This window comes from Musa acuminata, chromosome BXJ3-6, assembly GCF_036884655.1.
Source record: "Musa acuminata AAA Group cultivar baxijiao chromosome BXJ3-6, Cavendish_Baxijiao_AAA, whole genome shotgun sequence".
In the NCBI taxonomy this organism is placed as follows: Eukaryota; Viridiplantae; Streptophyta; class Magnoliopsida; order Zingiberales; family Musaceae; genus Musa; species Musa acuminata.
Window position 1 is genome coordinate 2,525,522 of NC_088354.1, and position 242,034 is coordinate 2,767,555.

At 40.4% G+C, this 242,034-nt stretch overlaps 33 protein-coding genes and 1 long non-coding RNA gene across 64 annotated transcripts; 14 read left to right on the forward strand and 20 right to left on the reverse strand.

Annotated features, from left to right (window-relative positions):
* The first annotated feature begins 695 nt into the window (after positions 1 to 695).
* Positions 696 to 1,253, forward strand: LOC135640699 (ethylene-responsive transcription factor 3-like). The gene has a single exon (XM_065155394.1). It carries the CDS (start codon positions 696 to 698, stop codon positions 1,251 to 1,253), a length of 558 nt encoding a protein of 185 aa, XP_065011466.1.
* A 3,271-nt stretch (positions 1,254 to 4,524) lies between these two features.
* On the reverse strand, positions 4,525 to 29,668 carry LOC103986661 (DNA topoisomerase 3-alpha). The gene is made up of 25 exons (XM_018827390.2): positions 29,082 to 29,668; positions 27,086 to 27,264; positions 26,931 to 27,003; positions 26,607 to 26,729; positions 26,355 to 26,476; positions 26,207 to 26,279; positions 26,011 to 26,127; positions 25,030 to 25,113; positions 18,080 to 18,259; positions 17,812 to 17,940; positions 16,482 to 16,556; positions 14,493 to 14,582; positions 14,220 to 14,324; positions 12,036 to 12,070; positions 11,802 to 11,894; positions 11,313 to 11,442; positions 10,274 to 10,326; positions 10,117 to 10,204; positions 9,985 to 10,023; positions 8,533 to 8,611; positions 8,360 to 8,431; positions 7,024 to 7,107; positions 6,027 to 6,203; positions 5,158 to 5,272; positions 4,525 to 4,934 (listed from the first exon to the last, which is right to left on the reverse strand). The coding sequence occupies exons 1-25, from the start codon at positions 29,388 to 29,390 to the stop codon at positions 4,703 to 4,705; spliced, it is 2,856 nt and encodes a 951-aa protein (XP_018682935.2). The 5' UTR covers positions 29,391 to 29,668; the 3' UTR covers positions 4,525 to 4,702.
* Positions 29,669 to 29,741: 73 nt separating this feature from the next.
* Positions 29,742 to 39,349, forward strand: LOC135641665 (putative pentatricopeptide repeat-containing protein At1g64310). Of its 13 annotated transcripts, none has more exons than XM_065157240.1 (11): positions 29,755 to 29,863; positions 29,933 to 29,977; positions 30,076 to 30,174; positions 33,544 to 33,654; positions 34,383 to 34,557; positions 34,673 to 34,729; positions 35,950 to 36,105; positions 36,185 to 36,238; positions 36,314 to 36,391; positions 36,540 to 36,771; positions 38,926 to 39,002. In XM_065157240.1, the coding sequence occupies exons 1-7, from the start codon at positions 29,786 to 29,788 to the stop codon at positions 36,096 to 36,098; spliced, it is 714 nt and encodes a 237-aa protein (XP_065013312.1). In that variant the 5' UTR covers positions 29,755 to 29,785; the 3' UTR covers positions 36,099 to 36,105; positions 36,185 to 36,238; positions 36,314 to 36,391; positions 36,540 to 36,771; positions 38,926 to 39,002. The 13 variants fall into 13 exon arrangements, with proteins under 13 accessions (XP_065013309.1, XP_065013308.1, XP_065013312.1 ...); XM_065157239.1 differs by lacking the exon at positions 38,926 to 39,002 and adding exons at positions 39,091 to 39,159; positions 39,294 to 39,349 and having other exon boundaries at positions 29,756 to 29,863; positions 35,950 to 36,238; XM_065157238.1 differs by having other exon boundaries at positions 29,756 to 29,863; positions 35,950 to 36,238.
* A 2,462-nt stretch (positions 39,350 to 41,811) lies between these two features.
* LOC135639756 (uncharacterized) lies at positions 41,812 to 43,633 on the reverse strand. The gene is made up of 2 exons (XR_010497021.1): positions 42,241 to 43,633; positions 41,812 to 42,145 (listed from the first exon to the last, which is right to left on the reverse strand). It is a non-coding gene; the product is annotated as an uncharacterized LOC135639756 (long non-coding RNA).
* A 989-nt stretch (positions 43,634 to 44,622) lies between these two features.
* On the reverse strand, positions 44,623 to 46,724 carry LOC135639753 (uncharacterized). Its single transcript, XM_065153638.1, has one exon. It carries the CDS (start codon positions 46,583 to 46,585, stop codon positions 44,828 to 44,830), a length of 1,758 nt encoding a protein of 585 aa, XP_065009710.1. The 5' UTR covers positions 46,586 to 46,724; the 3' UTR covers positions 44,623 to 44,827.
* A 69-nt stretch (positions 46,725 to 46,793) lies between these two features.
* On the reverse strand, positions 46,794 to 51,784 carry LOC103986663 (GTP-binding nuclear protein Ran-3-like). Its single transcript, XM_065153639.1, has 9 exons — positions 51,582 to 51,784; positions 51,419 to 51,488; positions 50,824 to 50,880; positions 50,625 to 50,742; positions 49,486 to 49,575; positions 49,212 to 49,391; positions 49,055 to 49,132; positions 48,033 to 48,414; positions 46,794 to 47,944 (listed from the first exon to the last, which is right to left on the reverse strand). The coding sequence occupies exons 1-8, from the start codon at positions 51,582 to 51,584 to the stop codon at positions 48,345 to 48,347; spliced, it is 666 nt and encodes a 221-aa protein (XP_065009711.1). The 5' UTR covers positions 51,585 to 51,784; the 3' UTR covers positions 46,794 to 47,944; positions 48,033 to 48,344.
* A 736-nt stretch (positions 51,785 to 52,520) lies between these two features.
* Positions 52,521 to 55,308, reverse strand: LOC135639752 (IQ domain-containing protein IQM2-like). The gene is made up of 9 exons (XM_065153636.1): positions 54,604 to 55,308; positions 54,406 to 54,520; positions 54,249 to 54,314; positions 54,081 to 54,169; positions 53,913 to 54,003; positions 53,688 to 53,834; positions 53,504 to 53,596; positions 53,317 to 53,418; positions 52,521 to 53,224 (listed from the first exon to the last, which is right to left on the reverse strand). The coding sequence occupies exons 1-9, from the start codon at positions 55,017 to 55,019 to the stop codon at positions 52,646 to 52,648; spliced, it is 1,698 nt and encodes a 565-aa protein (XP_065009708.1). The 5' UTR covers positions 55,020 to 55,308; the 3' UTR covers positions 52,521 to 52,645.
* A 1,849-nt stretch (positions 55,309 to 57,157) lies between these two features.
* LOC103986664 (uncharacterized) lies at positions 57,158 to 63,419 on the forward strand. Its single transcript, XM_009404728.3, has 8 exons — positions 57,158 to 57,277; positions 57,376 to 57,448; positions 57,529 to 57,647; positions 60,586 to 60,818; positions 61,309 to 61,391; positions 62,254 to 62,365; positions 62,719 to 62,793; positions 62,863 to 63,419. The coding sequence occupies exons 4-8, from the start codon at positions 60,618 to 60,620 to the stop codon at positions 63,040 to 63,042; spliced, it is 651 nt and encodes a 216-aa protein (XP_009403003.3). The 5' UTR covers positions 57,158 to 57,277; positions 57,376 to 57,448; positions 57,529 to 57,647; positions 60,586 to 60,617; the 3' UTR covers positions 63,043 to 63,419.
* Positions 63,420 to 63,938: 519 nt separating this feature from the next.
* LOC103986758 (uncharacterized) lies at positions 63,939 to 69,276 on the reverse strand. The gene is made up of 9 exons (XM_018827398.2): positions 69,070 to 69,276; positions 68,864 to 68,981; positions 65,210 to 65,246; positions 65,029 to 65,098; positions 64,847 to 64,951; positions 64,606 to 64,756; positions 64,419 to 64,501; positions 64,225 to 64,318; positions 63,939 to 64,145 (listed from the first exon to the last, which is right to left on the reverse strand). Exons 1-9 carry the CDS (start codon positions 69,140 to 69,142, stop codon positions 64,058 to 64,060), a joined length of 819 nt encoding a protein of 272 aa, XP_018682943.2. The 5' UTR covers positions 69,143 to 69,276; the 3' UTR covers positions 63,939 to 64,057.
* A 1,645-nt stretch (positions 69,277 to 70,921) lies between these two features.
* LOC135639755 (GTP-binding nuclear protein Ran-3-like) lies at positions 70,922 to 74,518 on the reverse strand. The gene is made up of 8 exons (XM_065153640.1): positions 74,372 to 74,518; positions 74,208 to 74,277; positions 73,622 to 73,678; positions 73,422 to 73,539; positions 72,329 to 72,418; positions 72,055 to 72,234; positions 71,898 to 71,975; positions 70,922 to 71,273 (listed from the first exon to the last, which is right to left on the reverse strand). The coding sequence occupies exons 1-8, from the start codon at positions 74,372 to 74,374 to the stop codon at positions 71,204 to 71,206; spliced, it is 666 nt and encodes a 221-aa protein (XP_065009712.1). The 5' UTR covers positions 74,375 to 74,518; the 3' UTR covers positions 70,922 to 71,203.
* A 331-nt stretch (positions 74,519 to 74,849) lies between these two features.
* Positions 74,850 to 77,813, reverse strand: LOC103986759 (IQ domain-containing protein IQM2-like). Its single transcript, XM_065153637.1, has 9 exons — positions 77,369 to 77,813; positions 77,171 to 77,285; positions 77,014 to 77,079; positions 76,846 to 76,934; positions 76,678 to 76,768; positions 76,453 to 76,599; positions 76,269 to 76,361; positions 76,082 to 76,183; positions 74,850 to 75,989 (listed from the first exon to the last, which is right to left on the reverse strand). The coding sequence occupies exons 1-9, from the start codon at positions 77,782 to 77,784 to the stop codon at positions 75,411 to 75,413; spliced, it is 1,698 nt and encodes a 565-aa protein (XP_065009709.1). The 5' UTR covers positions 77,785 to 77,813; the 3' UTR covers positions 74,850 to 75,410.
* A 3,206-nt stretch (positions 77,814 to 81,019) lies between these two features.
* LOC135640024 (small ribosomal subunit protein uS15-like) lies at positions 81,020 to 84,942 on the forward strand. 2 transcript variants are annotated; one of them, XM_065154101.1, is made up of 5 exons: positions 81,020 to 81,162; positions 81,262 to 81,334; positions 81,415 to 81,553; positions 81,685 to 81,871; positions 84,682 to 84,942. In XM_065154101.1, the coding sequence occupies exons 1-5, from the start codon at positions 81,140 to 81,142 to the stop codon at positions 84,716 to 84,718; spliced, it is 459 nt and encodes a 152-aa protein (XP_065010173.1). In that variant the 5' UTR covers positions 81,020 to 81,139; the 3' UTR covers positions 84,719 to 84,942. The 2 variants fall into 2 exon arrangements, with proteins under 2 accessions (XP_065010173.1, XP_065010174.1); XM_065154102.1 differs by lacking the exon at positions 84,682 to 84,942 and having other exon boundaries at positions 81,685 to 81,872.
* Positions 84,943 to 88,225: 3,283 nt separating this feature from the next.
* Positions 88,226 to 90,434, forward strand: LOC135640037 (uncharacterized). The gene is made up of 3 exons (XM_065154127.1): positions 88,226 to 88,843; positions 88,913 to 89,740; positions 89,908 to 90,434. The coding sequence occupies exons 2-3, from the start codon at positions 89,060 to 89,062 to the stop codon at positions 90,190 to 90,192; spliced, it is 966 nt and encodes a 321-aa protein (XP_065010199.1). The 5' UTR covers positions 88,226 to 88,843; positions 88,913 to 89,059; the 3' UTR covers positions 90,193 to 90,434.
* A 2,514-nt stretch (positions 90,435 to 92,948) lies between these two features.
* LOC135639718 (uncharacterized) lies at positions 92,949 to 95,532 on the reverse strand. Its single transcript, XM_065153583.1, has 9 exons — positions 95,439 to 95,532; positions 95,233 to 95,350; positions 94,424 to 94,460; positions 94,189 to 94,258; positions 94,007 to 94,111; positions 93,762 to 93,912; positions 93,574 to 93,656; positions 93,380 to 93,473; positions 92,949 to 93,283 (listed from the first exon to the last, which is right to left on the reverse strand). The coding sequence occupies exons 1-9, from the start codon at positions 95,467 to 95,469 to the stop codon at positions 93,196 to 93,198; spliced, it is 777 nt and encodes a 258-aa protein (XP_065009655.1). The 5' UTR covers positions 95,470 to 95,532; the 3' UTR covers positions 92,949 to 93,195.
* Positions 95,533 to 101,150: 5,618 nt separating this feature from the next.
* On the forward strand, positions 101,151 to 107,544 carry LOC135583673 (uncharacterized). Of its 2 annotated transcripts, none has more exons than XM_065154600.1 (6): positions 101,151 to 101,388; positions 102,178 to 102,336; positions 104,346 to 104,513; positions 104,751 to 104,902; positions 106,289 to 106,455; positions 107,180 to 107,544. In XM_065154600.1, exons 1-6 carry the CDS (start codon positions 101,289 to 101,291, stop codon positions 107,232 to 107,234), a joined length of 801 nt encoding a protein of 266 aa, XP_065010672.1. In that variant the 5' UTR covers positions 101,151 to 101,288; the 3' UTR covers positions 107,235 to 107,544. The 2 variants fall into 2 exon arrangements, with proteins under 2 accessions (XP_065010672.1, XP_065010671.1); XM_065154599.1 differs by having other exon boundaries at positions 101,158 to 101,388; positions 104,748 to 104,902.
* A 2,671-nt stretch (positions 107,545 to 110,215) lies between these two features.
* On the forward strand, positions 110,216 to 113,335 carry LOC103986670 (pentatricopeptide repeat-containing protein At1g15510, chloroplastic). The gene has a single exon (XM_009404737.3). It carries the CDS (start codon positions 110,300 to 110,302, stop codon positions 112,943 to 112,945), a length of 2,646 nt encoding a protein of 881 aa, XP_009403012.2. The 5' UTR covers positions 110,216 to 110,299; the 3' UTR covers positions 112,946 to 113,335.
* Positions 113,336 to 115,467: 2,132 nt separating this feature from the next.
* Positions 115,468 to 117,230, reverse strand: LOC135640042 (molybdate transporter 2-like). The gene has a single exon (XM_065154139.1). The coding sequence runs from the start codon at positions 116,994 to 116,996 to the stop codon at positions 115,593 to 115,595; it is 1,404 nt and encodes a 467-aa protein (XP_065010211.1). The 5' UTR covers positions 116,997 to 117,230; the 3' UTR covers positions 115,468 to 115,592.
* Positions 117,231 to 120,400: 3,170 nt separating this feature from the next.
* Positions 120,401 to 126,390, forward strand: LOC135640043 (probable sodium/metabolite cotransporter BASS2, chloroplastic). 3 transcript variants are annotated; one of them, XM_065154141.1, is made up of 13 exons: positions 120,401 to 121,074; positions 121,177 to 121,282; positions 121,455 to 121,578; positions 121,707 to 121,748; positions 121,880 to 121,993; positions 122,082 to 122,144; positions 122,933 to 123,060; positions 124,044 to 124,125; positions 124,243 to 124,294; positions 124,919 to 125,016; positions 125,327 to 125,488; positions 125,958 to 126,047; positions 126,138 to 126,390. In XM_065154141.1, exons 1-13 carry the CDS (start codon positions 120,918 to 120,920, stop codon positions 126,213 to 126,215), a joined length of 1,296 nt encoding a protein of 431 aa, XP_065010213.1. In that variant the 5' UTR covers positions 120,401 to 120,917; the 3' UTR covers positions 126,216 to 126,390. The 3 variants fall into 3 exon arrangements, 2 of the variants coding, with proteins under 2 accessions (XP_065010213.1, XP_065010214.1); XR_010497137.1 differs by having other exon boundaries at positions 120,786 to 121,074; positions 125,917 to 126,047; positions 126,138 to 126,351; XM_065154142.1 differs by lacking the exons at positions 124,243 to 124,294; positions 124,919 to 125,016.
* Positions 126,391 to 127,834: 1,444 nt separating this feature from the next.
* On the forward strand, positions 127,835 to 140,069 carry LOC135583787 (transcriptional corepressor LEUNIG-like). Of its 2 annotated transcripts, none has more exons than XM_065154251.1 (19): positions 127,835 to 127,982; positions 128,088 to 128,283; positions 128,648 to 128,745; positions 128,838 to 128,947; positions 129,758 to 130,066; positions 130,154 to 130,239; positions 130,517 to 130,604; positions 130,671 to 130,746; positions 131,072 to 131,121; positions 132,197 to 132,511; positions 132,630 to 132,818; positions 134,737 to 134,979; positions 135,090 to 135,207; positions 135,311 to 135,435; positions 135,548 to 135,697; positions 138,417 to 138,572; positions 138,740 to 138,856; positions 139,130 to 139,336; positions 139,696 to 140,069. In XM_065154251.1, exons 2-19 carry the CDS (start codon positions 128,252 to 128,254, stop codon positions 139,837 to 139,839), a joined length of 2,613 nt encoding a protein of 870 aa, XP_065010323.1. In that variant the 5' UTR covers positions 127,835 to 127,982; positions 128,088 to 128,251; the 3' UTR covers positions 139,840 to 140,069. The 2 variants fall into 2 exon arrangements, with proteins under 2 accessions (XP_065010323.1, XP_065010324.1); XM_065154252.1 differs by having other exon boundaries at positions 135,326 to 135,435.
* Positions 140,070 to 140,498: 429 nt separating this feature from the next.
* On the reverse strand, positions 140,499 to 144,119 carry LOC103986675 (protein TIFY 8). Of its 4 annotated transcripts, none has more exons than XM_009404747.3 (7): positions 143,992 to 144,119; positions 143,630 to 143,903; positions 143,074 to 143,261; positions 142,646 to 142,959; positions 142,425 to 142,512; positions 141,101 to 141,305; positions 140,499 to 141,008 (listed from the first exon to the last, which is right to left on the reverse strand). In XM_009404747.3, exons 2-7 carry the CDS (start codon positions 143,835 to 143,837, stop codon positions 140,923 to 140,925), a joined length of 1,089 nt encoding a protein of 362 aa, XP_009403022.2. In that variant the 5' UTR covers positions 143,838 to 143,903; positions 143,992 to 144,119; the 3' UTR covers positions 140,499 to 140,922. The 4 variants fall into 4 exon arrangements, with proteins under 4 accessions (XP_009403022.2, XP_018683148.2, XP_009403021.2 ...); XM_018827603.2 differs by having other exon boundaries at positions 140,499 to 141,016; XM_009404746.3 differs by having other exon boundaries at positions 140,499 to 141,011; positions 143,992 to 144,118.
* Positions 144,120 to 144,644: 525 nt separating this feature from the next.
* On the reverse strand, positions 144,645 to 146,708 carry LOC135639947 (myricetin 3-O-glucosyl 1,2-rhamnoside 6'-O-caffeoyltransferase AT1-like). The gene is made up of 2 exons (XM_065153978.1): positions 146,188 to 146,708; positions 144,645 to 145,594 (listed from the first exon to the last, which is right to left on the reverse strand). The coding sequence occupies exons 1-2, from the start codon at positions 146,689 to 146,691 to the stop codon at positions 144,740 to 144,742; spliced, it is 1,359 nt and encodes a 452-aa protein (XP_065010050.1). The 5' UTR covers positions 146,692 to 146,708; the 3' UTR covers positions 144,645 to 144,739.
* A 2,978-nt stretch (positions 146,709 to 149,686) lies between these two features.
* LOC108953069 (acyl transferase 4-like) lies at positions 149,687 to 151,650 on the reverse strand. Its single transcript, XM_065153532.1, has 2 exons — positions 151,215 to 151,650; positions 149,687 to 150,662 (listed from the first exon to the last, which is right to left on the reverse strand). The coding sequence occupies exons 1-2, from the start codon at positions 151,620 to 151,622 to the stop codon at positions 149,817 to 149,819; spliced, it is 1,254 nt and encodes a 417-aa protein (XP_065009604.1). The 5' UTR covers positions 151,623 to 151,650; the 3' UTR covers positions 149,687 to 149,816.
* Positions 151,651 to 153,751: 2,101 nt separating this feature from the next.
* On the reverse strand, positions 153,752 to 155,542 carry LOC103986678 (acyl transferase 4-like). Its single transcript, XM_009404749.3, has 2 exons — positions 155,119 to 155,542; positions 153,752 to 154,640 (listed from the first exon to the last, which is right to left on the reverse strand). The coding sequence occupies exons 1-2, from the start codon at positions 155,524 to 155,526 to the stop codon at positions 153,783 to 153,785; spliced, it is 1,266 nt and encodes a 421-aa protein (XP_009403024.2). The 5' UTR covers positions 155,527 to 155,542; the 3' UTR covers positions 153,752 to 153,782.
* A 2,363-nt stretch (positions 155,543 to 157,905) lies between these two features.
* Positions 157,906 to 159,842, reverse strand: LOC135639763 (acyl transferase 9-like). The gene is made up of 2 exons (XM_065153652.1): positions 159,401 to 159,842; positions 157,906 to 158,935 (listed from the first exon to the last, which is right to left on the reverse strand). Exons 1-2 carry the CDS (start codon positions 159,806 to 159,808, stop codon positions 158,090 to 158,092), a joined length of 1,254 nt encoding a protein of 417 aa, XP_065009724.1. The 5' UTR covers positions 159,809 to 159,842; the 3' UTR covers positions 157,906 to 158,089.
* Positions 159,843 to 160,747: 905 nt separating this feature from the next.
* Positions 160,748 to 163,086, reverse strand: LOC135640122 (acyl transferase 5-like). The gene is made up of 2 exons (XM_065154266.1): positions 162,663 to 163,086; positions 160,748 to 161,843 (listed from the first exon to the last, which is right to left on the reverse strand). Exons 1-2 carry the CDS (start codon positions 163,068 to 163,070, stop codon positions 160,986 to 160,988), a joined length of 1,266 nt encoding a protein of 421 aa, XP_065010338.1. The 5' UTR covers positions 163,071 to 163,086; the 3' UTR covers positions 160,748 to 160,985.
* Positions 163,087 to 168,033: 4,947 nt separating this feature from the next.
* LOC103986679 (acyl transferase 5) lies at positions 168,034 to 169,891 on the reverse strand. The gene is made up of 2 exons (XM_009404750.3): positions 169,399 to 169,891; positions 168,034 to 169,007 (listed from the first exon to the last, which is right to left on the reverse strand). The coding sequence occupies exons 1-2, from the start codon at positions 169,804 to 169,806 to the stop codon at positions 168,162 to 168,164; spliced, it is 1,254 nt and encodes a 417-aa protein (XP_009403025.2). The 5' UTR covers positions 169,807 to 169,891; the 3' UTR covers positions 168,034 to 168,161.
* Positions 169,892 to 173,462: 3,571 nt separating this feature from the next.
* LOC135640221 (auxin response factor 19-like) lies at positions 173,463 to 181,886 on the reverse strand. Of its 4 annotated transcripts, none has more exons than XM_065154461.1 (15): positions 181,520 to 181,886; positions 181,334 to 181,446; positions 179,553 to 179,651; positions 179,394 to 179,450; positions 178,805 to 178,960; positions 178,630 to 178,714; positions 178,332 to 178,422; positions 177,844 to 178,008; positions 177,608 to 177,730; positions 177,289 to 177,364; positions 177,021 to 177,147; positions 174,985 to 176,741; positions 174,161 to 174,348; positions 173,805 to 174,024; positions 173,463 to 173,708 (listed from the first exon to the last, which is right to left on the reverse strand). In XM_065154461.1, exons 1-14 carry the CDS (start codon positions 181,566 to 181,568, stop codon positions 173,841 to 173,843), a joined length of 3,270 nt encoding a protein of 1,089 aa, XP_065010533.1. In that variant the 5' UTR covers positions 181,569 to 181,886; the 3' UTR covers positions 173,463 to 173,708; positions 173,805 to 173,840. The 4 variants fall into 4 exon arrangements, with proteins under 4 accessions (XP_065010533.1, XP_065010532.1, XP_065010531.1 ...); XM_065154460.1 differs by having other exon boundaries at positions 173,830 to 174,024; positions 177,012 to 177,147; XM_065154459.1 differs by having other exon boundaries at positions 177,012 to 177,147.
* Positions 181,887 to 188,315: 6,429 nt separating this feature from the next.
* Positions 188,316 to 190,870, forward strand: LOC135639510 (uncharacterized). The gene is made up of 2 exons (XM_065153280.1): positions 188,316 to 188,847; positions 190,370 to 190,870. Exons 1-2 carry the CDS (start codon positions 188,378 to 188,380, stop codon positions 190,449 to 190,451), a joined length of 552 nt encoding a protein of 183 aa, XP_065009352.1. The 5' UTR covers positions 188,316 to 188,377; the 3' UTR covers positions 190,452 to 190,870.
* Positions 190,871 to 191,540: 670 nt separating this feature from the next.
* LOC135639360 (eukaryotic initiation factor 4A-1-like) lies at positions 191,541 to 195,984 on the forward strand. Its single transcript, XM_065153088.1, has 5 exons — positions 191,541 to 191,713; positions 193,271 to 193,340; positions 193,478 to 193,584; positions 193,688 to 194,118; positions 195,128 to 195,984. Exons 2-5 carry the CDS (start codon positions 193,273 to 193,275, stop codon positions 195,761 to 195,763), a joined length of 1,242 nt encoding a protein of 413 aa, XP_065009160.1. The 5' UTR covers positions 191,541 to 191,713; positions 193,271 to 193,272; the 3' UTR covers positions 195,764 to 195,984.
* A 907-nt stretch (positions 195,985 to 196,891) lies between these two features.
* On the forward strand, positions 196,892 to 205,340 carry LOC103986684 (uncharacterized). Of its 2 annotated transcripts, none has more exons than XM_009404763.3 (15): positions 196,892 to 197,144; positions 197,594 to 197,721; positions 197,812 to 197,880; positions 197,957 to 198,070; positions 199,227 to 199,295; positions 199,373 to 199,429; positions 200,066 to 200,119; positions 200,194 to 200,256; positions 200,386 to 200,448; positions 200,672 to 200,836; positions 200,963 to 201,118; positions 202,543 to 202,623; positions 202,723 to 202,784; positions 202,879 to 203,010; positions 205,098 to 205,340. In XM_009404763.3, exons 1-14 carry the CDS (start codon positions 196,976 to 196,978, stop codon positions 202,961 to 202,963), a joined length of 1,335 nt encoding a protein of 444 aa, XP_009403038.2. In that variant the 5' UTR covers positions 196,892 to 196,975; the 3' UTR covers positions 202,964 to 203,010; positions 205,098 to 205,340. The 2 variants fall into 2 exon arrangements, with proteins under 2 accessions (XP_009403038.2, XP_009403036.2); XM_009404761.3 differs by having other exon boundaries at positions 196,894 to 197,144; positions 197,809 to 197,880.
* A 574-nt stretch (positions 205,341 to 205,914) lies between these two features.
* On the reverse strand, positions 205,915 to 207,282 carry LOC135641666 (NAC domain-containing protein 92-like). Its single transcript, XM_065157250.1, has 3 exons — positions 206,966 to 207,282; positions 206,620 to 206,891; positions 205,915 to 206,511 (listed from the first exon to the last, which is right to left on the reverse strand). The coding sequence occupies exons 1-3, from the start codon at positions 207,138 to 207,140 to the stop codon at positions 206,056 to 206,058; spliced, it is 903 nt and encodes a 300-aa protein (XP_065013322.1). The 5' UTR covers positions 207,141 to 207,282; the 3' UTR covers positions 205,915 to 206,055.
* A 5,800-nt stretch (positions 207,283 to 213,082) lies between these two features.
* LOC103986686 (protein CHLOROPLAST IMPORT APPARATUS 2-like) lies at positions 213,083 to 216,871 on the reverse strand. Of its 2 annotated transcripts, none has more exons than XM_018827170.2 (3): positions 215,022 to 216,871; positions 214,763 to 214,936; positions 213,083 to 213,388 (listed from the first exon to the last, which is right to left on the reverse strand). In XM_018827170.2, exons 1-3 carry the CDS (start codon positions 216,051 to 216,053, stop codon positions 213,329 to 213,331), a joined length of 1,266 nt encoding a protein of 421 aa, XP_018682715.2. In that variant the 5' UTR covers positions 216,054 to 216,871; the 3' UTR covers positions 213,083 to 213,328. The 2 variants fall into 2 exon arrangements, with proteins under 2 accessions (XP_018682715.2, XP_009403041.2); XM_009404766.3 differs by having other exon boundaries at positions 214,763 to 214,927; positions 215,022 to 216,867.
* Positions 216,872 to 226,532: 9,661 nt separating this feature from the next.
* Positions 226,533 to 235,290, forward strand: LOC103986687 (serrate RNA effector molecule). 6 transcript variants are annotated; one of them, XR_010497679.1, is made up of 14 exons: positions 226,533 to 227,004; positions 227,111 to 227,199; positions 228,933 to 228,987; positions 230,071 to 230,145; positions 230,315 to 230,389; positions 230,496 to 230,543; positions 230,797 to 230,865; positions 230,945 to 231,751; positions 231,837 to 231,885; positions 232,567 to 232,823; positions 232,910 to 233,104; positions 233,792 to 234,028; positions 234,340 to 234,711; positions 234,847 to 235,290. XR_010497679.1 is itself a non-coding variant. In XM_018828273.2 (13 exons), exons 3-13 carry the CDS (start codon positions 227,343 to 227,345, stop codon positions 233,420 to 233,422), a joined length of 1,713 nt encoding a protein of 570 aa, XP_018683818.2. In that variant the 5' UTR covers positions 226,976 to 227,004; positions 227,111 to 227,199; positions 227,274 to 227,342; the 3' UTR covers positions 233,423 to 233,703. The 6 variants fall into 6 exon arrangements, 3 of the variants coding, with proteins under 3 accessions (XP_009403043.2, XP_065012534.1, XP_018683818.2); XR_001978813.2 differs by having other exon boundaries at positions 234,340 to 234,478; XR_001978812.2 differs by having other exon boundaries at positions 234,340 to 235,290.
* An 803-nt stretch (positions 235,291 to 236,093) lies between these two features.
* On the forward strand, positions 236,094 to 240,567 carry LOC103986688 (probable protein phosphatase 2C 59). Its single transcript, XM_009404772.3, has 9 exons — positions 236,094 to 236,334; positions 236,441 to 236,562; positions 237,056 to 237,183; positions 237,359 to 237,457; positions 237,551 to 237,709; positions 239,603 to 239,689; positions 239,757 to 239,848; positions 239,989 to 240,063; positions 240,150 to 240,567. Exons 2-9 carry the CDS (start codon positions 236,495 to 236,497, stop codon positions 240,303 to 240,305), a joined length of 864 nt encoding a protein of 287 aa, XP_009403047.2. The 5' UTR covers positions 236,094 to 236,334; positions 236,441 to 236,494; the 3' UTR covers positions 240,306 to 240,567.
* Positions 240,568 to 242,034: the final 1,467 nt, after the last annotated feature.

Sequence of the window (242,034 nt, forward strand, 5' to 3'; positions counted from 1 at the left end):
GAGGCCACTCCTTTTCCGCTTCGTACCACTAACTTAACTCCCCACGCACGCATCCCCTCACACGTATACATTATTTTTTTGGGCATCTCTTCCACCCTAATAATCCGGTGGTTGGTAAAACAAACCCCCTCTCTCTTTAACACGCCCCCAATCGCTCACGCGCCTCCCTGCCGTTACAACGCCACCCCTCACGTTCACTTCCTTTGGGAAACGGTAGCCATAGCGGGGCCTACCGGGAATCCCGGCCGTCACCACGGCGACGTGTCGACCGTTCGCAACCCACTTGGTACGTCACCGGACCTCGCGCCCCGGACCGCATCCATGCCAAGTTTCCGTTACCCACGACACCTACCTCCGTTGTTTCGGCAGCGGGAGGACGCCCCGGCCGCACGTGCGGAAAGCAATGCGAAAGGGTACAAAGAAAGCGCTGCGAGCAGCCACAGCGACGCGGCAGGCGCATGTGCGGGCGCCGGTCATCGGCGTACTACGCACACGGCGTCGCCAGCCGTCTGATCGTTCGTGCGGCACTGGAGAAATCACCGCCGTCGAATAAATCCGCCTATTAAGATAATAATAAATTAATAATTACGAGGAGATATACATGTCGGGAGGAACAGAGACGCTCCGGTTGCGCTATAAATACCCGGCTCACCCACCTCCTTTCCCTTGGACCCCTCTTGTTGTTCGCCTCGATGATGGCGGTCGAGACGTTGCGGCTGAGAAAGGAGGGTTTGGGGCCGCCGGCGGCAGCCGCGGTGGCTGGAGGGGAAAAGGAGGCCCACTTCCGCGGTGTGAGGAAGCGGCCGTGGGGAAGGTTCGCGGCGGAGATCCGAGACCCGTGGAAGAAGACGAGGAAGTGGCTGGGGACCTTCGACACCGCTGAGGAGGCGGCGCTGGCCTACGACGCGGCGGCGCGTACGCTCCGTGGGTCCAAGGCCAAGACCAACTTCGGGTACTCCGCCGCTGACGTCGAGATCGTTCCCGCCGCCGTGCCGGAGCCGCAGATCGGCTGGCTGTCGTCGTCGCCGTGGCGATCGGGCTTCCGGGAACCGGCAACGGCGTTGAACGGGCGAGATCTGTTCCTGGGGCAGCCGGGTTTGGTGGTGGAGAGCGGATCCGAGTTCTCCGGGTACCGATTCGAAGCGGTGAAGATGGTGGTGAAGGGCGAGCAGGAGAGGAGGGGGACGGTGGCGGAGGATAAGAAGAAGCCGCCCTTCTGCTTCGATCTCAACCTACCCCCTCCGTTCGTGTGACGGAGATCGATCGCCTCGGATCCATGTCCGGGGGTTTTTTTTGTCCTGTAGTATTTACCTGTCCTTGTCTTCTTCGGTTCCCTCTCTCTTGTGACATATCCCGACATCTATTATGCCCCTTCCTCGCTGCGACTGAAGCTTCCGATCAAACGCTGGCTTGCGATTCTGTATGTAAACAACAGAAGCCGACAGAAGATTACTCGGGGCGAGTTGAATCACCGTTCACTCGCCGGGCCGAGTCGTCCGGTCCGGTACCGAGTTGCCGAGAGGTGATGTCACACCTTGATGGACGGAATTGCCATCGGATATCTTTACCGTTGTTTTTCATTTACGAGGGTATGTTACAGAGTGGAGTCCCGCATGAATGGGAGGGCTTTCCCGTCATTTCACGGAAGGGTATTTTTGACAATGCATAAGTTCCAGTAGTGTCTTCCACGCAACGACTCGAAACGGCGGCCCGTGTCCGGCGTCTAAAAGCTGAGCGAGGAGTTTGGAGAAGCGGCTGATCCATCTGACGATCTAACGGGGCACGTGTCGGTCGCGAGAGTGATAGAGAGTGGTCTTCGCGTTGGCCCATATAGCCGCCCCGGCACTCGCGGGTCGCTTGCCGTTTGTCGCATCGGCATGCACGTGTGGTGGCGGCCGTTCCCACCGGCCCATCCTTTCCTTTCTTTCTCGTGCCGGTTTGTTGTCCGCATGTGTCGGCCATCGCCGATCTGTTGCGGGAGACGACGACAAAGTGGAAGAATCCGATTCGTTGTCACCGATGCGGACGAGCGAGATGGGTGTCACGTTTGTGGCGGCAGGCCGTAATCGGGGAATCTGTGACGGTGGGGCCACGATGTGCATTCACGTGTCATTGCGAGAGCATATTGCAAAGATGGGTCCACCGAGCCGAAGAAAAAGGGTCTCTTGGGGGGGGGGGGCAACCGATCCCGCATCTCAAAGCCAATAAAGAGGTGGCGTGACAGTCACTGGGTATTGTGATCGGGAAGCTTTCCCTGTTTATCCTCCCGAAGCTGTTCCTTGTTATCCTCTTCGTCGACGTTGGGTACTGTTAACTCTTAATTACCGCTGCTTTCGGGGCTGATGCCAAGGCTGAGGACACATCAATTCGTATGTGTTAATTATGTAGATAACATCTTTTAATAAATTTACTTAATTATAATTATGACGTGTTCGGTCACCGAGGGAATGTGAGACGATATGTCAATTTATTTATTTTGGATGACTTTATCGTCCCGGCACAAATAGGTAAGCTCACCATCCGGTGACACTCGAGTATTCTCCGGTCGTGAGGTCTCGGGTAAGCGCACCTTCCCGAATCAAGAAGACAATTCTAGAAAGATATGAGGCCCGTTTCGGTAAACGCACTGATTGGACTTACAGCTTGGGCTACGGTCACCGGCAGGAAGAATAAGATTCCGAAACTCGCGTGACGTGAGGCTAAAAATTTCTTTTTTGGGCTGCTTTGACATGCCACCTGTACGAGGTAAGATCACTGACGGGTGGTCAAACCCCCCACCCTTTTTTATTATCTGTTAACTCTCCGTTTAAGTGACGGTGGAAATAGAAAAAATATTATTGATATCTTGATTAAATTGACATAGTTCAGATTTATATGAATAAGATTATTTGATGTGCCTCTAAGATAAAAATGATAAGTTTTTAAGATTCGATAGACACGAAGAACGAGATTACAAGAGGTTTCTCGGATCGCTCCGGTCTAAGTTAATAATCCAAGATGTACCAAGTTTACGATGGCTTTGAGCGTATATTTTTAAGGAAGTGAAACTCAAACTTTCTAGTGAGTTGAATAAAAAAACTAATACAGAGTGGCTTCAGACGGGTGTATCATTCTCGTACTAGGTTTCTTAATGGAGTTGGGAAGGCATGATACGTCAAAGCATCTGAAGTGTTGTATAACGATATTTGAGCATGAAAAACAATGGTATAATCCAACAGGTCGGTATTTAGGAGGCACGACACATCAAGGTGTTCGAAGTGCTGTTTAATGACATTTGGATACGGAAAGCAATGGAGTGCTCCAACGGGTCAGTATTACCATCAAAGGCCTCCAATGATGGGAGATAAAATTTGGCCAGGATCAGCTCCCCTAGATGCTCTTAGTAAATGACAACTGATCTGAGGTAGGGTTGGCAGGCCTTTCCTCTTTGGATTGTTAAAATTTTTATTGTATCTCTTCCAAAAGTTAGTCTATTTGCCATAGCCAAATCCTCAGAGAATCATCCGTTGCCATAGCCAATTCCATGGTTAGGGAATAAGGTGCTTCCTTGACCGATGATTTGACGGGCCTCAAGCACTCTTGAGATGTTGGTGTTGCATTAGATGGGGGAATCTCGATAAGTGCCACTACCGATGGTGGTTGAGCTGCTAATCGTGATAGAGATGGTTATGTCGCTTATTGAGATATATCTAGAGCAAGAGCGAAATAACAATATGCATCATGCTTATTTGTGTTTGCACCTATTGAGTGAGGTTCAAGAACGTTTCAGCATGGACGAATAAGAAGTCGCCCTCGAGTTATTGAATAGACACTAGTATTACATCGATATTTATGCCAAGGTGGATGCATCCATGTGTGGCAAGGGAGGCTGCTACCCCTCTCGAGTGAAAGTGTTGTGGTCGAGGGTAAGGCCTCCTTGCTCGAGCGTTTGTTAAGAGGGTTGGTAGACGAACGTTCCTACAACATCGAGCCCTCCTTCTAGCGCCATAGACGCTAGTATCGTGTCGACATTTACGCTAAGATGGATGCATCCATATGTGGCAAGGAGGTTGTTGCCCCCTCTTGAGTGAAAGTATTGATTCGAACTCGTATGCATAGGATTATCTGAGATGCCTCGGAGATGAAAATGATAAACTTTTAAAATGGCACCTATACGAAGATCGAAAAAAATTTCTCGACTGATATCTCTAATGTCAATAACCCGAGATATACAAGTATAAATGCAAATAATCCAAAGAAGTTCATTTTCTTTATATTAAAGACGAACTTTTATACTTAATTGTAAAAGATAAAAAGAAAATTTAGAATTATCTTTTTAATAATAATAATAATAATAAAATTTATGATTACCTTTCTAATCATAAATAATAAGAAAAAAACTTATAATTATTCTTCTAAAATGACAACGTATCTCCTATCAATGTATAAGCTTTATTTAAAATTTTAAAATTTGATCATTGATGATCTTTTACCATCGTTTAAATTTGTAAAAAGCAGATTCAAATTAAAAAATATAATTTTGTTTTTTCCTCTCAAATTAAAAAATATATTTCACAAGGAGCATCGGCTTTTACTTCTCATAAACCTTCAACTAAAACAAAAGGTGGAATAATGACAATCTGTTGATGCAAAGACCAGATGACGTTCGTGAACTCGAATAACGCAGCAAAAGCCAGAATTCTGCATGAATATGACACTCATGTCACCTGCCACGATTTGGGCAGGCGTTTGCGAAATGTGAGGGATCACCACACACGAAGCAGCTTCCAGATACTGGCTCGCCGGTTGCCGATACGAATGTAACACCATTAGTAGGTGCATCTCGCCGCCCCCGGGCGCGACCACCTCTCCTCGCCGTGGAAGATGACCTGCCGTTGCCCCCACGGGATCCACCATGTCCTCGTGTTCCACCATCTTCCAAACTGTCTGCCCATCTGCATTCCAGAAAAGGATGAGATTGATTACTTTCGTCCACCCAAAAGGATTCTGGAGGGAAGCACAAGAGAAATCTTCTGTAGCTGAGTTAAATAAGCTTTCAGAGGGGTGGTTGAGGTGGCAGGCATGAAACAGACAAAACACACCTAACCTTCATCGAGTCACTAAAGAAAGCATCAGATGCTGCGAACCCACAGAAACCATCATGAAAGAGATACGTACACGAAAAAGCCGCATTCTTGTGATTGGCAGGTGTAGAACTTCCTTCCTCTATTACTTTCTGTATTAGCAGTTCGCAATGCACAAGTTGCTCCACATGAGTTACACTGGACTTCACCTGCGTTTAATAAATATGTGAACCAAGATTACTGTTCCACTGTGCAAGCATATAGATGAAGTAACATTAACTATCTAAGACCCTTTTAAGTGTCATGATCAGCAAGAGCTTTTGAGCCAACTGTTAATTGACTGCACTCATTCAGTATAGCTGAATTTTAAGGAGTAAGATATTTTATAAATTGAAGTGGAGAAAGAAATTCACAGCTGGAAGATTTTGCAAGCCGGATTACTGGAGATATTTGCAGGAAAGTAAGAAATTTTTGGCTTGGTTGTTGATAATGCAGTGGTACTCAGCCCAATTGCAGGCAATGGAACAACCCAAAGATAAACGACAGATCATGCTATCAGACATATATATATATATATATACACACACGCGCACGCACACACCACAATAAAAAAAAGCATCAATTGGTAACATTTGGTGCTTTGACCATGCTATTAGAAACTTCTAAGTCATGGATGAATGATTGCTAATGGTTACAAGTTCAGCTGCTAGTACCTACCACAAATGTATTAAGTCAACACGAGCTGGTCATATTGCAAAATAAGCAATGAAGACTTACCAGTAACTTCAATTTAATCTAAACCACAGGTGTATGTTATAGCTTGGACAATGACATGTCATACCAATGCAGTAACATCAATTTAATCTAAACCATAGGTGTATGATATAGCTTGGATAATGCAACTAATAAGCTGAAGGTGCATTTTAGATTTATGCTGGTTTAAGAGCATTAACAATTTAATACCTGAAATAATTCTAGCATTCCGGACTCGGGCAGGTTGAGCAGCACGTGGGCAGGAGGAATCCTGGGAGGGGCAATGATTTGAAGAATGCCCTGTTTGCCCACAGTGCAGACAGGGCTCCTGCCTTGAATTACCTCTACTTGCACTGCTCATAGGCTCTGTGCCTCGCTGACCTCTTGCTGATAGAATCAGAGAAACCAAAATCAAAGTTTACTATTATGATTTTGCTCAACAATAGAAATGTCCACTTATAATATCGATGAACCCCAATTACTATATAATGAGATCTGAATTTTAATGTTATTGAAGCTAACAAGTCACAGACTATGCAGAGCGGTATGATTCCATGTATGGTGAACTATAAGGGGAAATCTATATAAATGATGACATCAAAAAGTGCAGGACCTCTATCTAAATTGTGGTTGTAACACACGCAGGAATCTCTTATTACATTTAGTATTCTTTATGTCCTTTCCCAAGAGCTATTAGTATTACATACAAATTATGACTCAGAAACACTAGGCTTAGAAAACATAGCTTGTTATAAGTGTTAAGTACAAGGAAGATCTGAATAATGCAGGATCGAGATGAAATAATAGGTCAGCTTACCCCAAAAAGAAAAAGATGGAAATTCTACTATGCCCAGTCAGTGACATTAAGGTCAAATAAAAATATCATCCACTGTATTTTCTAGTGACAATAGAGCAACAATAGCAACAGGTCCCTTCAGAGATCTTAAGGAAGGGTTCAAAATGAAGCAACCATGGCCACATATATGCATAGAAAGAACAATGCTGCAGCAAAAATGATAAAAACCATGTATTGCATCATGAATTAACAATACCTGCAGATTATTTCCCTGGAAGACACAGGTAAATAAACATAATGGAGAACAATAAGAACCAAGGGGAAAAGGCTACCGGCACAAAGAATGATAATTGCACAATTGAAAACTCATTGTACAATCCAAAGCTGACTTCTTTATATTCTGGAACAAACCTGACATGCCAGTATGATTATGAGATCCTGTTCCACAAATCTCAATTAGTTCTCTCAGTATCACATCACAGCCACCAATACAACCTAAAGAAAGAAATGTTAGTACAATAATTGAATAAAAGAGAATATAATGTACACTCAATGCCATAAGCTTCATAGAAGAAGTATGCCAATTGCCATCTGCCTTGCTTGATAGAAGATAATCAGTGTATCAAATATGGTGTAGAGTTTCAGAACAGCATATTTGGATGAAAATCATGTGTGTTCTCCAGAAGATGAATCATAAATATGGCTTGAATTCTAATTTGACATCACTAAATTCTATGATTAACTTTATTCAAACACAAAAAAGCCCCATAACTGAAAAGACTTTACAACAACAACAAGGTTGTAAAGTCCCAACTGAAAAGACTTTACTAGAAAATATAAATAAAGATTTAAATCCTCTTTATTGAATTAAGGATATAATTTTTTATGACTTAATGATGGAAACATGGCAACAGATCCATCTAGCTGACCCTAGATATTTGGGACATTACGGTTTGTTATTGTTGGTTAATAGCATTATAGCAGTAATATGGAGGCTGGACAGAGGACAAAATCATGTAAAAAATTGATTCTAGAGTAATTAAAAGGAACATTCCATAATCCATTTACTAGTTAAATATCCAAAATGATGTAACAATTCCCAAATCCAACTATTTCAAATCTCATTAGTGAAACATATAGACAGTGTTTGAAGAAGACCCAAAACAAACTTAACAAGAACACTTACAAGCTAAATGTTGATTACTGTTGCAATGGCAGATTCATAATTCTTGGTAGTACAACAGCTCCCAGTACTTAAATACTGGAAAGTTTCAAGTTTGTCATGATCCAACACTGGTGAGACAACATGTTGCAGGTTTAGAATAAACCGATTCATCATGTTGGGCATGCTTTGGTCTTTAACCTTTGTGCATCACGTAGTTGGTGCTTCTGGGATTTCTCTACTTCCTAAGTTTTGGATCAAGATTTGCAAAAAGATCACTGCAAAATGGATATGTAGGTGCGCACTCAACATTCTGAGACAAAACAAGATTTTGTACTGAGATAGGATTTGCACATACATAAAAAAATCTAGAAGCAAATGGGAAGAGAATCACAATATGAGTGATACTGTAATGGGATGATGAATCTATTTGTTCACTTTATCGCCAAAAAAAAAAGAATTCCTTCTATCTAATATGACACTAGTTATTTGTGAACTCAAGATCGATGTACTTGTAGCTTTCATAGGAGACTATAAATCATGTTTGCAATTGAATTTAATCACTGCAGCCATAATAAAGCTTACCCAAATGATCAACATCATAATTTGGAGGAATCTCCAGTCTTCGAAACTTAAACTGAACCTTGTAAACAGGACCTATATGTAGAATAACTTAATCAACACACAAGACAACACGGATAAGTAAAATAGCCCAACTTTTACAGCTCAGTTAGGATAAATGGTGATGTCAGGCAGACCTGGAGCACAACTGGAGCAAACATGATTGGTCACAGCTGCTTCTGATATTGATCCTGGAAGCCATACTACATTCCTACACTGAAATATATTCAGATAATTAGTGTACAACCACAGCCTATCAAAGAACCATTCCAGAAAACCATTACTAGGCATGGAAGTTTAGTAGCAATGATAATGAAAAATTATAGATGTGAGAATCATGGCATCACTTTTTATCAAATTAGTTCCAAATTCTAAATTTCTGATCTAAAACACTTCTTGTGTTTGGTAATAAGAATTGAAGGTCTCAGAGTGTTACAGATAAGATTGGTTTCAAGTACAAGCCCATTCCAAGTCAATCAAGCCAGATTCAGCTGATTGCAGAGGATGCAATCCAGTAAGACTTCTAAAACTTCGAGAGACATATTTCCAGCTGTTGGAGACATCCTGATTTGGTAAGGTCTAAAGATGAAAAATGGCTGCAAGAAGAGTTAACTAAGAAAGAAATAATCCTTCATCAGTTCTATTTCAAGAAGGAAAGAAATCCATATGAAATGGTAGGGATCAAGAGTCCTTAACAAAACAAGAGATGTTAACCCCTTCACAAACGAACTCCATCTGCAAGCACAATTGTAATGCAGAATGGCCTAGTCCAAGACCCAGCCCAAGTCAATTAAGCTGAAGGACTTCAGAGATGAGACCCAGGAGGACTTCTAGAGCTTTGCGATAACTCAATCATCAAAGAGATGTATGCATCTTAGAGCTCTGAAAGTCCTCCTGGGTCCCATCTTTAGAAGCTGATTGGAACTTGACCAGATTGACTCTGCCTGAAACTGGTTCAAGGCCGATTCGCTCTGTAATATAGGCAATGGCAAGAGGAGCACTATGTATGTTCCTCAGTTGCAACCATCACCTGCATGTGACCCTATTGCATTCAAATTACCACAATAAAAGACTAACTTGCAAGCAACATCAAGCTGCAGCTTCCTAAAAGACTAACCACCCACCTGCATGTGACCCTATTGCATTCCATTGAGTACGTTTCAATCATGGAAAGAATCTCCAAGCAGGTGGGTGCAATGTTGCACACATGTAAATCTCTTTACACTCTTGGCTACTCTGTGACATACAACTCAACTTCCATTCTCATCATCATTGGCATGACACCTCGCACAGCACTGATAAACCATGGCTGTCATTGTATTGTTCTAATGGTTGTAGATTTTACTTAATACTTAGCAGTCTTAAGAGCCTAAAATTAGTGTCATTATTTTTGTCACAAGAAAGTCAATGATTTTACTTAATTTGTTTAATTATACAACAACAATAACAACTACATTAAGCAGAAAGATGATATCTGCAACACAAAAACTTGAAGAAAACTATGATTGAGGAAATCATTATAACAGAAAAGAAGCCCTTTATGGTGAATTATAAGGCACAACATGAAGGTCTCAAAGATAGCAACTCACATTAGGAAAGCGCAAACATCCCACCATATAATCACCATTCTGGAGAAAGCAGAAACAGATTAATATTGAAGAAAAGATCAGATAGAATTTGTCCTTTGAAGATGGAATGAAACAAAAGAACAGAATAACTACCAGTCTTCGCTTCAGCACCATGTCAGCTTCACTGCATAAACTACATGGCCTTACAGTCTCTCCAACATTATGTGCATCCCCAGCAGATCTATTAGATAAAAAAAGGAATTAGAATCCTAAATCCAAAAGAGCATGAGTGAAAAAAATGCATGATTACCTCTCAAAGAATAAACCCATTGCTTCCAGGAGTTTCACTTTATTTCGCCTTGCCTACAGAACACACTTTTGGAATAAACATTTACAAGGAAGCAAAAGAAAGAAAGTAATCAATATGAAACACACGATTTTAAAAGGTGTAGCAGGATTATTAGCAATAAATACAAGGCATTTCCACTCATTTAGATTGTAGCACATACTATTACCCAAACACAAATTTCTCACTGGGCAGAAAGGGTTCAAACATTCCAGATTATTCAGGCAAAAGAAAAAAGTAAGGTCTAAGTACGACAAATATCTAAAAGGTGTTTATTTTTACTATGTAGTACTAGAAACTAGAAAGGTTTCATTCTTTTATATGTGAACACTTAACAGGAACTGGCATAAAATGAGATTGAGTTTTGCCAAAATGTTCTCAAACTTGGTTGTAAAATACATTGTTCTGCATATTTTTCTCTAGCCTATATAGTTTTGAAGTACTAAGACAAAACAACTAGTCAATTCTAGAATCTTCACTAATCATGATTCAGTTTAATTTGAATAGTTAAAGCTATCAGTTCAATTTATTTGACACTTCCCTAACTTAGGTGGACAAACTGCAATCAGATTCAAACCTACATATAAATCATTTTTTGCAGAAGCACGTAAAATCATCAGTTCCCATCCTTGTAGACTTGATGCACTTCAATAACAGAATGATAATGTATGAACCCAACAAATTTCATTCAGTTCATTCATAAGGCCTACTAAACCCACTTTTGTTGATGATCAAGCAAGCCAGCTACTTCAGTTCATTTTCTAAGGCAAGAGAATGAAAATAGGCCAAATATTTTAACCATGTTAAATATGCGGATCTTGCAAAGTCTTATACAAGAATCTAAATACCACTGACTAGATAGAAAAGACTATCCAAAGGCTAATTAAAATAATTAAATAAATACTACAGTTGAAATGTTAAAACACAAGTATCATGGTGTTCTGCTGAATATTTTAATGTAACGATTAGGCTCTAAGAATGTGACTGAGTTAACCAGACTTACATCTAGAAAACAAGCTTTCATCTGTTGTAAGCAGCTCTCTAAAACCTCAGATTTCCTCTTTGTACCTATGCTTACTGCTTTCATATCACACTCCATCATCGCTCTGAGATAGGGTTTCCAAAGTTCATACCTGAATGGAGTATACACAAACATTCAAAGAAATAAAAAAAAGAAAACCTAAATTTATTTTATATTACTACAAAAGTAGTGTTCACAATTTATTAGTAGATAGGTCAACAAATATAAATGGAATCTTATAAAATCAAAAATCCCCTGGGACGTGACCAACATGATTTCATTAATTAAGAAATTCCTTATTATGACAAGTGCACAATGTGCAGTAGCTATACAAATTTATTTCAAAAGGTAGTATTATATTCTCTAATGTTCCATGAATAAGAGTTCAAGAATAATGAAATAAATCACCTTTTTCTACATGCAAAGGAAGAGAACATTAGTTTGAAAGTTAAAAAAATATGTTAACCCTACCTTTTTAAACTAAGGTAACCAATATTAAAGAAGGCAACAAGAAGCTTCAACACCATAAACTTTGCAACTATGTAGACTTTGAACATATAGGTGCTGCAGGAGGGAAAAAATTATAATAGCATATCATTTTACTGTTTAAGTGCTCCATGTACCATACTAGATGTAAAGAGAGTAATTTCATGCTGGATGACACATGTTATGATACACAAGACAAGATAACAATTATTTACGTACCCCATCTCATCATAGCCCATCACTAATGCTTCACCCTGCCATTAATAGATTACATGGTCAGCCAAAAATTTAGTCAACAAGAATTAACTGATATGTGAAAATCATAAAACTTCTATGAATTAATGGAAGCAATTTGATCAATATAACAAAAAACAAAGAGATGTTTGATTGAACTCTTCTAGGCAAAGCATGAGAAGATGAAGTATGACCAAGATGAATGAAGGCGACAAATGTGACAAAAGATGAACTAACTATAATGGCTGCTTATTCAATATAATATCAAACAGACCTGTTTTGATAAGATGTCTTTAGCAAGTGATAGAAGAGACTCCTAGCAGTGTTAGGCAAAGCAAATCCCAAGTAAGCTTATTAAACAACAGCCAATAAATATAGGAGGTGATATACGAACCACAAATTTCACAAATACTTTGCAGATATTTTTTATTTTTTTATAGAAGAAGAAGACATCTTGACTAATTTTTGGGCTCACAGCAATTTCCAAACTTAGGTCAAGCATTTACATGCTGTTCCATGCCGAATTGGTCACTACCAGTCAATAAAAATGAAATCCATGTATGTAATCATTATTGTCTGTCTGATAATTTATATGTGCATGTATATACTGCCAAACTGGTAAAACACATACACGTAATTTCTCAAGTAAAATAACTCGTGAACTAAACAGAAATAATTAATCGTCAGATAATTGCAATAGTATGAGGAAATGCAAGAAAAATGCAGTAAATTTACATATTTAGCTCAACAATAGAACTTAACAAATCACTAAAAGATGTCAATATTAATCTCTGTAAAGAAAGACAAAAAATAACATCATTCTCATAAATGTATCCTACGGCAATAAAGAACAACATATTGTATCGACTTCAAGATTATATAGTATATACACTGCTCAACATATGGGTATTCACATTAAATATTGAAAATCTCGATCTAGTGTCGATACCAGTAGACGACTAGACTGGTGTGGCTCTGGTTTAAGGACAATTTACCGACATTCGGTACAAGTCAAAACCACCTAGACTAGAGAGAAGGGGAGGACGAAAGAAGAGGAGGATGAGGCATAATAATAGGACTAGGAGGAAATGGAGTTCCGGACAAGGAGCAGATGACAGTGACATGACAGGATGTTAGAGGCACAGTTGTGACACAATGGGGAACAGGCAGAGGCAGTGACAGGAGAGGAGAGAGAGAGAGAGAGTACACATCGGTATACAGGTCATACATCAAACAGTTTCTTTTTTGGTTCCTTTTCAGTCTTTTTAGGTTTTTTTTTTTTCCAAAAATCAATATGTTCGGGTATACTAACACTTGATATACCAACATTCGATATGTTGGTATGTACTGATATGATGCCAGTCTGATCCCTGACCAGTACACAAAATTGTGAACTTTGGCTTGTCTAATATAAATTAGGCTCGTTTATCATCATTAATTATGTATGGCATGACTTAGAAGAGGTAAAAAAGGAATCTGGAATTCTGTTTGTCATAAATAAACAGATGTTGGCAATGAACCTTTGACTTGGATTACTTGTCTGACTCAACAGGATACTAGATTAACAAAATGTGGAAAATTCAAAGAGGTAGAAATTGGCAAATCCTAGGTGGCTAAATCTCACTAGTCTAATCAAGAGTATAGACATCATGTGATCAAAGTATTCCTTCATGGGAAGCTCTGGATAGGTCTTTCAAAGAAAAGTTATTACTATAAAGTTAAAAAAAGAAGTGACTAGGATCTACAGTTTCTAACATAATGCCCATGTAACACTCACAAGACTTCCTGCATACACTTCTCAAATGAAAGGGCCATGTATATCGAAGAAAGAACAGACATGAAGGGACGCAACATACCTCCAATGATCTTAAAGTGCGAAAGAAGCGAATTTTTCGAGATCTAAATAGCCATGTATTCCCACAAAGAACAAACAAAATTGAATTTATATCTTTAAATTGAACTGCATTGTTATTTTACTGCCATAAACTTTTCCATCTTATAACAAGCATGATTTAGCAACTAACAATAGATGGAACAATTTTAATTTTAAATCATAGAGTTTGCATGGATGCTTAATTGGTTGCATGAGTTATACCTAGTGATTAAGAAGAAAAATAGGTACAAATATAAAGAGCTACAAAAGCATGAACAAAAGGCAATGAGAATTACTAGGTTTGTCGGTGAGAAACGAGTATTTGAATCTTTTGTTGCATAGCACCGATCAAGTAACTTTTTAATGTGATCGTGCATTGTTGCATCAGTGCCAATTCCTGCCTGAAAGCAGATTGAGCTAAGTGATACATCATCAAAAGATGACTTATGCAAGAATGTGTGCACCAAAAGAAAAACAAAAGCACAAGGACTTATACAAGCATTCATAGACACACCAAAAAAAAACAAAAAACAAAAACAAAAGCAGGACTTGTAATAGTGGATGCTTACCTTGTCCATACAACTAAGTAGATCAGCTTCACTTAGAAGAGGAGGTGGTCTGGTCACCCCTGAATCAAGGGTCAAACTGGTTGGAATAAACTGTGAAAAGATAGAGCAACGTTAACTCATTATTGAGCTTTATTGAACATAGATATCAGTATAAATAGAAACATACACAAAAATAAGCAACAAATTAGAGGCTCAGTATTAGTACATATGCTAGATATGTAAAGTCCTACTTCGAAACTCAGTTTTGTTTAAGAGAATCATAACTTGAAAAAGAAGTGGAAAATTTTCAGAAAAGGAATATCAACATTTAAATATAGCAAGCTTCCAGCTGGTGAACAACTCCGGCAATCATGAACTATGGGATATACTTATCAACAAATCCATTCAGATTGTCCACAAAAGCCAAAAAAAGGCTAATGATGAAATTTCACGGAAACCAAAAATTAGAAATTAGAAAACAAGAATAAAGATCAAGGATCATTTAAGTATCAGGTGATGCTAGGCTTTTGAAACATCAGAGGTACAAAAGCCTTGAACATGATGCACATCTGATAGCCTACCAAACACATCTAGCAGTGAAATCTCTAACCAATAACAGCCAACTCACTCAAAGCAGACATGAATAAAGGATATCTGGAAACAATTTGGATTCAGAAAACTATTCCAAACATTCCATTTCACCAGTGAGTGAGTAGCTCATACTATCCAATTTCGCACCCCACAACTTATGATGGATTAAGGCATCACAACTCCCCTATCACATCTCCAACATCCTGGCAGTAACATATAAGCCAAAATCCTTCCCTGGCAGATAGCATGCAGGATTAGGATTAGTACTGTCCATTGATTGGTTTGAAAGCAACATGCTCTGAGATCCAACTGATCTAAACTCAATAGCCTAGTCCAAGTATTCACTTAAATTGGTACACCTAATACGGTACGGTTTATATAACTAACCTTTAGAAATCTACCAAGGGTGGTGTTTAGTATTTTAAACTTTTAGTTTAACCATGGCATATGTAAAAGTCAAACTTAAGCTAATCAAACAATTAGTTCTAATCCAATATTGCAATCTTGACAATCGAACCCATGCCAATCATTGATGAGACAAGTATGGTCCATAATACACAGGTCAACATATGGTACACGGTTAGATACCATTATCCTAGAAGAGGGGAGAAGGAAGAGTAGAGTAGGAAGAGTGCCAAGTGCAGGCTAACAACACGAGAGGCAACGAAGCGAGTTTAGAGATGGGTGTGGCGCTAGCAATAAGCTCAATTTACACAGGTTACCAGTAATTCCAACTCTGGACCATCTAAAATGGGACAATCTGTGTGGCCTTGGCCCAGACAGGTAAATACTGCCAGGTACATACATGTTCAGAAAAAATTGCAATCCCTGGTTCTAACAAATAGATGATATCTGATTTAAGCAGGATCATTGTCAACAATCCACCTATGGAGGCTTAACTATGCTTATAGTAGAGCCTAAGAAAAATTACATTTTTCCCAAAATTCAACTTAACTAGTCCAATCTCATGTTACAGACCAAAATCCTATTTAGAAATTAAATGATGAATCAAGTTAAAGAAAGGACTAACATTTTCCCAAAGGCTGCACATGAAAATCTTTTCTTTTAGTAAAGTAAGAATGGACCCCTCTTTCAATAAAATACTCCAGAAATCAGTATATAAAGTAGTGTTCTTATCTTTTTTTCAAATAGCATCTTCTTAGAATGTAATTTTTAGGGGATTACAAGCAAAAAAATGCTTCATAAATTTGAACAAATAATAACCTTTCTTGGGCATGGATCAAACCAGTATTCAGCTCAAAATAATATGCTATCTTTTTTATTAGCATGATCATGTTAAACTACTTAAAGTACAATGAATCTCATAGGGAGGTTCAAGTATAAAACAAGTTACAACTCAAATTTCAAATTTTCAATTAAGAAATAAATCTACAGAACAAGTGAAAGGCAATAACATACCTGTTGCCCGATTGTGTATGTAGGAACTATATTACCTCCCCATGATTCAAACCGATAAACATCCAAGTAATTTTTCTATCAAAGAAAAGAAAGTTCAGAACATAAATTAATACTTAAATAAATTTCCTACTTTTCCAGTGACCAAAATTAAGTATCTTTAAGAATGATTCAGAAAATAAGAAATAACTTTTAAAAGTCTTTAGAATAAGAAAAGTGACCAGAACAATAGCATAAATATTAACTTAACAACCATGCAATGCAAGCAACAAAGTGAAGATAACATCTTCTACTCATATGTGAGCAAAAGTTGGTCTAAGACTGCTTCCTAACATTCTATGGTCAAGCATTAAGCAAACTAAATGTTCCTTGTTTGTGTAATCCACAATGCTATATGAAAACCACAATATTCAAATGTAGTAATTTGCAGTTTCAATTCTTCTAGGAAAACACTAAGTTCTTCAGAATGTTAAGGTCGATAACATCATACAAATATTCTCTCTATATGAACAAGATCTCTATCACCCATCAATATCATCCAAGACATAAGGCAATGCCAACATGTAACTTTGCTGCCATCGATCCCATGTGATCCAAGCTGTTTGCCACATGCTATACTCGCATAGGAAAATAAAAAAACTTGTCTACCAGTTACCACAACTTCACAATATCATCTCAAGTTCCAAAAACTGTCATCTATCATTTGCAAGACTGCCTTATTTTCAGCAAATTGCAAGCATCAACAAGGAATTATTTGATTGTGCAGTCAGTTCATAGCAAAATATTAGTTTATAATCCTCTCAAAAAGCCTATTTACATAGTTATTTCCTATTAATCTGGATCATCTGCTCTCTGCAAGAAAGAGTAATTGAAGCAAGGTTCGCAATATCGTACCGTACCGGTATTTCGACCTGGGCTCGGTATCGGTACGGTACGGTATACCGAGCGGTATACCCAGGTGTGCCGAGTACTGTAGCACTGTAGTACAGTGCTACAGTGCTACAGTATACTCGGACCGGTAACAGACGGTCCACGTACCGACAACCTATCGGACCGGTACGTACCGCCCGTACCGGGCGGTATGGTTCGGTACGGTAGACCCTGAATTAAAGTACCTAATATTGCAGAAGTGGCAAGAATGAAGGTTGGTAATAACAACTAGGAAACAAGCCATAAATGCTTGTAAAACAAATCAAAAGAAATAGCATAAACAAGTCAAGGAAAAATCAAACTGATCCATCAAAAAAAGAAACAACCAGAAAACAGCTACACAAACAAGAAACAAACATATACCATCACCGAAGATTAGTAATAACAAGTTAATGTAACTTACAGCTATTATCACACGTCCTGATGCAGAAAACTGTTCACCAGCAATGTCAATTTCAACTGTAGTTTCAGCTCCAACTGCAGGTTGTGAGACGCATGCAAGAAAATGACGTACAACAAGCTCATACAATCTCTGGATAGAACAATTAAGATAAAATATAAACTTACTAGACCATTAGAAACAACAGATACACCTTAATCCAAGAGTTAAATCAACTGAATCAAAACCAAATATGTGACTTGCATTATAATTTAGTTGCTTGTGTACATACATTGTGGTCTTGGCTCCACCCTGTTTCACCAGCAGAGAATTTTGTTGGATGAATAGGAGGGTGGGCCTTGTCATCATGCCCACCATTGCTAGGGTTTCTCCAAAGCCTTGCTTCTACATCCAAAAGTTGTTGCGCATATGAACCCCAAATTGGATGTGTTACTTGCTCCCGCACAATGGCCTAGGCCATAAAATGGTCAAGAAATAACTGAACATTATAACAAATGAGCAATATAAAATAGGTGAAATAACGTCCAGTATATTAGCCAATGACAGCAGGAAAAGGATTATTATTTACTATTAAATGGATGCAATGGCATCAGGTTGCGACTACTTCAAAAATAGAAAAATAAAGCTTCAACAACAATTATATGCATACAGATCTGACTTCACGAAGCAAAAAAACAAACAGAGAGCACAAAGAATAATATAACTGAGACATAATGTTGCTAAGTCATTGATTACTTACTTAGCAAAGAAAAAGTCACTAATCTTCCAAACAAACATGATTATCCACAATTTCTTTACAATGTGGCACCATATTAATACCCATGACTCATGGACCATGAGGTCAAAAACTTTTCAAGGCCTCAGGATAATTAAAAAAGATGGTCAAAGTGATACCTACAGAATCTAAATTTTTGGAGGCAACAAATAGCCTATACAAAAGTCATTCTATAAGACAATCAACAAGTTGCTAAGATAAGAGAGAAAAGAAAGAAAAAGAGGCAAAAGAGTTCAGATCAGTGAGACAAACACATAAAATAAAAGAAATTACTAAAAAATTAGGGGGGCTTCTACAGTTTTATGCATGGTATGTAATTTTGAATAGTACCGTCCTGACACGGACTTAGCTGGTTTTGCCTAAGTCGTGCGGCACCCTTGCGTGTCCGTCCGCAAGGGTCAGCCTCCCCGAAGACTCCCATTGTCCCTTAGGACCAACAAAAGAGAGAACGGGCAAGAGAGAATGCCTCAATCGGGATCCACAAGCAAACATCTCCGAAAAACACTTCATAGACAATGCAAATTACAAACAGACTTTACAAGCTCTGAACAGTGGCACAACAAAGGGTAAAATGGTCCATTACAGACCGAAAAGCTCTCGCACGTGTCCACATGACACAACCTTTATTTACAAGCCTAAAGAGGCCACCAACCCAACTAAAATGAGACTATTAAGCCTTCGGCCGCCCCTTTACATTCTGTACAGGGCATGAACATGCCAAAAGACACGGACACACATAAGCATTACATCCAACATCTTGTTGAGAAGTTTGTCCGTGACATTCTCCCCCACTTATCCCTTCGACGTCCTCGTCGAAGCCTTTGTGAACACTGCAACTCTTCGCCTTTGCTGAGTCTTCAATCTTCTGCTCCAGCTGCAATGCGCCTCCTAGCTCCCAGCTGCTCTCCGCTGCTGTTTTTGAGTAGTCGAACCTTTGATCCGTCATGCTGCTTCAACTCGCCAATGACTCTGACTCTGGTGTGGGGTTGGCTGAGTTGTGTTGATCCTCGTTGATTCCTGCGGATCCACCAAATGAAGGAAAAGACCATCCTTACTGCGCCAGTCTCTCAAAATTTCCACATGCTGCCTAAACTGGGTGGATGCTTGTTGGAGCTTTAACGAGCATCGCCTCGCAAACTTCTGAAGTTTTGGGTCCTTCCTCCACAAAATCTGCTCATTGACTCTTCTTTCAGTTAGTTGTCACATCCAAGTAGGTTCGCATCACTTCCGCTTTCGATTGGCATTTCGTTGGGAAATGAGGCGGACAATCTACTCTCAGTAGCACTGATCACCGTTGGTGAGGATTTGACAACTATTGTCTTCCATTATCTTCGAAGGGTCTTTGAACTTGTGCAGAGCTCCTCTGCTGGATAGATAAGAGAATTGGGGTACTCGGTTTCGCCCATCCTCTTAAGAGTTGAGAAGGCAAAGGTTACTTGACTTCGCCCGCCTCCTCGAGGTTGTACTTCACGCATCGAGCTGGTTACTAGTCTTCGCCTGCTCTTTGCTCACACTTCTGAAGCACTTGAAGTGTTTGCACTCCTTGCATTGAGTTAGTTACTGTGATTCACCTTCTCAAAGCCATTGAACTTCTGGAATGCAGGAAGTTTCCACCCCAACTTGGAGTAATTCTCTGATAGATGAGGTCGCCTCTGGGATTGTACCGTCTTCTCCATCAACCCTGCCGCCTACTCCACTGAGTAGCAAAGGTACAGCACCGCGTACTGCCTGCTTCGTTCCTTGGTCGTGCACTCTTGCATGACCCGAAGTCCTTCACTTACGGCTATCTTGATGAGAAACTTGTAGACACCGGTCTTACGAAGTTTCTTGGCCTCTGCCCTTCAGCCTTGTCTCGGTACTTGGAGATTGCCTCTGCATGCTCCACCTCCTCGGCCCCTTTCACGACCAAGCGCTCTCCCTCCGTGAGAGCAAGGGATCAATGACTTTGACGGAAGTCCCGCCTCTGCGGTACCATGGCGCTGCCATGCCCATGGCCCTACTATCCGTCGCCTCGCATCTGAATCCCTTTTCTTCACGATCAGTAGAGATGTCTCCGTGGCACTCCTCTGAGTCCACCTCCATTCTAACTGATTGCTTGACTTTGGGTAGCTAAGTCCCTCTGGACTCATCGTCGCTTCCTCGCCCCTTTCGACCCCCTGCTTCAACACCTCTGTGTTCTCCAAGCAGTCTGTTTGGTCGATGGAAAGACAGACTGCAACTCTCATGCATGGCCTCTGCCATCGCGTTGTAGGGTTTGCACCAATTCTGTTCTCCTTAGCTTCCTTGGTAGCAACGTTCGCTTACTCGACCTTGTCCTCTGACTTGTCGGGCTCCCTTAAGCGAATATGAGCTCTGGAGCAGTCCAACTCTCCAGCTGCTTCGATCATACCTCTGCATGATCAAGTCCCTCCCATGGGACTCCCTGGTACTTGCATACGAACTTTTCCCTTGGTGGAACCCAGCCCCCATATGCTGATGACCAAGGTTTTCATCCGATGCAAAATTCGGTGCACGCCCGGAAGACCCGCCTCTGCGGTACCATGGCCTTCACTCCTTGAATCCATAGCCCTTCTTGCCGTCGTGTTGTTCACCAAAGCGGAGCTCCCAGTAGCTCCCGATCATACCTCCATATGATCTCATCCCTCACGGGACCAGATTGTGTGTATCGCATTGCCACGAACTGTTCCACCACGATCCGCTGCACCATGTCGCCTCCTGGTGACATCTCCATTGCATTCTGATCCTTGTGGAATAAACTCGAATTGTGAACCCTCCATGTGTGTGGCCTCTGCCAATACATCGCAGGGACTCCTCCACCTTCGATTTTGTTCGCTCCTTTGGCAATCGACCTTCATCCACCCACTCTTGGGTCACACCTAGATGAAGCACCGCTCTAGGACTGTCCGTCGCCTAGTAGCTCCCGAAGTCCACCGACTTCACTGTAATTTGTGCACCATTGTCTGGATCCTGGGCCTCTGCCCCTACCAGCACAATCTCCGCTGCGCACCGCTTCCTTCCTAGCAACTCGAATGGCAACACTGTGGCATATTCTTCAAGAGTACCCGCCTCTGCGTCCTCTTGCCCCGTGCTAAGGTCTTCTGAACTCAACTTCGCCTCTGCAAATTGAGTCACCTTAGTTCCTCCATCAAATGCTCCTCCGAGATAAGGTGCATGTGCCCAGAAGCTCCCTTCGTCTTTGGCACCATGCACGATGAGTCCACTCCGTCAGAATGAAGGACCCATGGAACAACATGATCCTGCTCTTGCCTAGAGGCAAGAGCTCATGTCCTTGACCTCTGTCTAAGAAAAGCACTGTGCCTCTGCTCCATGTTCCAACTTCTCTGCTGGCTCCCTTCATGCGGCTTGGGTACTTCGTCAAGTTACACCCAAGTTGCTCCGCTCCTCGTTTTCGCATTGAGTCGATGGTGGCCCTCGTGCCCACCATTCCACGGGTCAGCCCTCCCTTGAGTCCGATCTCATATCGACTCCAAGTGTGCCTTCATTTGTGTTGCTCCCCCACTTGATCTCGCAATGCATCCACCAATGCATTCTCTCTAGCGAGATCATGCGACGACTCCTCGCCGCTTGCTCAGTCCATCGAGCTTCGTGGAGTTGTTGTTTATTGAGGTACTCCTCCTCAACATGTGAGGTCCGTCTCACATGATTCTCCCTCTGGAGAGCCGGAACTTATCCCTCCTGGATAACTGTCCCATTGGAGCAACATCTCTCTTCGTTTCGGAGACCACCATCCCCTTGGACTACTCCGATCTGCTGAACAAACTGTGCATTGTTCTGCCTCCTGCAAACGCACTTGCTAGATTGCGACTCCCCGTCAATACAACCCCCACTGCACCCCTCAAGGCCTAGCAACATGCTGAACTCGTTGCACATTTCAGCCTCCCACGGACGTATCCTTCACATGCCGAAGAGAAAGTTTCAATGCTCCATGGCGCCGAGTCTCGGCCGCCTTGAGATGGCCACGAACATTCCGTCGTCCGCATACAAGCCCATGCATGAGTACCAAATTCTTCGAGTTAGCAATTCCCCTCACCTCTGTGAGCTTTGCATAACTCTTTTGGTCGTTGAGCAACTCATTCCACCTTGCATGGTCTCATTCTTGCCAAGCGCCTCGCTTGCCTAGAGCACCATCAAGTATAGTTGTCAACGTTGAGCCGTAGCTCAAACTCAGCCATCCTAACCTTTGTGCGCTCCAAATTCTTCCAAGCTTGCCTGTTCTCGTGGTGCCTCTTGCGCGAAGGGTTGGCCATTCCTGTGAATGCCAATCTTAGATGCCCGCTCCTCTGAGCGACTCTTTTCCCTACATCTCCATGCCCGTTTTCCCCCAAACGGTCGCGCGTGTGCTGACTGCCCTCAACGCAGCCCCGCTAGGTCCCCCACGTTTGCATGCTAAGTGTTTCTATGAGTGCTTGTCCCGCTCTGATACCATATGACACGGACTTAGCTGGTTTTGCCTAAGTCGTGCGGCACCCTTGCGTGTCCGTCCGCAAGGGTCAGCCTCCCCGAAGACTCCCATTGTCCCTTAGGACCAACAAAAGAGAGAACGGGCAAGAGAGAATGCCTCAATCGGGATCCACAAGCAAACATCTCCGAAAAATACTTCATAGACAATGCAAATTACAAACAGACTTTACAAGCTCTGAACAGTGGCACAACAAAGGGTAAAATGGTCCATTACAGACCGAAAAGCTCTCGCACGTGTCCACATGACACAACCTTTATTTACAAGCCTAAAGAGGCCACCAACCCAACTAAAATGGGACTATTAAGCCTTCGGCCGCCCCTTTACATTCTGTACAGGGCATGAACATGCCAAAAGACACGGACACACATAAGCATTACATCCAACATCTTGTTGAGAAGTTTGTTCGTGACAGTCCGGTATGGGCGGTACGTACCGGTCCGATGGCATACCGGTATGCAGACCGCCCGCTACTAGACAGAACATGCTACAGGAATACATTGTAGCACTGCTGCAGTGCTACATTAAGAGAAAAAATATTTAAAACCACTCGGTACGTCCTGGTGTACCGAGCGGTACATGGTACCATACCGTACCGAGCGGTACATGGTAACATACCGTACCGAGCCAACCTCGAAACACCGGTACGGTACGATATTGCATACCTTGATTTTATGGGACATCAGACCCAAGGGAGCAAAAACAAAATGTAGCCTTGTTGGAAAATGCAACAGCTAAAGTTCTAGTTCGGGAAAATTATGTCATTTCTGGTCTTATCTACATAATACATATGTGTAATGATTTACAATCTGGATACTACAGCATGATGAACGTTCTAAGACACCTAAAAGGAAAGGAAGAGCAACAAAGAAACACATGCACATTCAGTAGATGGCTAGTACTTGAATTTGCACTTTCATACTTTTAAATCAACCTTACAACACTCATCCACATATGCATAATATACATGATATAAATAAATAAATGTGTGTGTGTGTATACATACATACATACATACATACATACATATATATATATATATATATATATATATATATATATATAGAGAGAGAGAGAGAGAGAGAGAGAGAGAGATATGTGTGTGTGTGTGTGTAAACATGCTCTCCATGATCCAAGTAAATGTATTCTGTTCACCTAGGTGATCTAAAGAAGTCTACCTCTATCCTACCACGTCTTAGCATTAGTAACTTTCTACATTCTTACATTTATCATAGGTACCAAACAAACCATGCTCCAAGGTTCCTCAGAAAACAAAAATAGTTTGCCAACCAACTATTTTCTTCAAAATAGTAATATGCTGATTTTATATATCTCCTCGTGTAGCACTAAAGAACTAAAACCCACCAAGGATGAAAATTCTTCCATCAAAAAATCATTCCAGTGAAACAATCATCAAGCAAAAAGGAATGGCAGTAATAAAAGTGTTTCTCTCCTTATAGAAAATGTAACAGGACTGTAATCATTGTTAAAGACATTTATATATTTGGATAAACATTTGAGTGAGAAAATTCATACTTAATCATCATTTTCATAGTTAATGGAGAATGAAAAATGATCCAGATGATGAGTGTGAATCCAACAAATAGAAGAATCACTCGAAAACATAAGAAATCAACAAAAACTGAGAAAGATCAAGTGAAGGCTTAACATAACTTGCTAAACATCCTCCTCTTTTCAAAAACATCTTCCTCCAGTGCTTCCTCCTCGTCTTCCTCAGTTTTTAAGTGAATCCAACAAATAGAATAATCATTCAAAAATGTTTTCAAGTGGAGAGGAGGAAGGGTACCTGTTTTTCTATTCATACAAAGACATCAAGATTTCCTTTCATCCTTAACCTAACTTGCTAAACGTAACTGCTTTTCTTTCAAAAAGAAAATGTTCAAGTGATCATAAAGCAAGTTCTATTGTGCTATACAAGAAGATCAAGAAAAACTAAGATACCAACATGTAAGTCTGTGTTCACTGAGAAGCCATCAGTCTCAGTACGAGGGTAGCTAATGAATCCAGCCTGATAAAGTTCTTCTGCTATCTAGATATAAGAGACAAGTTAGCATCACAATTCCAGTGATAGTGGAACATAAATAGGCCAAGAGACATGCAGCACAAAATAGGAAAATGAGAAAGAAACTCTTAAATCTATCAAGATGATTAGCATACAAAATATGATAAATTGGAATATCACGAAATAAAGATTCCAAACCAACTAGTTTTTTTTTTCATTTTAATCCACTCAAACATTGTGTCCATCAAGGTTCGCAATACCGTACCGTACCGGTGTTTCGACCTGGGCTCGGTACCGGTACGGTACGGTATACCGAGCGGTACATCCAGGTGTACCGAGCGGTATACTCCGGTGTGCCGAGTACTGTAGCTCTGCTACAGTACTACAGTGCACTCGGACCAGTAACAGGCGGTCCACGTACCGGCAACCTGTCGGACCAGTACGTACCGCCCATACCAGGTGGTACAGTTCGGTACTGCAGACCATGGTGTCCATAACTCAAAAGGTTAGAATGGTATCACAATATAGTACTTCAGGCTAGGGTTCCACTCTTTCAAAGTGATGGTTGATAGCAGCAAAGCACCAGAACACAATAAAGCAATGTCAGGAAATGCAGCGGTGGCAGAGAACTAGTGGTACCTTTTTCCTTTTTTCTACTCTTCCACTTATTCCTTTTTTATCCTTGTCTTTCAGAACCCTGTGAGTTCATTGTTTATATCCTTTTTATGATCATTATAATATAGTTCATTGTTAGCAAATTAGAGTAGTTTATCAAAAGTTTTAACACCATGAAAGCTGATCGAAATGACACATCCAGATTAATAAGCACGAACATATTATAACCAGAAACAACTTCTATAACCATTACTAAGGAAAATGATAGGTTAAAGCAAAAACCAGAAAGCAGCTGTGTTTGTACCTCACCTTCATTGTGTGCTCAGAACTCATCCTGAAAAATCTGGAGGCACGTTTCTGAAGTTCAACTGTACTCAAAGGATATGGAGGATACTTCAACTTCTCCTGGTGTTTAACATTTTTAACCTGAAAATGCAGGAAGCGTAAACCTAATACCGTGCATTGCTGGACATGAGTAGGTTATATAGCATGACTGGAAACTCACAGTTGCAGCTGGTTCTTCAACGCACATCTCATAAATTACAACAGCACTTGTGTAGTCAAATAAATGCCCACGCCTGCATAGAACAAGTATTGTTTATAAAACATGTGTATGTATCAAACGTAAATAGCAGAATATCAAACGATATTACATCCAAATAAAATTAGCAGTTCCCTCTTCTGAAGTATGCGAACAGTTAATCGTCCAAAATTCTTCAGCTTCATGGGATTGTATTTCCCAATATCTTTCCACAATGAAACCAAGAGTAGGGAACTGCACCAGGCAGAGAAATTTCATTATAAATCAATCTACAGAATATGATATCTGAAATATAAAGTTCAATGGAACCAGATTAATGATGCTTAGTTCTCAACTTAAATAAAATAGATATACAGTACAAAACCTGACATGGACCATAGCTTAGTACAAGACTCCTATTATCACTGGAAAAATCGAGAACAAATAAGTCTTTTAGTAGCATAGTTTGGAACCTAGTAAAGGAGGCACCTATTCGGAGATCAATTTCCTGCAAGATATCATCGTTTATTAGTTTTCATTTGCAAACCAAATATAGGAAAATATAGAAAAAATGTAAATAGAAAATTTATTCCTTTAATAAGTTCAACCATAATTTTCCAAGTATTTTACCCAATAATTTGGTAGTCAAAGGCGAACCTATGAACTGGAATCAAACAGATCATTGTTATAAGTTATAACAATAATTTACCTGCCTGGCATCTACTGCATCTGAGAATAATTTGTTGGGTCGTGCAAGATTCTGCACAGAATGGTGTATTTCCCTGCCAGTTCTTAGAAGTTAGCATCACAAGCTAGTTAATGCAAATGAACCAACAATATAGCCAGAAAGTAAGGACAAGGCACCGATCGATTAATGCAGAGAAATGAGCCCTCCATATGTTGAGATGATCATTGACAGATGTGCAAACTTCTATGACTTCAAAGGCAATATTTTCACCCTCTCTATCACAGTCCAGCCACAGAACAAGCCACTGGCATCTCCTTGCTTCCTCCTCCAAAGTAATTTTGATGTCCAACTTATCCTGCACTTCCAGGAAATAATGAAATCTTACAATCCTATGTTTCAGATCAAAAGATAGAACAGGAAGGCAACATCAAGTATCTAATCAGGTACAAGTTGAAGTTGCAAATGCATTGTCTATCTAGATTAGGAGAACAAAGAAGTGAGATGAACCAGCTTAGAAAGAACATGCCAATGTTTGTCTGTTTTCTGATCCACAGATTTGCATGCACAAGACACACAATATCCAGAATGATTGCCGCCACCTCAGTATTGACTCTGATGCTTCACACATTTAGACTGTCCTTTCTTCATTATTATGTGTATTATTTGACTAATTTGCCTTAATCAGTCATTATTTTTATCTGAAAACCGAAGTTCCATTTTGCTAGCATCTGTTCAATTCCTTCTGTAAGGTTTTATCTGAAAACCCAATTTGTCTATATCGACTATTGAAGTAGAAGCACTTCAATGATATTATTGAAGTCTAACAATGATGGGACAGAAGAAATGCCAGAAAATAAAGAAAGATGAAGCAAAATGAGAAGGCAAACCTCACAACCAGAAACAGCCAGGAGTAAGAAACATAAGACTAGCATTTTAACATCTTAAATGCCTGAGAGAAGTACACATTTGGTGCATGTGCTCTCATTCATGAGACACAATGTGAGATCCAACTCACTGGTCTGATAGTTTTGTTTCCTTCAATTGGTACTCAACCAGGTTCACTGGGTGAATATTTAGGCATTACATTACATATCCAAAAAACATGTGAAAAAAGGAGTTACAAGAGAACTGTAGGGTGTATAATTGGTAAAATGATCTTGATCCCTTAATTTGTAGCCATATCATGATAAAACATATGAAAAAAGGATAAGAATGTTGAGATGGAAGTGTAGAGTTATAGGAAAGATAGAAAAAGAAATATTTTTATTCATGAACAATTAGATATCGTTTTGATAGAGAATAAGATAAAAGAAAATCATTTAGAATAGTATAGGCATGTACTTAGGAGACCTCTAAATGTGATAGTAGATAAACTGATTAATGCTAGTGATACAAAGAGAGATAGAAAAAGATCTAAAAAATTTTAATAGAAACTGTAAATAAGGATTTAAGTACTCTAAACTTATGACTTTTTACATATCTCAATAGCAACAAAAGACCCATGCAGCCAACCTCAAACAGTTGAGACTTACAAAATTGTTATTCTTGTATCGTGATAAAAGGACTGGGATGCTTGAGTTATTTCTGCACATTTTGGTGCTAACCATCAGAAACTGTGTAGGGCTCCCTGTCCAAGACTTCTAAACTCATTGTTCCCCAGAACGCATCCTCTACAGGAATCCCTCCCTATCATCATCCCAAGAGTTTAGATATTTGGACTTCAACATCTTGTTCTGCTCATCCTTACTCACATAATATATCTAAATATGTAGATAGATGAAACACAACAACAAAAGGACGGCCAACTTACCACATTCATGATAGGGCCACCGTATATCTGCCAGAGGATCCTTTATAACTCAGAAAAGGAAAAAGAGAAAAGAGAACGACCCATTGAGGAGCAGCACAGCAAGTGGACATTCTACCAAATCTCCAAGAAAGGATGAAACCCTAAATTAGACGTAGACAAGAATCTAAAATGTTAAACATTTAAAATCCTAAATCGCTATTTTTCTAGCAACAGCCAGAAGAAACAATATGAAGAATCCAAAGGATAAAAATTCAAAACTTAATACCAAAGATAAAAATTGCAAACAAACATCCGTATGCAAGATTGTTGCAATACAGTAATTCGAAGGGTTAATTGATAGATGGAAGGATCGATTCATTTACCTGAGGGACGTGCTTGCGCACGGGAGCGTGGTAGAGGTCGGCGGGATCGCAGGAGTGCCACTTGCGGAAGCGGTCATCGAACTCGAGTTCCATGAGGTGGCCGATGACGGAGGTGACAAGCATGTGGCACGCCTGACTGCCAATGGTGTACTCGAACTCGAACACCCGGTTGTACCGCGACCGCCCCAGCCTCGACCGCATCCCTCCGCTGCCGCGCGACAAGATCTCCGCCACCGCCTTCGCCACCGACGGCTTCTCCGCCACGTTCAGCACCCGGATCATGCGGCCTCCGCCGCTGCGCCGCGACATTTGGAAATGGCGCTTCCCAGAGCGTCGCTCCGCTCTCGCCCTATAAACGAAACGAGACCAACGGCGGGGATTTCGAATTCGAGGCAAGCGCGCAAGTTCGCCGATGGGTTATTACCCAACCCTCGTCGCGAGCTATTTACAGGACAGAAGGGATCCGATTTGGTTCTTCTAGGCCGCTTTTAACCGGTTTCATCAGCACAATCCGATTGAGCATTTACCGTTCTATGTGATTCCACTCCGACTCAATCAGAAGTAAACGAAGCCGGTAAAACGGATCGAGTAGATGCGAATATCTTAAACGATCTGATCCGTTATCGTATTATCATTTAATAAAGAAATGAAAATAAATTCCAATATTCGTAGCTGATGAGAAGCTTGTGAGGCCAAATCCATCGATGGCGATGGAGTTGCTCGGCCTCTCCAAGTTCAAGCTTCAGCTACTCGCGCTGATCGCCGAAGCCCGCGACATCCGAGTAAATTGAATCTCCGCTCTCCCGACGTGGTTTTCTCCTCGTCATTCTCTTTGGTTTCCTTCTTCACAGGGAAGCGAACGAAGCGCCCGAGAGGAGCTCCAACTCTCCATCCAGGTTTAACCCCTCTCTCCCTTTCCTGATTCATCTCATTGTCGAATAAAGAATTCACACCGAGATTCACGCTGTCTGATTCCTGATGGTTCGAATTTTAGAGGCGAGAGCAGATCGAAGCGGAGTACACGAAGAAGTTGCAAGAGTTGCAAGCAGAGATTGCGTCGCACGAGGAGTCGCAGCGCAGGCTCGAAGACAAGGTGCTTTCTCCACACTTAAAGCGCTTTTCATGATTTGAATTCAAACTCTGGCTCTCTTGATCAATGTCGTATACCTCGAGAGGCATGCCGATTTATAGCATGAGAAGTGGATAGCGGATGTCTTTGGCTGTTTCAGTGATCGCGAATCGCATTTAGGAAAGAAGAAGACAAGATACTTGGAAAGGCGAAATCGATTTGCTTCCGCTAGTTAGAGAAATTAACAGATGGGCACAACGTGACAAAGTAGTGGAATGACATCTAAATCGCAATTAATGCAATCATTGGCAGCCCTTCTCTTTCCTGCTTCTTTTTCTTGGTCTTCTCTGACGACAACCGTGTCCAAGACCAAGCAGTTCCATGCGTTCCTCGTCACTACCTCCTGCCTCTCCCTAGACCACGCCTTTTTGGCCGCGAATCTCCTCCGCTCCTATGCCTCCCATAACGACCTACTCTCTGCTCGTCGCCTGTTCGACCAATGTCCCCACCGAACCACCCTCCTCTGGAATTCCATCATACGAGCCCATGCTCGCCTCCGCCACTTCCCCCTTGCCTACACCCTCTTCAACAGCATGCGCCGTGATCATAGCGCTAAGCCTGATTGCTACACCTTTGCCTGTGTCCTTCGTGCCTGTGCGGACAACTCTGATAGCAGTGGTGCTGAGATGGTCCATGCCATTGTCCTGTCATCTGGTCTTGCCCTTGATCTTATAGTCAGCAGCTCCCTGGTTAGCACCTACTCAAAACTAGGCTTTCTCAACAATGCTAGAACCGTGTTCGATCAGTTGCATACACCAGATTTGGTGGTATGGAATTCAATCATTGCAGGATACGGGTACGGTGGTTTTTGGCAGGAGGGGTTGCAATTATTTCGAAGAATGAGAGAGACCAATGCAAAACCAGATGGGTACTCCATGGTTGCATTGATCTCCTGCATCTGGAATCCAAGCATTCTGCATTTTGCCAAAGGAATACATGGACTTTGCTTGAAAGGAGGGTATGATTGCAGCTCACATGTGAGCAGTGCACTTGTTACCATGTATGCCAGATGCAGGTTGATGGACTTGGCTTGTCAAATCTTCAGTTGTATATACCAGCCAGATCTGGTTACTTGGTCAGCTCTTATATCTGGTTTTTCACTGGCAGGACAATACAAGGAGGCTCTAACGCTGTTTAGAAAAATGACTAGTTCAGGTAAAAGGCCAGATGCGATCTTAATTGCTTGTGCTCTCTCTGCTTGTTCTTCGATTGCAGCAATCAGACCAGGCAAAGAGATCCATTGTTATTCCATGAGGAGCAGCATCAATCTAGACACTGCAGTATCATGTGGTCTCATAGATATGTATGCGAAATGTGGTTTTCCTGAATTGGGATTTCAGTTGTTTGAATTGATGCCGGAGAAGGGTGTAATTGCCTATAATGCAGTTATATCAGGTCTAGGTTCCCATGGACTTGTTGACCAGGCTTTTTTTCTTTTAAAGTGGATGCTTGATAGAGGCTATCAGCCTGATGCTGCCACATTTTCAGCTCTTCTATGTGCTTGTTGCCATTCAGGGCTTTTGGATAAAGGATTGGAGCTCTTTAATAGAATGAGAGATGAATTTGGTATAGAAGTACAGATGGAACACTATGTGTACATGGTAAAGATTCTTGCAATGGTTGGTCGATTGAAAGAGGCTTATGATTTTATACATACAATGCCAAAGCCAGCAGATTCTGGTGTTTGGGGGGCATTGTTATGGGGTTGTAACATTCATGGTCATCTGGAGATGGGCAGAATTGTTGCTAAAAAGCTCTTTGAGATAGATCCAAGAAAGGCTGCATACAGAGTGATGCTTTCCAACATATATGCTGCCGAAGAGAAGTGGGAAGTTGTAAAGACTCTAAGGGATCAGATTGCAGTAGTAGGTTTGCAAAAGAATCCTGCATTCAGTTGGATTGGAGACCATGATCTATGACGTTACAGCTATTGTTTCTAAATTTTTACAGGAAATTCTATGTGGTGAGTGTTAGATAAACTCTGGCATATATGCTGATATTTTTGGAAAGACTACTTGTAGTAACTAAAGTTTGGAGAAATTTGGCTCCAATGACTTAGAAAACCATTGATTTTCTTGATGCATTTAGTAGTCATATTAGAATGAACAGATATGAGAAATCAGCTTGGATTACAAACTCATTTGGTTCTTTCATGGTGTCGGCACACTTGAATAGGTGGCTAACCAAAACTAATAAGTCAAAATAATGCAATTAGCTGAAGGTATTCCATGGTGTCCCTCAGTAGTTTGTGATCTTTAATTAAAATCAGTCGCATCAATTATCTTGGTTGCTTTGCTGGTCTTGCTTTTGGAAACTTAACCACCTAAACATTTTTAGATTTTTGGTTTTATCCTTGGAGACCAGTTGGTAGATGCCCAAAAGTAAAAAGTGACTGATGGAAAACAGATGTTAACCTCCAAACAAGAAGAAAACCCAGTGGTCCAATGAGACTTCCAACAGTGGAAGTAGTTTAAAAGAGATTAAAGCCGTAGCCCATCTATTAATATAGGATTGTTGTTTCAACTTTCAATTATATTTTACAGTTTTAGCTTTTATGAATTGCCAAATTGTTACTATGTTGACTTTTCAACTCTAATAAGTGTAACAGCATTGCTTATTGGAGCTAAAAGTATTTTGTCTCATATAATATATGAAAGTGCAAGATCAAAGGGTAGAAGGCGGACTAAGTTATGTGTGTCATACATGATGATAAAAAAACAGTCCAAGCTTGTGTTATAAGTGAAAGAAATAGAATGGCCTTTGTGTTCCCCATGTTTGAGAAGCAAGTGCACATACGCAGTTTGAAGATGGTGATCATGAGTAGATTCATCAAGTGTAGCTTGCAAAAGTGTACAAGACTAGTACTAATAAGACAAATGGAGTCTGTTTTGCATCAAGGTTCCAGAAAAATGCTTGCCTATTTGGTTTAGTTGGATCTGATTGTTATGAGATTAGTATTTTGGTCTTTGTTCACGAGTCTTTAGTAAAGAAAGTGATTTGACAATAAAGCAATCAACATTTGTGTAGCACAATGTTATTGAATCTCTGGATATTGTAAGATGCTTGCTTAGAAGCGCTGCTCACTACACCTGAACTTAGGTTTTGCTCTATAAATGACTATGTAGTAGTTGGAAAAAGGTTCAGTCTTTTAGGTTTCCATAGTGACTTAGGATAATGTGTACGTTAGTAGATTCAGACTTCCTATCCAAGTTTACTTACACTAATATGCTGCACATTTTCCATTTTGATTTTGCTGGTGATGAAACGCTATAAGCTAATCTTCGTCTGCTTTCATAAGTTTTGCTTCCATAATTTATTTGCTTCCTTTTACAGGTAAAGTATGTTGAGACTGAGAAAGACTTACTGAAGAAAAAGGAGAAAGAGTTAAAAGAAACTATCAACAGCTTGCTTCAGTCGAGAGAAGCTTTCCTAAGCCATTATGAGGTTGGTTTCTTTTCTATTTTTATTCTTAGAATCAGGCATCAGGACATGGAGAATCTTAAATCTATGTAATACAGGATTGCCACTGTATAAATTGGGATCAAATTCATGATTAGTTCATTTCTTACAACATGAAGATAAATTAATAATGAACATAATTAACCATAAAGGATGTGTTTAATACAAATTATTATTTTCACTTTTAGAATCTTCTGCCCATCGTACATGCTTCATATTTGTACTTGTGTTTTAGCTCCTTATGTTCTAAATGTGTAATCCCATATGCAAGGTATAAGATATTCACCCACTTGTGGACTTATTTTTTATTATGTTCTCCTTGCTTTGATGGCTGGCAATTGAGCTAAAAAAATCTCGGTGGATTTAAGACCCAAATAAATTTTTTATTTTTGATAAAGTACTTATAATCTGTTTACCCAAATAAATTTTTTGTCTGATAAAGTACTTATAATCTGGTCCATTATGTTTTTGCATATTGTACATTATCCATGTTTCAACGGCTGATTTGTTAAGAAGCTTTGCCAACTTGTATTTGCATATTTCATTATATAATCTAAATAAACTGAGGTATGTCCAGGTTTATGTGGATTAAAAAGACTGCCTTTGAGGAGTTCCATACATGACTAGTGATATTCCATTGGAAAATCATCCTGTTGTAGACCTCTGTTGGAAGATTGCTGGTAAATTTTGATGATTATGAACTTGAAATGCAGGATTCTACATATCAATTGAAGCAAAGCATTCAAAAAAGGGACAGAAAGCTTGTGCTCCTTACTGAAAAGATACACACACAAATTCAGTTGTTTGATTCAATGGAGAAGGAAGCTGCTGCAATTAAGCAAGTTGTAAATACTGTTGAAGATACTGTAAATGGAAAGGAGCAAGAAGGCTTGTTTCTCATAAAACCATATTGTCCATATCATCAATCACATTTAAAAATTGATTCTATTTTCTCCAACAAGCAGTTGAGGTTGTTTAATACTGCGCTTATACTTTTTTTCAGTTGCTAGATTAAAGAGGAAAGTAGACCAAATTTCAACCCTCGAAAAAGATTTTGTGGGTAAGCTCAATCCTTATTCTTTATTCTTGTTCATGATTTAAAATTTGAGAAGAAGCATATCTAATTTCACCACAACTTTTGGTGGTTCATTGATACAAGTTGTTTGCAATATAAAGTTGATGTAACAGGATAGCTAAAGGTTATCTCCTTCCTTCTAGAACACATACCTGTAATTATTGTCTGCATTTGATATTTTAAGAAGCAAGTTCTTTTGTTGTTTTCTTATGCAGAAGAAATGTTTGGTTTTGCCTCTAGACCATCTTATGACTAGGCCTGCTTAAATTATTTAAAGGCAACCAAGGTTCATAAGGCCTTGATAAATAAGTTATGCACTTTAAAAAATTAGTCCAATTGCGTTGTATATTTGCTATTGATGTGATGAGTGTTTATGCGTGGTGGCTGTACAGGAGGCAGTATCTTGTTGTAGATTTTGATGCCAGTCCTAAATTGTCATAGGATAAGTTTAGTTAAAGTCTTGGGTATGTTTCAACTAAGTTTCAGTCATGTTTATAATATTCTTGAGTTTTTTGGATTTTTTAATATTATATAGAAGTCCAATTTCAGTTGTACATTTGTTATATAGGCTCTAGCACAATTAGAAATTGCAATTTGAAAGGTCTAACCATCTAAATATCAAGCAGAATTTTGTCAGGTCATGAACTTTACTGTGCAAAGTCATTGCGGTGTGGGTCTCTTTAGTGGATCTCTAAAAGGCTAGTGGCTTTATCAGATGAGATCCATTGAAATCTCAAAGCCAAATCCTATAAGGATCCAAGCATGGATCATAATAAGGTAAGTACTGGAGTTGGATTGGATTTCAGCATGAATGTACTGATATTCTCCTCGCAATGTTGTTTGCAGTAAAATATTTAACTAACTACTTTCACATTAGTATGTTAGTATTTAATGTACTTGACATGCTTTTGGGCCTTTTTCAACAAACTTGTGTGATAGCCAAGTTTAAATTTTGTTCAAGACTAAACCAACTTGTCTTCATTATTTATTCAAGTTTGATTATCATATAGTTTTTCCCAGTTGTTATATTGTAACTAAAACATAATGCCCTCGAATGGGGATAGCAGAACTTCATTGCATTACTAGAAACTTTGATTTTGATGAATGATGCTTAGTAGCTCTATCAATTATTTGTATTATTTTCATATTTTCTTTGGCCAACATTTGTATTGTTGGATAACTTCGTTTGATATCTTTCCATCTAGAGAAGATTTTGCACCTCGAAAAGAAGCTTAGCAATTACCAGCTTGAACTTCGAAGGAGGGATGCTACCATTAATGAATTAGAGGAAAAACTTGAAGCCGCGAAATTCACTAACAATTTTCAGCCACAAATTGAAGAGATATCCAGATGATTCAGCAGTATCTACTAATTTTTTTCATCTTCACATTCACTGATCGCTTGTAGTCAACTGTTTGTCTTTCATGTTACCACCTCCAGAAAACTCTGCTGGTGAAAGATGAAGTTATACAAAGGTTAACCATAGAGAAGCAGGTTGATATAAATCTAGAGACTGTACTTTCCTTCTGATGGTGTTTCATTGTTGTTAATCTAGTTTTTTAATGTCAGACACTGTATCTTCACCTGGGGAACATGGAAGTTATGTCAAGGAAGATTCAGGACACTTTATTCAATGTGAATACTGAGGTTGAAGATTTATATATTATATATGGCTTTTATATTAATGAGTTCCATATTTTCAGATAGTTTTATCTCATCTTATGATATTGTTAACAGAATCTTTCTTTTTTAGATATAGATTTCTCAGCTAATGGTTGTCTTCTTCTCATTTCAGGATCATAAATTATTGTCCTCATTTATAGGAAGCCAAGAAATGTCTGAGATGATTAGCACAGCCAAAAATGAAAGGTTAGAATGTTGTTTAGTTCCCAAAATGCTTATGGAACAGCCAATATCATTGGGTCAAAGTGGAAGATGTTTATCCTAGCTACTGTGTATCAGTTTGGAGAATATTATCCAGGAAAATAAACAAAGATTGCCTTCTTCAACATGTAGATATCATCCAGGTTAGTCCCTTCTGTCAAAACTTTGTTGTTATTGCAAAGCGGTTATGAATAGTTAGTCCTTCCTCTGCATATCAGCCATAAAGGAAGCTTAGAAATGGAATCATAATTTTTCTAGGATTTATCAAGTCAGAATACTCGTCTTTTCCTGTGTTTGTATCTCAAACACCTTTTTATAAAATATATTTGCTTACAGTGCTCACTCTCTGTTAGTTATAACACAAATCTGGAAGTTTATTGGTACAATACCTTAAAACTTTTATTAACCATTTGCAAATGATTTAAAATTCTTTTTTTTTATGTAAACATCTTATAGTTAAAATGACATATATTAAGAATTTAAAATATTCTATCTCCATTCTTTTTTTTTAATTTTACTATGCCACCTTGGCACAATCTGACCCATAAAAGAGGAAACGTATAGCCAAGAAGGTAGGCACCCAAGGCATATAGAAAATGCCATGAGGGCAAACAAAATGTAAGCAATAGGTGCACAAAGCGTTATTAAGAGGAATCAAACCCTCGACATGTTGAACTGTGATCATAGGCTCTATCTTCCGGGTAAAGGGACAGGAACATCCATTCGGCATCTCAAACACATGATCACAACTCATGATTTATACTTCTCAAATTAGTACTTAGTGCCCATTCATCATACTTGGTGCTTAAAAGTAACCATCAGTCCGTCTTTAGAATAAGCTGAAGAATGGTTTCCTTCTTTCTTGAGACTACCAATTTTTCTTGACAAGTTGCAATTTTCAACACTGAAGTAAAATTTTGTTAATAGTTTGTCAAGAACAGAGATAGTCAACAAGCAGTTATGGTTATCATTCCCTTGATGTACAATCGAGAATGATGATAAAAGGGATAGATAGAGGAGTTAGGCTTCTGGAAATCTAGTCCTATCCTATACACATTTTTCCAATAAATGAATCCAGTCTTGCATTATTTTTTCTGTAATTTATTTGGACAGTATATAATGTAAATTACAAATTTAATCACCTTCATACAGACATCTTTGTGCTTTAGAAGATGACCTACAGGTATCATGATTGGAATTGCTTCTTGAACATAATTAGTAAAATCCAGGTAAATATTGGGCAGTGTGTTTTATGAAGTATATTTGCTAGAACAAGATTTCAAGCACTTCTTTCTGTTGGAGGACTAGTGATTTGCTACATAGCTAAGTGGTAAACAAGCAACCATATGGATAATAATGTAAATCCATTCTGGTGTACCATTTAGCTGCAGACTGAAATTTTAATCCCTATTCACTGCTTTCAGAAAGCGAACCTTTGTATCAATCCATTTCTTGTATCATCTTTATAATATTCTTCATCTCTGGTTACATTCCTCCAAATCTGTAATATATATATGGATTGTAGCTGTTGGAAGCTTCTCGAATTGAACCATGAAGGTGTTGAACTTGTGAAGTAGATCCAAAACTTTTTGGGCTGCGAACTAGTTTCAGATATTAGTTTAGCCTGAAAAAGAAAACGTTGTTGTAGGACCTACCTCTATTTCGTATTGAGACTTAGGTAAACATATTGCCTAGTTTCAGATACAAAGCGAACCTTTGTATCAATCCATTTCTTGTATCATCTTTATAATATTCTTCATCTCTGGTTACATTCCTCCAAATCTGTAATATATATATATATGGATTGTAGCTGTCAGAAGTTTCTCGAATTGAACCATGAAGGTGTTGAACTTGTGAAGTAGATCCAAAACTTTTTGGGCTGCGAACTAGTTTCAGATATTAGTTTAGCCTGAAAAAGAAAAAGTTGTTGTAGGACCTACCTCTATTTCGTATTGAGACTTAGGTAAACATATTGCATCCTTGTTACTTAAAAATTGGGCTGTAAAAGTAATCTGCAAAATAATGTAATGGTCAAGAAGAAACTCTTTGAAAATTATTTTTGTGGAATTATTAGATTTATAAGCCCAAGTCACTAAATGTTACTCAGACCCTATTGAATATACTTGTTTCCTCTCTATTTTACAAGCTTAGCATGAATTTGCATCATGGTGCCTCAATGTCACAAACTTATTCCATATTGACGTGTAACTGCCCGACTACACTTAAAATTGACTCTAGAGATCTGAACTTTTTGCAACATGGCTTATCTACAAGCACCCATCTTTTCCCTGGACCAGGTGTTTCTCCGTTCAAGGAATGCCTGCTACAGAATAACTCCTCAGAGAAACATGTTGTGGGTTCATCCTCACACCAGGCAAATGAATTTTCTTCTGGTTAATGTGTTGTGATGCAGCCATTTGTTGAGTTAGTGAAGACTAACCTATCTGTCATATGTCTTGCAGCCATATGGTTCTCCTCCAGGAGCAGCGAGCTCAGAGATCCCTGCGGTCGATGATGTTGACAAATCAAATGTTAGATATATGTTATTTGCTGACTTTATAATCTTAAGCTTACTTTTTATTATCATCATCGCAGATATTGTACCTCTTTAATCATTATCAGTTCGTTTCTCAAATATATATCTGAGGTTATATTCTTCGCACAGGGTCTAGAGGCCTCTCTGATCCGCCACTTAGGCACCGAGAACTCGGTTACGGACGCACAAGGATGAAGGTCGTGGCTTTCACAATGAGAGCGTGATTTCTTGATTCCTGTAAATTTCAGGTGTTATGTTCTTGAGTTTACCTTGTAGCAAATTTGGATGTCATGATTTAGGATGCGGTCAGGAATTATTCCATGCACTGCAACCAAATGATATAAAGATGGCATCTGTGTTTCTTGTTATAGCTCGTATACAACTGTAGATAGGTTTCAGAAAGTCAACGTTAGGACTGATCCAGTTATTGTAATTCCTTCAATGCTTCGATATGTTTGGATCCGTGCTGTTCTCCCAACATAAATTGCATAGGCATTGAACTCATTGGAGCATAAACAGAAGACCGTCTGCTACTGTCTTACATGACTTAGCAATCCAAGAAACTTATACGGCCCGTGAATCATTTCTTTAGAAAAATATCTAATCAAGAATTGTTTCATATCATTGCGCAAATCACGATCTGAATGGTTGAAGCCACTATCTAATTAATACATTTGATGGTATGTCAATCACTAGCTTCCTGTCGTTGGTAAAAAATTTATATATTATCCCCCTATGGAAGTTAAACCTTTTTATATCTTGATTTTTAAACTTAAAAAATTTACGATGAAATCCTTATAACTAATTATAAAAGTAAAATATCTAGTTTTATTTATTCTAACATTATTGGTTTTATAAATGAAAATATAAAAATAAAAGATAAAAAAAGATAATTTTAACGTATTATTTAGTGGTGGTGAACAGTGACACCGGCAATAGTTATCGTGGACGAGAAGAGCAACGACAAGAGGTAAAGGTCGTTATGTATTTGTGTTGACATTGACACAAATGTAAAATAGTCCGCTCGACAACTACGTTGGCAACGATACAAATGCCCTTGACAACTGCATTGGCACTGATGCAGATGCATAGTAGCATGCTCTGCATCTATGTCGTTACCGATGCAAATGCCAAACGAGCCGCATGATAATTGCACCAACACTGATGCGGGCCCTCACCTCTCATCGTCATTCTTCTTATACATAAAAACACTATCATCTGCTACCACCGACTCCATCCGCCACCGCTAACTAAAATGTTAAAATTACTTTTTTACCTTTTATTTTTATGTTTTCATCGATAAAACCGATGATATTAAGATAAATGAAACTAAATATTTCACTTTAATAAATATATGGATTCCAACGTAAACTTTTTAAGTCTAGGAACTAGAATTCTAAGGAGGTCTAACTACAATAATTAATCATATATCATATCGTTTTTGAAGATGCATTCCAAGAGACGCAAGGAAACATCATCGTACGAGATGGGCTCATTATTTTATACTAATGAGTATAAAAAATACTAAAATCGATTCGATAAAACAAGTAATATATTTATCGACCAACACAACAAGATTTATGAAATTAGGCTCATGTCATTTGTGAAATTGATGCGTTGAAATCGGACTATGTCAAAGGTTGAATCGGTTAAGGATCGAAGATAATGAAGTCCATCGAGTTGATAATTTTTTAATTAAAATTAGTTCGATTCGATCTGAACGGATTAACCGAACTAAAGAAAAGTACCCCCAAACCAAAATTGTTTATAGTCTTCGAGACCAAACTATTAATAAATCGATTTAATTTGATTTTTTATTCGATTTGAATACTTATAGGCATAGACAGTTAATCAAGACAAATAATTTACCATAGAAATAAAATTCAATTGAATCTAACTGTCAATAATAAAAATGATTCGTATTTTATCCAAACTCTTATTTAATTCAATTTTTAAAACTAAAATTATTAATTCAAATTTGATTGTCCAACATGTTGGAGATTTGGATCTAACTTTGGTCCACCATTCGATATCATTGAAAGTTGTGTGTTAGGAAAACAAGGGATTCAACATTCTGCAAAAACTATGTCAGGGCATACACGCACGCTATACTTAGGTGGAGTCAAAAGGATTTGGAAGAAAGATATTTAAACTAAGAGTGCTTTATATGAACTAAGATTGCTTTATAGTGAGCTTAGACAATCGCCAAATTAAAGTGAGAGCACATTGAATCATTGATCATTATTTGATGGTGAAATTATATGTCGAACTATTGAATATTACAATCATAGTATAATAGCTTATATTGAAGTGTCAAGATGGATGGACATCATTGTTGGGGTTGGATAGATCTCATTCTACCGAACCACTTATTATCAGATTGTTTATGTGTCACTCTATTTTGGTATCCAAAATCCATATAATAAGTAAAGTTTTAAATATCGTACCATATCAATGTATCCATTAACTATCATGGTACGCATCAAATTATATCGAACATACTGATATACACTAAGATGTATCGACGTACCGTTCATATCAATTTTTTATCGGACCGGTATATACTAAGTGATATGGTACGATATTACGAATCATGATAATAAAAATATACTAAATTCATAGCTTAAAGTGTGAACAACCTATGGAATAACCACAAAATTCGAGTTTCTTGTATTAGACAGTCGAAGTAATAAAGTTTCCCTTCGTTATTGGGAAGAAACAGAAACAGAAACAGAGATAGATGCTGTGAAGACCGGCTGGAGAAGAATGATAGACACCTTTATTGGATGTGGAAGACAGATGTGGGCGGTCGAAGGTTTTGCCTTCGCTCTTTCTTTCCTCGTCTCAAGTCATCCCCCATCATGAACGAAGCACCGTGAATCGAGTGCTGCTTCCGTGCCTCTACCGTTCACAGCCTTGAGTTGGAAGCCAAGCCAACATCATCGACTGCCTTCTCCCCACGTCGTACGTCCTTCGTGCTCCTTGAAACAATTTGGAATAACCATTAGTGAACCAGGTGGATCTTCATCTGCCTACAAGTTTCTACATCATGATCGTATGATTCAGTTCTTCGTACCGTGATATATCATCTGATATGAGCGATATGTATCGATCTGACAAGGAGAACAGCATAGGTGGTACAATATGTTTCAACATATCGTATATTGATCGGTACATCGATACGGACCGATAAGATGAACTATGAATAGATCAATTATCATATCGAATCTGACTCATGATATTATCACATTTTCATCTCAACTGTGGGTAGATCCCTGCATAATTCGAATGGGAAATCCAGTATAAACAAATACCAAAACCCTCATTTAGATATCAATCTATTTTCTATTAAAAGCTCTAGCATCAAAAACTTAAAACAATTCATTTTCCTGGACAGAAAGAAGCTACTGTACGATGGGCAGATGCTCAAGCATCAAAATCACAAATCTAAATAGCAAACATGTGCAAGGAAAACATTCATAAATAAGAGAAGAAAAATGCTGACAACAATATTTACAGAAGAACAGAAGTGAGAGCAAAAGAGGTAATGCTGCATACTGCCCAGATATCATATTTCTTGAATTCAAAAGTGACCTCTGAAAACACAAGGAAAAAACAAAAAAAAGGACATGCCTAAATAGGCGAAAAAAAAATCAAAGGTTAGGTTTTATATAAACCGAAAGCACAAAAATAACAAATCATAACAAAGAACACCCACAAGCTAAGAAATACACACAAGTAAAATCCTGAGTCAGTAAGCACCAATTCAAGCTGGAGCAAAGATATGGATCATGCCAAACAGATTGGCATTGAAAACCATGAAAAGATATCGTGAAATTGTAGTCTTTAAACATCCATGATGTCCTGCAAAATTGTTATTGTCAACTAGGACAAAAAAATAAATTACCATGGTAACATTGGTGATTCAAAGAAGCAGGATAATATATTCAGCTGTCAAATTATCACCTAAGAGAAGAATACCGCGAGACAAGTCCCTGCTTTACTAGGCTACATGAATACGTATCCTGCATCAATCCAGCACCTGAAAACCATCAAGATGTTTCGGCGAGCAAATTCAATACATTAATGAGAAGATCCTTTGAAGGCATTGGAAAATCCTGTTACTCAGGCCAAAGAATGAAGAGCAGAAAGTATTCAATCTAACCAATGTCAGGCGTAGCAACTGTTTCACGTCCTTAACCATCCTATTCATTTTTTACATTTCTCGATTAGTTAAGACATCGACACTCTCCATGCATCACATGTCTTGCCTGAGTATCACAAATCTTGATTGTCTACAACCATCGATTTCTTTTATTGGTCAAGAAAAAGCATTTGATTTATTAGCATGATTTTCCTGCCAAGTGAACGAATTCAATTCCCAAGAGTAGCAAAGATCATTCATCTCGAGTTTCCGCTAGCAGAAACTAATTTGGTGCACCTTTTTGCAAGATTATCCACAGTAAGGGCTATACCATTGACTTTTAGGAGATAATAACCACATATTCATATCATCTAGATTAACACGGAGAGTCAATAGAACCGTTTAATTTTTGGTAGATATAGTTTTGGAGGAGGATCTGAGCAAACTAATGTAGAACTGATTCTAGCATGTATTATTTAGGTCAACCAGGGATTTCTGCACCAACTAGAATAAAAGGAATGATTCGGTAACACATTACTCGACACAACACTTCCTTGGGGATTCATTTCATTGAAACCCATGGATTCTTGTTCCACCCAAATAAAAGGAATCCTTTATTAGGTACTGTAATTTTGGTTCCACCTAAATCCTAGTTTTTATCTGAGGTAGCTTGATACCTGGCCTTTAAGGTGTCAAACTTCACCTATAGATACTTTACATTTTGTCTCTGGTAGCATTTAAACTTCACTTGTTTACGCCAAATTACCCACTTTTTACTTCAGAATATACACATGGAACTGACTATCCAAGAAGACTGGTGCCAAGAACACTTTTACAATGTACTAGGAATGAAATATGCCTTAAGTATGTCATCCACATGTAAAACTGTAGGTCAAACTGTAGATATCATCAGCAAGGTCAGGCATGCTGACTCATGTGACCATGCCCAACCAGACATCCCAACCATGCAACCTAACTTCATCCATGACTATCTAGAACCTCGTCTAATTCGCTTCAAAGTCTATCTGGATGAAGTAAAAAAGACATGATCTTAACACGTCCAATATCAGCTTTCTTGTATATGGTGAGCTAAATTGCATGAGACACAAACATGTTTTGCATAAATTTCAATCTAATTGTTCGGGAACAAATTTCATATCACTTGTAGTTTTTGCCCTAAAGGGACTCAACTAAGAAACAAGAATAAAAGCTTCATTGCAAGGTTATTAGTAGATCAAACAAAATAGAGTGTAGGTAAACATGAATGTTTCAACATGTCATGGAATAGTATGGGGCCAATAGATGATAAATCTGTTACCAAAAAAGAGATATATTACCACAAAAGAGCAGGAAAGAAGCAAATAATAGAACATGATACAGATCGAAAATGTTCAATGTTTGAACTCCAAATTGAAATGGACAGAAGAGGAATTCTTCAACAAGTACTTGTCCAGGACTCACACAAACATGAAGAGTATCCACAGCTTTTCAGCCTCCGATCCTTTTTTTCATGCCAATGCTAGCACGTGTTGATACCATCTTTACAGTCCCTCGTCAGGTTATTGAACGTCTCCACTCGATTCTTTGCCCTATACAGCACCTCTGTGTCCACTGCCACCCTCATGTACCCATCAAACACCACGGGACGCCCATTATTTAGAACCATTGTCTCATTATACCACTGACTTGTGTTCCCCCACATCTCCTTATAATCATCAAGCAAATGCACCTTATAATGAGACCTCAACTTATCGAAATAGTTATAGAATGGCTCATTTGTAGCGATATACAAATTCCTCCATTGTCGTATCACCTTCATAAGCTTTTGCACTAGAGCCTCAGGCGTGGTGTCTGCATCTAGATTGGGCCACAGCTCCTTGTTTCTGGCCTTCTCTCCCCGGACCACATGGACAGCATCGTAGTCCCAGTCCATCCTCCCAGCAATCTGTGAAACGATGTTCATCAGATGCTTGGATTTCCATATGGCTTGCCACGGCCGCTGAATGTACTTAGCTGCTCGTCCCTCACACACGCGGTACCAGTAATTCTCGGGCTCCGGCCCATCGAACTGCCTCCAGATGATGGTGCTCTTGTCCTTCTTGAGCTGCATAGGTGTGACCTTGTATGTTGGCACCTTATGGACAGTGATCTTGCCACCGGTCTTCCGGCCAGAGGAGCGCTCCCACCGTCGCCAGTCTCTCAAGAACTCGCTCTCCTCCACCAATGACGCCGACTCTTTGAGGTGCTCGAAATCAAAGTAGAATCGGAAATCCTTGCCCTCCTCATCCCGGCCACTAGGATTGTAAGTGGAGGCCAGGCAAATGTTGAGATCCATCACTAACGTCCGATTCAAGAATTGGGCTTCGCCGAGGGCACAGAGGAAGCTCCACAAGTACTGATTCATCCCCTTGCAGTAGTCGCCGCCACGGGTGTAGTAGAGGTACTTCCCTTTCCGGAAATCGGAGTCAGATCCGAGCGTCGGGATGGTGTCATTGATCTCGGCATCAAGGATCTGGGCGGGAGAGGAGGGGGAAGAGGACCGGCGAGACGGCAAGGGCTTCGGGGCGGCGTTTGCGCCAGAGCGGAACTTGCCGGCGGATACGACCTCGTAGGTGCAGTTGTCGGCGGGCACGAGGCGGAAGCGGCGGTAGTCTCTGTAGCGGCGCCAGGACTTTTCGCGTCGGTTTCGGAAGCGCCAGGCCGCATCGCACTCGCCAGAGGCGGATCCAGGGACGGGCTTCTCGTAGCTGAGGAAGACGATGGAGCGGCGGAATACCCGGGCGTTGAAGCGCCGGATGGCGACGAGGGCGCGGGGGTCGGAGCAGTTGATCGGGGCGTCGGCGTCGCAGTCCGACGCCGGAGGCGGCAGCGAGGGAAGGAGCACAGAGGCGCCGTCGGCGGCGGTGGCATTGTTGACGGGATCGGCGGGGATTGTGTCGTTGGTGGGATCGGCGGGGATTGTGTCGTTGGCGGCATCAGCGGCGGTGTCATTTCGGGGCTGAACGGGGACCAGGTCTTCACCGGTGGGGAGGACAGAGTCGTCGGTGCGGAAGGTGGCGTTTGGCAGAGTGGCGGCGAGGGACTTGGAGATGATGGCCTTGGGGGAGTCGAGCCAGGGGTCGGGGGGCTGGTACGTGACGGCGATGACGGTGAATACGAGCACGGAGAGCACGAATGCGGAGAAGCACACATTCCCGAGCACCTTGACCGCCTTCTGGCTCAGCGGCAGCTCCCGCTCCGCCGCCGCCGCCGAAGCGTCGCTCCCTGAATCCTTCATGGCCGTCTCGAGCGAAGGGTTGGTGGAATTGGGATTGGGGAAGGAGGAGGATTTGAAGCCGGTCGGTGGCGTTTGGTGGAGAGGAGATCTCAAAAGTGACAGTGATGGTGAAGTCGCAGCAACTTTTCCGGCAAATAGAGCGCTTAGGGTGGCGGTGGATCGATGGCTAATCCGTGTGTTAAGAAGAACAAAGCCACTCTGTCCTGTCGGCGGTCAGACAGGGTTAAGGTTTCGATCGACCAACACAGAATGGGCCCGCATAATTTGTCATTCTTTGGCCAGTTGGTGGTTCAGTTGTCACCGAAAAGGCTGAATCCCGCTCGCAACGGTACAGCAGATCTTCACATCGATGAGTCAGTATGCATGAGAACTACGGTTGAATACTTTGACTGCACGCCTTAAATTCAATTAAACCGATTTACTGTGGGATCAAATCTCCATCTAAAATAATGTTCATAAAACTATATATCTCAACACACCAAATGTCAAACTACACCTAAGTTTTTATTTTATTTCCTCTCTAATTTTTTATTTTATTATTAACAAAGAATCTTTCTTGATCTTTAAAGAAAGATCAAAGAATCAGGCTTGATCTTTATCTCATGTGTGTATATTGTGATTTCTTAGCTGTTCATTTCTATTTTAAACCTAGATTTAGAATCTCTCATTTGATGTATATTGATGATATTTTATTTCTATTTTTTAATTAATAAACCTAACTAACGAAAGGATTAATTGTCTGAAACCTATTTTTTTTTCTCTATCACATTATTAATTTTGTTTTCCTAGTTTTTCATATACACACTGTGTATTTTTAGGACTTTTCATCGATAAAAAGGTTACTCACAATGTAGCTTACAACTGATTAATTAAGAAATAATTATCTCCTCAATTTACTAGGGGCTCGATATTCATGATATCTTTTTGCATAATCTAACCCTCTGGATAGAACATATTGGCACTTATCTCAATATAGTTCATGTTAAATATAGTTCTGTTCTTCCGTATGAGTATCTAATTTCGATCTAAATGCTATGAACTGTCTAAGGGCTTCTCTCTCTTTTTTTTTTTTTATTGGAGATGATAGATTTGTCAATGTCAAGTGTGACAATTGAGTTTTTAATATTCTATTTTCTCTCAAACCTACATTCTTGAACCCAAATTTATTGGACTTGTATGTTTCTGTGAGCTATTTTATTAGGAACAATAAATCAGATAGAGACTTTAACATGGACGAACCTACTATGGAGGAAAAGCATTCAAGCTTAGACATGCTTAATGATGAGAGATTAGATAGCAGAGCCATACCAGAGCCAGTTGCTACTGTTGAGCTCCTTGCATATTTTGTTCAGGCAAGCCCTACATGCAGAAGATCATGCATTATTACTATTGGACTGTCTATATGCAAGGGATGAAAAGGTTTGTTTTCTTTTGTTTTCATTATTACCTGTTCATTTAGCAGGCACTCACCTTCTGCTGATCATTTGTGTACCTTCAAAATAGGTTTACCTCTGAGTTCTGCATACCCATTCAAATTCTACTAGTATTGATATCTTTGGGTTGAGAATGTCTAGACGTGTTTTTAACATCAAGGAATCATAACTCTGCCACCAATTTATTGGCGTATATGTCACCCTCCACATCAAATGTAAGATTTGTTGGATTCATCAATCAAAAGTTCATCTACTCCACGGTTAAAATAACTCTAATGGTTCAAGACAAGGACTGCTCACAGCATAAAGGTTTTCAGTAGGATCTTCTATTCAAATAAATCATCATCGTCATCAGGAAGAGGTTGGGCAGCAGCTGCAGCCAGCTCTACTTCGTGCCTGGAACATACAAATAGCAAGTTAGATGGATGATCCATGTTATCATATACATTCGATAGCTTCATTGTCAAGTGGCATAAGGAAGAGATGGACACAGTGGGGCCTTGAACTTGCCATGAACACAAAAAGTGCCGAAAATTGGCTTAGATGTTCATGTCACTTTTTCCTAACTGCAGTTCTCGGCACCAGAGTTAACGGCATTGGATGTGGGTCATCATATACTACACAAGGACAAGGTGATCTGACTATACGTAAGCTATGATATAAAATAGAACTTAACAAATTTTAGGCAATTATATATGCAATTTAAAGTTATGACAACTACAAAGCATTTTAGAATGCTCAATACAAATTGTACTAAGATAAACAATTTAATGAAAGAAATTCATCTCATGGTTGACCAAAAGTACAATATGTATTAAAATGGTCATCTCGGTATGTACCCCTATCAGATACCCCTAAAGTCTCCAAAAACAAAATAAGAAATTTAGATTGACTATTCAAAAACCAAACATGTGAACTAATATTATATGCAACTGACTCATATCCAGAAAGTGACAACCAGTAACAAATCCGATAAACATCTAATTAAGATTTCAAAAAGTGATTTGAGTCATAACAAATAATCAACTGCACTTACTGTTGCTGGGCGGCAAGGTCAATCTGGACTTCCGGAGGCGCAAGAGCAGGTGATTCAACAAAGTGAAGGTTTTGGTCCCTGCAAATGAATTTGTCATCAGTTTTACCTTATAGGGATATCTCAATGAAATCCTTACACCATAATAACATGCATTTACCCAGCAAGTTTTCTAGCAAGATAAAGGAAGGGCTTCTCAAAGTTATAATTGCTCTTTGCTGAAATCTCATAGTATTGAAGGTTCTTCTTCCTGTGGAATGTAACTTGCTTTGCTTTGACCTGCCTGTTCTTCACATCAACCTTGTTTCCACAGAGAACAATAGGAACATTCTCACAGACCCTGGTTTTTGAGACAAATAGGATAGTTAGACATTTTAAAGTGTAACTAAGGAGAATTTTGTGCTCATTTAGTTCAAAGTGTCTTGTCAAAAGACCTGCATAGATCCCGATGCCATGTCGGAACATTTTTGTATGTTAACCTGGCGGTGACATCAAACATGATAATAGCACATTGACCATTAATGCTGTGGACAAATGAATTGTAGCAGTCAAAGAAAGACAAAAATAATCCTTGCAATGACAATTACTGAAAATCATGGACGTGATTTACTATCATATTGGCAGATAAAAAGAGACAAACAATTTTGTGCAATCCCCAAACAATAACAAAAAAAATATGAACTTAAATTTATATAAAAAATCCAATAAGCAACCTTGCCACACCACAATATATCATCTTAAATGAGAGGACACAGTTTCCATAATCCAAAAACTTACTAGTCGACCCCCATAAAATATTGCATAATCCAAAAACATATTCTGCTCTATATAATTGGTTATTCACATTGTAGCTTGTATTACAACGTATTTAATTCTATTTGACTACTAATGATCCTTGGCATTATGATCAATTCCCACAAAAAATTCAAAACATTAACTGATTTCCAATGCTTCTGCTAATCTGGTTTGCACATAAGCAATAATGTAAGAGATCTCAAATAATTTTGCAATGATGTCACATCTATGTGATGTCAAACTTAATTAGCCTTCTGCTCATGCAAAAATTCTCTTCTTATTCTCGACTATCATAGACCAAGACCTGTGTCCCCTATTGCCTTCTCAAAATCATGGTACCTATTCATTAATCTTTAAAGTTCTACATTAACAATTTATTTTTCCTCCATCTCAAATAGATTTTAGAAAAAAGGAGCCCACAAAAAGTTGAAGAAAATGAGGTTACTCCAAAACACACATTATAACTATCCAGCACAAATAACTGAGCTTCCAAATAGTCAGAAAAGTCATGCATCACAAAAGTAACAGTACTATTTGTAAGTCTTTGTATCGGCTAATGAACCAGAATTGGGCACTTTAAAGTTTAAACAATGTGGGCTAAGCTAACAGCTTAGGAAGTAATTGAGCATTCAACGTGGGCTAACTAATAAAAGAAATACCATAAGATCTGTCTTTTTGAAAATAGAAACAGCAACGAGTGCAATACAGCTATTGACTTAGAAAGCACATCCGTGAACGCATTACGATCAAACTAAAAATAGAAGGGCCCACGACATACTAGTATCCATCCCTGAGACCACCAAATTTCTCTTGGCCAGCTGTGTCCCAGCAATTGAATCTGATCTTCCCACAGTTTGTAAAGAAATCCAACGGATGGACCTCAACACCAATGGTAGCTAAAAAAATCCAAGACATTTTTATACATAATCAGCAACCAAAACAAATAAGAACGTCTGATAATTTGCCATGATACTCACGCTCATACTTCTTCTCAAATTCACCAGTAAGATGCCTCTTCACAAAAGTAGTTTTCCCTGTGCATAGCATAAGCAAAGCATAGGATTACGTGCATACGTGCAAAAGCAAAGATATAAGAATCAATTGTTTCTTACAGAAAGATGCAAGATTTTTGATATCGCTGTTAAGGGAATCGAAGAATATGAATCAAAAAGAACATTTACTTGTTTCATTACTATCAACAAATGGGAGAGATAGTTTCCTGCTAATTCTCGAGTCACAGTTTACAATCTGATCAATGTTATACACAGTGATTAACTAAAAGCGAAAACAAAAAAGGACATCAAATTTTATAGGCACTCATACCAACAGGATTAACAATAAATTCCAGCCACGTCGCTCGAAAAAGCCAAAAACATCAGGAATTTCATGCAGAAAAATATATTTAAAAAAAGAACACGAAAACGAGTTCCGATATGTCAAGGCGACTGATTGAAGCAGAAAGACCATCATTTCTAGCAATGACAATAAGTACAAAGGACCTCATTTGTGCTCAATAAATCAAAAGGCAAAGGGGAAAATATATAAAAGGAGACAGAGAAAAGGAAATTTCACCAGTTCCTCCATCACCAACGAGAACGAGTTTAAAGCTCGGGAAATCGACAGTTTGCTGGTTAGACAATGCCTGCAAATGATAGCAGAGATCAGAAATGCAAACATATACCCCCCAGTCTCCAGCTAATAGAAGAATAACAGAGGAAACGGATCGGAAACCCACCATAAGATCACTTCTAAAAGCGGAAGGACGAGCACGAAAGCGAAATGTGGAGAACTGGCCCCTGTAGATTTCAAAAGCGAGGTCAAACCCTAAACGGTTCACAGATTTCCGTTTCCCACCCCATTCGGCTTCATTTGAACGCGACACTCTCGGCCGTCGGATTCTTTGATCGTGCCGCTGTGATGAAAAAGTATTTAATCCGAGAGACGTACGTCCACCTATTCTTGTCTACTCATTGTCTTTTGCGCGGACGGTCGCGTCCACGTGCAATCATCTCTATCGTTTCAAAAAGGTAGGTCACATGTGATCACGGCGGTTGCGTTCGAACACGAATCACAACTCGTTCTCAATGGACAGATCTTAACTTGTTTTCGGGGAGGGTTTCCGATCCATTATGCGTTGCATGTGATCCAACGGTCGCTGATTTTTTAGATTCACGAATTACTTGATTCACGGTCTTAAGATGCGTGCTTGAGGCCATTGTTCCTCAAGGGGAGGGTTTCGGATCCTCTGTTAAACGCTGGGTGTGATCCGCGTCCGCGGTTCGTTGAGATGCACGACAGAGTAAACAACCAATTGACGGATTTAAGATTCGTGCTTGAACCAGAGGAGTCAAGAACGTGGTCTCCCATCACGGAAGGTTCTTCGTTACCGTATGCCCTGTCCTGGCTGACACAGCTCCCGGTGTACCCCACACGAGACCCCGAGTAAATCGATCTGGATAACGACGGCGATGCGTGGCTTGCAGCCGAGAGGCGCCGAAGACAGGTGGAGGTGAGGAGACGCTCCCCGCTGAGCCGCTCCTTCCCTTCCTCCTAATCTCTCACGCTTCGCCAGCGACGGCGGACGATCTCACGTCCCATGGTAACACCTACCGGTGCTCTTTTCTTGAATTCTCATTGTAGCAACCCAGAAGTCAAATCACACCAGAGCAGCATCTGTATAAACGGATGGTATTTTTTTGGCTTCTGTTGATCTATCAAAAGTCGATACATTTTGAATAAAGAATTCCTATACGATGCCTAGGAAATGAATACGCCTGATCTCTCTACGAAGTCAACCGCTCAGTTTGACATCTTTGGGCTTTGGCTGGCAGTAGTACGAGGAGACGCAAATCTAGAAGTCGCAGCAGTTCGTGGCGACAGATTTACTTGTTCGAGAGCACGGCACTGAAGCTCGGGTGGATAGTCCCTCACGCAGGCGATCCGCGGCCCTGTGCCTGTTGCCCACTTAAAGGATAGCTGCTTCCCCAGCTGACACGACTTCAGGCCTTTCTTTGAGTTGATCCTTCGAAGGATCAGCTCCGACGGTATGGATGTTTCTTCCTCCTTTTGTTGTGCGGCGTCAGAGAAGTCTCGTTCGCATCCTTCAGGTTTTTCTTCCTCCGAACTGATACTCTTTGACTCTCTCGGCTTATTTGTCTCCTCACCTGCTTCTTCTTCGGTGTCCCTGAGGACTCCCTTGCGCTGCAGGTCGTCATTCGAAGAGCCGGTTCTTGCATCGTTGCTTATCTCTCCAGTAGATGCACGAGACAATTGTTCTTCAGGTTGAGGGTCGATGGTGATGTCATCAGGCAAGTTTATGTCGGAATAGCTGCTTCTGTGACCTCTCCAGGGCAAATCATCGCCTTCGGTGGGACTTCTCTGTAGAAATGCAAAAGGATGTGGTTCCAAGGTGTCATACTGGAATCTTGAAACGGAACAATCTCATTGTGATCGACGAGTGATGTGCTCACCCTAACATCAGTTAGATCGATGCCGATTTCTTGAAGAAAGCTCATGAACTCCTTGAAATTCTCTTCTGTGGGTTGGTAGTGCCCACTGTGAGGCCACACGGCCTGCCAAATGCTATGAAATGAGCATACTCGTAGACAGATATGACTTCAACAAAGTTCAAATCGTCCTACCGAATCATCTTCGTACCTTAAGAACCCCATTCTCCACTACTAATCTTCCTGCAGCAGACGTAGCTCCTCCAGCGAGAAAACTAGAATGCTGAAATGTGCCTCTTTTCTTCTGCGGTAGCGAATAGATGATACATTAGGCTACGAAAAAAGACAGCAAAATTTAATCTTTTGGTATAGTATGGAAGGATGAGGATGTTTACCTGACCAACGTATAGATTCTTTGATGTGCTTAAAACAAAGATCCACTTTGAATCTTTGGGAACCTCAGAAGTGTGCAGAAGTACACTGCTCAGCTTGTAAATGAACTTCCCATCCTTGACTACAACTTCATAGGCCTCTCTTTCTCTCTGAAATGTATCACAAGATTTTGTTTCATATGCTACATTCCGCATAAATTTCATGGAAGAAGCATTTATAGTGCTTACGGGTCCAAGATACTTTATGCACTGCTGCTGAAGCTTTAATCTCGTGCACTTTGATTCAAGATTGATCTCCTTTCCTTCTCCCACATCAAGCCTGATGAGTCAGATATGGTGACTTCTCGATGAGCTATTATTAGAAGCCATCAAGGAAACGGGACTCTGCAAACGTACCAGTAGAAGAAGGGCTGCCTGCTTTCACTGTGGAGCCAATAGTCATAGTAGAAATGGAGATTGTGACCATAGCGATGTCGAGGATCAATCTGTTGATTGCCAATAAACTGACAAATATGACAAATGGAGATTGGAGAGAGAGATGAATCTTGGATCTACCAGACTTACCGCTTCTAGCCAATGTTGCAAGGCAAGTTTTTGAGCTTTTTGGTCCTTTGATAACCCCTTGCCAACCTGCAAATCAAGCATGGATGCATGCTCGACATCACACGATCGGAAGATAATCACGGCATTGGTAGTTTGATTGCAGAGAGAAGCAATTTACCTTAGCAGCTCTGGTTCTTGCTCTCGACCATCGAGTAACAGCTGATTCTTCTTTCTCAATGTCGAAAAACGACACAGAACTCAGCTTGAGCAGTGCAAAGTCTATCAATTTCCACCTAGTTAAAGCAAGTAGGGAAAAGGAAAACATATTAGTTGTCTGAGCTAAAAGAAGATCAGATACGTATGCTATATGTCATACCATTGCTGCTCTACGATGACAGCACAATCTGCAAGCTGCCTTCTTGTACGAAAGCTTTTGTAGACTTTCTGCAACTTCATAGCAGCTTCATGCTTCGGCCTGTCCTTCAAAACAGTAAACCTTGAAAGTGCAGGCTCATTTGAACTTTTCGAGTTGTCGTCTTCGGTGGTAGGATTCACTAGCGAGATCGTCGTTTCAAAGTGGTAAGGGCGCATCTGCCTTGTGTTGTTGAAGCTCAGGGATCCTTTGACTACTAACTTGCCCGGCTGCAGAGTTTTGACCGTGGAAGGATTGGCATCTCGACCCTTGAAGCTCAAAGACCTCTGGGCTGGCCTCACATTGTCATTGAGAATTGCTTTTGAGCTTTCATTCTTGGCATCATCATCAACTTCTGGGAACGAAAATGATATTGGCATGTCGAGTTGGAACAGAGTAATTACCTATCAATTTTCTTCCTGCACAGCAATGATTGAAAGACACATCCGGTCAAGATCACCGTAGATCGATGAAAGCTCAAACTAATTTCAACAAAGAATGAGTCAAATAAGTAGATGTACATGAGTGAAGCTCCTGTAGATCAATGAAGTCACAAGAGAAAAGACATCTCCTTCATTTATAATTAGACTTAGAAACTCCACTTAAGAAAATGAGCGGAAGAACCGAATCAATAAAAACATCAGCTTGCAATCGGTAAATCTCAGATCCAAAAGATAAGAAAGGATTTGGATTCAGGAACAAGAGGAACGATAAAGGAGTACAAGTCCTGCTAAAAACAAAGAAATTACTTGAAACAACAGAACATGCACGGCAACCACACCTTTGCCTCTTCTGCCTGTGGGAAGCCCACAAAAGCTTGATATATAAACAGAGAGAGAGAGAGAGAGAGAGAGAGAGAGAACAAAGAACACGGAGCTATGGAATTTGAGGTGACATGCTTATATAGGTAAGGGAGATGACGGTGCGATGACAGGGAAGAAATCCATAGTTCCAGCCACACGTACCAAGAATCCAACCGTGGACGCACTTGTTTTGTTTGTTTCGAGGACAGAGAAAAGCTGATGACTTTTTCTAAGGTTGACTCTTCTCACTCTACTTTTTTGACTCCATCTCGAGGAAGGGAGGAGGGCGAACGATCGCGACATGCATGGATATTTTGAGGCAATTCATATGAATTATTTAGCCCGCAGTTTGCTTGAGATCGGTCTCCTCCCAAAAAGATTATGTCTCACCGTCATTAATTCAAACATCTTGAGGGGCACTACTCCGACCGTGGTTGAAACTGCTGTCATGATATGATATGACACCTCCGAGCCAACTCGCTGCTCAGCCGTTTATGTGTCTCTCTGCCCCGCTTCGCACATTGTTTAGGCACGCACGAGACAGAGGGAGCTCAATAAAAATGGAGGCATCATCTGCACCACCGTCACGGCCAACTGTCCTCCCACACCACATGGCCCAGTGTTGGAGCATAAGATGGCCATGCGACCGACACAGAGGAAGGTGGCTCTCACCTTCGCCATGGAAGACAAAGCGCAGGAGATGGTGCGTCCATGGACGTAGACAAATGTGTGTGTGTGCCGGCTTGTCGGACGTCCATTGGACGAAGGCAGAACATAAGATACGCCACCAGCATTTGTCTATCGTTTGATGTCGCTTTTCCGTCGAAGACGTCTGTCTCGTACGGTCTCAGGCATCGACCGACCCGAGCTGCTCTTCCTTTGTTTATTGGGTCAGTGAGTGGTTGGCGAGAGAGGTAGACGGCGTTCGTGAATCGGTGCCCGAGTCGTTGGAACCTTTCCGGAGAGGAACTCGAACATCCGACGGTGTATCGTCTCCTCCGAGTCAGCCATCTCCTGAATCGGAGCGTCTTGCATGACTCGGCACAAGATTCCGATCATATGAGACGAATTGGTTGTGCTAACAGGAAGGATCATATACATTACATTTGTACCATTTAATATTTTTATTCCAAATAAATCATATCACTAGCGATGCATGATGTACGACCAAAAGATTTTTTTCGACAATTAGAGTAATAAAAATGATGATGATGATAATAATAATAATAAATAATTATTGAACTCAATTTTGCTTAGGTAGAATAATTTTAAGATGAAGATCTCACATGTCTCGCAATAGAATCATATCCTCGGAAATATAAAAGAAATTTATTTTACCAATCCATTTCTAATTGATGCATCATAATATTTTTACCATAAAATATAGTAATAACAAAAAATATATATGATATCATTTTTCATAATATTTTTGGCTTAATCTAAGAAATTGACTGAACCAATCGGTTCATTTTGATTTTTTTTGGACACAACTCGGACCGGCCGCTCCGGACCAATTACTAGTCCACTTTGCGATCCGATTCTTGTAGCCCGTTGGGTTCATCGACGCAGACTGTACTTGAGAACCTCCAATCTAATGGTTCGTTCATCGATCGAGATCATCAAGTTCAAGCACGTCCGTCAGAGCGCATTGAACGGCTGATAGGCGGTCTCGAGGGCATTTTCGGTCAAATGAGATCCACCACCACCTGTATATAAGCATCGATACGAAGCCCTGAACGCACTCTCGGCCGGCTTAGGGTTTCTTCTGCGCTTCGCTTCCACCCAAGCTTCTCTGCCGCCGTCGCCGCCCCCGTGGGTCGTCTTCACAGTCGCAGGCAATCCCCATTCTCCACGCCGCATCTCGTCCCGGTTGATATTTTTCGATTTCTTTTTTGGGTGCTGGGATCTTCAATCTCCGTGATGTGAACTGCAGAAAGGGTATATCCTCGTCGGTGCTGCCGTACAATAGGACTCCGCCGAGTTGGCTTAAGATCTTCGCTTCAGAAGTGAGCCATCTCCTCTATGTTATTTCCTTCTGTCGGAGTGTTTTTGGTTGAAGCGTGTTGATGTGCTTGATCTCTCTTAGGTGGAGGAAAGCATTTGCAAGTTTTCCAACAAGGGACTGACTCCGTCGCAGATTGGTGTCATTCTTCGTGACTCTTGCAGTGATAATTTACTATCAAATCAAACCAAAAGATTCAAGAGGTTAGTTGTATTCAAGGTTCGCAATTTCTTTACCGAGTGTGGTAATCCAATACATATCGAGTTTCGAGAAAAAAAATCCTAAAAACCTGAAGAAAAAAAAAAAACTGGCTGTAGAAGTCTTATACTAGGTGGTACCCTGTACCGTTTGTACCACTTCATTTACCCTGGTATGCTTATTGATAAGTGTTCATTCCCAGTGAATACTGCTCCAACTGTATTATACCAAGCAGTATTGCAAACCTTGGTTGTAGCACACGTATGATATCAAATGACATTTAACATGAGGGTAAAGGAAATACCCACACACGTACATGGCAATCTAATTTGAAGGGTTCTACTAATCATGGTTCTATGCTTTATCCAGTTCAGCACATATCAGGCAGTGAATACTGGTCCAGTGGCCTATCGGATTGGCAACATGGACCATGTACGTGCCTCCCATTATATTGTTTTTCAAATCTTAAGAAAAGGTATTGTTGGGTAACAATGTGGTCTCAGTATCTAAAACATCAAACTATGCTACTATGAAACAAGATTTCCACGATCCAACTTTGAGAGAAAGAGAAGAAGGGAGAGGGGGAGGGCTTCTTGGTGTCGGGGCAACAACTACAATGGTGGTGGCAAGATCCACGAAGGAAGGATAGGTTTTGGAATAATGCTACTAACATCCTGAACCAGAAGTATCTGAATTGATATTCTCAGAAGATTTCTTGCACCTTCTATATCCTTCATGTCGAGTGCCTTCATTGTAGAAATAACAATGTGTTCTGTGGTTTCTTGGTCGAACTACAAATATAAAGCTTTCCATACTGCAATTGAGAAGAATATATATATATGTATGTATATATATATATATATACACATATATATACATATACATATATATATATATACATTTACATATATATATATATACATACATACATATATTCGGTTCGATTGTTTCGTAATTGATATGAATTATATCAGTTTTTGCCGAGACCTAGATGATCAGAGGTACTGGTACATGCCAACCGTACTGACCAAGATGTACTAATATTTCATAAAAAGTTATCAAGATATTGAAAATGATCATATCTATCTTTTGTTTGATGATTTTGGCATACATTTGTTTACATATTTACTTCTGCTTATACATGTTTATGATTAATTTTGTTTACCTTAATCCAAAGTCCAAAATAAGGAGGGTTGAATGTGACAATTTTTTGTCATAAATATTTTCATATTTTAATTATTATTAATTATGCGAGAGGGTTTTGTTGTAAGGAGGGAGCTCTTACTCTGACTGGTCATATTTTCCTCATTAAAGTTCAATGGTGAGAAGGGATTCATTTACTTGAACTTTTTATAATTAAGACCTTAAAGCTTATTATTATTGTTGGTGTTAGTGTATGTATCTTTAAATGTTTATGAAATCATATAAAGACATAGCAATTATTTTTTCATTGAGTTGAATGATAAGGTTGCTCCATTATGATCTAGGAGACTAGAATTTGAGAATCCAAAACAGGTTATCTCAATATAGAGGTAAGGTTGTATACATTGGCTTTTCCCGAATCCCGCATTAGCTGGTGCCTTTTGCACCGGGGTTGCCCTTTTTATAATGGTGAGTGCCGGTAAATGAAGCTGATCCAATCTCAGATTAGATTTCAGATCAGATCATGGTGTGCAAAGAACAAAGGCTGGTTACATGCGCAATGGCTTCTAAACCTTATCGGAAGGCCTGCGTCAGGGAGAATGAAACTTGGAGCGCATCCATGTACCTGGGAAAAGCTTGATGCGTGTTGAAACAACTTGCTAGCTGATCTAAGACATCAAAGGATCCCAAAAGAATTTGAAACCACCTCCGTGTGTTTTAGATATATGTGCTGCCGGGATGAGCATTAGTTGTACATGCTCTTCTTTTTGGTCCAATATATTTAAAAGCTCCTCTTCATCCTTGTAATGGTCAGTCATTGACGGGGACCTTTAAGATAAATGGGATAGCCTAAAAGGATCGGCCTCCAGACTTTGAGATCAAATACAACTTATAATTCTTAGAATTTGAAGTTTTTATTGTAATTTTTCATCATTTTTATTGAGATGTATTGTTCGATCATGTCCAACTTAGTGACCCATGGTTTCTCCAAGGTCACCTGCTCAAGATGTGTTGTTTGATCAATCCCTTTGAAACCTGTTTCGCAGAAACCTATCCTTTCACTGCCAACCTTGCCTCCTCCCCCTGTAGTCTGGGTTGCTGCCAATGTAGCTGTTGCCGATGACACTAAAAAGACCTCTCTTGCTCATTTGCCCTCCCCTTTTCCACCTTCTCTCTCTCCTGCTCTCTAAGTTGGATAGTGGAAATCTTGTTGTTAGTAGAACCATTTTAATTTGATTGTCCTCTGCATATGTGGAAAGTATCTTTACACTCATGTTAAGTTTTATTTCACCTCTTATTTTTGTATCACAACCATGCTTTCTAGATTTTTATCTGTGATTTCATATTCTCCATCAGTCAGGCTTTCCATTTCCATTGGCATTCATTGGTTATTCGAGCATGAATTGCTGTTGAACATCACAGAGTTGATCTCTGTTGTTGCACATGTGCGTGCCCCATGCATCCGAGTAACAAGCCTAATGGTTTTTCACTCTTTAGTTTAGAGACTACCTTTTTTCTTTATCTTTATGAAATTAAGAAATGTTCACAACTAAACCTCCCTTTGGTGTTGGAAAGTTAAATTTTCCTCTGTGGATATTGGACACTGAACCTTTAATGTGGCATCATGAAATTGCGTAGTCATGGTGGTATGCTCATTTGTAGTGATTTGGATAGTTCTTTTGATCTAATTATTTCAGGAAGCCATTTTACTTTCTCACTCTCGTAATCTTGTAAAATTTTGCTCGTAGCAGTTACCTAATCCACTGTCTGATTTGGTCGTTCATGTGTGTGTACTTGCAGAGATAAAACATAAGCAGGATAGAGAATTTAACATGGATGAACCTACCATGGAGGAAAAGCTTTCAAGCTTAGGCATGCTTAATGATGAGAGATTAGATACCAGAGCTATACCAGAGCCAGCTGTCACTGTTGAGCTCCCAAGGGCAGATTCATTGCATATTTTGTTGAGGCAAGCCCTACATGCTGAAGATCAGGCATTACTATTGGACTGTTTATATACAAGGGATGAAAAGGTTTGTTTTATTTTGTTTTCATTATTACCTGTTCATTTAGTAGCCACTCACCTTCTGCTGATCATTTGTGTAGTCAACAGCATATCAGCATTTTTGTAGTCTAAACCTGGGTTTTCAAACTTTATGCTATCTTAACTGTCAAATTTTGATAAGCTGTGTCGGATGGTGGAAAGTCCTGAATTTGGTCTTTTTGAGTTGTAAAAGATAGAAGTGATGTTGGACTCAACTCAGAATTTGAATTGTTGAAGGATTTTCTCTTGACTTCTCTGTGTACTTTTAGAATAGGTTTTCCTCCGAGTTCTACACAACCATTCTTATTCTACTAGTCTTGATATCCTTGGGTTGAGAATGTCTAGATGTGTTTTTAACATCAAGGTATCATAACACTGTCCCCATTTTATTGACATATATACCACCATCAGTTTCTTGAATACACCCATTTTCTTCTGATTTGGTCTTATGGTTTTCTCAATATGGTACCTACTTGCAGGTTATTGCAAAGTCAATAGCGCTCCTGAATCCAGCTAATGTTGTCAAGCTTCTGAAATGCCTTCTATTCATGGCCGAGTCAAGGTAGATTTGTTATTCCTTAAAGATTGTTGTCTCCAAATATTGATACAGTTGTCCAACTGAGATCTTGTGCTGTTAGATTCTAACTAAAATCATTAATCGACCAACTGATACAACATTTTTTCTCTAGCACCAAACCAACTGACATATTCGACTAAGAAGAAATACGTAATGTGAAATGGAAGAGGTTAAGTGGGTTTTTTGAAATATTATATTTCACTTGTATTTTCTTTCATCTTTTGATATGGTCTAAAAGACTCAGCAGTTGAACTTTTTCATTTCTTGCACCATCCGAGGATATGTCCTGACTTTTGTCAACATACTTTAGGATCTCTCAGCATCTTTGTGAAAAAATTTGATGAGGCATTGGATGTTGCTGTCAAGTCTTTTCTTGGTAATTAAATGGACCTAAGTTTTGTCTTATTACTACTACCTCGTTTTACATTTTGCACGTCACTTGGGAAAATTGGAATCGATAGAACTTGCTATCCTAGCTTTTTTTGTAGAAGGCACATCTGATACCATATTCCATAAGAGGTTAAAAAAATTCAAATCATTATAAAAGATGTTCACTTAATCTCTCTTTCCCTTTCAATGGTTCTCACCTATATGATACTTTTCTGCTAATAGGCACAAAGGCTCACAGAATGGTTTTTCGTATAAAACTTCTCTAGATGATTATTAAGTTGTCAATCTTTTTCGATAGCGCATACTACATCTAAAACTTATTGATTTTTAATGTTTTCTTTAGTGGATTCGATACTGGTGGGTAGAATGAATGGAATTTCTGAAAGATTCTGGCTTGTGTTTGTCTGGCATTATGAAATGCGTACTTCCCTTAATCTTGCTTTGTCTCCTGTCACAGGGGTGCTGTATTGGTTTGTGCACTTCCGTGGATAAGAATCTTGCTTTGCCAACAAGCAAGCAGTATAATGTCACAGGAATCATCCATCCGCATTCTCAATTCTTTATACCAGGTAATCATGAATTCTTTACTACCTCATCCAGTACACGAGATTATAATGTTATAGCTCTTGACCCTCTTCCGGCTATCCAAGACTGAGATTAGATAGGTAGGTTTTCCGGTTACTACCTCTAGTCACTTCCAGACCAACTCTTAAATGAAAATTCTATGGTGTCAGATCTGATCATAGCCTTTTCATCAGCTTAATCTTCTCTCTGCAGTAGGGTTTTGCCTGTTGTGATGGTGGGCATTGGCATTCTGACACTGAGCTCCATCTAAAACAGCTGAAAAATACTTGTGCTAGTTTAATGTGCATTATTTTTTCTTTTTTTGCATGTGCAATTACTGATTATGTTACTCTTACAGCTAATTGATTCAAGGATTTCAACATTTGGAGCAGCTTTGCAGCTATCATCCTGTTTAGATCACCTGTTTCCTAGGGTAAGTTGTTTGGTTTTCCAGCTAAGGTATTGTAATTGGCCCGAATAAAATTCACAATTCCAATAACAGATTGCTGATGAAGCTGATGATGGAGGGGCAGACCAACCCATTATATATGAGAACAGTGATAGTGAAGAATCTGAAGACGCAATGGAGACTGATGAAGGCAGTGAAGGACTCAGCGATGTCACTGATGCTCATGGTTCTGATTTGAGTGATGTCATGAGTGATGATGATGGTGGCCATTAGGGAGTGAAGTCTATAGTTTCATGCATAGTCAACCCAACTCGTCATCTTTTTCACTTATGGCCTAACTTGAGATAGACTGAAAGCTTTAGTGGCAAATGCAGGGGGGTGAAACAAAATCCTGTTTGTTCCCACAGCCCAACATGCAAGACTTCAAATCTGTCGGTCTGCTGAAAATTCGCCCGTTTAGATCGATGCCGAGAAACTTTGAGGAAGCCGCTTTATTAAAGCTTGTCGCCTACAGCAAGATTATAATCATAAAAATTTGCTACATGTTTGTCCAAACAAGTAGCGGCCTGTAACTTGATTCTTCACTAGTCTTTATGTAAACTTTATTGGCAATCTAATACGTTGAATGGGTTGAAATGTTGGAGAATTCACGTTTTGCTCTAAATATGGCCCAGTATCGATGATAGATTTCTCAGAAAGGCAGGCTACTTGTGGGAATAATATGTCGAGTATTCTTCTTTTTCTTCATGACTTGTCATGCCTGAACATAGCACTGCATGACCATTGGTAGATAACCTCCATTCTCTGTTGACACCTGCATCTCTCTCTCTCCCACCAAAGCCATTGCCTCCGATTAATGTCTTTTCATCTGCCAAACACCCGCGACGATCTTTTTTATATTGAACTTTACATTACGTCGAACTTTTGTACATAACAATCAGAAGGTCCTAACGGCGTCAGCAAAATTTATTAGCTTGCAGTTTCACGTTGAAACTCTGATCATCTAATCAGAGATCTACGTAGCACAAGCATATGGAAACCACAGCAATACGAAAAGCGTAGGATAACTCTGCCCTCTACCACACAATGCAACCAAACTATTCATTCATAGGAAGACAGATAAATAGGGAAACAAATCTATCACAATACAAACGCAGCTCTCACAGCACAGCACAGGCACTACGGACACGTCGTCGCGAAAAAGTACCGGAGCGCATACATATACTATTGAGATGCACTTCCATCGACGCCTCGATGCGATCACAACACAAACACAGCATCTCCGGAGTCAAGCGCGAGACCCATCGAGCTGCAGCCTCGCGGTGATCCACTTGCAGACGGCATCCATTTCCTCCGGAATCGTATAATGCTCGAGTCTGCATTGTTCCGAGTCGCTGCTATCTGAGTAAAGCAAGATAGTTGGCCTAAGGTCGAGAAACTGCAGCAGAAACATACCCATTGTAGGCTTCAAACGTGAGATTTCGAAACCCCGACATCCTTAACGTCTCCGCAGACCTTTCTCCCTGTTTATAGGGAACCACTCCATCCCCTGCCATAACCAGCGCAAGAACAAAACAGAGAAGCTCAACGCTCCTTGGATCAAATCAAAAATCCAACAATCTCGACGAGCTAAATGCTACGTACGGTACCTGTTCCATGACACAGCAAAAGTGGCAAGGAGGCAGCTCGCCTTGCAGCTTCCTGTGAGCTTTCCACCTTGGTCTTCAAGCTCCTGGATGAAAGAACGACCAAGTACTCTTATGCCTCCGATTCACGCACAGCAATAATAAAGAAGAAATAGATCCAAGGATTGCGTTGACTCGCGATGGAACCGACCTGGAACAGGGAAGCCAGCCGCTGAGACCAACGACTGCACTGAGGTTTATGGGATATCGGCCTCCATTTCCGTATCTTCCATGTGCGAAGCAAGAAGCAGAATACAAGGCAGTCGCGGCACCCATACTGAACCCACCGATTCCAAGTTTTACTGCACCGATCGGAGGGAGGGAGGAATCAATCCCAGTCGAGTCAGTATACTTAACCAGCAGTACAACGATGCTAACATCAAAAGCTATACCATCAGCTGGCTCAGACGACAAAAGATTTGCGATATGTGCTGCTGAAGCTTCCAATCCATCGGCGTCATCAGGACCATCCTGTGAAGGGTCCGCAATGTCGAACCCTGCGTGGAACACAACAGAGGAGGTCATATAAGATCAGTCAAGACGGAGTGATGGTAAGCAGATCATCGAGAGTTACATGCTGCGCATGGAAATCCACCAAAAAGAGACACAGGTCGGGTAGGAGCAGTAGGACATATCCACTTGATCTGCAATGCCACATGTTCATGCTCGAATTAGCTATTTCTCACACAAGTGCCAAATTACTAGTAAGCAAGTGAGGTAAATACATTAAAAACCCAACAAGGATAACCTCTTACGTTTGGCAGAGGAAGGGTTTCCAGGAGCTGGTACCAGCTGAACAAGAGCAGAAGAAGAAGGTGAATTCATGCGTACCACCGAATTGTTGTTTGCATAAGAACTGCATTAAGAACTATGAGGACGATGGCTTAACATCGACACTCGGTTGCAATACTAGCAGATGAATTGTTATTCCACCGAATCTATGAGCACGATGGCCTGACAAGAATACTTTAGCCATGAAACAGAGCGTTACCTTCAAGACGACAACGTCGATCGAAAAGCAGCACCATCCCAAAGAATCACAATGATTAATTACAGCGATCAGCATCCTATACTACTTCTGACTCACGACTGTCATAAACCCCAAATAAGAGAGAGAGAGAGAGAGAGAGGGACGGTGGATTTGTTTTATTAGGTCGACGAGGGCTAAAGAAATGATGTTGGAATTTTGCATGGATTCGACGGGGGCTAAAGAAAGATTTATTCCCCACACCCGCTAATAGTGGATTGACATTCTCCACTCATGATTCGATTATAAGAATACAAAGACGATATAGGTAAAACAATACTAAAAATATGTAAAGGAAAAGTGTAAGCAGAAAAATCATGATATATTTTTATTATATAAGAAATTTTAATATTAAATTTTAAAATTAAATAATAATAAATTTAAATTTATGATACGTACCTTTTATATGATGTTTAGAATATCTAAGCACACAATTGTTAAATCTGAAATTTATAGTAAAATAGATGAGAACTAGATTTGTATTCTCTTTTTTTTTTTTAATATTCACACGACCGTTAAATAATTGAATTAGAACAAAAGGGATATGAAAGAAGATTTATAATCTCTCATTCACTAAGGAGAGATTAAAGAAGATCTGTAATCCCTCGATAATATCACATATCCACTTATCTACATATTCGCATATTTAATTTTTGTGTATATAATCCCTAAAAAGGTCTTATCTTATTATAAGTGAGAGCAGAATAGCTAGAAAAAGCAATTAAGAGTATCCCTCAAATTAAGGTCATAATCTTATAATAATTGGACTTTTTTCTATTGGTCGATAACCGTGATTAGAATCTAATTAGATCCATAATATATTTTATCTAATTAGATAGGATCACATAATCTAATATTCTCCCAATTAGTCTATTAATTGATAAGATACAAAAAGATTCAAAATTAAAAATAAATAAAATATTTTTTTTAAAAAATAATTTTACTTAATTGGATTCTAAATTTTAAAAATTAATTATACGTGTGAGAATTAAAAAAAAACAAGCTAATAAGTTCAATAAATATAATAATACTATATTAATTATGACTAGTAATACAAGTTATTACGGTTATATGTCATCAATGTTATACTTCTTTCTATGTACCAGAACACAATTGACACTTCCTAATATAGTCTAAACGATAATTTATTTTATTAAAACAATCATATCATCAAATTCAACTATAATATATATACATAAATATGAATAAAATAATAAAAATAAATAACTTTAAGTAGATAAGCGATAATGCCAATTATAATATCTACTCAAGCATGCATCATCATATCTTTTATGGGTTACTCACAAACTCAATCATAAGAACATGTTCCTTCAAACACATTAGACGGTAAATCTTAAGTGAATTTAGCAGTCAATATAGAAGAACTCAAGTTATTAATTAATATTAGTTATTTCTAGACTTATTTCTATAAATATCAAGTCTTTATACCATTAAAGCTACAATAATACTTATCATTCTTAGATAAGAAACTACTACGATATATCATAAAGTACCTTCAGCGACTTGATAATTGAGTTTGATCATACCAAATCCTGAGATAAAATTTCATAATTATAAAAATTGATTAGTGACCTCAAAGTATATCATAAAATTAATTTTTTTATTAATAATATAATAATATATTATTTTATTGATTAATGTGTTATGATACATCATAGATATTGTTATATTCATATGCTTGTTCAATGGGCTAAATTACCGATTGAAGATACCACTTGGAAGTCTTACAAAGTATTGTAGGAGAAATTTTTAAAATTTATTGTCGCTTAGCCTCGAGGACAAGACTATATTGGAGAGGTAGGAGTCATTAATTTTAGAGATTTGATATTAATCTTTATTTTTCTATTTATTTTATCCTAATTATGGCTGGACTCCTTTAATGTAGCCAATTAAGGATTGTTATTTTTATTTATTTCCTTTGCTAGAAATCCTAGTCTTAGCTGATTAGGGATTAAATAATTATATATATATATATATATATATATATATATATATATATATTCTTAGATAAAACCGTAGAGTTTTATTAACACATTACATTAATTAAATATATATAGTTATATCTTAAAAGATTATATAGTTATATCCTCAAGATTCATCAAATAAAGTCTTTAGATCACTTTCGTTTAAAGATATTTTCTTATAATGATAAATAATTTATTTTTTTTAAATTTTTATATTAAAATGAATCTTTATTATTGGTAACATATGTTAAAGCATTATAATCAATTTACTAAGTCTTACAAAAAGATTTATGTATTGATTTGAAACATACAAAGGTCAAATTTATACAATTCTATTTTAAACGAAACCTTATAGTTTTTCTTCGTATAATCTTTCTTTCTGCAGAAATAGTTCTTTACTATGAAGAATTTTTTTTATAAATTTATATAATATTTATAAACTCAGATAATTTATGCTTCAAATTTCTTATATTGTTAACCACTCTTGAGTAGTACTCAAAATATTATGAGTTTTTCCTACTTTAATCTTAGTTCTTTCTAAAAACATATACTAGTCAACTTATTAAAGTTTAACTGACTCTTAATTTTATTATAATAAATTTTAAATGAGTCAAACTAAAAAGAAACATATGCAAAAATAAATTTTATGAGAAAGAACTCAACACTCATGCTTAATATTCTTAAATCTATAGCTTTGTTAGCCATATTGAAAATATAAATTTGAATTTCTCTGAATTTTAATCGATTATTTCATTAATATGTCAACTAATGAATTATTAATAAATTTAACATAATTATTAAAAATATTTTAACACATTATTTATAGATTTTAACGAAGTCTAAATATCATTAGCAATTATCATGACCGAGTCTTTTATAGTTTTTCCAATTAGTCATCTAAATTATTTGTTTCACGTCATTTTCAAAAGTAAATTGTATTTGCTCAAACCATTTATAATCCAAAAAATATATAGATATTTATAAGAATACAATGAAGTGCTATTATAATAAAATAATATTTTAAAATGTTTATATAATGTTAAACTATTCATCCAAAATTATTTATAGAGGATTAATACCATTCTCGTTGAATAATATTGCTATCAAAGATATCTAAAAAAACCATGATATGATATTATTATGTAAAAAATTTTAATGTCAAAAATTGAAATAAATTAATAACTGTTCTAAATTTATGATGCATACCTTTTAAATAAAACTTTCATCGTAATTAAAATCTAATCATATTCATAATATATTTTATTTAATTAGACACATTCATATAATCTAAGAACTGAATCAAATCATCAAATCAAATCATGTTCTATATGCCTGCGTCCCCTAAGTACCTTCTAATTTGTATTAGATGCGGCCAAAAGGAGAGCTGCGGCACGTACCTTGCGCCATTGTCTCCTAAACCGTGAAGCCAGACGATGGTGGCCCGATGTCTGCCCTTCGGCCAGGCAACGTAAGTCCTCCCGTAGTCGACATGCCTCCTGGTCGCACTCCTCGAACCTGCATTCGATTTGCATGCGTTATGCACGTGGAAGAGAACACGGACGAGGCTGTGGAGCGAGACAAAGCATAGGGGACGAAGGCTAACCGGAGGCGTACGAGCTGCCGCCGCGGTACATTTGGATCACCGTCCTGTGCGGGGAGCGCTGGTGATGTTGCATGCAACAGGCTCGCCTGCGGTGAAGAAGAACCACTCCATTGACCCGTATTTATAGCAACTACTGGTGGCTAGTGGAATGGTAGAGGAAACCAGGAATCCGCATCCCACCACAGGGCGGCTCACGGCTACGGAGCTGTTCTTTTGGAAAGGCCTATAGATCGGCGTAGAAAGAGGGACAAGCAGCACCCAAGTGGGAAAGGTAGAACGAGCATAGCAGAAAAGGCACTGAAGCTTTCTTTCTTGCAAGCAGAGAATCTCTAGACGGGCAGACCATCGGCTCTCTCGCACGAGCCAATACGATACGAACTCGGGACGGAGAAAAGGAAGTAGTAATGCTGCGGATTTGCTCGTGAGAATCAATGCTTCTGAGACGAAGTGGAGGGGTGAATCAGTAGTAGCAGCAGCAGCAGCAGCCCCAGCATAATATCTTCTCGTATAAGATAACCCATAGATAGAGTCGCCCTTCCATTGCTCGTGTTTCCTACAAGAGTAGTATCCAAGGATTATCTTATCATCGCGTCGCAAACACTTGTCTCGAGATAAAACGATCGTGAGAAAAGTTCTCATTTTGGGAATTTTTTTTTCTAGCAAAGGATCTTCACTTTTAGAGTTCCTTTTTAATCGAACGTTTAGAGAACCTCCAATCAAAACAGGGGTGCAGAAGTCAAACCATGGTTCGGCTGCTAGTGTTGAGCAATTTATGCTGGGCTCGGAATATGTTCCTCCTCTGTCTCTTCTGTATTAATTTCCTTGCGTGAAAGGTAGAATCCATGTCTTGTCTTGGAAGATGAGGGAAAAGGAAGCTGCAGCAGCTTCTCTGCGTGAGCTACCGACCACTGTGCAGTAGGCTTTATGTACTACCATGGAAATGACCGATGCTCTGTTTAGGGTGTGAGCGATGCGCAAGCCATCCGCCGGGCTTCCGTTGGCTACTGACGCAACAAAAGAGCGAGAGATGCCCCCATCCAGAAGCAGCATCTTATCAGAATACCGATGGGTTCTCCATTATGTTAACCCGACCAGACCAAGACGATTAATGCTACTGGTGATCGGGTGCCCTAATTCACGTTTATATATAACAGTTCAGATATCTCCTGTTATATATAACTGTTCAGATATCTGCTGTCATAAGTAATTACGTGACGTAAATTATCTAATTATTGGGATTAACAAATATTTTAAGATTTTTAAAATCAATATCTTTATAATCTTAAATTTCAGGATTATACTTGATAAAGACATTTTTTGTTCAAGACACGTCACAGCCGATACCATACGTCAGATCAGAATCCGTACCAAAACGTTGCTCAGCACGTCTCGTCCCGGGAATCCCGAGACGACGTAGCCTCCAAGACACGACAAGTCAGAATCCGTACCAAGACACTATTTGACACGTCCACCACGAACCCACGTACAACTGACTGACATCTGGCCCAAGGGAGAAAAAATAATTCCACTCACAACTGACTTGCTCGTCGGAGGGGTCAAAGTCGGGAATCACCCAACGAAAACCTTTTTTATAGAAAAGCGATCACCCCCGAACCACGAGCACCTCAACCCGAAAATCGTCATCCAGTGAACGAGAGCGAGCTATCACCTATCCCGGGAACGGAGAGACGCACCTTGATGCAAACGGTGCTCGAACCAAGTATATATATATATATATATATATATATATATATATATATATATATATATATATATATATATATATATAAAGGTGAAGACTTCGTTCTGTGCACCGATCTCAAAGATGTCAATCTTATTAACAACACGAATATTAAATAATGATGCACGCAAATCAAACATTAGGAGAAGCGTTTCGTACGCATAAACATGAGATTGTAATCCGCCAGCACAATTGACACTGGCCATTTCAGCAATCAAAGAAATGGATCGCTTAGCACGAGACTAATCAATCTGCTCCACATCAAATGTAAGATTGTTGAATTCATCAATCGAATTCATCAATCAAGTTCAAAAGCGGCTGGTTAAAATAACTCAAAATGATTCAAGACAAGGACTGCTCACAGCATAAAGGTTTTTGAGTAGGATCTTCTAGTCAAATTAATAAATCATCATCGTCATCAGGAAGAGGTTGGGCAGCAGCTGCAGCCAACTCCGCTTCATGTCTGGAACAAACAAATAGCAAGTTAGATGGATGATCCATGTTATCATATACATTCAATAGCTTCATTGTCAAGTGGCATAAGGAAGAGATGGACACAGTGGGGACTTGAACTTGCTATGAATACCTAAGTGCTGAAAATTGGCTTAGATGTTAAAGGCAGTTCTCGGTGATAAGGTGACAGAGTTAACGGCATTGGATATGGGTCATGATATGCATACATTAATAAGATTGATGATTAGGTAAAAAAAGACAAACAGTAATCATATACTACACAAGGATAAGGTCATTTGACTATATGTAAGATATGGTATAAAATAGATCTTAACAATTTTTAGGCAATTATATATGCAATTTAAAGTTACGACAACTACAAAGCATTTTAGAATGCTCAATACAAATTGTACTCAGATAAACAATTTAATGACAGAAATTCATCTCATCGTTGATCAAAAGTACAACATGCATTAAAATGGTCATCTCGGTAAGTGCCTCTTTCAGATATGTGAACGAATATATGTGACTGACTCATATCCAGAAAGTGACAACCAGTAACAAATCCGATAAACATGTAATTAAGATTTCAAAAAGTGATTTGAGTCATAATAAAATAATCAACTGCACTTACTGTTGCTGTGCGGCAAGGTCAATCTGGACTTCTGGAGGCGCAAGAGCAGGTGATTCGACAAAGTGAAGGTTTTGGTCCCTGCAAATGAATTTGTCATCAGTTTTACCTTATAGAGATATCTCAATGTAATCCTTACATCATAATAACATGCATTTACCCAGCAAGTTTTCTAGCAAGATAAAGGAAGGGCTTCTCAAAGTTGTAATTGCTCTTTGCCGAAATCTCATAATATTGAAGGTTCTTCTTCCTGTGGAATGTAACTTGCTTTGCTTTAACCTGCCTGTTCTTCACATCAACCTTGTTTCCACAGAGAACAATAGGAATATTCTCACAGACCCTGGTTTTTGAGACAAATAGGATAGTTACACATTTTAAATTGTAAGTGACGAGAATTTTGTGCTCATTTAGTTCAAAGTGTCTTGTCAAAAGACCTGCATAGATCCCGGTGCCATGTCGGGACATTTTTGTATGTTAACCTGGCGGTGACATCGAACATGATAATAGCACATTGACCATGAATGCTGTCGACAAATGAATTGTAGCAGTCAAATAAAGACAAAAATAATCCATGCAATAACAATTACTGCAAATCATTAATGTGACTAATCATATTGGCAGCCAAAAGGTGACGACACAGTTTCCATAGCAACCTTGCCACACCACAATACATCATCTTAAATGAGAGGACACAGTTTCCATAATCCAAAAACTTACTAGTCAGACACCCATAAAATATTGCATCACAACATTTTCTGCTCTATCTCATTGGTTATTCACATTGTAGCTTGTATTACAACATATTTAGTTCTATTTGACCACTTATGATCCTTAGCATTATGATCAATTCCCATAACAAATTCAAAACATTCATATTTCCAATGCATCTACTAATCTGGATTGCACAAGAGCAATAATGTAAGAGATCTCAAATAATTTTGCAATCACGTCCAAATAAACAAGACCAAGTGCCGCATTTTAAGTTGTTACAATGTAACATCTATGTAGTTTCAAATGTAATTAGCCTTCTTCTCATGCAAAAATTCTCTTCTTATTCTTGACTATTTATAGACGAAGACACAGGGTAACTTGAATGCCCAACTATTGCCTTCTCAAAATCATGGTACCTATTCATTAATCTTTAAAGTTCTACATTAACAATTTATTTTTCCTCCATCTGAAATAGATTATAGAAGAAAGGAGTCCACAAAAAGTTGAAGAAAATGATGTTTCTCCAAAACACACATTATAACTATCTAGCACAAATAACTGAGTTTCCAAATAGTCAGATAAGCAACAGATAAGTCTTTGTATCAGCTAATGAACCTGAATTGGGTACAATGTGGGCTAAGTTAACAGATTAGGAAGTAATTTAGCATTCAAAGTGGGCTAACTAATAAAAGAAATACCATAAGATCTGTCATTTAGAAAATAGAAACAGCAACAGGTGCAATACATCTATTGACTAGAAAGCACATCCGTGAACACATTACGATCAAACTAAAAATAGAAGGGCCCACGACATACTAGTATCCATCCCTGAGACCACCAAATTTCTCTTGGCCAGCTGTGTCCCAGCAATAGAATCTGATCTTCCCACAGTTTGTAAAGAAATCCAACGGATGGACCTCAACACCAATGGTAGCTAAAAAAATCCAAGACAATTTTATACATAATCAGCAACCAAAACAAATAAGAAATGTCTGAAGATTTGCCATGATACTCACGCTCATACTTCTTCTCGAATTCACCAGTAAGATGCCTCTTCACAAAGGTAGTTTTCCCTGTGCACAGCATAAGCAAAGCATAGGATTAAGTGCAAAAGCAGAGATATAAGAATTAATTTCTTCTTTCAGAAAGATGCAAGATTTTAAGATCACTGTTAAGGGAAGCGAAGACTATGAATCAAAAAGAACGTTTATTTGTTGCATTACTATAACAAATGGGAGAGATAGATTCCTGCCAATTCTCAAGTCCCAGTTTATAATCTGATCAATGTTATGCACAGTGATTAACTAATAGCGAATACCAAAAAATACATCAAATTTAACAGGCATTGATAACAACAGGATTAACAATAAATTCCAGCCACGTCGCTCGAAAAAGACAAAAAAAAATCAGGAATTTCATGCATAAAAATATTTAAAAAAAGAACACGCCAAATTTGTTCCGATATGTCTATGCGATTGATTAAAGCAGAAAGACCATCAGTTCTAGCAATGAGAATAAGTACAAAGAAACTCATTTGTGCTCAATAAATCAAAAGTCAAAGGGTTAAATATATAAAAGGAGACAAAGAACAGGAAATTGCACCAGTTCCTCCATCACCAACGAGAACGAGTTTAAAGCTGGGGTAATCGACAGTTTGCTGGTTCGGCAATGCCTGAAAATGATAGCAGAGATCAGAAAGGCAAACATATACCCCACAGGTCTCCAGCTAATAGAAGAATAACAGAGGAAACGGATCTGAAACCCACCATAAGAACACTTCTAAAAGGGGAAGTACGAGAACGAAAGCGAAATGTGGAGAACGGACGTATATAAATTTCAACAGCGACGCCAAACCCTAAACGGTTCACAGATTTCCGTTTCCCACCCCATTCGGCTTCATTTGAACGCGACTCTCTCGGCCGTCAGATTCTTTGATCGCGCCGCTTTGATGAAAAAGTATTTAATCGGAGCGACACACGTCCGCCTCTTCTTGTCTTCTCTTTCCTTTTCCACGGAACGTGCGTTTACCTCGATGATTTCAAAAAATGGGTCACATGTGATCACGGCGGTTGCGGTCGAACACGAATCTTAACTCGTTCTCAATGTACAGATCTTAACTTGTTTCCAGGGCGAGTTACCGAACTGTTCTGCGTTGGATGTGATCCACGTTAGCCGATTTTTGAGATTCACGAATAACTTGATTCACTGACATACGATTCGTGCTTGAGGCCATTGTTTCTGAAGGGGAGGGTTTCGGATCCTCTTTTGTACGTTCGGTGTGATCCGCGTCCGCGGTTCTTCGAGATTCACGAAAGAGTAAATAACTTATTGACGGATTTAAGATTCGTGCCAGAACCAAGCGCGCTCTCCCATCACGGAAGGTTCTTCGTTCCCCTGTGCCCTGCAGTGGCTGAGACAGCTCCCGGTGGACCCCATAAGAGCCCCCGATTAAACAGATCTGGATATCGACGGCGATACGTGGCTTACAGCCGAGCGGCGGCGTAGACAGGCGGAGGCGAGGAGACGGTCCCCGCTGAGCCACTCCTTCCCTTCCTCCTAATCTCTCACGCTTCGCCAGCGGCGGCGGACGATCTCACGGCCTATTGTAACACCTACCGGGGCTCTTTTCTTGAATTCTCATTGTATCAACCCACCAGCTGTCAATTCACACGGAAGCAGCATCTTTATAAACGTATGGTTTTTTGGCTTCTGATGATCCATCAAAAGTCGATACAGTTTGAATAAACAATTTCTCTACGATGCGTAGGAAATGAATACGCTTTATCACCCAGTGAGGTCAACCGCTCAGTTTGACATCTTTGGGCTTTGGCTGGCTGTAGTCCGAGGAGAGGCAAATCTAGAAGTCGCAGCAGTTCGTGGCGACAATTTTACTTGTTCGAGAGCACGGCACTGAATCTCGGATGGATAGTCCCTCACGCAGGCGATCCGCGGCCCTGTCCCGGTTGCCCACTTGAAAGATAGCTGCTTCCCCAGCTGACAGGACGTCAGCCCTTTCTTTGAGTTGATCCTTCGAAGGATCAGCTCCGACGGTATGGATGTTTCTTCCTCCTTTTGTTGTAAGGCGTCAGAGAAGTCTCGTTCGCATCCTTCAGGTTTTTCTTCCTCCGAACTGATACTCTTTGACTCTCTCGGGTTATTTGTCTCCTCGCCTGCTTCTTCTTCGGTGTCCCTGAGGACTCCCTTGCGCTGCAGGTCGTCATTCGAAGAGCCGGTTCTTGCATCGTTGCTTATCTCTCCAGTAGATGCATGAGACAATTGTTCTTCAGGTTGAGGGTCGATGGTGATGTCATCAGGCAAGTTTATGTCGGAATAGCTGCTTCTGTGACCTCTCCAGGGCAAATCATCGCCTTCGGTGGGACTTCTCTGTAGAAATGCGAAAAGATGTGGTTCCAAGGTATCATACTGGAATCTTAAAAGGGAACAATCTCACTGTGATCGACGAGTGATGTGCTCACCCTAACATCAGTTAGATCGATGCCGATTTCTTGAAGAAAGCTCATGAACTCCTTGAAATTCTCTTCTGTGGGTTGGTAGTGCCCACTGTGAGGCCACAAGGCCTGCCAAATGCTATGAAATGAGCATACTCGTAGACAGATATGACTTCAACAAAGTTCAAATCGTCCTACCGAATCATCTTCGTACCTTAAGAACCCCATTCTCCACTACTAATCTTCCTGCAGCAGACGTAGCTCCTCCAGCGAGAAAACTAGAATGCTGAAATGTGCCTCTTTTCTTCTGCAGTAGCGAATAGATGATACATTAGGCTGTTCAAAAAGACAGCAAAATTTAATCTTTTGGTATAGTCTGGAAGGATGAGGATGTTTACCTGACCAACGTATAGATTCTTTGATGTGCTTAAAACAAAGATCCACTTTGAATCTTTGGGAACCTCAGAAGTGTGCAGAAGTACACTGCTCGGCTTGTAAATGAACTTCCCATCCTTGACTACAACTTCATAAGCCTCTCTTTCTCTCTGAAATGTATCACAAGATTTTGTTTCATATGCTACATTCCGTATAAATTTCATGGAAGAAGCATTTATAGTGCTTACGGGTCCAAGATACTTTATGCACTGCTGCTGAAGCTTTAATCTCGTGCACTTTGATTCAAGATCTGTCTCCTTTCCTTCTCCCACGTCAAGCCTGACGAGTCAGAAATGGTGACTTCTCGATGAGCTATTATTAGAAGCCATCAAGAAAACGGGACTCTGCAAACGTACCAGTAGAAGAAGGGCTGCCTGCTTTCACTGTGGAGCCAATAGTCATAGTAGAAATGGAGATTGTGACCATAGCGATGTCGAGGATCAATCTGTTGATTGCCAATAAACCGACAAATATGACAAATAGAGATTGGAGAGAGATATGAATCTTGGATCTACCAGACTTACCGCTTCTAGCCAATGTTGCAAGGCAAGTTTTTGAGCTTTTTGGTCCTTTGATAACCCCTTGCCAACCTGCAAATCAAGCATGGATGAATGCTCGACATCACACGATCGGAAGACAGTCACGGCATTGGTAGTTTGATTGCAGAGAGAAGCAATTTACCTTGGCAGCTCTGGTTCTTGCTCTCGACCATCGAGAAACAGCTGATTCTTGTTTCTCAATGTCGAAAAACGACACAGAACTCAGCTTGAGCAGTGCAAAGTCTATCAATTTCCACCTAGTTAAAGCAAGTAGGGAAAAGGAAAACATATTAGTTGTCTGAGCTAAAAGAAGATCAGATACGTATGCTATATGTCATACCATTGCTGCTCTACGATGACAGCACAATCTGCAAGCTGCCTTCTTGTACGAAAGCTTTTGTAGACTTTCTGCAACTTCACAGCAGCTTCATGCTTCGGCCTGTCCTTCAAAACAGTAAACCTTGAAACTGCAGGCTCATTTGAACTTTTCGAGTTGTCGTCTTCGGTGGTAGGATTCACTAGCGAGATCGTCGTTTCAAAGTGGTAAGGGCGCATCTGCCTTGTGTTGTTGAAGCTCAGGGATCCTTTGACTACTAACTTGCCCGGCTGCAGAGTTTTGACCGTGGAAGGATTGGCATCTCGACCCTTGAAGCTCAAAGACCTCTGGGCTGGCCTCACATTGTCATTGAGAATTGCTTTTGAGCTTTCATCCTTGGCATCATCATCAACTTCTGGGAACGAAAATGATATTGGCATGTCGAGTTGGAACAGAGTAATTACCTATCAATTTTCTTCCTGCAAAGCAATGATTGAAAGACACATCCGGTCAAGATCACCGTAGATCGATGAAAGTTCAAACTAATTTCAACAAAGAATGAGTCAAATAAGTAGATGTACATGAGTGAAGCTCCTGTAGATCAATGAAGTCACAAGAGAAAAGACATCTCCTTCATTTATAATTAGACTTAGAAACTCCACTTAAGAAAATGAGCGGAAGAACCGAATCAATAAAAACATCAGCTTGCAATCGGTAAATCTCAGATCCAAAAGATAAGGATTTGGATTCAGGAACAAGAGAAACGATGAAGGAGTACAAGTCCTGCTAAAAACAAAAAAATTACTTGAAACAACAGAACATGTACGGCAACCACACCTTTGCCTCTTCTGCCTGCGGGAAGCCCACAAAAGCTTGGTATATATACATATAGAGAGAGAGAGAGAGAGAGAGAACCAAGAACACAGAGCGATGGAATTTGAGGTGACATGCTTATATAGGCAAGGGAGGTGACGGTGGGATGACCTGGAAGAAATCCATAGCTCCAGTCACATGTACCAAGAATCCAACCGTGGTGGACGCACTTGTTTTGTTTGTTTCGAGGACGGAGAAAAGCTGATGACTTTTTCTAAGGTTGACTCTTCTCACTCTACTTTTTTGACTCGATCTCGAGTAAGGGAGGAGGGCGAACGATCGCAACATGCATGGATATTTTGAGGCAATTCATATGAATTATTTAGCCCGCAGTTTGCTTGAGGTAGTTTTCCTCCCCAAAATATTGTGTCTCACCGTCATGAATTCAAACATCTAAGGGGGCACTAAGTCAACCGCGGCTGAAACCGTTGTCCTGATATGATATGACACCTCCGAGCCAACTCGCCTGCTCAGCCATTTACGTGTCTCTCTGACCCGCTTCGCACATTGTTTAGGCACGCACGAGACAGAGGGAGCTCAATAAAAATGGAGGCATCAACTGCACCACCGTCACGTCCAACTGTCCTCCCACACCGCATGGCCCAGTGTTGGAGCATAAGACGGCCATGCGACCGACACGAAGGAAGGTGGCTCTCACCTTCGCCGTGGAACTCAAAGCGCGGGAGATGGGGCGTCCATGGACGTAGATAAAAGCGTGTGTGCCGGCTTGTCGGACGTCCATTGGACGAAGGCAGAACATAAGATACACCACCAGCATTTATCAATTGTATGATGTCGCTTTTCCGTCGAAGACGTCTGTATCATATGGTCTCCGGCATCGACCGATCCGAGCTGGTCTTCCTTTTGTTTATTGGGACAGTGAGTTCTCGGCGAGAGAAGTACACAGCGTTCGTGTATCGGTGCTCAAGTCGATGAAACTCCGCTGCATGCGACGGTGTATCCTCTTCGAATCAGCCAATCGCCTGCATCAGAGCGTCTTGCGCGATTCCGATCATATGAGACGAACTGGTTGTGCTAACAGGAAGCATCGTGGGATGAAGGATCATAAACATTTGTACGATTTAAGATTTTTATTCCAAATAAATCAGATAATTAGCCTAATATTGTCCACAAAATATTTTTGTGGACAATAGAGTAATAAAAATGATAATAATAATAATAATTAGTATTATTATTATTATCGAGCTTATTTTTGGATGGGTAGAATAATCTTAACGACTTTAGATAAAGTTAAAAAGATGTTATGAAGTATTATTTCAAACTTTAATAACATACCTATGTCTCCAAATATTTAGATCCCTAGTGGCTCATCTTTTGATGAATTTAAACAGTAGCTAAAATTGCAATCATGCTAACGATCAAAAGATGAAGATCAACCTAACAAGTAAATATATTTAAATTACATATAAATGCTCGAACTTCTATAATTTATATATTTTTGATAATATATCAGGATGACATGTATTTTTTCTGTCAAATGTTTTTATCATCACCCCGGTCTTATGGGCTAATTGACTTATCAACTTCGTTTGATCTAAACAACTGATCAAAATGCTTAAGCTGAAATTGACGTAGTACACTCATCATGCTTGCTCCAGTAAGTTGGTGTTACAGTTTTGCTCCATTAATAGCTATGCAAATCGAATATTCACTTGTAATGATAAATATCTACGCATGTTCTAATTATTTTGACCATCATATATAAAACAAATAAAAATAATAAAAAAATTATATTTCTTTCACATACTACGATAAAAATAAATAATCATTTTGAATGACCATCACCGTAAGTAAAAGCATACTTCTATATAAAAAAAATATTTGGAAGAAAAAAAAGATATTTAGCTATAGTAAAAGCTTTTTCTTTAGCAAACTTGGTTTCCAAAAAGTTTTTTATTTCATCATAATATGTATTTTGTTTCCATCATTTGACCTCGAAATTTATACCAGAATCTGAAGCTTATAATTTTTAAAATTGTATTTAAAAAATCAAGCAAGAATTAAAATTTCAGCGAAAATAAAAAAGAATTTTGATTGTATGTTTGGTGTTTCAAAATTATTACATATAAATTTAAGTAGTATGCCAATGGGATATATGTATATGGGTGTATACTTACAAATTTAAGCCATCGATTATATATATTTACATATGTGCAATGCTCTCAACGAGGATAATTTTTAAAAGAACCATAATTAGACAAAAATGATTATGAATGAACGAAAATATAAAAAAATCATAAAACCAAGAAATAAGAAAATTTAAGCTATTGAAAACTTTGAGCCATTAAAAATATACAATGACATTTCAATCTCATAATAGGCTACTTATTTATCCATTATAGTTATAACCAAAAAACAACACAATCAATCCTTTTTTTAAAGTAAATATCATCTTAAATAAATAAATAAAAAAAATTAAATTAAACATATTTGAGTAATTTTTCGTTACAGTAAAAAGCCTATTAGTTGTATATAATCCATCCGGTTTATACAGATTATTCAAAAATTGGCTGAACCAATCGGTTCATTTTGCTTTTATTTTGGACACAACTTGGACCGGCCGCTCCGGACCAATTACTAGTCCACTATTTGGTCCGATTCTTGTGGCCCGTTCGATTCATCGGCGAAGACTGCACTAGGGAGCCTCCAATCTAATGGTTTCACGTCATCTCGATCCATATCGTTCATCGATCGAGATCATCAAGTTCAATCACATCCGTCAGAGCGCATTTGAACGGCTGATAGGCGGCCTTGAGGGCATTTTCGGTAAAATGAGACCCACCACCACCTGTATATAAGCATCGCTAAGAAGACCTAACGACGCATTCTCTCGGCCGGCTTAGGGTTTCTTCTGCGCGTCGCTTCCACCCAAGCTTCTCCGCCGCCGTCGCCGCCGCCGCCATGGGTCGTATGCACAGTCGCGGGTAATCCCCATTCTCCATGCCGCATCTCGCCCCGGTTGATGTTTTTCGATTTCTTTTTTTGTGTGCTGGGATCTTCAATCTCCGTGATGTGGACTGCAGAAAGGGTATATCCTCGTCGGCGCTGCCGTACAAGAGGACTCCGCCGAGTTGGCTCAAGATCTCTGCTGCAGAAGTGAGCCATCTCCTCTTTGTTCTTTCCTTCTATCGGAGTGTCTTATGTTGAAGCGTGTTGATGTGCTTGATCTCTCTTAGGTGGAGGAAAGCATCTGCAAGTTTTCTAAGAAGGGTCTGACTCCGTCGCAGATTGGTGTTATTCTTCGTGACTCTCATGGCATCGCCCAGGTCAAGAGTGTCACCGGGAACAAGATCCTCCGTATCCTCAAGGCCCACGGTACTGTTATTAGTTTCCTAAGCCGCGATGCTTTTTTAATATATTTTTCTTATTCATATTCTGTGTTTGGTGCTGTCATGAATCGTTTGTGTCTTTTATCACTTTTGATTTTTGGTATGTGGTTGATGTAGGTCTTCAACCGGGGATTCCGGAAGATCTGTATTTTCTGATTAAGAAGGCTGTGGCAATCAGGAAGCACTTGGAGAGAAACAAGAAGGACAAGGATTCCAAGTTCAGGCTGATCCTTGTGGAGAGCAGGATTCACCGCCTGACCCGATACTACAAGAGGACCAAGCAGGTTCCTGCAACCTATAAATAGTGAGTTACTTTACTACCCTTATTGTTGGCTTCCTTTCTTATTAGCTAAACTTCAGTATTCCATTGAATGGAATTAAGTTTAACGTTTTACACTTGATTTCGATCTTTATATCTGTACCCAAATGTAAGGTGCCGAATATCTCTTTGAAGTTGTGGTCCTTGGGTTACCGCACAAGCGGAACAAGTAGCACTCTCAATGCATGAAATGATTCTTTCTTTATCGATTAGTATTTCTGAATTTTGTAATGCTGGAATTGGACAAAGTTGGATAGGTTATTTATTAATATTTTATCAACTTTAATGCTGGAAGTTAAGTCATTGGGTTTTTTAAAATCAAATCATGATATTTGATGTGTGGTTACTCTCATTTTTAATGGATCTTTTAGGCATTGATCATTGGAAACCTTTTAACATGTTTAAACAATTGTCTTTTTTATATTTTATTGTCAAATCCGTGTCTTTTGTCCATAAGTGGATGATGAAATTATTTAGTAGTTGCCATTAGATCCCTTGGTGAGGTGTTAAATATTTTGAATGGGTCATCGAGACATATGAATTGTTGTTATGTAGTCTCTTTTTGCATCAGCTCTTATTGTTTGTTAGGTAGTGTACTGACAGATTGACAAATTCTGAAAGCCCTGTCTGCTTCAATCTTTAGCTTGATAGGTAAGTAGCATTTTTTTAACATTTTTTTTGTGGAAAGAATGATACATAGAGATTAGGCATAGAATTTCTTTTCAGCGAAGAAGGCATAAGAATTTTATCATGCATTTTGACAATAGGGGATTGCATTAATTAAAGTTTTATCAGTCAGTATAACCATTAAACCTGCCTAGTAATTGAATGTCAAAATTTTGATGTTCTCGGATCCTTTTTTTTATTTTAATGGTACGTGGACTCTGGGTACTGCTAACCCTAGCGTACGACAAGCAAATGGCTGTCATATTAGTCTTCATTTGTTCGGTTATTTGGAACATAAAATGATATGAGATTGTAGGTTTTCATGTTATTTTCAGAATATAATTGTAGTAGGTTGCTTTTCCTGTGATGTGCTCTTCACAGTGTTTGTTCTTGACCCAATGTATTTGTAAGTTTTTTGTTTTAAGATATTCTTAGCTACATATTATACTTATGTAATTTAGGATTGAGTTGATGCTTCTAGTAGAAATTTATTTTAGGCTGATGGTGTTTGATTTATAGACATACTGTCATTTTACTGTTTTCAATATTTAATACAATATTTCTCCTTGTGTGCTTCATGTGTGCATTGACTAGTATGATTTTCATGTACTATCCTGACTTTAATTAAATCAAGAAACTTGGACTTGTTGGTTATGGACAATTATCCACACAACCCCATGTCGACACCCAGTAGAAGGATGAGTAGAAAAAGGTACAAGAAGAAAACAAGGGGCAGGGATTCAAGAGGGATAATAAGAAAAGAGGTGCAAGGAGGATGAGATGAGGGATGAGTAATGAAACTATATCCAGTTACTGATATGTCACCGGATGTGGCTTTCCATACGCCACGGTCGATTGGTACTGATCCCATTTTTCACCTTTGACAAATCTTCTTGTCAATTTACCAATGATAATGGGGAAGGGAGTGAGGGGATATATGTAGGATAACTTTTACCTAGTTATTGGTGAATGTATTGGTAAGTTGATTCTTAAGAATCTATGTCTTTTTTTTAGTTTTCTTATTTTTTTCCTGCTGTCTCTGGTTGGGCAGAATCAGTTAATTCGTATCTCATATGCCAAGAAAATGATGATATCTGACTTGTTAGCCTCACTTGGTCAACATTCATCTTCAATGTGGGTTGGTGATGTTAGCTGTTAATTGGTGCATCCTGTTCATCTTTCTATCTGAAGATTGTCCTCACATTCTATTAAGTTGATCAATCAATTTTTTTAATGTATTTTAATCTGCATATCTTTGCAAATCCAAGCTTGGGGATTGAAAAATATGGGCACCTGCCAACACATTGTTTAGATTTCTGCTGCCACTTGAGAAACATAGATCATGCAGCTTGGTACAAATTATTTTTTTAATTATAGTTGACAGTTGAGGCCAGTCAGTCCATTTGCATTGCCGTCCATACAAATGGTCGCTGGTCCATATGAACGGAGTATGACTTGGAAACACACACCATCTAGTAAATATTCAGTCTTTGTCAATATATGACATGACATGGAATTTTGGGTATTACAATTATGATTTTTAGGGTGGATACAGTTCCACTTGTAAGGTGAGGTTTCATTGTCTTAAATATTTGATATGTTATATTGATATTAAGTTTTGGAATATTGTTCTTGTGTACTTATATTTTTTATTTGGATCATAGTTCTCAATAATGTCTGATCATTAAACTTGTCATAGATAATACTTCTTTATACAAGTATTATGGATAATTGTTCAAAACCACAAAAAAAGTAATATCTATTGTTGATCCAACATGCTTGACTAGTCCATCAGTTGTGGTTCTTGCATATAGAGGACAAAGAAGCTTGCATCTTATATGCATTACTATACATACAAGCTTTAGACCTTTATATTGATATTCACTTGATGCCTTTTCTGGATATATTATTCTTCTAGATCTTTGAGAAGAAAACTCCGTTTTGGAATCATTTCTAACTTCAAATGTTCTGGTTTTAATGGCTGTCTCGCTGCATTTGCACAGTGGGTTGGTTGATGCTTTTTTCTGGATATATTATTCTTCTGGATCTTTTAGAAGAAGACTCCTTTTTGTAATCATTTTCTAACTTTAAATGATCTGGTTTTAATTGCTGTCTCACTGCTTTTGCAGTGTCTCCGGATCTGCTGCTGAAACTATGGTGGCTTAGGACCTGACCATGTTCAGGTTACCAGCGGTCAATAGGCTGATGGGCCCAAAAGCTTATTGGAGAAGTAAAATATAGTTTAGTATGAACCTTTGAAATTATCTTTTTGATGCAACTATTTGCTTGTGTTTCAGCTAGCTGGACAATGTGCTTTTCATACTGAGTACTTGTGTTCTTTTAAACTTGTGGCATCAGGTTTTTTAATGAGGACAATTTTTGCATCACCAGCCAGCTATCTTTCATGCATGTTTTTTCTGAATTCAAAATTTTTATCCTTTGATTTTCAGATTGAGTTGTAGCCGGGTGGGGGTGGTAGAGTACTTAATCCTCATCTATATTTCCACAAACTTCGTCCTTGTGCTTGTGCTAATTCCGCTGGAAGAGCAATGTAGGTTGTACTTTGTTTTTCGGTTTAATTAATAGTGATATTAGTTTTATTGATAAAAATATAAAAATAAATGATAAAAGGGTAATTTTAACGTTTGATGATAAATGTCGTCGGTGATTGTGTACGATGTTGTTGTTGTTAATACTAACGTAATTGTTTGGTCATCTTTGACGATGATAATATTTGCTCATCGTGATGTCACTTGTCTCTACCAAGAGTCAATCTTATCGTTGCTCGTCTCGTGTGGTTATATATTTGTATCTACGTTGATGTAGTTATCAATTGGTAATTACGTCAATGTTGATGTAGATGGTGGTCGTCGTGAAATCCACGATGAAGATGGTGATAGTCTTGTCGTTGACTTATTGGGTGAATCGTAGTCTCGATTCGAAGCTGGGGTCGTTGGAACGCTTCTCGCTCCCTTCGTTGCTACGTCAATTCAAGCACCACCTCTTGTTGAGTGATTCTTTCGTCGCTTTGCATTTGTATCAGCATTGACATATATGCAAAGCGGTCTTGGCATTTGCTTCGATATCAACATATGGACTCGAGGATGATAGGGTGGAAGGTCGTGACAGGTGGTAGATGCGGAGGTGAGAGTGTCACACATGTCGTCGATGGTGAAGACGAGGCGACAATGGTCGGACAAAGCGAAAGCATCGGAGGTAGAGGTAAAGGAAGACGAGGAGGAGGACGATGGTGGAGGGCAATAAAACCTATGCCTTCATTAGTGTTTTCGCCTCATTTGTTGCGGCCATTGTCGCCTCATCCTCACCATTGATGTCGTGGGTGGCAACCTCGCCTTTGCATTTGCCACCTATCGCGGCCTCCACCCTATCGTTCTTGAGTCCCTCCACCTATTGGCATCAACGCAAATGTTGTGGCGTTGACGCAAATGTCAAATGACATCGCTCTACATCTAAGTCGACGTTGAAGTAGATGCCTAGCGACCCTTTTGTCGCTTAGCAATTGGATTGATGCTGACGTAGATGCAAAGCAGCGAAAGGGTCGCTCGACGAGAGGTAGTGTCGAAATTGATGCTGTAGGAGCTTCGATGACCCCAGCTTCGGTTCGAGGCTGGGATTTGCTTAACGGATCAGCGGCGAGGTGACCACCATCTTCGCTGTAGACGTTGCAATGGCTACCGCCATCTATGTCAATGTGGACATAGTTGTCACTCAACAACTACGTTAGTGTCGGACAGTCAGCGTCGATGCAAACGACGTCATCATTCACCACCACCAACGTTGTTTGTTATCGAATATTAAAATTATTTTTTTATCATTTATTTTCGTCATTAAAACTAATATCGTTCAAGTAAATGAAACTAGATATTTCATTTTCATAACTATAGAAACATCGATATAATTTTTTAAAGTATAAAGATTAAAACATTGAAGATAGCTAACTATAAGGGATAATATATAATTAGCGATTGCTTCTCTTGCTTGGTTGTTATTGTGTCCATATTGCGATTGAACATATTAGACTATTAACACATCTTGCGGACACAAGCCTACTTTCTGATTTTGATCGAGTAAATCGTGTCGCATGATCTTCTACTCTTAATGAGCACTTCATGCCACATATGTTTTTTTTCTCCGGAGATCACCTTATGTTGGACATCTCTATAGATCAAATACAATTTTCTGTGTCACTAGAAACGAAAGGTCGTATTGATCATATATGAACTTAACGAGGCTAAGCTAAAAAGCACATGCTCCGACACCCGACGCACAATGAACTTACAAAGGATCAAACTAAAAAGGACACGATAAGGAAAGAGAACAGACAAATTTGTGCTGCATGCACTTGATTCATCGGCGCACAGAGCACACTGCAGTCAGCAAGGAAGGTCACAGCCCCCTAGCGAGCATCTGGTTGTAGTTCTCGATGGACTGCAGGCGCTGCAGGTGGAGGTCCTCCCTGAATCGCCTGATGAAGGCATCGGCTACCTCGTTGATGTCCTCCTCCTCCTCCTCCGCTGCTAAGCGCTTTGCTCTCCTCGCCTTGAGCTCAGCCACACGCGGCTGTCGTCCGGCGTCTCCTCTTCCAGGGAACAAGGCAGCGGCGGAGGGTTTGTTTCTGCTGCTGCTGCCTTTGCTGGACGTGGGTTTGCGATCTTCAGGTGCCGATGCTATTCTGGCATCGACGACAACAGAGGTGGTCTTCGAGTTGCCTCCCATGGTCCGAAGCTTCCCGACAATTTGGAGACCGATCTCTTCCTCCTCGAAGCTTTCGGTGGCTTGGACGTCGGCCCTGGAGATGCAGACGTCTGCTGCCTGTCGCTCGAGATGGAAACCGGAAGCTCGATGATGATGGATTCGACTCGACCATTCTGGTCTTATTTATAACGCTGGACGCCGAAAGCGATGACTTGTCAAGGCGCGTAGGTCGATTCTCCGTAACGTAAGAAGAACTTCTTCCGCCGTGGCCCGCGGCGGCTTCCTTTCGAGCAAGTGTGGGTACCGCGTTCGGAGCAGAACAAGGCCTTACCAATCCCCTCATCGACCACCACCCACGCCCACCTGCCTTGTGACTGCACGCAGAGATGGGATCCGTTCAGGTGTGAGTTTGGGACGTGCAAGAAATGTTTGCTGCACGCCAACGTGAAACACGGAGTCGAGTCAATCGTGGTGGACGGTCGGCGGCGACGGAAGCGCGAGAGTGGTTGAGATCATAAAGGCGATGCCATTCGTGCGTGGACCATCCTCTTTGGTGCATGGGCGGCGCCTTTGCCTACCACCTGCTTGCTTCATATTATATTGCTCGATCATGTTCGTCATGCGATGCAGTAACCTCCCGTTCCATTTTACTTTCTACTGGCGCCGTCACCCGATGCGATGGGTCCCGTCGCAGTATCCCTCGAAGTTGGGCTTTTGGCAGACCGACCGAGATCCGGCCCATCACGGCAGTCCAGTGGCCGATTACGCACGTTAATTATGCAGCCGACACACGTTGGGCCCCGCACAAGTCCGCCGACGGCGCAAATATCACCAATTGGCGTCCTCCGGTCCGTTGAGCTTAGGATAACGCAGCTTCATCATATTTAATCCGGAGGATGTGAAGTCCATCCTTTCATCTCACAGGAGAGCGATGGATGGGGTCACTGCAGTCCGTATCTTATGCCCCACCACTGGAAGGAAAAATGGAGGTGCCCTCAGCATGCTGAGCCTGCGGAAATCTCGAGGACGAACAAGTCGAGAAACTTGCATGCGCAAAGCTGCTGGTTGCTGCAGGAGATGGGTGCAAGTATGATGACCCTCTTGGACCATAAACTTCCGTACCGACCGGTGAAGCAGCCACAGAAATGGACAAAATCCTCTTCAGATGTATCCAAATTCCAATGCTTCTTCTTCCATCGGTAAAATAGAGAAGTGAATAAACTCACTGCAGTCGAGTAGAGTCGAGAGAGCCCAATTAGGTGTAGTCTGAGATGAGCAAAAGTCAATGATCATCGCTGTTTTTTGCTTTGTTTTCATCTCACCGAGAATCCAATGTCAGATTGATGGAAGACGGACAGGAAGACGGACAGCTCATGAAAGGCGTGTAAGGTACGGTGCCGTGGATTCTTCGCTAGTCTACTCTTTTTCTTTCTTGGATTTTTGTGCTGGTGGAAAAGACATTACATGATTGAGCTCATCGAGTATCTTCGAACGATCCGAGATGCTTCTTCGTGATGTCACCCTGTCGACTCGCCCGTTCTCCTTCCCCCCCCTCGAAACATCGAGCTCTTACAGGTTATTTTCCTATAAATCGAGCTTCATTTTCTTTCAGGAGTTGCATCTTTACCGAAGATTTCTGTTTAGGTACTTGAGAATCTTGGAATGGGAGGGATTCGAGGTAACTACTGTCGGTAATCGAAGCAGAGCAATAATGTTTCCTGGTGGATCCAAGCTTTAAACGCTAGATCGTGAGATTTGCTGCGACAGGAACGTAGATTCGGAAGGCTCAGGATGTTTGATGGGAGCGTGGCATTGTCATACAGCGCTGTGAACTTTCCTATCCACGTCGTGGAGGAGCTGAACAAGCACCGGATCCATTTTAGATCTCGGCCATCTTCTACTTCTTCTCTTGCTCCGAAACCAGCTTCTACATCGTCCACCTCTGGGAAGCCCGAGCCGGTTTCGTCTCCTTCGGGGAATGGGTACAACGGTCCTTTCCTGGACTTGTCTAACACTGTGGGTGTCCTGGGTGGGGTTTCAGCGGCTTCCACCCTCAGGTTCTTGGAGAAGCTCGTCCAATGGAGCTCCTCGGATGGGCAGGAGACTCCCCCTTTTGTCGTTTGCAATAACCCTGTGCTGAACCGAGAGCTCGCTCTGCATCAGAGCGGTTGGGACTGCTGCACGCAATCTGCTGGTTCTATTGTCGTGGAGAATCTCCGTCGGGAGAGGGTCTTCCTGGAGAGGGCTGGAGCTCGTTGCATCGCTATGCCGTGCCACGTCTCGCACGCTTGGCGCGATGAGATCGCCGAGGGGTGCTCTGTGCCACTCCTCGACGCCGGCGACTGTGTCGCCAAGGAACTGAAAGCAGCAAACCTGAAGCCGGTTGAAATGGGAAGCAACGCTCGCATAGGAATTCTTGCCATGGACGCATTAATCGTCGCTCGGCTGTATCAGCAAAAACTCGAAAACCAGGTAAGCCATCGCTACACGATTGCCATCGAAAGATGAAGAGATGTACAAACCAGAAATGATGCTTCTGTGTCCGATGGCATGCGCAGATGACATGAGCACTTACATTCTCCTTCTCTTCGATGTTCTTGAGGCTACCACCATGTTACCTTTAACATGACCTCGTGCAGGGTTTCGAGGTGCTGCTACCCGACAAAGCAACCATGGAGCACATTGTCATCCCTGCAAGGGAGGCATTCGACAGGGAAGACATGGAAGGTGCAAGAAATCTGTTGAGGATATCGATTCAAGTTCTTCTGGTGAGGGCTGTCAGTAGCATTATTCTTGTCTCTGATTACATGCATGGACTCTTACCCGCGGACGACCCACTGCTGGGGAAATGTGTTGACCCCATGGATGCTTTGGTCAGAGCCACTGTCCTCTGGGCTACATCAACCGAAGAAGACAAACAGTAAGTGCAGATGATACAAGTGTCTTCGGAAGTGCATTGTGCATATAGAATACCAGTTTATGATATGGCCTGTTAGCACAATAAACATAAGATATTGCTTCAGATTGTAACTGCAAAATATGCTATTAAATTATGCACTTGTAAACATAAATGTGATTTTTGTTTGTCAAACTACAACAATGCAGTCAGAAAGAGATGAACAGATGCACTGTTTATGTGTATTAATTTGGTTTGATTGTTTCTTAATTGGCATGCATTATGTCAGCTTACTTACTTTCCACAGTGAGATATATATATATATATATATATACACACACACAAACACGGGGCCCGATCCGATCGAGTCCAATTCAGTAACCATGCCCCGACGCCCCGATACCAAACCCGTCGCCGCCGGAGTCACCGCTTTGGTCAGTCGTTCTCGCCGCCACCGACGTAGCTGCTTCCCTTGGCGGCGGTAAGACCACTATTGCTCGGTCACTGTTTCCTTCTGCCCTATCTCCGACCCCCGAAGTCATCTTGATTGAAATGAGTTGAATACAGGTGGAGGTTCTTTTGTGAAAGCCATGCACACAATCGATTTCTGTTGCGCAGCTGCATGCTCCATGCATCTGAATGAAGAGCCCATTGGCCCTTCGTTCTTCAGTTCGGAGAGCCATCTGTTTCGAGATGTTCAAGAAATGAAGCAATGTTCATAGCTGAACTAACTTGTATAATCGGTACAATAGCTTTCTTTTGCGAATATTGGCCATTAGGAAATCTGTGTTCGTAGTAGGCGTCTAATCGACAATCTACTTGCAGACATAATGCACAAACAGGGTACAGAAGAATCTAACACGGACGAGCATACTATGGAGGAAAAGCTTTCAAGCTTAGACTAGCTGAATGATGAGAGATTAGATAGCAAATCCACACCGGAGCCAGCTGAGATTATTGGACTGTTTGTATGCAAGGGATGAAAAGGTTTCGTTTTCCTTTGCTTTCATTGTTACCTGTTCATTAAACAAGCCAGAATCTCTTTCCGATATCCATTTATTCTACCAACCAATATAGAATCCTCTACGAGTAAACATTAAGATCTCAAATAGAAAAAGGTTTAAGGGGCAGTATGTCAAAGAATACTGAAAGGTAGAGAGAATGTTGGTTGAAGTTTTGTAAGAAGAAACCGAGTTTCTTTGAGCTTTTGTGCTTAGTAGATGAAAACCATCGAGATGAGGAAAGGAGCTAAAGTGGCTTCTACAAAAAGCAAGGATGGCAAGTTCTCTGGGTTCCAATTTTTCCATGCGAGGTGGAAAACCTAAAACCAGGTAGTAATAAGACGACCATCCATGTCCAGTGCCTCATAAAATCTTACACAAAGATGATTGGAGAACCGACGTATGTTGAGAAAGTTTACATATCTTCCCGGGGTGGTTCAAGAACATCTGCATGACATCTAAAATGAAGATAAAATTCATCACCTGATCATTCTGTTAATAAACCAAAAGAGAGGGCAAGAAAAACGAATGAAATCTCATAGCTTCCATTTTGCATCACATATTGCTTCTTCGTGGAATATGTAAGGCAGATTGGTAAGAAAATAGGTTGTATCAGTTGGTCCATTATTGATTTTAGATCTAATCTACCACCACAAAGAAAGATCTCAGTTGTGTAACGGTATCAATATTTTGACACAACAATCTTTGAGTAACAAAATCTACCTTGACTCAGCCATTAATGGAAGACACTCGGTGTTTGTGAATCTTTACATAGTGACCGAGGAGCTAGCGCGTCTCGATCTGAGCCCGGATGTATAAGGTTGCCCATGCGAAGACTTGGGTGACAGAAGTGAGCGTCGAGTCAAGTTGATTCATGGGCCTCATCGCCTGCTTCTACGTTGCCGAGGTTAGGAGAGAGATTTTTCGATTTGACCCCTTCAAAGCTAAAGTTAGAGTTGAGTGAAATAAGAGAGAGTTGAGTGTTCGAAGTTCTCTCGGAGAGTTGAGTTAGCTTTTATACATGCGAAGAGATGGCCGATCGTACGTAGTCCTTTAATAGCTATCAACTCATCGGGAGGATGACTTGTACCCTACGGATGAACACTGACCGACTCGTATGGGTTGACATCGATCGGTGCCGTTGCGAATCTTACGGAATGCTTCGTGGTGTTCGACATTGACTTGTACGTCGTCGAGCGAGATGGCTTATTTCCTATGAAGTGAGTACCGATCGACCTGTATGGGTCCTCGCTGTGCAGCACTGTCGTCTCTCGGCAATATCAATTCTTTATACCAGGTAATCATGAATTCTCTTCTTATATCGTTATGTCATATTTATACTCTTAACGAGGACGTGCAGGAATGCTATAGCGTACAAAGTAACCCAGATTACTTTTCATTACTAACATGCACACATACAGTCACTGTTCTCTTCTGGAAACAAGTTATGCATGTAGGTAGATGCACCTCAATGTGTGGTTACTCAACCATAGAACGAAGCAACAAATAGACATTTTGCTGGCCTTTCTAGTGCTGACTTACTTGGATATATTTCTCGGAAAGGCCACTTGTTGGAATGGCATCTCTCGAGTATTCTTCTTCAAGCTTCCACATAGAATTGCATGACATCAACCACCTCCCCATCCTACATAGACACATTCCCTTGCTAATATTTATATCAAAGTATTTATTAGCTGGCAGCTGATCTGATCAGATGCTGCCCACGTAGCACAAAAAAAACAGGTGTACGACGAATCCTCCCTCTACCGTACACTGAAAACGATTACCACAAAAGTAATTAGACTCTGTTCATTCATTCGTAGAAAGGAAGATAGATAATGTACACCAAACAAGCTGATAAGCCACTCCGAGGCCAAAGGGAGACAAGGCTATCACAAGACACACTCGACTCTCACGGCACATATCGCCGCGACGAGCACCTGAGCACATACGCATACTGGGTGAGTTAGGTGTACTTTCTATAGCTGCGCCTCGATGCGATCGCAGGACGCACACGGCACGTCCCGGCGTCAAGCGCGAGACCCATCGAGCCGCAGCCTCGCGGTGAGCCACTTGCTGACGGCATCCATTTCCTCCGGAATCGTATAGTGTTCGAGTCTGCATTGTTCCGAATCGCTCGCAAAGCAAAGCAAAGCAAAGCAAAGCAAAGCATGATAGTTGGCCTAAGGTCGAGAAACAGCGGCAGAAACATACCCATTGTAGGCCTTAAACGTGAGATTTCGAAACCCCGACATCCTCAACGTCTCCGCAGACCTTTCTCCCTGTTTATAGGGAACCACTCCATCCCCTGCCATAACCAGCGCAAGAACAAAACAGAGAAGCTCAACGCTCCTCGGATCAAATAAAAAATCCAACAATCTCGACGAGGTAAATGCTACGTACGGTACCTGTTCCATGACAGAGCAAAAGTGGCAAGGAGGCAGCTCGCCTTGCAGCTTCCTGTGAGCTTTCCACCTTGGTCTTCAAGCTCCTGGATGAAAGAACGACCGAGTAACTCTTATGCCTCCGATTCACGCACAGCAATAATAAAGAAGAAATAGATCCAAGGATTGCGTTGACTCGCGATGGAACAGACCTGGAACAGGGAAGCCAGCCGCTGAGACCAACGACTGCACTGAGGTTTATGGGATATCGGCCTCCATTTCCGTATCTTCCGTGTGCGAAGCAAGAAGCAGAAAACAAGGCAGTCGCGGCACCCATACTGAACCCACCGATTCCAAGTTTTACTGTACCGATCGGAGGGAGGGAGGGAGGAATCAATCCCAGAAGAGTCAGTATACTTAACCAGCAGTACAACGATGCTAACATCAAAAGCTATACCGTCAGCTGGCTCAGACGACAAAAGATTTGCGATGTGTGCTGCTGAAGCTTCCAATCCATCGGCATCATCAGGGCCATCCTGTGAAGGGTCCGCAACGTCGAACCCTGCGTGGAACACAACAGAGGAGGTCATATAAGATCGGTCAAGATGGAGTAATGCTAAGCAAATCATGGGGAGTTACATGCAGTGCATGGAAATCCACCGAAAAGAGCCACAGGTCGAGTAGGAGCAGTGGGGCATATCCACTTAATCTGCAATGGCACACATTCGTGTTGGAATTAGCTACCGAAACCATCTCACAGAACTACCAAGTTACCAGTAGACAGGGAGGATAAATGCATCGAAATCCAAAGGAGCCGCAAAGAACAAGGATGCCAATGATTAACGAGTGATTACACCATGTTTACACATCTTACATTTGGCAGAGGAAGAGTTTCCAGGAGCTGGTACCAGCTGCAAAAGAGAAGAAGAAGAAGAAGTAGTAGAAGGTGAATTCATGCAGGTAGTGGAATTGCTATTTGCGTAAGAACTGCATTGACAGCCTACAGTTTCAATGTAATTATACACATCATTGTAGCTTCCACAATAATCAACCGAAAACACTAAATTTAATGATACCTATGTTCCTCAAGAACACATCTCCCCATGAAAAAGGAAATAACAAGACAATTGCCAAATATAGCAGTAGAGAACTGCATGATGTTGTTTTGTATGCTAATCGGAATGGTTCTTCCCAAGGTTTGGTTGGACTCCCATGTACTTTAGCCATCAAAACGTGAAGCAGAAAGCAGCACAATCTCAAAGAATCACAATGATTAATTGAGGCGATTAACTTGTTATTTCTGATTCGTGAATGTGATCCATAAACAATGAAAACCCCGACCGAATAAACTATTCGTTGAGAATGACAAGAGCATTTGTTTGGTGTGGGAATTTTGCATGGATTTGACAGGGGCTAAAGAGTTGTTCCCTCCCGACTGTTAATAGTGCATTGACATTCGCCACCTGTTCCATTCCCTGTCTTTCCTTTACGCCATAAATGAGAATACAGAGATGACATCTTAGGTAAAGCAATACTAGGAATATGTGCAGGGAAGGCACGAGAATATAACCATTGTAATCATTTTATATCGACAAGGGAATAAATCCTATCTATGGCTGCGTTCCCAAAAAGTGCCTTGTAATTTGCATTGGATGCAGCCAAAAGAAGAGCAGCAGCTCGTACCTTGCGCCATTGTCTCCTAAACCGTGAAGCCAGACGATGGTGGCCCGATGTCTGCCCTTGGGCCGGACAACATAAGTCCTCCCGTAGTCGACATGCCTCCTGGTCGCAGACCTCGAACCTGCATTCGATGCGCACGCGTTATGCACGTGGAAGAGAACATGGACGAGGCTGCGGAGCGAGACAACGCAGAGGGGAAGGAGGCCGACCGGAGGCATACGAGCTGCCGCCGCGGTACATTTGGATCACCACCCACCCTGTGCGGGGAAGTGCCGGTGATGCTGCAACAGGCTCCGCTGCAGTGAGGAGTCGCCCGATTAACCTCTATTTATAACGGTGCGTGGCTGGTGGAATGGTAGAGGAAGGAAACCAAGGAATCCGCATCCCAGCACAGTGCCTGCCTTTCACTGCGCAGCTGTTCTTTCGGAAAGGCCTATAGACCGGGGTAGAAAGAGGGACAAGCAGCATAGCAGAAAGGTCAGTGAAGCTTTCTTTGTTGCAGGCAGAGAATCTGTGGGTATGCAGGATTTGCTCCCGGGAATCGATGCTTCCGAGACGGAAGTGGAGGAGGAACCAGCAGCATATCTTTCTTTGTACAATAATATAACCCATCGAGTAACTCTTCCCGGATCGGTTGTGTTTCCTACAAGAGTAGTATCGAACACTTGTCTCCAGATAAAACGATCTCTACCGTGAACTCTAGCTTGTGCTTTTACCGAGCCATCAGAGGTTTTCGTTGATTGCAGAGGAGAGAATCAAATGAAGTAACACAAGGGCAAGGAAATGGGGTGAGTGCGGCGTGCTTTCCTAGTTCCAAGTGCTTACATGACAATGACCCGAAGAAGATAGGCATGTAAGGATGCCTCTGTCGTCAGATATTTGCTTCCCACCATCTCTGCTTTCTGCCAATTCTATACAAGGGACGGCTCACTTCGTTAACAGCTTCATCAGCCAACAGAGTGATGATGCATGATGCAAGGTGGATTGGGTTGTGTTTTGGCCCCCTCCATGAGATCAAGCTGGATGAAGAAGATGCTTGTCCCGGTTGTCATCGGAACTACGATCCAGCAGGAAAGAGAAATACGAGACGTTTATTTGGGCTCATAAGGGAGTAATACATTGACCTCGAGGTCCTCTTTTTCAGAAAAGGGAAGTCTCTTTCGCGTAAAGACTGGTCCTCTTCATGCATCTTCACCGGTGAAGTGAGGTGTCTCAGGTGGAAGCGCCTGCCCCTACGTTCCATAACTCAAAAGAACGATGGAGTCACTATGAAATGTTTGATCTCCTCTTTTCCATTCACTTACAATATTATGTGGTCTCGTGTTTTTGTGGGTAGCGTTAGAGAGCCGCAGGAGATTAAATCGTCGCAAGAAGAATCTAAGATATAGTTATGAATCTCTTGCTTATTTGGTTGTGAGCAATAGATGCATTGACTTGAGGACTCACGAGCAAACGTGCCTGGGTTTTTTACACTACGTTTGAGGCATTAAATTGTCGCAAGAAGAATCGGATACATAATTATGAATCTACGGCTCATCCGATTGTGAGCGACAGATGCATTAAATTCAGGACTTACGATTTAACCTCATATTCCATATGTTAAGAGTCGATATCCACCTATTGTAAGTCAAAGTGGTATTGCTAAGGTAACATCCTCAATGTTACTTATCAAGTTGTTGAGGCGGGTTGTCAATCTTATCGTACTAGGTTCTTACTGATAGAAGATTATGATATAGGTAAATATGGAATAGCAACTTTGTATTCTTTACATATTCTAATCGTCCATCAATCTATGATTTGAGGATCAATTATAAATTCAATTGTATGATTTGAGCATATGATTGAGAAAAATCTCTCCACTCACAACCTGTATAAATATGTATTATCTCAATGAATTTAATTATCTCTTTCACAATAAATTCTTCATGGTATCAAAGCCTTCTTGCTTTTAAGCAGGACTCTTTTCTCGCTCTCTCTTCCTCTGGCCTACTAGCGACCATTGTTCCTCTTCCTCGTCTACCTGTTGCTGATTTATAACACTTTCTACTTTTATATTATAGTGTTACATCAAGAACGAAGACTTGTGACTCCCCCCCACCAATCTCCTAGCGTGATATGTTTTGCAACAGATCTACTCTATTTTGTTGATCTGATCAACCTCCTCTATTGATCGACTAGCTTCTCTGGTAATCCTTCATCGCTATGCAGTTCTGCTTAGTGGGTGTTTCCTCTGCTCCTATCTACTAATCAACATATTTACTGGCATCCTCATCCCGTGCTCGTTAATCGCCAAACTCACTAGTGCCTCGAATCCACGATCGACGTCTCGACGATAGTCCATTGCTTACCACCATCCTTTCGACTATGTCATCAGAACTCATGATCGAGAGAATGACTCGGGAGAGAACGAAAAAGATCAACATTTTCTACACATCTCAAATCTGATCCTCCCTTGTGCACTCATCAAATTTGATCTCCTTTGTTAGATCAAATTTTCCAATGTACACTTTTTAGATTTGATCTTCTCCAACAGATCAAATCTTCAAAATCTATGTATCCAAACCAAATTATCAGTTGACTTTGGATTTTCCTTATTTTATTATAGTATCTTCTCGATATGTCTTTCTCCTTAAAGTAATTTGATTGTTGACTTCGATGCTTCTCATTATATCACTTTTGATTTATAAAATTTTTCTATCCATATTGACTATTAAGGCAGTAAAGATAGCATCATTGGTGACGTGATGAAATCCCTATCACTCACAATACTGGTTTCATAATACTTAATTCATCCATAAATACTTTTATACTCGATGATGTTTTATGTGCACCTCACATAAAAAAAAATCTTATTTTCATCTATTAATTTTGTAAATAAAATAACAAATCTATTGAGTTTTTTTTTACTAATTTTTGGTTTGAGGCTAGAATAAAGATTATATCTACGAATAGTCATTAGCTTCATAAAATACCTAACCAATCGCTTTTGATTTAGTTATTGCCCTAATTGATGTATGACATCGTCACCTTGGTCACCTGCTATCTTCCATTCAATAATAGCTAATTTTTTGTTACTTCATTCTAACCTTCAAATCAATTAGAATTAAAACTCATTGTGATACTTACTTTAGTAATACAAGTCACAAACTATCTTTTAGAACATCTTCCTGCATCAAAATACTTAAAATCATTTACATTGATGTCTAGGGCTCTACCTCCACCACTTTGATAGTTTTAGATTTTATGTTATTTTCATATATTACTTCACTTAACTCTATCATTCAAATATAAATCTAAAGTCACTATAGTCATTACTCATTTTAGAAAGCTGGTCGAGAACTTCTTCTAGTGTACTATTAAAACAATTTACTTTGATGAAGAAGGTATTCTTTCAAGCCCTAACAACTTATCTCTCATTGTGGTATATAACATCTCAGGTCATTACCATATGCACTTCAATTAGTTGGGTCTATCCAGCGAAAACATTGACATTTAGTTGAGACTGGTCTCACTATTCTATACTAAGCATCTACATCACTAATCTTTTAGTTAGCAACATTTCAAACTATAGTCTACTCATTAACGGTATACTTATTCTATTTTTACAACACTACTCATTATTTGAAAAACTATTTCATAAAATTTGATATCTTTATAAACTCAAAGTATTTTATTATTTATATTGTCCCTAGTTATGCCCTTACGTTTCATACAAGTTAATACCAAAATTTAAGTCTTGCATCTTCATTAAGTACTCCCTCGAACATAATATTCTTTGGTGCTTGGTTTATGTGGATGTCATTATTATCATAGACAATAATTCCACGGAAATCAAACAATCATTGAGTAATTGACAGATCGATTTTCTATCAAGGACCTAAGAACCTTAAGCAACTTTTTAAAAGTAGAATTAACGTTCACATTTTCTAGACTATTTCTATTTCAAAAGAAGTACATTCGAAATATATTACTAAAGATGAATACGAAGAATGCTAAAAAATTATCACATTACCCTCTACAATTGAGTCACTTAAATTAGATGATGATAACCCTACTATGGATCTCTTACGATATTGACAAGTAATTGGTTCATTATAGTATTTACCTTTTACATGTCCAAGTATTTCATTTGTAGTTAATAAATTATCATAATTCATGCATCAGTCTTCCATTATACATTGATTTGTACTAAAACTTATTTTGCGATATCTTAAATGGATTCTCAATTACAAATTTTTTTTTGTAAGCACTCATCATTTCATCTTCATGTCTTTTTTTATTATAATTAGGAAAACAACACTGATGATAGAACATCTACATCAGCCTACATTATCTTCCATGGAGCAAATCTGATTAGTTGGAGTTTCAAGAAGCAAAACACACTCGTAAGATCCACTACTGAAGTTGAATGTCGAGCCATCCCTACCAATTCAATTGAGTTACCAATCTACTACATGAACTTGATATTATCTCATAATCCACTCTTACAATATACTATGATAATATCTGTGCCGCTTACTTATACGCCAACCTAATTTTCTTGTTATCGATTTATACTTTATTAGAGATAAAATTATCAAATGTCAACTACATATTTCTCATGTCCATACTTTTGACGAACTAGTAGAGTCAAAATTAATATCATTGACAAAAAAATTCAATCTTACAGGAATATAATAGATCATTATATAGATAAATATAAAATGATAATCTTATATTCCTTATATATTCTAATCATCAATCAATCTATGATTTAAGGATCAATCATAAACTTAAATATATGATTTAAATATATAATTAAAAGAAATCTCTCTCTCTCTCTCTCTCTCTCTCCAACAACATTTATAAATACGTATTAACTCACTCTTTCACAATAAATTCTTCATTCACCTCCTCCTAATCCGGTTTGGAATACCGGGCAATATACCCGGAAGCAGTTGTTGCATCTGCATAACGACAAAAACGTCGACACTCCTGGAAAAAGAATGAAGGAAAAGAAAAGAACTTTTCTTTGATACCTCGCATGAATGCTGATTCTACATATGCATATTTGCGCAGGCAAGGTGGGCACTGCGATGGCAATCCCACGGAACCCCGACTGCTCCTTGTTGACCTGCACTTGGGAGCAAGGAATCCTTGCGAAAACAACAATATCCAAGCAAAAAGGGATGCAGAAGTCAAACTGGTTCGGCTACTAGTGATAACCTATTTATGATGGGCTCGGAATCTATTCCTCCTCTATCTCTTCTATATTAATTTCCTTGTGTGAAAGGCAGAATCCACGTCGCGTCTTGGAAGGTGAAATGCTTGTAGTCGCCATCTTTGGTATCAGAGAAAGCTGCTGCAGCTTCCCTGCATATGCCTACCACATGCGGTAGGCTTTATGGACTACCACACAAATCGACGATGCTCCGTTTAGGCTGCAGGCGACGCGCGAGCCATCCTCCGGGCTTTCCTTCGGCCTCTTAACGCTTGCAGTGGCGGTGGGTGCGCACCAAAAGGAGGAGAGATGCCCCATCCAGAAGTGGAATACTGATAGCTTGTCTATTATGTTGAGCCTACGAAGCTCGGACGATTACCGACTACTGGTGATTGGGATGCCATCTAAGTGGGCCGACAGCCTTCTTCCTTCAATTGTGGGCTGCAATGCAACGGGCCACGTTGTGACCAGCACGAATATTAACGTCGTACTCAACGTTTCGGGTTTCGGATCCTCTATTGGGTGTGATCCGCTTCCGCTGCACTTTGTTTGAGATTCACAAACGAGTAAAATACCTTGATTGATGGCCGTGGGTCGGACGGCAGAGATCCATTGTTAGAGCACTCCGAGCGGTGGGTCCCGTGCCAATGACGTTAAGGCGATCGCTCAACCTGACGAACGCGGTCCACGTCGTGGATGGGTCCCACTCACCCAATCGAACTGCTTCGTCTCCTGCCTTCGGTTTTCCTGCGCGCTGCCTTCGCCGAGACAGCTCTCGGCGTACCACCCCACGCCAGCCCGTACGAGAAAGAGGGGGTTCGCGTCGGTGGCGTGTGCGTCGACGCCGATAGGCGAGGAGATGCTGCCTTCTAAGCTCCTCCTCCCTCCGCTTCTCCCCCTTCTCCTCCTCCTAATCCTTCACCCTTCTCCTTCGATTGCGGACCATCTTCCCTCGCATGGTAACCCCTCGAACCCTAATCGTCTCGTTTCTTGAATTATCATTCTTTAGTCTCTCATTTCGGGATCGATCACGTAGTATGATGTTCGAGACTAGGATTCCGTTTCACTTACTGGTCCTTGTTCTGCTCATCTGGTTGCTAATTATTGGCTGTTATTCGATCGGTCCTCAATTTATTCGGATATTCCACTGTGCTTTAAGACGAGTAGTATCGATGATGTGATTTTGTTTCTGTTCCACCTATTGAGATAACTGATCAGTCTATTGTAATTAGTCGTTTTGTTTCAATTGTGGTCTAATGTTCATCAGGATTAGAATGCGTTTGTGAGCTTTGATTGAAGAGCATATTCTTTTTCTCATGTTTCTGTTGGGAGAGGCTTTACTAGCTTCGTTTCCACGGTATTCTAAAAGCTTAGCGTGCAAATCTTAGTTCGTTTAGATGGTCGGCATGGTGTAGTTGGTGAAACCGAAGCCTGTAAGAGTGGTACCCCCATGTTCCATTACAGCTTATCAGGCTCCCTGACATTGACTGAAATAGCAATAGAATTTTGTGGAGGATTTTGTCAAACTGAGGTCTTGATAGATTGTATAACTTCATTGATCTAGGGCCATTTAGTGGGTTGAAGCTCTGAGAGCTTTATTGGATATTACTATCTTTTTTCTTGTAATTTTTGTTATTGCTTCCACCAGTGTATGCACACACAAATATGACATGTTCATTTTGTTCAATAAGTTGGTGAAATATATTGGCAGGTCAACAATGCATATGTGTTCTCTATTTGAATTGCAGGGTGCTTCTGGACTGAATCGTGTCAAAGCATCTGGCTCAGTGGATGTGGAGCCGGACTTGTGGTAGCTGATCAGTCAGATAACTGCAATGGTCTTTGTGGGGAATCAGCTTATCCACCATGCCTTCCCTTCCATACACATTTTCACTGCTGTAAACCAGGTATCATTGTCCTTCTATTCTCATATTTTCAAGTTTTAGAGGATAACAGCTTTTCTCGCTGGCATGTTATTTTAGCTTGTCTGTACAATGATCCCATATTCACGTAATTACAGTTTTTCTTCCAACTTTTAAGCATGCTGGTTAAGTAGTTCACCTTCTGACTTGAAATCGATTGAACACAACCCAAAAGAAGAACATCTTTGTTTGAGTGTCCATGTTTGGCCTCATGTACTACCTTTTCTTAGACATCCGTGATTATATGATGTAATTTCAGATTCTCTAAAGTATAAAATGAAGGCAGAGTATTTCTGTTTGTACTTTGAAATCATCATCATGCCAATTTGCTTGCACTTTGAGCAATTTCTTTTGACATTTGGGAATAGTTCACAACATACTTCACTTGTTTAATCTTGAACTGAGATAGGAGGCATTAATCAGACAAGGTGTACATATGCTGTCTTCTCTCGCATAAAGATATGTCTAATTTCCTGAACTTGGGATTATCATTTATGTCACATCAATGTTTAAACAAGTTGTGATATTTTCTTGTAATACCTAACTCTAGATTGTGCCCTCTTATTCTTTGATAAATTTCTCACTTAGCTTGCAAATATCTTCACTTCTCTTAGTTTGGTGAACTGATGTGTAATTCTGTCCTTGACTCAAAAGAAATAATATATCTTCGACTGCTGTGAAGTTCATATCTCTTATTCGTTGTAAGGATGAGTATTGTCCACTAGATAGATAACGAGATCCAAAACCATTTTATTTATGCATTTTAGTTAAAATCAACAGCATACGATTTTATAGAGTAAAAAATACACATCTTGTCACTTAGATCACATATCCATATCCTCATAGAGTCACAACCTTTCTTAAGCAAGTCTTGATAGTAGTATCCCGACCCTTATAAGTCAATTTTAACTTTGTTAACTTTCAATGTGGGACTAATTAGAGTGTTATAAACTCTCCCACTTAGGGTTTGACGTCCTTATCAAGGCCTAGCTTAGCTCAATGGCAGCTCCACGCCATAACATGTCCTCTTACCATGTTCACGGGTAGACTTTTCTTACTTAAGCCTCTCACCATGCCTCAATACTAGGTCAGCTCTGATGTCTAGTCTTTTCCTACTCAAGCCTTTCACCATGCCTTAATACTATATCAGCTCTGATACTAATTGTCACGAACCTATTAACTTCATTGAGCCCAAACCAGTGGCCACAATGTTTAAGTTGAATCTGATAGTAATACCCCCATCATACCCTTATGAATCAATCTTAGTCTTGTCCACTTCTGATATGGGACTAATCGGTGTGTTACAGTAGCCATTCCATGTAACCTAGCATCCATATCCGATATTTTGATGTCACTTAAGGAAGCACACATCTTGATGCATGCTACCCTGCATGGATTGGTGTACATATTGGAATTTACATTTAAGGTATTGGTGCTGGATCAACCAAAGAAACACACTTCTCAGTTTATTTGTCGGTCCACATGGAAAGGTCCACAAAATTGCCCTAATATTAGGTTATCCAACAGCTTCAATGGAGTGAGGCCTATCCAAACACTAGTTGAGAACACATAAACTTGTTAGTTGTAAGTCACTAAATGCATGTGTAGCATTTCCGTGTGGAACTAATGGGGTGTTACATGTGCTCTAGACTTGATCTAGATGACATCATCTCCAACAAGTGAAGTTCTACTTGAGACTTAAATGGATATTATGCTTGTCCAACCAGTGAAGTTCTCCAGAAAGCATTGACTTTCTTTGTTTTTTTGATTTTTGTTTTCCTTGCTTGAATGTGAATGTTCCATTATGTGTGCTTGCCTCCTAGTAAACAACCCTATGGTCAATTTTTCCATTAATGACTCCTGACAGAGATCTAAAACGTAGATATATTTTCTAGTTAACATCTTTGGTTTTAAGCAACCGTAATTGGTAGATGGATTTTATGTTTGAACTTTGAAGATTGCTTTGTTCTAAAGGATCCTTATTTTCTGAGCAGAGAACCCAAGGATAACAAACAGGTGCACAAGATGCAAGAACAAGTTAGATTTTGGTGATGAATACATATGCTGCATGGACTGCTCAGACCCTTACCTCATAGACAAGAACACGAAATTGGGTTACTGTAAGACTGGTGCAGAGCTGGCTGTGCAATTGAAACCACATGGTAGCTATCATTGCATTTCTTATCCTCTTTTTTTGTGTCACCATGATGGGATTGATAGTAAACAAGCAGATGCAAAGATTTCAATTTTGGTAGCGGTATATAATAATTGATAATTAAGTTTTCCATTTAGAAAGGTATACAATCTACTTCCTTTTACATGTCTGATAAGCTAATTGTAATAAAGGTGATTTTACCCATCATGAATATGCAACTTAATACCTCTACAAATTTCAGAAGCTTTTAAATGGGTTGCTGGGCCATGGATGAAATGTTCTTCCCCTTGTGATGGTGGAGTTCGGTACAGAGATGTTGGCTGTTATGCAAGTACTGATGATTCATCCATTAAACACTACCCAGTGGATGATAGTAGGTGTTCAGATCAACAAATGGTGAGTCAAAAGATGCTTTCTGGTGACTTTTGTTTTTGTCATTTTAACATCATATGAATTGGATCGATCAAAGGGTGAATGGCCTTTTGTATGCATGTTTTGTAGAAGTAGCCAGAAGTACTTGAGGATCTATTTAGAATGTGCTCATAGGATTTCAGTCTGACAAGTTATTCTGATTTGACAGCCTTCCATGAAGTTCTGCCCCAATTCGAACATATGAATGTTAATTTTCTCTCTCTTGTCATGATTTGAATAAGAGAACATCAACTAAGGCAGTCCCTAACTTCTTTTTAGCAAATAGCAAGATTTCGATTTGGGAACCTTCCAAGAATGTGCCTTTGAGGTTATAATTTCTTAATTGGCCAATGGTTGGACTGTTTGTCCATTGACCAATGGCTGGAGTCAACTTACAGACTGTTTCGATGGTTTAGTATATTTTTAAAAAGTCCTTTAAAAAGAAAATAAATAATGTTTGCAAGGCAATTCATATGATTTATCTTTAAGTTGTACTTTTTCCTTATAATTTCAAAACAAAATCTACATATTATAATTTCGTTATCCATCTTAAAAGGTTCACTTTGAGTGACTGAAGATTTTGGGTTCCATAGCCTGGATTCCATAGACCAAAGTAAAAAAGAACTATATTTTAACTTCTAGAATACACCCATGCTGTTGCTTCTGGGGGTTATCTATCCACAGATGAAGAGATTTTGTAAAAAAATGTCCTCTTAGTTCTTTTGGTTTTTGACAGAACTTGGTGGTAGAATATCTTAGAATGAACTCATTGCCAGGGAAAGTATGGGCCTGAAGGAGTTACTTATGTATTCCTCAACTAACTGTTAGAATATGAATATTAGAACCTGTCTTGTTTACTAGAATTAAGCTTTGAGATCAATGGGCACTGATCCCACTGTTTGAGTAAAGGTCTATTGTTTGAGCCTTCAGTTCCTGCAATTTTCCATTATATATAATTCAATTACCATGTGTTCGGCTTGGATCATTTCTTCATCCCATGTGATGAAATTTAGAATATATTTATCAATTCCTGTCATATTTATAAAGTTAAGCTTGCTAATTGTTCGTAAGTGAATGATTGAACTTGCTGATTGTTATAAAAATCAAAGTAGCAAAAACTAATGAGTTTTGGTTAAAATGGCAAAAATTCAACCAGAAGTCATACAGTTATTTTTGAAGTGGCAGAAACCGGGATATTTTTAGCTTAAAACAAGGTTTCAGCTCAAAAACAGCACAAAACCAATTTGAAGCTTTTGACCTGAGGCCTGAATCACCAATTTTATATTGACATGCATTTGATAGGGGTTGGAACGTATTGTAAGCTAGTTTTTTCATGCATTGTGTCTAATTACTATTCTTAATTGTTTGCAGCCCGTTAAGCAGGAGCCTTGTAATCAGCAAGCCTGTGGAGATATGAGCAGCAGTGATCCAAGTGACAAGCCAAGTGGGATGTCTGGGTGGTTGGTTGCTTTGCTGGTTCTTCTTGGTTTTGTGGCTGCCAGTGGGGTCGGTTTTGCAGGCTACACCTATTACAAGAGGTAGTAATACATTATTATCTTAAAATTTCTGGAGTTTTTGTTGTCATTTTGTTGAACATAGTGTTACTTGAGAAAATCACTAGGACCTTCTCTTTTTTTTGTGTGCGTGTGTTTGGTGACTACTTATTACGTCTGCCTATCAGCAGTTTCTTCGGTGAGGAATGCATCAGTCAATAATCCTATTATCTAACCAATGCTGGAATTCACTCGGTAAACATAGTTGAATTTGTAATGTAACTAGGAGCTTTAGACCTTGGACACAAAAGTGTAGATACCTGGTGGCATATTGCTATTTTAAAGAATGACCTTGCTTTCTGATTGGAATTAAATCCACGAGAAACCTTCTATCTACCAAGAAATTTCTGACCCCTTACCTTCATAGTTTGCTTCTAAACGTCGTCATGTGGCTCACTGCTACAGGATATTTTGACTGGGTGAAACTTAGGAAGAGGGGCTTGTGATATCCTAGCTCGAAACCGGTGAGAAGCCCATTTTTGTGGCTTCTAGTCAAATGTATAATGCATGATATTCTTAGGTTTCTCCATTAAAATGAGGAATTAGCCGGTCTTGGGAAGCTGGAGATTGTTTCCTCCATCTTTGGTTGTTTATCTTGCAGTTTTATGTAGGCCTAGACTAAAATTTGTATCTGAAAAGAATAGTACTCGCATTCTTTGTTTGATCAGTTTGCATGTATTAAACTTGATATATTTGCTTTTCCCAACAGGAGAACCTCGGCACCAAGTGGCTTCGTGTATATTATGCTGGAAGGATATTCTTGAGATGTTTGATTCCTTTGGCAGAATTGCCTTGGAAGGTAATAAATGACTGTTTCAGTGGGGCAGGTGTCTCCGGTCATTATTATGTGAAAGGTTTGTTTGGAAATTGCCTTGAAGGTTTGTGTGGAGCGGGTAAGTCGGGTTGTTCAAATCCGAGGTATCGTTTGCCCGTCATGATTCTTTGACACGAGTGTCGTGGAACCAATAATTTGTCTGACTGAGTTGAGGATTGTTGGTCATATGGAATGTGAAATTTGACAAACTGGAGCAGGTCATTTTTATAGTTTGAATCCAAATTTATTACCTGTCGTCATTCTCATGATCGTTTTTCTTGTTCCGACAAATCAGGAAGGAGCTCCGGTGGCCGCAACCTGCCGTTCTACCATTCTCATTCTGGAAGGTTGAGTTGCTTCCCAGCTTCTGGCATGTGGTAGGAGGGGCCTTCGGCCGTCTCCTTGAAAGGTGGGTGGCTTTGGTCGTCTCCCATGATCTCATCATCTGTAGGGCTTGGGTTCATCCGTGCCCGACTTGCAGGTGTCGATACTATGCGTTCTCAGCTTTTGGTCTTATTTGCTGGCAGCATTCATAGAAGTGTTGTTGATACTTCCTCCTCCCATGTGTTTGCTTATAATCCAAGAGTGTAGGTTTTCTTGAGGGGAGGGGCACAAATAAAAGCTCAGACTTGGAACCTTGGAGAGGGAGGGAAAACGGGGGAAGACACAGCAGTTAAGTCTGGCCAACTTATTTACTGGTAAAAGGGACCTGATAAAAAAGAAAACCTTAGGAGAACTAATTATTTCTTAAGAATTAATTTGAGGACATGAAGGATTACGAAGATAAAAATTATGCCCAATTCTGTTGGAGAAATAAAGAATCTATCATTTTGCGCTCGAGTGTTTGTTCACTTGTATTAGCGTCGGGTTGGTTCTATCTATCGATTAGTCTGCTAACCCATTAAGGAACCCAAAAGGTGGGCTCAAATTAAATGTTGACTTGAACCAGCGTGTCCTCGTGCGCACGCATAATTCTGCGGCCTTCTGTGTGTGATTGCATAAACATTTCATATGTTAATTCTGTGATTTTTTTTTGTTTATATCTTCTTCATCCCACCACAGAGAGTCGACACGTGCGACACGTGAGTATCACGTGCAATATGAATAGTATAAAGATCGAAAAGGCCTCCTCGCGCAGTCCAACCGTTCCACCTCGTCTTTCTCGTAGAAGCTTACGATCCTTCTCGAGGTTGTCGTCAACTCTCGATCTATCTCGCTTCCCTTCCTGAAAGAAGACTTTGATTCTCCTCATCTTACAAGAATCGGGTTTCTTGCGATCTCGTATTCCTCGATTCGAAGGGCTTTTAGGATTCTAACTTATTCTTGCTATTCTTTCGAAATTTTTTTTAGGAAGATATAATCTAAATAATTTATTTATAATATAAATATTAGATTATATGATCCTATCAAATTAAATAAGATATATTATAAATATAATTAAATTCTAATAATGGATAAGATATATTATAAATATAATTGAATTCTAATAATGGATAATGATTAATAGAATGATGAGATAATTTTGATGGGTGAGACTCTCCTAATTATTTATCTTAAGCTTTTTACTTTTGCTTATAAATAGACAATATCTCCTAGACAATCAACATGGATACATGACATAATTATTGAGAGATTACATATCTTCTCTCATCTCTCCTTAGTCATGTTAAGTTATTGATAGTTTATAAATCTTTTCTCATTTTTCTTTATTCATAACTCATTGTTCATAATGGTCCTATAAAAAATAAGAAGAGAGAATGAGAGTCTAGTTCTTTTTACAAATCAGCATCATTGTAGCTTTCGGATTCGACGATGGTACACCTACAGATCAAATAAACATTTTCTAAATGACATCAAATGGTGCGTATCATAAATTTGATCTTTTATTATTTCATTTCAATTTATAGCATTAAAGTTTTTCATATAATAGTAGCATATTACGATTTTTTACGCTTAGAATTAGTACTAGAGCAATGTTTTGAAATCAAATACTTTAGATCGTAAAAGTATTTCAAATCTATTTTATATTTAGATCTATTTATTAGCTCTGCACTCTTTGCTTGCGAAAAGGTATTATTTTGTTTTGATTTATGATGTTTGAATAATCTATCTGTGTTATCGATCTATTTTTCTATCTAGTACGTCATGTCATTAGCTTGCGACCGATACGAGATTCCTTGTGTTTGATCGATTGACTACTATCAATAACTTATTGTCGATAATAGTATTATTGAGAGCGATGACCTTTGGTGGTCATTAACACAATCACAAATAGTGGTTGTGTATGCAAACGGAGCATCGTAGCGATTGCATGCATGGCTGCCTATGTGCAACATCCTTACGGTGAGCCTACCTTGGTTGGAGACGATTGCGACGGTTGCAACATTTATTAGCTACGATCGATATCAACTAAACGATGCAAGTCACGATTCTCAATGGTTGCACAATCGAAAAGGGAACGATACGACAACCATCGACGGAGGAAACTCTATGGAGAGTGTTGACGTAGTTGATGATGAGGACGGTGCTACCATCGTCCCAAAGGTCGAGCTGATCAAGGCCGACCTCTGACGGTGTGGTCGTCAATTGGTGCATAACCGCATAGGCACAATGGCATGGCGCGATGATGGTGAGGTCATCAATCAACCATATGAGAACAGCTATGCCATCGCGGGCAGCCCGCAGGCCACGGATGGTCAGTGCACCGCCACGTCGAACGTTGAGAATAGTCTCCACCGTCCGTAGTAAGGCAATAACGCTCTCCAATCAACCGTTAAGATGATGCCACGTCATTCGTTGAGAGGAGTTCCGACCGTAGTCTGTTAATGCAGTAACGAAAGATGGACTTGGCAGCCTCTGCTTAGACCAATCAAAATGCTCCGCGTGTTGCGATAAGTAATCATGCTGTCCGATCACGCACCTATATCCTCTTCGCACCCGGCACGCTTATCGTGTACCAGCGTTAAAACCCGACCTCTAAAACCTCCCTCGGAACCATGTCATCCTCCTCCACAGATGGCGATTTCTGCTAACAGGCCACGCAATTCGCTCCTCTTCTCCGACCACTACCACTTCCTCCGCCTCCTCTCCAACCCGACGCGGCCAAATTACCTCAACCTCCACTCCGGCCGCCTCCCGAACCCGCACCCACTCTCCTCCCACGATTCCCAACACCTCTTCGCCCTCAGCCCTGCCCCGGCCCCCGCATCTGCCGACCCCGACGCCGGAATCCGCCGCCTCTGCATCCGTGGCGACTTGGAAGGCGCCCTCGAGCTTTTGGACTCGGCGGAGGGCGGCCGCCTGGACGACGACGCCTACGTCGCTCTCCTCCGCCTCTGCGAATGGAAGCGCGCGGTGGACGAAGGCTTCCGCGTCTACTCCCACATCTCCTCCTCTTCCTCCATCACCTGCCTGAGCACCCTTCTCGGGAACGCCCTCTTGAGCATGTTCGTGAGGTTCGGCGACCTCCTGTCGGCGTGGTCGGTGTTCGGGAAGATGGTCGAGAGGGACGTCTTCTCCTGGAATGTGATGATTGGGGGCTACGCCAAGTCCGGGTTCTTGGATGAGGCTTTGGATTTGTATCACCGGATGCTTTGGTCTGGTGCCCGACCGGATTTGTATACTTTCCCTTGCGTTCTGAGGTCTTGCGGCGGTGTCACGGACTTGATTAGGGGGAGGGAGGTCCATGCACATGTGGTCAGGTTCGGATTCAGCTCAGAGGTTGATGTTCTGAATGCTCTCATTACCATGTACGCGAAATGTGGCTACTGTGCTACTGCCAGAAACGTGTTTGATGGTATGCCGAGGAGAGACTGTATCTCTTGGAATGCAATGATTGCAGGCTACTTTGAGAATGAGAATTGTGCCGAAGGGCTGGAGCTGTTTTTGACGATGAGGAATCTCTCTTTGGAGCCAGATGTTATGACAATGACTAGCGTGATTTCTGCTTCTGGTCTGTTGCCTGACAGCGAGTTTGGGAAGGGGATTCATGGTTATGCTATAAGAATGAATTTTCTAACTGATGTTTCGGTGCATAATTCGTTGATTCAGATGTACACCACTCTCGGGGACTTGGAGGAAGCTGAAAAAATTTTCTTGCGCCAGGAGTCTAAGGACGTCGTATCCTGGACTGCTATGATATCAGGTTACGAGAAAAATGGCTCACCTGATAAGGCCTTGGAAGTGTTTGAACAAATGGGAGCGAACAATGTAGTCCCAGATGAGGTCACAATTGCTAGTGTTCTTTCATCATGTGCTTCTTTGGGACGTTTGGATAGTGGTACTAAGGTACATGAGCTAGCGAGGAACATTGGGATCACGCCTTGCACCATGGTTGGAAATGCACTTCTTGATATGTATTCCAAGTCTAGATGCATCGATAAGGCCTTAGAGGTTTTTAGGCAGATGCCGGAGAAGGATGTGGTCACTTGGAGTTCGGTGATATCGGGCTTGAGGATCAACAGGAGGAGCTTCGAGGCTTTGAGTTACTTGCGCCAAATGCATGTCGATGTGAAGCCAAACTCCATAACCTTCATTGCTGCCCTCTCTGCTTGTGCTGCTGTTGGAGCATTGATGTGCGGAAAAGAGATCCATGCCCAAGCTCTAAGAAGCGGATTAGGATATGAGGGGTGTCTGCCAAATGCTCTTCTAGATCTGTATGTCAAGTGTGGAAGGATGGAATATGCTTGGACACAGTTTAACATACTCAAAGAGAAGGATATAGTGTCATGGAACATCATGCTGACAGGTTATGCAGGGAAGGGACGTGGAGATCTTGCTGTTTCACTGTTCAACCAAATGATAGAAGCTAGTGTGCATCCTGATGAGGTTACGATGGTGGGTCTCTTGTGTGCTTGTAGTAGGTCAGGAATGGTATCTCAAGGTTGGGACTATTTTGATAGCATGAAGAGGAAGTACTCGATAACGCCAAACCTAAAACACTATGCTTGCATGGTGGACCTTTTGGGTCGTGCCGGGTACCTGGGGCAAGCGCACCAGTTCATAAATGATATGCCTATCGAGCCAGATGCTGCCATTTGGGGAGCCTTGCTGAATGGATGCCGAATTCACCACCAGGTTGAGCTTGGCGAATATGCTGCCAAACATGTTTTCGAATTGGATGACAGAAGTGTAGGGTATTATGTGCTTTTATGTAACTTATATGCTGATAGCGGAAGATGGGATCAACTGGCAAGAGCAAGGAAGGTTATGAGGGAGAGGGGGCTAGAGATGGATCCTGGATGCAGTTGGGTGGAGGTAAAGGGGGTTGTTCATGCATTTCTCAGTTCTGATGAGTCGCACCCGCAGATAAAGGAGATCTATGCAGTGTTAAAGGGGTTGTATGATAGGATAAAGGCGGCAGGTTTCACTCTGCCTGAGGATCAATCCATAGCTCAGATGGAAGCATCAAAGTCTGATATCTTCTGTGGCCACAGTGAAAGATTAGCTGTTGCTTTCGGGCTCATCAATACCACGCCCGGCATGCCTATTTGGGTCACCAAGAACTTGTATATGTGTCAGAATTGCCATAGCATTCTTAAATTGATCTCTAAAATTGTTCGCCGTGAGATTACAGTTAGGGACACCGAACAATTTCACCATTTCAAAGATGGAAGCTGCTCTTGCAGAGACGAAGGTTACTGGGGTGGAAGCATGAGGTGAGATTAGTGGATGGCAAAAATCATTTGGTCACTTGGTGTTGCCATGAATCCGCGGTAGCATGCTGGGTGGAATTCATCGGGGATCCATGCCTCATGTTGAGAATGGCAATGCTAATCGGTTGCTCCCAAAACCCTACAAGCATTATGATAAGAAGTGCTTCATTCTGAACACATCGAACATGGTAATCTGGTGCATGATAACACACCGCCGCCTCATGCAACAAAATGGTTGGATTAGATAGAAACAGGAAAACATGTGTATTATTATTCTTAGTATCCAGTCATGCTGTTTGGACGATGTAAATTTGTCCAGTCACTGTTATATGGACATAGTTAAGTGCAGCCACAGCCACATACGTGATTGAATAATATATTTTGGGTTTTTGAATTATGATGAACATGGCATGATTTGAAACATAGTTATTAGCATGCTTGACTCTCACATGCTTTGGGCCCTCGCGAACGACGCCCCCCAACAGAGCTGTGCGGGTTACCATTAAATTAAGGACGTAGCGATCAAAGGTTATGTCATCCATGACGATTGCGAGACGAATATTCCTTGGATTTGTTCTCATTTAATAGGTTCCCAATAAAATCTCTCTCGACCTCTTGTCCTTATGCGAAAATTATCAGATGATGCGTAGGATAACTCTTTTTTGATGTGGAAAAAGAATGATTTCAGGATAAGCAACTCCAACACTCCTTTTCCACGACAAATCAGTGAAAGTGTAATGCTCGCTGTACGTGTCTTTAGTCGAATGGCTGGCGCAGTCGACGTTTCGATCGTCACAGACTACGAAAGGGAACGGAGTGGCCATTGGCCATGTAATAACAACGCTTTTGGTCCAATCAATGATCTCAGCAGCGAGTACGCGTCGGCTTTTGGTCCAATCAATGATCTTCCAACGCCATCGCTGATCGTGGGGTCCGCCCGCAGCAAAGTGCTTCCCCTGCGGCTTAACCGACCAGTTAGGTCACGACGGGAGAAGATGGAGGGATTCTCGAGAGGTGCGGCCTCCACACCTTCGGTTCGTGAGCAAAGCCGCGGTCTCGGCGTCTCAACCAGCAGTCCACCTGTCAAATTCCGTAGCCATTCTTTACCAATAATAAAATAACATAAGTGTGAAATCTCGAAAAATATTTTTTCAGATAAAAGTCTTTTTTTACATATTTTCAAAAAAATATTTTTATACATCATAATTTTAAAAATATCTCTCGTAAGATAATTAAAGCAGTCTCAAGACGTAAGAGTCGTTAAATCGATTTAATTCTTCATATATATAATTTATACCGTCCATGTTTTTGAAATATCCATCCAAACACTGTAATCATACTCTAAAACACAGTAACTGAGGTAAAATTAACTAAAAATCTAATAGAAAATGATAAATCTCGAAAATTATGATTTTGAATAGGTATTCTTTTTTAAAATAAAAACAACAAAATATGAATAATTCTATATCAGCTAAAATATATTTTGAATATCCTTATAATATCTTTAATGCTTTCACCAAAATATTATAATTAAGGCAAGTGAAATAAAAGAAAATAGAACACAATTCTCATAAAAATACAATTTTAAATATATACCATTATTAGTTTGTGAATAAAAATAACCAAATATGAATATACTGTTAACATAAAAAATCATAATACATTACTGTATAAAAAATTTTAATATCAAAAAATAAATTCAAATAACTATGGATCAAATAAATATATGATGCATATCTTCTCGATACTCTTTAGAAAGCTTTTATCTAATTTGTAAACGTAAAAAATTATAGCGATGTTGATCAACAAAGATAACTAATTCAAAAAAATAGAATATCTCTAATCTCTCAATTATTTACGAGACTAAAAAGAGACGAACGAAAATATATAATCTCTCAATAAAATCATGGCATCCACGTTCAATAATTAAGATGCCCTTTCTAAGTGTTAAGTAATTAGGAGAATTATTACCATCAAAATCATCTTCTAAAGAATTTTATTTTTATTGATCAACAATTGTAATTAGAATATAATCATATCAATAATATATCTTACATAATTAAATAAAATCATATAATCTAACATATATCGATTATAGTATATTCGGTAGCATCTTCATCAAAATTATTCAAAAATATCATAATCAAGATAAATAGATCCAAACCTAATAGAAATCAAGTCATCGATATAAAAAAAAAAATTCATATAAATATCATTATCGATTTAGGAATAAGAAAATAAATAGGAAGTATAATATTTTTGACAACTCTAATCAAAACAATGTAAATCTATTTAAAAAATAAAATCCACAGGGGTCCATAGGATAAAAAAATCGATTCTTTTTTTTTTGTGATGAGGATATTCTAAGAATTACAAGAAAGAGATGATGGTAGGCTAAAAAAGGGATGAATTCATCCCTAGCACAAGACACATATAGTACACATCATCATGTAGATACGAAAACAACCATGCAATCTAATGGATGCAAAAGGAAAATTTTCATATACGAAAACACCAAAAAAACAAAAATTCAATCTCAATGATCGCAGGTTTATGATAATTCATATAAATAATACAGAAAAAGATTCATTCCAATAATTGCAAGTTTATAATGAGAAGTTCAATAATAATATTGGATTTGCCACTGGCCAGCACTAGCAGCGGTCGCCTCCACAGTCGCCGTTGTTTGTGGAGGGCAGCAGGGCGCGGCAGTTCACCTCCCGCAGCCTCAGTAGAAGAAAGAGTAGGATGCCGCAACCGAAACCCAGCGCGGCGCTTGACCCCGTCAGGGAGACCGCGGCGCACACCAGCATCACGAACGACTCCTCCTTGCTCGCCATGTCCCTCGACGCCATAGCCAGCTCGATCCCCGAGAAGAGCAACAGCACCCCCAGGATTCCGATGGGGAATGCCCCCAGCAACCGCACGAAGGAGCTACCAAAGAGCAGCCCCAGGACTACCTTCCCGATCCCTAGGAACAGCACCGACGCCCCGCTGCGGCCGCCGAACCGGTACTGCCCCGCCAGCCCACCGGCGCCGTGGCAGACGGGCATGGCGCCGAACCAACAGCCCACCATGTTCATCAGCCCCACGCTCACCGACACGGCTGTGGCCGACACCTCGTGCCCCCGCGACGGGAACAGGTCGGAGGAGAGCTTGCATACGGCGATCACCGAATTGAGCACCGAAAGGGGGATCTGCGGGATCGCCGCCCGGACGAAGCCCACTTTCCAGTCATTCCAGGTGATCCGGACGAGCTGGATCCTGGAAGGGCCGAGCTTGAGGTCGCCGAAGATGGACGGGTCGCGGGCGAAGCATAGGACGACGCCCAGCACGAACACCAGCAGAGCCGTCGGGATACGCGAGGAGTATGGGACGCAGGAGCCGCGCTGATGGCGGCGGGGAGTCGAAGGATCTTGGAGGGGAGGATCATCGCCGGAGCCGGTGACGAGGACGATGAAGAGGAGGGCGGAGATGGCGACGACGAGGCCGTCTAGGCCGAGCCAGGGGCGGGGACCGACGGACTTGGCGGCGGCGAAGTCCTGGTCGTAACGGATGTACTTGATGGCGGAGAAAGCAAAGGAGAGGCCCTGTGAGAGCTGGACGCCGCGGACGACGGGGAGGGGAATGAAGCGGTAGAGCGCGGACATGAGGCCGGTGGCGCCAAGGAGGAAGAGGACAGCGGCGGTGGAGAGGCCGGCAGCCATGATCTGGGGGACGGAGAGGTGGGCGGAGGATTCGGAGATGGCGACGGCGGCGATGGACTTCATGGGCTGAACGGGCATGGGGACGCCGAAGAGGAGACCGGTGATGGCGTTGTAGAGGCCGGTGAAAATGAGGGTGGTGCCCAGGTCGAGGTGGTTGACGAGGGAGAGTGCGAGGACGATGGGTATATAGGTGCCGAGGTCGCCGACGGAGCCGCCCAGCTCCGCCCACACGGTGGTCTTGAGGCGGAAGCTGGCGGCCGGGGAGGGCAGCGTGACAGAGAAGCGGGGGCAGCACCACCCCCGGAATCCGGCGCGGGGGAGGAGGGGGTCGGTAGTAGCGTCACCCGCCATGGCCGTGGGAACGGACGAGGGAGAGGCAGGAAGAAGAAGAGCAGGGGTGCCGACGCTTGGCGTGGTTGAAAGGTCAGATTACGTGCACCACCACCGCCATTGCTTATCCTTTGCGATTCCGGAGGGGGGGCAAGGGAAGCACAATTAGCCAGCGTAGGTTGCCCGTCCGTGGGCCACGAGTGCGCGGCCCAGAGAAGGATCCATTTACAGTTTACGATACCCAACCAGGTATATTGAATCTGGGCAAACGGGTCTCCGATGGAGGCAAAGCAACCTCGTGGGCTTTGGCCTTTGGGCTTCGCAGGACGGGCTGCTAGTTTAGTTGTAATCACTGAATATATATATATATATATATATATATATTTTTTTTTTTTCCTTTTCCCGATTAAAAAGGATAGGGACGGTTGAGATCTTAGATGAGTTGCAGGGACGGTCAGGATCTTTATACTTCGTCCCATACGGTAACGTGAACAAGTCAGATACGTATCCAAATCAGAGTCACTCTCTTACGTACGGCCAAGCCTCTCCACTTGGTGTGTTCCACGCGCAACCCTTCTCGCTTAGGTCCAAGACAAGCGTTCTGCTAAGCTGTTTGCAGACGCCACGCCGACGACGATGTTTACCTTCTGCTGTACGCCTTAATTTTCGCTGTTTTTTCTAGCAGTCATCTTTCTTCGGTGCGGACTTTCTCCGCCAGGGAACGAAGACCGGTTACCATTTCATCGCCTTCTTCCATTGACCGTCCGATCATGATCTGATGGCCAGTGGGCGATCGAAGGTCATCGACTTGGGAAAGGTTACCCATGAGATCTCGTCTGGGGGAACAGAGATCGACTTTCGATACCCCGGCTTTGTGATCGGATGCCCACCGTGGACCCCTCCTTCGTCTCCAATCACGATCAGGGTAACTCAACGGGAGAGGTTAACGTCTTTCTCGGATTAAATAATATCTCACATGTGGGACCCAGATTATCCGAGGTGTCGACTAAGCTCGCACGCCATTGGGTGACTTTTACACGGCAAGCAAGAGAAGCCGTCCCGTTCGGAGGAGCGAGGCCACGTGCCGTCTGCCAAGATCCACCGTCGGTGTCCTCGGCCACCACCTACCGTGGTCTGACCGTCGACCTCCCCAGTCCTCAGTCCCCAATCCCTATTTAACCATCGAAGTAGACCTCGCAAAGCCATCGAATCCAGCCATAAACACACGCGCAACACGCGCAGGTCCTCCTTGCAAACAGGAACCGATCGAAGGAACGATGGCCATCTCAGTGCATTCCTGCCTCAGACCTCCTCCTCCTCCTCCCAAGCTCACAACTCTCCACGAGACCAGTAGCAGTAGCACTGTTGCTCCAGGGTAAGTAACTGAGATGATTTCTAGGTCATTCATACGTGCTTGGATCGATCGGTCCTTGATGTCAACGAGAAGACCATGCGTGCGTGCAGGTCGGAGAGGAAGGAGGTCAGCTGGCGAAGCCGGTGTGTCGCGACGGCGGCATGCGTCATAATCGGATCCACCGTGGGGCTCGGAGGAGGCGACGGAAATGTGCTGGCCGGAGAGCTGAGAGCCGTGGAGGGATCACAAGTGAGGATGGCGATGCGATGGAGCGACAAGAGGAGGTGCCCACCCTGGCACGCGAATTCTTTGGAGAACATAATGCCGGAGAACCTTCCCCGGCCTTACGGTGGCCGGAGATCCGATGGACATGTAGCATATGGGCATCACACGGCTGCTCCTGTGATCGGATCATTCATCCATTACAGAAGCAGTTGCTTCTCTCTGTAGCGTGCACACATATTTTTTTTTCGTTTTGTTTCTGACTGAATTCCTCCTCTGAACGAATGCCTAACAGCGACTGACCGGAGAAGAAAGAGAAAATAATAATAATAATAATAATATAGAAAGATATAACTTAGCATCTATCCTCTTTTTTCATATCGAAGAATATATCGAATGATCATTAATCAATAATATTTTTTTTTCATTACAAAAATATAAAATAAAGAGCAAAGAAAGGGGTATCAGATTTAAGGTCGTCTACAACAAAAGTCCATATCCATGTGGGGTCAAAAGATACCAAAATATCCAACATGTCTGCATGCGGTACACTGGGGTTTATTGTACTACATGTAGTACAAACGGAGACTTCCTTTTTCTTTTCTGCAAACTAAATATGCAATTCCCCCTTTTTTCCATCTTCCAAGAGTAGGATGGCATCCAACACAAATCCAATCTAATTTCACGGCGGACAGATCCTTCACTGGATTTGGATCTGTGTCTATTATTTTACTGGATTCGGGGGTTCGGGTTCCGTATCTAAAATGAAACGTGTATTAGTATTATGTATGGACGTACATATTTTATGTAAATAAACATAATAATGAAGTTTGGTTTGTCTTCGATACCTTAGTCAGATTCAGCTCGGCAAATGGATTCAACCTGATCTCAGAACTCGTGCGTTTGATCGGCTTAGATCGGACTGGGTTTGCAGATCATAGTCATGTAGCCAAAATAAGTGAGGTTAGAAGTCTATGTTTGAAGAAAATATATTTTTTGGGCTAATTATATATTATTCTTTCTAGTTACATTTCTTTAACATCCTAATCTTTATATTTAAATAATTTATATTAAATATATTAAAAATAAAACATCTAGTTCCATTTACTTTAATATCATTGGCTTTACCGATAGAAACATAAAAATGATAGAAAAAAGATAATTTTAATGTTCCAATTATATTTTTGGTAGTGATGGAGAGTGATGCCACTCGAGTCGAGTGAATGTTGGGAATGAGAAAGGAGAGTGATAACAAAAGATGAGACGACGATGTAGATGTCGACGATTACAACTGCATCGACATAAATACATATGTTAAGCGGCATCGATGCAGATACAAAGCATCGACATCTAACTCATCACCTCACTTTTCACAATCGCTTTTTCTTTTTATCTATAACTGCCATTCATGAGCCCTAATAGTATCGTCATTCATCGTCACCGAAAACATAACCGAGATGTTAAAATTATCTTTTTACTCATTATTTTCGTGCTTCTATTGGTAAAATCGATAGCGCTAGGTAAAATGAAGCTAAATATTTCACTTTCGTAACTATATATATTTTAATATAAAAATTTTAAATATATAAATGAATATATTAAAAACATCTAATTATATCAAATAATTTAATTAGCTCATATTTTTTTAATCAGAAGATATTTATAAAATAACATGAAGGAGAATTAAGCTTTTGATGATATTTATGTCTATTCAATTGATTTAAGTTTGATTCAATTATATATTTCAATCGAGTTAGAAATGAGCTCGAATAAGACCTGTGGAGCAGATCGAAGGGGGAACGGTCAGCCTCGCTTCCACGGCAAAGCCGCCTGTCACCTGTAGCGATAAGTGGCGAGGGGAGAAGAAGCTGCGAGGGGCGCTCCGATGACGTGCAACCCGTGACAGCGAGATGGAGCTTCGACGCAGAGATCGGTCGGCCAGGGACCTTCTTGACACCCATCTCTATCTCTGGCATCGGGTCTCCTACAGGAGAGGAAGAGTGCAAGTTTTGCCTACAACACTTCAATCAATGCGGCCATGGCTGAAATGAGGGTTGCACGCTTTGTTGCGTTGGTGTGCGACCAAAACTTCGTCACTGGTGCAGCCGAGATCGAAGTCCGCGTCACGAACGTGGCATTCGTGCGGTGGCGGTCACGGGGGTGGTCCCTAAATTTCTCACCACCGCTACCCGTAGGAGACGAACGGCGTTTCCTGGCAGTAAGTGTCGTGTCACGACGCGTGTGGCTTCCCCGTTATCCTTCTTCGCTCTACGACAGACTAGGGCGCTGATTTGGCCTCCGGCCTTCCTTCCTCTCTTCCACGGAAGACGGAAGGATTTCCTGCCTCTTACTCGGTCGCTACATCGATGGCTACGACGACGGCGACGGCTTCCTCCTCCTCTGTTGCCTCCATCTCCCGGATCCTCCATAGAGACTGCGGTTCTCAGTCGCGCCCCGCCTTGTACGCCAAGGGCTTCTGCCTTTCGCCATCCCCTGCCCGTTGCAGGCCCCAGCCCCGTCGTGGTACGCGCTCCCCTGTCCCTCTAACTCGGTCTTCTTCTGTCTTGGGCTGCCACCAACATGGTACTCAATGTTTCTTCTGTTTCAAATCGATCGTCCGAGAAGAACAAAAAGCAGTCTTGGTGAGTGGGTCGTCGATGCCGAATGGAGGAAGAGGAAGGAGCGATGCCTCTGCTTGCTCGATGACGTCTGCCATCATCCCGGTTCTGAGGTATGTGCCCTTTAATCTAGCTCACCTTATGAATAATGTGGGTTACAATCAATTTAAGATGCAAAATCAGAACTGAACCATTATTATTTTGCTGCTTCACTGTAGTGTTGTCTACAATCTAGAAATCTGTTTGATGCTGGGTTTCCCTTTTCATTGGGGACTAATATTTCAGGAGCAGACAAGTTTTGTGCAAAGCTGAAGCAAATGTTTCTGGGGATATACTGAATAGTCCTGTGGCTGAAATGAGCCAATACGAGAGGATAATTGAGCTACTTACCACTCTTTTCCCTGTTTGGGTATGATCTAATTGTTCTCTTTAAAACTGCATCAATCTCCTCTCCTGCATTCCTGAGCTTGCTTTCAGCTTTCATATTGAAGCTATAGGGAGTGAAGCTATCAAAATTAACTCCTTTTACTTTGACAGGTTATGCTAGGCACTATCATTGGCATAAACAAGCCATCTATGGTAAAATATATTCCCTCCATTAGTGCCATTTGCATTTGGATTAGCTTTTGTTCTTTGTGTAATATAATGTCCCTATTTTTATTTCTTGTACAATAGCTTTCTAACTTCTTGACTCGAGTTTCCATCTATAGGTTACCTGGTTGGAAACAGACCTTTTCACTGTGGGCTTGGGATTCCTAATGCTCTCCATGGGTTTGACCCTCACATTTGAGGATTTCAGGAGATGCTTGAGGAACCCATGGACGGTAAGATGCTCCAATTCTTGGATTCTTCCAGGGAGATTATTTGTTGATGTTCACTATCACACATCTTTTATTTATGTTTTATTTGCAGGTTGGTGTAGGATTCCTTGCACAATATTTAATCAAACCTATGCTAGGCTTCACTATTGCTATGGTATGGACACATTATCTCTGGCAATCTTAAGTTTAAACAGCACTTTTTCTTTCTTCCTTTTCATCTATAGCAATGGTTTCAGACATTAAAGGTTGATCCAAGAGATGACGCAAATGCAGATTATCCTTCAGATTTTTGTTTGATCTCAGCTGAAACTCATGTTTTATTCTCGCAAACTGATAGTAAACCTCAGATGAATTAGAGCAAGCCACATATAGTCAGCATATTGTTTATTTCCTTGATTTCTGAACTAGTTAGCCATTATCATATTCTAATAATGAACATAAGCAACTAAAAGTTAGCATGTAGCATAGATTAAATAATCTCATTCTTCATTTGGCCCGAATAACACAGTAACTTATAAAGGGTTGAAATGGAACATTAGAAAATTCAAGCTTTGCAAGAAATGAACCTTCACAAAGCCTTCCGTCCTGGACATTTTAAACCAATAAATTTATCTTAATTATCCTCTATCATATTGAATAGTTTTGGAAAGATGAGAATGTTTGTCACGAAATTATTTAAGAAAGTTCTCAAGCATATTGCGGTTCACATACGTAAAGCGTTTTAACATGGTAAAACTTAAAAAAGCTAAGACCAGCATAGTTTTATAATGGCGTCACAAGTTAGTTTTGTTATATAGCCTCTGCTTCTTCAAGGTTGCTGACAAATGACAACTTGAAATGGTGTCTTTGGTTAACCTGCATCAGATTGGGTCTGGCTAGTCTTGTATTTGCTGTGCTGCATCAAATTAGGTGTGCTGAATACCACTAATCCTTATGCCGCAGGCATTAAAATTATCTGCTCCTCTTGCAACTGGTCTTATTCTTGTATCATGTTGTCCTGGAGGCCAAGCATCCATTGTGGCGACTTATATATCCAAAGGAAATGTTGCACTTTCTGTCCTAATGACAATGTAAGTTTTCTGTGTTGCTATCTAATAGCTTATACCCAGAGTAAAATGTTGATGACCCTCATTATGAGCTGCAAAATAATCTAAGAACCTATATTGTCTCTTAGTCCGACACTGGATCCATTTTCTCAAGACATCTGTTGATGCTTCTATGAGCAGCACAAAATTAATTTATACAAGTTGTTATGTCACTGAGGCATTTGACAAAAAAAAAGTTTAGTATTTTGTTGTCTATATGAGGGTATTTGTTCCTTTTTTATCTTTACTCTCTGCTCTTTGTTCATAAAGTTCCATGCATGCAAGAGAAGTACAAGTTGCAATGGATTTTGAATAATTGTCTGGATGAGCTGATGATACTCTATTGAGTGGGCACAGGACAAGCAAGTATCTGGTTCAAACAAAATAAGTTAATTGTTTAAGGGAATCTATGTCTAGTGAATAGTGTCTTTTTTTGATCAGGAATTATATCTCAGGCACCCATGATGTATGGGTTTTTACCCCTATGTTGCTGATTGTCAGTGTATGAGAAACATAGACATCATGAAAGATGAGTGTTAACTGTCCAATGTCATAAATTCTTCTGAAGAAAAAAAAAATTATAGTCTGCTATTTGAAAAGCCAAGATAGTTCCTGACAAGTGCAATCCTTTGACTGAGACTGAATTACCCATTGATTCAATTAAGGGTACTGAAAACTGCTATGTTAGTGATACTTTTATTTGATCGATGGATGCACATTCTATGAGGAACTTTATCATCATGTGTTGCTAAGTTTGTGTTAAGATTTGGATGCCATGCTTGGATAATTCTCCATCTTTTTCATACACAGGTTAACATTGTCATTCCTAGAAATAACCTTTATACACCAAGCTAGTCTGAATTTCATGTTTACTTTTCTTTATTATGCTGAAATTGCTCTTGCAAATAATTAAGGTTACTGAAAATCTGGCCACCATGGTAACAATCATTGCTCTTGAAATCTTTCAGTTGTTCAACAATTGGAGCTATAGTCATGACACCTCTTCTCACTAAGCTCCTTGCTGGTCAGCTTGTTCCCGTTGATGCAGCTGTAAGGAAAAGTTACCTTCTTGTTAGATACCAACATATCTTGTGGTTTTAACAATTGTCATATTGTGTATTAAACAAATTTACAGTATGATTATAGAACCTAAACATTTATCTTCAGGGATTGGCCATTAGTACTTTTCAGGTGGTTTTGGTGCCCACTATTGTTGGAGGTAACAGTTCTCTTTTGGGACACATCTAAAAATCATTATATTCTTAAAGTAGAGCTTAAACATGCAACATCAGCATGAGTGGGTAAATCAGTTACCTGCATGGGAAAAAATGTCAATCTTATAATATAATCTTGTTCCTCGCCACATGCACCCCTATTTTTTAAGTCCATGTTCTTTCTTGTACCTCTCCCTTCTCTGATCTTTGCCACTCTACAACAGTCAAGTTACTCTGTAGCTTTCAATCTCTCGTATCATTCTAGAATTAGAGGTTTTAGTGCGTTGTCTGGATTGTCATCAAAGACGGTGCACTCCATAAGTGTTGACATCTCCTGTCTGATGGTTCCTTACACTGGACCAGAGCCTTGTACCGTAGAGGATCTCCACTCAGAGGAAGAATCATGAGGGTAGTGTAAGCACAACTTATTTTGCTTTTGAATAGAATTGTAGCCACTCATGCTGATACATCATTTATCAATTTAGTTTTATAAACATAATGTATTCAGGTATAATTCATAGATAAATCTCAAAATATAGCTTTTTAGAAAAAAAATGTTTTACTGTTAAACATTATGCTTGTAGTCTTCCAGAACTGATAATTAACGCAATGGATTCTTCTTTGGACAGTACTGTCACATGAGTATTTTCCGAAGTTCACTGAGCGAATGATCACACTTACACCACTGATCGGGGTTATCCTGACTGCATTGCTCTGTGCAATCCCTGTAAGTATATCAGTGGATTCAAGTCAGTATGGAGTAGGTCACATATTTGAAACTCTGAATTTGATTTAAAGTGTGAATTGCTGGCCTTTTAATGATATTAATATTTTTTTATTGTTACTGAGCTTAGTCTTATAGGAAAAATTAGCAAAGAAGAAATCAGAAAGGCATCATTAGTCATTTCGTACTTACAAGGGACTTTTTGGAGAACATTTTTAATGCAGAAAATCCTAGTTTGTTGTGCATCAGTTGAAGTATTTCTTTAATTGCTGTTTTTCTTGGAGAGATAATTTCTTATTTGATTGTTCGATAGATTGGACAAGTTGCAGAAGTCTTGAAAGCTCAAGGAGCACAACTGATTGTTCCTGTAGCTCTCCTTCATGCTGCAGCCTTTGCTCTTGGCCATTGGTTCTCAAGATTGTCATCGTTTGGGGAATCCACTTCTCGTACCATTTCCATAGAATGTGGAATGCAGGTACACTTATGTACTTAAGTTGCACGAAAGATAAATATACTTGTGCCAACTCAGGACTCAATATTCACAAAAATTCAAGATTCTACAGCAATATTCTAAACATTTTAACACTCATAACAGCAGTTATCTTGGACACCTTGTTCTGCTTGTAGTTATACTAGCAGACCTATGCAAAGGGAACACATATTTTGCAAACATCTTCATCTCTTTAGTGGCTTAAAACAAAGGCTTCTCTTCAACTGCACATATCATAAGCGAAAAATTAGTGTTAGCTTTTGGTAAAGAGAAAAACAACTGTTAACCTCTCTCTTCCGTTTGTTATCAATTCTAGATACTGATTTTTGTCGGATCTTTACGTTCTAGAAGAGCCTTTATGGAGACTGCTACGAGAATATTACTGAAAAATTCTCTTTTTCTGCTTTGCACAGAGTATTGATTTTCTGTACATCCTTTTCACGTCTTTGCACAGAGTTCCACACTAGGATTTCTGCTTGCCCAAAAGCATTTCACAAATCCTCTTGTCGCCGCCCCTTCAGCTGTCAGCGTTGTCTTCATGGTGGTATGACTTTCACCTGATACCTCATCAGCATGCACTCTCTTACCATTTTCTTACGGTGACTAATCATGCTTCATCTTCATATTTTGACAGCTTGGTGGGAGTGCTCTTGCTGTTTTCTGGAGGAACAAGCCGATTCCTGCCGATGACAAAGATGACTTCAAAGAGTGAGGCAACTGCTTGATTCTCGTTCTCGGTTGCCATTAAAAGCCTGAAGCTGTTTATTTATAGATGCATAACTAGCATCTCTGATCCCCCTCGGATTGTTGTTCGGTTCGTAGTATTTGATCATCCTGAACTTGCAAAACTATTAATCTGAATAAATCACAGATGGTTGCTCATCGTAGATCATTGTTGGTTTATTCCAAATGCCTTCTATTCATTCAAAGGTAACAATGACTTGTATCCATAGATGATGCACTACGTGATGCTGTTATCACATCCAACGTCGATGAGCGTTCTTCGATCGATGGGGCCAATTACAATTTGCTATGGGAAAGTAGAAACTCGAACATGATCCAATCTGACGGAAAAATACACATGAAGAAGGTGTAGGATATATTCTCGAACCAATTGCTCTCAGGCTTCTGATTCACACCTAGAAAATTAGGAAAATATGCATGAAAATTTACAGGTAGTAAGTATATACGTCGCAGTCATTTTCTACAAAATGTCTGTCAGAATTAGTTCTCGATCTCTGCCAAAAAAACAATTTAGTTTGGTGAGTGATCGCTAAGCAGTGTTTGAGGGATGGTGGTTTGGCTCTATCCGTGGTTGAGGGAGCCCATAGCGACAGACCATTTGTCGATTTGGATGCGAGAAGGACTGATTTGGAGTAAATAGACATTAATTTTCAATTATGAACTTAAACTGTCGTGAATTTATTTTGTTTATTTTAAAAAAAATAGATGTTCTTTATCCCATCCTGAGGTTTTATCATTTCTTGACAAGGGTGATAATGTAAGGAATAAAAAAGAGAGCAGGGAGATCGAAAAAGATGAGAAAGAGAAGAATAGTATGTGCACAATCAGTGTGAGAAGGGACGAGACAAAATTTTATTAAAAAGAGTGAAAATAAGAAAACTGATAATGTGATTATGTACATCTTGCAATAGTAACAGACAAGAGTCACGATTAAAGATATTAGACGAAATAAATATGGAAAGGAGCTTTACGACGGGATGACGAGTGACAATGATATTAGAGGAAATAAATATGGAATCAAAGGAGCTTCACGACGAGATAACGAGTGACAATGATATTAGAGGAAATAAATATGGAATCAAACGAGCTTCACGACTGGATGACGAGTGAAGGGAGGGGAGACATTTAGGATATTAGAAGAAATAAATATACTAAATAAAAAAAATGAGAATACCTTTCGAGAAAAGCAAAAAAAAAAAAAAAAGGGGCTCCACGCAAAGAAAAAAATAATAATTAAAGACACTAAAACCATTGGTTTCAGGTCGCTTTTGTTGACAGGTGACTTTGTCCTTACGACAGAGCTAAACGACTAATCTAGACATGCAATTAGATAGAGGACTTCTCTCAATAATACATCACAGAGTCAAAGTCGGACCACTCCGTAACACACGTAATTTGTCATATGAGAGGCGGATTTAATGGGACATAATTGAATGAACGGCAAGGATTCATTTTTATCCCACCACAAAAAGGAGAAAGAATTCAATGTCACACAGCGCGTTGTTGTCCCCTTCGCAGGCATGGCGGGTGGGTCATCATCGGCCGCACTCTTCCCAGACCGATAAATGGTGCATTGCACGCACTATCGTCCACTACTACGATCCGAAGAAGAGAGGCCTCGGTCTTGGAGAATAAGCATTATTTTCTGGTCATTCTCTTTGATGTACTTCTGTCGTTCATATCAGACTAGAGGAGCTGCTACCCTTGCACGGAAGTTGATCTTTTTTTATTATATGTAATTGTATAGTATTCTTTTTTTTTTAATCTTCAACTTCTTTTTAAGACCTCTCTCTCTCTCATTTTTTAATCGTATATCTTGTATGATTTCCGTTATCTTTAGGGTTTGGGTGGGAGGAGAAAGAGGGGGGAAGGAGTGGTCTGTCGATTTGATCCGTTGCCGTTCGCTGCGGAAGCAGAGCCGAGCGGAGACGCCGTGACATCTCGCCGCCGGTGGATTGAGTGAGATTTGAGCTCTCGGAAAAGGGCGGACTTGGTCCTGGAATCATGTCGCAGACCAATTGGGAAGCTGATAAGATGTGAGTTTTGTTTAGTTAGGCTATGGACTTGCTTGATTGCTCCCCTCTTTGTTCGGTCCTTCGTTTGGGTTTTTTCAGGATTCGAGCAGCGTGATGTGTTTCCTCGATTTCTTTCTGGAAAAAACTCTTTTTTTTATCGGCCTTGTTGGCTTTTTTTGGATGTCTGCTCGTTGTTCGATTACCAACGAATGGATTTGCTCCTGATGATTTTAGTTCTCTGCACTTCTGAGTTGTTGTTGTTGTTGTTGAAGACTTGCTTCACGGTGGACCATATCTGGTTTTTTCTTGTTCTGTGGGCACCTTTGCATCCCTTTTTTCTTCTACCGATGGAAAATTTGGTGTTTTTCTGATACTGGGGAACCAGGTTGGATGTGTACATCTACGATTATTTGATGAAGAGAGACCTGCAGGCGACTGCAAAGTCCTTTCAAGCTGAAGCCAAGGTGTCGTCGGATCCAGTGGGTAGGTTGCGTAGCGTTTAATGGAACTTGTGGTGTTTATGCTTTGGAGTTCTCCCGCTCATAGATTGAATACTGGGATTGGCCTTTTCTCAGCTATTGATGCTCCTGGTGGTTTTCTGTTCGAGTGGTGGTCTGTGTTCTGGGATATTTTTATTGCAAGGACAAACGAAAAACACTCTGATGCTGCTGCCTCTTACATCGAGGTAATATTCTCTAATTCTCGTCCCAGTATGTTGTGTTAAAAGTTCATGAAGCCTTGACAAAAGTGTCTCTCATTTACCTGGGTCTCTTTGCTTGTGCTAATATTGTTGTCTCTAGTGCCTACTTTGGAGCATGTTGGGGCTCAAGGCCATGGCCCAACTATTCTGTTACTGTCTAGTCTCTATTTGTTGTCAGAGGACCTACACAAACATTCCAGTTAACAACAGTGATTCTGCAAGCTCAATTTGGAAGATATAGTTTCCTCCTGTTTTTGTCTTACTACCAGAAATGCTTTTGCCAGGTGGTTTTCTTAGATGAAATTTAAGGTGAAATGATAAAGATGCCCACGAATAGAGTTTGTATGCTGATCCTTGGAATAGAGTTTGTATTCCCTTAGTTTAATGTAATTAATGGCAATCGATTCAAACATCCAAGTTGAATTATGATGCCAAACTCAAGTTTTAAAAGAAATACAGCAGCAACAACAGCAACCGTCTCAATGACAGTGGAAGCAATAAGAACAAGGGTAACCTAGTGCAAAAGGTTCCCATCAGCGTCTGGGTGGCTAGCAGCAAGAACAATAAAAATAACAATTTGGAATTCACTATACTATTTTGGAGAAACTTTGCACACAGTTTTCAATCAAGAAGTGCATTGAGAAAAAAGTTGCAGCTTATGACTGCCACCATCTTCTGGAACCTGACACACATACATGCCTATATATATTTATGTATATATGTAAAGTGCTGGTCCATAAAATAGATTGCCTGTGATCTTTTTAGTCTGAACATCCATGTTGGTTTTGTTGCTAGACTCAACATCTAAAGGCAAGAGAGCAGCAACTGCAGCAACCATCTCAACAGCAGCAGCAGCAACAAATTCAAATACAACAACTTTTATTGCAGAGGCAGGCGCAGCAACAGCATCAGCATCAACAACAGCAGCAGCCACAGCGTAGAGAGGGATCTCAGGTTTTGAATGGCAATGCCAGTGGGCTTGTCAGTGCTGATCCCTTGATGCGCCAGAATCCTGGAACAGCTAATGCCTTGGCAACAAAAATGTACGAGGAACGGCTGAAGTTGCCACTTCAAAGGGACTCTTTGGACGAGGCATCGATTAAGGTGCTCCAGAATGATGGTTTTGTTTCCCTTGAGAATTGAGATGTGCATCTTCCATGTTATCGACAAATTATTATGTTCTTTTTGCAGAGATTTGGTGAAAATGTGGGTCAGGTCATGGACCCAAACCATGCTTCCCTGCTGAAGTCAGCTGCAGGCCCTGGACAACCTTCAGGGTATGCTCAGTTAACAATTTTGAAATTAGTGTGTGCTCAGTTTGCAGCAGACTTTTGCACTTTTATTTGATAATTACATGTCTATGTCAACACAGACATAGACACCAAGACCCATGTATATTGTCCTGATATGCATTTGTGCAAATTGTGCCGTTTAATACCTATGCATTTCTGAACCGTTTACTGGTTATTGTGCATGCTTTTGCTGGTGCTTAGTTTTAGATTTAAAGTGCTGTAAATAGATTTTGAGATCTGTCATGAAATGCTTCCATTTCAGGCATGTTTTGCATGGTTCGGCTGGTGGTCTATCAGGACCTCTGCAGCAGGTTCAGGCTAGGAATCAACAGCTTCCTGGATCATCACAGGTTTGTTTTATAAACATGACATTGTTTCATAATGTATTGCTAATGTTATAATTCTAACATGAACAGGACATAAAGAGTGAGATTAGTCCAGTTCTGAACCCCAGAGCTGCAGGTCCTGATGCTTCATTAATTGGAGTTCCAGGTAGTCTCCTCTAAAAGTTTGATTTTTTTGTAAAATTAATTATGGTGCCTTTTGGTTGATTCTTCGAGGCTTTTTTGGTTGCTGTCTCTTAATTTCATATCTAGATTCTTTACTTGCATGCTTCTGATTTAATATGTTGTTTGAGCTAATTTCAAGGGGCTCTGATACGTAGTGTGAGGAAGTAACATATTTATATGCTTAGCTTCTCTAAGTGACCATTTGTGTTACTTAATGTCCAAACACCATTTATTTTAAAACACTTCCAGATTAACTCAGTGTTTCTTCTGTAGAGCATATGAACTGATTGTAAGTACTCCTCTAACAGGGCCTAATCAGGCTGGCAACAATCTGACTCTGAAAGGCTGGCCCCTGAATGTAAGTATGCCTTTGTGATATCTGAATCCAGAAATCCTAATTCTTGTTGGTTATACTTGTTTCTTGTAAATAAAATGTGTATTTCCTTACTCGAAAATTTATGCAATATGTTCTTCTTTTTCTGCCTTGTGTGTTTGTGTGTTTTTTTGAAAGAAAGAAAACATAACCTTCACTCAATCAAAGACGCATAGTTCAAATTTAAACCCAAAATTAGTGATTGCTACCTGCTAGCATCTTCAGGTCCTCGCACTCGTGGCATTTCCTGTGTTCTAGGGAGGTTAGCTAGGTCATGAGAAGATTGATTACAAGACAGAAATATGAGGCCGTTGCATAACCTTAACATTCTGTGCCTCATAGAAAATGTCTATAGCAAACTCTTCAAGACCACCAAGGTTCTTGTAAATGGTCAGGGATGTGGATAAGTTGTAAAGAGTCTGATTTTACCTACGAGTTGCAATTCCTTCTCTCTGAACTCTGAAAGGGGCCTTCTTTGGCTACCAAACTTCCTTCTTGTGTAGGAGATTGGGCCCTGTGAGTACGGCGTTCAGCTGCTATTTTTTGTCCTGGGAAATTCTTGGAAAAATAACCAACTCCTGCAGGTCTTGTGTTAGTTTTGGAGGACCCATGACATTCCAACAACAAACTATAACTAGCAGGTGAATCATTCCTACAAGGATTCTTAGGCCTCCCTGCATCCTCTTAAGAATTCTGAATGAAGAAATATAATCATTGGCGATACCAATAGCTTTCCATAGAGTGAATGGTTGGATTTGGTGGTTGCGGTGTAGATGTTCATCATGATTTTTTCCAAAGGAGCCAAAGAGAATTTGCAATGAGGGCCCTCAGATTAAAGATATGTTGAGGTTACATTCTGGGTACCTTTTATGCAATGATCTAGTTACATATTTGTGTGCATGGCAGCATGGCTGTATATCTATTTGTTTCCTGTGTTTATTGGATGAAGGGATCAGCTTAGCTTAGTGTTTCTCTTGTTGGACTCTTCGATTAGGACTTTGGGTATATTACTGGAATGCAAAATATGTCTAGTGACATTTAATTCTTTTTCAACTTATAGGGTCTAGATCAAATTCGTCCAGGGCTTTTGCAACAGCAAAAGTCATTTATGCAATCACCTCAGTCGCTTCATCAACTCCAGTTTCTAAGTCCGCATCAACAGCAGCTACTGCTTCAGGCACAGCAAAATCTGAATTCTCCATCAGCTGCAGATATTGATAACAGAAGGCTAAGAATGCTTCTGCATAACAGGAACATGGTCTTGGGGAAGGATGGCCAGTCAAATGCCCTTAATGATGTCATTCCAAATGTGGGATCTTCCATGCAAACTCCAAGTCCTCTAATGTCCCGGACAGATTCAGATTTGCTAATAAAGGTCACAGCTTTTCCTTCTGCAATGATTATAGTTCATTGTTCACACCGTTACTTGATTGCATGGATAAAAACAAAAATCTCAACCGTCTAAATCTTGTTTCTTTTTGTATTTGCAACAGAAAATAGCTCAGTTGCAGCCACGACAGCAAAGCAGCAGCAGTCAACAACAGCAGCAGCAGCTTCAACAACATGCTCTTTCAAGTCATCAATCACAAAATTCAAATCACCTTCTTCATCAGGAAAAACTTGGAACAGCCAGTATGACAGTTGATGGAAGCATGTCAAATTCCTTTAGAGGGACTGATCAGGTATATCTTTTACCTTATATTGGCACTGACAATTTTTTTTTAATCTGTTGTTAGTGTTTATATGAGACAGATAAAGATTGTGAAGGTTTTCACTAGTGTGAAAATTTCAATTATAGTTCTATAATGTCTGAAGCAGATCTGTCATATTGAGATTTTGATGTGCTTAGATGACACATTTTTCACTTGATTTTCTGTTATTGCTTGGTTGTTAATATCTTTTTCTTTTCCGTCTTTGTTTCTTAGGGTTATAATCAGTTTTTTGTTACTCTCCTTGTGAATTTTTTGACAAATGAAACACATACAGAATCTTTAAGCATCTCATGTTGTTGTTATAATCTGAAAATAGGAGCTCATGATACAAATGCCGAAGATCGTATGCTAATAAGATAAAAGGTTAGGACTGCATGGTTAGTTCTGCTTTAGTGTAAAAACAGTTTGCCTTTGATGTTTAGGCCCTTTTTTGTATTTTATGAAATGGAGATTTGTCTAAAAAATCCAAATTCTTGATTGAATTTTCCTTAACCTAAAAAATTTATTTATTCAGTGAAATGATGAAACTACCATTGCTCTCACTTACTACCGGAGAATAACTTTTTTTTTTTTGGTAAAACCAATTCTTGTGTTGAGTGATTAATTGATGATCACATGCGAGCTGCATTGGCCATATTCCTCTATGTTGATGGGTCCAGATTTGACACTTGCTATTCTAATGGTGCTGTATCATAGCCTGGGACTGGCATACAGCTCCTGCAAACACTTGATAGATTGCCTGGTAAATAAAATTTGAAAATGCATCATCCTTTAAGAAGGAAAGATGAAATGATTATTTCTTTTCTTATGTATGGGATGCAATTTCTTTCTTGTAGTCTTCTTTATTTGGGAAAGGTTGAGTGATATGAGGTCATATTTATTTTCTTGATGATATAATTTCATCATCCATGTGCGAGATATGCATAGGTGTGGGGCTTTCATCGCTGAGAGATTTTTTCTTGAGTAGGACTTAATCTAAACTAGGGTTTATCAAATCGGGTACCAGAGCCAACTCGGAGATTTGTCGGGGCGGTACATATCGATCTGTACCAGTGTATTGACACAGTACACCGGTAAGTATCGGTGTTTCAGAGAGGAAGAAAATAGGGAGAAGAGGAAGGGACAATGGAGGAAGGAGAAAGAAAGAGGGAAAAAGAGGAAGCAGTGGAAGAGGAAGGAGGAAGAGGAAGAGGAGAAAGACTTAACTGGTGCAATGAGGTAATGATCGCACCCCGGTCTGATAGCCGCTTGCGTGAGAAGCATCGATTGCAGCATCAGAGATGACGCTCGCGATCTACGGCGCTCACATGAGAAGTGGGAATTAGGGTTTCCCACTTCTCTAATGCGGCGGACCAGACCGGGGTGGGTCCGCGTACCGGTCAATGCTCGGACTGGTACACGCTGCCTTCTTCACACTGGTCCGGGCGAAACGGTGATCCCTGATCTAAACTGTCTTTTGTTGTAACTATCTTTCACTATTATTATCTCTTTCATGTTTCTTCTGTTTCTCTATCCCCAAAGAAAAAAACTTTCTTATCATGAACTTGTCCTATATGTTAAGATTATAGCTCATCTTAAATTATAACTGACATAAGAGTTTGTTCTACATCATAGGCATAGATCAGATTAAATGGTCAGTTAGATTATTGGATCATCAGCATAACTAGTTTGTTTAGATGATTGATTGCTCTGTTGGATCAGATCAGTTCGATTTTAGAAGTAACTTATGGAATCTGGCTGTCCTGACACTTTTTTTTTTTACTATTGAGAGTGTGGAAAAAGAAAAGAAGTTGCTTTAAGTGAATCACAAAATTTCAGATCCATTTAAATATTGAAATGTTTATTATTTTCCTCTAACTTGTAGCAACTAGTTTTTCATGGACTGTAGACTTCAAATAATCAAACCGGCCGGAAACGAAAACAGCCTGTGTCATCCTCAGGTCCTGCCAATAGCTCAGGAACTGCAAATACAGCTGGGCCTTCTCCAAGCTCTGCACCCTCAACACCATCAACTCATACACCAGGAGATGTGATATCAATGACACAATTGCAACATAATGGTGGCTCATCTAAGCCTTTGGTTATGTTTGGTGATGGGCCTGGTTCTTTGACATCTCCAACCAACCAGTTGGTAATTTTCCAGGAATATTGTTGTTGCTTATTGATCATTGACATCCCACCTTGCTCAGATCTATTTGTACTACATTTTGATGGTTAGATGACAAAGTAATTGGCTTGCAGGCTGACATGGATCGTTTTGTGGAGGATGCTTCTTTGGATGATAATGTGGAGTCATTTCTATCTCATGATGATGCTGATCCAAGAGATGTGGTTGGTCGCTCTATGGATTCTGCAAAAGGTGTTATATCTCTTCGATCTTTTTCTTTGTTCATGTTTCTCAGATACATGAATTAGGTTGAAATTTGTAAGTGTCATGACCGCTTTGCTCTGTCTGATGTCAGCAATTGCTCTTTCAGGTTTCATGTTTAATGTGATCTCATCAGCCAAAGCAAGTACAAACAAAGTGGTTTGCTGCCACTTCTCCTCAGATGGAAAGCTCCTTGCAACTGGAGGCCATGATAAAAAGGTCAAAGAGATTTGATGGCCCAACAATCATTTGTTACTAATTAGGAGTCATATCCTCCCATCTTGATGGTGAAATATGTACAACTACTTAAGGTGACTGATTTGTCATGCAGGCTGTTTTGTGGCATGCTGATGATTTAAAACTCAAATCAACACTGGAGGAGCACACACTGCTGATTACTGATGTTCGTTTTAGTCCTAGCATGCCACGCCTAGCTACCTCATCATTTGACAAGACTGTCAGAGTCTGGGATGTTGATAATGTTAGTTTTAAGTGCTTCACTTCTCATGCTATAATGCAACACTTTTTATTAAAAACATCTGTTTTGTCATTTGGACATCATTATGGTTTGTTCGGAATATTTTTAGATGTATGCACTCGTACTTTCATTTCTGCTCTGTATGCTGTTGCTTTATCACTTCTGGACAAATATTTCATTCTCTCTGTGATATTTCAAGATCTACAATGATAATATATGAGTTGCCTATCGTAATAACTTGCACTTAATAGTATTTGGTTCATGTTGCTAGGACATTGTAAAAGTTATTAGGCTAGTAGGTTTAGTTAGATTGAGTTAAAATCTGTAAATAACTGAATCTATCAAAATCTGTCTCATATAACTTAGCATCTGTGATGGAATAAATAATAAGTTTTGTAGTATCTTTTGCCAGTTTCCTGAATTGATGTTTATACTTTATACTAAAACTAGTGAATGCAGAAAATAATTGTTGGTTTGGCTTAAAATGAGGTTAGGGCATTGAGGTTTCCCACATATTGTCAACAAAAGTTATATTATCCCTGTGTTTCCTCCAGCGTGATAATAAAATCTTTCTGAAGTTTTGTAACTTCTTAAGTCAATGACAACCACCAAGGAGTAATAGATATTATTGGCGGTTTTTTATTCATTTGTAAATTGTCCTTTGTGATGGATATCTATCTACTGGAGGACCTTCACATTGTTTACTTGTAGTACAACTATGTGATGCAATTAGACAAATGATCCCTTGGACTATTTTTGCTATTTAGTTTGGAGTTTAAAGATAATCCACAGTATATTAGACTTGGAAGAATTATACTCTTGGAAGGGATAGTATGAATGGATCACCATGAGTAATTAAACTCAATGAACATGACATACATGAATGCCATACCAAGACGTACTGGCTGTTCTTTTAGCCAGCTGCTTGGCCATTGGTCTGTCTTATGTGTTTCCAAGTGTGTATTGGCACACTAGTTGACTTGGGGTCCATACTGTGATGACCTGGTCTTGTCAGAACCCGTGCAACACCTTCCACAAACTTCACCAGACCCACACACATTCCAGCTTCAGACAAGCTCATCCTTGGATGCATTTAGTTATGTCTGAGATAATCAACAAATGGTTATTTTGGATAAGGAAATATTGTCAAATGGTATCTTTGAAAAGAGAAAATGGGTTTCTTTTAAGGAAAGGGCTAAACTTTTTTTTTTGCTAGACTACAAATTATTTCTCTTACTTGTCATTGTTGAACAAAAACAAGCAATAACGAGGATGTAGCATGATACTTGTTTTATGTGGTTTTCAATGATATATAGAGACTATATGGTTGAATGCTTAACACGGTTATAGATGAAACTTTGTTAAATAATCGCAGAAAATTTTATAGAACTAGGACAAGACATGCTACAATAACAACTGTAATGTCCCAACTATTCGAGATGAGCCACATGGATCCTTTGTTATCATTAAGTTTTGTAAAAAGCAATATTCTTAGTTATTTAAGATTATTTAAATTCATTATTTATAGTACCTAGTATAAACGTTGCCAAAATATAAAATTGGATAATCACAAGGAAACGTGGTTTAGATTACACAAATTTGTCAATTGCTATAAATCTTAAATATGTACCAAATAATAAGAGTTGTAAACAAGTGGTTTGATTCCATTTCTTCTAGGCATACGGGATTGGTGCATTCATTATTAGGGAAAATTTATTACATTTTAGAAATAAGCACACTCATTATGGCACAAAGTTTGTGTTTGAGGTTGCACATTCAAATTGTCTTCCACACACAATTTTGTTTCTATGAAGTATGAACGTTTACGGAATAAAAAAGAGTACCTTAATTGTCAATAAGCAAAGTTTAACAGTGGAATCAACCACATGTTAATATCATCTTTCTCATGGGTATATTACACGCAACATATTATTGAGGTTTATTAGTCCAGGTCAAGTATATTACAGCTTTGCAAGGAGTTATCCCATTGGAATAATATAGATATATGACCATGAGTTGGCAAATGCTAGATAAGATGATGCCCCATTTGTATGTTTCTTGAGAATATGTTGCTTAATCTTCTTCTTCTAAGTTATTTTATTGTTATGAGGAAGTCGTTGCATTAAGGTTAGCTAGAATTTTTTTTTCCCCTCCAGTTATATTGTCTGGTATGTTCAGTGAATCTTATTGTCAAGCACCAGGAACTGGATATTCATATCAAGGAGAGTAATATCCTTCAAGTTGCTCTACCAGGACAAAAAATGGCCACTCCTGCACAACTGCCATCATCTTTAATAGAAGATCTTAGAAGTACCTTATCACACTTCTGTCTAGTAAATATTGGATTAGTATTGGGAGAAAATTATCTGAAATTTATTTTGTCCCTCGGTCAGACTTCATATAAGTTGCCCCTGAAGGCAGATTAAAAAATACTAGGAATCTTGTTTATTAAGGTTTTGGTCATCACAATCTTCACTTTGGTTGACTCTGAACAATGATACTGCTGCACCAAACTTCTTTTTGTAAAACCAGCTGAACAAAGAACAATGTCTTACACCCCTTGACTGGACCAGTCTGAAGCAATCTGGTCTTAAGGAATTTCAGAGAGGCAGAAGAATTTTGTGATTTGTTAACCATCATGTACAATGTCGATATTTTATTTTCTTGTCAGGTTGTTGATTTTATCTTTATTCAGCTATTTTAACATGTTGTTTGGCTACAGCCAGGCTATTCACTACGGACTTTTACTGGCCATTCTGCTTCTGTCATGTCTCTCGACTTTCACCCAAGTAAAGAGGATCTCATTTGTTCTTGTGATGGCGATGGAGAAATGCGTTATTGGAGTATAAATAATGGTAACTGTGCCGGAGTTTTTAAGGTATGAAACAGTGCTATTGTCTTTTGTTTTTGCTCAAATTATTTCTGAGAAATCCCTCTTATTATTTGGTAAAGTAACCAATGCAACACTTGAATGGGTTTTCTTGTGTTCGTTTTGATCTAAAGATTCTTCCACTTGCTATTTCAATTTTTTTTTTGTGCACACAGGGTGGAACAACACAAATGAGGTTTCAACCTCGTCAGGGTAGGTATCTTGCTGTTGCTGCTGAGAACACCATATGCGTACTAGATGTTGAGACACAAGCTCGCAGACATTTACTACAGGTTGGTTATCATATCTGGAACCTCAAGTATGCAATGAAGTACATCAAACTTCTTGGCTATCTGTTTGTTACATGAAGCACATGACAGTTTCACTAGTGACAGTTATTAGATTGGGAATCAAGTATATGCTCTTCTGAGTATTATTTTTTTATTTCTCTAGTTTATGCAGATTTTTCACCATTTTACTATCCATATCTTCTTGATAATTTCAAACTTCTGTTACCGTGTTATCCAAACAGCATTTAGTCTATTGACATCACTGTTCAACTACAGGGACATACAAAACATGTTGGTTCCATCTGCTGGAACTCTTCAGGTGATTGTCTGGCTTCTGTCAGTGAAGACTCGGTCAGAGTTTGGTCGTTTGGCTTGGGAAGTGAGGGGGAATGTATGAAAGAGTTAAGTTGTAATGGAAATAAGTTTCACTCGTGTGTGTTTCACCCCAGCTATCCATCATTTCTTGTTATCGGTAGTTACCGGGTAAGTTTTCTGCTAACTACTAGTGGTACTCGCTTTCATCTGTGCATCTAATCATGTGATTTATAGATTGTACATGAAATAACACTCTGATTCAATTTGCACCATTCTTAGTACCTATCTATAAATCTACTCCACCCTTAATAAAGCAGATTCTGCATCAAAAGAGTATGCATGTAGCATGGGCATGAGATCACCTCGGAATTTTAGGAACAGAAATTGTCCTAATTAGAGCATGTAGAGTGATAGTTAGGGAGAGGTTTGGTTTTGCGTAGCATATGTTTTATTTGTTGATCTTTTGAAGTTGTGCTGTGATGGAAACGATCAAATGACTGCTAACCTAAGTCATTGATTCTGTGCAGTCGCTGGAAATCTGGGACATGAATGAGAACAAGACCATGACTCTTACTGCACACGATGGCTTGATTGCAGCGTTGGCAGTATCAAATGTGACCGGAGTTATAGCATCTGCAAGTCATGACAAGTGTGTCAAGCTCTGGAAGTGACCTCTGAGCTAGCTGATGGTGTTGTAAAGTGACCATGACTTTACTGCAGAGGCTGCAATCTCCTTGTTCATGTTTGACATCAGGTGGTGGCGTCAAGAAAGACTGTAGTTTTCTGTGAGATATGATGAAATCTCATGTTATATTATCTTAGGTTGTCTCAATTACTAAGTTAAACAGATATTGTATTAACCAGGTGTTGTATCCCATTCATTGGTTTCTGCTTGGTCTGCTATCGTTTGCCCGGGTGCGATTTGATTAATTTCCGATCATCTACATGGTTGTTGTACGATCATCTACATGGTTGTTGTATCATACAACGATTTCAACTAGCAAAGAAAAAACGAGGGATAAGCTCTCTTGTTCTCAAACATTGATTTCTAATTCTCCTATGTCAGTCCCCTGTCTGTATCTTCTTATCCAGAATTACAAGCATCTTTACTGTCTTTTTGAGCTTCCATAATCAGAGTTGCTTGTATCTATGTTTGATTTCAAGTTGGGTAAAAGGTCTTTTAGGTGGAATTCATGATAGCCTTTCAGGTGGATTTCTTGAAGGGCTTTTTTAAGAGATGTAAACTATTTTGACCTTTCAAAAATGCATCTTTATTGTCAACATCATCATTTACTCATCTTCTTCCGTCGACGTTTGGATACATACGTCAGAAGTGCAACATTAGAGTGCCATATATGTGTATAACATTGCAACACCGAGTGGTACACATGCAACATTAAGATGTTCTGGTGCTGCAAAAGACACCAGCGGAGGAGATGGTGGGTGTTGGAGAGCCTTGGGGTAGTGGCAATGCACCAAGAAGAGTCAACAGCCGAGTACGAGGGGGGAAGAGATAAGAGGGGGATTTGACTGAGAGATTTCCTTCAGATGATGTTGACCGGAGAAGTCGTTTTGTTGCAGCAGTTTGCTGATGAATAGTAGTCAAACTTTCTCTTTACCTAAGAAATGAAGTCTACAGAGTTGACCGACTTTTCAACCTGATGATATCGGCAACACAACGAGAGAGAATCCAACGACATAAACCAGAAATCTCCTACTAACTTGCTACCAACAAAATTGGATCGGAGACGGACTTATGACATCCATTTGCCTTCTGTATTAGGTTCTGCGGCACGAGTCATCAGGCTCGCATCTCTTGTGGCTACACCACCTCGATGATCTGCTGAACTCCATAATTCCAAACCAATCCAGAATAAGAATTCCGAGAAAGCAATCTAATTAGATATAGTTCAAGAAGGTTCATGCAGGTACCAGATATGTGGCCAGAAAGAGGATCCGCGACTGGAGTATGTGTAACTTGGCCAAGCAGATGATTTCGATCTCCGCCGTTGGACAGCAGCACATTTGCCTTTTGTGTGTCATCTCTGCCGAGAACTTTAGCCTTGTTCATGGCTGTGGAGTAAGTGGTCGACCATGATCCTCCACTTGATCCAGCCAAAGCCATTATGGCATCTGCCTGGTGATCAGACAAAAATATCGGCACTTTTAAGTTCTAATCATGATGCATGAGTAGATTGGCAAGTTATAATCTTGATGCATAGGAGATGATTAAATTTCTTAAGAAAGGCCATTAACCAAACGGAACGAGAAGAATTCTCAGGACTAGTATAAGCATAGACAGAGACGATAGGGGCAGCAGATGTCTGCTCCCAATTTATGTGGATTTCTAAGAAATATGGTAAGTCAATTGCTCCTGAAAATAACAAATGAATCATAAACAATAAAAGCTTATCGTTCAACAATATCTACCGTACACCGAAATAAAGCCTATTTCTCTCAGAAAAAAAAGAAAATCACAAATGATATAAATACTGCAACTTGGTGATCTTCTTCCTTCTCAACCATTCAGCTTGCATACTGGATCCTAATATGATCACCGACGCCTAATTCAGTGCCTCGATCAAGGATTTTATGATTATACTAGTTTCTGTAGGTGCTCAATGGTTCAAAGTCTCTAACAGTAGTTAAACGATGAAAGGCTGTTTGTATCGACAAATTCAAAGATTCATGCTGTTTGTATCGACAAATTCAAAGATTCATGTATTTTTCCCTTTTTATATGTGGCTCAAGATTGTTTAGTATTTTAATATGGGCTATGCAGAGAGTTGATTATCACAAGAAGGGAATTACGTTATCATGTCATAGACGTGCTGATCTTTCAAACTTTTTCCTCTTTTCTCGGAATTAAGATATTTTGTACATCAAGGAGCTGGTCCGATACCATTTAGTATCTTTTATTGGCTTGTGATTAGTTGGCCATGTAGGATAAGAACTTTTATTGCTGAAAATGACTGTACATTAAATATAAACTATGTCTTCTTGAAATATGTTAGGTGACCTCTAACTGTAATGAAAAGTTCAAAAACTTAATAAGCAGATCAAATTTAGACTGACATACTTGTTGATGTAAAAACAGAGCTAGTTTGTTCATGCCGAGAAAAAGAGCTGCAGATCGAGAAATTATCAAGCAGTAGATGATGAAACTCAAATTACTATAGTGCATACCTTATTCATATTGTAAGACTCGATTTCGTGTCACACAAGCCCAAAGATATACAAGAGAAGATAAACTGACCTTATTAGGATGTACATCATCGAAAACATGTGCCTGGCCAGCATAGAATATGGTCATCTGACGACTGACACATGCCGTGGCACGGTTCCTGCAGGACACCAATTCATCAGATTCAATTACAGTTTGCACTAAATACACACCAAAAAACTGAAGTTTTCACGATATCTACTCTTAGTAGATATCTGAAAAAACAACCACAAAACAGATATAATGAGACATACCTGGGTACATGGTAATAAGATTTTGGTTCAGTAGTCTGCGAAGACCTGTTATGACCAAGAACATTCATAACTCCGGATCCTCTAATGCCCGTCCTGGAACCTTCATCTGCCGCAGATTGTGAGATAATTGCACCACCTAAGGTAGAATATTTGCAGGCATACGATGGAATATTGTCCAAGTACATCCCAATCCCATAATGAGAAGTTTGATGCACTATCTGTTTAGTTGGCCTTATTGGTGGTTGCATAGAGGACATCATCTCAACATCATTTGCTCTTCCCAGTTTCTCATTAATCACCTCTTTTCCTAGCATCTAATCATCAGAAATAACAGCCATAAAGGCAAATTCATCATTTCCCTGGTTATCAAGAAAGCATAGTGCTTACTGTTTTGGAGCAATTACAGAATTAAAACACAAAGTAAGTACCTTGGTGGCATTTGAGCTTTCAAGGGAACCTGAGCCCATTGGAAGCACTGCATCTTTCATCGAACCCATGTAAGATGAATCGAAATGGTTCCTCTTTCTACCTGTAGTGTTGCCTAACTCGAGCCCTGATGGAGCAATCTCAGTACCATCATGCTGAGAAACCTCAGAATTTGACACCCCCTGCATCTCTACCAAAGATCAATGAAGAGAAGATAAATAAAAGTGCTTCTGGTCATCAAAATTGCAAGGAATTAGAACGCTTAACTTTGTAACAAGCATCCGATCAGTCAAATTTTCTCTGCAAAGATTCAAAAGTACCCATAAAGGAACTCATAATAAATTCTCCACAGACAACAGACCTTGATCAGAAACATGAAAGGACCCTGAATCAGTGCCAAAAAAAAAGAGAGGAAGAAATCGGCAGATCTTCTTTCTTGTTTGGACAAGAAACTGGGAAAAAAAGGATGAGCGCTTTCTTTCAAGGAATTACCAACTCACAGAGGGCACCGAAGCCAAAGAAAGGCAAAGCGAGAACAGGATCGGAAGAAGAACTGACCTGAACCCAGATCAACGCTTCCCGAGATGAGGCGATGCCCAATAGAAGAAACCCCCACCGAAGCGGAAGCCGAGCCCGAGGCCTCGGCCTCCCCGGGTAGCCTCCTGATCCCGGTGCCCTTCGTCCATCGCGCGGCCGGGAGCGAGCCACCGCCGTAGCTCATTCCCAGGAAGTCGTGGAAGACAGGACTGCTCTCATCCCTGCCCATCTCTCGACAACCTTTACTGTCCTCCTCTCCGCCTCCGCCTCCTCATGCCGATACCCCCGCCGACACCTAATGTAGAGCTCGGACCACAAGAAAAGATGGAAGTCAGAAGGGAAGCAGACAATTTAAGTGAGGCGGCTGAGAGAACAGAGCAGACCAGCAGCGAGGGAGGAAGCCGGCGAGGGAAAGGTGGGTGGGAGTTGTGACATACTTATCTATATATACGTCAGTGTAAGTATACAGCACTAATTGCGTTCTCTTTATATTTTGTTCGGAAGTAACTGCATGCAGTGGACAGAATCCAATCATCATCTTTCCAATACAAAAACATACCATTATTGGATCCACACCAGACAAGTTGCCGACAGCCAGTGATGACGATGCTGACTCAAGAAAGGACGAGCTGCCTGCTAACGTAAAACCCCATCTCACCAATCACCCACAAATATCTTCGTCAGAGTATTATTCCACGATCAACCTGAAAACAAGAAGAACGATGGGAACTACAGATGGGAGTAATTTAGTAGAAGGGTCGATGGGGAACGCATCATTATGGCTGATAGGCTCTATAAATAGTATCATAATTCATGAAGTAAATATGTAACATTTAAAGATATTTAATAATTATTCTTAATTTTATCTCTTTATTATCATTTACCTGAGACTACGTTACAAACGATCCTCTCGATCAGAATGCGACGCTCATTGATACACAAGATCTCATAGGGGACTGCCGATTCTGGTTGTGCAATGCTCGTGTCATCATTGTGCTGTGTGTCCTATGTTGTGGAGTACTCTTTTATTTGATAATAGAGATTGCCAGATAACACGGGGTGATGGAAGACAAGGACGTCATGGAAGAACATTGCATGTTGAAGAGACATGCAGGTGGATGGTGGTCGCTCTCACGCCAAATCTTCGGCAAACTTCATCAGCTCTTCACTGAAGGCAGGGAGATGTTCCATTTCAACGCATCGTGTCATCAACCTCACGCCCTGCTTCGGCTTGCGCGGCGACAGATAGATGCAGGAAGCCACTAAGTTATTGTCATCAGTCAACGGAACCACATGGATCGGCTCTCCCCACCCGTAGTTTACCTCGGAGAACCCCACTCGGCTCCAGTCCGACACTGCCATCGTCCCGTACCCCGGTGGTACTGTGTACGGGTTCTCCGCCGAACCCCCCATCATACACTCCGAGAACTTGGCTGATAAACTGTCTTTGGCGTCGCGTATCAGCAGGATCACCTCCACCAGCGAGGAAGCAGCGATGGTCCCGGCGTTCGCCTTGATTCCCATGGGGTACACGCAGTTGCCGTAGAAGCCTTTCTCCGGCAGCAGCCCCCGCAGCAGGTGGCGGGTGTTGGCGGCGAAGCCGAGGTCCAAGTCGGCGTGGGGGTCCAGGCTTATCGCTCGCGTCCGGCACTGCCAGAGCATCGCCGTGACCACATCGAAGGTGGAGCACTTCTGGCCCGTCTCCCTCAAGAACTGGTTCTTCGCGGCGTTGATGCGGTCGGAGGAGATGTCGAACACGGAGGTCTGGAAGTGGAAGGCAGCGGGGGAGGAAGCAGCATGTCGTTGCGACATCTTCGGCGGACTGGGGATGGCTTCCCTGCACCAGACTGGCTCGACGACGGGACGAGCGTGGCCTCTGGCGACATCGGCAACTGCTTTCAAGAACTGGGCTGCCCCGACGCCGTCGAACACTGCGTGATTGAATCTGATGCCCACTGCGAACCCACCGCATCTGAACTCCGTCACCTAAACAAGTAATGCAACACATGGCAGTCAAAGAAGTCTCGCGTTCAAGCAATATAACACTGCATGGACGTCATGTTAACAGCTCTGTATGGCTGTTTGCCGCGCGTTCTTGAATCGGAGACAAAGTTGGATGAGATTCGATAATAATAATAATAATAAATTACACATCAGTGCAATCGGAGACAAAGTCGGATGAGACTCAATAATAATAATAATAATAATAAATTACTCATCAATGCAGTGTTGCTTTTGGAAAAGGTGATGATCGCCAACTGTGACACGTTCGACTCGTAAAATCCATCTAGAAAGGATGAGCAGAGCTTCTTACACCCAGGAAAGATCTCTAGAAAGGAACCGATATGATCCGAATCGCAAAACCTCATTTATAGCTAATTTGGGAGTGACTTTTGAGCTTATTCTTCTGTATGTCCAACCCACTGCTCGTACGTGAACTATCAGAGGTGGGTGGCTCTTAAAACTAAGTCAACTTAATTACACTACTACGTTTGTCTGTGTCAAACGTTGACCTGTGAAATGCTCTCCCTTAGCGTAGCGAAGAGGTTTAGGCAAAGCATGCATCGATAGGTACGTACCTGGAGCATGAAGGTCATGTCTCCCTCGATCACGTCAGGGGGGGCATAGGGGATGAGATCCTTCCTGGGCAGCAGGAGAGGGCGCTCCAGGTTGTTAACATCTTCGAGACTGCAATCCACGGAGGCCTCGACGAACCACACGCCATCGCCGGTGCAATCCACCTCGGCCTCACCGGGGATCGGCTCCACGATCCGCCCGGCGACGGGGTAGTAAGGGACGAGAACACGGGACAGCGCCGCCCTGATGGCCTTCGCCGGCTGCACGCCTTGCTCGAACACGAGTATCAGGTCGATGATCAATCTGACCGTCACGTTGCGGTCCATGAAGGAGAGCGGGAGGCGGCCGGACGGCGTAGGCTCGGCGGGGGCCACGAGCTCCGGGGCGATCTTGTTCACGGAAAAGCTCATGGTTGCTACGGCTGATTCAGAGTGTCTCAACTTGGGATGCTCTGCCGTGAGGCGATGGCGGTGACTGTATATAGTGAGAGAAAGGAAGGGTGGCATTCACATGTTGGGTGGCATCGACAAGCATGTGACTAACAGATTTGGAAGGAAGGATAGAGATGAAGCAGTGATGATCATTCAAGCATGCCTGCAGGGCGGCATTTCTCTTTGCAGACTAACGTGGAGCAGCAGGCAGCAGTGTTTTCTTTTTTTATATATAATCATATAATGTTTTGAGCATCTCAATAAAAAAATATTTTACTATTATTAAAACAAAATAACCTATTATAATATTTTGATTATCATAATAAAAATATTATAAAATATATTATAAAAATATATATAAACTTATAACCTCTATCAAACTAATCACAAGCGTAAACATATAGTATTATAAGAGACAATATATTACGATATTTTTCAAGAACTTTATATTATTTTTAATATCTTAAAAAATCATAATATTATTAAAAATATATTGTAAATAGGAAAACTTGGTGCACCCTATGGACCAGTCCATAGGGTCTCTCCAAAGTTGATAGGAAAAATCTATTAGGATTGATGATTGGTCTCTCCAATTTTGAATTACTCGTCTTTCTCATGGATGTAACAACTCAATTTGAAAGAGAAGCAGTCGATGAACCGCAAGACTCGAGGGTGTCAAAGCCATACTATATTTCTTATTGGTGATGACCAGTAGGTGTCACCATGAGATGATGGGTTATAATATTTTGAATATTAAACTTAGTCTTTGGATTGCGGTAAGATTTATGGAAGAATCTGTGTTCGAGACATAGTCCGGCAAAATCCTGCTTTTACCCAACGTGAGAACACTGAAGGTTCACATCAGCACTGTGGTAATCCGTCATGTGGCCGTGCAAGTCGACCACCACCGGTCCTCTCATTCACATGTTGGGTGGCATCGACAGGCATGCGCAGTTGACCATATTCAAGCATGCCTGCAGGGCGACACTGTTCTTTGGAGATCACTGTGGAGCGGGAGAAAGTTTCTTCTTCTTTCCCCGAGAAGGTGGCACACAAAGCTGAGATGAAACCGTTTCTTCCTATCTATGGGTTTGAAGGTACGTAATAACATGATTTCTTTCTCCTCCTTCGGATTTCGATGGCTGCAGTCGATCTCGCTCTACGTGAGTTTGATGAGTGCCTTCTTATATGTCAACTTTGCTGGGAAACATGCAGATCTCTCACTACATAGATTCTTCTTCTCTTCTGTTAGCTCAAAGTAAGAAGTATTTTATGGCTCGTGTCGCATTCAATAGCATCTCACGTTCCATCTTCAAAAATAATTGAACTACTGGTCATCAAACCCTAAACCCTAAAATAATTGCATCTCCAAAAGTAATTGAACTACTGGTCATAAAAAAAAAAGTTGTAAAGTTGGAAACTCGGTTTGAGGTCTTTGTCACTTCGCATCCTCACCCCCCATCTACCAGTTCTAATCATAGTATATTCGATCATCCACAGTCATTCCAATACTCGTGTAAAAGAATCAGTAGGTCTTTCTCTAGCAATCTGTCTCGTGATCTAAGCGTAAAAAGAGCCACCATCATGTTTGTCTTAGGTTAAAGACTCATGAGCTCGACCTTAAACGTTTATGATAATTGAGGTCCAAAAAGTATATAAATTAAACCTTGTATTACTTGGAATATAGGCTCCCATTTGAAGTGGATAAAGATATATATATTGAGTTACTTAACTTGAGCTCAGACAATTTTTGTCTAATTGTGCTAATGAATTAATTATCTCATCGGATCAAGTTATGACACAAACGGTTCGATTTTGCTTTTCAATAGCGGACTGTATTTTATTTATTACATAGAATTTTCGTTAATTTCACTCAAATCCAAAATTAATGTACTTTACTTGATTTCATTCTTTTCTACCTATATTCAGAATTTATTCAAGCATACCTAAATCCATTTTAGATGGAAATGATACATACGAGTACCTTAAAAAATTTTTAGCTTGTTATCATTATCCTAATTGAACATAACTATCTAGATTTTAGACTCAAAGTTAAACCCAACCCGAATATCTATAGTAATGCAAGAATTTATTTTATTCTATCAATGAATTGTCAAAGAATATCTAACTCAAATTTTAAATGAATTGAATAGAGGTAATATGAGCAACAATGTTGGCACCTAGGTGACACAAAATATTCTATCATCCGTATCAAAATATTATGTGTACACTATATATTTATAAAATTCTTTATACTATGTATTATGATTCAAGAGCTTGCAAGATGAAATCTACTGAACAAAGAGAAGTAGGAAGACTAAAGTTACTATGATCATTAACGTCGCGTGCTAGATCCGTTCTCCCTACTTATAGTTCACCTACGAGAACCCCATCCGATTTCTACCCGATTCGACCAACGTCTCGTATGTACTAATCATAACCTCAAGTTCCGTTTCGAATCACCTATTCCAATTCATAAAAAGTTAAAAAAAATAAATTACTGAGATTCAATTCGACTTTAAATTTCAAATACTAATCACTGCACCATGTAACAAATTTGTGTTATATATTTTCTTAGCCGATTTGAAACCGAACCAAACTATTGGTTCGGAGTTCAATTTTCAGGAAATGGAACCTAATTTCTCAATTTCGATTCCAGCCGGTATCCGAACTATTTGGTAGGGGTCCTCCTCTGATGAACTTGACAAGCAACAATCTCTATAGCAGCTTGTATCGTATCCATGGACGAGGAACCAACGATGACCTCAGTGTTCTCCTTGATTCCCATGGCGTACATTCAGTTGCATGATAATGATTTTCTAAAGGTTTTTTTGATATCACGCTTTTATCCAAATTCGATAAAAAGAATTATTGTAGATGGAAGATTATTGTGAAAGCTATTCTTGAATCAGATGACTTCAAAGAAATGGGTCGTGTGCATATATGCCATATTGTTGGAGCATATGGGCGGTCGAGTGGAGCGCAAGTGATGAATGAGGGTGTGCAGACTTGCAAATCTTGCTTCATGTCTTAATCTTTAGTGAAGTTGGTGTCCTTTTGCTCGAGGGAATAAGGATCGTATGGATAGAGTCCCATTTATTAGCATCACATGAAGAACAACATGAGCAACGAGAGGTAGGTTGCAGTCATGACTGCATCAACCGTTCCTTCAAGCCAGGCGGAGGATGGTTGATGTCATGCTAATTATGGACAAACTGCTTCATCTCTTCGGTGAAGGCAGGTAGATGTTCCTTTTGAACACATCGTGTCATCAACCTCACGCCTTGCTTCGGCTTGGACGGCTGCAGGTAGATGCAGGAAGGGATGAAGTTGTGGTCATCATTCAACGGAACGACATGGATCGGCTCCCCCCACCCATAGTTCACTTCTGAGAACCCCACCCTGCTCCAATCCGACACCACCAGCGTCCCGTACTCCAATGGCATCTCGTACGGGTCGTCGTCCGTGTACCCCATCATCCAGTCCAAGAACATGGCGGGCATCCTCGTCTTGGCGGCTCGTATCAGCTCGATCACCTCCACCGGCGAGGAACCAGAGATGGTCCTGGCGTTCGCCTTGATTCCCATGGGGTACACGCAGTTGCCGTAGAAACCTTCCTGCGGCAGCAGCCCCCGCAGCAGGTGGCGGGTGTTGGCGGCGCAGCCGAGGTGCATGTCGGCGTGAGGGTCCAGGCTTATCGCCCGCGTCCGGCATTGCCAGAGCATCGCCGTGACCACGTCGAAGGTGGAGCACTTCTGGCCCGTCTCCCTGCAGAATTGATTCTTCAACGCGTTGATCTGGTCGGAGGAGATGTCGAACACGGAGGTCTCGAAGTGGATGCCAGGGGGGGAGGGTGCATGTCGTCGCGATAGGTTCGGCGGACTAGGGATGGCTTCCCTGCACCATACTGGCTTAACGAGGGGACAAGCGTGGCCTCTTGCGAGCTCAGCGACTGCTTTCGAGAACTGGGCGACCCCGATGCCGTCGAACATTGTGTGATTGAATCTGATGCCCACTGCGAACCCACCGCATCTGAACTCCGTCACCTGAACAAGTAATGCAACACATGGCAGTCAAATAAGTCTCGCGTTCAAGCGACAAAATTTAGGTGGCACGCTCTGCATGATCTCCCAAACCGGGACGTCATGCTGACAGCTCTGTATGGTTGTCTGCCGCGTGTTCTTGAATCGGAGATGAAGTCGGATGAGACTCAATAATAATAATAATAATAAATTACACATCAACGCAGTGTTGCTTTTGGAAAAGGTGATGATCGCCAACTGTGACACGTTCGACTCGTAAAATCCATCTAGAAAGGATGAGCAGAGCTTCTTACACCCAGGAAAGATCTCTAGAAAGGAACCAATATGATCCGAATCGCAAAACCTCATTTATAGCTAATTTGGGAGTGACTTTTGAGCTTATTCTGTATGTCCCACCCACTGCTCGGACGTGAACTATCAGAGGTGGGTAGCTCTTAAAACTAAGCCAACTTAATTACACTACTACGTTTGTCTGTGTCAAACGTTGACCTGTGAAATGCTCTCGCTTAGCGTAGCGAAGAGGTTTAGGCAAAGCATGCATCGATAGGTACGTACCTGGAGCATCAAGGTCATGTCTCCCTCGATCACGTCAGGGGGGGCATAGGGGATGAGATCCTCCCTAGGCAGCAGGAGAGGGCGCTCCAGGTTGTTAACATCTTCGAGACTGCAATCCACGGAGGCCTCGACGAACCACACGCCATCGCCGGTGCAGTCCACCTCGGCCTCACCGGGGATCGGCTCCACGATCCGCCCCGCGACGGGGAAGTAAAGGACGAGAGCACGGGACAACGCCGCCCTGATGGCCTTCGCCGGCTGCAGCCCGTTCTCGAACACAAGTATCAGGTCGATCATCAACCTGATCCCCGCGATGCGGTCCATGGAGGAGAGCAGGAGGCGTGTTGACGGCGTCGGCTCGGCGGCGGCCACGAGCTCCGAGGCGAGCTTGTTCACGGAGTAGCCCATGGTTGCTACAGCTGCTTCAGTGTCTCAACTTCAGATGCATTGTTGTGAGGCGATGGTGGTGATTATTTATGGAGGGAAAGGAAGCAAAGGGGTGTTTATTAAAAGATTTTTAGAAAAAAATTATTAGGCATCAAATAATGAAAAAATAAAAAGAGAAAATACTTCAAAACTAATAAGCTTATGTTAAATAATGTTAACTTACTATCTCTCCGATCTCTATGACTCGGGATTTCTTTTTCTTGTTTTGCTCTAATTCATCTCTTCTTGGATAATACTCTTAAATCAAAATCCTATTTAATCATGAATTTTGATTTGATATTCAAACATATTCTTTTATTATCTGATCGTATTAAAGTAGAATATGGACTTGTAAATTATTTACAAGTCTTCAGTGATTTAACCTAACGTGGGTGCAAGGTTTTTCCGATTGGTGATGACGAGTAGGTGTCACCACAACCATCCTAATATTTAAGAAAATGAAAGCATGTAATTGACTTCCAGGTTTGAGAAAGAGACTGCAGAGATGAGCACGTAAGCGATCATCGACAAGCTCAGGCTCAAGGCTGAGCTTGAAAGAGGAATGAATTACCATTGATATTGCTCTTAAGAGAACGCTGTAGCGTTCCATCTAATTACTGAGACAAAATTGTTATTCGTTTTTGAAATATTATTAATGAATGTTTGGATTTCTTTCTACTCATGGCTGCAGTCATTCTCGCTCTACGAAAGAGTTCCTTCACATATATCAAATTTGTTGGGAAACCTGCAAATCTCACTGAATGGAAGCTCTTGCCCATTCTTTGGTATATCACGTTTGAATGATTGCATCTAAAGTAGTTGAATTATTGGTCATAAAAAAAGAAAGTGTAAAGTTGGAAATTTGGTTTGTCTTTGTCACTCCCCAATCCACCAATCTATCATCATTTGATCGGTTTTAATATCAAATGTCATTATCCGAGTTTAATGAGTTAACTATCTTATTAACTTCATTTAATATAGAGTATTAGTCAAATACTTAAGTTGAAATTAATAGTGGTACATTCCTCGTACCTTTATAAATCAATTTTAATTTAATTTATTTGTGATGTGAAAGGGTATTACAAACTTAAATATATTTACATCACCCTGAAGTAGCACAGCCCATAACACTCACAATGCACATATACAATATGTTATATCAACCTATCACACAATATAATCACAGCTAAAAGTCTATTATTATAGTTGATAATGACAAAATTAATCTAAAATAGTCTTTCCAACACGCACAAATAAGAATTCTAGTTCAAACGAAAAGTAATTAATAAGTTTACTCATGTCAAATTATTGCTTCTATATTTTCTTTCTAGTAGATATTTGCTTCTATATTCACTTCATGATTGTCAATAGCTTCATTCTTGTTTGTATTGAAATCATAATTAGTACTTATATTTAAAGAAGGATCTATCAGAGATTTTTTTTATTAAGAAAACCAACAAAAGTGAGATAAATATTTCACCCAAGAATTTAAACATATTAAAGTGGATAGACAACATATGTATTTATTATGTTCATCACATTCATTCTGCGTCATTGACTTAATAACGAAATCGTTCATGATGATATCTAGTGTAGGAGTGACAGGTGGCGACACTTGAGGGAATGACAGTTGATAGTCGAATGACATTAATGGTGCCTTAGTAAGGGGGAGTCGTGCAGTAGACAATAAAGTTGGCTTGTACGCGGAGAAAATTAATCTTGTTTGGAAACCATCCTACCATGTCCTTCATCTTTGGGTGAGACCATCGGCTCGGGGTGGGCTAAGACATGGATAACAACCATGTGTTAGCACGTAGGTGATGAAGAATATTTCCTATGTATGCCATACGGTTTATCATGATTCTAAAGAAAAGAATAAAGATAAGAATAATTACTGAAGAAGCTTTATTGAAGAAATGAAAATGCACGAAGAAAAGAATAGAAGATAAGAACAATTATTGAAGAAGTTTTATTGAAGAAATAAAAATGCTTCAATACATTAACATGTTCCCTCTCCTATTTATACAAATTAGGAGAGAAAGGATTTCCCTCACTAGAATAAAGGATTTTTCTCAACAGAATAGAGATTTACTCGAAAATATTATCTTCTATCATATTCAGGCGGTGGATGGTAGTCCGCTCTCATCCGTGTTTTAGGTAAAACTTCATCATCTCTTCATCGAAGGCAGGTAGATGATCCTTTTCGAAGCATCGTGTTATCAACCGCAAGCCCTGCTTCGGCTTAGGCGGCGACAGATAGATGCAGGATGCCACGAAGTTACTTTCATCGTTCAACGGAGTGACATGGATCGGCTCACCCCACCCGTAGTTCACCTCTGAGAACCCCATGCGTCTCCAATCCGACACCACCAGCGTCCCGTACCCCGGTGGCACGCGGTAAGGGTCCTCCTCCAAAGTCTCTCCCATCATCCAGTCCAAGAACTTGGTGGATATCCTCTCCTTGGCGTCTCGTATCAGCTCGATCACCTCCACCGGCGAGGAACCAGCGATGGTTCCAGCTTTCGCCTTGATTCCCATGGGGTACACGCAGTTGCCGTAGTAGCCTTCCTGCGGCAGCAACCCCCGCAGCAGGTGGCGGGTGTCGGCGGCGAAGCCGAGGTGCACGTCGACGTGGGCGTCGAAGCATATCGCCCGCGTCCGGCACTGCCAGGCCATGGCCGTGACCACGTCGAAGGTGGAGCACTTCTGGCCCCTCTCCCTCGAGAACTGGTTCTTCACTGCGTCGATGTGGACGGAGGAGATGTCGAACACGGAGTTCTCGAAGTTGAAGGCCTTGAAGGAGGGTAGTGGAAGTCCTGGCGATAGCTTCGGCGGACTGGGGATGGCGTCCCTGCACCAGACTGGGTAGACGACGGGACGAGCGTGGCCTCTTGCGATCTCGGCGACTGCTTTCAAGAACTGGGCTGCTCCGAGGCCGTCGAACACTACGTGGCTCAGTCGGGTGCCCACTGCGAACCCGCCGCATGTGAACTCCGTCACCTGAACAATCAAGAGAAGACATGGCAGCCGAAATAATTGGGTGATATGCATACCGTTGCTTTCGGAAGTAGCGTAATGACACAATGTGTCACGTTCGGCTTGTGAAAGACAACCATGCATTTTACGTGAAGTAGTATTACGTGAGCCTACATTTTTGGTTGGAGTTTCATGAAATCAATTATATATATATATATATATATATATATATATATATATATATATATATATATATATAGGTTGGAGTCTCATGAAATCAATTATATATATATATATATATATATTTGATTTCTAATAAGTGCTAACCATGGCTTTTAATAGAATGTGTTTGATCCATGATTATTACATCGGTTTTAAAATCTCGAGATGATGATCTAAGCCTTGTTTTTTTCTGCTCCTTTGTGCAGAATTAATGGCATAATTTCTTTCCGCTATTGGGTAATCTTACACTGCCGAAGCTGAGGAAAGCGTGCGTACGTACCTGCATCATCATGATCAAATCTTCCTCTTTCACTTCAGCAGGAGCGAAAGGGATGAGCTCCTCCTTGGGCAGCACTAACGGGCGCTCCAAGTTGTTGACATCTTTGAGACTGCAATCCACGGAGGCCTCGACGAACCACACGCCTTCGCCGGTGCAGGCGACCTCGGGCTCACCGGGGCTCGGCTCGACGATGCGGCCGGCGACTGGATAGTAAGGGACGAGAGCCCGGGACAGCGCCGCCTTGATTGCCTTCGCCGGCGCCAGGCCTTTCTGGAACACCAGTATCGTGTCCACCAGGACCCCGACTGCCGCAATGCGGTCGATGCAAGAGAGGGGAAGGCGGCCGGACGGCGTCGGCTCGGCGGCGACCAAGAGCTCCGGGGCTAGCTTGTTCACGGAAAAGCTCATGGTTGGTACAACTAGCTGCTCTGATTTCTCAGCTTTACTCGCTCTGCCGTGGGGTGGTGGTGGTGGTTGGCTTTACATATGTATACATGCAGAAGGGGATGGGTGCGCAATGAACCTGCTTGTTGAGTATGGGGCTCTCCACCCGATCGAGCCTATTGAGCATGGAATACGTGTGTGTGTGTGTCACACTAGTTTGGTTGTGTGGGTAGGCGAGTTAGAAGAAATAATGAATGAGATTGTGCAGAATTGAATATCTCAGTTGAATAGAAGTTTATCTCTTTTAATTTACAGAAAGAGTATGTTATGGCTAATCATAGATATTTCTCTACCTTATAATAGATGTGGAAAAGATAAGAGCATTCCATCTATTCCTAATCATGTCAACATTAATTTATAATCATGTCTCCTACTTATATCAATCTTTTTCTTTCATCACAATGATTTTTATCTAAAAGATATCTTTTTCTTTGCTGAAAATATTTGCTACCTAGATTTGATGGAAATGATTATTACAATGAAAGCTATTTTGGAAATTGACATTAGCTGGTTAATCTTATATAGGTGTTTATCAAATCCTCGTACACTATCTGAAAAGGATGAAGCAATGATAGAAAACAAATCATGATTTTTAATAAAATAAAGATGAAAAGTTCTCATATGTATAGCAGAGTCTATTGAGATTGTTGATACCAAACTTGTGCAAAAGTAGGATTTAAATTATGGTGTTGTCACTAATATAGCAATTGATAATGTGGGTTTCTTAGAGTAGATAGTTTTATTTTTATTGGAAGCAAAAAGTCTTTTTAGCCCCTAATACAAAAGAAATTACAAGTTCAGATAACTTAGATCCATGAAAATTTAGAAAATGATGATGATGTTAACACAAAGAATGCTGTTATTCAATACTCAAAAGTTCCAAAGCCGAATGAACTTTTATAAATAATTATTTTAATTATATTGATCATATGTATGTTTGGAGATTGTCTCAATAAATCTGATAAAATTGGTTTGAGATACATAAAATTTTACACCAAAATATATCATGGGTGAATTTTTGAAAAATACTTAACACGTTGGATTTTTCACATAGATTTTTAAAAAAATATAGAATTTTTTTTTTCATAAATAATTATTTTTTCTTTGTCAATCACTATCCTCCATGGTGCCTTTGCCCGTAGCCCTTGTCGACCACACTCCTCTTCTCCCCTAGTTACTTGTGCCTCCCCATACGAGTTGACAATATAGGACACCCCCTTCTCTCATCGCCTGCACCTCTGTATGAGGGTATCAAACATGATCGATCTCCTCGCGTTATATTTATTATTGATACTCATTGTTTTATGCAAAAGGGATATTTATATTACTTTGAATATATATAGAAGTGTGCAGATCAAAAACCTAATCTAAATGAAATCCTTAACGTAAGGAAGTTCCCTGATGCATTTTTTGGATAATTTATCTAAATTATCTCCTAATAGAAAAAGTGAATATACTATTGATTTGACTATTGAGAAAATATCAATATTTAAGCTTCCTTATATAATGACAATACTTGAGTTAGTAGAGTTGAATAAAAAGTAAAGGAGACCGATAAAATTATTAAAGGATTTATTTTTAACCAAATAAAGTCAATATTGTGGTTAATGTATTTAGTAAAAAATCTATAAGTTTTATGGTTGAACTAATTGTAACTCAATAGGAGTTGTTTAAACAACCTTGTGTGTTATGAAAAAAGTATACGATTGATTTTTTTTTAATTTAGGACATCTATTCAAGTTTGATCTCATCTAACAAATCTAATAAATTAAATAAGTATAAGTACCATATCCATATTTGATATTCTTAAAAAATAACATTAAAAAAAGAGGGTTTGAAACCTAATTTTCAAAATAATGAGGATACATATTAAAATTAGAGATAAATTATGTATCCCTAATGACGTTAAGGATTTCCTTAGTGCTTATGTCATTGATTGAAAAGATGATCGAGATAAAAAATCTTAATTAATCAAACTATTCTTTTAGTTAAAGTGATTTAGCAAGAATATTTACTTGGAAGCTAGAATAAAAAATGAAGAAGGCTTACGTGGTGGGGGTGGTACAGACTTGTCAATCTTTCTTTAAGTATAGATTAAAGAGTGAAGAATTATGAGGGTGTACAGACTTGCCAATCTTACTTTGAAGTATAAAAGAAATTGAAGTATTTATTTTATGGCCTACATCGAATTCATAACATCTCTGATCTCCACGAGCCTGATGAGGTGTATATATATATCGTATATAATGTTGGAGCATATGGGTAGTCCAGTTGAGCACAAGTGATAGACCGAGGCTGTGCAGACATGCAAATCTTGCTTCATGTCTAATCTTAATTGAATTTTTTTGTAATTTAACTCGAGTGAATAAGGATTTAATTGGACTGTGTCACATTTATTAGCATCACATGTTTTAGATCACTTGTAGAACAACATGAACAACAAGATACAGGCTGCGGATCGAAAGGCTGAAGTGACTGCATCAACTGTTCCTTCAAGGCAGGTGGAGGGAGTATGGTTGCAGTCATGCTAATTATGGACAAAGTTCATCGTCTCTTCGGTGAAGGCCGGTAGATGTTCCTTTTGAACACATCGTGTCAGCAACCTCACGCCCTGCTTCGGCTTGGACGGCTGCAGGTAGATGCAGGAAGCGACGAAGTTGTGGTCGTCATTCAACGGAGCGACATGGGTCGGCTCTCCCCACCCATAGTTCACTTGTGAGAACCCCACCCGGCTCCAATCCGACACCACCAGCGTCCCGTACTCCAGCGGCACCTTGTCCGGGTCGGCCTCTGCGTCCCCCATCATCCAGTCCAAGAACTTGGTGGACATCCTCTCCTTGGCGTCCCGGATCAGCTCGATCACCTCCACCGGCGAGGAACCAGCGATGGTCCCAGCGGTCGCCTTGATTCCCATGGGGTACACGCAGTTGCCGTAGTAGCCTTCCTGCGGCAGCAGCTGGCGCAGCAGGTGGCGGGCGTTGGCGGTGAAGCTGAGGTACACGTCGGCGTGGGAATCCAAGCTTATCGCCCTCGTCCGGCACTGCCAGATCATAGCCGTGACCACGTCGAAGGTGGAGCACTCCTGGCCCGCCTCCCTGCAGAACTGCTTTTTAACCGCGTCGATGTGGTCGGAGGGGATGTCGAACACGGAGGACTCGAAGTAGACGACAGCGGGGGCGGGTGCGTGTCGTTGCGATAGCTTTGGCGGACGGGGGATGGCTTCCCTGCACCAGACAGGCTCAACGAGGGGACGAGCGTGGCCTCTTGCGATCTCGGCGACTGCTTTCAAGAACTGGGCTGCCCCGAGGCCATCGAATACTGTGTGATTGAATCTGATGCCCATTGCGAATCCACCGCATGTGAACTCCGTCACCTGAAAAAGCAATACAGCGCATAACGGTAAAAAAAAGTCTCGCGTGAGCATTAAAATTTAGGCAGCATGCTCTTCATCATCTCCTAAACCAGGTCTGTGTGGCTGTATGCCGCGTGTTCTTGAATCAGAGATAAAGTTGGATGAGACACAATAATAAAACTAATAATAAGAACGATAAAGGTGATGACTGAAAACGGTGGCACGTTCGACTCGTGAAATCTGCCGCATGAGCCTAATGGCTTCTTGTACAATTAGTCGGCAGTAGCTACACGATGAGCAGAGCTAGCTCCTGACACCCAGAAAACATCTTTAGAAAGGAGCCGATATGAACGAAAGGCAGGTAGCTCCTAAAAGCAAGCCAACTTGATTGCAATACGTGTGTCCGTGTCAAACGTTGACAAGAGAAATGTTCTTCCTTAGCGCGGAGAGGAGGTTCAGGGAAAGCGTGCATCGATAGTTACATACCTGCATCATGAAGATCAAGTCCCCCTCGATCACGTCAGGGGGAGCATAGGGGATGAGATCCTTCCTGGGCAGCAGGAGAGGGTGCTCCAGGTTGTTAACATCTTCGAGACCGCAATCCAGGGAGGCCTGGACGAACCACACGCCATCGCCGGTGCAGTCGACCTCGGCCTCACCGGGGAGCGGCTCCACGATTCGCCCGGCGACGGGGTAGTAGGCGACTAGAGCGCGGGACAGCGCCGCCCTGATGGCCTTCGCCGGCTGCACGCCTTGCTCGAACACGAGTATCAGGTCGATGATCAATCTGACCACCGCGGTGCGGTCCATGGAGGAGAGCGGGAGGCGGCCGGACGGCGTCGACTCGGCGGCGGCCACGAGCTCCGGGGCGAGCTTGTTCACGGAATAGCTCATGCTGGCTACGGCTGCTTCAGTGTCTCGACTTCAGATGCTCTGCCGTGAGGCTATGGCGGTGACTTACATTAGTGAGAGAACGGGAGGTGACGTGTCAATCCAATATTATCAAATATAGTTAAATTAGAATATTGGCTCCTAATTAAATTATTTAGAAGTCGTCAGAGTGTGAATGAAATCTTCGCGTTCTCATTTGGCTGTATCGATTCAATTCGAAAGGGTCTTTTTTTATTAGTGATGAGAAGTTTGGTGTCACCATAGTCGGCATAATATTTTAAATATATAATATAATTTTCGTTTTTTTGTTGTTGTTGTTGTTGTTGTTGTTGTTGTTGTTGTTAATGTCAACTTTGATAGCCTATTCCCATACAATGAAAATTCATATATTTTAATTTAATCAACATTTGAGATTTAGATGCGGTTAATTTTGAGATAAGCTTCTTCTCTTTTGGTCAAAGCGAGGAGTATTTCATGGCTCGTCTCCCATTCATTAATATCTCACGTTTCGATGATTGGCATAGAGATTTATTCATATAAAAATAAATCAACAAAAGTAAGATGAATATTTATAACAAATCCTCAACAAGTACAGTATGTGTGTCTTCCTGATACAGAAGAATTTAGCATATTAAAGTTATTCATGACATCTCAAGAAAATAACAAATATACATTATATGATCAGATCAATACGTATAAGAATAAAAAGTAACTCATATTCATCACATTCAAATATGGTTGTATTCGTATGTTGATGCATTTTCGGTGTAACAATGAAATAGTTCTTGACCGTATGTAGCAGAGGAGTGGCAAGTGAATGACACATGACAATGGAATGCCATTGATGTTGCTTAGAGAGGGAGTCATGTACACGTATGGTTATGGTAAAAGTTATCTTAAAGACTTCGTAAAAGTATGGTTAAAAGTCTTTTTTTTTTTTTTGACTTGGTAAAAATCGATTATAACCAAGTCTCCGATTTGCAGCTACAAATTAGGGATTGTTTAGTGTTGTTTAGATTAATATCATGTGTTAGCAGGTAGGTGACGCATAATATTTATTTCCTTGTATGTATGTCATACATGTCGTTTTCCACACGGTTTATAATGATTCAAGAGGATGTCACACCTGCTGCATGGTGATGACGAAGATGACTTGCAGGCGGTGGATGGTAGACCGCTCTCATTGTAGTTCTAGGTAAAACTTCATCATCTCTTCGTGGAAGGCGGGTAGATGATCCTTTTCACAGCATCGTGTCATCAACCTCAAGCCCTGCTTCGGCTTGGGCGGCGACAGATAGATGCAGGACGCCACCAAGTTACTGTCGTCATTCAACGGAGTGACATGGATCGGCTCTCCCCACCCGTAGTTCACCTCTGAGAACCCCATGCGTCTCCAATCCGACACCACCAGCGTCCCGTACCCCGGTGGCACCCGGTAAGGGTCCTCCTCCGCAGTCTCCCCCATCATCCAGTCCAAGAACTTGGTGGATATCCTCTCTTTGGCGTCTCGTATCAGCTCGATCACCTCCACCGGCGAGGAACCTGCGATGGTTCCAGCTTTCGCCTTGATTCCCATGGGGTACACGCAGTTGCCGTAGTAGCCTTCCTGCGGCAGCAACCCCCGCAGCAGGTGGCGGGTGTTGGCGGCGAAGCCGAGGTGAACGTCGACGTGGGCGTCGAAGCATATCGCCCGCGTCCGGCACTGCCAGGCCGTGGCCGTGACCACGTCGAAGGTGGAGCACGTCTGGCCCCTCTCCCTCCAGAACTGGTTCTTCACTGCGTCGATGTGGTCGGAGAGGATGTCAAACACGGAGTTCTCCAAGTTGAAAGCCTCGAAGGAGGGTAGTGGAAGACCTGGCGATAGCTTCGGCGGACTGGGGATGGCGTCCCTGCACCAGACTGGGTGGACGACGGGACGAGCGTGGCCTCTTGCGATCTCGGCGACTGCTTTCAAGAACTGGGCTGCTCCGAGGCCGTCGAACACTACGTGGCTCAGCCGGGTGCCCACTGCGAACCCGCCGCATGTGAACTCCGTCACCTGAACGATCGAGAGAAGACACGGCTGGGTGATATACATCCTGTTGATTTTGGAAGTAGCGTAATGCAAACAGTGTCACGTTCGGCTCGTGAAAGCCAACCATGCAGTGTCTTACATGAGCCTATATATGAATCCACCTTCATCGCCAACACTTACCACATGAGTCAGTCAGATTATATATATTAAGATAAACTTACGTCTTAATAAATTTAACTTTTTAGATTAAATTAATTTCTAATAAACGTTAATCATAGAATTGATTCATGATAGTTATCTAGATAGTTGTTATGTTCTAATATATGATTTAGATTATGACTCATGATGGGAGATAATACCTACATTTACTTAATCATGAGATGAGGTAGTTACCATCATGTACTATAAATATGATCATAGTTCATAACCAAGAAGAGGTATGCACTTGGAAATATTTTATAAATGTTCTATATCTTACATCTTGTTTAATACTAAATCGATTTTCTTGATCGAAAGCATTCTATCTTAATTGCTTTGTAGTATTCTATTTTTATCATTCTCCTTTTATCTCCGACAACTCTTAATAGAATGAGTTTGATTCGTGACTTAATAAACTTAAATCTTTTAGATTATGTAGACTACAAGACTCATCATCCATTTTAAATTCTCGATAAGATGATCTCCAGCGTTATTTCTTTCAGATTCTTTGTACAGAATTAGTGTCATAGTTTCCTTCCGCTTATAGGATTCTGTCATATTCAAACCAATTTGATTAGTACCTCAGAAGAAATGATGTTATCTTAACGCCGAAGACGAGGAAAGCGTGCATCAAAACATACGTACCTGCATCATCATGATCAAATCTTCCTCTTTCACTTCAGCGGGAGCGAATGGGATGAGCTCCTCCTTGGGCAGCAGGAGGGGGCGCTCCAAGTTGTTGACATCTTTGAGATTGCAATCCACTGAGGCCTCGACGAACCACACGCCTTCTCCGGTGCAGGCGACCTCGGGCTCGCCGGGGCGCGGCTCGAAGATGCGTCCGGCGACTGGGTAGTAAGGGACGAGAGCCCGGGACAGCGCCGCCTTGATGGCCTTCGCCGGCGCCAGGCCTTGCTGGAACACAAGTATCGTGTCCGCCAGGACTCTGACTGCTGCAATGCGGTCCATGGAGGAGAGCGGGAGGCGGCCGGACGGCGTTGGCTCAGCGGCGGCCACGAGCTCCGGGGCGAGCTTGTTCACGGGAAATCTCATTGTTGCTACAGTTGCTTCAGAGTCTCACCTTCAGATGCACTGCCGTGAGGCGATGGTGGTGACCATATAGTGAGAGAAAGGAAGGGAATGGCGTCAGGGATAGCGCTATTTGATATTATCTAATTTAGTCAAACTAGATTGTTAGCTTCTAGATTATTGACAAGACTTCAGTGTGAGTGGAATCTTCTCATTCTCATGGGGGGCACCAATTCAATTTGAAAGGGTTTTCATATTGGCGTTGACGAATTTAATAGCGAAAACTTAGTTTCTTCTTTAATGTCCATTTTGGCACTTAACGCCATAAACTAAGTTCATCCCACGGAGCTCCGTTCGTGGCCACCGAGGTTTGCTTATTCACGGATAAGCTCATGGTTGCTACAGCTAGCCGCTCTGATTTCTCGGCTTACAGGCTCTACCATGAGGTGGTTGTGGTGGTGGTGGTGGTCATTATATATGTATTCATGCAGAAGGGGATGAAGCGCATTTGACCCGCTCGGGTATGGGGCTCTCCACCCGACCCTGCTGCTGAACATGGGATGCGTGCGTCAGACGCTGGAGAAAGTGCGTCGGCGAGTTAGAAGCAATGATTGACGAGGCCGTGAAGATCGGCGAATCTCTATTGAATGAGGGTATTGGACAACCTGGCGCCACACCATGTCCCGCTAGTCACCTCACCAGTTTGTACAAACGTCTGTTCTATATATATATATATATATATATATATATATATGTATATGTATATGCTGTCGCTGACGTTGGATGCGTGCGTATAAATCATACCGATGGGGATTTTGGATAGGTGAGTGAGAACAAGAGAAGAATTGCGTCGTCTGTACAGACTTGCCAATCCCACTTTCATGTATAAACGAAATTGAAGTGTATCTCTTTCTGTCAACGAAAAGAGAGTATTTTGTGACTTCCGCCGAATTCATTAACATCTATCTGCATGAGCAAGGAATGTCGGAGCATATGGGTAGTCGAGCGAAGAACAAGTGATGAATGATGCTGTGCTGATTTTTCTGGCCATTTGCAGTATGCATTGGGTAGTGAATGTTTAATGCACCACATTAGCTTCCCCACAATGAACATATTGTCTTTGCTTCAAAGTATTGGGTTGATAGCCCATATTTAGTTCAAGGTGGATCGGACTTTATCAGCCTACGGTTCACCTCTTCTTAACATAATCTTAATTTATATTAGGGAAGTACGGTGGCTATAAAAAAAAGATAAAAAAAAAACAGTAACGAGGTGGTTTTTAGTAACCACGGGATTCCAAAGAAAATGAGAAGAACAAGACAGAAAATAAAGAAAAAGAAATGGAAGAAAACAAGGATAACACATAGTGACTGTTCTCAATCATCCAGTAGTGCTTTCATCTCAAGTTAGATCAGATCTACAGTAAATTCTTACTGTGATTACTTAGGGAGAATTAGGAATGATTTAGATATCGTACACAATGACGTGATCCTTGTATCCCAATTATTCTCTTGTGATTGTTGCTAGGGTTTTGGGCAAGAGATTGAGATTTGTATATTTATTATTATTATTATTATTATAGTGAATTATCTCTAGTTTGCCCCATGGTTTTTACCCTTCACATTGAAGGGGTTTGCCTGCTAATATTTATTCATATACAAAAAGTTATTTCTCTTTATATCCCATCAACTTGTATCAAAGCAGGGTTGTGGTGATTTAATTTTTGTATTTGAACATGGAGGCCAATAGTATTTCTCGCATGATTAGTTTGAATGGAAACAATTAGATGATATGGAAACCAAGAATGAAAGATATCTTGTATTGCAAAAATTTGTATGAACATTTACAAGGGGATAGTGCAAAACCCATAACTATGACAGATGATGAGTGAAAGAGGTTATATCGAAAAATAATTAGGTTTATTTGATAGTGGCTTAATAATATTGTCTTTCATCATGTTCCTATTGAAATTTCTGCATATTCTTTTCGAAAAATTTGGAAAGTCTCTATGAAAGAAAAACAGCTGGCAACAAAGCTTTTTTGATCAGAAAACTTGTGAACCTAAAATATAGAGAGGGTGCTTCTATTGCTGAGCATTTGAATGAAATGCATAGTATTACTAACCAGTTATCCTCTATGAAAATATCTCTTGATGATGAGTTGCAAGCATTGCTACTTCTCCGTTCATTACCAGAAAGTTGGGAGATACTAGTGGTTTCCCTAAGTAATTCTATGCTAGATGGTATTGTCACCATGAGTCAAGTAACAAGCAGTTTATTGAACGAGGAGTTGATAAGAAAGAATTCAGCAACATCTCAGAATGATTCACAAACACTTATCTCAGAGAACAGAGGAAGGTCAAAGTCTAGAAGCAGTTCACGCATAGATAGGAGCAAATCAAGATCAAGAAAAGATATTGTTTGCTATAATTGTGGTGAGAAAGGATATTACAAGAACCAATGTAAGCAACATAAGAAGAGCAAGAAAAATGGAAAAGAAGTGGAGTCTATAGAGTCAAAAGATAATATCACATTTACAGTATAAGGTGATGATTATTTGATTTTGTCTCATTCTGATGATATTTTTTCTTGTGTTTATCAGGATCTTAAGTGGGTGACTGACACAAGTGTTTCTTATCATGCTATACCACGGAGGGAGTTTTTTGCTACATAGGAAATTTTGGTGTTGTCAAGATGGGCGACTATGGCACAACAGACATCATTGGCATGAGTGGTATCCATTTAAAGACCAACTTTAGCTGCAAATTGGTGCTTAAGGATATGAGGCATGTGGTTGACTTTACTAGTCATAGGTACCCAGTAAACCAATCACGTAAGTGATGACACGTATGGCTTGACACAGAATCTTTTTGCTTATTATATTTTGACATTTATCACTTTATATTGATTGTTGCATATATACATGTATATATTGTGATGTCTTTGGATCTATGCAATAGGAATCAGATCGTGATGAGATCACGATAATGAGACTGATTCACCATTAAACACAGATCCTAAATAATCCCGGTCATAGGTTACTCAAAAGGTACAACGAGATAACCGGATAAACTGGTGTGCTGTATACCCATCCATATGATGGATATAACTAGTCTTATAGTTGCTTGTGTGGGGACACTAGGGATACAGTACAAGTGCTCATTGGAGAATGAGTTCACTGATTGATCCGCTTATGGAATGCTGAATGGTTGATGATGCTTTATTGTAACAGCGATTCCGTAGTCCTAGTGGTGTATCTGGTCCTTAGACTTGAGACACAAAGGATGTCCTGTATGAGTGCTCCGCTCTTTGATACCAGACTTATAGGTTTGAATGTCCCAGATCTAGTACAGCTAGTCATTGGGAGTAACAGTCGATCTTATGAGGGCTATTGAGTGTCGAAAGAGAATCATCCACTCTCGGCATCATGAGAGGAATATCCTATGTGTTCTTGCTCAGACAAATATCTGGCCAGGGTCATTCGGATTGAGAGAGAAAGAGTTCTCGGGAAGAATCCGATTAGAGAAAGACTCGAGTAAAAACCATATGGGTCTAACGGTACCATGCCCGATATACGGTCTCTGGAATATTACCTCAGTTGAGAAGATCACATACTCATCTGTAGAGTACCGTCGCCCCCAAGATTCCTCAACATATTTAAGCTTTAGAGGTGAACCACCTATGTTGACAAGTTACATAGATGCAGATATGGCAAGAGATATAGATACGAGGAAGTCCACATTATGATATGTACTTACTTTTGAAGGGGGAGCTATGTCATGACAACCAGATTACAAAGGTGTATTGCTCTCTCCACCATAGAGACAGAATATATTGCTGCTACAGAGGTTTACAAAGAAATGTTATGGATAAAAGAATTCTTACAAGAATTGAGACTTAAATTGGAAAACTATATAGTGCATTGTGATAGTTAGAGTGCTATCCATTGTTTCATTTGAAGTCAAAGCATATAGATATCAGATACCACTAGATTTGAAATGTATTTGAAGAGAAATTGTTGCAACTTCAGAAAATTCACACAGATGACAACGGAGCAGACATGTTGACAAAGAATTTACAAAAGAAAGACATGAGATATGCTGACAGATGGTCGACATGGCTTCACATTGAGAAGTCATGGGACAACCTCCCTTATGGGCTGAAGGGGGAGGTTGTTGGGTTGACAGCCCATATTCAGCCCAATGTGGGCTTTATCAGCCCACATCTCACATCCTCTTAACATAACCCTAATTTATATTAGAGGAAGTGTGATCGGACTATAAAAAGAGACAGAAAAATACAGCAACAAGGTAGTTTTTGGCGAGAGACTATTCTCAATCATCTAGTAGTGCTTTTATCTCAGGTTAGATCAGATCTATATTAGATTCTTAGTGTGATTAGTTGAGGAGAATTTGGGAGGATTTAGATATTGTGCAACGTTATCCTTGTATCACATTTATTCTTTTGTGATTATTATTAGGGTTTTGGGCAAAAGATTGAGATTTATATATTCATCATTATTATAGTGGATTATCTCTACTTTACCTTATAGTTTTTACCCTTCATACATAAAAGTTATTTTTTATATATATCTTTATATTTTATTTAATTATGATTCATTTAATTTCGTTGTATGTTATGACATCATAATATTTGTTTACCCTTCGTACACCCACGTTGCTGTATATTAGAGGAGGTACCATGAGTGCTTTCAACTAAAGCTAATAATTATGAGTGCCTTCAACTGAAGCTAATAATTATAGGAGCTTAGCTGAAAGCTGAAACGCCAAAGGGTTTTAAAAGCTATAGGACATTTATTGCTTTAGTTAACATTATCTTTGAATGTGGTGGTCTTGAGAGAGATGCTTCTTAATCATTAATTGTTCCTGGAGCGGAAATGAGTAATGTGGTAGGTGTAGTGCTGCTACCGATGAGTCACAATGTATATCTATGAACATTTCAGGAAAGCTCCGGCTAGCCGTGCGACGTGCAAACCTGTTGATCTATGTACGACTTCCATGTAGAACAACATGAGCAACAAGAGATAGGTTGTAGATCGCCATGCATGTACAACTGTTCCTTAAAAGCAGGTGGAGGGAGGATGGTGGCAGTCATGCTAATTATGGACAAACTTCATCGTCTCTTCGGTGAAGGCCGGTAGATGTTCCTTTTGAACACATCGTGTCAGCAACCTCACGCCCTGCTTCGGCTTGGACGGCTGCAGGTAGATGCAGGAAGCGATGAAGTTGCTGTCGTCATTCAACGGTGCGACATGGATCGGCTCTCCCCACCCATAGTTCACTTCTGAGAACCCCACCCGGCTCCAATCCGACACCACCAGCGTCCCGTACTCCAGCGGCACCTTGTACGGGTCGTCCTCCGCGTCCCCCATCATCCAGTCCAAGAACTTGGCGGACATCCTCTCCTTGGCGTCTCGTATCAGCTCGATCACCTCCACCGGCGAGGAACCAGCGATGGTCCCGGCGGTCGTCTGGATCCCCATGGGGTACACGCAGTTGCCGTAGAAGCCTTCCTGCGGCAGCACCTGGCGCAAAAGGTGGCGGGTGTTGGCGGCGAAGCCGAGGTGCACGTCGGCGTGGGGGTCCAAGCCTATCGCCCGCGTCCGGGACTGCCAGATCATGGCCGTGACCACGTCGAAGGCGGAGCACTTCTGGCCCGTCTCCCTCCAGAACTGGTTCTTCACCGCGCTGATATGGTCGGAGGAGACGTCGAAGACGGAGGTCTCGAAACGGAAGGAAGCGAGGGAGGGTGCGTGTCCTCGCGATAACTTCGGCGGACTGGGGATGGCGTCCCTGCACCAGACTGGATCGACGACGAGACGAGCGTGGCCTCTTGCGATCTCGGCGACCGCTTGCAAGAACTGGGCTGCTCCGAGGCCGTCGAACACTGTGTGACTGAATCTGATGCCCACTGCGAACCCACCGCATGTGAACTCCGTCACCTAACGCAACACATGGCATTCAAAAAGGTCTTGAGTTGAATCATTCGACCAAAACGACCTTTATGCGTTCGATATTGGATCAAATCAGTGTCATAATCTCCCAAATAAATTTAGCTTTTTGCCGCTTGTTATTGAATCAGAGAGAGACTCGAATGACAAACAACAATGCACAGTGTTGCTTTTTTTTGGTAGACGTGATGATTGCAAACAATGTCACGTTCGGGTCGTGAAAACCATCTGTCCAATTTACGTAAAGCATGCAGAATCACATGAGCCTGATGGCTTCTCTACAGTTCAGTCGGCAGTAGCACAGGAAGAGTAAAAGCTTAACACCGCTACTAGCTAAGCAGGGAGTCTTAGGGAAAACGCACATTGATTGGTACGTACGTACCTGCATCATGAAGATCAAGTCTTCCTCGTTCACGTCAGGGGGAGCAAAGGGGATGAGCTCCTTCTTGGGCAGCAGGAGAGGGCGCTCCAGGTTGTTAACATCTTTGAGACTGCAATCCACGGAGGCGTCGACGAACCACACGCCGTCGCCGGTGCAGGCGACCTCGGGCTCGCCGGGGATCGGTTCGACGATCCGCCCGGCGACGGGGTAGTAAGGGACGAGAGCACGGGACAGCGCCGCCCTGAAAGCCTTCGCCGGCTGCACGCCTTGCTTGAACACTAGCATCAGGTCGACCAGGATCCTGACCACTGCGGTGCGGTCCATGCAGGAGAGCGGGAGGTGGCCCGACGGCGTCGGCTCGGCGGCGGCCACGAGCTCCGGGGCCAGCTTGTTCACGGAGAAGCTCATTGTCGCTGCAGCTACTATAGATGTCGCCCGTGACGAGATGGCAATGAATCTATATATATATGGATGGGGCACTGAACTCTACGCGAGTTTGATGAGCATGGGATGCGTGCCTTCGTATACATCATATTGTTGGGAAATGTGTGGGTGGGTGGATGAGAAAGACATGCGAATCTCACTGTATATTTAATCTGAATCGAAGTTTGTGTCCTTTGCTCGACGAGAGGATTATGTTATGCGTTGTGTCCTATATATTCACTAATAATCACACGCTTTCAAAGACATGCATGTACAAAAGTACTCAATGGAAATCTAATCAGCCAAGGTATAAAGTTAGAGACTTGGTTTTTGGTCCTTGTTTCACTGAAAGGAGTACTTTTTACCCAAAGCCAGTCATTGGGTCATTCCAATACTTGGCATTAGTTCTTTAGTTTGCCTTCAGAGAGCTTTTGGCTTGATCTGTATCTTTTGTGGTTGCATGCAGTACACTTGTGTCTCCAATAATGATTCCTAATTATTATTCTTGGAGGTGAAGCTATAAAGAAGAGGAACAATAGTGAATGATGAATGTGGTAGGTATGGTGCTGCTGCTGATCATGGCATGGGCCAAACACCCATGCCAAGCTCACCGTGACACGTCGAGGTAGACCCCTCGGCAGCCTCGATAGACAATAGAGTTTGTGGCCGAGCCAAACCTAGTGGGAATTTTGGATGATGATGGTGGCGGTGGGAGAGTTTAGTGGCTCTGCAACTTCACTTTTTGGATAGAAGAAGGAAAAAGTAGAGAACAAAGCAGTGTTGAAGAAGGCGCTGATGTCTGACATCTTGTAGCACGTTTGTTTGTGTCGGTTTCTTTCTTCATTGCTATCTATTCGGGAAGCATAAGATATTAAAATTATATAATTTTATTTAATTAATTAAAATATATTATAAATATAATTAAATATTAATTATGATTATCGATCTATAAAAAAATTATGATAAAATTTTTTTAAAAATAATCTTGATAGGAGAAACTCTCATAATTACTTATTCTATATCCTCTACTCTCATTTATAAAAGAATAATATATCTTAGGAACTTAAAAGTGAAAAATATAAATACTTATCATTATTAGAGATTATATATTTTCTCTCATATTCTCTTTCTTCGTAATCTATGACTCATAATTATTCTTTAAAGGATAGAATGTATGTATAGTTCTCCTTACAAATCGATATCACATAGCTTTATGATGATATGACCACATATTAGAAAAAAAAACTTTCTGAATGATATCAAAAGGTATATATTATAAATTTGATCTATTGTAATTTGATTTCAGATTTTGATATTACAATAGCATAAGATGTTATATTTACAATTAGTATTAGAGTCATGTTTGTGAAATCAAATACTTTATATCTATTTTATTCACTTATAAATATATGTTTTCAATTTTTATTTACTATGCATGAACGATTCACTTGTATTGTTGATCTACTTTTCTATCCACCATCCTATCTCTTACTTGTGGATGATGTGAGGTTCCTCATGCTTGATTGATGGATTACTATCAACAGTTTACTATCTATAATAGTATTGTTAAGGGCGACAACCTTTGGAGGTCACCAACCTAATCACGAGCAATGACTGTGTACCTAGTGGAAGCACCATGGGGTGCGATAACCCTACAATGGCTATGTAGCTCTACTGCGAACCGTGGCTACAATAATACCATTGCAACAACACTTGCTGGCCATGACCGGTGTCAATTGGATGTTGAATGTCACAGTTCCCAATGGCTATGTAGCAGGATGCGTGGGCATAACCGTACATTGTGGTGACCATGGGGGTCGCCGTCGCCGATTGATGCATGTGTTGAAAATCTATTATAAGGTTAAGCCTATGCCAAATTAGATATTAGTTTTGTAATTAAAATATTGGGTAGATATTAAAGTTACTCAAGAATAAAAATAGTAAAAGATTGTAAAGAAAATAATAAGATATGTAGAAAAGACAGGATTATATGCTCATATATATGAAATTAGATTAACTTGAAATGATGATATTTTTTATGTACCGATTCTTTAAATTACCTTGATAATAGGAAATCCACTTTAGGATTTATATCTATGTCAGTTCGAGGGACAATTTACAGAAAAAAGTATATAAAATAATATATTATTATATTATTCATAATAGAAACTAATTTTTTGATATTCTTTGAGGCCATTAATCAAGCTTTGTGACTGTAAAATTTTATTTCATGACTTAGTATGGTTAGACTCAATTACCAAATTATTGAAAATACTTTGTGACATATTATAATAGTTTTCTTCTTTAAGAATGATAAGTGCTATTGTAGCTCTATGCATTATGGTAAAAAATACCTAAAAATAATTAATGTTAATTACGAACTTGAGTTCCATGTATTAATTGTTTGATCCATTCATTTATGTATTTGAAAAAATATGTTCTTATAATTGGGTTTATAAACAACATATAAAAGATATAGTAAAACATGTTTGAGTGGATATTATAATTGATATTCTTATTTATTTACTTAAAGTTATTTATTTCTGTTATACTATTTATATTTATGTATGTAGATTGAATATGATAGCAAAATTATCTTGATAAAATAAATTACAAGGGTCATTTTGGATTACATTAGGTAGGGCTAATAATATTGTGCCATATCAAAGAAAGTATGATATTAATTACATATAATCACTATGACTTGTATTAATCGTTAGACTTAATGTGACATTATGTTTATTAGATTTATTGACCTATTTTATAAAATTCTTATGCACATGTAAAATATTTTTTTAAAAAAATTAAAATCTAATTAAATAATTATTTTAAATAAAATTTTATTTTATTTATTATATTTCAAATCTATTTTATATCTTACTAATTAATGGACTAAGTGGGAGAATGTTATATTATGTAGCACTATTTAATTAGGTAAGATATATTATGGATATAATGAATTCTGATTATGGTTAACGATCAATAGAAAAAGAAGTCCAATTATAGTTAGATTTCCTAAGAGATTGATCGTGATAGAAGTGACTCTCCTAATTACTTATCCTAAGCCCTCTGTTCTTGCCTATAAAATAATAAAATCTCATAATGACTCAAGGTGTAGACATGTATATGTTCAAAGATCACAAATCTTCTCTAATCTCTTATTAGTCACATAAATCGATATCACTATAACTTTCAGATCCGATGACAGTTCAACCATATATTAGATAAAAACTTTTTGAATAATATCGAAAGGTATAAATCGTAAATTTGATCTATTATTATTTGATTTTAAATTTGAACATTAAAATTTTCATATAATAGTAACATAAAAACAATTTTTATACTTACACAAGGCATACCTACATCAAGGTGTGGGTCTCGCTAGTTGACCCATCATTACATCACCGTGATCAACTGTACAAGGGAACCTTTTGAAGGCATTACACACAAGCTCTCACTTTCGATGCACGCGAAACGATTCAACAAGCAAAATAACATCCCGGTTTACCTCACGATGGATGAAAATATTAATATTAACTTCAACTTAGATCTTTTGATCTTGGTACTAAGGGATCATGACAATTGATATTATAATTAAGCCAGAGTGCAGTTGCTGTTTTTACCTTTCATCTTTCCACAGCTTAGTTCTAAAACAGTCGATAAACTTCAATTATGGAGCTAATATACATGTACATATTAGATAAAGATTTTGGAAGTCCAACCGGAAATAACTACAACCTATAGATTCCAGCCTCCGTACCACCGCATTTATAGGGAGCAATTTGGCTCACTCTTTACCATGGTCTTCTATGCTCATCTTCCCGACCAAGGTCGATCGAGTGGTCTTGCCATCATTCCGCAGCTGCTCTTTCCGGTCCAGATTCTAACTGGCAATATTAAAGTTATACGAAGGATGACTTTTAAGCTCACATCACTTAGTCAACCCTTATGATACTAGGAGATCAGCAAGAAAGAGGAGGTACCGAGATCGGTTTTGTTGCGCCACACCTTAAACAGAGTCATTCCAAATGATCATATGATCCAGAATTGTGATCACGCTGACCCATCCAGCCATTTCCACCTTCTGAGCTGCTGCAGGCTTGTTTTGGGAGGATGTTGTTTGCTAGATCACCAGTCAAGCTCATCTGTTGGACTTCCTGTGGTGATAGTATCTTAATGCACTGTACGCAGTTCACAAATTCCCTGCACATTGACAATCCCATGTCACCCTCGCATGAAAATTCTATGGAAAACCATTTTAGACTCAGATGCTCCCTACATCACTTCTGGAACTTAGTACTCGATGAAAGGAACTACGCATAAAGATGTTACGACTTACTCCCATGGGTCGTCACCAACAAGCAGAACATCTTTCTCATGATCAACGTAGACGAGCTTCCAACCAATTTTCTGCAGATCTTCGAGCTGTCCTATACTGAACATGCGGGCAATATCATGTTTGAGCTCATCATAGCCTGAATAACGAGTAATATCTATTGACCTGCCAACAGCTCCACGCTTGTGAACCTAAAAATGGCACAATTTAGGTTTGCTTTGAGAAAAATGGAAATGATGAACACCAGCTATCACCATGAACAAATTTATAAACATGAAGTAGAAAACATTCAAAATCATAAATTCATCCGATGGTCTGCTTTATAATCTAGTCATAGAAGTGGTATCATTTAACATATATTTCCAACAAAATCAGGGAAACAACAGGTATTTACATGTCTGTCATTTCACACAAAACCAGAACAACAAAGATTGAGGCTACTACTAGTAGTGCTAATATATGGGACTTTAACCTTAAGCCATATATTTCATAAAGCCTTTTGCACCAAAAGAATAATTTGGAAAACAGTCTTTTGATGTATATGATAAAATATTTCAGATACTCCTAGAAGGTCTTGCTTAAACTTGAAGTAGTTAAATATTAGGTCTTCATCAGTAGGTAGATTTGGCAATCGTTTCTCTTGCTAGTAACTAAAAAGCAGTAGTTCACTTTTGTTTCAAGGTGCTAAGAAGAATTAATTGTGAAATATATTTGAACCAAGCAGAGTAGGATGGATCAAAATTTTCCCATTCGACTATGGAGGTATAATAATTAGCTTCCCACTTGACAGCAATGATATCATAGCATGTGTATGTGAAACCACAAACCTTGGTGTAAGTCCGCATTCGCTGAAGAGGTGGTGCAGGTGCCCAGCAACTTGCATTTAATAAGCTATTCTCATTGATTGTCGAATCAATAGAATTGAAAGCCAGGTCCGGAACGCCAAATGAATGAGAGACCAGTGAAGACGATAGCTCTTGATGAACATCGTTTGAGATATTGTAGTTTGAGATCATATTACCGGGAATGTGATTCTGGTACTTCTCTGAAGCAATGCTAGTCGCTAGTGATGCATCAGTTGCAGTAGCTATGCCCAATGGTCCATTAACGTTGACCCCCATAAGGGCACTGCTCCTTGGATCTGTGCCATGGACATCATCATCCGGAGGGATATCTCTAAGCATCGATGGCTGGTTGAAAGATGTTAATGGGAAGGTTCCAGTCTGAGAAAGACAAACCGAAGTAGCTGAAGAAGTAGTGTCCAGGTAATCCAGCTGGACGGCGTCGTTAATGTAAGCTTGAGGATCCACAGCTCCCTGAGATTGCACCTTGGAAATTGGCACGGAGGGTTTCAGGTCCCGTACAGCTTTAGGCAGCTCCTTAGCTATGTTAAGGGTTGCAACTGAAGCTTCAAAGGAGCATGGACTGAGCATAGTAACTAGTTGATTCTTTTCTGTCGACACAGGGTTACACAGACGAGTCCAATTTAAAGTTGACTGAGGAAGAACAACACCATTGTTTGCTGAAGGTGATGTAGAGCAAGATGGGATGTCATCTGTAACCACCGAGTGTGCACCTCCAGTAGCTAACAAAGAGCTGCCATTAGCAAAGATCGGATTGGTTGCTGAAGTTGCAGGCAAAGTTATTCCAGGCAAGTCGGCTAGTAGAACTTGCTGCTGCTGAAGCTTCTGCTGTGACTGGGACTGCAAGGATTGCGGCAGCTGGACACCCGGTGAAGTGATCTTTGCACCTTGTCGAGGAGTAACATGTGGCTGAGCCAATGAACGGGGGGAGTCCAAAAGTTGCTGTGATACTTCAAGCAGCGTTTTCTGCTGCTCTTGAATTTGATGTAATTGGGTTTCCTGGACTTTTGGTTGTGACAATAATGAGGGTTGCTGCTGTAGCTTCTGCACGAGCTGAAACTGAATTCGAGGATCAGACACTTGTAATTGCTTGTTTGGTTGGTTTGCGATATCGACAGGTATCCTACTCTGCTGCTGCTGGAGTGGAACTGGTTGCTCAGGTCTTTGTGGCTGGGTTTGCAGGAGGCTGGTTTGTAATACCTGGGGGTTCTGAATCACCGGACATTGCTGTTGAATTGAAGGTTGGACAAGTGACTGAGATTGAAGAAGACTGGCCTGGTTTTGGGTCAAGGGAGATGCTTGGGTGAGCATGTGTTGCCTCTGCTGTAGACTGAAATCTTGAAGTTGCTGCTGTGGTCTGCTAACAACACTGGATTGGTTCAGAGAGCCGGACAATTTAGGTAATTGCTCGACTTGGGATTGCCGAGGCAATCCAAGAGCACCAAAATGTATATTATTCTGCTGCAAAATCTGAGCCTGCAGATGCCTTGAGAAGTCACTCGATCCAAGGTTTTGTACAACAGGTCCACTCAAGGAGCGCAGGCATTCATTCTGCATGGCTGAGTTAGCTAGTGAGGGATTCTGCTGCATGCTCATCCATTGAGCTAAGCTTAGACCAGGCATTATAGCATTCTGAGATTGAGAATCCTTTATGCAGATCTCCTCGTTAAGCCAAGGGATTGCCCTCTTAAAAAGATTTTCCATTTCTGATGACTCATCGTCTGCAAAATTAGCAGTTAAATCAGTATTCTAGCTATTTCATAACACAAACTATAGATATGAAATTGCAGTTTCTCTACAACTGTCCTTCCTTTTTCAACTAAATCCAAACATAGAAATCCAGTGTTCACCCCTCCCCAGCCAAAATAGTTTTATGAAACTTTTTGCAAATTTATTCTGTAGAGTAGTTCGATTCAAGCTTGCTGAAAATTCTCTGATGATTTAGTTCACTCGTATACAATATTTATTAATATTTTTCTCTCTATAAATACCTGGAATACCTGGTTGTCTAGGACGCTTCCGAAAAAATGGTGGAGGGCAGATAAAGAAAGGTGCTGCAATGGGCTCAATGTTCCATATGGAGACCCTACTGGGCCTCTCACCAGCTGCGCACTCATCCCACCCCACCTGTTGGATCAATAAAGCATTGTCAGAAAGAAACAAAATTGGAGGAAAAAAGTCATTGGATTCATCAAGTAAAATGAACTTGTGACTGATATTACTCAATTGAGCTTTAAATAAACTGCTTAATTGAAAATGAAAATCAACCTTCAAATTACGCCATTGTGAGTTCTTCCACCTAACAACATCCAGATCACTTATCTCTGTGATTGTACCCATGTACCTGCAAGGTTTAGGAAGTAACTACTCTGCAAAGCTAGTTAAGTTGATGAGACCTCGCCACAAAGTGGTGTAGATGTAAAAGGTCAAGTTCATGAGGGAATCAGTCCTCGATTAAGTACCAGAAAATAAATATAATTTGCTTTAGTGGAGTATTATAGAATTAAAACGAGATGTCCATTTGGTTGCAGTCATCATGTATCAAAAGTGGTTAACATGACATAATCAGATAGTAGTAGTATAATACCTCCTTGTTCCTGATTCTTCAGTTTCGAACATCATGCGGAAGCGCATGCCAAGAGATACTTGATTGCTGTATATTGCCTTCTGGTACTTAGCAAAAGGAATGACAAATTCTGAAGGACTAGTCCTGCAGATAAAAAGGTGAGCAAAGCCATAGTAAATAGTTTAGAAAAGATGCAGTTAAACTATCGAAGATAAGCCTTGCCGACACTAGACAAATAAAGAAATTAAAATTAAAACCTTGGATTATAGAATACAGTGAAGGGACTATTATTCGCAGCAGCATGAGCTGCTGCAGCAAGAATTCCAATATGCATGCTGTCACTCGACAGGACTGATGATGATAGGTTAGTAGGTTGCCTGTTAGCACGTCTGATGCCTAAAAGCAGTTGTTGTTTCTCATCCCTGCTCACAAAGACGACAAAAGAAAGCACATTAGGTTTATAGAGCAATGACAAATTTAGAGTCCACTATGAAAAAGAATGTAGAACTCAGAGAAAATGATTGATGAAAAGTGGGGAAATAGTAAGAATAAAATGAAAGAAATGTAAGAAATCATGTGCTTACAAGTGAAGAAGGAAAAACATGAAAGGACTGATCATTAGCTATTTAGGACTGTAACTAATTACTGACTAAACTACGTGCTTTACAGCTTACATAAACAAGAAAAAAATTGGGTTTGAATTTTTGCTTCGTAAGAGAAACTACTCGAAGGAAAACCATTGTACCTAATAAATAAGACAGAATCACCAGCAAAGAGCCTCTTTCCACTCACAAATAGGCTCCAACCAGTTGTAAGTAAGTGCCTTTTTGGCTGACCTGATATCACACGTAGACAAGATAATAGTATCAAAAAGGCATAGTAGAAGAAGAAATATACGAGTAAATGAATTAAAAAGAATCAATGAGAAAGTAGGCATACTTCAGCAGGTAATCAAATTGTTTCGTTGACAAGAAAAGATGATTAGACTCAAAACACCAATAAAGAACTTCTAACGTATCATTCCAATTGACTTAATTGCTTACCTCGATAGATATGGCGGAAGGTCCATAGATTGTCATGCAAGTCTCTGGCCTGCAATTCTTGAGCAGGTGGCTGCATCGAGAAATCCTAAGTCATGCAAAATTGACGTTTGTTAAACAACTGCCATAATCTTGAATCATATGCAGAGGGTTGTGGGTAACAATAAAAGTTGCATACAAGTGGCGGAAAAATCTTTTCTGCAGCACGACGAGGAACAGAGAAACCTCCATGAGTGCTTGTATCACTTGCGGTAAGTGTTTTACAAAAGAATTCTGTCTGAGGCCTTGTCTGTTTCAAAGCTAGATCTGATGTCTGCAATGCCTCTTTATCATACTGGAGAGCACAAACAAATAACATTGTTGAGACTTGAGAATACACCCATAAATTTGTAGTGCAGGGTGCATTGCCAAATAGAAACAGGTATCATTCATTATTCTAGATAGACTAAAAGCATTAAGCACAGCTATGACTGAAATTTGCATTCCAAATTCAACATTAGAGCAAATTTCTTATATCGATAGAGAAAGATCTCCCACAACATAATTATTTTAATTAGCACATCTAGCATTAGATAATTGGTGCACTGAGCAAAGAGACTGGTTCTTATCGAATATAGTGACGTGGACATAGTGATGACAGAGGAAACCAGTCATAATAATGTTCTGAGCACCTCAAAGTTAAATTATCAGCTTGCTATATACATTGAGTTACATGGTGAAGGATAACTGAAGCATCTATTGAGAAAAGAACAATGACATTCACTCACCGTATTAACTGGCTGGAGGGTGATTTGAGCATAGACCTCATCTGTATCTGGATCTGCCTAAAACATTTTTTAACATAAAAGAACGTCAAAGGTGATCAACGAACGTGCTTATATGTTATCATCTATAAAGAACAAGACAGAGAAAAAGGTGAAACATACATGCAGAGTAACATTGTGAAGAAGGCATATCAATTTCGAAGGAAGATTTGGGTAGTTTGGAATGTGAGCATCAATGTCCTTTTGCATGGAAGCTGCAACCTGATGGTTAAAAATGATATTATATTCTGCACATAGTTGCCAAAAATATTTTGTTGACAATCATCAATACAAAAATTAGAAATCTTTATCTTGTTTCCAGAAGCAATGATGTCTCAAGCAACATATTTATAAATGGTTCATTTACCAATACACCATGGTAGATCCTAGACCTAAAAGAGCATAGGAAGAGAAGTAGGCGTGCTTTATTTTCAGTTTTCCTTGATGTCAATCGAACTTAATATAACAGAAGTTAGCAAGAAAATTACGACTTTAACAAATAATATTCAGCTTGAAAGAGGCTGCAAGTGCCAACACCAAGACCAAAACACTTCCATTAGTGGTAGGAAAGTGATGTATCACAAGTATCCAGTTTCAAACAAAATATAACAATTATATTTTCGTTTGGTAGTCAAGTAGAAGCAGAAGCAGCTAGAATACTGAGAGAAAATGAACTTTTAATTTTCTATCAGTAGTTGTTACATGTCAGACTTTGTAGAGAAAAAAGTTGTCATGATATGTAGAACTGGCACTTGTGGTATTGGAAATAACTAATTGAGAGTACAGAATAATTCTATAAAAAAAGCTTTAGGAAAGACACAACATGATGTTGTCAACCAGTACAGCTAAGCACAGGAGGCTACTGAACAGTCATAACGAGTGTCTCCTCCATAGTAAATGATTCATAGAGTTGATCCTTGTGGACCATAAGTGATACATGTAATACGCTCTTGAGATGTATTCCTTACTATACAACAAAACTTATGCATCATTGGTTGGATTTCAGCAACCAGGACTTCATGAAGACAAGGGTAATCACGCAAATCTTCATCTTCCTAAATAGAAAGTAATTCCTAGGTGGGCTACCTGACAGGAAACCCACCGTAAGGAATTAGAGAGACACATGCTAGATCTTCATTCTGACGAAACAGAAACTGAAGCCAAATCTTCTTTCTAGGTCTCCAAGGACCAAGAAATGGCTTCAGCTTACATTGTTTGAGACACTATTTAGATGAGGAAAGCTGCCAAATAATTACCATATGTGAAACCCAGTTCATTTTGCTTGTCCTTAGACCTACTCATTTTATTAGCACCTAAATAACAAAAGCAAAGTGGAAGAAAAGGTGCTTAAATGATTTGTAAAGCATAGGAAAAGAACTAATCATATGAACAAAAAGAAGGAAACAGGAGATGAAGGTACATCTCATTGTCTACACTCTTTATTTTAGGCAAACTGGTCGAACTACCCAAATACAATTACGCAACATAGTAAAGTAATAGTAAAGGAGAATATTGCATTACAACTGAAAAGGACTGGGGAATAAGAAAAAGATCGATGAAAGAAGCCAGTTAGCTGAGTTGGTTCTTTGTACTCTACTTTGTTTGCATTCAGGTAATAAAATTCTCTCTTACTTACCAAAAGAAATAAAGAGAAGAGAAGCTCTGAGAAAGCTCTGTTGAAAAAGATGTTGCGGAGAACAAAGAAAGAGAAAAGAGAATGCAAAGGAGTGAGTTTTTTTATTTTCCTTTAATAAGATTAAAATATAAGCTTCCAGCTAACGAAAGAAGAGAAAACTTTCCATGCCTCCTAGGATTCCCAGCACCCAGAAAGCAACCAAGATGAATAACCCGTCCGAAGCTCAAGAAAGCAGAGATCGATGGTAAACCCTTGTGTTCTGCATTACCTGCTCGCTGTGGCCTTGGGGGAAGTAGACAACGAGGCTCCCCACCGGCGGGAGGGCTACCAGCGGTCCGGCGCACGCGTGCCATAGCTCCTTGTTGATCGTCGTTTTCTCCCCTGCCACCACCATTGCCACAAGTGTGAGCTCGACGAGCAACCCCAACCCTCATGAGGGCGGGAGCAAACTCACCTTCACAAGGGTTCCCCGCCGACGCGCCGTTCACGGGACCAATCATCATCCAAGCTGCAGAGAACTCGACCACGGCCGACGATGACGCCACTCACCCTTCGGCCACCCCTTCCCGCCGCGTCATGGTCACAATAACCGACGCATCAGCCTCCTACGGCTCGACGAGACGGAGGACTACGGAAGGATAGCTAAGTGAGAGAGAGAGGGTGGGGAATCGAGCACCGCCTGGGACGGGATCCGATCTCCCGGATTCCGGCACGCTAGGCCGGTGTGCCGGCAGCCGGGAGAAGAAGGAGACCTGAATGGGGAGGCTACCGGCGAGGGATTCGGCCGCGCGAGCGGTCTCCCGGCACTCCACGGACCAAATAAGAAGTGCAGACGAGAGAAGGAAAAGAGAGCTCTCTAAGTAATATAGAAAAAGGGGTAAATGTCAAATTTATCATTTATTCCCTGTAACCGTTCGTATTCTCTTTTTAAGTCCTCTATTTAATAAAATATAATATCCACACACAAAACTATTTACAAATTATATTTATTTATATATATATATATATATATATATATCCCATAAATAACTTTGAGATGATTGATATGTGAATCACATGAAAGAAAATTACATATACAAAATATTTCACGATAATTTTATTTTTGTAAGGGCGTGTATGACATTTTAATTCTGGGACGGTTGTAATTTTAGTCTAACGAGGGGCTTGTAACAAAAGTTGGCTGAAAACGGCGACGGGTAACCACCTACTCCCACCCGCTTTGTATGGGCTTCGGAGCCCGTTCGGACGGAATTGCCCCTCTCACTGAATCATGCAATCCTGCGGTCCACAGCGCACCGGCCAGATATAACCGCATCCTGCCACGTGTGAACGCAAGTGTGGGAACCCTCTTGAGGCGGCTCTCCGGTCTTTTTAATTTTATTTTACTAAAAATTATAAATCATTTTCTGGGTTGAAATTTATTTTTCCATATTTATTTTTCCTTAAAAATTTTTTTATATATATTTTAAATTTATTTTTTAAGTGATTGTTGATGGTACGACGAGAATATAATGATTAATTAAAAAACGTGACTAGTAGTCTGGAAACGGATCGTACACAAAATAACATCCACCTCGATTTGTCTCCAAGTTGGATGTTTTCATGGGAGATTATTTCTTTAAAGAATATAATTTTCAAGTAAAAGAATATTATGATACATAATCTTGGCAACGTTCACCGATGTAAAAATCCCAAAATGGACGTATGCGTCCGAACTCACCTGTACCCTACTCCGGTAACAAGGGAATAATTTGGCAACCATCGGAGGGGCAAAAGAGTCAAATCGTACCAACGCCACTACGAACGCTTGCGTTCCGACGTCACGTGCCATATTCGTCCGGCACGACCCCGGCCCTTACGGAAAAGTAATGGCAGGCACGCGCTAATCCACGGTTACTATGCCGCTAAGCCGGTGGTTAAGCAAAACCCCACCTATAATGTGATTGGCGCTTAGTTAATTACGGCGCACCTCAACTCTGCGCCCCGTGACGTGGCATGGAAGCGGGCCCGTTCCCTTTTTTTTTTTTTTTTGGTATTATGAGAGGAAAATTATCCGAACTAATTATTTTAATATTATCTCGAAGCACGAGGGTGGGCCCCGGCCGTGTCCCGCGTCGGAAAGCTACGTGGTGGACCCGAGCGGTTGAATCAGACGTGGAAGATTCGACGGCCGTGATGGGGTCACCTCGGGTTCGCGGCCCACGCGTGCTCTTGTGGTCCTCGCGTGGGCCGGGTTTGGAAATAAGCCGGCTCCGGTCATCATATCGGCTTAACGAAATGAATTGTTTTGGGTTTCGTTTCGTTTCACGTGGAGGAACCGACGGCCGTGATGCGGTCAGGACTCCTCGGGTTCGCGGACCGCGCGTGCCCTCTGGTCCACGCGCGGGCCGTGTTTCGAAATAAGCCGGCTCCGGTCGTCATCGGCTAAAAAGCCGGTCCAATCTGGCTTCCAGAGAACGACGATGTCAATACGTATTGATAACGACCGATTAAGCATCTGAATCATAAAAAAGACCAATTAAGCATCGGAATAATTATCGTACAAAAGCCACCTAATATTTGGACACAAGAATGTGGAACTACAAAGAGAATAAACATATTTTTGAATTATTTTATTTGAGTTGGATTTGACCATGCGCAACAATCTCATGAGAAGTCTGTATGAGTCCAGCGACCACCCATCGAATGACTGCCTCCTATTGGATTCATTCATGGGCCCCACTAATCAAGGTAACGAGGTTGACGGCTGCAAACCCACCAATTATAGCATCCCACAGCAAGCCTATGATGGGACCCGCAACCTGTGATTGGTGCGCGTGGAGGCAAGCCAGTGGGTAGACGTCTGCGTCAGCAAGAATTCCGCCGTCATTGACGGAACACGGTTGAGGCGGCGACGGAAAGAACATGTAACCGAAGACCAATCGAAATCAGCCACGTCACGAAGCGACGCCATTTTCCTCGGCGCATCCCATCACAAAGATTCTACCATCCTTTCATCATTAATTCCTCATCACTTCGACTCAATTTCTTTTATTTTAATCAATCAACACAGATATGATTGCCATTAATTTGTTTCCTGTAGGCTTGTCGACTATGAATTTATCACAAATTATTCTTAATTGTTTTTTTTTGTACAAAAAAAAAACTTAAACTTGTCTATGAATTAAGTATATTAATAGAACATTATGGAAATAACAATGTGTTAACAATTTTGCTGAAAAGGGAGATAATCACCTATGTGGTGAGACCAAATCATCCAAAAACATGTGTTGATTCTCATTCTTTTATGACAACTTGATTAATATAATGAGTCCGTTTTAATGGTACTATTTGGAGATTATCTTTCTCTTTTGTTTTTTTCTTTCCTACTTGCATCCGACGAATCAATCTTCCATATTATACAATTATTATTGTCCTCCATCCCGCAATTTACATTGTTTTTTCTTTTAATTAATTCCATGTTGGGAATTAATTAGCTACACATCCTTATCTCGCCCTCCTCCAAATAATTGTATCTGAATTCAAGGCACAAGAGGGGGATTTGTTGTTGATGAATTAAATTGTCATTTGACTTGCAATGTATATCTTCATATATAATGTATTTCGTATGATGGTTAGAAGGTGTTGTTTTTATATGGCATATGATTAGGTGTCCTAAGTAGCAACACATGTCTTCGGTTTGCTAGGATCATAATGCTAGTCATCTCACCATAAATTTATTGCACCAAGATAAAAATTTAAAGCTCTTATTTTGAATGAAATAATTTGGAAAAGGAGGCACAAACGAGGTAAGAGAAGATGTAAAGATATATAAGGATAATCTAATTAATGAGAATTAAGAAAAAAATTCATTCTAAAAAATACTTTTTTAGTAGAATTTCAACGGGTCTAACAAACTCTTTTCCAAATCAAAATCTTATTCCAATTGAAAACTTTGATACTCTATGTCACATTCTATAAATCGTTGATCTCTTTTAATAAAACTCCACGATATAATCATCCGAATGGTTAGATTTTCATTTAGGAGTCATAATATTTATTGACGATATAATTTTTTCTATCAAAAGTATCTTTGTGATTTATTTGATTATGCATTATTGATATTCAGAAAGGATAAATTAGTTTTCAAGTTAAATAAATTATTTTTAAATCATATAGATAGATGCTAAGATTTATAATGTAAGGAGTAAATGAAGTTGTGATTGTCCTCATGTGAGTTTGAGCCTTCAACTACCACGGCTGCTCTCTCTCTCTCTCTCTATATATATGGGGAACCACACCAAAACATCCAATGGTCCATTAGTACTTCCTAGTAGGAGAGATGCTGCTGGCTTCTTTGGCATGGCTTGTGAATTGTAGACATGGCAGTATAGGAGTGTAAATGTATGGTGTTGTTTGGGGATGAGACATGATTGATTGAGAGAAGGTGATGGGAGTGGATGGGAACCCACCATGGCCTCTAGTAGCAGACATCTTTATGCAGCTTGTTGTGCTTTTGGGAGACACTCATCTACCTCAGCACCTGCAATCAAGCAGCAGCATGGCATGAGCTTATCAGTCTTGGAAGATGAGCCTTTGTTCTTGAGTTAAACCATGGTTTGGAATATTCTCCTGGAGCAGCAGTGCTTGGTAAGATGATAGAAGATACAACATTGTCTTTAACCCTAAAGAAACTGTCCCTCACAAGTGGCTAAACTTGCTGAATTAGATGATGAAAGATTAAAAAGAAAATACAAAGATACATCAAGGACTGTAACAAAGTATCTCTCTCTAAAAAGAGAAGAAACTGAGGCTTTACTGCATGTGATCTAGTATTATAAAACTAAATAGGCTAGAAAACAGCCCCCCCCCTCCCTCTCTCTTTCTCTCTCTTTCAAAAAGAAAGAAGAATAAAAGAAGTAAGATTTTGCTGCTCTGATACTGAGGTTTTACTGCATGTGAGTGAGTAGCTGCAGCCAGTGATAAACCATCAAATGTGTGACTTTTGTAGCTCATTTGATGCTTTGACATTGTTTTAACTGATTGATGACAAGCACTAGGATGAGAGTCATAGAAATCAAGATGCAGCACACAAGCTGCATGGTTTATCTATATGCCAAACAAACAAGTCATTAATTTTAGTTGCAAGCAGCAGTAGTTTTAGCTACCAATGTTTCCTCCAAAGAAAAAGGGAGAGAAAGTCTCCACCATGTGATTGCAACAACAGCATCACATTTCTACATCGACCTCCAGAATTAACTCTATATAGTAGCAGCATAAACTGATAACCTAGTTCATCCAACAGACATGCTTCTCATCTCCTTTGGTTGGCCTTGTAGGTGACATCTCAGAGGTACATGTCTCCTCATGTGAAACCTTCTCATTACTATTCTTCAGGTTGGAGAACAACCCCTTGAACTTGGAAGAATGTGACCAGATGCGGACAGGGAAGAAGGCCTTCTCCTTACCATGCATACTTACCTGCAGATAGATCAAATAAAAGTGAAAAAGTGAGGCCCTCCTGTACTAATTGTGTATGATGGAGATTGGAGTCCCAATGAGCTCATTGGGTCCTTCAAAACTTTCTCATCATATCAGTTCAGTACTGGAGGCAGTGGAGGTGAGCAACTCCATAACCTTACACTTCAAACTGTTAATTACTGGACCTCACTACACGAATGGTGATCGAATGCACCTAAAGGTGGGCGAGGAGGGATTCCACTTTATGATCCATCAACATCGCATCAAAGAAAGGAGTGGATTTGTGATCCACTTTGTGCAAATTGTGCTATTGCCTATCAACAAAGATCAAATCGCAGGCTATTGTTTAGCTCAAGTTGATACTGCACCAATCACTCCATCACACTGTTGATTACTTATCATCCTCCTATGATCAACCACATCTGTAGACCATCTTTTCCCATATGTTGATTGGGCCATAGAGTTGATCTCAGAGACTCAGGCAACTAAATGGTTTTTCATTTCAGCATCCATTAATTAGATTGATGTTGTGTTGACATGATTTAGGTGCGGTAGGGTAAGCTTATCTCTTAGACTTAGCCCGGAGTCTAGTCTTAATATTCTAATGAAAATAAGTTGTCAACTCGAGTGCACGATACAATTCTATGCCGTCACGATGAGCTGTCATGGTCAACGATATAAACATGCACGTGGAACAGATGGCACTGCCAACAGTGACAGCTGACTTGGCAATATATGCATCGTTGGAGGTGTGCACCCCAAATCTCATGGATTCACTTTGATGGCTACACTAGAAATGGACAGGTAGGGTTTGTCATCGGCATATCCTTGAGAGTGAGAGGGTGAGTGAGATGCCCACTTCTATTAGAAAAAAAACCTCTTGTCTCTGTCATTGGGCTTTAAAAGATCTCAAACATGCATCATGTGTTGCTTTAAAATTCTCACTGTGTGTTGGAAGGATGAGAGAAAGTCATGCCATGGTTGAGACCAAAATGTGTGTATTTTGATAAATCAAACACAATATGAGATATGATATAATTTTATGTTGTTTGTGAATGGCCTAATATAACCCTTCATTTTATTCATTAACACTTGGGATGCGGTATTAAAATATTATTCCATTAGAGGGGGTCAATTATCTTGTGTGATCATAAAAAAATCTTGAGATTAATTTTTTTTATAAAATAATTATTATACACATCATATTTTACGAATATAAGTATTGAAGATTTATGAAATAACATAAATATAGACGAGAGCACAAAAAAAACCGAGAGGATCATTCTTATCTTCAGATTGATAAAAATATTATTCATATAATAAAAAAAGATGATTAATATGATGAGGAGTGTTCTTATGTAATTGTCGGATAATATTGAAATTAAAAAAAATTTATAAGACAATTGTTAGTAAGGTGACCTACATATGCAATATTTACAAGGGGTCAAATTGGCAGTAGAGATAAAGAAAAGTAGAAGAATAATTTTATAGAGTCTATAAAAAAAAAAATTTTAAACCTAATTTAAAATATGAATTTTTATAAAAAGTTATGACTTTACAACTTTGGTAGATAAAGTTTACACCTGTCAGCAAAGGTGAGAAGTGGCATCAAACAAGTACATATTTTGGGCCTATCCCTTCATTTATTGGACGTAGCCCAACAAGAATTTATGGTGTAGCGGGTCTGGCCCATTAAACATCTATACGAGGCCCATATCTCTCTCGGTCACCAACGCCGGACAACGTTAAAGAGCCATTTCGTCAAACATCTCTCACGCACAAACCCTCTTAAACCCTATCTATACCTACGTCTTCTTTTCATCTTTTCTACTATCTCTTCCCCCAGATAGCTATGCAGCAGCCCCCGACTCCCAACGCTGCGCTCCCCCCAAACCCTTTCCCGTCCCCTCCCCCTCTCAATGCCGGCTCCGGTCCCGGCAGCGTCACCACCACCACCACCACCAAGAAGAGTAAGCGGCGCCAGCCTCCGGGCCCCGAAGAAGTTCTCGCCCACTACGAGTCGCAGGGGCTGAGCCCCCGCGAGGCCTCCCTCCGGGCCATCCGCGAGCTCCAGGCCATCCTCTTCAGGTACGCCGCCAAGAAGGAGCGCTTCGCGGCCGACTCCCCCCGCAAGCTCGATGGCGTCAACACCCGCCTCGCCGTTCTGGAGATGAAGCTCGACTCCAAGCCCGGCTTCCCTGAGTCGCTCGCCATCGGGGTCGCCTCTGGCGCTATCGTCTCAGCTATCCCTCATGTCCTCGGCGGGCTCCGTGGCATATGGGACTCGGTCTGGTCCGCCACCAAGGGCTCTCCTCCCTCACCGTAACTGCTGCTATGCCCTTTCTTTTAATTAATCCTGTTCTGGTTGGAATATTTCTGCAATTTTAATTTTACCTTCACTGTTAAATGTGTCATTATTTCTCCTCATCAACTATTACTTTTCAAATGTTTAAGCACAAATTGGTAGAAATTAAGAAAAGACAGAATCACGAAAGAGAGTTCTCTATCATGTCAAAGCATTGTTATTATAGCCTCCTAAAGTGTATTACGAAGACATTACTTTTAGTATGAGAAATTTTAATCAGCAGGAGGCAACACTTGGTGGACACCTTAATAACTTTTGACATAATTTATGAGATTCAAAAGTGTTGGGTTAACCAAACCATATGAAAGATCAAGGGATGGATCAGCTATGAACTATTGCATTGTAGGCTATTTGTTGTTTTGTCAGTTCTGCAAGTTGGACAATCTGGGTGTGCAGGAAGAGCTATGGTAGCTTCATCATCCACCAAAGTGTTATATGAGAAAGAGCAGAACTCCATCCATGAGCTTTCTGGTCTATGGCTGTTGTTTCAGAAAGTGTTGGTTGGTCCAGCCAACATAACATAATAGTGGCTTTAGTCTCCATCCTGTCGGTGTAGCACTGCTGTGGTGTACCTTGAAAAGCAATTCTTGTTATCCGATCTTGGTTGGACAACTAATCTATTAACTTAATGAGCCCGAACAATCAACCTACTTAAGTCCAAATTAATAATAATGCACTCTTCAGACCTTTATAAGTCGACCTAAGTCTTTGTTCACTACCGATGTGCGACTAAACTGGGGTGTTATAGTTTCATCCACTTAAGAGCTTGATATTCTCGTCAAGGCTCCACATAACATGTCAATCCCTAACATAACATAGTGCAATGGTGGTTCCATGCCGTGATGTGCCTTCTATGCCCTCTAACCTTGTTTACAGGTAGTTGTTTCTTGCTCGAACGTCTCACCACACCCAATATTATGTCAGCTCTCATTTTAGTTATGCTCGTCGAATAATTGACCTATTAACTTTTTAGACTTGAACTATGGATTTAGAATGTTTAGATCCAAGCTCTTATAAGTCGATCTAAGTCTTTGTCTTCGCCCACTTCTGATATGGGACTTGGGTGTTTGAACTCTACACTAAAAGCAAACTGAATCTTTTGCTTGAGGGAGGCCTACTTATGAATAAAATGGTGCAAGATAAGTTAGAGATTGCCAGCATACCAATAGTTTCGAGGCTGACTGATGTATTGCTCTGTAGCTATTTGAAGCTACCCTTTGCTATTATTCTGCATGCTGCCGAAATCTGGGATGACAGAAAGACAAAATGCAGCACTATAGAAGTAAAATTGTGTGGAATTTTTTTAGGCAAAATAGTTTAGTATAAGAAGTGCACGAGATTCTTGAGAATGACACAGGGAATGGTGGTGCCAGGTGTGGTCTTGTTTCCTCGGTGAACTCCAAAGCATTCTTTTGTTTTTTTCATTTTATGGTTAGCATTGCAAGGGTGGTAACTTACTCAGGACAAATTTGTAAACAGAGGAATTCTAAATCAGTCTAAACACAATTTCAGCCAAGACTTGCCTGAGGATGCATCACATCTTATTCGGAGTGCAGAATGACAAGTAAAATATGTCAAGTGCTGCTTATCAATGCTAATTTCAGCAGGAATGTTGCATGCCATGTGCAAGAAGCTGAGCAGCTTCTGAATAATTGGATAGACTCTGAATGCAGTTTTGACATATAATCCACTTGCAGCAGCACTGTGTTGTGTTTGGTTTCAAACAAAAAGTGAAGATTAAATGATCCATCTTATGTTCGAGAATGATTTGTTGGATTAGTGGATACTCCTTGTAATATAGAGTACTCTGTACATCATAAATAATGAAGTTTTCATCATCCGGTTAGAGTGCCACAGGAGATCAATTGTTTTATGATCATTTGTTGTATAAATTCTTCATGCTTTACTGCTTTACTGTTAAACAGTTGTTCCAGACTGGTTGGTGCCATGTTTGAAAGGATGTTATTTTGTGTCTCTTTATGAGTTTTTATGTGCAGAGATGAGCTGGTGGTTGTGGCCTTTGTTTTGTTTTCGCTTTTTTGGGTGATGGAATTTTCTTCATTTGGAACAACTTAGATGTTTTCCAGAGATATTGCAGAGAAATTGACATGCCAGTATGATGATATCTCTGAAGTATAAACTGTATGGTTGCTATCATTTACTTTAGACAGGAATCTTGAACATAGACGAACATGGATTACCTGCTCAGTTACAATAATTTCCTGTGTTTTGAGTCGCACACTTGTAAGGAACTGACTGCACTTGGATGAGATCTGCATTTGCTAATACAAAGGCTCCATGGGCTGGTCCTTTTGTTGGGTTGAAGGCAGGCCTGATTCGGCCCGGCTCAATTTTTGTTGGCTCAACAAAGTATAAATATTTTTAATATAGTTCGAAATATATACTACATTTTATATCTCTTCTCTTATTGTAGAGTTATGTGTGTTGGCTTACTGCACATCCCAAAGTAAAAGCCAACGGAAACCCAACTTTTCGTTTTATAAGGTAAATTGTATATTTTTCTTTTTGGCTAAATGTAAAAATAAAACCCTGATAGGGCTCCGGTTCATCCGGTCGAGACCGGTCCGGCCCGGCCCAATTGATGTTGGTCCGAAGGAAACCCTAGTTAAGAGCCCCGCGGTCGCGTCCGTTAGCAGCCTCCCGATCGACTCCGAGATCAGCCTCGACTAATAAGAACTGCGACTGCCCTCGCTGCCGTTGAATCCAATATCCACCTCGGGTTCATTTCTCGATCGGTGGCCCTCCCTCTGATTCCAATCCGGCCTTACGTTCTCGCCGCGTCAATTCCAACCTCGTGATCAGGTGAATTGTTTTGTCATTTAGGCTGCTTACGTTGATCGAGATTAGATCCGTCTTTGCGAAATCGTGGAAATATTGTGTCTTGTTTGCATATTGATGACCTTTTCGAAGTACTGAATCAATTTGGAACTACTGGTTTCTTGATGTTTTAGGTTTCTTTTGTGAGGATGTATGGCAGCTAGTAATCAACCTCTTTTTTGTCTCCGTTTTTTTAACGAACCACTTTTGATTGATTGATGGGATCTTATTTCTTGGATCAGCTTTTCTCTTCTCCAGGTAGTCTATGCTTTGCGTTAGTTTTTCCCTGGTGGTATAGCACCATGAGATGGGATCATCTTATGGTTTCCTTTCGATGAAAAATGCTTTTGGTGAATTGTGATACATCAGTGTTGTTTTTCTCTTCTCTTCCCTGATCTTTTAAAAATCATCTTTGGACAATTAGTTGAAGTCGATCATAGATGTTTTACATTTAATTCTTGCAAGACATGGCATGTTGTTACAGGCTCGACAGAAGCTTCTTATGCAATATGATTTACTTTTCTCCTGTTAATCTTGCTACTATATTATGTAATGTAATGTTAGTTCCTTCAACCTTCACGTCTATAAAATTCAATCCTTAAGCCAGCTACCTATTGTCATCTCTATAATTTCTTTTCCCTTCTATTGGGATCATCTTGCAAGGCTTAGCCAAATCTTCTTCAGGCTTTTCTTGCAGTCTTAGTTGTAAGAATAATCTTCTCCTCCGCTCAACTTTTTATATCGTAACCTGGCTTGAGGATAACTGATATGTTAGTTTCGTTGAGCCTGAATCACTGGCTCAAAATGATTAGGACCAAGTTAACAAGAGTACACCTATCAACCCTTATAAACTAGTCTAAGTCTTTGCCCACCTCTAATATGGGACTAAACTGATGTTACAATCATTGTAATGGGTCATGTTGCGTCCTTTTCAGGACGTTACTGTAACATACCACCTTAGTCCCACATCAGAAGTGGACAAAGTTTTGGATTGGTTTATAAGGAGTTAATGAGTGTATTATCGACAAGTGAAGCTTAATTATTTTGAGCCAGCCAATGGTTCATCCCATTAGGTCAGGTTGTAACATTTTGATTTATCCACAATACACTATGTTTAGTGGAGCAATTTATCTGGCCTTATTTTATGCTTCAAACTTGCAGCGGTTGAGCTTTTTTGTTTTATTAATCATGTCATTACTTCTATGCCTTTTTGCTTCTGTATTCATAGCTTTATCCTGTTTTCCCACATTTTTCAAGATGACAGGAGATCTATCATATCATTCAAAGTGGAAACATAAACATGTGATTGCTATTTGTTGCTGTGGAAGATTTTCATTCTTCTGATTATCATATATTTTTAGTTTGTTCTTCTCTGGTGCATCTCTTTCTCCTCAATTTCTGGATAATTTCTGTTATTCTAAGTGCTATGTATTGTTGTAATTGAACGTACAAGTTCAGTTTTTTAGTTTTTGTGATACTTTGTAAAGACCGTTGCTTCAGTTTTCTACCTTTTTGTATAATTATTTGTTCTCTGCTTTCCAGGCATGGCTGGAATGGCACCGGAAGGATCACAATTTGATGCTCGTCAATATGATGCTAAAATGACTGAGCTGTACTTCACCTGAACCTTGTTTTTGTCTATTTACTTTAATTTTATTATTGTTTTCCTTATAAATGATCCATACATGCTATTTCTTCGGTGTGATCACATGTAATTTTTTGTCAATTGTTTTCATATGGTTAATACAGGCTAAATGCGGATGGGCAAGAATTCTTCACCTCATATGATGAGATTTGTGAAAGTTTTGATGACATGGGACTTCACGAAAACCTTCTTAGAGGCATTTATGCCTATGGTAAGACATTGCAATGGTATTTTTTGGTTAGCATTTTGGCTACAAAATACTTCTGTAACATATATGTTCTGTTGTTGGACATTTAATATTATTATCATTGTAGGTTTTGAGAAACCATCTGCAATTCAGCAAAGAGGAATAGTTCCCTTTTGCAAGGGTCTAGATGTTATTCAGCAAGCACAGTCAGGCACAGGAAAAACTGCAACTTTTTGCTCTGGAATACTGCAGCAGCTTGATTATGGCTTGGTCCAATGCCAGGCTTTGGTTCTTGCCCCCACTAGAGAATTAGCACAGCAAATTGAGAAAGTCATGCGAGCACTTGGTGACTATTTAGGTGTCAAAGTTCATGCTTGTGTAGGAGGGACTAGTGTCCGAGAGGATCAACGGATTCTTCAAAGTGGGGTCCATGTCGTGGTTGGTACTCCAGGTCGTGTCTTTGATATGTTGAGGAGGCAATCCCTTCGTCCCGACTACATTAAAATGTTTGTCTTGGATGAGGCAGATGAAATGCTTTCACGAGGCTTCAAGGATCAGGTTCTCTCTTTGCTGATAACTCCTGTTATTCTGATGAAACAAATTTATTATTTTAATTACTGTATCAGAAATGTTTTATTATTTTAATGTGTTCTGCTATATACAGAACTGATTATAAGAATGAATGCATATTTTATGTGTATCATAGACTTAAAAATCTTTGTGTCAGTTAATAGAATTCTGATTCAAGATACTTTTGATTATTAAAGAACCTTCTTTAGGCTTTTAAATTCCTTTCTCAATATGCCTACTGTCTAAGAGCTAAGTATCAGACTACGAGAAAGTGGTTTATAAACAAAATCGGCTATGTTGTTGTATAACATGATTAATGTATGACTGACATTGAGTTGGTAAAAAAAATATTGGATCTTTGAGGACTTGGGCCTGAATTTTATACAGTCACAGTTTCTCACATTAATCATCTTCTAGATGCTTGATATTTGCAATATGAAAAACAGCTGAAAGTATTTTACATGCATATGAGCTTATAATATAAATAGCCTGTTATTGTTGTTTATCCCTTTTTACCCTCTACTGAGAATTTATTGAGCTAATCCTTCCTCCAACTCGATCCAGTTCCTGTCATTAGTGGCAAAAAATCGCAAGCATGATAATGCGTATCATATTACATCTTCTGTCACCACAAAGTGCTGACCTTTTGTCTAACTTGTTTCTTTGGTATAAAAAAAAATTGTGATAGTTTGTTGTTACGAATGACTTTCATTACTGTGTCCATGCAAACTATATTGTTCCCTTATAATTTTATATATAGAATGTGGTTTATATGTTGTTTTTCATTGCCAAAGAACTGTTATTGTATTGTTAATATGCTGAAGTACTAGTACTTGATGTCTATGTTCAACACCTGCCACCTACTCTCATTCTACATGTGCATGTGTCTGCTGACTTGGATTATATTGCTAATTTGTAATATGCTTTCTTTATTTCCCATTCATCTAATATATTCTGAGCTGTGTATATAAATTTGACAATTGATGTTTCTTTTCAGATATATGATATCTTCCAGTTACTCCCTTCAAAAATTCAGGTGGGCGTCTTCTCTGCCACAATGCCACCTGAGGCCCTAGAGATTACCAGGAAGTTTATGAACAAACCTGTTAGGATCCTTGTGAAGCGTGATGAACTCACCCTGGAGGGTATAAGGCAGTTTTATGTCAATGTCGAGAAAGAAGAGTGGAAGCTTGATACCCTCTGTGACCTTTATGAAGCACTGACCATCACTCAAAGTGTCATCTTTGTTAACACTCGACGCAAGGTTGACTGGCTCACCGATAAGATGAGGAGCAGGGATCACACGGTTTCTGCTACTCACGGAGACATGGACCAAAACACCAGGGACATTATAATGCGGGAATTCCGTTCTGGCTCCTCTCGTGTTCTCGTCACTACTGACCTTCTTGCTCGTGGTATTGATGTCCAGCAAGTGTCAATGGTGATAAATTATGATCTGCCTACTCAACCGGAGAACTACCTCCATCGGATCGGACGAAGTGGACGTTTCGGAAGAAAGGGTTCCGCAATAAACTTTGTTACCCGTGATGATGAGAGGATGCTATTTGATATACAGAGGTTCTACAATGTGGTGATAGAGGAGCTGCCTTCCAATGTTGCCGATCTCATCTGACGATATCCTTTGACATTAATGCCTTTGTAGGCCTGTTTCTTTTTGTCAAACCATCCATTTTGGGTGGAATGATTCAGCCTTTTTATATCTTCCTTCGATGGTAACTTGTTCCAATTTATTGCTATTCCATCTCTCCAAAGCTACGAAGCTGTCCAGATCTCTTGTATGAGCATTTGGGTACTTTCAGAGAAGCAAGATGAATATATATTTTTTTATTAGAAGTGTTTTGGTATCATTTATCTGCTGTGTGCAATTGGCGAATTGTGCCTTAGCACGAGCTTGACCCCCCTCTTGTGGATGCGTGGCAAATGTTTGATGATTTGCCAAATGCCTGCAGTTGGAGACGGGCAGCAGACCAGTATTGCTGCTTCAAGTAGGTTTCATGAATCATTGCACATCCTGGAGATGGACAGCGCTGAAAGAAGGCACAGCCATTGCATGGGTTAATCAGATATTGAAAAGAGAGGAAATAGAAAATTTTGATGATCACCCAGAAACAAAAAAAAGAAGGTAAAATCGTGCATCATTTCATAATTTTCCGTTCATAAATTGCCAAGAAAATAAAAAAAGTTGTGGTCCAAGAAACAAGAACGAGATGACTAATTTGGCCTCCACGGAATAACCTCCGTCCGATCAGTATCGGACGGCCCACACTGCATGGGAAAGGGTAGCTCCGACAGCTACGGAGCAACTACACAGGTGGGGACCACCTGGTCACTTCCTCCATCGACGCGTGTCGCCATTCCACCACTGCATTGTAAACAGAGAGCAATGTTTTTCTCTACCCATGTGCCCGTTACCCTATAAATATACTCTCTAGAGACATCAGAGGCAACCATGGCCCACAGGTGGGTGCAAGTGGACCCTGCTTCATCATATTATTATATTTTGGGTTACATGTCGCGTGTACACTGAGCGTGGATATTAACGTATGGATGGCGAAAGCCCCCCAGTATACCTTGCCACTTACAAACTGGTCCCACGGTGGGTTCCTCTTAACTCTAAATTCTCTCTCCACTAGGGTTAATTTCTCAGGAGGCGGGTAAAACTGAAATGGGTATTGAAAGTGATTGCTCCAGTAAAATCCAATGGGGCGATTCCTCCTCTTATTACTTTTTATGTGAGAAGAATTACTAGTGTTGTGGTAATGATAACAATAGAAAGAGAGGAGAAAGGCGATTCCTTTTTGTTTTCTTGAGGAGAAGATTTCTGATGATGGAGGCTTCAAAGCTACTGATAGCTTCGACCGTGATCTGCCTCGTGTTCGTCGGAGCATGGGCGGACGCCGGGGCCGAAGAGGAGGTCGTCGTCCAACACCTGGCGCCGGATTCGGCTCTGAAACTGGAATTGGAGCAGCTTAGGTCAAAAATCTCCGCCCTAGGTCAGCGCCGATTTCGAATTTAATTCTTGTTTAATTTTTTGTTTTTGTTATTGGACTAGAGTTTTGTTCTTATTCTAGGGTCTCTAGGGTTTTGAAGATGAAATAAAGGGGTTTTTTTTGCTTCAGAAAGTTGTTCCTTTCCTTGATTGGATTCAAAATTTACGTCTTATTTTCCTTTTTATTTCTTCACCTTCTGGATTTTTGGTGTCTGGAGAAGTTAAAGTTCTGTTCGTTTACAAATGTGCCTCCTTTTTGAAGACTTCCAAATAACGGTAAACTAGGTTGTAGTTTGGCTCTCGCAGTCAGATTAGATTTTGTTCTTTTGGGGTTTTCATTTAATTTAAACTACCAACTCCATTTCTTTGTTTTTTCTTGGTATTCTGTGATTATTTCTGAGCCGAGGAAACATGGTTTCGAATGATGATGTTTTTTTATTATTCCCGCCGTAGAAGCTAGCATTTTGGACAGAACGCGTGACCTGAAGAGCAAAGATGAGACTATCACACATTTGGAAATGATCATTGAAGAGAAGTCAAAAACACTTTTATCATTACAAAGCGAGATAGAATCAGTCCAGGTGACTCTACGGTGATACAGAGGCTCAATTATTCTGTTTGGTTGTTGCTATCCATCTTATGTTTTCCATATACTTTTGGTTGTCTAGAAGAAGGGAACTGGAGATGCAGAGGAGCTTGTTAAAAAGGCTCATGCCCGAGCTGGTGAACTTGAGAAGGAGGTCTGAAACATCAAATTGATTAGTCGTGATGTAATTGTAAGGATTTGCATGGTTGTGACGTAGATTCTCTGCACAGATGGCGAAACTTAGAAATGATATTGAGTTACAGAACAAAAGAAGAGTTGCTTTGGATGCTCAGGCTGGTGAAACTGAAAAGAAAGTGGGAGAACTTAATTTAAAATTGAAAAATGTAAGTCTAAACTTATGTCTGGATATCTTTGATGTTAACATCTGTTTACTACAGGTCTTCACTTATAATGTTGGTTTTCTGCAATGTGTCCTTCTACATGTATTCATTCTATCATCATTTAAACACAAATAACATCTTTTGTCTTCTTCTTTTCATGTCATACATCCAGCCTTTACAGTATAATTTGGTTAGAGCCATCTCTTGGAATGAAAACTGTTGCATAATGGAGCACTACTCTTGCATTCTATGGTTACAAGGCACATGGAACTAGGATGTTATAGTTAGATGCCATTGATTCATATATAGCTATTGGGGGAAAATATAGAGTTATTCACAGTTTTTGTCTGTAGCCGATAGTTGACCATATGTGTATTCAGTTCATCCATTGTTAGAGAAACAAAAATACTGGAGTTCCAGGGTGCGCAGGCCACAATGACAAGATGGAGTTTTAATCATTGTAATATTGGAAGTAAGTGTCTCCATAATTTACATGAGATCATGATTTGCAAAATATACTCAGCAACTGTTGTGGACCAATTAATTTAGGATAGTGGTCTGTTCATAGAAGGATAATTCTTCCAGATATGTGAACCTAGTAACGAAAGGCTTTGGAAAAACTGTGATGATAAAAAAAGGATGGTGAGGTGCATGAGGCTTCTATTGATGCGACATTTTGGGAGAGATAATTCTTTTAGATAAATGAACCTAGGTGTCCAAAGGCTTTGGAGAAGCATTTTAGGCCCATCTTTGACCACCTTGCAATTGGTGAATGATATAACACTTGATTATTAGTGTTATAATTTAGAAAGACATGGGTCGATACACTTTTTTTTCTTCTTTTTGGATCCTGTCAGATATCTGGTGGCTTTATGGATTTGATCCCAAATAAATCTTGACAAAAATCCTTCATGTTGTAAGCAGTAGATTTAGTTTCTTCCATACCACCTGTGCTAAAGTATTTTCTAGCATTTGAACTTAGTTAAGATTGATATATTTATTTCTTAACCAAGAATACTATGATCTTTTGCTTGATTATGTCGAAGATTTTTCCAATTTTTCTTATATACTTTCAAGTAAATGTTTGTTGAACATGTTATTTTGGTTGCCACAAGTTGCCATTGCTGGTTATATAATTTCTCCTTGTTATCTCTTATAGCTCCAGAAGATAAATGATGAACAAAAACGTAGAATTCAGAAAACTGAACATGCTCTTCATGTGGCAGAGGTTTGTGCTATCAACCACTATTATCACTTGGAAGTTTTACATTCTGACATTCATATTACTGTTGGTCTCTTCTTTAGGAAGAGCTTATGAGGGCACAGCTAGAAACAAGAGCTAAGTCAAAGGAGTTGTCTCAGGTAATAATACTTATAGATGAATGAAGTAGTATCACAGCCTTTGATTATTTTACAGTCTGTATCTTTTTTTTCAGAAATTGTAGTAAGTCCTTTATACCAGATTTTTTAACACACTTTCTTCTTGTAATATTCCTGGATTATCCAAGCTATACAAGAAGTAACGAACTGAGCAACATGTATCGTCCTGATCTTTGTTTTCAAGCCAACTTCGTTTCTTATCTTGTGTCTGTATCCTGTATAATAAATGTCCCAGAAATGTTTTACTGTTGCAGAAACAGTGCCTCATGATTATAAGTTCTTTTTACTGCCTTTATTTTCGTGTGGACCAGAATAGCTTCCTCTAATATACAGAATCTAGATGTTCATTACCTAGGTAAGGATAGTCTTTGCTTGATATCTGTTCAGGCTCTTAGACGTATAAATGGTGCTTCCTGTACAACTCCTTCAAGACGTAATTGTATGTATTTATTAGGTAGGGTCAAATGATGGTTTTACATGTTCCTCATTCTCACAATGGTAGTAGGTTGTTTTACTTTTCGATAAGATGGACTTGTGGAACCTGCAAGTTTACTTGATATTATATAATGAAATAATTCAGCAAAAAAAAAGTCAATTTCCATTTTGCTTACTTTACAGGCCCATGGAGCATGGTTACCACGTTGGTTTGCCGCTCATATCAATCGCTATCTGGTATGCATTATGTCGAAATGTTAGTTGGCATAGATGTTAAGCATCTGATGATAACTTTGATGGTAACATTTCAGGAACTTGCAGCAACCTACTGGAAGCATCATGCAAAACCTACATTGGACGTCTTCCTTCATAAGGTGTTTATATATTTGCATGAGAGCATCCTTCTGTATTACTTCTGTCACCCACCATTAATACAGGACACATGTTTTCTTTAACTTTAATCTGTAATCACATTCAACATTTATGTCTGAAATTTTTTTCAGGCATTGGAGAAATCAGCTCAGGCACAGAAACGGATGGAACCCCACTTGGAAATGGCCAAAAATGTATGTCATCAAAAGTTAAGGATCATTTTAATAATTATATTTACATGCTTTAGCAATTAAATTCTGTGCATGCTGGTTTATTGGAGAGTCTGCTGAATATGATACTTTGATATTCAATCTTTTATACAAACAATCACATGCTGAATTGCAGATGCACTTAAAACAGTTTATGTTTTATGTAATATTGTTAACTTTAATAATCATCCTTCTTCTATTTCTGTAGAAATGGATTCCTGCTATTAAAGAGCGATGGGTGATTCTTGCAACAAATGCTGAACCCTATGTGCACACTTTATCAGCTAAGACAGTCGAAGTGTATCACACTTCTAAAGATGCCATAGCTACACATGTAGTCAAAGTACAAGAACTGGGAGGTCCCTACTTCCAGGTACTTAATGTAATCTGTTTGATGGGAATACTGGATGTCCTTCTATTGACATTCTTTTATATACTCAATTTTTTGTTTTTAATAAATTACTTGTGCCACTATAATGTCCATGTGCTTCGGTTTTAGGCAGCCAAGAGGTTTTCTAAACCATATATCGATCAAGTCGCTACTATCACCAAACCTCATTTCAAGAAGGTGCAATTTGCTTTGAAACCCTACAAGAAACGTATAGTTCGTGCTTATGGAAAGTTTCATAAATCAGCAACAGTTTATCATCACCAGGTAATACTTGCACTTCTCGTTCTCTCCTAATTGGTGTGATCTGCTTATTTATTCTTAGTAAAGGTTTTATCTCTTGCCAAAAAAAAAATCTTATCCACTCATCATGATTACAAGCTTCCCAGTGTGTGAAAAGAAATAAGACAAAGGGCTGAAATTGCAGTGTGAGATATACACACATTTACACAGACATGTATGTTTATATATGAGAATAATAGTACCTCCCTGTGAATTTTGAATTCAACAATTCTGTATAAACAAAGCAAGAAGTTTCTACAGTTTTTCTGCTTTTTGTAAGCGAGCAAGTTCTTTGGAATAGCTATATCTGATAAACTGAAAAGCCAGCCCAGCTCATTAAAAGAATTGTTTACTGTACACATAAGAGAAAGACTATAGGATGCAACTCTTTACTTCATATGGAAGTAATTTTTTTTTTCCTTGTGATCATGCTGACAGGACGTAACCGTTGTCATCGTAATCATCACAGTTGACATCATTGATTCATTGTCGGTTCTCTCCTTGTTTGTTGTGCATTTCCCTATTATACATGCATTATTTTGATATTTCAAACTTCAAAGTACTTGTCCTTTAAATTTTTTCCTCTTATGAAGCAGGATTGTTAGCCACCCACAACTATGCATTACTCTCATTTGGATAATGTAGTTTCAAACTTTCAATTACTGCTCCATATTTATGTATGTTCCAATCCATGGTCCCCATTTATGTTGACTAGTTGAGCAGTAATTCGGACAAAGCCAACTATGCATTACTGCTCCATAATGCATAGTAATCCATATTGCAGTCCATATTACTGCTCAACACTAAAGCCAATCCAGTCCATATTACTGCTCCATAATGCATGGTAATACAAAAGCCTGTTGTTGCAGAACACTAAATGTTCAACACCATGCATTCTTTGTATAATGTAGTTTCAAACTTTCAATTACTGCTCCATATTTCTGTATGTTCCAATCCATGTTCCCCATTTATGTTGCCATGTTGCATGGTCTCTTGCCGTATTCTGCTTGTTCACTCTTCTTGTTGCATGCGCTGGTATGCGGGTACACAAGTAATGCATGTTGAACACTTGCCTGCATTGACATGAAATGTTTGATTGATAAGACTGAAGATTGTGTGGTAATTTGCTTTGTTATAAGGGATAAAGTCATGTGCTCTGCTTATGACCCATGAAGTCTTGCCTCATTTTTAAAATCTTCCATGAAAACAATTCCTAACTGATCAGTTTTGTTTCATTTTAGCACTGCACCAAGCTTAGGAACAATTTAAGCTTGCTCTATGCCCTTTCGCTGCTTTCATATGCTAATGTTTAAGATTTTTGCATGTCTAGAGATTCTAGTCTTAGGTTATGTGATGCGCAAATATGCATATCATGATCAATTTTATGGTTCTGTTTAATCTTATTGTAGGTCCAAGCTGGCATCCATGAACATTTAAAGAAATATGAATTAACAAAACCTCTTGCTACCAAAGAGCTGGTGTGGTTTATGGTATATCAGATTCTTCCTTTATGTCATCAGATATTTGAATTTCACATAATCATAAGTTTCATTGGTCAGCAATATAACAACGATTATATGGACATGCAGGCTTCTGCTTTGTTGGCTTTACCTATTTTCCTTGTATACAGATTCTTATCAGATATTCTTTGGTTGGTTTCTTTTGCATCTATATTTAATTTATTACTTTTATATTTTTTGATGGATAAGATATTTATTTACTTGTATCTACTTGTTAATGATCAGCTCTAAAAACACAAGAAAGCCAACACGAAATGCGCACGGAAGCCACACACACAGAAGGCCTAAGCGTAGACTTCCTGACAAGTAGAGTATGATAAAAATAAAATTATCAACGTTGTACTTCTTATATTCGAGGTAATATTCTTTGTCTCTTATGTGCCTTTATATCTCAAGCATGGTGAAACAGATGAAAAATTTTTAGATTATCATTTAAGGCTCTTAATTTTCATTATCCTTCTCATCAAATTGACTGATTTTGAAATAAAGGTTGACTAAAAAAATACTCTGTATCCTGTTGGTGGTATTGCTTTATGGGGATGACCACTATTGTGTTTGGTAGGTGGGTTTTTCATTTTAAAGAAGTAGACGGATGAAAATTTGTCTAGTAAAACGCTGATCAGTTTTAGTTTCCCTTTTTCATCAATGATTTTTAAAGTAAAGATTGACTTAATAATTCTATATCCTGTTATGTTATTGCTTTCTGGGGACAGCAGCTATAGTGTTTGGTAGTCCAATATCTAGGAAATATATATTTTAGTAAGGTTTGTTGTTTGGCATTTGTATAAACATTACCAAATATATTAGTAGTATAGCTACATAATCTTCAAGTAATCCTAAATGAAGCAACTTCTGTTAAATTGTTCTGTCCACAACTTTTTATTTCAGAAAGTGCTTCCTTTGGAGATTGGAACAATGGTAGAGAATTTTAAAGTTCGAGAAATGGAGATCTGTATTTGTTTGTTCATGTATGGTTGGATCAGATCCAAGTGAATTGAATAAAATTGGTTGGTGACTAAATTTTGAAGTTAAAACTTTGGCGATAAAGTGATGCTTTGATTCGACAGAGGAATGTAGATGTATTTATACAATGCCTAGCATATAACTGGTCCATGATGCTTTTTGGAAAAGGCCATCATGTGTTTGATCAAATATGCTGTTTCAATTTATCCGTTAGGGTGTCATTATTAGCATAGTCAGGAATCTGATGAAAGTAATTTCAGGTAGAGTGACTATACTCTTCAAAAAGTAGAAGTTATAAAATTAATCTTATAAATTAAGCAAAATGATTATGCCACGTGTTGAAGTTATAATATCTGTTAGCTGGGAATCTGTATAGTGAAGAAAGATAGGGGAATCAGTTGAATAGGTCTGCGAGTAACAGTTGGAAGAAAGAATTTAATACCAGTACAGAACATTAATCCAGTACAATATGACAGTACACATATTTTCATGTGTTACCATTTACTTTGGTATGGTTAGTGTACTGTTCCCTGGTATCAAGATCAGACCGACAAAGACTGGTCAATATCCCTTCAGTATTTAAATCCTTTATCTGAAGTTATTATGACCTTGGTTTTGGTTATAACTTTTATTTTTGGAGTTCTTGATAGATATTGGGGAGGTTCAGGTGCAAAAAGAGAAATAAGTGTTATTTGAGTATGATGAGCAGTAAAAGAAATTTTGTGAAATTTGGGCTCTCACTCTCTCTCTCTATCTCTCTTTCTCTCTCTCTCTCTCACACACACACACACTGTGGTATGCTATGTAAGCACATTTTTTTGGGGAGTGTACAGTTGGTTTGATGAGAGTCTTGTCAGTACTTATGTCTTGTGGATTTGTTTTTGTTGAGGAAATTGTAGACAAACCCCTGGAATCATGCTTATAGCTTATGCTATGCAAAAGGTTAAGGAGACAAGAAACCATGATTTGATATTTGATAATTAAACATCTAGTAAAGCAATCTATTCCCATGTAAATTACCTGCTATATGTTGTTGATTTTTACTTCAGTTGTAGACTATTTCTTTTTTCTATGCAACTGATTCTGCAAGTATTGCATGTACACATACATACTTGGTGATACTTTTTCTAAAAACACTTAGTGTTCCCAAAATAATTTCTTTCATGTCTTGAGAACTTCAGAAGTGACAGCCAAAAATCAGTCATGACATGATCTGAAGGTCAACGACAGTTTTTTTTGTCTGCATGTCATTTGATCATAAGTTCGACAAACAAGTCAATTTGCATTTTCATGCTTGTTTTGTTGTGTTGATTGGATTCTATGTACAGCATATTTATGATTGTCGTTTATCTAATCATGCACATCTAATATCTATGCAAAAATTCAGAGTTAGTAGTTGTGATCAATGGCCATGAATTATTCTTATGAGGGTGTAGAGGAGTTCTTTTTTTTGTGGCTAACAATTACTCCATTCTATTCAGATGGCCTCTGCTCCTAGTTCGCCTCAAACCTTTCTTGTAGTCGCTGTGATCTGCAGTGGTAAACTCTTAGGCTTCGAGTCACCTTCTGTGAGAAAAAAAGCTGAACAATCATACATTGCAAAATTTTGTAGCAAAAATGGTATTGTGTATGAAGTGTTTTGTTATTTTACCTTTTATATGCTGCTTTAAATCAATTTGTGGTGTTGGAATATTTAAACTTCTACATGCCAAAATTTACACTTATATCAGATTGCTCAACATTTTTCTTGATGGGTTTCCTTCTTCTTGGGGTGTTTGATAGCCTTCATTTCCCTCCCTTTGCATTAACTAATGCATTACCAATATATATATATGCATTTAGCTATGTGATGCAACACAAAATGCAGATGCATCTCAGTGCATCATTCTTTCACATTGCAAATGTATACTGTCACAGATTACTTTGTAATTGCAAAAAACATTAGCTAGTGTTGATGTGTTTTATTGAGACAGCATCTTGATATATTATTGTTCATCTTACATCTGATGAAATCTCCCTTTGGATACCATTGATCCATGCAAAGGTGTATCTAATTAGCATATAAATGGAGAAGCTTTAGCTATTCAACTCCCAAATCTTGTATAAAGATATGATGGGTCACTTTGAGGCCTCGAAAGATATATTTTTAGTGATCATGAGGTCCTTGAAATCAGCATCATCATTCACCCTTCTATGACCCACTCTCCAATATCGACCTCCCTGGTGGTCCTGTGCACCTCCTCAGAGAAATCTCTCTCTCTCTCTCTCTCTCTCTCTTTGATTTCTAATTGCACTTAATAAAGAAACTAAAACCATCAGTTTTTCCATCTAATGTTTCAATCAAGTGTGGCAGAAGAACACGAAATCTCACAAAAGATCGCCAACAGTACAACTATCTAATGGTGCAGTTCTCAACGAGAAACTTCTCTTGCCTCTCCTTCAGTAAGGAGACCAGAAAACATCGAGCTCCGTGGCAGAGTCCATACTATGGTACCTGACATCAGAGCCAAATCCGCCATCCATGGCTCCCACGAAACCGTTGGCAATGGCCGACGAAGGCGGCGGCTCAGCCACCCCCAGTGGCTGGAATAGAGGAACTGGCATCGCTGCCGGTGCCGGCGGCGGTGGCAGGGCGCCCAGATTCAGCTTCATACCTGCGAGGGTGAAGCCTCCTCCTCCTCCTCCATGGTAGCTGAGCTGTGGTTGGATCGTTGAGGTCGGGCCATGGCTGTCTCTGGCGAACCTCGACAACTCCATCAGCTCATTCTGGATGAGAGAAGGCGTCGAGACAGGCCCCAACTCGACATAATAAGGGTTGGCTCGCGGCTGGCTCGGCGGGTACTTCTTCCCGGAAGAACTACTCTTCATGAACACACGGCAGACGACCCACTCATCCTGTCACAGGTGCAAATGCTATTCCTATCAATTTCATATCCTTCAGCGAAAGATCACACTCTTCCTAATAATCCATGGATGATGATCAAAACACAGTAAATGTATGACCTTGATGTATTTTGAGGCAAGCTCGGAGTGGAGACGATATTCGTGCATGATCCAGTTGGTCTTCTCCCCTCTCGGAGCTCTCCCTTTGTAGAACACCAACGTCTTCTTCATCCCCACCAGCTCTGAGGTGCTGCTGTCGAAGATCTCCTTGTCTTTCCCTGTCGTCTTCCAGTAGCCGGCGTTGGTGGCTCGGTTGGTTCTGACCCCGCTCGGGTACTTGCGGTCCCGCAAGCTGAAGAAATACCATTCCTTTTCCCCCAGCTTCGCTTTCTCTGATCACAGGTTCAATCAGTTGGTACCGTTCCTTTAAATCTACTACATATCAGCACATCATCGAGATGTTTACCAGGGAGATCCCATGGCTCGGACTTGGTGAGGTCGACCTCCGCGATTGCTCTCGCATGGAAGTCCGCCTCAGTGATCTTGTGGGTGAGGTAGTGGGTGATCAGCTCTTCGTCGGTGGGATGGAACCTAAACCCAGGCGGCAACTGCTGCTCCTCCTCCTCAACTCTTCCTTCCATATCTTCCCTTGGTTTGTTTGCAGGCGGCAACGCAGCCTTGGAATGGAGACCACCTTCAATATATACCTTGTGCTATATTGATGACAACAAAGTAGAACCTAAAACAGGGAGGTGGACGGGGAAGGCGGCAAGGGAGCTGCAAGTCCTCCTCCTCACCACGACGAGGACGCGTTGTGTGGTGGTGGAGCTCTTACCAACCGCCCGAGGGCTTCACACACAAGCTGCTTACGTGCTCATCCGGACAAAAGACCATGGATGGTGACCGCTTGTCCCCCCTCCTGTTCTCTGCAAATTCCACTTGTGTCGCCACCCTTCGTTCGTTCATCAGCAGTCATCCAAACTCTCATCTTTCTCTCTCTAGCTTGCTCTGCACATACACTTTGGTCTGCTTATAATCTGTGGGGATCAGTCGATGCGACCAAACCGTGGACGCAACCAGAGGTGGTACGTAACCGAGACGAGATCTCCAGCCGACATGGTGACACGTAGGTCAGCGACACGACACGCCACGCCACGCGGGGGGCGGGGAAGGGCCCCACGCGCTCCTCGGCCCCGTAGCTGGAGCCAGCAACTCGTTTGAGTCCACGTCGGCCCGGTCCCACCCGACGTCACGAGGCTTGACCGGGGAGCAGACCGTCGGGCGAGCCGCCGGGTCGGGGTCTCCCCACGCGCCAACCGCCGCGACTATTCCAGCGGAGATGATTTGTGGGTGTGAAGTCTCCTTTGGATTCTTTGCATGCTCAAATTCTTAAGCCCATCAATAATTGTTTGTTCCTATTTGTTGATCGAGAGTAGAGGATTAAATAATGCTCATATGAAAATATGTACAGATCAGAGGTTTCGTTTGGGTTGTCTTGAAGTTTCCATCGGACTAAAAACTAGAAGAAAAGGTTAGAATACAGCAGCAAGACTCATTCGGTCATGCAATCAGTATCTTCGAGCATTAGAGGTTATGTTTGGTTGTCGTGAAGTTTCCATTGGACTAAAACTAGAGATAAGGTAAGAGAATACAGCAAGAATCATCCTGTCATGCTGTCTGTTTCTTGCTCCAAGGAGTCTTTCTTCATGATTGATTATTTTGTTGTTTTGGTATCAAATGATGTACAGTCAAATGCCCTCAGAAACATATCATATATGCACAGTTAAACTTGAGTTGATTTAACCGGAGTTACTATGGGAACTCTGTTATTGAGTAAGCTTAAACATTTAGTCTTTCAACTCTATAGTATGAACAATCGATGTATCTTTGTAGTTTCTGGATTAGAGATTATAGAAAACCATTTGTGCACATTTTAGAGAGCATAAGTGCAATGAAAAAGTTATACATGTATACATACAGTAACAGCAGCATTAAGAATTAGCTCAAAATCGGAAAGTGGAAGCAAATCTAAAGCTGTAAACTAACTCAGACAGAGATACAATCATGTCCTGCAATGAAGAGGGATGTAAGGTGCCTTCAATTTTTTGATGTCGTATTTGCTGAGACCAGCTTGATTGAAGCTCCTACTGTGATGCACGAGAACGATCGCACAGCTTATTTTGGTGGTGGATCTGCTCAAGAAAATTTCAAGAACTGGAGCGATCATCCGCCCTTTTCGGTATAGCAGTGCGAGGATCTTTTGTTTCAAGAAATCAGGGATTGTTTCGAGCGATTCGAACCCATCAACATTCTTTGTGAGGGCCTCTCGGCAGAGAGAAACTAGATGAGGAGGCGAACAAATGTACCGTGGCTGATGAGTCAGCACGGCTTGATTCACGGGTCGATGTCGGAAGTCTTCGATTGTCTGAGCTGGTTGCCGAGGTCGAGAAGCTGGTAGGTGGCTCTTGTTCGAGACGTTGGTTGATGGCTCTCCGTCAGGATCCTGGTCGGTGCGTCGACGAGAGGCAATCTCTCTCTCGAGATGATCTTGAGGGATGGTGGCTCTCTTGCACAGAAGGTCCCGTCGGGTGGTTACCGATTGTGGCCCCTCGACCAGTAAGTTAGTGTAGGGTTTTACTTTACTTTTCTCTTCCCCCTGGATCGGATGCTGGCCAGGGGCTCTTATACTACTGTACGAGGGTCGGTTATATGCGGGTTTAGCGTGATGATGAATCCTCGAGGGGTAAGATGGTACCTTTGTACGACCGTTGTCTCGGACTTATCGGGACAGGACGTACTGAACGGTGTCTTAGTACGATTGCTGGCTCGGTGCATGAGGGTGCTTCTCTTGCTGACTTGGCTGTGGTGTGATGTGGCATCAATTGTGACATGACCTGGGCCCGAAATATATCTTATCAGCTTCTTCCGCGACCTCCCAAACGATCTCTATCGCATCAGTGAATGTGTTCGTCAATTCTTGTTTATGTAGCTTGACATGCCCGCATTGGATCTTCAAGCTTATCATCTTTGTGGCTGATAGGTATCGATCGGATTCCGCTCATTCTTTTTGGTCCGATCTGGTGAGAGCGGAACCCACCTGTGGTCTTCCAAAAGAAGAAGAAGGCCTCGTAGCGGACTCCTCACCAAACATCTTCACATCATCAGTAGCCTTGCGATGCCATCCCCGCATGCTGTAAAGGTTTTCATTCGTTAGTTATCTATCCGATATAAAAACCCGTCTAATATGTTATTGTTATATGAAAAATTTTAATATCAAAATATTAAAATCAAATAAACGTATAATATATATTTTTTGATCCTATTCAAAAAGTATTTATTTGGTGTATAGGTGTGCTGGATCCAAAAATTATAATGATGTCGATTTATAAAAAAAAATTAGATTCATCTTCATCTATTTCGAGCAAAAGTAAACTGTGCACGATAAATAAATAATTAGGAGAGTTAAGTTATTTTTTAAGGAATTTTATTACTTTCTTTCTAGTATTCATAATCGTAATAATAATCCAATCATATCTATATTTTATCTTACCTAAATCACATAATCTAATATTCATCTACTTTGGTCTACTAATTATTATACTACTATTATAAGTATAAAAATCATGACCAAATAATTATAAACATAAAAATTATAATATGCTACTATTATACAAAAATTAAAATTAAATAATGATATATCAAATTTATGATACATACCTTTCGATGCTCCTTAAAAAGTTATTATCTGATTTGTATGCACATCATCATATTCAAAAGCTATAATGATATCAATATGTAAGGAGAATTAGACTCGTCTTCTTCTCTCTTATAAAAGAGAAGAAAAAAATTTATAATCTTCATATTGTGTCCTTAGAAAGTCTTATCTCTTTATATACAAGAGGATCTACAATAAGTAATTAGGTGAGTTTCTCTCATCAAAATTATCTTCTAAATTTTTTTACGATAATTAATTTTTTTTATTAATCGATAATCATAATCAAAATTCAATCATATCTATAATATATCTTACATAATTAGATAAGATAATAATACTAAATTCTCGCGATACCTCGAAAACCCTAACGTTGGGTGGTTAGGAAGCTGATCGTTGGTGGGGGAATACTTTGGTGGCACTTCTCCGGAAGCGGAGGAGGCACGAAGCTCATCGGCACCTATAAAGCTGCTCGCCGCTGCTAGGTTAGAAGCTTCCGGCGGGAAATTGCCAATGAAGAGAGAGAGAGACAACAAGTTAGGGACGTTTGCACACACACAAGTATACACGAGTGTGATCCAACGGTCATCGTTAGAAGCTTGTGGTGATCACAGTTTTTGCACGGTCAGATTTGAAGAAGAAACGAACGCATAGATTCTATGCGGAGACAGTTTAATTTAATTGGAAAAGAGAATTTAGTTTGACAGTTGCTACCGTTATGACCAAATGAACACATAATAATAACACTACTCATAAATGTTATATATAGGAAATAGAAAATACCCTTAATTTCTCCTACGAAATATATTCCAAATTGTGCCACATGCATTACGTTAGGGTCAAAATCAACAATGGACGAGATGACACACCGTTTTGACTTCTTCCCATAATTATAATTGTGTGATTGTTCCAATTTCAAACGTTTTGTTTTTTTATCTTAGATGAATACATCGGTGCAAGAATATGCTTTACCTGTTTATGATGCATTAGATACTTCAAATGTTAATCTATTAGATAGATGTAACACTTGAGAGTATATATTTTTCTTAATTAGGGCATATTGATGTTTTAGGCGAATGTATCATGTGTGGGGAGATGTTTTGCCCAATTATAATATATTAAGTGCTTCATATGCTTATGTCATATTTGTAGTGCATCGGGTGCTTTAAATTCTTATCTTTTGGGCCAATGAATCATCTATAGGGAGATGTTTTATCATTAGGGTAAGTTGAGCAATTCAGATGTTTAGTTGTCCTCAATATGACAATGTTAATATGACAATTCATCTTTCTTAAGCTTATCATGATATGATTTATGATTACTAAGGAGCTTTAATCTAAACACAGGAGATGATTTGATTAGAGATGAAGTTTTGACATATTTACAAAGTCTTCGTTACGACGATTCATTTTTCGATAAGAATTTTTCGATACTCAAGTTATCGATATTCATTCATATCGAGCAAGAAATAATAATGATAATTAAAAAATTTAAAAAGTATTCTACGAATATACTTACAGAGATCTCCTTTTATATTAATTAAGAGGAGAATTTTTTTAGATTTTATACAGATATGGGTACAATATTATTTTCTAACTGAGTGTATGGAGACTATGTATTGCTTCCCGATTGAGCAATATCTTCCGAGCTTTCCTACTACAACTTTCAACAAAAAAAATAAACGCACACCAAATGTCAACACCAAAGTATTGACCTCATCAAAAGTTTCATTCCCTTCCCCTCCTCTCTCTCTCTCTCTCTCTCTCTCTCTCTCTCTCTCTATATATATATATATATATATATATATATATATATATATATATATATATATATATATATATATATGGGGTCGGCATCCAATTCACCAACTTCATCTCTTGTATTTGTTCTCCCTCTTCCTCATCTTCCACTGCTCTCCATCCCTCGTCGGAGCTTCTTAATCTCCCTCTCGATTTCCTTGTGTTTGTATTGTACTTGCTAACTAGAGAAGGGACATGGGCTGCACCCAAAGCTCAAGCAAGGCGTCACCGCCGAAGGACTGCGTGCGGGTGATCCACATGACCGGCTACGTGGAGGACGTGAAGGCGCCGGTGACGGTGGCCCAGATCAGGAGGAGGAGTCCTCCCAAGGACGCGCTCTACTCCTCCGACTACCTCACCACCTTCGGCTCCAACCCGCTCCGGCCCGACGATCAGCTCCAGCCGGGCCGCGTCTACTTCCTCCTTCCCCAGGACGTCATCCGCTCCGAGACCTCCGCCGTCGATGTCGCCAACCTCATGAACCGCCTCGTCGCCGCCGCCAAGAAGCGCGGCTCGGCCCCGCCAGTCGTCACCCTACCGAGCCGGTCGCGGCCCCCGGCGTGGAAGCCGAACCTCGACTCGATCGAGGAGCAGCCGAACGACAGCGACATCGAGTCGAACAGCGGGAACAACAGTTTCTGGTCGTCCTCCAGGGAAACGTGAAAGACCGGCAAAGGAAGCAACTTTCTCTCTTTGAAGCCAACATTATACTGAGGTAGGCCATTGAATCGGAACAAAGAACATTCCATTCTTAAATCTTTTCTGTTGTTTCATCAAACTTAATCAATCCAAGCAAAGCTGAGCATGACCAATCTGACATGATCGTATCGAGCTTTCACCCGCGCGACAGCGATATCAGAATCTATGTTCTTGAGTTCTGATCCCAACCACCCATGAAAAGAAAGATAGTGTGTCATCTAGGCTTCACGTGAAGCATATGGTTTGCGTGACAGTAGATTACTGTGTTCTTAGCTGTCTTCTTTCATCAAAGCTGCGACCTTAATCTGCACCTTTTTCTTACCATGACCAGTTTGGTAGCAACCAGGAACGAGCAGAAGATGCAGCAGCAAGATTAAAGGCCTAAGATACCTCTCCTTGATGCCGGAGAATCTTATTAGCACTTTGACCTTCCACATTACATTGACATAAAGTCAAATGATGAGAAGAAAAAGGAAACGGAACATAGGGAAAAAAAAATTAAGATTCTCCGGACAAAATCTCATTATGTTTGGATGTCTCAAATTCTAACTCATCCTAAACAACACTCGGAAGCTTTAAGATGGAACAAAAACCTTGATGTCTTCTGCAACTATGGTTTTCACTGCCGCTCTTCCTCTATCGCTTGCTGGAGAAGGGATGGCCTCCTCACAAAGCGACCCTGCAAGAACAGCAGTGGTTGGAAAGAGATCAAGCGTAAGTGTAATAATCAATTTTCAAATAATAGTAAGAAAGATACTATTAGTCAGTCCACCATCAAACCAAATAAAAGAAGAAAAAATTAATATAAACATTTTAAAATAAAATTATATTTTTTTTAAAAAAATATTTATAGGATCTCTCAACTTCGGTATCGTCCTGTCCTTTCTGTAAGGTATTTTTTGTAGTTCCTCGTCCATTTTTATCGTAATGAAAATACTGGTCTTTATCCTTTGTTGGGTCTTTCTTTCTTAGTAACCATTACTTTACCCGATTTACCTTTGCCCTTGTCCTTAAGAAATTTTTTTGTCATTCTTTTCTCTCTGGTCTCACTAACATAGAGAATTCACTCATCTTTCAACATATTAAGGAGCTCAAAAAACTTAGATGAATTTATATATGTAGATGATATCTATTTATAGAAGTAAAATAACAATTTAAACCAAGAGACTTTTCTCTTTAAAATTCTATCTAATAACTTATTTAAATGATAAAAGATAAAAATCTAAAATCTTTCAAAAGACAATACTTTAAATAATAACACTCCATATTTTTTAAGATAAATCCCACTTCGAACATCTTCAAACGAGCCTTTGGAGAAAGATTTAATATATTTAGTTCTTGCATGATAACTTAGATTTATAGTCAATTTTAAGATATTTTGATTGTCACACCGTAAAATAATTGGTTTGTTAATGTAATAGTAAATATATTCGATTAAACATCTTAATCATATACATTTTTGAGATTGATTGGTGTTTTTTACTACATAAGATGCAAACAGAAATATGTAAAAAACATAACTAAAAGTGATTTCTAGTTGTGTCCTTCCTCTCTTTACGACATCTCAATTCCTATAGATATTTCTCTATGAGGTAAGACTATAAATATCATATCTTATAATTAATTAAAATTTTAAATATCAAATCTACCACTATTGTAATTTATAGTTAAAAAAGATTATCCTAAAGATATTAAAATATAAATAGGAAGTGATCATATGTAAGTGTAATCAAATTTTAAATAGTAATAAAAAGGTATTACTAGTCTAAAATCAAACTAAATAAAAGAAAAAATTAAAACGAAAGTAAATAATAATAATAATAATAATAAACAAAAATATTTAGAGGATCTTAAACTACTATTTGATTTGAGCCTGTAAACCTAAACACTTACATATGAGTGGATGTAGACATCATTTATTTATAGATATAAATAATTTTATTTTATTTATTTTAAATTTAATTATTTTATTTAAAAAAGAAAAAGAAAAAAAAACTTCTAAAACATAATACTTAAAATCCTGAAAGAGGAGAGATAAAAGTCTCGAGCTTGCCTTCATCCTGGGCCGCCGGTCGGCGTTCGTTTTCCGCACTTGGTACCGGATCATTTTCGAGAACAGTCGGCTCCTCCGCTTCTCCTTGTACCTCAGAACGCTCGCCTCCCTGACTCCGCCGACGCCCGCCGCGTCAAGAAAGAGATCGATGTCAGCCAACCTGGCCTGCGAAACCTGACCGCCAGGATGAGCGGAGCAGTCCTCGGAGAGAGAGAATTCGAGTGATTTGAACTGATAAAGATGGAGACATGATGCTTACGAGAGCGTCGGCGGATGAATTCGGCGAGTCAGGGCCGTCTGAGAAGATGGAGCCGCTGTCAGACCATGCATTGATGACCTCCTCGTGGCTCAGTTTGAGCCCCAGAGAAGCCTTCAGCTTTTCCTGCGGTGGGTTGGGAGTAGCGCTTGCGGAATTCTTCGTGCCATCCACTTCCTCCTTGTCCACCTTCTTCTTCTTCTTCTCCAAAGCCGGCGGCGTCACCGTGGCCGTAGCCGTCGACGGGTTGATATCTGGAGTGATGTCTCGAACTGGTACTGTTGGAGACCTCCACCAGTAGCCCTCATCCCTGTTCCTCAGCGCTCGCTGCAAGTTTCTTCTGAGCCTGAACCCGAGGCCGAGCTCGAACTTGCCGCCCATTTTGCATCCGATGAGACTCCGAAGCAAAGGATTGATGCCGGAATTGGAGTGATTCGATCCCTCACTTGTGTCGTCGTCGGTGGGAGTGTTCGTGTTGAGGTTGCCCATTATGCTGTCGATGCCCGCTTCGACCTCCTGATCGAGAATGCACTCCGCGTCGAAGTCGTCATCATCGTCGAAGGGGTTCGGGGAGTTAGGCTCCCAGGAGACGTTGCTCACTGGGCTCGTGCACTCCTTCTCGAACGGAACCTTAAGCTTGAGCTCGACGCGTACGGCGGCGGGTTTCTCGGGCTGAATCTTGTCGATTAGGAAGCCGGCGTCGCCGAGGACCGGGAAGGGCGGCAGGAGGTCGGAGGATTCAGGGAAGGAGGCAAAAGTTCGAGGGTTCTTGGACAGCTTCTTTAGGCTCTTGGTGGAGAAGATGTTGGGGTAGATGGTGGAGAGGAGCGCGGCGGCCTCATTGTAGGTCTGATTGGGTCTCTTCCGCGGAGTTCTCGCCGCCCTCTTGATGGAGATTGTGTTGCTCGATTCGGAGAGGGTGGAAGAAGGCGAGGAAGAGTCCGACGAGCGGCCCGACGACGGAGACGATGGCTTGACGATGTCGAGGTCGAAGCCGTAGGCCCGGCCACCGCCGCCGCCGAGGCACGACGACATGGTAGCTCGAAGAAAACGATGCAATTGTACAACCTACAAGCCTCAGAATTCTATGCTTCAGATGAGTCTGAGACCGAAAACAACCAAAATCTACTCCTAAAACCCTAAACCTTTACGGAATTCTGCTCCTCTATTAGAACATTCAGACAGAAAATGTCCAGCATCCGACAGAGATGACAAGGGAATGAAGAACAGAAGCAAGATTGTGAAGCGACCAAAACCCCTAAACCCTTTAGCAGAAAGGGAATCAAGTAATTGACCTGAATCCCAAACCAAAACAAGAAGATGGAATCCAAAAATCCAGATTGAATTCTTTGCTGCAGCAAAGATCCATTCTTTGGATGAAGGGAGAAACGACCAGCAGCTGATGAACTGATGAACTCAATTCGTTGCAGGCCAAAATCCAAACTTTCGATTCTGACGACTCCAAAGCTTGAAGCTTTGCTCCACCGCCCGTCCTAGAACCGAAATTTTCATTCGGGAAGAAGGTAATCGAATCGAAACCGAAGAGAGTCCATAAAATGCTTCCTTTTCTCAAGCACCTAACGAGAACGGAAGTCGATTCAAATGTTACAGAGGACTCTTATTTCAGAGAACAAAACAGGGACAGGTCCTGCTTCCCAGAATCTACAGAAGATTGGATCTGAAGAGCCTGAGAACGGATTGGAGACGATGAAGGCAGCGCGTGAAGGGATTCTAGAGGGTGGGGGGGAGCGGAGAGGCGCTTTAGAAACCTAGCAAGAAGGGAAGCGACAACAGTCTATCATCCATGTTCGGTTGGACCACTGCAGGTCTCGCTCTCTCTGTTGTCTGCTCCTCCATTGGTGATTTGGTGGTGTTGTGGAATGATTTTCATGTTGTGCTGTGACTCTTATGCCCCCTCACACTGAGTGGCTCCAATGTCACTGCCACTGCTCCATAAATTAGTGTGCACTTTTGGTGCATGACAAATTGCTGAAGAAATGCCTGTTAGAAAGTTGTGTCTTACCTAGTTTATAATGCAGTATAACAATGATTAAGAAAAACCATTTTGAGAAGGCCAGCAATGGCAGCAGATTTGTATGTGGAAATATAGTTTGTGGTCAGGTCACTATCTCTTTGTGCAGATTTTTGCTTGGTGATGTCAAATAAACTCCTTTTCCATTAACATTTCAGCTCTTGTTTGCTCCAAATTTAGTTTCAGCTTTGCATCATATGCTAGTTCCTGTTCACAGTGTTGTTTATACTGTGTCAAATTTAGGATCAAACATTATAAGAAAATGATTCCATAGTTCAACTTGTAGTATTGACATAAGATGCATTGATAGCAGATAACATTCATTGTTCTTGATGTTAATTGTGCTTTGTTTCTCTTTTTTTTTGGTGACAGATGCATAGTGGTACGTATCAAATTTATAGGACTCAAAATTGAAGGAAGATTCAAAGATAATGAGGGAACCTCACAGAAGTCTCAGAATATCCAACACACATCCAGGTAACCTATGATAATCCAAAATGCTGCTATATATCTGATTATAACAGTACTTCAATTTCAGATTCTTTTAGTTTTTATTATCTTCTTTATTATCTTCTCTGTCAATCCAGATTCAAATTATTCACAAGTCAAATCTCAAATTATTGCTAATATATTATATGGGTGTACCAAGTGCACAAACAAATTTCATAAACTTTCAGAAACAAATTTCATCTTTCAGGGATCAACAAATTATTACTAATATATTATATTGTATGATTAATTAAAATATAATCTTTCAGGGATCAACATAAACAAATTTCATTATCGTTTATTTTTTACAAAAGAGCATAATTAAGTGCCAATCAGACATCTCAAAGATATGGTGCCGAAAATATATGATCTATTGACATAATAAGAAGTAAGAATACTGAGAGGTTATATCTGTGAACATTTGATTCAAGCAAGTGTTCTTTGGTCTTTCCATGCAATTCAAATTAGTCCCACTTGTAACACATAGCAGTAGTTTCCTCAAAGCCAGGGTTAGTTCTGTCAGCTCCCCTCCTTGGGGATTTCTGAAGCCATCATCTTACACCATCCTGACCTTTGTTGAGGGCATTGCTATCTGTTGACATGGCTCTCTTCCATTGGCTGCAGTAGATTTTGGGGCCTACAAGTCATGAGCTTTGTTGGCCCTCAGGTCACCTCGTGAATCCAGATGAGGCTGAGGGCATGTCTCTCTTCGGATCTAACAAGGAGACGTCAATGATTCGAGCAGTTTGGCCTCGCTTCTGCATTTAGTGTGTGGTACATTTCACTCCTACGTTGGTGTCCTGTGTTCAGTCACCAATGATGTGAAGCTTTTCACCTCAAGTGATATTTTAGCTAAGGTCTGAGAGCTTCTACAAGGATTGCTTGCATGATTTGGATGTCTAGGATCTTTATAGAAACTGAGAAGAGGATATTACTTTGAGTACTCTGTCAAATATCTTTTCCTTGTCCTGATATTTTGAGGAACTAGGAAGATTTGCAGACAAAAGAAATAAGCTTTTTTTTTCTCTTCCTTCTCCTTTCCTTTTCATTTTTCGCACTAGCAGTGGTGATTTTTGCACTAGGTGGTAACATGCCCACCAGACAAAGTTAGTGATCATCTCCAGAATGATTTGGTTGCACTAAACTGGTCAGTAGCATTTGATCTCAAACTATTACCAGTTTCTGAGTTTAACATCTTTGTATGTGAGCTTGAGTTGTATATCTAGATTAAGAAGATATCATCACCGATGCAACATCTGCATCCTTAAAATGGTTCTTGAAGGCACTAGGATTCAGCATGGTTGATCATTTTGCATGAATTCAGAACAAATAGTGAAAAAGCTTGACATCTAAAACCATTCCTCAGGTGCCTTTATCCCTTTACCAGAACACTACACCCCTCTGACCTGGTGTGCCTTATCCCTTCATTGGATGATCTGGAGGTGTTATGGCCTCTTGATATGGATAAAGAGGCTGTGGAGAGTCCTTCCTTCACATGATACTTGAGAGAGAGAGAAGGTTGGGGGACCGATCATCATAAAGTTTGTGCCCATCAAGAAAGAGGCATCTAAACCTCTGAAGGACAATAATATTCCCATTTCAGTCATGTACTGTTTCTACTTTCTCTGGTGGAAGTCTATTAGCTTCAAAATTAACAGATACTCTCTTCAACCATGAAGTATCAATTCCGTACTTAATGAGGCTACTCCATTCTGCATGAACTGAAGTCTGATCTTTACTTTGGTCCAAGAACATACAAAATCTATTTATTACTTGGTAGAAGAAGGCTCCAATGTCTGTGTCACAAGCCAATTTCTTACCTTATCACCTTCCAAGCCATGAGACTTGAACTTTTAAGGTCCTCAGAACTGACACGTTTATGTTGATCTGATGTCCATTTTCAATTACCTTCGACATCATTTGAAAAAAAAAAAAAATATTGACCCTTTTCATAACAAAATCCCTCCAGATCTTCTCATTTTACTCTTCTTATCTGAATATCTTCTTCTGTGGCCATGGATTCTCTGTGCTGTCCTAATTGTCATCGGACATAGGCAATAAACTATCAGTGGTAATCGAATTAGACTGACCAAATGTGAGGCTGAACATCTGAAGAAAATTTAACATGGTTTTTATCTCTCATTCTTTAGCTGCAAAAATTCTACTGTTTTGATAGACTTAGAGTTGCATTTTCCAGAAGGTGAGGAACTCTGCTTGATTGCTTTTGCAGAAACTAGAGTTATAAAACCTAATGAGATGTGAATAAGTTTTCAGGTCTGTCTTCCTGCCAATGCCAAATTGCAGCTGCAGTGGCCCCATCAAAGCACAAGCTAAACTGGAGGAGGGACTTCTTGCAGTTTTACCAGCATCTCTGCATCATCTGCATAGGAAAAGGGCAAAGTTAAGGGGATGGGTCACCATGGTTTGTCCAAAGATGGTATGTGGTCCATGTAAACTTTTCCTGCTCATGCAATGACAAACCTTTTCCTAGATATGCTTTTTCCATATGAAGATTTGGTAGGAGGACTGTACATTTGTCCAGTTTCATCAGATTCATAGATGAAAACAAATCAAATCCATAAACTATAGCTAAGCAGTTTGTCAAATCAAACTAAATCATTTCCTACTATTCTGGTTTTCTAATACAGTTTTAAGTTTTTGGTATAGACTTAATTATTGTTCAAAACCATGATTATTACCACTTAAATACAGACTAATAAGAATGGTAAGTCAAAGATATTTCATATTTAAATGGTTTGGGATATAAAAAATTGTATTGACCATCAAACCATCATTGAGACCAGCATGTCACTCTGGGTATTGAATGATGTATCTCTAACAAGGTTTTATACACCTTTGGAAACTTTTAATATAGATTAGTGACATAATTTAAACCTGTTGTGGTCCTTTATGTCGTGTCATGGGGGTCGGTATCATTTGGTTCAGTCCCGATTGCGCTAGAGCGTCCACGTAGGTGTCCAAGACAAAGATGAGAATGTCGGGTCGGGGGCTGGTGTCTCCTGAGCCGACCCAAGGTGGAGCCTGGATTCTCTTTGGCATCGCTTTCCTGCACAATAGGTCAATGTTGGGAGGGGGATTCTTGATTCGAACTCTCCAAAGCTTAAGTTAAAATTTGGAGTATTTGGAGCGTTCGAGGTCCGATCCTCTAACATTGGCCAAGGGATTGACATTTATAACTGTTGCAGGGGGTTGGTCGTATGCAGGACATTAATGGTTGTCGATGCTCCAGGCGATCGATCCGTATGGTTCGGACGGTGCAGGTCGATCTGTATGGTTCCACGTTGTGAGACACCCCCTTTACGATTTCGGGTGGCGTGGGCATGACCACGCGCCGCTATCGAGCTAACCGCGTTACTCTTGAGATCATACCGTGCATATGCACCACGTCGACTCCAAGGTGGTCGCCAACTGTCGTCATGTGGGCTGTACCAGAATATTCCTTATCATTTTCTCTCCCCCAAAGGCGTGCATCGAGTTCCTCGTAAGGGGGCTCGAGGTACATCCTTTTGCACTACGGGTAATCGGGGTCCCTACTTCTCAGTCGGATCCATGGTGCCTTTAGGTGAGTGCGATTCGTCGTGGTAGGCCTTTCTCGGGTCGGGTGACTCGTCTCCATTTCCTGGGCTTGTCATAGTAAGTCCTATGCTCTTCCAGGCTGCACGACTCGAGCGCTTGTCCCGCCATAGCGGGTCTCCCTTGGCCAAGTCGGACGACTCGAGCTTCTGCTCCACCATAGCGGGTCTCCTTGGTCAAGGTGCACGACTCAGGCACATGCCCGCCATAGCCGGTCTTCCTTGGTTGAAGTGCATGACTCGGGCACAAACTTCACCTTAACGGGCCTTGCTTAGTCGAGGTGCACAACTTGGGCATATGTTCGTCGTAATAGGTCTTCTGTCGAGGTGCACGACTCGGGCACATATTCATCGTAGCAGGTCTTCTTTGGCCAAGGTGCATCACTTGGGCACAGGATCTGCCTTAGCAAGCCTTGCTTGGCCGTGATGCATGACTCAGGCATATGTCAATCCTAGCAGGTCTTCTAGTCGAGGTGCATGACTCAGGTATAAGCTCCACCTCAACGGGCCTTTCTTGGCCGAGGTGCACAACTTGACGACAAGCTCAGCCTTAGTGGGTCTTGCTTGGTTGAGGTGCACGACTCGGGCACATGTCTGTTGTAGCGGGCCTTTTCTGGTCGAGGTGCACGACTCGGGCGTAGGCTTCGCCTTAGTGGCCTTGATTAGCCGAGATGCATGACTCGGGCATATGTTCGCCATAACAAGTCTTCCTTGGCCAAGGTGCCCGACTCAAGCATAGGCTCCGCCTTAGCGGGCCTTACTTGGCCGAGGTGCATGACTTGGGCACATGTCCGCTGTAGCGGGTCTTTTGGCCAAGGAGTACCACCTAGTGCCTGAGAGGGCAAAAGAGACCATCTCCTAGTGCAAGGAGTCAAACGGGTTCAAGCTTGGGCTCCAAAGGTCGGGACAAGTTACCTACCAATACAAGTACTTGGTTGCCCTCGGGTGCTTCTAGGTGAGGTATCCTAACCTCGAGGTCGAGGTGGACCCATTTGCCGACCTCCCTAAGGACCAAGACGTGCCGATGGACAACGAGGTGCTCTTCGACAATAGCCCCAAGTTGTCGCCTCCGGCTTCATAGGGAACCGATTGCCCTCTTGGTCTTTTCCTTTTATTTTTGTTGTAACGGGTTGAGTTTTGTTTTTGACTATAAAGTCTCGATCAGTCAAAAAATGTATTCTTCTTTCATCAATGAAAAAACCTTTTATGAAGTTCTTTCTTTTGTCGCTCGACCAGCTGAGTTCACAGTGTTGGATTGTCTATAAGTTAGCTAGTGCAATCTTGGCAGATGATTCTTCGATCGTCGGACCGACGTGGTTTTGGAGCATCATCAGTGGATGACTTTGATTGTCTACCTAAGGTGGTTTAGGAGAATCATCAGTGGATGACTTCGGTTGTCTGCTTGAGGTGGTTTAGGAGAATCGTCGATGGATGACTTCGATCATCTGCTCAAGGTGGTTTAGGAGAATCATCGGGGCTAGGAACTCGGGCCTACGCGTAGAACTTCTTTAGGTTGAATATGTGCCAAGTCCTTGGCAATCGACTTCCTTCTAATGTTGTGAGGCAGCAAGTTTCGTCTCAGCCCATGTCGATCACCCGATAAGGGCCTTCTAATGTCGTGAGGCAGTCGAGGCTCGAATAGGGTCACTAATCTCGGTCTTGCGTAGGACGAGATCACCGAACTTAATCTGGTGGGGGTGAACCTTTTGGTCGTGAAGTCTCGCCACAGCTTTTTTGTACACTAAGGTGTGGAGGTGTGCCTCGACTCTTCATTCATCGACGAGGTCACGGTTAGCTCGGAGCCCTTCTTCCGATGTGCTTTCTTCGAAGTTCTCAATCTGAAGGGTCGGGAAGACTATCTCAAGCGAGAGTATTTCCTTGGTGCCGAACATTAGACTAAACGATGATTCGCTCGAGGCGATTTTGGGAGTAGTTTGAGATGCCCATAGGATACTCTAAAGTTTGTCGACTCAAGTGTCGTAAGCCCCGACAACCCTTCTCTTTAGACTTTCCAATATGGCTCAGTTAGTCACATTGGCCAAGCTATTGGGTCTAATCATGTGTCACCGAGCTGAACCTTAGCTGGATCGTGTAAAATTGGCAGAATTCCTTGAATATAGAGTTATTGAACTGGGCTTCGTTGTCGGTGATGATCACCCTCAATATGTCGAATCACATGATTATGTTCTTCTAGACGAACCCTTCCACCTATTTTTTTTGAGATGGACGCTAGTGGTTTAGCTTCCACCCACTTTGTTAAGTAGTCAACCCTGACTATAAAGAACCTTCGCTATCCTGAGGCAGGAGGAAAAGGGCCGAGGAGATCCGTTCCCCATTGTGCGAAGGGCCAAGCGCTATCGATTGGGGTCGAGGAACTATGGGTTGATGTTGTATCCAAGCATGCTTTTGCAATTATTGACATCGTTGCACGTCGGCTATAGTATCCCAGTGCATGGTCAACCAATAATAGCCCCGCCTGAGGATCTTGAAGGCCAAGGTTCGTCCGTTGATGCACTCCTTGTAGAGGCCTTCATAGACCTCGACCAATACCATCTCGACTTCCGGAGGCGTTAGGAATCGAAGGAGAGTTTGGCTGAAGGATCTACGATACAACTGGCTGTTGATTTCATAGTACAAGGCTTGGGAGCATCTAAGTCGACAAGATGCAGCTTGGTCAACCGGTAATGTCCCATCCTTCTTGTAGCGGAGGATCTCCTCCATCCAATTCAGTGTGGTTTCTACTTCGGCGATGTATTGGGTCACGATGATTCGGGAGGCAAGTGTATCGATCCTCAAGAGCCGTCCCTTCATTCCTCGCACAAAAAGCCAACTTGGCTAATGCATCGTCCTTTGTGTTCTTCGCCCGAGGGACTCTTGTCACCGAGAGATAGAGGAAGCAACTTGCGAGTCGGCGTACTTCGGCCAAGTACTTCGCCAGTCACATCTCGGGTCTCGTAGCTTCCATTGATGTGGCTTACTACCAACTATGAGTCGTTGAAGACTTCTAGCTCTTTCACATGTAACTCTTAGAGTCAGAGCCCTGACAATAGTGTCTCATACTCAACTTCGTTGTTGGTGGCTTTGAACTCGTAGCAAAAGGCGTGCTCGTACAATTGGTTGTTCAGTCCCTATAGGACGAGCCCTGCTCCTTTTTCTATGATGGTTGACCCATTGACATAGAAGGTCCATCTCTCATTGGTGTGTCCTTGACCATCGGCTTCCTTTATGGGGGCCAGCTCAAAAATGAAGTCGTCCAATGCTTGGGGTTTGATGGCAGTCCTCGGGAGGTATTGGATGTCGAATTCTTTGAGTTCAACCGACCACTTGAGCATCCGGCTAGAAATGTTGAACTTGGAGAAGATTTGCTGAAGTGGTTGGTCAGTGACCACCTTTATCATGTGGGCTTGGAAGTACAAGCATAGCTTCCTTACTGCTTGCATTAGGGCTAGTGCCAGTATCTTGATAGGGTGGGGGTATTACTCCTTGGGTCCGCTCAGGACGTGACTGGCATAATAGATGAGCCACTGTGTTCTCATGTCCTATCATACTAGCACTGAACTAATTGTATGGTTGGAGACCATGAGGTACAAATTGAACGATTCACCCGGGACGACAATGGTGAGTTGAGGTAGTTGGGTGAGGTGCGCCTTCAACTTTTTGAAGGCTTCCTCACATTTGGGGGTCCACACAAAGTCCTTGGAGCACTTTAGAATTTGGAAGAAAGGGAGGCATTTGCTGCCTGACCGAGACAAAAATTAGTTGAGCGTTGTTAGTCTTCCAATGGGTTGGGCTCCTTTAAGAGCCCTTTCTCCCTGATTTGGAGAAAAATCTACATTCTAGACGTGTTTAAGGGTGGTAGAGGGGCCTTGGGAGTGACGAATCGGGTTTGTCGAGCTTCCTCCAGGTGGTCCCGAGGATGAGCCTCGGGGCTGCTCCGTGCGGGGCCTTTTGCATGACTCCTTATACCTTCTTGGCATTAGCGCCTCAGTAACAACGTACTGATTAGTCTGTTGGAGCATCTTGGGGATGGTCGTTGGCTACCTGTTGACCAATGACCAAAAGAATGTTGTGGACTGCAGGCCCATCATGAATACTTGAATGACTAATGAGGGGTAGGCGTTAGGAGCCCCTTGAATTTCCCTAGCGAAGTACATGATAAAGAGGGAAAGAGACTCATCCTCCTTCTGGCTTAACCCAAGGAGGATTATCGTGGACGGCTTGGGCTACACGTTGGCTAGGAGCTTGAATTCCCTTGCAAGCTGGTTAAAAGACGAGATCGAAGACGACCTCAGTCGATTGTACCACACTCGAGTCGAGCCTCGGAGGGTGGTAGGAAACGCCCGACACATCAAGGCGTCGAAGGTGACATACAGGGCCATATGGGCCCTAAAGGCGATGACATGCTTTTATTGGATCAGAGCCACTATCATAGGCCTCCAATATCGGGAGGTCGAAGTTGAGAGGGATGGGCTTGTTTTGAATTTTCTGGACGAAAGGGGGGGGGGGACCTTGCCGAGGTGCTTTCCCTAAGTTTTTCCTTGGACTTGTGGAATTCCCTTTGGACCTCGTCTAAGTGCTGATCTACCAGCCGCAGTTGGATCTGGAACGAGGCTGCACGTCAGGTCGAGGGCCAATGTCTCCTGGGCCGACCCAAGGTGGAGCTCGAATTGCCTCTTCGGCATTACCTTTCTGCACAATATGTCGATGTAGGGAGGGGGATTCATGACTGACTCCTCCAAAGCTTAAGTTAGTTTTTTAAGTATTGTTGAGTGTTTAAGGTCTGATCCCCTAGCACCGACCAGGGCGTCGACATTATACTTGTCGCAGGAGGTTGATTGTATATAGGTCGTTAATGATCGTCGATACTTCAGGCGGCTAGTCCGTATGCTTCGGACGGCGCGAGTCGCTCCGTATTATTTCACGTAGCGCGATGCCACCTTATATGATTTTGGGCGGCATAGGCATGGCCACGTGTCGTTACCGAGCCAGTTGCGTCTCTCTTGAGATCGTACCATGTGCGTGTGTGGCATCGACTCCGAGGTGCCAGTCAACTATCGTTGTGTCTATATTTTTAATTTCTTGGGCCTTCCATTTTCAATAAAGGTACTCAATAACTCTAACTTTTGGGTAGTTATCTTCGCATTATATCTCCGTATACAAACATAATAATCTATTATGATGAAATAATATGATCCTATAGGTTTTATGAGAGAGCAAATCATGTAATCTTTCAGCTGATGTGCATAAATCTTGTGTTCGACCTGAACGTGACTTAAATTTTATGAATTACTTGTTTCGGGTTCATAAATGTCTCGGGTTCGGAGCTTACATGGATCCGATTCGCGGATTGGGGGTCCGCGCGTCACCAACGAGGCTCCACGTTAGCCACTAAAGGCTCCAAATTTTCTAGGTTTTCGGATACCAGATCGATCGGCCCCTCCCCCTCCATGGCGGAGGTCGTCGACGCGCCCGCCGAAACGCTAGATCGAGGGCGGGATCGCCAGCCGGAACCACGCGAGAGCCCTGGCGACGGGTCCTCCTCCCCGCCGCCACCGCCTCCGAGGAGGAGGGACAGGGATTCGAGGGAGCGGAGGGACGATTGGCCCCCGAGCCGGCGGGATGATCCCCACGATCCGAGGAACCGCTCACCGCCGCTTCCCCCGCCTCCGCCTCTGGGGCCGCCGAGGGACGACAAGGATCGGGAGTACCGTAGGCGGAGCAGCCCGAGCCCACCGACGTACCGTGACCGCCGACATTCGCCTCCCCGCCGGTCCCCTCCGCCTGGGCCATTTAAGCGAGCTAGGAGGGATGACGGTGGATATGACCGGCGTCGAGGTAGCCCGAGAGGTGGTTATGGACCGGATGACAGAAGGTGAGCGACAGATTCTTTTTTCCTTTAGTGTCAATTCGCAAGCTCCGGTGGTCAGATTACCTGTGTGGGGCTCTATTAAGATGCTATGATTTGCTCATAATTATAGATATGGCTATGATTATGGTGGTGGATACAATCGTAGAGGTTGGTACAGAGACGAGAGGTCTCATGGTCGCTATACAAATCGCCCATCTGGTAATTGTTCATGCAGCATTTCTTGGTTTCTGGTTATGGAATTGAAGATATGCTAATAATGTACTATACTTTAGGACTCCCTTCTATATAAGGACAAGCTTTTGAGGAATTCATATTGAGAAGTTCCTTATAGGTGTTCATCCATGAAGGATTGGCATTTTACAGGTCTAAAGAAGTTATCCATACATAATGTAATTCTTACATTTTATAGGCTTATTTAACAAGGTTTTGGTGCAAACTTTATGAATTTAAGCTATTTAAGTTTGATAAGATGTGTACTGCTGTATTAGGAGGAAAAATGGTGAAAGTTTTTAATTCTATTTCTTCTGGAAAGTATAGTATGATATTGTTACTAAGTTTCATGACTAGAACAATTGTGCTGGATTTGGGTCATTCATGGGTTGTGGATTGCTTGCTGTATAGGTATTAGGACTATGGGACATAAGGTGTAGTTGTTATTGCTGCAATTGCTTCTGCTAATGCTCCTGCAACATAGCTGTATAGAAGCAGCTGTTATCAATTTGCAATCACTGCTATCAACATTGTTATAGGCTGTGACAAAATTATTTTCTTGTAACATGTAAATTTTAGCTTATAGTGACTTGGAACTTAAGGAGCAATGCTTATTCGAAGAGTCAAATTACAACAATCAAATGAGAGGTTAGCTGATCCGAAGCAGTTATGTAGATGGAGATGTAAGAACACTGGATCTTAGTTTTTTTGTTTTTTGGTCAACTATAGGCAATAAATATAAACCAGGTTTCATCTGTTAGAAGAAAGAGGCAATTAAATAATAATGGTATACATTAAATCCTTGTCAAATTTGTTGTTAGATAGGACTTTTAAGATCTATAATGTTATGGTGACAAGGTATCGAGGTGGCCAAAGCTTAAAATTGAAAATTAATTAGTTTGACAAGTAATTTGATCATGGAGATTTCATCATACTGTTTGACGAAAGAAAAATCAACTACCTACATTTTGTTATCACATATTATTCAAGACTCTCAACTGACTTGATTGAACTTAAACTGATTATGACTCATTTGGACTCAAATGGCAAATTTTAGGTCCAATTCAACCTCTGGTGAACTCAGTCTCAATTGTAAATTGCATCAAGCATTCATTACATTTTAACTGCAAGCCATGTGTAGCTTGATTTAATATTTATCAAGGAGAACTTATTTTTTAGAAGGCTAGCTCAATCCCAGAATTTAGGCGGATCAATTTAAAGACAGCTTTGTTAAATGTAAGCTTATCTTGTCTTGGTTTGTTGGTTCAAAGTTTGATCTGTAAATTCATATCTTGGATTTAGGACATGGCATTCTTACCAATTGCTATATGAATTGCTAATTTTTCCACTCTTGGATATGCTCATCATTATAGGTTAACATTGGTGTTTGGTAGATTGGATTTAGTTTTCAAATGTGAACCAAACTTGTCAAAGCTGCAAGCTTCATCAAACTCAGTGGTTTCCGCATCTGCTTTAGATTTCATGTGAAATAGTTACCATATTGAAGGTTCTCTTGTCCTGAGTGCTCATGCATGCGCCTCTTGTTACAAGCATTTATGTAAAATAAGTTGTATTTGCTAGTTCACGGTATCTTGAAATAAATTAAATTGATTTAGTAATTATATGAAGATACCTTACAGTAGAGCTTATTCATTCTGTCTGATCCTTTTTGTGCTGATTAGTTTCTGAAATTCTAGGATTCTTCTTGTGATATTTGTCAGATTGGCCTGATATAGGATATGGTGATTATGGTGATGGCCCTGAGGTTATTCAAAGGTTTGTAGTTTTCCTTCTTTTAGTGCAGTTTAATTGCTTTGTTGTGGTCCCTATTACTAATTTAACTAAGGTTTATTTTTTTTTATTGTCATGTTGTTCCAATAAAAGTCTCTTTTTTGTTGTGTAATAGATAGATTTTTCTTGTTGATATTCTTTAGGCATAGACACATTCATTTTGACTTGCAATTATCTTAGAATACAAGTGTTTTGCAACCTAAAAAGATAGTAAACCTACATAGTGATGTTTATCTGTTGGTATCATTTAGTATTATATGCTGATATCTGTACCTATTGTTCCATTCTTCTTGGTTCCTTAGTGGTTCCTTTTTGCTGACATTGTTTTGTTATTTAAGGAGCTGACCAAGAAGCTGGGAACTTCCTGATAAGTGATGCTATAGCCACACAAATTAGTTGTTTATAATCGTGTCTTGATAAATATTTTGGTGTTGCAAGCTGCAACTTTCTTTATTTTTCCTCTAACCTAATTGTTTAGATCATGAGAAAGAATCGTTCTGTAATGGTATGCTATGATCAAAAGAAAAAAAAATCATCTATCTATTGCTACAACACTTTGACCAAGGTACTGAAATTTTTTTGTTGCCTAATTGTCATCCATCTATTGCCCCACCTCTCTCTTTCCCTTTCTATCTTTCTCCCTCTCTAATATATCTCCAACCGCCTCTGTTCCCCATGTTGATGAACTTCTGATCTTGTCAGTCAGTATTTTGTATGATATGCAAGCTATTAGATATCTGTCCAGTATCAGTGTTGACAACCTTTTGAACCGTTACTGTTCCAAAGAACGAACTGGTATACTGACCTGTGCCATCCAGTGTTATGGAAAAAGATGATAAAAAATGGGTAACCAAGTGGTCTCAAGATGTATGATCCATGATTGGTGCTTGGTCAGACCAGTAAATACCAATCAGTATGTATCAGTTCAACCTGTATTTAAATTATGATCATTTGTTTCTTGCAATTTTTTTATCTCTACTGGAATTTTTGGTACCTTCCAAATCTTCATGTATAATTGGCCAATTCTAATGTTTTTATTGTTATAACCTTATTCAGTTTTTGTTACAGGGGAGGTTTGATGTCATATAAGCAGTTCATTCAAGAACTTGAAGATGATATTTTTCCTGCTGAAGCTGAACGCAGGTACATATCAAAAGGAAAATAGTTGTCACCTTAAATTGGGAATTTCTTATAAGCATTGTTAATGATGTCACTGAGCTTGTTCTTTTGGCCAGTTCAATGAATTGATTGATTTTCTGATTTTTCTTAGTTTAGCTAGTATGAACACTCAACTGTAGTTCTGGTCATGTAGATATGAGGAGTACAGGTCAGAGTACATCTCCACGCAGAAGCGAGCTTATTTTGAAGCTCATAAAGAAGAGCAATGGTACATGATGCCTACATTTATCTAAATATTACGTTTAGACGATGCATGTGATATATTTGAAGTCCTCATACATTATATAATGTTTTTTACCTTCTGATTGGTGTAGGCTGAAAGACAAGTATCATCCAACTAACTTGGTAGCAGTCATTGAAAGGTGAGTTTTGATATATGCAAACTACATTGACCTGTAATTAGAGATTGTTGCTACTTTATCTGGAATGCCTTTTGAGGTGTTCTACCTGAAGGATTTCTTTCTTGCAATTTTATTATGCTTCAAACAGATGACTTTTTTGTGCATGTCTCTTCATCAAGTTGTTATTGCTAGCTTGGTTTCAATGTTTCCATGCTTCTGCCTATTTATTGTTATCTTCACACTCGTTATTAATGCTTGTTGCATGCTATTACAGGAGGAAAGAACAGGCCAGATCTGTTGCAAAGGAGTTCTTGCTTGATTTGCAGAGCGGGACACTTGACCTGTAAGATTTTCTTCGCTGTCCTATTTGTGCTCTCTAAAAGATAGTGCTATGATTTTTTCCCCCTTGCTTATGTCATCAGTGGTCCTGGAGTAACAGTTTCATCAACAAGCAAATCTGGGAATGGTAGTGAACCAAACTCTGAAGATGAGGCAGACACTAATGGAAAACGAAGAAGGCACAATAAGGGGCCAGCAAAAGAAAATGATCTGCACTCTGCTGCCCTTAAGGCACACCCAGTCAGTTCTGAGCCTCGGAGAATTCAAGCTGACATTGAACAAGCTCAGGCCTTGGTCCGTAAACTTGACATGGAGAAGGGTCTACAGGATAATGTCCTCTCTAGTAGTGGTCATGATAAGTTGGATGCAGAGAAATCTCGTGGGGGATCCATGGGGCGAATTATCATTATACGTGGCCTGACTACTGTCAAGGGCCTTGAAGGTGTCGAATTGTTAGATACTTTGATCACATTTCTGTGGCGCATCCATGGATTGGATTACTATGGCATGTCTGAGACATCTGAATTAAAGGGTCTTCGACATGTTAGGGCTGACAATAAGACTCATGATGGAACTAATGCTAGTGGATCTGACTGGGAGAAGAAACTTGATTCATTTTGGCTGGCAAGATTGCAAGGTCAGGATCCCTTGGAAACATTGACAGCCAAAGATAAGATTGATGCAGCAGCTACCGAGGCCCTAGATCCTTTTGTAAGGAAAATACGAGATGAAAAATATGGCTGGAAGTATGGATGTGGAGCTAAGGGCTGCACGAAACTTTTCCATGCTCCCGAATATGTTCATAAGCATCTTAGACTGAAACACCCAGACCTTGTGATCGAGCTCACCTCGAAAGTTCGAGAGGATCTGTATTTTCAAAATTATATGAAGTAAGCAATTAGCTTATATCATACCTGAAAATTTGGGGCTATAATGGAGAGACCTTAAATCACTTTTCTTCTGTCTCCAATGCAGTGATCCCAATGCACCAGGCGGGACACCTGTCATGCAGCAGTCTGCATTGGTGGGTCTTTTTTTGTTTTTTTGGTTAAGCATACTTCTTTTGTGCATGATCATGCTAACATGTTTCATTCATGCATATGTTTTTGTTGATCTTCTAGACTTGGAACACATCTACTACTATTTTGTTTTTTTTTGGGGTCAAAATATCAGGATTTCATTAAAAGGATTGCAAAGGGGAACAGGCTTCACTCAAAAGGATGTTTCTTTCATGCATATGTTTTCATTGATCTTCTAAACTTGGACCACATCTACTGCTATTTTGTTTTTTTTTTAAGGTAAAAAAATCAGGATTTCATTCAAAAGATTGCAAAGGGGAACAGGCTTCATTCAAAAAGATAACTAAATCTATTGAAATGAAATATCACTAATGAAGAAAACTGGAATTTTAAAAATAAAAAAGCCAAGCTTAAGTTAAAAAATGATAAATCTCTGTTTTCCTTTTTTTTTGGACTTTAAAATTTGAATTTTAACAGTTTAACATATCCATTTATAATTTGTGAATTTATTCTTTTATTCATTGCTTGCCCTATGTGTTCTTGTAAAGCTATTTTGCTACTTATTTACACCAGGGGAAGGATTGCATGCCTATATGTTGAAAGTCACTTGCATGTGGATTTTTATAATTGTGATTTTGTATTCTTGTAATTTTGTATAAATTTAACACTGCACTTATCTGCGGAAGGTGAAAATGCAAAGACGGAGGCCACTGTTAGATAACCGCCTTAGAGATGAACGTGGCAATCGCAGAGATCTTGACAGGAATGATAGAGATGATGACAGGCATGATAGGTCTGACAACTCCCCTCGCGATGGCAATGGTAGCTTGGAGGGGGAGAATCATGAGAAACTTCTATATGATGCTTATGGTGGACAAGGCTTGCATGGGGCATTTCCTTCGGATATTCCTCCTCCATTGTTGTTGCCTGTTCCTGGTGCTGGGTGAGTCAACATTCCCTTTGGATATTCCTCCATCAAACTTTTATTTCTATTTGATCTTCTGTGAAAGCATTTTGTATCATACATAGGCCACTAGGACCTTTTATCCCTGCCCCACCGGAGATTGCCATGCACATGTTGAGGGAGACTGGTGGGTCATCATCATTTGAGTCTAATGGTGGATCTCGTGGTAGGAAGGGAAGGCTTGGTCCACAAGTGAGTGGTCCAGCTCCAATTCTTCCTATACCTTCAGCATTTCGGCATGATCCCCGTCGAATAAGAAGGTTGGTAGCCTCCCTTGTGTTGGTTCGTGTTATATTACTTGCATCTAGGTCCATCCCAAGAACAAAAATGCTTTTCAACAGCTGTGTTTTCTCTTGGCCTAACAGTTGATGGGAAAGGGTTCCCTTTTCTTTGCACTTTGTTTCTTCTGAATATTTGGACTTGAATCTTGCTTTCAGGATCATGTCGCCATTACCTCACGCTATCTTCCTTGTGAAGATATATATATATTAGAGCTGATCATAACTTCTGTTTGCAGTTACCAAGATCTTGATGCTCCAGATGATGAAGTGACCGTTGTAGACTATAGGAGTTTATAGTTACCTTGTGTCCTTTTCATCTTTTGGAATGATATTTATTCCTTGATCAGAGTCACTGGAAGCCAAACCTCTGTTCAATGGCGGGTGACTTAATTTCCTCAGAGAGCACGCCACTTCTTGGCAGCGGAGTCACACGTCCTTTGAATCCATTTGAAGTGTTGTTTTCCGTAGGCAGAAGCGATGTTGTCAAATGATGTCTTTGTTGTGCCATATCATGTGATTGTATGCGTGTTACTTCAAGATTTTATTAGAAAGCCTTATCTCAGGCGTTATGTTTAGAAGTGAGATGTTTACACAGTAAGACAGTGGGCCGCCCAAGTTATCTAACAGGTATTGAATCAATTTGCTGGCTTGTCTAAATGCTTGCAGATATCTATCTGATGGAGAAGATATTTCATTTCCGACTTGAACTCAAGACTTATCCCGAGACTTGACTCGTGATCTGGATCCTAATTGGGAGTGGGAAGTGGCATCTCTCCTGATGACAAATCCCCATTTGTGAGTTAAGTCACGAGCTAAGTCTTAAGTTTAAGTCGGGATGACAAGCAGCAGTGCCATCCATGGGCAAGAGTTGGGACGTTTCACGAGGGTCGGCAACTCATCCTGGTACTTTCTCAACAGTTTAACCCTTTTTGTCTTCAGTATTTGCTTGATCCAAAAATATCAAGATAAAATGTCATCTCCTTTCAAAAATTCGTGTAATATTACTGGTGTATGCTTTTGTCATAGTTGCAAGATGACAAGAAAAATTTATCATATCTAACCGTATGTTTAGCGCAACATGATTTGCATTTACTTGTCTAGCTGGGAACCTTTTGTTATTCTTTTCCTTTTTTTTTATGTATGGATGACACAGGTCGAGCTTCTCAAATTTCATCCGAACCATATCTAACTTGAATTAATTTGCTTGGTCGCAGGACATGACGAGCTTGTCCTCCGACACTGGTGGGCCAACGGTGGAGCTGTTCTACTTCGGCCGGCACAGGATACGTCTCGACGCGCTGGTGTGCCACCCAGTCCATGAGCCCGCTGTGCCGAAAAGATGTTTACTTTAAGGTAATAAAAAGAAGCTTTAAGCCCAGCCTGGCCTATCTGATCTTTTGATATAAGATATGGTTGGGGGGCATGCCAACAAGTGGTTTTTCTATACTAACACCTATCTGATCCATTTGAGATGGGTTAGGACATCTGCTACCTACTTTTTTTTTCCTTTATTTCCGACTATCCACGTCTATTCAACCCACTTGAAAGTTCCAAGTAGGGAAACAACAATGTGAGTTATATTTCAGGTGAGTTTGAATATTTGCATAATTAATTGGATTCGACAATCAAATACAAGTTGGACTTTGGATCATAAATAAACACAGCGACACTCTTAACATGGCTCTCAGTATCTATCATGTGCTTTTGTTGATGGGTTTCAGCTGGTTTCAAAAATTTAAGCTGGAGAACCAACTCCATGGATGCTTCTGACGGTAGATGAGCTGAAGAAGGAGGGGCAGGATCAAGATGGGTCAACCTGAGGTATCGTCCCAATCACGCACACGGCCTTTGTTTTAGTGCAAACACATGTCAAGGGGTGTGGGGCCATGTCTGTTCCACTAAAAGTGACATGTTAGGAATCGCCACCCTCAAAGTGGGTACTAAAGTCAGGCAGCCTTACACCTGTAAAGCTTGTGGCGGACCCCCTCACTCATTGAGGTCAAATGTTCCCTGTGTTGGTTCAATTGACTTGGAATGGGCTTTTCAGTGAGACGATGGTCTTGCAATTGCATTTGTAGGCCCCTCTTCTTTTTGTTGGCATATGCTCATGCTTGTTCTTCTTCACCTTTGAAATTTGAGTGTCAAGGCAACATTTTATATCGTTACACATATTGAATTAATGTTGATCACATATGCTACACGATATTAATCAGATTAGCATATCCAATCATATATACTCTTGCAAGTAGGAAACTAATATAGTAACGAGATAAAATAATCCATTATATAAATTTTTTTAAAAGGACAAAGACTAATAGTAACCAATAATAGAGGACCATTCTTGCAATCAACCCAATTTTTAGGCAATTATTCTGAATTAAAAAAAAGTGCTCCGACAAAAATTGTCCCTTTTTTGAACTTTCTAAAACATGTGTATTATCAAAGATTACATTATCGAAAATTAGAAGGAATAAATAAGGCTATTATGAGTAAGGGCTTAATTACAACATATTCATGGTCGTCAAAATTAATATCCAAGATTTTTTTGGAGGGAAATTATAAAATCAAAATTACAACTGTGATTTAGTTGCTAAGCCAAATTAAGTACAACGTGAGTTGTACGTCAAGGAATAACTACGAGTACAGCTACCTCTTCTGTACACAAATACCAGCTGTACACAGGCAAAATTTGGCCAAGTCAAAGCCATTCTCTTGTGCACCACGTGATCCACTCCTGCCGTGGGTTTGTTCGGATCCTGTCCAACCGCTACATTGTATAACGTTCCTTGATAGCATCTGACGGTTTGTACCCAGCAGATGAACGTATATTATGGGAGAGTAAAATCATATTTAGAAGTGTACTTGGAAAGGATCCTTCAAGATATAGGAATCATAGCTTTAAGAGTAGTGAAATTCGATCAAAACTCGGGTTTATTATCTAATTTTATTTAATTTCTCTCTCTTCGTCGTCGTCGTCATCGTCATCGTCTGTTCTTTTACTGGCAGCCACAAACCAAACCACAAAGCGTGGCGTTGGCTTCTTTCTCCGCCTTCATCGCTCCCCTTCTCTCTCTCGTCTTCCTCCTTGTCCCCTCCCTCTCTCTTGCCGTCGTCGTTCTTTCCATCCCCTTCCTCCTTTTCTCTCGCCGGCGATCGATGATCGTTCCTGTTTGGGAGGGTTTGGAGACGCTTCTTGCGATCTACTGGTGGTAGGTTCTGGTTTCAGCTTGGATCATGAAGGATTTGCAGATTCTTTCTGTGCTTTGATTCCTCGACGGGCTGATTGAATTGGCTTCTGTTTGTTCCCTTCTTTAGTCGGAACCCTTCCTGCTCTTCATCTGATTTGGCTCCAAAGGGAATCGGAGAAAGATGGGTCACTTGAACTCTGTGGGTGGGATTCAGGCGGACGGCGCTCCAGTCAGCGGTGGAGGGCTCAGGTCCTCTTTCTTTCTTCCCACGCAAGAAAAGATACTTCCTTTTTGTTTTCTTGTTATGTTTACCTGAATTATCTGTTACTTCTCTGTTCCTTTAAGCTAACCGAACCTATGCAGATGCCAGCAGTGAGTTGTTTTGCAGTATCTAATTAACTTCTCGTTGGAGAGTCTTAGGCATGGGCAGATTTTTGTGCTGAATTATTATTTTATTTATTGCAAAAAAATTAGTGAGATTATTCCTTAGCAATTTCTCGATGATTGGTTCAATTGTAAATAGGATGTTTGATTAGAAATTGTTAAGAAGTTATTAGAAGATGAATCCAGTTTCATGTCTCACTTCATGCATTCAGGTATAATGAATTGAAGAAAATTGGGTAATACAAGACATATTCTTGTTTCGCTTGTGCTGTTGATTATGTATTCATGTCAGGCAGCAAGTTGAGCTGGTCATTCACTTTTCAAATGACATATCTAGTTCATTTTCTCTTCATTGCAGTCAGAATGGGAAGTTCAGCTATGGGTATGCAAGCTCTCCTGGGAAAAGGTCTTCAATGGAAGACTTTTACGAAACAAGAATTGATGGTGTTGATGGAGAAATTGTTGGCTTGTTTGGAGTTTTTGATGGTATTTAATTGTCTTTTATATAAAAAGAGATTAGGTGTAGTATGTTTTGAGTATGTACTCATAGATGATACAACTTATAGATTTTGCATTTCTATGCGAATAGCAGGCATGGATTCTGTACTACATTTCTACCTTTTAGTCTCTTAAATTGGAAAGTCTCACAGCGTTCATTCAGGTCATGGTGGTGCTCGAGCAGCAGAGTATGTCAAAGAGCACCTCTTCAGCAATTTGATTAAACACCCCAAGTTCATTAGCGATACCAAGTCAGCTATAGGTGTTTTTTGTTTACGATTTCATCATTTGAATTTTTATTCCTGTCAATATATGTATATATCTAATCATTTCTGTCTGTACTATAACCTTGCAGCTGATGCATACAGTCATACTGACTCAGAGTTTCTGAAATCTGAGATTAGTCAAAATCGAGATGCTGGCTCAACTGCTTCCACTGCCATCCTTGTTGGTGATCGTTTGTTGGTTGCAAATGTTGGAGATTCTAGGGCTGTTATATGCAGGGGAGGGAAGGGTAAGGCCCTAAAATATGTACAATTATGATGCATCTTTATGTTAATTTGTTGCTGTGGATATATGAAGCCAAATAATATAGACCTAATTGGCTTGTTCTACATATACTTTTGTGGATATATGAAGCCAAAGAATATAGACCTAATTGGCTTGTTCTACATATACTTTTTGTACATGATTTAGTACTTCCATAAGAGATGACTTGTAGTATTGCACCTAATATATCTATGTTGTGACCATCAAGGTTCACAATTTCGTACCGTATCGAAGTATCGAGATCAGCTTGGTACGGTACAAGTATACTAAGCGGTACGCTCTGGCATACCGCTCGGTATATATATATATATATATATATATATATATATATATATGTATACATGTATATATATATGTATACATGTGTATATGTGTATATGTATATATATATATATAATAATAATAATAATAATAATAATAATAATGTTAAAAAAATAAAAAAAAGGGCGATGTTGCCTTGTTTCTTCTCACCGCGTGGGGAGAAGAAACCTTATTTTCTTCTCCCCACAAAGCCTCGGTGATGTCGTTGCCGAGGCTTCTTCTCCCCACGCGAACGAGGAGAAGTCACCAACGGTGACAGATCGGGATCGTCGAGGGACAGATCGGGATCGTCGAGGGAGGAGGAGGCGTCATCTCATCTCATCTGCGGTGAGATCGTCGAGGGAGGAGGAGGCGTCATCTCATCTCATCTCATCTCATATGAGGAGGAGGCGTCATCTCATCTGCGGTGACAGATCGGGATCGTCGAGGGAGAGCGACGTCAGATCTCCAGGTTCTCCCTTTTCTTCTCCCTCTTCTTCCTTCTCCTTTGGCTAATATCGCCCCGTAGCAGGCGGCGACGGTCGAAATCAACCGTCACCGATTGATTTCGCATGGTAATGGGACGGAAACAGCCCCAATCGATGGTACTGCCCGGTAGCGGGCGGTCCGCGTACCGATCTGCTGACGGACCAGTACGTACCGCCCGGTACAACCAGTATCATTCGAAATTAAAAACCTTAGTGACCATAATAGTTTTATTATCTGCTGTTACTTGTGATAAGGAGGTTGGTCATTTGCATTCAACTATGTTTTTCAATGACACTAGATTCTTCTAGTATTATATGATGTCTTTGAATTTGTTATTGTGCTGGGTACAACTAGCTCTTCTCATTGGTCTTTATTTGTTTAGGCTAGACTGTGTCCTAGTCTGGGACATTCCTAACAACCTGCTACATGGTTGCAATCGCTTACCAAATTGCCTTTAGGGCTTTGGTGCATAATTTGTTGTCACATAAGCTTACTTTCATAAAGAAATTTCCACCAAATTTTGGGGTTTGACTTAGGCTTAGAAACATGCCGATAATTTCACGAGGCATTCTTGTTTTTGGTTGTACTCTACAGTTGATGACAAGCGATTAAAAGAGGAACGGATGACAATAATATGAGTGTATTACTCCAGAAGACATGCATACAAAGCAAGATGAAACAGAATGGAAAAAAGAAAGGATCTTTCAAGTTTATTATTATGGAAACACATGCTTGACCTGAAACTAATCTGACCAGCCAGCTCTTCAAAGATTTTCTGAAACAATGCACCAACAGGTTATGTATTGCTACCTGAACCCAAGTCAACTGCCAGCCGGTCTTGTTAAATGGTTCCACTCAGTCGTGGTGATCCATCTTGGATTGAGATTCCCACCTCAATATGTAGGATCACAATTATTTGAAGGCCATGGAATATGTAGGGTGAACTATCCAATTGTGATTTTAAGCATATGATAACTAGTCAATTAGTCAGTTATCTTACCAATTATCTTCTAAAGATTAGTCACCTAGCTTGTTTTGATTTCGTAGACTCATATATATGCTTCTGTAGCATTTGCTGTCTCGAGGGATCACAAGCCCGATCAAACAGATGAGAGACAACGGATTGAAGATGCTGGAGGCTTTGTGATGTGGGCTGGTACTAATTTTCTTCCAAAAGTTGTTCCTTCTCTATCACTTGAATCCTAACACATCTATGACTGCAGGAACATGGCGTGTCGGTGGTGTTCTTGCTGTATCACGTGCATTTGGTGACAGGCTCTTGAAGCAGTTTGTCGTTGCAGATCCAGAAATCCAGGTTTGGATGCTTATTTATATTTTATTATAAAATCATAGAATGTCGTTCTATGATCAGTGAATTGTTATTACAAGTCAAAGTAAAAAAAGCTTTTTCATATTGTTCTCAAGCTTTCTAGTTAAATCTTAATGTGATTACAGGAGGAGGTAATTGATAATTCCCTGGAGTTTCTTATCCTTGCGAGTGATGGATTGTGGGATGTTGTTACAAATGAGGTATTTTTAGCTTTTTATGACCATGATAGCGATCCCAAACATACTAGTTACATCAACTAAATCTCTCTTTTTGGGAAACATCATAGGAGGCCGTAGCCATGATACAGCCCATAGAGGACCCAGAACAAGCGGCAAAGAGACTTTTGCAGGAAGCGTATCAAAGAGGGAGCGCTGACAATATCACTTGTGTTGTGGTACGTTTCTTGGCTGGCCAGGAAAACACTGGAACAGTGCAACAGTGACGCTCGCTGCTTCATCTTGTTTTAGTCTTAGTTGTCAGCGACTAGTGTTTGACCGAGAAATCAATGGATTTTGCACATATGAAAAGCTGCCAGGTTGCTGAAATCTTTGTTTGTGGAAGAAGGTTGAATTGTCTCCGTAACACCCTTGTTTGTTTACTCATGGTGGCTAACCTACAAAATTGTGTTGTAGAAGAATTTTAGTCCTGAATGTATCCGATTAAGACTTAATTTGATGTAATATATCAACTAATGTTTGAATGCATTTGCGTGAGTGTGATCGTGTTTGAAACATATGGCCTCACAGTGCGTGGGCAGTATATCCGAGCTGCAGCAAGCCATATGTCAGATTGTTGTATGTAGCAAATCAGAGTCAGGCTTTTAGCTTCCTCAAGATGTTTAAAGCTACTTGTTTTTCCTTTCTTTTCCCTTCCTTTGTGTGTTTGGTATGTAATGTAGATGAATGGTTGATCCCAAACTTTATAATAATATAAAACCGTGTCAAATGAATGATCAGATCGCGGAAGCAGAGATTTCTTCTTAGTCGAGGTCTGGTGAATATATTTTGGCCTTGTTTGGTCTAGTCATTTGATCATAAATTGCTGCTACCTCACTGCAACATTGTTGAATTTTATGGCTTAATGGCTGGTGTTGTGCAGGAGTTTTAAGCAAGTGACAGTGTCATGTTCAGTTTGGTTTCGGATTACAATGACAGCATGTGTGAATATATCATAACCAGACAATGAAGCTGATAAAACATCAAGATTTGGTAAAATAATATTATTCCACAAACAGATTATGGCTTAGGATGCCTCAGCAGTGGAGGAGGATTTGCCACAAGACTGTAATCTGCACTATCCATGAGTTCTCTTAATAGCAGTAACATCATTATCCAAATATCATACACACAGTAACTATGAGTTCCACTACAGCAGGCAATTAGCTTTTTTTCTTCTCCATCTCCACACCTAATTCCTAAGCAGAGAGAAGGTTTGTCTTGAAGACTATAAGTAGTGTTCAGCCAATTTGTTCTGTTAAGTACAAGAAAATTTCAGGGTAATCACTAAATTTGGTAGATGAACATCGCTGGTGGATCATGAGCATGCATGCAGTCATCCAGGGAATGGCATTGAGTCAGTTCAGATATTGGAGAATCATTGCAAACTCTTTACATGCAGTAAGGAGAGCATGTTTTGCACGCCACGTAAGAAGCATTCCATGCTGCAATGAAGACAACCGCATGCTGCTAACTCCGCCATGGCCCATTGAGACTTAACATGCTGATTCAGATGATGCCTTCTCGTCTTCTACCTCTTGTCTCTGCATGTGTCAGGAGTGGGTCATAAGAATCTCCAACCATGGCTTCCAAATCCTGTCTCATATCCCTCTCAACCCCTTCTGATCCTAAACATTACGTTAAGGTAAAGTTTGAATCATGTGAACAATCTCTATCATGTCGTGAAGGTAAAATTCGAGCACCGAAGAATCTTTCCTCAGGACAGCCTCATCATTCTTGATCTTAACTTAATCATTTGAAGTTGTGTGGATATTTCGTCAAACTCTAGAGCGGTGGGATTCGTTCGTACTGGGTGGTCCTTGAGAGCCCAAGATTCCATTAGTCTCCACCAAGACAAGATAGATGGAACAAGGATCGATCCCAGCATAGGGTTCCACCAACATTATGCTTGGCAGAGCAGCAAGACCACTCACTAGACCTTCTTGCATCAGGCAG

Excerpts from the sequence above, each read along its gene's own strand:
- LOC135640122 (XM_065154266.1), bottom strand. The coding sequence starts at position 163,070 with ATGAGATTTCCCGTGAACAAGCTCGCCCCGGAGCTCGTGGCCGCCGCT. Across the intron at positions 161,844-162,662 it reads ATTTGATCATGATGATGCAG|GTGACGGAGTTCACATGCGG; the intron begins GTACGTATGTTT and ends TCGATCGTTCAG.
- LOC103986758 (XM_018827398.2), bottom strand. The coding sequence starts at position 69,142 with ATGCAACATCACCAGCGCTCCCCGCACAGGACGGTGATCCAAATGTAC. Across the intron at positions 65,247-68,863 it reads TTAGGAGACAATGGCGCAAG|CTGGTACCAGCTCCTGGAAA; the intron begins GTACGTGCCGCA and ends GCTCTTGTTCAG. Across the intron at positions 64,146-64,224 it reads ACGTTTGAAGCCTACAATGG|ACTCGAGCATTATACGATTC; the intron begins GTATGTTTCTGC and ends GGAACAATGCAG.
- LOC135639752 (XM_065153636.1), bottom strand. The coding sequence starts at position 55,019 with ATGCCAATATCATTTTCGTTCCCAGAAGTTGATGATGATGCCAAGAAT. Across the intron at positions 54,315-54,405 it reads CAAGAACCAGAGCTGCTAAG|GTTGGCAAGGGGTTATCAAA; the intron begins GTAAATTGCTTC and ends CTTGATTTGCAG. Across the intron at positions 53,419-53,503 it reads TGGAGAATGGGGTTCTTAAG|GCCGTGTGGCCTCACAGTGG; the intron begins GTACGAAGATGA and ends AGCATTTGGCAG.
- LOC135640221 (XM_065154460.1), bottom strand. The coding sequence starts at position 181,568 with ATGATGATTGGTCCCGTGAACGGCGCGTCGGCGGGGAACCCTTGTGAA. Across the intron at positions 177,731-177,843 it reads ACTGTATTCTATAATCCAAG|GACTAGTCCTTCAGAATTTG; the intron begins GTTTTAATTTTA and ends TTTTATCTGCAG. Across the intron at positions 177,365-177,607 it reads GAAGAATCAGGAACAAGGAG|GTACATGGGTACAATCACAG; the intron begins GTATTATACTAC and ends TAAACCTTGCAG.
- LOC103986670 (XM_009404737.3), top strand. The coding sequence starts at position 110,300 with ATGGCGATTTCTGCTAACAGGCCACGCAATTCGCTCCTCTTCTCCGAC.
- LOC135583673 (XM_065154599.1), top strand. The coding sequence starts at position 101,289 with ATGCTGCCTTCTAAGCTCCTCCTCCCTCCGCTTCTCCCCCTTCTCCTC. Across the intron at positions 101,389-102,177 it reads GGACCATCTTCCCTCGCATG|GGTGCTTCTGGACTGAATCG; the intron begins GTAACCCCTCGA and ends TTTGAATTGCAG. Across the intron at positions 104,514-104,747 it reads TGTGCAATTGAAACCACATG|AAGCTTTTAAATGGGTTGCT; the intron begins GTAGCTATCATT and ends TACAAATTTCAG.
- LOC135583787 (XM_065154251.1), top strand. The coding sequence starts at position 128,252 with ATGTCGCAGACCAATTGGGAAGCTGATAAGAT. Across the intron at positions 131,122-132,196 it reads TGAAAGGCTGGCCCCTGAAT|GGTCTAGATCAAATTCGTCC; the intron begins GTAAGTATGCCT and ends TTCAACTTATAG. Across the intron at positions 134,980-135,089 it reads CATCTCCAACCAACCAGTTG|GCTGACATGGATCGTTTTGT; the intron begins GTAATTTTCCAG and ends ATTGGCTTGCAG.
- LOC103986663 (XM_065153639.1), bottom strand. Across the intron at positions 49,392-49,485 it reads TGGCATCGGGATCTATGCAG|GGTCTGTGAGAATGTTCCTA; the intron begins GTCTTTTGACAA and ends CTCAAAAACCAG. Across the intron at positions 48,415-49,054 it reads GACCTTGCCGCCCAGCAACA|GCACGAAGTAGAGCTGGCTG; the intron begins GTAAGTGCAGTT and ends TGTATGTTCCAG.
- LOC103986661 (XM_018827390.2), bottom strand. The coding sequence starts at position 29,390 with ATGTCGCGGCGCAGCGGCGGAGGCCGCATGATCCGGGTGCTGAACGTG. Across the intron at positions 26,280-26,354 it reads ACTGCTAATTTTATTTGGAT|GCGTGGGCATTTATTTGACT; the intron begins GTAATATCGTTT and ends TGTTCTATGCAG. Across the intron at positions 10,024-10,116 it reads TGGTGCTGAAGCGAAGACTG|AATGGTGATTATATGGTGGG; the intron begins GTAGTTATTCTG and ends TGCTTTCTCCAG.
- LOC135639763 (XM_065153652.1), bottom strand. The coding sequence starts at position 159,808 with ATGAGCTATTCCGTGAACAAGCTCGCCCCGGAGCTCGTGGCCGCCGCC. Across the intron at positions 158,936-159,400 it reads ACTTGATCTTCATGATGCAG|GTGACGGAGTTCACATGCGG; the intron begins GTATGTAACTAT and ends TTGCTTTTTCAG.
- LOC103986675 (XM_009404746.3), bottom strand. The coding sequence starts at position 143,837 with ATGGGCAGGGATGAGAGCAGTCCTGTCTTCCACGACTTCCTGGGAATG. Across the intron at positions 142,960-143,073 it reads AAAGCTCAAATGCCACCAAG|ATGCTAGGAAAAGAGGTGAT; the intron begins GTACTTACTTTG and ends TCTGATGATTAG. Across the intron at positions 141,306-142,424 it reads ATGATGTACATCCTAATAAG|GCAGATGCCATAATGGCTTT; the intron begins GTCAGTTTATCT and ends TCTGATCACCAG.
- LOC135640037 (XM_065154127.1), top strand. The coding sequence starts at position 89,060 with ATGTTTGATGGGAGCGTGGCATTGTCATACAGCGCTGTGAACTTTCCT. Across the intron at positions 89,741-89,907 it reads AGCAAAAACTCGAAAACCAG|GGTTTCGAGGTGCTGCTACC; the intron begins GTAAGCCATCGC and ends GACCTCGTGCAG.
- LOC135640024 (XM_065154101.1), top strand. The coding sequence starts at position 81,140 with ATGGGTCGTATGCACAGTCGCGG. Across the intron at positions 81,163-81,261 it reads GGTCGTATGCACAGTCGCGG|AAAGGGTATATCCTCGTCGG; the intron begins GTAATCCCCATT and ends TGTGGACTGCAG. Across the intron at positions 81,554-81,684 it reads CCGTATCCTCAAGGCCCACG|GTCTTCAACCGGGGATTCCG; the intron begins GTACTGTTATTA and ends TGGTTGATGTAG.
- LOC135639755 (XM_065153640.1), bottom strand. Across the intron at positions 71,976-72,054 it reads CTTGCTAGAAAACTTGCTGG|GGACCAAAACCTTCACTTTG; the intron begins GTAAATGCATGT and ends ATTCATTTGCAG. Across the intron at positions 71,274-71,897 it reads GACCTTGCCGCACAGCAACA|ACATGAAGCGGAGTTGGCTG; the intron begins GTAAGTGCAGTT and ends TGTTTGTTCCAG.
- LOC103986688 (XM_009404772.3), top strand. The coding sequence starts at position 236,495 with ATGGGTCACTTGAACTCTGTGGGTGGGATTCAGGCGGACGGCGCTCCA. Across the intron at positions 239,690-239,756 it reads AGGCTTTGTGATGTGGGCTG|GAACATGGCGTGTCGGTGGT; the intron begins GTACTAATTTTC and ends CTATGACTGCAG. Across the intron at positions 240,064-240,149 it reads GGGATGTTGTTACAAATGAG|GAGGCCGTAGCCATGATACA; the intron begins GTATTTTTAGCT and ends GAAACATCATAG.
- LOC135639947 (XM_065153978.1), bottom strand. The coding sequence starts at position 146,691 with ATGCCACCCTTCCTTTCTCTCACTATATACAGTCACCGCCATCGCCTC. Across the intron at positions 145,595-146,187 it reads ACATGACCTTCATGCTCCAG|GTGACGGAGTTCAGATGCGG; the intron begins GTACGTACCTAT and ends TTACTTGTTTAG.
- LOC135639360 (XM_065153088.1), top strand. The coding sequence starts at position 193,273 with ATGGCTGGAATGGCACCGGAAGGATCACAATTTGATGCTCGTCAATAT. Across the intron at positions 193,585-193,687 it reads TAGAGGCATTTATGCCTATG|GTTTTGAGAAACCATCTGCA; the intron begins GTAAGACATTGC and ends TTATCATTGTAG. Across the intron at positions 194,119-195,127 it reads CACGAGGCTTCAAGGATCAG|ATATATGATATCTTCCAGTT; the intron begins GTTCTCTCTTTG and ends GTTTCTTTTCAG.
- LOC135639718 (XM_065153583.1), bottom strand. The coding sequence starts at position 95,469 with ATGTACCGCGGCGGCAGCTCGTATGCCTCCG. Across the intron at positions 93,657-93,761 it reads GGCTGGCTTCCCTGTTCCAG|GAGCTTGAAGACCAAGGTGG; the intron begins GTCTGTTCCATC and ends TCTTTCATCCAG. Across the intron at positions 93,474-93,573 it reads TTTGCTCTGTCATGGAACAG|GGGATGGAGTGGTTCCCTAT; the intron begins GTACCGTACGTA and ends TGGTTATGGCAG.
- LOC135639510 (XM_065153280.1), top strand. The coding sequence starts at position 188,378 with ATGCAGCAGCCCCCGACTCCCAACGCTGCGCTCCCCCCAAACCCTTTC. Across the intron at positions 188,848-190,369 it reads AAGGGCTCTCCTCCCTCACC|AGGAATTCTAAATCAGTCTA; the intron begins GTAACTGCTGCT and ends ATTTGTAAACAG.
- LOC135640042 (XM_065154139.1), bottom strand. The coding sequence starts at position 116,996 with ATGGCGGGTGACGCTACTACCGACCCCCTCCTCCCCCGCGCCGGATTC.
- LOC135639753 (XM_065153638.1), bottom strand. The coding sequence starts at position 46,585 with ATGAAGGATTCAGGGAGCGACGCTTCGGCGGCGGCGGCGGAGCGGGAG.
- LOC103986759 (XM_065153637.1), bottom strand. The coding sequence starts at position 77,784 with ATGCCAATATCATTTTCGTTCCCAGAAGTTGATGATGATGCCAAGGAT. Across the intron at positions 76,600-76,677 it reads GCATAAAGTATCTTGGACCC|AGAGAAAGAGAGGCTTATGA; the intron begins GTAAGCACTATA and ends GATACATTTCAG. Across the intron at positions 76,362-76,452 it reads AGAATCTATACGTTGGTCAG|AAGAAAAGAGGCACATTTCA; the intron begins GTAAACATCCTC and ends TCGCTACTGCAG.
- LOC135640699 (XM_065155394.1), top strand. The coding sequence starts at position 696 with ATGGCGGTCGAGACGTTGCGGCTGAGAAAGGAGGGTTTGGGGCCGCCG.
- LOC103986684 (XM_009404761.3), top strand. The coding sequence starts at position 196,976 with ATGATGGAGGCTTCAAAGCTACTGATAGCTTCGACCGTGATCTGCCTC. Across the intron at positions 197,881-197,956 it reads CTGGTGAACTTGAGAAGGAG|ATGGCGAAACTTAGAAATGA; the intron begins GTCTGAAACATC and ends TTCTCTGCACAG. Across the intron at positions 198,071-199,226 it reads TTAATTTAAAATTGAAAAAT|CTCCAGAAGATAAATGATGA; the intron begins GTAAGTCTAAAC and ends TATCTCTTATAG.
- LOC135641665 (XM_065157236.1), top strand. The coding sequence starts at position 30,426 with ATGACATCTAAATCGCAATTAATGCAATCATTGGCAGCCCTTCTCTTT.
- LOC103986679 (XM_009404750.3), bottom strand. The coding sequence starts at position 169,806 with ATGAGCTTCTCCGTGAACAAGCTGGCCCCGGAGCTCGTGGCCGCCGCC. Across the intron at positions 169,008-169,398 it reads ACTTGATCTTCATGATGCAG|GTGACGGAGTTCACATGCGG; the intron begins GTACGTACGTAC and ends GTGTTGCGTTAG.
- LOC108953069 (XM_065153532.1), bottom strand. The coding sequence starts at position 151,622 with ATGGGCTACTCCGTGAACAAGCTCGCCTCGGAGCTCGTGGCCGCCGCC. Across the intron at positions 150,663-151,214 it reads ACATGACCTTGATGCTCCAG|GTGACGGAGTTCAGATGCGG; the intron begins GTACGTACCTAT and ends TTACTTGTTCAG.
- LOC103986687 (XM_009404768.3), top strand. The coding sequence starts at position 226,580 with ATGGCGGAGGTCGTCGACGCGCCCGCCGAAACGCTAGATCGAGGGCGG. Across the intron at positions 230,146-230,314 it reads CCTGCTGAAGCTGAACGCAG|ATATGAGGAGTACAGGTCAG; the intron begins GTACATATCAAA and ends CTGGTCATGTAG. Across the intron at positions 231,886-232,566 it reads TCATGCAGCAGTCTGCATTG|GTGAAAATGCAAAGACGGAG; the intron begins GTGGGTCTTTTT and ends TATCTGCGGAAG.
- LOC103986678 (XM_009404749.3), bottom strand. The coding sequence starts at position 155,526 with ATGAGCTTTTCCGTGAACAAGCTAGCCCCGGAGCTCTTGGTCGCCGCC. Across the intron at positions 154,641-155,118 it reads ATTTGATCATGATGATGCAG|GTGACGGAGTTCACATGCGG; the intron begins GTACGTACGCAC and ends TTGATTGTTCAG.
- LOC135640043 (XM_065154141.1), top strand. The coding sequence starts at position 120,918 with ATGGCTACGACGACGGCGACGGCTTCCTCCTCCTCTGTTGCCTCCATC. Across the intron at positions 121,075-121,176 it reads CAGGCCCCAGCCCCGTCGTG|AACAAAAAGCAGTCTTGGTG; the intron begins GTACGCGCTCCC and ends TCGTCCGAGAAG. Across the intron at positions 121,579-121,706 it reads CCACTCTTTTCCCTGTTTGG|GTTATGCTAGGCACTATCAT; the intron begins GTATGATCTAAT and ends TTACTTTGACAG.
- LOC103986686 (XM_018827170.2), bottom strand. The coding sequence starts at position 216,053 with ATGTCGTCGTGCCTCGGCGGCGGCGGTGGCCGGGCCTACGGCTTCGAC. Across the intron at positions 214,937-215,021 it reads ATTCATCCGCCGACGCTCTC|GTTTCGCAGGCCAGGTTGGC; the intron begins GTAAGCATCATG and ends CCTGGCGGTCAG. Across the intron at positions 213,389-214,762 it reads ACCGGCGGCCCAGGATGAAG|GGTCGCTTTGTGAGGAGGCC; the intron begins GCAAGCTCGAGA and ends CTGTTCTTGCAG.
- LOC103986664 (XM_009404728.3), top strand. The coding sequence starts at position 60,618 with ATGGATGAACCTACCATGGAGGAAAAGCTTTCAAGCTTAGGCATGCTT. Across the intron at positions 60,819-61,308 it reads TATATACAAGGGATGAAAAG|GTTATTGCAAAGTCAATAGC; the intron begins GTTTGTTTTATT and ends ACCTACTTGCAG. Across the intron at positions 61,392-62,253 it reads CTATTCATGGCCGAGTCAAG|GGGTGCTGTATTGGTTTGTG; the intron begins GTAGATTTGTTA and ends CTCCTGTCACAG.
- LOC135641666 (XM_065157250.1), bottom strand. The coding sequence starts at position 207,140 with ATGGAAGGAAGAGTTGAGGAGGAGGAGCAGCAGTTGCCGCCTGGGTTT. Across the intron at positions 206,892-206,965 it reads CGAGCCATGGGATCTCCCTG|AGAAAGCGAAGCTGGGGGAA; the intron begins GTAAACATCTCG and ends ACCTGTGATCAG. Across the intron at positions 206,512-206,619 it reads TTGCCTCAAAATACATCAAG|GATGAGTGGGTCGTCTGCCG; the intron begins GTCATACATTTA and ends CACCTGTGACAG.